This window comes from Pinus tabuliformis, chromosome 1_1 (assembly GCF_031772625.1).
Source record: "Pinus tabuliformis cultivar Carrire ecotype Pingquan chromosome 1_1, CPIR1, whole genome shotgun sequence".
Lineage (NCBI taxonomy): Eukaryota > Viridiplantae > Streptophyta > Pinopsida > Pinales > Pinaceae > Pinus > Pinus tabuliformis.
This window is the reverse complement of record NC_142297.1, coordinates 473,136,532-473,424,889: the sequence shown is the minus strand read 5'-3', so window position 1 is coordinate 473,424,889 and position 288,358 is coordinate 473,136,532. Positions and strand designations below refer to the sequence as shown.

Here is a 288,358-nt window from a genome sequence, read left to right as displayed (position 1 = left end):
TGATCTTGAAGTTCTTGACATTTCACCATGAAATGCCATCCCCATGTGGAGCCACTTTTAGGTTCTTATACCAATAGGAATCATAATTTTGAATGACTAAGCTTAAGCCTTGTAATATTGTACATACCTTTACTTTCTGCAAATGTTTTCCATATTATAGAATTAAAAATTTAAAGAGGGTATGTTCTAAAATAAATATCAAAGGACAAAAAGAATAAGAGAAGGTAAAAAAAAAATGAAAATATATGAACCCCAAAAACAAAAAGAGACCATGAAAGTGTGCAAGTTTAAATGCCACTCCTATTTACTTTTATGCATAATAATTATTGTGTGTAGCTTGTTATTTATGCCACATTCCATGGTAATCAATCTATTTAATCTTGGTTATTTCATGATTTGAATTTTATGTTTATAGTTAGAGAATAAAATCTGACCAAACAGTTTAATCTTAGCAGATCATTAGTTAGGTAGAGAAAATAAAAGGAGCTCATCAGTTTGATCTGAGCCCTTGGAAGATACAAGATTAGAATTAGATAGATCACTTTCCAAAAGAAAAATGGATGTTAAGGGTTTGCTAGTCTAAATGCACCCAAATAAAATAAAGAAAAAATGGTAGGGTAAGTGATGGGTAAGTAGAAGAAAGGTTGCTGAAGTATAAAGTTGATTGGATCAAAACACATGCATCATTCGTAGATACATATTTCAACATGTATGGTAAGTTATGGAGGCAAAAAAATGTTTGCAAGTTAATATGATTAACTCCCCCTCATTCATTTTTCTCCTTACTTACTAATTTCGTATCCACAAATATGTTCTAATACTTTAAATCCTTCAAGTCAAAGTCTTAGAGCATTTCTCTGACTTTTGGTGGGATCGGACCCTCGGATTTGTTACTTACGGACATCAAGTGTTAGAATCCCCTTCATAAAAGTCAACCCCATTCATTTCCAAAATAAAAATCGTTTTCCTAAGGTTAAACTCCATTAGCATATGAAAAGTGAGAAATACCATGTTAAATCCCATTTCATTCAAAAACCCACAAAAGATTTTATCCTAAGTTAAAAGTATGTAAAGGAAATGTACAAATATTACATTACACTTAATATTATTTTCATATCTGCTCATTTCATTTCAAATTAATTTCTAATTTAATTATATAGCTCCCATAATCCCCTATTTCTCTTATATAAATAAATCCCTATGTATTATCCCCACCCATAGTTTAACTATAAACTATAGTTTTATTGTGTTCCCCCCAATGAAACTCACTTAACCCATCAATTCTTCGCAGAGTTAAGTTCAACCTTCATTAAAACCCATCTGATCCCCTAACCCCATGACTAACCCCGCAATAATCACAATCCACCATAATTAAAGCCCCTAGGCCCCCCAAACTCTCGTTCATTTCCTCTGTGCAAGTTTGCTGCCCGACTAACGTTTGATCAAACGCACCCTCATCCGATGGTTCACAGTCATATCGACCATGCCCGATGGCTGATCATTACCCACCCGCCCCCGAAGGCTACGTGCCAAGCGATGGAGCATATTGGGTGAACCCTCCTAAAAACTTCCTTTTCCTCATAAGCGTTGCCACGACCCTTAATACCGCCACCCCGCCAGCCTAATAAACAACCTATTATCCATAAAATTCACACCATATTCAAGAAAGTTTCCCGTTAAGACGTAAACCTTGAAAACTCTTGATTTCATTCATTTTTCCCATTTCATAGTAAAAACCCATTAAACCCTTCAATGCCACCCTGAACCTCTGTGATGCAACTCCACCTCCATTTACATTCAGAACAATACCATGACTCCTTCCCTAAACATCCCTGTGCATAAGAGCCATCAGTTGCCTTTCTCGCCGACCAAAGTTTTCTTGATAATTTTTGAATTTTACAGGTAATCTGCAGAATACCAAACCTTGGATAAACAATTCTCATACTAGTCACAGAACCTGTTTACTCCAAGAATCGACAAGAAACCTATTAAAAAAGCCTATATTCAGAGGAAGAATACAAATTACATGCAGAACAGAGAAGAAGATAATTATACACAGAACAGAGAAAGAAATCATTCAGACAGAGACATTGACTGTTAAAATAGAGGAACCAGACAAAGCATACAGTCAAAATACAAACAGATCAAACATACACAAAGTTGATCAATATCCATTACCATATGTTGATATATATAAAAAACTGAATGATTTAATGTTGAAATACACAGTAAAAATTTAAAATGTACAGTAAAAGTAAAAACATAGTAAAGGATATTGACAGGTCATCAAAGTAAAAGTGTATCAGATGAAAGAGTATCAGTAAAAGTGTATCAAATTGAAAAATCAAAGTGAAGATAGATGAAAAAATAGAGCAAAAATGGTACATTTTCTAGAAATTTCCTCTTTATGTCATAATTTTGCAGAAACTATTATGGGCAATCCAAGATGCATTTTGAGAAACTGGAGGAGTTTTGGGTTTCTAAAAGACCAATAGACAAAAAACTAATCTCACTTTTTACACAAGTTTTACAAAAAGGGAGATAAATGCCTCTCTTGAGAGCCTATTTTTGGACTGTGCAAAGTCTTGTTTTTGACATATTGTTATAGAGAATATTGTGAACAACTGGAACTAAATTTTGGGAAACTGAAAGTGGATCATCTCAACAACATACGTATCTACAATAACCTCTTTCAATTTTTATATATCTATCTCGGATTGAGATATACAAAGGTATCACCGGAACCTAATTTTGCAGAGTTTCTGGGGTAGAATGCACAAAGGAAGGAGGCAGTTAGTGACTTGGGAGCCTCATCATCAATTAAGAGTTGTTATCAAATTCAACTTTCTCTTCTTTGTCCCCCTCAATCCATAAATATAGTGCCAAATAGATTCATTAGTTTTGAGTGTCCTTTATTTAAGTTTTATTAATGTAAAATAGTTTGAGATATTTGTAAAACCAGTCATGATATTTTTTCAAGATATTTCAGTTTAGAATTTGTATAAATACTTCTTCATTTGGAGTATTTTAGGGTGGATTATTAGACATTTCTATAGAATTCTTGACCAAAAGTCTGTAAAGCCATTGGAGCATTGACTGAGTCAGCAAGTTGGATTGATGAATAAAGACCAAATATTTCAAAGGATCCATGTTTTGAGTGAAGTGCAAACAAGTATTTTCTCACGTTGTTGCTATCTTCCTTAATGTTTTTCCATAATATATATTTGAATCTGAGTGCTATAACTGGAACATTATCTAAGAATTTGTTTAATTACACTCCATTTTAACAGTTAGGCAAATACATGTTTTCTACTAATATCTAAGTTGAGGAATTCTTAATTGCTCCATAGTTTATGTTGTTTCTTTATAATCTATAGCAAAGGATTCTTAATTTCCCTTTGTTTCCGATTACACTTTGTTCCTCGTTTCAATCCCGATCTAAGAATTCTTAATTTCTCTCTCACCCTGGTTAAAACCTTTTCACCCCTCTGGCCCTAAGACCTGCACTCAACTCTGCTATCTTGCCCTTTGAACATTCCCTTTAGTGATTTGATCCAGTTCTACTGCCCTTTTGTTGATTCCATATCTCAATGGTCTAGAGACATGATTCTATCCATCTGCTTTAAGGATCCCACCACCCAATCCCAAATACAAATCAAAAACCTCTAAAACAATCATAACTAGATTAATATCTAAAAAAACAAAGCTAAATCATATAGAGAGAGCCCTCTTTGAGCTCTAGGTTGGCTAGAGCCTATGCTCCAAAGTTGGTTTGTGGTTACCTCAGTGATTTCTTTATTTAACCTTGAGAAAATAGTGAGTGATAACAGGTCATACCCTTTTATAAAGAAAAAGATAAAAGAAAATGAAGCCAGAAAGCCCTTTTATAGGTCAAAGGTTTAAATATTTTGAAGCGTGTATTTAAAACGAAGATTCTCATACCAATATCCTTTCTTGCTTTGAAACTCTATTCAAATACATCACTTCCTCCAAAAACTTTATATATCATGGATCTTCATAATTAAAGTCATCAATTAAACAAAGTTCTATCATCTCTAGAGTAGGGGTGCTATGAAGAAAGCAACCTAATAAACTGATTTCCATATCATGAAATTCAATTATGTCTACATAAACCTATATATGTGGAGATGAGAGAGTGGAGATCTGAGACGTCAAGGTATGGGATATTTTGAAAGTTCCTTCACTGCATTTCAAAACCAAAATAAGCCAACTCTGCACTCATTTACAAGGTAAAATACATAAATATTCTTTATGAACATCATGGAAAAAAAACATGGAAGAATTTTATGGTCTTTTCACATATTATAGGAGGTTAACTTTAGGTAGCGTAGACTTTCATTAAGGATTAGATATGAAGCAAAGTCGTTATCTGATTTTGTTTCATATCTATTAGATATAATGAATCTACAAACATGACATAATAATGAACCAAAACATAATAGTTAACCTAAGCTACGTCAATATATGCATTGTATAATTTTTTTTATGTTATACCTCACAACTAAGTAGAAAATGCAAACATTCTTAAACATTGAAACATGTTGTTCATTGCACATGTAAAAGAAAAGCATAAATTATGTTTTTACCAAGATAAAGTTGTCACCCATTAACAAACATTGGAGATTAGGAAGCCTCTCGAACAACAAATTGAGAAGACACATATTTCTTTAAGAAAAGGCACAACACATAGGACCATCTCCTTTAATGATTTAAAGGTCACCATCATCTCAATCAATATGTCCACAAAGAAATTATATGCATTATCGGGATATGAGTCCATTTCCAGTACGGTCGAATTACTTCCATGTTGCATATTGAGTCTCAAGATAGAGCATGAAAGCTCTTGAAACAGTATCCCATTCACTCTCAAATATTTTATCATGTACGCCCCTACATACACATACAAGAGAACCTGCGTTTACATTGGTTCATATTTTATCCACATACAACCTGCATTTACACTGGTTTCATTGTAAAGCATTGAAAGTAATGGTAAAATCTATACTTACATGGTTGTAGTTTGAATAAATGTGATTGAAGAGGTTTTGTCCATATCTAGCAGCTATTTGATGCAAATTTAGTGATTCCTCTATTGAGGACCACAAACGTAGGGAGTGCACAGAAGGTCAAATACTAACAATCAAATATTCTTTATGGTTTGGCTAGTCGAGAGGGGCATCTGATCAAATTGGATGAGCATACAGCTAAGCTTCAAAAGGGGTCCTATGCAAGTTATTTTAAATGATATCACTTGGAAGCTTCAACATAGTACTCAGTATCATCATACAGAGGACCACCCAAAAACAGATCATCTGATCTTGTTGGAATTTGAAGAACTATGTCACCCTTTTTTAAATGAACATTGCTATTGTCATTTTGAGCAATTACTTTAATGTCAACACCTGGGATTGCTGGCAGCACTGACCCTAAATGTATTTTCCTGGGCACCCCACAAAATAGGTAATAGTAGGTTGGCACCCATCAGTTTTAACTACAATGTTCCAACTTCTTGGATAAAACAAGACCTTTTCAAAACTATTTTTCTCACTAGCATTCGTTTTATCTCTCAGAACAAAGACCATTTCATCTTCAATATTGGCCCAGTGAGTGTACTGATATATAACAATGTTTCTTGGTCCATGAGCACTTGAAACAAGTTTGACGTTATTTATCATATCTATAAATGCATCCTCCTTTTGCCATATTTCTACAATAATGCTTCGAGACAACTCATTTTATTTGGGATAAGAACTTGAATCAAAATGTATTTCACCACTCAGTAGATGCTTTTCACTAGTCAAATATATAGGCTTGTAGTTCAATACATTGAATTCTAATGAAGACATTCCAAAGAAAATGCACGAGTTCAAGAAATGAAGCAATGTGCACACGAGAAGCTTCTAAGAAAATTTGTTACCATCCTTTCTCAATTAACAAATTCATGGGTTCTTTGTTTGGCTATACAATGTAAAAAGCCACAGGATGAGTAGACATAATATGCAACCAATAGCCTTTTTTGATAAAAACTATTTATGAATGATCAGAAACACCAAAATTGACATCAATAACCTTTCTCTCCCAACACCAGTCATCATCCCAATCTAACAAACCATATGAAGGTCCATGTTTTAGCTCAAGACATAATGCACCAAGTAGGACTTTCTCAAATATGAAGTCACCTCTCTCATCTCTTAAACTTAAAGAGTTAAGCTTATCTGGACCCAGAGTTCAACATGGAGGGAAGTAAGTGATACAGAAACTGAGGAGTCACATCCTCCCTTGCATATCATCGATCCATAGAAATCAAAAAGGGCCTTTATAAATTCAATGCCAAACATTGGTCTAGTTACTATCACATCAATATGTGATGGTGAAAATTGAAGACCAGAATGACGCTTTGCTGTTATGGTCAGTGGGGATATTTGATATTAACTTAGTTGAACCTTGACGCATAATTTTCACATATCATCAATCCTCTTTAGTTGAGGCTTAACATTGTCTGGCCCATGTGTCAAGCCAACTTGAAACTTAGCATAATATCCACATGTCACTAATTTTAGGGAACCACAAATATTATAATGTGTTTCTTCTATATTTGGGATTGAATCCATGTTTGGCACAACCATGAAATTCTCCAAACTACTAAACTCGAAGTGATCCTTCTCAGCCTTGATTGTGTACCATGTTGATGTTGCATGATCAAGTTTGTAATGTCCCTAGACATCTGTTGTAGCTCTTTCTCGTCCATCAACTAATATCTTAACACCTTCAAAACGGACTCCTTCAGAAGTCACCACAAGTCCTCCAACTGAGAAACCTATGACCCGAAATGGCTGAGATATATTAACATGACTTTGCTCAACAAGAACCTCTATAGATGGAAGTGAAGCATCAAATTTTGTATTCTCACCCTTGTAGAATGGCAACAACCTTTATTTTCCACGTGGAATCAAATTAAAAGCAAATTTCCCATCTACATTAGATATTGCATGAAAAAGTGCTTGATTTGGCCAAGGAGCTTCTTTGAGGGCACTTCACCTCATGGACATCATCTGAATAAAGGTATACATGAACACCTAAAATACGGTTACCCTGAGAAATAACTAAGGCATCCATATCATAACTTGGGACATAAAAGATGTCATCTACTACCATATTTCTAAAGCCCAACTCCATCTCTGGAGAGCCTCTTTGGAAAATTGTTAAGAGAACATGAGAATCATGTATTTGAAAGAGAATATTATAGAAAATATACTTTATAAACCTCAATCATTGTACCTCATGCATAGCGCCATCCTAGCTAGGATCGACATTAGGTATGACCTTGTATCTTCTTCCTATGTTTAGCAATTGGCTCACAGAGTCCACTCTTTCCACTTCTTCAAATTTGATTTCATGGAGGGATATTGTGTCCTCTAGACACTCATCCTTAAGGAATATCCAAACTTATTATGCATATCAAATGAAGGCAAAGAGAGAAAAATATCATGGCCTTTCCTTTTTGAAAAAAAATGTAGTGGGATTTGATATGACCTGATATTTGTATATTGCTTGAGGATTGATGAAGTTTATATATTCATGATGGGAAGAAACCAACCAATATTTCCTTGGAGTAATATTTGTAAACATGTAATTGCCTCCCTGTGATGTAAACATAGCAATAATGAGATCATTGCTGGTGGAAATGAGTTCAACCTTCACATTGGCACCACCTCCATTTATATATGGAAAACTTTCTACTCCAACAACCCCCATCACTCTCCCAAAAATAGTGAACCCAGTGAAGTGAAAATTGATGTCTTCATGGCCATTGCAACCATTGTGATCCACGGATACATATTCACCCATTTAAGATATATTCACCAAGTTAGGGAATATGAATATTTCCGATGTAATTTTTCCACTCGATAATCTTAACATCGAATCTGAAACTATCCCGTTCTTCTTAAGAGAGATCTTGAAACAATTTTTCACTATTGTATCAAATCAGCACAAATATATTAAAAAAATTATCAATGTATTTTTCTTGATTACCAATCAAAATGTTTAAAACAATGCAACACCAACAAATTTTTTCATCTCCATTGCACATAGTTCACCTTCCTTCGTAGAATGCATATGGATCGTAGATATTTTCTAGGTGCTTCAATTGTTGTAACATATATTTTGTAGATGATCTTGATAACCCTGTTATCTGAAATATGACTATTAGTTTGCAATGATTCATTTTATGTCTTTTTTATAATTATGGTGAATCAATAATTCTTTAGATTAAATAACGAATCTACTCCTTGAACAAATATTATATGCAAAGTAAAATTTACATCATTAAATTTTTAACTTTTCAAATTCCACTTATATTCATCAAAATTTGACTAAGAAACATAGAGTATCGTTACACCTTAGGTTTTTTGGTGAACTGACTGTTGTGTCAAAATCCTACCTGTAACTCTCCATAGTATTAACGATGTTGGCTTGTTGGGGCCTAACCCAGATTCAGAGTTAATTAGCCAAACAAATCCCTATACTACTGGCCCTTTTGGCAACAGTCCGCGGAGCGCGGATTGAGGTCTCACCCGAAGTAGTATGGGAGGGTGCTAGAACCAGGTTTCCTGCACCCTTGAGATGTCTAAGAGGTACAACTGATCCTTTGTTTGTTCCTGCACGTAGGTCGCTTCACGCACTTTCCGTTCCTCATAGCCTGATATACTACCTTCACGCAACCCTAAACAGGGGATGTGTCGCGCTCTGTGCTATTACACAAGATCTGACTTATCTTCCAAGACTAATTAATTACCTTCTCCTACTTGAATGTCTTAAGTTATAATTAGCAATACAAAACATTCATATAGGTTTGTGCAGTAAATAAACAGTATACTTGCAAATTATATCCAATCATGCATTAAACCAAGAAAAGATACATAGAATTATAGCAACAATTCTCTTTATTAATTCTCCCAATGGTTACAAACTTGACCTGCCCTGTGCACTCAGTTGTAGGGGTCTGCACACTTAGCTACGGACTACTAGCCTCTATGAACTTAGCTGCAGAGCCTTCTCCTACTCCATGACCCATAGACACACATTACACTTCAACTCAATCACATAGACTTCTCATGCTTCCCTTCTATTAATTATCTTCTACACTTATAGCCTCACTCTTATTTATACAATCCCATGGTCCTCGAACCATGGGTAGGTCTACCCAGCCGACATTACATTACAAAAATTAGGGTGGACAAACCTGTGAATCTATTATAGTTTTGCGCCCTGCGCCCGCAATTCACGGAGCTTTTACAAAAATATTCAGTGAAAACTTGGGCTTTAAGCCCCAAAACATGCCTTGGGGGATTCCATGCCCAATAGGACCCCAACACAAACACCGTGGCTTGCCCTCGAGTCACTTTGTTGGTGTGGATATCTTTGCGCAGAGTCCCTCCAATTGTTCTCAATCTGCGGTAATGTTAGTAGCTCCTGAGCTACTGCTTGTTGGATCTACTACATATGTTGTTCCAGGATCACAGTGTTGGAATTGCTTCTCTACATCTATGCTTGTATCCCCTACATTTTCTTATAGTCCTGCACCTTTGTCCGGATCCTTGGAGCGCGAAGACTGTGCTTCTGTCGGCTAGTTAGATAGTTGGGCTGCCCGTGTAGGGCTTCAAGCAGCTGCCATTCACTTTTCCTTGGAAAGGCTATCCATTTAGTTTGACTAGCTATATTGTGCCTCCATCTATGACCTCCTTAACAACGTATGGTCCTAGCCAATGCATTCTGAACTTTCCTAGGAATTTATCAAACTTACTATCATACAGCAGCACTAAATCATTTACCTTGAAGGTGCGCAACTTAATATGGCGATCGTGCCAAGCCTTCTCACACTGCTTTTGCACCTGCTAATGAAAGCCAGCCAAGAACCGTTCCTCCTCAAGTTCTTCCAACTACGCAAGCCTCTCTTCCAGCGCTTCGTGGTCCATCATACCTGTGAACGCTGCTATATGTAGACTAGGTACAATATACTCCATTGGCATGACAGCTTCCATGCCATAAACCAACCAGAAAGGTGTCTGTCCCATCAATTTCTTGCAAGTTGTCATATAAGACCATAGTACTACAAGTATGCATAGGTCCTAATCGCTCCGCTGTGCATTGCATACTTTGGTTAGTGCAGTCTCTAGTATTTTATTGAATGCTTCTACTATTCTATTGGCTTGTGGGTGATACAGTGTGCCTTTCTGATGATACACCTAGAACTCTTCTATTAGCACGGAGATGGTTTCATTCAAGAAATGTGTACCATGATCACTAATTAAGGTTTTTGAATAGCCAAGTCGAGTCAACATGTGTTCAAACAAAAATTTTGTAGTCGTGGTGGCCGTGCAGTCTTAGACTGGTTGCGCTTCGGATGAACGAGTCAGGTACTCGATTGCGGTGATAATGTATTGCACACCCATTTTTCCTTGAGGTTTGATAGGTCCTACAAGGTCGATTGCCCACTTTTCCAAGGGTCGCAACGTCATTTGTGGATTCAAAGGCATCTCATTCCTCCGCGATGGTTTACGTGTCCTTTGACATATATCACAGGCCTTACAGTGTGCTTTTGAATCCTGATGAAAGGTTGGCCACCACAACCTTGGGTGGAGAATCTTTTGTGCATTTGCTCATCCTACATAGTGTCCCCCTGCAACACCCCCATGCACTTCCACGAGGATCTAACTTCATTCAAATTTAGATACATACCTTGGCAGTATCTCATCATTGCACATTTTGTATAAGTGTGACGCGATGACATAAAAATCAGGCATGCGCACCACTAGTTCCTTCTTTTTCTGGACGGAGTATTCCTTCGGCATAATCCCCGTTGTCATAAAGTGGATTATATCTTCAAAGTTCCCATCCGTGACGCACACAACAAAGAGCTTTGCATCAGGTAATTCTTCCTCCAAACTAGTAGGGTCCTCTCCCATCTTAATACATGACAAGTGATCTGGTCCCACGTTCAGGTGTCCAGGCTTCACCATGACCTCAAAGTCATATTCTTGGAACAATAAGAGCCACTTGCATATGCACCGCCCCAACACAGGCTTATTGACCAAGTATTTTAGCACAGAATGGTGTGTATACATCTTGAAATGTCCTCCTAGAAAATAGTGCTGATATTTTTGGAGCACGTACACCATAGCTAACCCCTCATGTTCAGTTGTGGAATGGTTATTTTCCACTTTGGACAACTTGCAACTTGCAAATGCAATAGGTTGATCCAAGCCCTCTCCACCCTCTTTTGTTAGCACCGCTCCCAGTGCTATACATGACGCATCAACATGGACATGAAACTCCACATCCCATTTTGGGAAGACCAGGATTGGGGCAGAGGCCAATTTCTATTTTATTACATCTAGGCTCTTCATGCAATCATCATTCTAGAAGAATGTGACATCCTTTTTCAACAATTTCTCCATTGGCACAGTGATCTGGGCATAGATTTTGATGAACTTCTTGTAGTACTCTGTATGTTCCAAGGTAGCGCACAACTTTTTAACACTTTCCGGTGCTTCCAAATTCAAAATTACTACAATCTTCGTGGGGTCTACCATTATTCCCTATTTGCAGACCACAAGTCCCAATAGGTTCCCAAAGGGAATAAGGAACATACACTTTTTGAGGTTCAGTGCAATTTGGTGTCATTGGCAAGTATCCAACATCAAGCGTAAGCTCGCTACATGGTTCTTAACGAATCCAAATACAGTCCAATCATTTAGATAGACCTCTAGGAATTTGTGGATATATTCTTTGAATGTTGCAACAACTATGCGCGAAAATATGGCCGGCGTGTTCTTTAACACAAATGGCATAACGATGTATTGAAAGCAACCCCACTCAGTTGCGAAGGTGGTCTTACTCCTGTCTTCCAGCGTGATTTTTGATCTGGTGGTACCCTGAGAACCCATCAGTAAAAGAATATGCTTCTTGTGTGTCGACATTTTCCAATACTTCATCTATAAATGGAGTCAGGAATGGGTCGTGCACACAGGAGTCATTCAATTTCCTGAGGTCCACACATATTCTTATCTCGCCCTTTTTCTTCTTCTCCTGTACTACCATAGGGCTTACCCAGTCGGATTCTTCCACTGGCTCAATGATTCTAGCTGCGAGCATTTTGTCTAGTTCTACGTAGACCTTTTCCTTGTACTTCGGATTCAAGTGGTAAGTCCTCTACTTAACCAGCTTCGCATCGGGTTTTAGGGTGGTCTTCATCATCCCTAAATCACCAACAATCCATTTTAAGTCTGTGATCTTGGTCGAGAATAAGTCTTGGTACTCGCAGTGTAACTTAGTGACCTTATCCACCATGGCATCATCCAAGTAGTCACCGAGCGTTGCATACTTAGGTTCGGCCTCCGTACCAATGTTTACTTTCTTTTTCTTTACCGGCATGGTAATTTCAAGGTCTTCAATTAATGGCCCTTGAACCTCGCGATAGCCTTCAATGTCTAGAATGTTAGCTTTTCATGGATATTCATCGTTTTCTTCAATATTTACATTGTAACACTCCAGCGCGCAGCTCAGCTGTGTCGCCCATTCAGGCTGAAGCACTTCCATTGGCTCCTGGGGTGTTTTAAAGATAGCTTCTTTTACGGCTTGTACTGCCTCATCAACAATATCCCACCAACGATCCTCAAATGTGAAGGTTAACATGAATCCTTCACGCAAGATATCTCATTCGTTCATGCCATGGCAGAGCTCCGTTTCTATATACCAATTCATGGGTATCATATCCAGGGTATGACAGAACAAGTGCACCCACTCAGGTTGTGGCGCTTCCCTATAGACCTCTGTCCATTTTGCGAGGTGCGCACGTGGATCATCCCGTCCATCATACTTTTCTTTCAATCACATCTGAGGCTTCCCAAAGCGCATGCGCATCATCCTTCTGCATTTGCGCCAGTCCTCAAAACTTCATTGGTGTGTACCCCACCATATTGCAAGCATAGCATGCAGTACCCATTTTAGAGTGTCAAAATGATGTTGTTTTGGTACTTCTTTTTTAAATTTTTTTAGGAAGTCATCCACCTCTCTTAACCCATCATATGTAGGTAGATCTCTTACCTTTGTTGCCACACAGTGCAGCGACCTCATCATCATGTTATAGTTGAGCGTATTTACCTCGTATAATCAGTTTTTCCATCATTCTATCTCCTTGTGAGAATCTAATGTGCAGGAGCTTTCACGCTCCCAAGAGATTCAACCATCCACGATTGGATTTACCTAGTCTTTCTCGTGCGTGGTTATTTTGTAGATGAAGTCCAGATCATCGTCACTTTTGTAGTCTTGCACTGGCTCTGTGTAGCGCGATCCTTCTGCAGGGTCTAAGGGTACCACTACGCGCATTGACTTTTTCTCAAAGATCATCTTGCGCTTCTTTAGGTTTATCACTCTATTCATGTCAGTGGCCCAATCTATTCCCAATAGTGCGGGGGGGGATTGTTGTCATCAACAATATCTATCACTTTAAAATTTGCTAGCGGGCTTGCTCCTTCAATATCTACTGTGATTCCCTACAGTCTCCCCATAGGTAGGATCTTTTGCTGGTTTGCCATTCGCATTTGGATAGGAGACCATTGCAACACAGGCCTGCCCATGCGCTCCCATGTCTGCTTTGGCAAGACATTAGCATCTGATCCTAGATCCAAAATCACTTGGTCCATCTCATAATCCACGATCTGCACAGTCCATCTCATCTCCCTTCCTATTCGCGTCATGTGCTTCCTGAGCTTCTGGACTATGTGCGGTTCTCCTGGCGTGGCCCTAGCACATCTAGTTATGAGTTCCTGTAGCCCTTTTACAGCCTTGCTGTTACACAGCAGCTTCATGTATGTCTCTAAGAATGTAGTAAGCATCGATGGGTCCATTTCTGGCTCCAGTCTATTTTTACTTCTTGAAGTGGAGTCATCCGCGAAGCTCCTCTTAGCTTCCATGAAGGTCTCGTTAGCGCGCTTCAAATCAAATTATGGTTCCTTCATTGGAGCCCTGAAAACCTAGGTACTTTCTTCAGGCTGCTTATCTTTTTCATCCCTTTTCATAATACCACTCTGGAGCACGATATTTACATTAGGGTCTTCCTCATGCGGCTCAAACCTTATCATTTACAGGTTCTGAGTCGGGGGAGGTTGGAGTGCTCCTTTATCGTGCAACCTTGCTATCAGTGTGGGACAATCCTTCATCTCATGGTCAAAAAACATACAATACAAGAATTATGGTCGCGTTGGATTTGTACAATCGCAGGAATAATGCCCTTTCCCTTTGCAATTGTAACATATCAGTTGTCTGTGACCTTTTCCTGCTCCCCCTCCACATCAACCTCATCCGTGTCTATGAAATCGATGTGCGCCATCCTTGTGTTTTGATCGAGGGCCCTTGTTTCAGCCTGAACTCTGTAGGTAGGGGTTCGATCCATCATCAGTTCATGACTTCGATAGGTGTGCTCATCATGTCCTACCGACCTACAGAAATTACAGAAAAACTACTCTGAATTATGTGTATACTTCTGTAATAGATGGCAGTTATTTGTAGCATGTTTTCCTCCTATTGGACAAATCACGCACCATAATGCAGGCACTAGGCTCGGTCCTGATTATGCCTCTAGTCTCAATGGCATTGGTCCTCCTCCCACAAGGCAATTTGTGAACACTGGGTAGTGGTCCTTGTCATGTCCCTGACCTTTGCACTTTATGCATTGTACCTCCTCGCGCATCTCTGGGTGGGTTGGCCTATCTTGTTTCAAACTCTGCATCTCCAGGCACAAGCTTTTCAGCTACGCATGAATCTGCTGAACCCCTAGGTTGGGATCCTATATCTGGGTCTCATGCAGCCTCATTGCGATCTCCAAGGCATTGCCCTGAGTGGTTAGCCTCTATTGTGATAGCGCGTTTGTTAGATGTGGTGGCGATGCTACAAACTATGCACAGTGTTTTCCATCCGCCAATGTCATATTAGCTTCATAGATTGTACATTTCAGTCTCTAATCCAACTCCTAAGGGGTCTCGCCTGGAAGCATCACAATCTCCTTAAACCCAATGATCGACTACGTCTTTGACTTTTGCTTGCTAAAGTATTTGTTTAGCATAGCTTGGATATCCGTGATCCCCACGTTCAGATTATCATTGGAATGATTAATGTACCAAGTCAACGCACGATCCTGCAGAGCGCTGACTAAAGTCGCTTTCTTTATATTGTCATCCATGACTCCTTACGCTTCCCATAAAACTTTTGTCATGAACCAAAACTGGTCCAGATCTTCATTCCCCACTTCCTTGAAAATTGGCAACTTTATCACACTCACCATATTGATTCACGGTGGTGGCGAAGGTGGTATGGACAAATATGGGGGTGAAGACGGTGAAACTGGCAGTGGTGTAGGTGGGGTTGGTATGCGTGGGATCCTCTACCTTATCAAATTGATCGCACTTCTTGGTGAGACCTTCACGAGCTCTTCCTCGTCCCCTCATGGAGGTGAAATCAAGGGGCTAGTTTCTAGTTCTGTACTACCTTCATTTCTGTAGATTCTCACACTTCGCGTAGCCCCAAACATCAATTTATTCACATAACCCATTTTTCACATAGTAGCATTTTCATCCAAGTGTTCAAAGATTTAACGTACTTACCTCGCGGCCCTTTGAGGAAACAGCTTTCTTCCTCGCTATAGCTGACTGAAGTATCCACCACGAACTCAGTGATGAATCCTCCTATAATTCGATCAAGCCAGTGATCAACAATGTGCATGATGTGATCATTTAATGCTTCTAGTCTGCGCACCAATTTTGGAGTCCACACAATAGGTTTGTCGAGTCTACACCTTCCTTGGCTATCTTTTAACTTCGTGATCCACTTGTACAACTCAGTGGGGAAGGATGCAAAGAAAATTTCACGGATATCCATATACAAGTAGCAATCTAACCACTCTTCCTATGATAGTCACAAATTCTTGTTTTCCTGCATCGCTAACTCGTGAATCTTTTCTTCCAACTAATCTTCAATTCCTTTCCTTGTTAGATTCAAGTGATACAACATCAGATATCTCTATGTCAATCCCGGTCTTGGCAATGGAACCATTTGTTGGCTTGTTGGGACCTGAACCAGGTTCAGAGTTAATTAGCCAAACAAATCCCTGTACTACTGGCCCTTTCAACAAAAATCCTCGGAGTGCGGACTGAGGTCTCACCCGAAGTAGTATGGGAGGGTACCAGAACCAAGTTTCCGCACCCTTGAAATGTCTGAGAGGTACGACTGGTCCTTCGTTTGTTCCTACGCGCAAGTCACTTCACGCACTTTCTGTTCCTCGCGACCTAATATACTACCTTCGCGTAGCCCTAACCAGGGGTTGTGCTGCGCTCTGCGCTATTATCCAAGATCAAACTTATCTTCTAGGACTAATTAATTACCTTCGCCTACTTGAATGTCTTAAATTATAATTAGAAATACAAAACATTCATACAGGTTCATGCAACAAATAAACAGTATACTTGCAAATTATATCCAATCATGCATTCAACAAGGAAAAGATACACAAAATTATAGCAAGACTTCTCTTTATTAATTCTCCCAATGGTTACAAACTCAACCTGCCCTGTGCACTTAGCCACAGGGGTTCGCGCACTCAACTGTGGACTACTAGGCCTCTGTGCACTCAGCTACAAGGCCTTATCCTACTTTATGACCCACAGACACACTTTACACTTCGACTCAATCACTTAGACTTCTCATGCTTCCCTTCTATTAGTTATCTTCTACACTTAGAGCCTTACTCTTATTTATACAATCCCATGGTCCGCGAACCATGGGCAGGTCTACCTAGCCGACATTACATTACAAAAACTAGGGTGGACAACCATGTGACTCTCTTGTACTTTCGCGCCCCCCCACACTTCGTGGAGATTTTACAAAAAGATTCAGTCAAAAATTAGGCTTTAAGCCCCAAAACACGCCTTGGGGGGATTCCATGCCCAACAAACACTGGTCAATTGCTTCAACAATTTTACTGCGTTTCTTTTTTGATCAATGTAGGGATTATATTTAAAATGTTCAAATATTATTTTTAAAAAGTATTGAATTATTATGGGATTTACCACATTAGAAGAAAGCTGATAAACCTTTATTCCATTTTTTCCTGCATGTTTGGCCATGGCTGCTAAAGTTTCATTCGCAACCATGTCTGCTGATATCTGCAATTTGAATTCAAAACAAAAAATAACACATTTAAGAGAAAAAGGATAATGGTTTTTTGAGTCAAAGTTTTGAAGACATATATGGAAGATTTGATCTCCCAAGAGAAATAAATAATGTAGAGAAGCTTTAGAAAAATCAAATAAATATGATTTAAATAATTAAAAAATGTGAAATCTATGTTTGGAACCATCCACTATCATATTGTGCAATTTGAATTCAACCAAAAACAAATTACACATTTAAGAGAAAAAAGATAATGGTTTTTTGAGTCAAAGTTTTGAAGACATATATGGAAGATCTGATCTGCTAGGAGAAATAAATAATGTAGAGAAGCGCAGAAAAATCAAATAAATATGATTTAAATAACAGAAAAATGTGAAATCTAAGTTTGGAACCATCCACTGTCATATTCTGCAATTTGAATTCAACCAAAAAAAATAACACATTTAAGAGAAAAAGGATAATGGTTTTTTGAGTCGAAGTTTTGAAGACATATATGGAAGATTTGATCTCCCAAGAGAAATAAATAATGTAGAGAAGCTCCAGAAAAATCAAATAAATATGATTTAAATAATTAAAAAATGTGAAATCTAAGTTTGGAACCATCCACTATCATATTCCAGATATAGATGAAAAACGTAATCTAATAAAAAAAATTAATATGGAAATACTCCAGAAAATCTAAAATTAATTACGAAATGATTTTTCACACTTTGTTAAGAGTTACTCACCAGATCTAGCATAGAATCTGGATCAGCCAAGAAGCAAGATAGTTGACCTTTTCCATAGTGCGTAACGATTGGATCAATCATTCTGCAAGTTGAATATTTGATTTAGCTCAACAACAATGTGAGAGTAATCAAGCATCGGATCTGAAGTTTTCCTCAACTTTGTCAAAGACCGACTTTCGATGAAACCTCGACATCCATTGATCCGTCGGCAGTGGTTCAAACTTCCAGACATGTAACCAACATCTTAAGCACCCACCATGTCTCCATTACAAGGAACTTCGAATCTAAAAACCTACTAGTTTTTTTCCAGGTTTCAGCAGCTCACTGCATCTCTCTTTCTCTAGTTCCCAACTAGTTGTTGCTAGTTCAATCCTGATAGAATCTGAAATCACTCTGATGGTTGAGATGTCGGTTTTCAGGGGCACCAAACACATGGATCCACTGAAAATCTAGCCACATGATCTGGATTAGTTTTATCCTCCCAGAGATTTGGATAGGTATTAGCCTGGTAGAAACAATGCCAGATGTAAAACAATGCCTTTACATTGCTAATTATCAAGGCAAGATGATCTATAACCCCTACGATTTAGGGAAAATTCACCCAAAACCCCAAATTTAGGACAGTTTAAATTATTAAGTTATTTGTAATTCAAAGTTTATAAAATAATTACAAATCTCTTTACTCTCTTTGAAAATAGAAAGCAACTTTTCATTCAAATAATATTATTTTAACTTGCAATTATTTGAAATTTATTTTATTTTAATTAATATAAAATTGTTTTTGGTTATTTATATGTATTTTTCAAAGTTATTTATAATTTCATATTAAAAATAAAAAAAATTATTGCGCCCATGGGGTAGATCTCGTGTGTAAAAACGTAAACATGTAAACTCAAATGTAAATGTAAATGTAAACGTTAATATTTAACATTTAACATTGTTAATCTAATGTCGACCCTATTTAAAAATCAATCTAATTATTATTATTATTATGTATAAAGACAACATAAATTTAAAATATAAAGAGGTTTATGAATAGTAAAAAAAATAGCTATGGTAAATAAATAAAAATATAAATAAACAAGAAGTATGGTAAATAAATAAGACTTTTTTTTTATATTTACTCCAAAGGTATGGTAAATAAAAATAAAAATTAAATAAACTAGAGGTATGGTAAATAAATAAAACCTCTTTATTTTTTGTATTCACGCTTCTCTGATCCATAATGAATTAAGCAAAGTCTTTAAGTAGAAATCACATAAGAGAATTTTTTGGCCGATGTGTTTTATACCAACAAGTGTGGTTCATCATCAGGACCTGATGATGAACCACACTTCTTGTTTTGAACCAACACTTGTTTTTTCGAACCAACAAGTGTGGTTCATCATCACGACCTGATGATGAACGACACTTGTTGTTTCGAAACGCATCGGCCAAAAAATTCTCTTATGTGATTTCTCCTGAAATACTTTGCTTAAAACCTTTGTATCCTTACTCCATTAAACTCTTTATATTCATGAAAACTCAAAAAATAGGTTTTATTTAGGTGGATCCTCCTGGACACATAATTATTAATACCATGGGCCAACTACCATATTTATAAAAAAGGTATGATAAATAAATAAATATAAAATAGGTATAAAGATGTATGGTAAATAAATAAAAACATATCAAATAAGATTAGAAATAACCATCTAATTATATACCAAGCCTATGGGCCAAATACCATTGTAAATAAAAGAAATATGATAAATAAATATAAATATAAATAAACAAGAGGTATGGTAAATAAATAAAAACTCTTTTTATATTTGCTCCATAAACCTCTTTACACTTACTAACACTCAAAAAATAGGTTTTATTTAGGTGAAGCCTATGGGAAAAATACCATGGGCCAAATTATTATTAATACCATGCAAAAAATACTATTAACCATAATATTAATATTAAATATAATATTCCTATTAATATATCATAATATTGATATTATTAAATATAATAACTTTGTTTTAATCTAATATTAAATTTTTTATATTATAATATATATTAATATATCATGATATATATTATCTCTATATATACGGGAGGTAAGAACAAAGACATAAAGTTATAGAGGTGGAGAGATAGGGGGAGTGACAAGGGAGAGACGAAGATAAACTGAAGGAGAGGGGAGAGGAGGAATAAAAAGAGAGAGAGGTAGAGAAGCATAAAAGAGGGAGAGGGAGACACAAAGATGGAGGGGGAAGAGAGGAGAGTGGGAGGGAGATAGTGAGAGAATTGGAGGGCCGATAGAGAGAGAGAGAGAGAGAGAGAGAGAGAGAGAGAGAGAGGAATGATGAGAGATAGGAGGAGAGAGGGAGGGATAGAGATATGGAGTTGGAGGGGGAGAGAGGGAGGGAAGAAGAAATAAATAGACAGTGTGAAGTGGAGAGAGATAGGGAGTGACAAGGGAGAGATGGAGAGAAAGAGTGTATGTCTAGGGGTGAGATAAAGAGACAAATAAGGAGAGATAGAGAGAAGGGGGGAGAGAAGGAGATAGAAGGAGAGAGGGAGGGATATAGTAACATAGTTAGAGAGAGAGGGATGGATATAGTAATATAGTTAGAGAGAGAGAGAGAGATATGGGGTAAGAGATAGGATTGGAGGGAGAGAGAGAGAGAGAGAGAGAGAGAGAGAGAGAGGGTAGAGATAGATAGAGAGAGTGAGAGAGAGGAAGAATGGGAGATAGTACTTGAGAGAGAGAAGGAGAGTGATGGGGTAAGAGAGAGGATTAGAGGGAAAAATGAGAGAGAGAGAGAGAGTGATGGGGGAAGAGAGAGGGAGGTAGGAGAGAGAGGGAGATAGAGGAAGTATGAGAGAGAAGATTTGAGAGAGAGGAGGAGAGAGGGAGGGATAGGGAGATGGAGTTAGAGGGGGAGAGAGGGAGGGAAGAAGAAATACATAGAGAGTGAGAAGTGTTGAGAGAGAGGGAGTAACAAGGGAGAGATGGAGAGAGAGTGTGTATGTTTGGGGTTGAGATAAAGACAAAGAAGGAGAGATGGAGAGAATGGGGGAGAGAAGGAGAGAGGGAGGGATATAGTAACAAAGTTGGAGGCTAAAGAGTAAGAGAGAGATAGAGAAAGAGAGGAAGGAAGAGAGAGAGGATGTGAGAGAGTGGAGTGAGGGAGGGAAAGAGAGATGGAGTTGGAGGGGGAGAGAGAGAGAGAGGTAAGAAGAAAGATATATATGGAGAAAGGTGGAGAGAGAGAGAGAGGGAGTGATAAAGACGATGGAGAGAGAGGGAGAGAGGAAAGAAGTAGGGAAGAGAGATAGAAGCGGGGGAGGGGGAGAGGGGAGAGAGAGAGAGAGAGAGAGAGAGAGAGAGAGAGAGAGAGAGAGAGAGGAGGAGGAAGATGGAGGGATAGGTAGATAGATTGAAGAAATAGAGTGTATGTTTTGGCGATGATATAGAGAGGAAAATGGAGATAGAGATATAGATGAAAAGTTAAGAGAGGAAAGAAGAGAGAGATGGAGAGAGGGAGGGAGGGACAAAGAGATTGATATATATGAAGTGAAATAGCATGTGTGTTTGGGGGGTTGATATAGAGTGGAAAATAAGGAGAGATGGAGGGACATATAGAGATATATGGGGGGGGAGAGGGAAGAATATTTATTGCACTAGATACATTGATTTTAGTGTAGATGATGATTTCTAATCCAATTTGATTTCTTTCACTAGATGCATTGGTTTTAGTGTAGATGTTGACTTCTAGTGATATTTGATTGCTTTCACTAGATGCATTAATTTCAATGTAGATGGTGATCTCTATTCCTATTTGATTGCTTGTACTAGATGCATTGATTTCAATGTAGATGTTGATTTCTAATAATGTTTGATTGCTTTCACAAGATGCATTGATTTCAATTTAGATGGTGATTTCTAATATTATTTGGTTTCTTGCACTAAATGCATTGAATTCAATGTATATGGTGATTTATAATCCTATTTGATTGCTTGCACTAGATGCATTGATTTTAGTGTAGATGTTGTTTTATAATCCTATTTTCTTACTTGCACTAGGTGCATTAATTTGAGCGTAGATGTTGGTTTATAATCTAATTTTCTTACGTGCACTAGATGAATTTATTTGAGTGTAAGTGTTGATTTCTAATCTTATTTGATTTCTTTCATTAGATGCAGTGAATTTAGTGTAAATTTTGTTTTCTAGTCTTATTTAATTGCTTACATCGGATTCATTAATTTCAATGAAAATGTTGATTTATGTTTTGATGTAATTGGATATATGATGGCACATTAATTTTAAAGTGATTGGATTAACATTGTGCATTGATTTGAGTGTAAGCACAAAACATTATTGACAATGTACATTGATTTTTGTGTTATAGTAATTCAACCTATTAATATTGGAGAGAACGAGAGACAAGGAAGGTTGTTTACTACAATATATTGAGCTAAAGATTTAAATGGTCTATGGTTTAACCTATCCTTTTCGTATAATCGATATGAAAATATGAAAATCAATATGAAAAGATGACAAAAGTAACAAGGGTGAAAATAAGAATAATAGAAGAAAATAGTTTTAGATTAATCATAATGATTACTATTTGTAATTGACTATATTCTTACTATTCACGTTTTCTATCATTCAACACTATTACATTGTCCCTTTACATTAAAAATTTATATTTCATAATTTTTCATCATTAAATTTTTTATCATCACAACAAACTAAGGAAACTAAGAAAATTTAAAATTAAAATATACAGATTAATCTGAGACATACTGGCATATTTAAAATGATTATATTAATATTAGATGAATTTACATATTATTGATAAAATTAATCATATGTTCATTAGATTTTTTTTGGCCTCACATGACTGAAACCAACCTAGATCCATCTTAACTCTTGATCTATCAAGAATCGAGAGGGATCAAATATCTCGAGGTACAAACCTTTCCTCAAGATTTTCACTCAAAAAAGAGGTTTGCACCTCAAGAGATGTGATCCCTCTCGTCACTTGATAGATTCGGAGTTAAGATGGAAATAAGCTGGCTTTATTTTAAAATTGAGGAAATTAAAAATATTTTTGAAGGAACTTTTCATTAAGATAACAATTCTTTAGTTTCAATTACATAAATTGATATAAAACTATCTTGGATCTATCTTAATTTTAAAGCTTAATTCTAGATTTATGCAGAGGGGATCAAATCTCTTTTCACTTAAAAAAAGGTTTGTATATGAAGAGATTTTATGCCTATGACACTTGGTAAATTAGGAGTAATATGATTGAATTATTAATTATAATTATACTTATTAATTTTAGATTTCACTTTACTTATTTTTATTTTAATAATTTATCCCAACTTTATTTTTCTTAACACTTTTCACATTAATTTTTTTTTTATGGAGTTTCGTCAAATTAGATGTTAAAATTGATTTCAAATAAAATAAATTGGCTATATTTTTTAATATTAAAAGTTATTTTTAATTTGCCCCATGGTGTAGATTAGTTTATGATAGAATGGGTTGTTAAGAAATTTCTTATGATGTTATTGGTTTAAACTTCGATTAGCTCAGTGTGCCACCTATGAGGCAATGTGGGTACACTTAGAGGTGATTGTGGTAGTGGATAGAATCGATCCTTAAGTTCAAACATGCTATAGTTGTCTATTCTCTCATATACAAAAAAATAACAATAATAATAATAATCTTATTTTTTTAATTTTATTCAGTTAATTATTTATCAAAATTAGATTTTATTAAAAGCTCATGATTTTATTGGAAGTAGTTTAGGTGATGGAAATAAAGGAAACTAGTTTTCTTGTAAACATTTTCTAAATTGTATCTCCACTCAAACACTCTCATAGAAAAAAAAAAGCCTTGACCCCACCCAACAAGGAAGCCACCCAATGTCCCATTTGTGGCCTTCTCTCACTCTTTATACTACAAGAAGGATATTCTTATCTAGGGGGGAATCCTTAAATATCGAGCTAAGCTAGGTCATTGAGTAATGAAAGGAAGTTCCTTAACGAAGACTAGTGATTTGACACTACTCACTCTCAAAGTAAAAGGTTAGGGATAAGTGTGCAAATAGTCAAACAAACCCTGAATTATTATCAAATGTTGAATGATTTTAATTACACAGCTATGCTTATTCATGCAATAAAATTATACTTGAAAAATGAAAGATAAAGCTTGCTCAATTAACCATACAACATGAGATGTTAGTGAATCATATATCGAATTGCACAATAAAAATAGAAAATGAATCATAAATTGTCTATACAATTAAGGCATTATATCATATTCATGAGCATTGGAGATTGAGAGTTCGTTATCATCATCAAGAGACCATTCTACAATTAAGATATCATGCACCAACAATATTAACTATGTTTGGGACAACAAAGAGTTATGTGTTTGCGATAATAAATAAAGGAAATATTCAAATTTGTCATTGTTACTAAGGAAAATGAAGAAAACAAAGTTGAATGTGGACTACTTACAGATTTGTAACATTCAAATGTAATCCATTTATCATCATGCAAGTTGCATGAAGGAAATTTGGTAGTGGTACTGAGTGAACATTCTTTGATCAAACTTCATACCCTCTTGTCACACGGAATAGGTCGATCTTGCGGACAAGATAGACCTTCCTAGAATCTAAAGAAGACCTAATGACAAACAAACCAACCAGACGCTATCTTTCTCTAAATATGCTTTAGTAAACAATAGCAAACAAGTGTTTTTAGGGCCTACCTTAGGTCCAATGCAAGCTTGTGGATTCTCTCGCTCCTTCGATCCAAATGAGCTCCTTTTCGCGAATCTGCAAACACAAACAAGGCAAACAAATTAAATAGCACCTGAAAATCCAATTGCATTAAAACATATTTAACATGAAAGTCAAGGAGTCCATGAAATAAATAACATAAGATACTTGTTGAGAAAAATGAGTTTGATTGTATTAATTCAAAAGAATAAGAACTTTACAACCTTTGCCTTGACACTGTACAAGCTCCTCCCAGGGTCCAGCAGGAAGTCTCCTCTACTTTGACAAGTTTCACTCACTCCCCAATGAAGCCAAAAAGATGTGTGATCTCTCCTCTTGAGCTCAACTAGGAAGTCTTGATTTCACCAGCATTTACCCTCAAAAATGTTCAGCTTCTAACCTCTCTAGCAACCAGCCCAATGCTTGTATTTATAGTGCAATGGAGGGAGGTTACTAGGTCCTCCTTCAAAGGGATAGCTCCTCTCATCAAGGGATTAGCTCCTTCTCTTTTGGAATGCATGAACCACCTTAGAGCGAACAATCCACGTCAAAATTCCTTCTAGAAACCTCTAGAATTAACCCAAAGTGAGTTTTTTAAGATAAAACTTGCGCCTTTTGACTTTCACAGGGGTCCACACCTACACCGTTAGGGACAGAGCAGGAAGGTCCGCAGTTTTTGTACACAGAAGGTGCGGGACCGCAGGTGACCATGAGAGAAAGTGTAGAACCAGAGTTACATTGATTTTTAATGTATTTCTCTCATTTCCAAAGCTTGATTTGAAGATCTGAGGTCTGAGACTTGCTTAGGAGGACAGTACAAGTGATGATAGACCCATACTGACTACAAATAATCATGGTGACGATATTTTTGTGTAATAGATTGCCCCCTAAACTGCGAAGTTTGTAGTAGATGAGGATTTCTTATCATTTAGGAAGAGTGAAGTACTTTATCATTTCGAGGATCATCTTGTGGAGAGCCCGGTTGGAACCTGTAAAAAGATTCAATGCAAGATATATATATGAGATCATATCATCGCTGAGGTAGGCATTCCCATACTCAGATCAAAACTGACTAGAAAAACTAACTACTGCTCTGATACAGGAATGATCTTGTAAAACATCACAAGTATAGACTCATGTGGACACAGTATGGACGCAGCCATCTGTTTATGAATAGTCCATTATATAATGAATACAAAATTCCTCGCATCCTAGATTGTGGAAACTAGATCCAGGGTCTTCATTTCTACTTCTCGAAACAGTACGATTCTATCCATGCGAATGAATGAATTGATTTCGAACATGGTAGAAACCACTTGATTACCAGTCAATGATGTAAATTGTTAACAAGTGTGAGAGAAACCACCAGTGATGTCAATGGCTCTCAAAGTACCCAGTAAAATCCATGAGATGTGAATAAATGTGTTGATGTCGAACATGTCACGGAATCCTTTGATCGAAAGTCAATGATGTAAACTGTCGTCAAAGGTGAGAAACCTGCCATTGAGGCATGCAGATCTCAAGGTACTGACAATTCCTAGATCATCTTTCTAGATAATGAGCTAATGTCAATAGAAAGCGATCCGTCGTAGGAAAGCCCACAACACAAAATCATAGATCAAGTTGAAGAAATTTAGTTGCAAGAACTGACTCAGATATGGTCAAGATGGATGACAGATATTTTGCAGATGAATGGCTTATTGGCAGTGACCTCTTGAACACATAACGACACGACAGATGGTTTGGTGACAATTGACCCAAAGTTAATACCTAGAAACCGGCTGAAGACTTTCAATGTGGTTTGATCAACTGTTAGGCAAAGTATTTCCCAACCCAGGTGAATAAAAGTGTCGTGTTCAAGAGTGGCTACAAATTATGACAAACAGGCTCATTTTTCTCTCTTTTCCCCCACCATTTCTGGCAAGTACCTCTTTATTTTTGACAATCTTGAGGAGGATAACATTTGCTTGATTATAAGCTCATCCTTCGGATGAGTCCAACTTAGTTTAAATTCGAACCCTAAGAAGGAGTGGTTCGTTCCTGTTTGTAATTGAACAGGTCCTTTACTGTGAAATTTTAACGAGTCCAGTATAGGAGAAACTCGATGTTTTTCAATTTTAGAGAGTCTGAAAAACTTAAGAAGACTCCAGGGTTGACCTTTTTCGTAAATTTGTGTCTCCCAAGCCCGAAAAAGTATAAAATAATACTTGAGAGAACCGCTTGATCTTTTACGACCAAGGAGTACTTTTCGTCATTAGTGCCCTTGATCAGAAAAAGTAAAAAAGCGATAAACGACACGTCGTTTTATAACCAATATCGAATTTTAAACGACAAAAATCCGGCAATCTTTTCATGTTTTAACGGTCGGAAAAGGGTTGTAAGTGGACCGTCTTTTTAGTTCTGTTTTAACGAGTTTGAAAAGAAAAACTCGGCGATCTTTTCATGTTTTAGGAGTCAGAAAAGAGCTTAAAGATGACTCTAAGGTTTCACTTTTTCGTAAGTTTTAACGAGTTCGAAAAAATGACAAAAATGTACTCATGGTTTTCACTTTTTTGTAAGTTTTAATGAGTTCGAAAAAATGATAAAAATGTACTCATATGCCCGACTTTCAATTTAATTTATGAGCAGAAAAGACGGAAAGAACTTGGCATTTTCATTTGTTTTATGAGAATGAAAGATAGAAAAATAATCTCTGGGTTTTCATGAGTTTAACGAGTCTTGAAAATAACTGAAAATTGACTCGAGATAGGTTTCATTTTTACAAAATCTTGAAATAGAGAAAAACTATGCTTCAAAGTAGTTTCACTTTTACACAAGCTTGAAACAGAGAGAAAATTGTGCTTGATACCCCCTAAGCATAACTGCTAGAGCGCATGCCCCCCAGGTTCATGTCATTCAACTAAGTACATTAATTAATAGCTGGATAGAATGAAGGTTCAGTTACGAGATCATTTGAAAGACTTGACCTAAAACTGTAAGAAAATTATGCAAAAAAATGAAATAACTAACCTAAATATACAACTTAACATTTATAAGATCTGGTCAAACTCTCGACTTAAATAGAGGAGGATCTGTTTCATTTTTTAATGAGCTTGACACAGGAAAAGAACTATGCTCGGATTCGGTTTCATGTTTGCACAAGCTTGAAATGAAAAACTATGCTTGTTATAAGTTCACATGCCCCGAGCATAATGACGCAAATCAAGGTACATGCCCCCCAAGCTTCATTTCATTCAACCAGGTGGATGAAATGAAGGTTTACTTTCGAAATCTTGGAAAGACTCGTGGGAGTTGTTTCATTTTTTAGTGAGGTTGACACAGGAAAAGAACTATCCTCAAAAATCTTTGTTTCATTTTTTAAACGAGCTTGACACAAGATAAGGAACTATGCTCATAACTACTCTCTACAATCTACCTAACAAGGAACTATACTCTAAAAAACCTTGATTCATTTTTTAACGAGCTTGACACAAGACAAGGAGCTATGCTCTAAAAAACCTTGATTCATTTTTTAACGAGCTTGACACAAGACAAAGAACTATGCTCTAAAATCCTTGATTCATTTTTTAACGAGCTTGACACAAGACAAGGAACTATGCTCATAACTACTCTCTCCAATCTACCTATGTAACCTACAATCTACCTGATTCATTTTTTAATGAGGTTGACTCAGTAACAGGAACTATCCTCTACCCTGTCTCATTTTTTAATGAGGTTGACACAGGAGCAAAACTATCCTCACTTCTACTCTCTACAATTTACTTATATAACCTACCCTTGTTTCATTTTTTAAAGAGCTTGACACAAGATATAACCTACCCTTGTTTCATTTTTTAAAGAGCTTGACACAAGACAAGGAACTATGCTCAAGACTCCTTGTTTCATTCTTTAACGAGCTTGACACAAGACAAGGAACTATGCTCCAAAAGTTCGCATGCCCCCAGCATAATGATGCAAAGCGAGGTACATGCCCCCCAAGCTTCATTGCATTCAACTAGGTGGATGGAATGAAGGTTTACTTTCAAGAGTTAACTTGAAAAGGGAGTTGTTCCATTTTTAAGGAGGTTGACACAAGAAAAGAACTATCCTCATACCTGATTCATTTTATAACAAGGTTGACTCAGTAACAGGAACTTTCCTCTGCCCAACTGATTCATTTTTTAACGAAGTTGACACAGGAAAAGAACCGTCCTCAGACTCACCGATTCATTTTTTAACGAGGTCGACACAGTAAAAGGAACTTTCCTTGAACCGGATTCATTTTTTAACGAGGTTGACTCAGTAACAAGAACTATCCTCGAACTCACTGATCATGGCTTCCAACTGGAAGAAAGACATGTCAACGGAGACACCTTGATCATGGCTTCCAAAAGGTCTTCATCAGAAGGAAGAATAGTTCTTTGGAAGGAACATATGTCAAGGGACTCAAAAGGGATAAGAACATCGTGTTCAAGTAATCCCATAGAGTTTTCCATGTTAATTACCGGATCTAAATCAAAGGAAGATGAGCAAGCAATGAGAGGCTCACTTACATCGGTAACTGAAAACATGGGACCAGTTGCCACATAATTAACCTGTGGCGGGGTAGATACCACTTGAGAATCAGGAACATTTAGGGCTGTCATATTATTGGTAGTTGAAACAAGACTAGGGAACGAAAGCTGGTCTACAGTCACAATATTTCCATTGTGAGGGAAAGACATCACGTGAAAGAGTGTCGATACGACAGCTTTCATTGCATAAACATAGTCTCGCCCAAGGAGTAAATTGAAATCCAAGGGACCTCAAACTACCATAAGATCAATATAGGCAATTTTACCTTCCAAGGTAATAGAAAACTTATGAAGGATCCCTAAAGTTTCACTAATGGTTCTGTTAAAATCTTTCAGATTCTGCGTAATAGGCGCAAGCTGAGGGGAACCCAAAGCTTTCCAAGCAGTTGAGGATAAAATACTAACAGAAGCACCTTCATCTACCTGTGTGCGGTGCATGTCCCTTCCACCAATCTTGACAATGATTTGGAAAGGGATGGAGGAAGGAAGACGAGGTTCTGTCAGTCTATTCCAATCAATGGAAAAGACCTCAGTACTTGGAGGGGGTTCTGTAGAAACAGGTGAAATGCCCCCCGGCGTAGAAGAACCTGATGTAACAAAAAGAACCTGAGCGGTATGAAGTTCACTATCTAAAGGGAAAGTGGGATCGATCGAATGTGAAATTGAATCGACCACTTGATCAACTAATGGATCATCAACCTGAGTGACATGAGTTTCACTCTCCAATGGAAGAGTGTGATCGACTGTACTTGAAATTATATCAATCACTCCGTCAGTTGACGGTAGGTTGGGAGAAAGTTTACGGTAACCAGTTGGAAATTCTTGCTGTGGAATAGTAAGGTTTTCCAACAATTTTGAGGCTTCATCCATGTGAGGGAAAATGTGAGTTTGATGACTCCCTTTGCATAACTTACAAGGAAACCTAACTTTACCCTTTTTCCCAGGAACCTAACTATCACTGGTTGATGGATCAATGGAAAGTTGATGAGATTTTTCTGACCATACTTCCAAGACCTTTGGAATACCAGGACAATTGATAAGGAAGTGGTCACCCTTACAAAGCTTGCAAGGGTATTTGGGTTTACGATGCATGTCGGAGTTTTCCTCAACACAACTAACACTTACAGTCGTGGTTGGTTGGTTGACTTCTTTCTTATCTTGCTTCTTCTTCTTCTTCTTCTTCTTCCCTTTCTTCTTCTTCTTAGACACCTAGTTACTAGCATCAAGGATTTTACCAAGTGAAGAGGAAGAAATGGAGGAAGAAAAGTTAGGTGAAGAAGTTAAAGGGTCAACAGAAGGTTGGTGATGTTGAGATGGTGAACTCTGTTGAGGTGAAGCATTCGGTTGAGGTGGAACAATTGGAGTATTTGGGGCCAACGAAGTTGAAAATAACCATATCGGTAAACCTATTGTAAATCCAGGTAATGACAAAGTATCCATATAAGGAGGACCAACATTTCCAAAGTAAGGAAAAGTACTAGGATTCTCGTTAAGAGGGGTTCCTTGGTCGGTAAATCCCGGAACAGTTGCCATTATATTCAACTTAAGTGAATTTTATTAACAATTTAAAGCTAAAATTAACAACTCACAATTCACACCTAAGAATTAAAATTCACAATTCACACCTATGGTCTCTAAAAGTAAAAACAAACAAATTAACACGCACTATCAAATCTAGGAGTCAAACCACACACAAACAATAACTTTCCGTACCGAAAACACTAGTTGGTGATGAAATCCAACGTCGTAGAATTCAATACAGAAATAGCGGTTGGAACAGTTACCCTGACAACCTGCTTAATGAATAGACTGGCACAAGTTCCTCCACTAAACTGTCTCGAGTGAAGAGAACCCCCCAGAAAATCCAAGTGAGTCTAGTTGACATCTGCTCCAGGTACAGTGGGATCTTCCCACCACTGTCACCTTAGGAAGAATCCTAAAGAATATGGTCACTACGGTTACCAACGGAAACAAATATACCTGGGGGAACAGTCTACGATCCGATACGCACGCAAGGGCAGAGTAACAAGCTCAATCCCCTTAAAGGCTCCTTGACATAATCCAAGGTTTACCAACAAGTGACCCCAGGCTCCTCGACAATGGTTAATCTGAGGTTTACCGTTTTTAATACGTGAATATCTGGCGTCGTTCCCAATGAGGAAGGATTGATTCCCACACTAGTTCGGACACGATCTCGTGCTTCTCCTTTAAGAGGAGCTTTCCCAGAGCATAAATGCAACAATTTGATTTCTTCCCTACCACAAGATATAGCTACTTGTTTTTTTTACTGTCTTGGAGAGTTAACTCAAACCTATTCCAAGACACTAGCCTAAGCTAGATTGGTGGAAAGAGCCCTAAAAATGTAAAAATTACTAGATGAATTTTAATTAAGCATTGTGTTATTTAGGTTGTTATTACTCAAAAGGGTAAATGGATATGAAACCAATGGTGTTATGACCCAACTCAAAACTAAATGCAATCAAATATGATAATGTAATCCTTTCAATTCGATGAATCCTAACTAAAGTAAGGAGAGAGTTTCCATTCACTTCCAACAATGCAAAAAATTGATCACTAAGAGAAAATATAACAAATTCTCTAATGCATTAATTTCATCAAGAAACATTAATGCAAATCAATTCCCAAACAATTTTTTTTAATTTTTATTTTCGTATGTTAAAAACAAGCATAAAAATATGTAAATTCAAATCAAAGAAAACTGATCTAAATCTACGATTGATTTTCCAGAATGTAAGCTATGCAATTGTAATCTATGCACAATTCACTTGAAAAGTATGCAAATGTAATCTATGCACATTTTTCATTCATATTCTGAAAATGAGAATTCTAATTATGCAAATGTGATCTATGCAAGAGAATTCTCAAACACAAGATGATTCTAATGTAATCTAAGAACCAATCAAGTGCAAGTCAAGAAAATTGGGTGAAAATTCCAAGGATCAACACTCAAAGGCGATTAACACTCATACACAATTTAGCCCCCCCCGGCGAATTAGGGGGAAATTTTTTTGCAAAAAAAAAAGCAAAAAGATGCAAAATTGTGAAAATACTTAGACAAACCTCCAAGTAATGACCAAAGGAAATAAAATTAAGAATTTCTCAAAAAGAGACTCAAAACACCCAATTGATAAAAGCTTAAAACAGGAATGCCAATGGAATTAACCTAAGAAAAGCTTCTAACAGGTTATATGCAGGTCTGGGCAGGGGATAATAACATCTAAACAAAAACTAAACTGAACTAAATGAAAATATTTTAAGTTTTTCAAAAATTTGACAGGGTCCGCAGGCCCCTGGTAGAAACAGGTGCGGTACCGCACTGTGCAGAACAGAAACAGTGCGGGTATGCCCGCACTGTGCTACACACAGCAGGTGCGGTCCTCTCTCAAAAACTTGAAAAAACAAAAAACAATTCAAAAACTACTAAACCTACCCAATTCCACACACAACAAGCCAAAAACAGAAACAAAAACATTGTTTCTCATGTCAAAGTAACAAATAAGGAAAAAATCAAGTCTCCAGTATGGTCGCCATTTTGTCACATGGAATAGGTCGATCTTGCGGACAAGCTAGACCTTCCTAGAATCTAAAGAAGACCTAATGACAAGCAAACCAACCAGACACTATCTTTCTCTAAATATGTTTTAGTAAACAATAGCAAACAAGTGTTTTTAGGGCCTACCTTAGGTCCAATGCAAGCTTGTGGATGCTCTCCCTCCTTCGATCCAAATGAGCTCCTTTTCGCGAATCTACAAACACAAACAAGGCAAACAAATTAAATAGCACCTGAAAAGCCCATTGCATTAAAACATATTTAACATGAAAGTCAAGGAGTCCATGAAACAAATAACATAAGATACTTGTTGAGAAAAATGAGTTTGATTGTATTAATTCAAAAGAAGAAGAACTTTACAACCTTTGCCTTGACGCTGTACAAGCTCCTCCCAGGGTCTAGCAAAAAGTCTCCTCTACTTTGACAAGTTTCACTCACTCCCCAATGAAGCCAAAAAGATGTGTGATCTCTCCTCTTGAGCTCAGCTAGGAAGTCTTGATTTCACTAGCATTTACCCTAAAAAATGTTCAGCTTCTAACCTCTCCAGCAACCAGGAAAATGCCTGTATTTATAGTGCAATGGAGGGAGGTTACTAGGTCCTCCTTCAAAGGGATAAAGCCCTCCTTCAAAGGGATAGCTCCTCTCATCAAGGGATTAGCTCCTTCTCTTTTGGAATGCATGAACCACCTATGAGCGAACAATCCACGTCAAAATTCTTTCTAGAAACCTCTAGAGTTAACCCAAAGTGAGTTTTTTAAGATAAAACTTGTGCCTTTGACTTTCACAGGGGTCCGCACCTACACCGTTAGGGACAGAGTGGGCAGGTCCGCAGTTTTTGTACACAGAAGGTGCGGGACCACAGGTGACCATGAGAGAAAGTGCGGAACCAGAGTTACATTGATTTTTAATGTCTTTCTCTCATTTCCAAAGCTTGATTTGAAGAGCTGAGGTCTGAGACTTGCTTAGGAGGATAGTACAAGTGATGATAGACCCATACCGAGTGCAAATAATCATGGTGACGATATTTTTGTGTAACACCTCTCCTTAGCACTACCACTTTGCAAAATGAAGAAGAAATGTGAAATATATGTGCAAACAACTAAATAAGTTGGAAAGGTTGTTGCAACATATATAGGTGGTCATGTCGTGTTGTGAAAGGAGGTGTTGGCCCACTCCCATTTTTGATAATTTTTCAACCTTTGAATTTGCTTCCCTATGAATGTGATGAAATGATATGACCCTAAAGATTATAATAAGCTCCATAATTTTAATCATCCTTTGATCCAATAAAGAAGTGTACAAGGAAGTATAACGTTTCATCCAATCTAAAACAACCTTTGAATCCCCTATGACTTGTATGTTTAGATTGTTGAAGTGATGTAATTAAAATTACTAACATAAATGACTAATTCATATTATTGTAGTTTTTGTTAGGTAGTCATATTTTTTTTCCTAGACTAAATTAGTCATTTATGTTAGTCATTTTTAGTAGCATTACTTATTATCTAGTCGTATATTTTAAGTGACTAAAATAGTCATTTATGTTAGTCGTTTTTAGTTGGGTCTCTTAATATTGCTAATTTTTGGTAGTATTTCACTTGGAAAAGTTGTGGTGACTAACATTTTTAGTAACCTAGTCACTAATCTCACCATTTTATACTAGTGATTAATTGACATGGTCAAGGCAACACTTCGTCCAAGGTAGTGGGCCCAACTACCCAAGACCCAGTTCTGCCTTGAGAAAAAATTTAGATCAGATTATAGATAATAGATGTATAACTCAATGGATAAATTCTTTAATTAAAAGATCTCCGATAAACTATTACAACAGAATGAATTTCTTAGATTTGCTTGAAATTCCACAATTGCTCATGTCCCATCTCTCATCTCTTATCTCTTTTCTTACATCCTATCTAATAATTGTCCATCTCCTATCTCCTAATTATCTCTTATTATCTCCCCATTATCCTCCTACTATCCCCTTCTCTTTGATCTCTGTTTTCATTTAAATACACAAAGAGAAAAGGGAAGTTACAACAAATTTGATTACAAACTGATTTCCATTACAAATTTGGATTGTACAAAACAAATTGATCAGCAAGATCATATCTAAAATACCTTTCGATCAACATTCAGCAAGAACAAGTCGAATTGGTATTGCAAATAGAAGAATCTGGAAAATGGCCATAATAGCAAATATGAGAAAATTTTCTTTGGAGAACCTTTCGTTTTTCTTAATATAGACTGAATTTTGGAAAACTACTCAAAATAAAACTAATTCGGTCCATTCTAGACAAAACCCATGTTTCGGATTTTCTAGATTCTCTTTCATTTGTCTGGGACGTCCAGTGAAAAACTGTTACTTCTTACTGCAGTGAATTTCTGAGTTGGGATATTTAATTATGAGATGAAGATCAAATTTGCAATCTAAAAAAGATCTTGGAGGCTAAAATTGTGAGTGATGTTACAACAAATTCATTAATAAACCATCATTGGTAAAATCATGCATAATAATCACCAATTTATTAAAAATAAAGGAGAAGAAATAATATTTATCCATAAGAGAATAAATAATTATAAAATGGAATTATATGATAAATTATGATAAATAACGTGATAAAGAATGGTATAAATGGATGAAATATACATTAAAAAGTGATAATAATAATGAAAAATTAGTGGCCCAACATACCCCCAAACTGAATATGTTGCATGTCCTCATGCAACCCAAAGCCTCTGTATTAACCATGCTATAATACAAAAATGTTCATCCCAACTCATGAAATTGATGGAACAAATGACTTCTTCCTCAAATAATGAATATTCAATTTTAGCAATGTTGATGAAGGTGTAACAATTTTCACATTGACTTATCAACTATATGTATATGAAGTTGCAGCAAAATATGATATAAGTAACAACAAACTTCATTAACCATTTTCTCAAAAACTACAAGCCAGATCTTATTGAAATTTTGCAAGAAGATTTCTACTATATTAATGCTTCTCTAATCCAAAAATCAGATTGTTTTGATGCAGGGATCATGAGATATTATAAACATGGTTGTAGGTGACAATGCATGATTTCTAAAATTTTACAAACTAATTTAACTTGAAATTTTCTGGGTTTGTGTATTTTAATGATACCTCTTTGTTGTCCAAAAATCACAAGAATTCAGTTCATAGTTTTAAAGATATATACAAATCAATTTCTGCATTGTATAAAAATGAAATTGTATAACTTAAATGAGAAAGAAAGTAGAAAAAATCCATCATGTGTAGCAATTCCTCCCCCAAACTGGAGAATTAGCATGCCCTCATGCAATGCTAGAAAACAAATTTATGCGGTTTCTACAATCTGTTGAAATCTATGCTTGGTGTAAAACATTCAAGCAGAGCCACTACTGCCAGTAGACATTCAAAGCCTTAACAGGGTTTCTTTTTATCCCAAGAATGAGTCAGAGTCCTCCATTTAGTATTTAGATGGTTTTCTTTTTTTATTGCTATAAAGAGACCACTATGCTGGTGGTAATTAGATAATCATAGTGTCATTCACCACGATATAACAAAATGATCAGGTTGGCTCGTGATGAGACCTCCTATCCTTTTGACAGTTTTGACTATCTAGAAGGTCATTACCCTAGTGTAGTGGCCATAATTGAATGTCACTTGTTACATCCTAATGATCCAGTAGGCTAGCTCGTGATGAGATCCCCTATCCTCTTTAAGAAGATTTGTATTGCATTTTCACATTTTTATATTTTCATGTTTTTATTGTAAAGGGAGGGAGGCTCATATACTCCTTAAGAGTTAGGGATGGCATGAGAAGTAAAAAAATATGCCAATGAAAGTTATGCTTTTATTCCTATATCAAAATAAACCAGCATGGTATTAAGATGATAAATCATTTTATGATATGTCCAAAGAGAATATATTTAACGAGTCATTATATAGATGAACCATGTTAGTTTCGGAACAAAGATAACCATCAAAGGTTTTACAAGTCATAATGGTATTAATATTACTATTTTTCCTTTATCTTGGGTACAATTTCCAGATCCAAAGAGATGGTTTTGCTAAGAAAACATAAAAGAGAAAGAAAAATGGAAAAAAGAATGATCGGTGATGAAAAGACAAAGAGAAATCATAGTTATTCATTCTATTGATTTAAACAACAAACACACAAAAATCAAAATCGGGGCTATTCAATTGATTGAACAACAATCGTTCATTTTTTATGAAGAATCTTCGGCGAAAATCACATAGAAAAACTTATGTCGACGCATTTCGAACCTTCTAGCGCGGTTCATCATCAGGACAAGTTGAATGAGCAGATCTCATTTAGCACATTAAATAGACAGGGCAGAGAATCCATGACTCAACGGCTAAAAAATAACAGATAGAAAATGATAACGGTTAGTTTGACCAAGATAAAGGGAAATTAATAATAATAATAATAATAATATTAAAAATATTTTCTTTTAAAATTAAAATTGATAATAAGTAAATCAAAATTAATAATTTTAAATATGTTGAAAAAATTAAAATGAATTAAATTATATAAAATGAATCACTTTTTAAAATTTTAATAGTTAGTTATACATATCAGACCTATTATTATTATTATTATTATTATTATTATTATTTTCTTTTAAAATTAAAATTACTAATAAGAAAATCAATAAATTCAAATATGTTGAAAAAATAAAATGAATTAAATTAAAATTACTTTTTATAAAAAAAATTATAGTTAGTTATAAACGTCAAACATGGTGTAAAAATAAAAAATAAAAATTCAAATTAATATAAGGAACCCTTTTAAATTATTACAAAAAAGACAATAAAATAAAATAAAATCATTACAGTAATAGCAATTAATTTAAGGAACCAAAAGTATATTACTTTTAAATTAAAATTAGATTAATTTTAAAATTAATTTTTATAAATTAAAATAAAATTAATACGTAAAGAAAATACATAATTATAAATAAAACTAAATATATTATGAACCATTAATAGTTTAAATAAATAAATTTTAGTGAATAAATTATAATTAAATCAAAATTGAAACACAAAGTTATATATATATATATATATATATATATATATATAATAATAATAATAATAAAATAAACAAATAAATTGATAGAAATTGCAAACAATAAAAACAAATACTAAGGGAGAGAAAGAAGGAAAACAATTAGGAGGAGAGGGCTGGGACCCAGCAACTACTAATCTTCCAGCCATCCTCTCTATTCAGATTGATTGGCCTTTTTTCAATCTCAAGGGCTTCCCTAAATTTCCGGTGATGGAATTGAGACACTCTAGTAATCCCACTAGCTTCCTCGATGCAGACATGATGATTGGTTTTCTCTACATGTTCTGCTAACGCGGAAGATTTAGTTCTCATATGCTTTAGGTCAGCCGCGTGCTCACTAATCCTTTGATTAATGGAGCGACCAGTCTCACCAATATAGGGGGTCCCACAAGAGCAAGGAATAATATAAACCCCTTTCATGTCTTTGGGGTCGATGGGATCCTTTACAGATCTTAGGGATTTACGAATGGTGTTAAGAGGTCTAAACTTTGCGGGGACATTATGCCTCCTAAGAACCCTCGCAATCTTATCTGTGGTCCCATGAACATATGGAGGATGGACTCCAGGAATTCTCTCTTTAGGCTCCTTCCTGGTACACGAATTCTTAGCTGCTTTGAGGAAAGCCTTTTGCCCCAAGTATCTGCTATAACCATTCTCAACAAAGACATTAAAGAGATGGGACTTTTCCTCATCGAAGCTATTTTTGTCAGAAATCCTTAAGGCACGAGTTGCAAGGGTGTTAAGAACCCCCAACTTCTGGGCCGGAAAATGATGGGAACTAGCATGAAAATACTGCTCCGTATGAGTTTTCTTGCGAAAAACTCGGTGGGAAATGGAACCATCCTCATTCTTAGAGATAAGAATATCAAGGAAAGGGAGGCAACTATCGACCTCTTGTTCCTTAGTGAACTTAATATTCGAGGATTGACTATTGAGATGATCGAAGAAGAGGTTCAACTCCTCTTGGCCATGAGGCCAGATGACATTCGTGTCGTCTACATACCTTTTCCAGAGCTTGGGTAGGAGACGAGTTGAGTTCAGAGTCTTATATTCAAAATCCTCCATAAAAAGATTAGCAACAATAGGGGATAGGGGTGAGCCCATGGCAACCCCACAAGTTTTCTCAAAGAACTCCCCACAAGTTTTTATTGTTTGCAATTTCTAACAATTTATTTGTTTATTATTATTATTATTATTATTATTATTATTATTATTATTATTATTATTATTATTATTATTATTATTATTATTATTATATATTTTAACTTTGTGTTTCAATTTTGATTTAATTATAATTTATTCACTAAAATTAATTTCATATTAGTTAATTTATTTAAACTATTAATGGTTCTTAATATATTTAGTTTTATTTATAATTATGTATTTTCTTTACGTATTAATTTATTTTAATTTATAAAAATTAATTTTAAAATTAATCTAATTTTAGTTTAAAACTAATATCCTTTTGGTTCCTTAAAGTAATTGTTATTTTCGTTAAAAGACTATCTAAACTATTATATTATATTTACAAATAGACATTACAGACAGTGAGACAGACATTCGAGGGCCAGCAGTTGCACCCTGGATAGTTTAACTTTGAGACAATAAGCTCCCTCACAGGGGCAGCACCTATAGAACTTCCAAAATTACCTTCCAGACTAACAGAGTCCCTCCAAAATCTAATTGCTGCTGGAGGCCCAAAGGATGTGAGAGTCAGCATGCTAAGGGGCCTCATTACTCTGAACAGACCCAAGACTGCCCACGCAGGGGCTTTCGACATATACTAACTGAACCCAACAGTAAAGAAAATTGAAACTAGACTCGACATACATAAACCAGACAGACAGACGCAGAAACTGCCAGCCATCAAACATAGTGAAATCCGGAACCGACATACCCGCAGGAGCTTTAGTCCTGGTTTCTGGCTGAGAGAGGAGGATCTGTGTGGAGCCGGGGCTCAGTGTCCTGGTCCTCGCAGAGGCTTTGGTCTTCCACCACGTAGCACCATCCCCGTCCCTCAGGGACTCCTTCCCACATCGCTTTCCACTTGTCCTCATCAATGCCTGGAGGTGCTGGCCCCAATGGGGGTGAGGTGCCTTGCACAGTCTCCTTCCCCGAAGTGCCTGCCTCATTCGGTGGCAACACCTCAGGGCTTTCCTTATCAGTGCCATCCTTACCAGAACTTCCTGGAGGCTTCTCCATCGCGTCCTTACCCGAGCCTTCTGGAGGTTTCTCCGACGTGCCCAAAGGATTTCCGGCTCCAAATTCTTCAGGGATTTTTGTGAAAAGAACAGAAATGTGGGCATTGACTCCTGTATTGTCCATTGAGCTACCCAGAGTGAACACCACCGAGCCAAATGCCGGAAGCAATGTCCCTCCCTCGCTCGAGCTACCGACCTCCAAGAATTGCCCGCATGGGAGTTGTGTGGCTCTTGCCCGCCTATGACAGTAGCAGCAACAACAATGGTGGTGTTCATCTGCTGCAGGGGTTCGAGAAGAGGATCCTCTCCCTGGTCCTCGTCTGCTAGGCTGTCGCTCCCGTAATTTGGCCATGTCTTCTTCGTTGCCACCCGCGTATGCCCACACCGATGAAACGATTTCTGAGCACCCTCCTCCTGCACGCGAGTTAACCCTTCTCTCATCCAATTGAACCAGAAATCCCTCGAATTGCCTCCCCTGCTTCCGGCCACAACCTGAATTGCAGCGGCAGACCACAGCTTGAATTGCAGCAAGAGGCCTAACATCCACCGACTCGCAGTTTCTCTGCTCTCGCACCCGTCTAACCTTAACCTGCCAATGCACCCACATCCTTCGTTGATAACGTGTTCCATTCCTTCTCTGCAGTAGAGCATTAACTGCATTCTGCGCCACCATCGAGAACCTCTGCCCTGCATTGAATGCCCATCGCTTCTCTGCTGAACCATTATACTGTGACGGCGGTCGAACCAGGCTCATTAAGGTTACCATGGGGCGGCACATGCTGGGCATGTGGCACGTCCCCCCTTGACATGTCATCACCCGCATCCGGGGATTCAGCATCCCTGTGGAGTATGCTTTCACAATCCTGTTTCTGTTGGTTGCTTAGGATGATGTCCAGTTTGCCTTCTAGGAAGGGCTGGTCACAGTCTACCCCAATATTTGCCAGGAGATCAGCTATCTTATTACCCTCTCTTTTGGTGTGATGGAAGGAAAGGGCATTGTGATTGCGCAGTTCGTAAGCAATGTTGCTTAGCCTGGCCTCTAATCTCCAGCTGTCAGCTACCTTCCTGGCTTGAGAGCCATTCTGAATGCGAGTTGCCATGTTTATGAGGATTTGAGAATCGCCCTCTACAATCAGCAGTTGAAGATTGAGGCGTCTTACTACCAGGATCCCCTGCCACATCCCTTCCAACTCCGCCGAATTGTTGGTATCCCATCCTATATTGCCGAAGTAGATCTGTAGGGGTGAGCCGCTGTGATTCCTTATGATGCCCCCAAATCCTGCTGGCCCAGGGTTGCCTTTCGAGGCTCCATCGAAATTAAGTTTGTATGAGTTGATGGGTGGGGCAGTCCAACCATTAACCTCCTTGCCTTTGCGGTTCGCTGTTTGATGCATGGTGGGCTCTTGTAGCAGCTGCAACTTCCAGTTGTCTAGGATGTTTTTCTCGTTGTCTATTGTGGGGAGATCCTCTTTAGTCCATGTTCTCAGAAGCATGGTTTCTTGGAGATTGTTGTGTATGCTGTTCCAGATGTTCTCAGTGGTCCTACTTTGATTTTTGAATATGCGCCTGTTCCGTTCCTTCCAGATGTTCCATAGTAGAATGCCCGGGATAATATTCCACAAGTGGTTGAGAATCTCACAATTGTAAGGTCTTTTCGGCCATTGACGGATGGTGTCTATGATACCGTCAGCTTCTCTGCATCGCCTTTGGCATCTGAATTCTACCTTTTCCCATAAATGAGTGGCGATTGAGCAAGTTTCCAGAAGATGCTGCAATGTTTCCTCGTTTTGAAAGCAATTATGGCATATGGAAGGTCCTTGAAAATTACGTTTCCTTAGCTTGTCCCATGTGAGAATCTTCTTGTGCCCAACCAACCAGAGGAAGTGTGATATTTTAGGCCAGGCTTTGAAGCTCCATATCCTTTCCCATAGAGGATCCGGTTTGATGGGGAAGTTGCCTAACAGATTGTAGGCTTCTGAGGTGGAGTAGGTGCCCTTAGGTAGGTAGCCCCATCTGAGAATGTCCTCATTGTTTTCATATCTGATTCTTCTTTTCTTTAACTCGTTTTCTAGTGCTGTTGTCTCCTGGAGGCTAGTGCTGTTGGTTATTCGATTGCCTGATTGCCATTTCCTAAATCCGTTCTCCACTTCCTGTGTCCAGAATTGATGCACCGTGGCTTGCTGCTGCTCCTGGCTGCTTGGAATGATCATTGCAGGGAGAACACTTGAGAGTTTGGGCATCTGGTTCCAGGCATCATTCCAAAACCTAGCACTGTGACCATTCCGTATTTCCCAAAAGCTGTGTTTCTGAACGAGCTGATGATGCTGTTTGGCTGCGTTCCATATAATAGACCCATTGGTAGTGGGCATGAACCTTATGAGTTCTGCTTGGGGCATGTTGTTGGTGTATTTTGCAGTCCATATTTTGGCCCATAACTTGTCTGGACTAGTCACCCACTGCCACCATATTTTGGTCGTCATGATGGTGTTGCTGTACTCAGGGTCCCGAAGACCAATTCCGCCTTTGTTTTTGGGCTTACAGACAGTGTCCCATTTAACCAGTGCCCATTTGCGATTGGTAGCAGAACTTCCCCAGAGAAAGTCGCGCTGCAGATTTCTCAATCTCTTTAAGACCCACTTAGGTGCAGCCAGGATGGAGAAAAGATAGAGAGGCATGGCTTGAAGGATGGCCTTGATAAGCACAACCCGGCTAGCTAGATTTAGGGAACGATTGGTCCATAGATTGAGCTTGGACTCAAGCTTCTCCAGGAGGGCACGCCATGCAGGCTGCTTTATGGCCGAGTCTGTGAGGGGAGCCCCCAGGTACGTGGAGGGGAGAGAAGCGGATTGGAAGCCCAGGATACGGGAGACAGCGAGTTTAACATACAGAGGGGTATGGAAGAAGAATATTTGAGATTTGGAGCTGTTGACATGAGTGCCTGAGGCTTTTGAGAAGTCGTTGAGCAGGGTTTTCAACCTAGAGGCTTCCTGAGCTGAAGGATAGCCATAGAGCATGGTATCATCAACAAATTGCTGATGAGAGGAGGCCGAGGTGCTGTGAATGGAGATCCCTTTAAGCTGGTTAGAGTGGAGGGCTTGCTTGATGTGCCTACCTAGACCTTCCGCCATAATCACAAAAAGGAATGGGGATAGGGGGTCCCCTTGTCTGATTCCCCTGGAGGGTTTGAAGGGACGGGAGGGTAAGCCATTGACGAGGATGGAGAAATGAGAGGATGAAATGAGGCTCATGATCCATCTTACCCAGGAGTCACAAAATCCAAAAGCTTTCAGCATATGTTGGATGTAAGACCAGCTGAGCTTGTCGAAGGCCTTGGAGAGGTCGATTTTAAGTAACATACCAGCTTGGTTGGATTGCTTGAGCGAATGTATGATTTCATGAGTGAGGATAATACTGTCCATGATCTGTCTGCCCTCAACATATCCTGACTGCTTCGGAGATATGAGCATGGGTAGAAGAGGTTTGAGCCTGTTTGCTATTACTTTGGATATGACTTTGTAAAGAACATTACAGAGGGCAATGGGTCTGAATTTATCAGGGGTGATGGAGTTTTCCTCTTTGGGGATGAGAGCTATAAAGGTGGAGTTAAGGGAGGGGAGCAGCCAGCGAAGGGCCCTGGATTCTTCAACTATTTGACAAACCTCCATTTTAATCAGGTCCCAGAAAGCATGAAAAAATGTAGTTGTAAAACCATCAGGGCCAGGGGCTTTACCTTCTTTGAGCTGCGCCATTGCTTCGTCTACCTCGTGAATGAGAATTGGGCGCATGAGCAGCTCGTTGTGCTCCTCTGTAACCAGCCTAGGAATGTTGCTGGTAATTTTCTCAATCGCACTCTTCCGATCCACCGTCTGCTCCTGGTGTACCTGCTTGAAGTGATTGATGAGGATTTCCTCTATCTTCTCATGTTCTTCTTCTTTGGTCCCCTCTGGGCTTTGGATGAAAGGAATTTTGTTGTGCATTCTTCTTTGCACTGTAGTGTTGTGAAAGAACTTAGTGTTGCGTTCCCCTTCTTTTAGCCACCTGATTCTTGATTTTTGCCTCCAGTAAATTTCTTCCTGCTTTCTTCGTTCTTCGAGCTGATTATAGATGTGCTTCTCTTTGTTCAAGGTTGCCTCCGTGTGCCCTGTGTTGATTACTGTCTGGTGTAGATCCTTGAGCTCCTGATTAAGCTCCTGTTGTGCTTTGAAAATGTTCCCAAAGGTCTCCCGATTCCATCGTTTAAGGTGGCCTTTTAGGAATCGCAGTTTTTGTTGTAGCTGGTACATCCTTGAGCCTTCTGGTGGGACAAAGGAGGTCCATATGGTTCTGACGAAGTCCTTGAATGCTGGATGCGTTAACCAAAAACCTTCAAAGCGGAATGGTTTTTTGGTTCTGTCCCCTGGTCGCTGCCAATGCAGAGCTATTGGCCAGTGATCCGAGCCAGAGTGTGCCAAAATCTCCGCAGTGAAGTCACCACCTAGATGGATCGCATTATCCGAGATCAAAAAGCGATCGAGTTTGGAGGCGATCTGGTGCCTACCTCCTCTGTGATTGCTCCAAGTGAAGGTTCCATTGCAGAAAGGCATGTCGATGAGAGAGGCGTTGTGGATGAAGTCCTTGAAATGTTCTGCTTCAGGTTCCAATCTGGATCTTCCTCCTGTTTTGTCCTCGATTTTGGTTATCATATTGAAATCACCTGCAACTATCCAAAGCGGATGCTGCCTGTTAGCGTTTAGCGCTTCAATGGTATCTAGGAGCACTTTTTTGCTGCCACCGTCCTGCGGAAAGTAGACATTGGACAAGTTTCCATGAACCTTGGTGCCCAGAATGTGAAAGGCAGCTTGAATGAGGTGATGGGAGGCGTGGAAGTCAGTAAGCGATATTGCCTGAGTGTTCCAGGTGATTGCTAGCCCTCCTGAAGCCCCTGTTGCATCCACGGCTACTGAGCGGCAACCTGGCCAGGCCTTTGAAAGTATTCGACCTAGCGTGTGACTATTGCATTTTGTTTCTTGGAAGAAACACATTTGCGGTTTTTCCAACTTGATCATGTTTTTTAACATCCTAGATTTTGCGGGGCTGTTAAGCCCTCTTAGATTCCAGGAGATAAGCTTCATGGATAACTGGTTTGGGTGGGGCTAAAGTACTTCGTAAGCTTCGCATATCTCCCTGAGTCCACCAGGAGTTTGCCTACCTCCATTGTTCTCTGAAGATCTGTCTTTCTCCCTCTTTTTTTGGAGTCCTTTGGACGCAGATTGCTGTCCCAAGCGCTACCAGGTTGAATGCCTAGTTGCTGTTGGTGGAAGGCTCTGGATATGACCTCTTCCAGCTTTTCTAAATCAGTCTCTGAGATGGAGTCATACGCCTCTTTCCTACAAGCTAGCTCCAATCCAATGATGTCCAAACCGTGGAGATCTATGCTTTCAGGTTCTACCTCCATGATTTGAGCTTGACTTGTGTCTTCTTGAGTGATCTCTGAGATCTTTATGGGAGTCGACGTCTCATCCTTCTCCTTTTCCTTGGGGGTCTCCTCTGGTTCTTTCTGGTGCCTGCTTAGGATGGTCGGGATTAGAATGGGGGTTTTTGACTTGGGAGGGGGACTGGAAGGGGGGGGGTGGGTGGAGGAGGATGGGCGGGTAGGGATGTTATTGTCATGTAAGACTTGATCTTCAGGGAAATCGCTGAGAGACTCAAAGCTGTTCTTGGAAGCAGGGTTGTGGGAATTGGGAGGCTGAGGTTTAGAGGCGTTCGGGGGCTTCTTATGCGTACGCTTTCTATAAGAGACCTGGGTGAAGCCATCATGAGATGGGGGATCAGAAGATTCAAGCGGGCTAGCTTTTGCAGAGAGAGGACAGTCCCGAAACAGATGCCCTATTGCATGGCATCTTCGACACCTGAACGACACATGTTCATAGTCTAGGGGCTGAGTCCATTCCTCGTCGCGATGGGCTAGGGTTATTGAGTCAGGAAGAGCTTCATTAAGACGGATGAAAACACAGATCCTTGCGTAGCATATATACTTACGGGTTTTTGTGTCCTCAGATGCTCTGATATATTGTCCCACTCCATTACCTATGCGCTTCAAACTTTCCTCTTCCCAGTATTCATCGGGGAGCGAGTATAACCTGATCCAGACCGGAGCCCATGTGAGATCCTCCTTGTCAGGGTTGAATCTGGGTTTCCAGTTTGTGATGTAGAGGCCTGCTGAGTTAAAAAAGTACGGACCCCCTCCTAGGATCCTGTATTTATCTTCTAGGCAGTAAAAAATGGCGGTGAAGAAGCCCTTCGGCCCTAGCTGGAGAGAGACATCTCCCTTAGGCTTCCACTTTACCGCGATCCATCCATTTAGAGCCCGTTCAGTTGGCCAGAACCCTATAAATTTGCCAATGATTGCATGGTCTGTCATGAACTCAATCCTACTGTCAATCTTATCTCCAGGCAGCTCTATGCGCGGCCTAATCTTGGCTACCGGTCGGCAGGTGGAGGAAGTGACCCGCGGTTCAGTCGTCTGGGTCTCTTGTGCTTCTGGTTTATCATTGTCGTCTTCCTGTTGCTTTTTCCCCTTGCTCAGTATGTCCGGATCCACAGATCCAAAAGTGACTTCAGGTCCCGTGCTATGCTGTGAGGGGGAGGGCTTTGACGCCCCCCCCGGGGGTTGAACCATTTTTGTTCGCTGTTCCCCTACAGCTCTGTCACGCTGCAGCGAATAATGATCAGAGCCTGAGCCTGATCCGCCGTGCAGAGTACGCCGTCGAGGGTTTCGTCCTTCGAACCCTAGCTCAGTCGCTCATCGCTCCCATGTCGATCCATCCCTCAGTTAGATCTTAAAGTAATTGTTATTACTGTAATAATTTCATTTTATTTTATTGTCTTTTTTGTAATAATTTAAAAGGGTTCCTTAAATTAATTTGAAATATATATATATATATATATATATATATATATATATATATATATATATATATATATATATATATATATATATATATATATATATATATATATATATATATATATATATATATATATATATATATATATATATATACACCATGTTTGACGTTTATAACTAACTATAATTTTTTTTTATAAAAAGTAATTTTAATTTAATTCATTTTATTTTTTCAACATATTTGAATTTATTGATTTTCTTATTAGTAATTTTAATTTTAAAAGAAAATATTTTTAATAATAATAATAATAATAATAGGTGTGATATGTATAACTAACTATTAAAATTTTAAAAAGTGATTCGTTTTATATAATTTAATTCATTTTAATTTTTTCAACATATTTAAAATTATTAATTTTGATTTGCTTATTATCAATTTTAATTCTAAAAGAAAATATTTTCAATAATAATATTATTATTATTATTAATTTCCTTTTATCTCGGTCAAACTAACCATTATCATTTTCTAGCTGTTATTTTTTAGCTGTTGAGTCATGGATTCTCTCCCCTATCTATTTAATGTGCTAAATGAGATCTGCTCATTCAACTTGTCCTGATGATGAACCGCACTGGAAGGTTCGAAACACGTCGACATAAGTTTTTCTATGTGATTTTCGACGAAGATTCTTCATAAAAATTGATATGGATCACAGAAGTCTCAGTTCAATAACAATCTTTCAATCGATTGAACAGTATACACTCAAAAAGTAATGCTCGATTGATTGAACAAGAATCGTTCAATCGATTAAACAACAACACAAAAATTCAAAAAGTATTGTTAAATTGATTGAACAACAATCATTCAATTGATTGAACAACAAAATCTAGAAACGCAAAAGTGTTGTTCAATTGATTGAACAACAAAATTGAAAAAATGCAAAAAGTGTTGTTTAATTGATTGAACAACAGTCGTTCAATTGATTGAACAACAAAAATCATAAAAACGCAAAAGTATTGTTCAATTGATTGAACATCAATCATTTAATCGATTGAACAGCAAAATTGTAAAAATGCAAAAGTGTTGTTCAATTGATTGAACAACAATCGTTCAATCGATTGAACAACAAAATTGAAATAATGTAAAAAGTGTTGTTCAATTGACTGAACAAAAATCATTCAATCAATTGAACAGCAAAATCGTAAAAACACAAAAAGTGTTTTTCAATTGATTGAACAAAAATCGTTCAATTGATTGAACAGTAAAATAAAAAAACACAAAAAGTGTTGTTCAATTGATTGAACAACAGTCGTTCAATCGATTGAATAGCAAAATCGTAAAGGCACAAAAGTGTTGTTCAATTGATTGAACAACAATCGTTCAATTGATTAAACATCAAAATCATAAAAGGAAAAAGGTGTATTTTGATTGATTGAGTAGCAATTGTTCAATCAATTTGAACAAAAAAACACCAAAAGTGTTGTTGAATCGATTGAACGGCAATCATTCAAACATTTGAACAACAAACACACAAAAAGTGTTGTTCAATCGATTGAATAACAAAACAAAAAAAGTGTTGTTCAATTGATTGAACAACAAATGTTCAATTGATTTGAACAACAAAACACCAAAAGTGTTGTTCAATTGATTAAACAACAATTGTTCAAACGTTTGAACAACAAACATGCAAAAGGTGATGTTCGATTGGTTGAACAACAAAACAACAAAAGTGTTGTTCAATTGATTTGAAAAGCAAAACACTAAAAATGTTGTTCAATTGATTGAACAACAATCATTTAAACGATTGAACAAAAAACACGCAAAAGGTGTTGTTCAATTGATTGAAAAACAATCATTCAAACGACTGAACAACAAAACAACAAAAGTGTTGTTCAATTGATTGAACAACAATCATTCAATCGATTGAACAACAAACATGCAAAGAGTATTTTTCAATTTTTTGAACAACAATCGTTCAAATGATTGAACAAAAAAAATATGGAAACAAATAAGTGTTGTTCAATTGATTGAACAACAATCGTTGAATTGATTGAACAGCAAAACACACAAAGTGTTGTTTAATTGATTGAATAACAATCGTTCAATCGATTGAACAACAACTCACACACAAAAATAAGTGTTTTTCAATTAATTGAACATCAATTGTTCAATCGATTGAACAACACTTACTAAACACACCCAAAGACAAATCAGATTTGTTCATTCTATTAAACAACAACTATTCATTCACCAATGAAATGAAAACTACAAATTTGAAGGAAGCAACACCTGAAACACAAAAAGATAAGAGAAATCAGAAATGAAACAACACTTTATTTAAAAATAGTAAATAAATAAATAAATTAAGTTACAATAGCTATGATGTTGTTTCGTAAGGGAACATCAATCTATCAGTGGAAAAAATATTGATCTATTGGAAAAATGTTTTGGCAGAAGTGACATGAATCTTCAAATGGAAATCATTTTGTTGGCTTGCTCAGGAATATTTCCTAAAGATGCTCTAGCCTTTTTATTTTCAAACTGAGCCAAGCCTATCAAATCTATTTGCTCATGAATAGTTTCAATGGATTGCCATTGGTCTGTAATGGATTGGCCAATTTTGGCCCACAAAATTCTCTTGACTTCAGCCAGAGTCCTATCAAGAGTAAGCTCCTTCTCTAGCTCTTTTATTCTTTTTTCCAGGTTTTTCACTTCCTTTGTCCTCTCAGCTACATCCATTTTTGACTTGTCATATCTTTCTTCAATTTTGGCCAGGTTTTCTTTGGCCTCTTTCAATTCTGCCATTTGTATTTCCAGGGCTTTTATTGCTTTCATCATACCCTCCATACTTAGGCTGGCCTCCTGCTCTGTTGTTTCTGTAGTTGTTGCTGAAACTGGTGCTGAGCTTGAGGTACCTGCTTCTGATATTGGACCAGTGGGAGGGATTGTTGTGGTGGCCGTAGGAGGAGTAGCTATAAGAATCTGAGTTGTTTGAATTTGCTGAGAGGCCAACTCTCCCTGTCTTCCTTGCAATGATGCCTCCAAGGCACTCTCTGTTTCTATCAACCTTTTGTGCAAGCTCATAAGCAAAGTTACCACATCCTGCTCCTCTTTTTGTGTGCTACCTCTGTGGTTTGAGGATGTAGTGTAGCTGGCAGCCTGAGTTGCCTTTTGAGGGCTGCTATGTCTTCCTCTTTCTTTTTGATCAAGGCATGAATGCCCTTCAGATCCTGGGGATCATGTCCCAACTCTATAATAATCTCCTCCAAGGACTTGATTCTATTGTCCTTGGCCTGTGATGAAGCTTTCTCCAATTCTAGTTGGGCAGCAGTATTATGCAACCAATTTTGTAATCTATGGGCCAACAATGTTTTGTCGGCCAAGGTAGAATACACCATTTCACCGGTCTGCTTGTGTAATTCAATCTGGTCCATCGGATGGATATCCCTGGAGAGAACTTCCAGATTGGTTCTAATATAGTCAGTAGCTGATTGCGGTTGCTGCGTTGTAGGTCTAAAATGACTGAGAGTCATATTTCCTTCTTGGATGTCATAGGCTGCCATTAGCCTTTGCTAATTAGTGGGATCCATTCTTAGCAATTGGTTGTAAAGATGGAACCTGACTGGCTCATTCCTAGCCTTAATATCAGTGAATGCCTTTTTGATATCAGAGCCCTATCTGCTCTATTGCCTGGTAGATGTAACCTCCACCCCTTTTTGTCTTTCTTGCTCTGGCTGGAAGTAGCTAGCTGATGTCTCGATACTTGGAGGAACTTGCTGTTCAGTTGGCCCCTCTGGCAATTCTTCCTCTGAATAAGGATTCAATCTTTGTCTCTTTTCTCCTTGCTGGTCTGTAGATGTCTAGGGGTTTCTTCTTGTCTATCCCTTTTCTTGGCCCTTTCCTCATTAAGAGGAGTCTGTAACACTGGGATTTCAGTTGCCTTTGCTTGAGTAGAAGGGTCTTGCCCTTGACTTTGTTCATCTGTAGAAACGGGTCGGTCTTCCATTGTCTCTTCCTGCTCAGAATGATGCACTTGTTGTTATGAATACTGCACCTCTTTTCCTTTAGATGTTCCTGCTAGTGGAGCACTTTCTTGGGCAGGTTGTTGGGAATCCGTGGCAGATGAGGTGCCTTGTTGGGTCCCTATAATACTAGTGATTACCCCATTACTATTGTAGTTATACCCCTTATTAATATTGTTGTGCCAATATTTTCCCCATATCATTATTACTGTGCCCGTAGAATCCCTCTATTATTATTTTTGTGGCTTTATATTATTATTGTTAGGTTGGCTGGATTATATTGTCACTCCTTAGACTCCTATATATAGAAAGGAGGTTTTTTCATTTGAATCATCAAAGAATTGTTCATTTATGTAATGTAAAGGAGGTTTCCCCCTCGAAGAGGCTGAATTCTAAGGCGTTGATCTATCTTTTCTATATTTTCTTGAGCTAGTTTCATAACAATTGGTATCAGAGCTTCGGATTCTAGGGTTTCGCTGCTCCGAACAGGTCATCGTGGCATTTTCGCTATAACTTTTTTTCTGCGACGTTTCAGAAGTTGCAAAAAAAAACTATTTGAGAAGAAATCGTACTGAACCTCGGGTCCAAATTTCAGAGCTTTTCGCGCTATATTTGTAGAGATATGATCTGAGGAAGTTGGTCTTTTTGCAGACTCCTGAATTACATTCCAAACAGGTGACCTGGGGAAAATCGCCATAACTTTCTCTCTGGGGATCGGATTGAAATTTCGTAAGAATTTATAGAAAGTGGACGGACTATAGTCTCGTGTATACATTTTTCAGATCCAAAGCTTGAAACAATGACTCGTGGCATGTCGTACAAGTTCGCTCTATTAAACTAGTCTATAATCAAGTCACTGTAGGAGATTTCGCATAACTCTTCCTTGGAGAATCGAATTTGGGTTAGATTTGTGGCATTAGAAAGAGGACACAGAGGGCTACTGTAGGTCACAAATTCAGAACTAGATGATCGAAAAGTATAGAGATACATCAGAGGCAATATCGAGCTCCTACAAAGTGAAAAAAGGTGTGTAGATTTTCCTAAATTTTTGCTTAAGCTTGGTTTGAAAATTTATTTTGAAGGAATTCAAAGGGCATAATAGAGCATTATTATCGGTAACTGATGCCCCGAGGAAAGAAAATGCAAACACCTAGTAAGGAACCTAAAAGCTCTAGCATGACTCATGAAGAAGAAGAAGAAATGTTATATGATATATCAAAATTACAAGAACAAGTGCAACGAGTGTCACTTGCACAAAAAGCAACAGAATCTAAGATGGATGGTTTAAGGAAAGATGTAGAAGCTAAGATGGATGGTTTAAAGAAAGGCGTAGAAGATAAGATGGATGGCATGGAAGCTAAGGTGAATGGCATGGATGCTAAAATTGATGGCATGGATGACAAGATGGAAGAATTGAAGATAAATATGAATAAGTTGCTACAAGAAATGGTCACTAAGGGTGAAAGGGTACTAAAGGAAACTCATGATGAGAACAAAAGAAATGTTAATCATGATTCCATAGACTCTAATGTTGGATCGATGACTCACCATGTTCCAAAAATCGATATGAGGAAGTTTGATGGCAAGGATCCCGCCACATGGATATAACAGATGGAGCAATTCTTCGATCTCAATAATGTGCAAAACACACAAAAGGTACGTATGGCAACTTTATATTTGGAACTAAATCAGTTTGTATGGTATCAATGGCTTTGCTCTCGTAAACAATTTATCACTTGGGCAATTTTTATGGAAGAATTGATAGCACATTATGAGGATACAAAAAGCAACACTTTTTTTAGCCAACTGATAAGTCTCAAACAAAAGGGTTCAATAATGAGCACGTTGAGGAGTTCCAAAAATTGAACATAAGGGTAAAAGGTGTTCTAGAGGAGCATAGGATTGATGTGTTCATAGGGTCTTTAAAGGATAATAGCCAACATGATGTTCACCTTTGGGAACCTGATTCATTAGAGAAGGCATTCAGGTTAGCAAGAAAAATGGAAAGCAAAATTATGGCAACCAGGAAGCATACCACTCACAACTATAAAGACAGAAGTGTTGTTTCCCCTAGTCTTCCACAACCTATAAGGTTGACACCACAACAATTGGAATAAAAAAGAGCAAAAGGACTTTGTTATAGTTGTGATAACAAGTACACTAAAGGTCATAAGTATGCTGAGAAGAAACTACTCTACATAGATTATGAAGAGGAAGAAGAAAAGGAGCAAGAAAGGTCAAAAGAAGAGGATATACTCCAGGAACAAAGCCTAGTGTCAGGCGGAAAGAGTCGATTGTGCGGACACAACCAACCTCCCTAGGAGCCTAAGACTCTCTAGTGACAAACAAGACAAACAAGAGCAATCCTTCCCTAAACATGCATTTACTATATGGGAAATCAAGTGTTTAGATCCTACCTGTAATCCAACGCTATTGTAGCAGTCCAGCTCCGCTGATCCGGATGAGCTCCTCCTTCACTTTGAAACCTGCATACACTAACAATCAAACGATTAAATAGCACTTGATAATCTCATAGAATAAAACATATTTAACACATAGACCAAGGAGTACATGAAACAACTCATAAATAACAAGTTATTGAGAAGAATGGACTCATTTGCATTAATAGGTAACAAAAGGGACAAATACAACCTGAGCCTTGGTGTTGTGCAAGTCCCTCCCAGGGTCCATCAAGAGTTCTCCTTTACTTTGACAAAGCTCACCCACTTCCAAATAGAACAAGCAAAGATGGCAATCTCTCCTCACAAGCTTCTAAATGGGAGTCCTAATTCCTGCAACATCCACCCTTAGAAATGTATAGCTTCCAACCTCCCCTCCTTCTGGCCCAATGCCTGTATTTATAGTGCTCAAGAGGAAGTTAATCAGGTCCACCATCAATGGGATAATCCCCTCTTTGGATGGGATAGCTCCCTTATTGATGGGATAAGTTCCTCTTTGGTAGGAGTGCATGAACCATCTGGAGGCGCTCAATACACGTCGAACAACCTTCTAGAATGCTCTAGAAATGACCACAAGTAACTTTTTAAAGATGAAACTTGCGCATTTTAACCTTTACAGGGGGACGCACCTGCCCCTTTACATACAGAGCGTCAAAAGACGCAGCTTTTGTGAACATTGGGTGCGTCCCCGCAGGTAAGGTTGAGAGAACCTGCGTCCCCAGAGATAAATACATTTATAAAGACTTTCTCTCTTTTTGGAATTTTGACATGGAGAGCAGAGGCATAAGACTTGCCTAAGAGGATAGCATGACTGTTGATAGAGCCATACTAACTGTAAATAGTCATGGTGACATTTTTTAGTGTAACAGATTGCCCCCTAAAGTGCGAAGCCTGTAATAGATTAGGGTTTTGTATTATCTAGGAAGGGTGAAGCGCTTTATCATTTCAAGGATTATCTCATGGAGAGCCTGGTCAGAACCTGCAATTTTCAACCCAAAATACATGTATAAGATTATATCATCACTGAGGTAGGCATTCCCATACTCAGATTAAAACTTTAACTAACAGACTAACTACTCTGATACAGGAATGATCTTGCAGTACATCATAATCATAGACTTTTATAGACACAGTATGGGCGCAGCCATCTGTTTATGATTAGTCTACTTAGATAATGAATACAAAAACTCCTCGCAGCCTGGATGGTGGAAACTAGATCCAGGGTCTTCATTTCTACTTCCCGAATTGGTACGATTCTAGCCATGCGAATAAATGAGTTGATGTCGAACATGGTAGAAACCACTTGATTACCAGTCGATGATGTAAACTGTTAACAAGCGTGAGAGAGACCACCAGTAATGTCAATGGTTCCCAAAGTGCCCAGTACAATCCATGAGATGTAAATGAATGAGTTGATGTCGAACATTTCACAGAATCCTTCGATCGAAAGTCAATGATGTAAACTGACGTCAAAGGCGAGAAACCTGCCATTGATGGATGCAGACTTCAAGGTACTGACGATCTCTAAGTCATCTCTCTAGATAATGTGCTGGTGTCGATAGAAAGCGACCCGTTGCAGGCAAGCCCGCAACACGAAATCATTGTTCAAGTTGAAGAAATGTTGCTGTAAGGACTGACTCAGGGATGGTCAAATGGATGACAAGTATTTTGCAGATGAAAGCTTTGCTTGCAGACCTCTTGAACACATAACGACACAACAGATGGTTTGGTGATAAACGACTCAAAGTTAATCCCTGGAACCCGGCTGAAGACTTTCAAAGTGGTTTGATCAACTGTGAGGTAAAATATTTCCCAACCCAGGTGAATGAAAAGTGTCGTGTTCAAGAGTGGTAATAAAGTTTCTTCTGAGACAAAAGGAAACAAATAGGTTCATTCTTCTCTCTTTTCCCCCACCCTTTCTTGCAAGTACCTCTTTATTTTTAACAAGTTTGAGGAGGATAACATATGCTTGATTATAAGCTCATCCTTCGGATGAGTCCAACCTAGTTTTGATTCGAACCCTAGGAAAGAGTGGTTCGTTCCTGTTTGTAATTGAACAGGTCCTTTACTGTGAAATGTTTAACGAGCCCAATATAGGAGAAACTCGGCGTTTTTCAATTTTAGAGAGTCTGAAAAACTTAAGAAGACTCCAAGTTGAACTTTTTCGTAGATTTGTGTCCCTCAAGCCCGAAAAAGTATAAAATAATACCTGGGGGAACCGCTTGATCTTGCGACCAAGGAGTACTTTCATAATTAGTGCCACTGACCTGAAAAGTAAAAAGCGATCAAGGACACGTCGTTTTATTTCCGTATCGAGTTTGAAACGACAAAAACCCGGCAATCTTTTCCTGATTTTACGGTCAGAAAAGAGCTATAAGGGGACCGTCTTTTAATTCCGTTTTAACGAGTGTAAAAGAAACGCTCGGCAATCTTTTCATTTTTCAGGAGTCAGAAAAGGGCTTAAAAGATGACTCTGATATTTTGGTTCGTGAAAAATGACAATTTTCCCTCTAAATCCCTTTGTCCTGCACAAAAACGACACATTACTCATACCTGTTTAAGATAGGCAAAAATACATCGAAAAACATCCTTCCATGGTGAAAAATGAATAAATTCATCCAAAAAACCTATAAAAAGACTTTTTACCATGTCATTTTTACCATTTTACTGTTGAGGTTGAAAAAAGGGCTTTTGGCAAGAAACTTCCCGTGATCGCTGCGGAAAATCCGACCGTCAGAATCGAACGTCGTCTCTTCCAGGTATTTTACAACATCCTCTTCTTCAAATTCATCCGATTAAAATTGTGTTTTAGGTTTTAGTTTTGATTTTTGGGGGTGTTTTGGGTTTCAAAGTGCGCTCTGCGGGGGACGCAGGTGCCCTTCGGGTGACCTGCGTCCCCCGACTTTTTCCTGTACAGGAAAAAGGTCGGGGGACGCAGCCCACCTTCAGGCCAGCTGCGTCCCGATGCTCTGTGTCCTAAACGCGGGGTGCGTCCCCCGCGAAAGGCGGAATTTGAAACCCCAAACTCCACCATCAACCATTTAGATTTCCCCAAATCAATTCTAATCATTGTTTCTTGGTGTGTAGGGCACTCACCATGTTGGATTGGAGAGAAAGAGAGCACGAGTACGTTGATTTAGCCGTAATTGAACATCAACCTTCCATTGATGCCCTAAAAGCATGCGGGCTATCTAAATACTGGGCCATACCTGGCATGAGGGCTCAGGTGAGATTCTTGGAATGGCTGGTTGAGAGATGGAACGTTCAAGAGCAATTCTTTTACATAGGAGGGCACCAGCTCGAGATAGAGCCTTCTGATGTATACTTTCTCACTGGCTTGCCAAATAGAGGCGAGCAACTCAATCTAGCCGGGACTAGGCCGAGTGGCCAATCCCTTGCTAGTCTCCGGGCAGATTGGTGCACACCCAATGCACACCATGCGAAAGGCGTGGAAATCAAACACATCTCTCTGCGTGAACTCAAAGTTATAGCTTTCACGGTTACCAGAATTTGCGGCGCAGCCGCTTTACCCAAATGCGGATGGCGATTGACTGTTACCAAGGCACCATTTTCAACTGGTGTGATGCTGTGTCGGCTAATATGAAGAGCCAACTGACTAGGGCAAAGAACAGACGACTGAATACCTTTGGATATGGGCCTCTAGTTGTGAGCTTTGCCTTAGAGAGAGTTTTGATGCTGATCCCTCAGCAACTCACTGTTGATATCTTGGGTCCTCGGGAGCCAAAGCTGATACGATGGGTTACGGTGATGGCCTGGCATCCTGACGAGGGCACAACGATTGTTCGATTCTCTGGTAGTTATTTTCACTGGTTAGAGGACCAGGTTTTTTCAATCCAGGACTTTCCGTATTCCGGAGTAGATTTTCGAGGTGATCCGGACATGGTTCTTCCACAGGGAGAACAATGGGACGACAGAGGTACTTTATTTTTCACAAGTTTTCAAATTATGTATTTTTTTTGTTTTTTATATATATCGTCTCAAAACTGACAGTAAAAATTTTCAAAATGCAGATGTTGGTCCACAGCGCCCAGCCAACCTCCGGCCTTTTGAGAGGAGACATCCAGTTGCACCGGTACCGGCCCCACAGGACGCGGCTGCAGAGTCACTAGCTGAGTTGGAGCAGGATCTAGAGCGTCTGATAGCGGATATGCCTGAGACTACCATAGATGATATTCCTATCAGACTTCAGCGCTATGTAGTCGTAGTCCCTGGACCGTTTAGGAGATTTTTGTGTAAGGTAGCCCGTGCAGTGGTGTCGTATAGGGAGAACCACCAGTGATTGGCTAGTCACTTTGTAGACACATGTGACATTTTTGACTTTTTGTACTTTATCATTTTTGCCGATCATAAGGTGTTTTTCAACCTATGATCGAAGACGATGTATATTTTTTGACACACTCCTATCTATATATATATCACTATTACCGGCTTATCTTGTTTAACCTATGTGATGAAATGTTTTTAAATTTACTTGCATGATTATCGTAAATGTCTGTCTAACATTCGAGAAGCAATTGCATCTGCTAATGTATTTAAAGACCTTGGAATATGCTGATATTCAATGTAATCAAACTCACGTTCCAAGAGACGCACTCTCAAAAACAACCTTAATAACACAGGATTTCTAATGGCATAAACTCTATTAAGCTGTAATACAACAAGTTCAAAATCTAACCTCACTATCAAACGTCGAATTCCAAATGAAATAGATTCGGATAATAATTCAACCACTACACTGTATTCTGCAATGTTGTTCGTTGTTTGACCGAGGCTTACCCCATGCATAGAAACTAACTCGTCAGAGGGTGAATAGATAACCCAAGCTGCGGAAGAGATATTCCGTGTACTACGACAAGCACCATCAGCAAATCCAATGTATGTTTGGAGAGGCGTCAACATCTACAATATCAAGAGTAAAACCAAGATAAGCCAGAATAACGACGAAAAACACACTCTCTAAGCTAAGCACACTAACTAAACTAACGAACACGCTAGCTAGAAAGAAAACCTAACCTAACTAAGAATTCTCCATACCAACCATTTAAGCATAATACCTCTTTAGGTAAAGTCCATTTCTGGGCTTACCCAAAGAGTCCCCATCAAAATCTACCAGCTCATAAGCCCCTTTTGCCACATAGGAACGAATTTTCCAGCACCTAGCTTATCGTTAGCTTGATCATATAATAGCACTAGGTCTCCCTCCGAAAAACTTCGAGGGGTCACATTTCTATCATACTGAGCTTTCATTCGCTTCGCGTGAGTCTCGATTGCCAATGCAACATCACGTCGAGTCTCATCTAATTTAGCTAAGTACAATAAACGTTTCTCCTCTTCGGAAGTAGCTGGAAGTAATTCAACAGCCATTTGAAGTGATGGGATTTCGCATTCAATGGGTAACACAGCTTCCAAGCCATAAACTAGCTGGAAAGGAGTGAACCCTGTTGAAGTTTTTACTGAGGTTCGGTATGCCCATAGCGCTGAAAATAGCATGTTGTGCCAGTTCGACCGATGAATACCAATGGTTCGTTAGATCATGATAACCAGAACTTTGTTGATAGACTCAACCAAACCGTTGGCTTGCGAATAATAAGGAGTAGAGCTATCGTGGCGCAAACCAAGCTGGCTTGTAAGCTCAGTCATCATGATGTTTCGAAAATGGCTCCCATGGTCAGTAATGATTGCTTGTGGGACACCAAACCTAGTTATAATATGATTGAATACGAAAATTGCAGCTGTTTTGCCGCTTGCGTTGAATGTAGGCATCGCCTCGGCCCATTTAGTAAAATAATCAACCGCGAGGATGATATACGCATGCCCCCTGGCCGAGTGAGGGTTACAAGTAATAAAATCGATACCCCATTTGTCGAATGGACCAACGACAATTATAGGGTGGAGAGGAGCAGGTGGTGCGCGCATCTTGCGATCAAACACTTGACAGTTGTGGCACTTCCGGACTGCAATGATACAATCTTTAAACATAGACGACCAGAAATAGCCAGCGCGCAACACCTTCTGAGCTGTGGCATACCCAGACATATGACTGCCATAGGCTCCAGAGTGACAATCATTCAAAACCCTCTCAGCCTCTTCGTGAGTTAAACAACGTCGAAAAACTAAGTCTGCCCCCCGGCGATAAAGTGTATCTCCAATAATTTTGTATTGCTGGGATTGAAACCAAATTTTTCGACGTTCTGACTTTGAAGCTTCAGGCCGAAAGGTTTGGGTTTGGAGATAGATGATTATATCCCCGTACCACGGATCTAAAGTACTGATAAGAAACAAAGATTCGTCCGCAATGGACTCCTCTGCCACAGTCTCTGTGTCAGCACACGGGAAATCACACATCAATTCCGCAAAAACTAAGGATTTCTTAGACTTGGACTTCTCGAACTCCAAGTCGAACTCTTGCAGGATAACGATCCATTTAGAGTACTTGCCCCCTAGCAGTTGTTTTGTCAAAATATAGATCATAGGGTTGCAATCCGAAATAACTGTAGTTTTACGGAGAAGAATGTAGTGACGAAAACGTTGGACAGCTTGAACGGCTGCCAGGGCCAATTTCTCCACATGCGAATATTTTAGCTCAGTGGGATTTAAGGTCCTACTAAGATAATATATCACATGTTCCGCTCCGAATTCATCTTCTTGAACTAACACCATTCCAATGGTGGAATGCGAAGCTGCGAGGTATAAGAAGTAGTCCTGGTTGTAGTTGGGAGGATGCAACAACGGTGCATGGGTCAATGCGTGTTTAAGTGCATCACAAGATTGTTGGGCAATCTCGTCCCAAAAGAATTGAGCGTTCTGTTTCAACAACCGTGTAAAACCTTTAGTGACATCGGCATAATTTGGGATGAATCGGCGTAAAAAGTTCGCTTTCCCTTGCAAACTTTGGAGTTGGCGCAAACGCGAAGGAGGAGGCAATTTGATGATAGCTTCGACCTTCGAGGGATCGACGCGAATGCCGGCTTTTGAGACAACAAATCCCAGCAATCGACCTGTTTCTATACAGAAAACACACTTGTGGGGATTCAACCGAATTCGATAATGCCTACACCTCATAAAGATTGCTCGTAAGTGGACAAGGTGATCAGTTCGATGTAAAGAATGAGCAGGCAAATCATCGAGATACGGTTGCACAATGTGCTTGATGTCATGAAATGCGTAAGACATCACCCGTTGAAAAGTGGCCCCGGCATTCTTAAGCCCAAAAGGTAATTTGCAATAAGCAAATGTCCCCCATGGACAAATGAATGCCATTTTTGGTTGGTCGGCAGGTAGAATATTGATTTGATTATAGCCCGAAAAACCATCCATAAAGGAAAACATTTCACTTCCGGCACAATCATCAATAATTTGATCGATATAAGGCGTAGGATAGTTGTCTTTTGGACAAGCTCGATTTATATCCCTATAGTCGATACAGATTCTTATTGTTCCTTGTTTCTTGTTGACCGGAACAATATTCGATACCCAATCTGTTAACGGGATCGGATAAATGAAACCTACTTTCAACAGCTTTTCGACTTCTGCTTTAATCGCAGCCGCTTTTCGAGGGTGAATCTGACACAACCGTTGCCGGACGAGTTTAGCATCCGGGTAGGTATTTATTTCATGAACAACAATGGCAGGATCGATTCCCGGCATTTCCTCGTAAGACCAGGCAAACACATCGCGGAATTCTTGGAATAGGACCTTGTAAGTTTGGATTTCATCTTCTGTACATGCGAAACCTATATGAATGTTCTCCTCAATTCCGGGCTTCACTGAAATATCAATGGGAATAGTGCGAGAAATACTCCCTAAATTCAACTCTGAATCAGAATATTTCGTTGGATCCTGAGCGTCTTTGACATATTCAGCAGTAAAAATAGATGAAAAATCATTTTCAAATCCATCATCCTTAGGTAAAAACGAAGATCTGTGATGGAGATCTTCCCATGGTAGATCGTCTACACTTAGGATTTCGCGAAGTTGTTCGTCAGATGACACGACTTCGGGAAACGCTATCCGTTCTAAGGTTGAGGTGAAAAGTGATTCTTCACTGACCACATTCATTTGGTCGATTTGGGTTGAACGCGAGTCGGTAAAAGACATGACGGCTTCATAAGCAATCTCATATGGACTCAAAGGCATAGCATCACCGAATGAGTCTATCTCAGAGTCAGATGGGACAATCCAAGGATCATCATAAATAATGTTTTCTGATGTAATCATATGAATTGTTGCAAATGAAGGATCTACGCTGAGTGGAGGTAGAGGAAAAGTTCCCAGTAAACCGGAATCTTTAACTAAACCTACGCCAACGTCCCTATAAGGGATTGTCGTCTTACCGACATGCTGGATACTCTCTGAAGAGGCTGGGTCAGATGAAAAGTATGTCAGCTGATCAATAGTCACGATCTTACCGTTATATGGAAACTTAATTACTCTGAAGACCGATGAAACGACCGCTGTCATTGCATATGACCAACTTCGACCCAAAAGAAGGTTGTAGTCTAGAGGGGCATCAACCACTTCCACATCCAGACTAACGGTTTTACCTTCTACCCCTATAGGAAATTCCTGTAGAATACCAAACGGACGGAACCCACGGCCATCAAAGGCCTTAAGGATGGTGGGGGATTGGTTCAACGAAGGAGAACCAAGAGATCTCCAACGTTGAATCGACATAATACACGTAGAAGCTCCCTCATCAATCACAGTCCGATGAATAGGCCTGTTTTTGACTAGCACTGGAATTTGGAAAGCCATTTGATGGGGTAGATGTGGTGTACTATTTTCTAGATCGAAGATTATTAGATTCGGGTCCTGAACATCAAGAGCTCCGATAGCCGACAAAATTAATTTTCGTTGTGCTGGGCATGATTGCAGCACTTCTAATGCCGACATTGCTGAGGGTGAAACAGCTAAGTCCTCAACAATGTTGTAATTCTGGGCTGCTCTCGCATGTGGATTGAAAGCAGACCTTCGAAGTACACCCTTGGCGGGCGGTTTAATTACTAAGTCTGGGTTAGGTTTTTCGATCTGTAGTGGATCGGAACCAGGAGCTGAGGTTGATGGGTTAGAGTGAGAAGATTCTGCTTCCTTACCATCAACAAGATTCTTACTACCATAATCTTGCGATCGAGTCGCAATCCTCACATGAGACATCTTCAAAATGGGTTCTTCACTAGCATTCGAGGAAGAACCTATCATCTTATTCTCCTGCTCCGGAAATGGATTTTTTAACACAGCAGGAGTGGGAGAACCTTTGACTATTTTCACAACCTCGGCCCGATGAGGGCAATCTCTCGTAAAATGATCCTCTTCACAAATAAGACAAGGATATCGAGGTTTGCGCTTTTCGTCATTGGTTTCCGACTTTTTCGTTTTCTCCTTCGGAGCCTTGTCTGCTTTAGCCTTCTTCTTTCCTTTCTTCTTTCCACCGTTTTTTGATTTGGCCGTAGATGACTCTACAGCGTGAATATCGGCGGTAAGTTCAGGAGAAGACTCTCCTGTCGAGGAATCAGGCAAAGTGATAATAGGAGTAGTTGAAGCCTTGGAAGACTTCTTCTTGTTCTTTGTATTCACGATACCAATCATACCATCAGCGGCATGAGATCCCAAAGGAGCAGCAGCGATTTGATTCGATTTTTGAAGATCCGGAATCTTCTCGTGTAACGTACCCGACTGAGTGTAAACTAAGTCAAGGTATTGTGCCTGAGAAATGACTTGCTCCTCAGTAACTACTCCGGCCTTAGCGACATCTTCAGTAATCTTCGGTAATAATGATTTAACAAACCATTCAGCTAAGATTTGGTCCGGGATAAAAACTTTCACTAGTCTTCTTCGACGTCTCCACTCATGAATGTGATCCGAAATATACCTGGACGTCGATTGTTTTAGTGAAGTTAATAACTCCATGCCATTATCGTATCTGATCGACAACTGAAAGTGAGTTAAGAACGAGGTAGCTAACTGGCTAAAATTGTAAAAAGAGGCCCGTGGTAACTCAATGTACCACTTGGCCGCGAGACCAATGAGTGTTCGCTGGAAAAGACGTAAGCGGATCGAATCATCCGAGATAGAATTTGAAGCACACCAGAGGTGGTAAGTCATCACATGATTGGACGGATCCTCTCCAGACTTACCTTCGAACTTGGGTATATCACTGGGCAACCTATTTGGCATTGGCGGCCAGAACTGAAGATATTGAATTGGATCGTTCGTTAGGCACGTCAAGTCTGGTAAATCCAAAGTTGCGATAAACGGTAACTGCCGGTTAGGATCTCTAAAACTCTGGGTCACAATACCAGTCCCAGGAGGAGGATATCCAGGATAACTAGGAACAGGAGTCGCATTTGGGATATTATATCCTCCTGGAAAACCAGGATTAACCGGACCGTACTGGGGTTGTTGAGGTTGTTGATAAGTGTACCCAGGATACGGTTGATACTGGTAAACCGGTTGTTGGACAGCTTGCCCAGGTTGGTACTGTCCCTAGTACGGTTGGTGAACAAATTGAGGTTGAGTAGTGACAACCGTACTTATACCAGGCTGACCTGCAGGCATCTGGACCGTGGTTTGAATCGTAGATCCAGACAACGGTAAAGATGTCTGAGGAGTGGTTACAGAGACAGTAGAAACCGGAGTTGTCGATACTCCAGAAGTAAGTATGGTAGATGTGGTGGTAGTTGCAGCAGCCGTTTGAGATGGAGTACTAGGTGCAATTGGCGGCTGAGTAACTATCGAAGTTACAAAAGTTTGAACATTTGACTGGACAGGTTGCGGTTGCTGGGGTGGACCAGAAACTACGGGTTGTCCAGCTTGAGGTACCAACTGTATGCTTGGCTGCAACACCTGTTGACCCTGTGATGGATCCCACACTAACATTCCAGGGTATTGACCCGTAACAGGTTGAGGATACTGAGATCCATAACCGGATTGAGGATAGGATTGATAATTGTAAGGTGCAGTTCCCATACTTGGAACATATGACTGACCTTGAGGCGGTTGATAACCTTGACTCGAGTATTGACCTTGAGGTTGATAACCTTGAGGTAAATACGTATACTGGGGTTGACCTTGACCTTGAGGTTGGTACCCTTGAGGTTGATACCCTTGGGGCTGATACCCTTGGGGTTTCCATCCTTGAGGTTACCATCCTTGAGGTTGATATTGATACTGAGGTTGACCCTGGGGTACATATTGAGGCTGGGGTTGACCTTGAGGCATGTATTGCACCATAGGCACATACTAACCTTGAGGTTGCCCCCCAGACACGATTTGTGTACCTTGAGGTTGCCCCCCAGGCGTTAACTGAGGTTGCCCCCCAGGCGGTAATTTGCCACCTTGAGGTTGGGAAACGGGAATTGAACCTGACATCATGTAAATGTCTCCTACACCCAATGGTATATTACCACTGTTTCCAGTTAATAACCCATGATCAACGGGTTGAGGAGATGCCCCCGCAAAGGTACCAGAAAGTGATTGATACCCGGTGGGAACAGAAGGACCGCCGTGTAAGAAAGATTCAGGACTTTGAGTAAACACGGACAACTGAACAGACATATTTACAGGAGTATGAATACCTCCAGGTGGAAAAGGAGTACGAGGTGTAGAAAAACCTACCCCAAAGTTGTCTAAATAATTGGTTAACAAAAGGTACCAAGTAGTACTTCAGGGAGGACTGTAAAAGATAGATTGACGCTCCGTTAGATCAATAGTAAGTTGATCTTCAAGGTTAGAGACGCCTATTTCTTCCTCTGGAGCAAGTTCTTCGATAGCAATCAAACCAGTAGGAAGATTTTCGGTGATAATTCTTTCTATTCTCGGTGAATCTGGAACATTAGAAGTCGGAGTAACAGGTTCAGATATTTCAGGTTCTTCGCCTGTATCACTAGCAGACGAAAAACTACCAACAAGCTCAGAAACTGTAACAGCTTCGGGATTATAACCTGTCTCTAAGCCTTGGTAATCTGAATGGACTACCATGGAAGATTCTCCTTCTTCAGGTGAACCTACTCTACTGCCACTAGGAGGAGTTACAAGGACCTTTAAACCTTCTAGATTACCTGAGTCGCCAATTTGTCAGGCGGAAAGAGTCGATTGTGCGGACACAACCAACCTCCCTAGGAGCCTAAGACTCTCTAGTGACAAACAAGACAAACAAGAGCAATCCTTCCCTAAACATGCATTTACTATATGGGAAATCAAGTGTTTAGATCCTACCTGTAATCCAACGCTGTTATAGCAGTCCAGCTCCGCTGATCCGGATGAGCTCCTCCTTCACTTTGAAACCTACATACAATAACAATCAAACGATTAAATAGCACTTGATAATCTCATAGAATAAAACATATTTAACACATAGACCAAGGAGTACATGAAACAACTTATAAATAACAAGTTATTGAGAAGAATGGACTCATTTGCATTAATAGGTAACAAAAGGAACAAATACAACCTGAGCCTTGGTGTTGTGCAAGTCCCTCCCAGGGTCCATCAAGAGTTCTCCTTTACTTTGACAAAGCTCACCCACTTCCAAATAGAACAAGCAAAGATGGCAATCTCTCCTCACAAGCTTCTAAATGGGAGTCCTAATTCCTGCAGCATCTACCCTTAGAAATGTATAGCTTCCAACCTCCCCTCCTTCTGGCCCAATGCCTGTATTTATAGTGCTCAAGAGGAAGTTAATCAGGTCCACCATCAATGGGATAATCCCCTCTTTGGATGGGATAGCTCCCTTATTGATGGGATAAGTTCCTCTTTGGTAGGAGTGCATGAACCATCTGGAAGCGCTCAATACACGTCGAACAACCTTCTAGAATGCTCTAGAAATGACCACAAGTAACTTTTTAAAGATGAAACTTGCGCATTTTAACCTTTACAGGGGGACGCACCTGCCCCTTTACATACAGAGCATCCAAAGACACAGCTTTTGTGAACATAGGGTGCGTCCCCGCAGGTAAGGTTGAGAGAACCTGCGTCCCCAGAGATAAATACATTTATAAAGAATTTCTCTCTTTTTGGAATTTTGACATGGAGAGCAGAGGCATAAGACTTGCCTAAGAGGATAGCATGACTGTTGATAGAGCCATACTAACTGTAAATAGTCATGGTGACATTTTTTAGTGTAACACCTAGATGAAGAACAAATAAATCCGACCATATCTTGTAATGCATTGGCAGGAATTACCACTCCTCAAACCATCATGATACAAGGACAAATCAAGAAGAAAAAGGTAATAGTGTTGATTGATTCAGGAAGCACCCACAATTTTATTCATCATAAGGTAGCAAAAGAATTGAATTGCTTCCTATATCCAGCACCAGAGTGTCAAGTGATGATTGCAAATGGAGGAACAATAAATTTCTCTGGAAAGTGCCATAATATCAAGCTATCCATGGGAGAATATGTATTGACTAGCCCAATGCTTTCCATTCCAATGGGAGGTGCTGATGTTGTACTAGGAGTCGAATGGCTACAATCCTTGGGTACAATAGCTTTTAATTTTCAAGAACTTTTCATCAAATTTTCTACGGAAGGAAAGGAAGTTGAATTAAAGGGTATTGCAGGGAAACCAGGAAAGATAATCAGCTCTAATGGTATGACAAAGCTTCTAAAAAAGGAGCAAAGAGGTGTAATTGCACAATTATGTTCAATAGATGTTTCCACATCGGAATCATCTATTTCTCCAGATCTCCAAAAAGTCCTGGACAATCATTCCAAGGTATTTGAGACTCCCAAAGGTCTCCCACCTATGCATGATCATGATCATGCTATTCATCTGATTCCAGGAAGTATTCCTCCAAACATCAGGCTGTATAGATATCTCTATGTCCAAAAGAGTGAAATTGAACGTATGGTTGCAGAAATTCTAGTGGCTGGTATAATTCAACCGAGTCAAAATTCTTTCTCTGCTCCAGTAGTATTGGTGCACAAGAAGGATGGATCATGGCGCATGTGTCCGGATTATAGGGAGCTCAACAAGCTCACTATTAAAGATAAGTTCCCCATTCCTGTCATTGATGAATTACTGGATGAATTGCATGGATCAATTTACTTCACCAAGTTGGATCTTCTTTCAGGATATCATCAAATCAGAATGAAGACTAAAGACATTCTGAAAACAACATTTAGAACTCATGAGGGTCATTATGAATTTTTGGTCATGCCTTTTGGCCTTACCAATGCACCTTCAACATTTCAAGGTTTGATGAATTCAATTTCAAACCATTCCTTAGAAAATTTGTGTTAGTATTTTTTGATGATATACTAATCTACAGCAAGTCTTGGAAGGATCATGTTGAACATGTTTACAGGGTGCTACAACTATTGGAGGAGAAACAATTATATGCAAAAAGATCCAAATGTTTCTTTGGAGTCCAGGAGGTGGAATATCTGGGTCATATTGTATCTCATGAAGGAGTTAAGGTAGACCCTAGAAAAATTAAAGCCATTAAGGAATGGAAAATTCCCATATCCGTAAAGCATCTGCGAGGATTTCTCGGGTTGACAGGGTATTATCACAAGTTTGTTAAGAATTATGGGAGAATAGCAGCACCTCTAACAACATTATTGAAGAAAGATGCATTTTCATGGACTCCGGAAGCAACAAAGGCCTTTGAACATCTTAAAGAGGCAATGTGCCAAGCACCGGTCTTAGCTACACCGGACTTCACAAAAACCTTTATTGTGGAATGTGATGCTTCAGGAAATGGAATTGGTGCTATTCTAATGCAAGATGAAAGACCCATTACTTTTGAAAGTCATCCAATCAAGGGAAAGTTTTTAAGCAAAGCTATTTATGAGAAGGAAATGTTGGCAATACTCCATGCACTGAAGAAATGGCGACCCTACCTAATGGGAAGACACTTCAAGGTAAAAACAGATCATGATAGCCTTAAATACCTTTTAGAACAAATATTATCCTCTGAAGAGCAATAAAAGTGGGTCACAAAGATGTTGGGTTATGACTTTGAAATCATCTACAAAAAAGGGAAGCAAAATGTGGTGGCAGATGCACTCTCAAGAAAGGATGAGGATGTGGAATCATTGTTGTGCACCATTTCTATTATCCAACTAGATTGGATAAACTAAGCAAGGGAGGAATGGAAGAATGACGAAGAAGTGTGGGCACTTATTTGAAAGTTACAAAAAGATTCTAGTACGTCTAATACATTTAGCTGGAAAAATGATTCGTTATGGTACAAAGATCGCTTATACCTCTGTAAGAATTCCCAGCTAAAACAAAAGATTCTTATGGAATTGCACACTTCTCCCTCAGGAGGGCACTCAGGATTTTTAAAAACTTACCACAGGGTTAAGAAGGAATTTTTTTGGGATGGCCTTAAATCAGATATTCAAAAGTTTGTGGCGAAATGTTTGGTTTGCCAACAAAAAAAAGTTGAAACAATTAAGACACGGGGTCTATTACAACCTTTATCCATTCCAAGCCAACGTTGGGAGGAGGTTTCAATGGATTTTATCACATGTTTACCCAAGTCTGAGGGAAAGACTGTCATCATGGTGGTAGTTGATAGACTTACCAAGTATGCACACTTTTGTGCATTATCACATCCATTTAAAGCTAGTACAGTTTCTACTGCATTTATGGAAACCATTCAAAAGCTACATGGAAACCCAAAGATTATTGTAAGTGACAGAGATCCCATTTGCACTGTAAATTTTTGGACAGAATTATTTTCTTGTCTTGGTACTTAGTTAGCTCATAGCTCATCTTATCATCCTCAATCTGATGGGCAAACTGAGATAGTAAACAAATGTCTGGAAGGATATCTTCGTTGCTTTGTATCTGATAAACAGACACAATGGGTCAAATGGTTGCCTCTAGCTGAATGGTGGTATAACACTTGCTTCCATATAGCAACAAAAATGACCCCATTTATGGCACTTTATGGGTATCAACCACCATCCATCACATCATATTTAAGAGAAAATTATGAGGTTTAGGGAGTGGAACATCACATCGAACATCAACAACAAGTCCTCCAACTCTTAAAGGATAACCTCGTGTTGGCACATAATAGAATGAAACAATAGGTAGATCAACATCGCAGTGAAAGAAGTTTTGATGTAGGTGATTGGGTATTCCTACGGCTATAACCATATAAGCAAATGTCCCTCAAGCAAGATAAGAAGGATAATAAATTATCACCAAAGTATTATGGTCCATACAAGGTGTTGCAAAAGATTGGTACTATGGCATACAAATTGGAGCTTCCTGTAGCTTCTCGATTGCACCCAGTTTTCCATGTTTCATGTTTAAAGAAGGTTATAGGCGACAAGCTCCCAGTTCAAACAATATTGCCAGAACTTGACGAGGAAGGAAAAATTATATTGGAACCAGAAGCAGTCATAGAAACAAGAACTCGACAGCTACGAAATCGATCAATTTCAGAGTATCTTATCAAGTGGAAGAACTTATCCGCTGAAGATTCCACATGGGAGGATGAGAATTTTATGCAGAATTATTCAGAACTACTCAAGCATTGAGGACAACACTTTTTTCAAGAAGAGGGGCATGTTGGGTCCCTATAATACTAGTGATTACCCCATTACTATTGTAGTTATACCCCTTATTAATATCGTTGTGCCCCTATTGCCCCCATATTGTTGTTACTGTGCCCCATAGAATCCCTCTATTATTATTTTTGTGGCTTTATATTATTATTGTTAGGTCGGCTAGATTATATTGTGACTCCTTAGACTCCTATATATAGAAAGGAGGTTTTGTCATTTGAATCATCAAAGAATTGTTCATTTATGTAATTCAAAGGAGGTTGCCCCCTCGAAGAGGCTGATATCTAAGGCGTTGATCTATCTTTTCTATCTTTTCTTAAGCTGGTTTCATAACATGCCTTCTCCAAGGTGCCGAGGAGATGTGAAAAACACCTGTCCAAAAGATTCCAAGTCAACTGATTTTTCAAGATTCTTGATTGCTTTTTTTGTTATCTCTTCTTCAGTAATCTCTTCCACTAGTGTGACCTCTACCCATTCTTGTTGGTTGGAATATTGTTCAATTTCAGGGATTCTGTGGTGGGGATACCCTGTGAGCTTGTTCTTGACCCTTCTAAAGCTTATGAAATGTTCAGGGTCATATGGTGACCAATAGAAACTTAGTTTGAGATTAAGTTTTTCTCTTAGAATCTCATCGACATCCTTCCATGCTTCTTCCCTTTTATTAAAGATAAAGGGGCCCAATTGATGTCTTATTTTAAGTTGTGCCTTTTTCCTAGCACCATAGAAATGCTTTAAGTCTGCACTATTGAACTTCCTGAAGTACTCCAAGGCAAAGAGTTTCATGGGGACATATTTTTGTAGTTTTCATGGGGCTAATTCATAGCCATAGATCCTTATCACAGTGTGGTTTTTGTAGTAGTACCAGTCACCAATGTTGTATCCCTTTGAGAGGTGCAGAATTCTCTGCATTTCAGCAGTGAGCCTAGGAGGAGGATCTGCTGATAAAAGGCAAGTCGCTGGGTAGACAAAGAGGTCAATGAACTCACAGTATGTGTAGGGGGAGAGATTAACATTATGGAACACTGAGGACCAAAATATGATAGACCTTCACTCCCCCCTAGCATCCAATTTCTTAAGGAAGACCGGGAAACTTTCAGACTGATAGTATAGTAGCAAATGACAGATATATGAGGTGTATTTGAATACCCTTTCCCTATCTAAGTTCATGAACTGCTCATGAATCTTGTTGGCTATGAAGGTGGCATAGTCATACTTGACAACAGGGGGTTGTCCTGGAGTAAATATAGACATCAAGGCAAAGACAGTCTCATCTACAATCTCACTTGTTCTGAATCCCAGGATGTAGGAGATCATATCTATGAGTAGTTTTCCCTCCTCAGTAAAGCAAGCATGGTGATAGGGGATTGTGAATCTAGAGTAACGGTCTGGTGCCATGAACAGCTTGGCAACCCGGTCAACTTCTGCAGAGGACAACTTTGAGGCTTGATCCAGTAATTGTTTCATGGAAAGGGAGACCAGAGGTTGAGTTGGCTTGAATTGCAGCATCTCATTTATGGACTGAGGAGTAATGTAAAAGAGGACATTTCCAGTAGGGTCCATCACTGCCCTTTGAGAAGGCTCATAGTTAGCACAACACTGATGGATGAGGTCAGGGAAGACATTCACTTTGGGCAGGTAGTACATAGGCATGTTGGATTCCCATATTCCTAATAGGTCAACTTTGTTTTTGAATTTATTCCTTATTTCAAAAAAAGCCTGAAGGTGAGGCTTGTCTCCCTCCATATCAGCAATTTGATAGTCTCTGTCTGCCAAAGGTATCCACTCTAACTCTCTATGGGGTGCATTTAATGGTGCAATATTTAAGGCTACTGGGGCTTCCATGATTTTACTGGGATTATAATTGGATTCAGTGTATACTTCAACAGGAAACAGAGTCTTGATAATGGATATCTTGGCAGGAAATTTACAGTGTTGATTTCTGTGCAAAGATGTCCCTGCTGAGTAGAGCTCAAGGGAAATAAAGAGTATGTAGGGCTCTGCAACAAGGAAGCTTAAAAGAAATGGAAATAGTAGAGATTTTGCAGATTTTCTTTAGTGGTTTTGCAGGCGAACAGGGGTCAGATTTTGAGTTTTAGGGGCAATTTTGTAGAGGGCTATAGGGTAAACAGGTTTTCTTTGGAAACAGTGGTGAGTGATGAGTTGAAATAGGGAGGTTTAGAGGTTTCGATATATTTCAAACACATTTAACTCTTCCGGAGGTGTTTTAACAGAGAAACTTGATAAAACAGGGTTTATAGGCGACAATTAGATAAATACCTGTTTACTCGTGACCTTGCGGTGAAATGGATCTGCAGGTAGAGCCGAGGAGGTCAGGTTGGCAGGTTGAACACGCGTGGGCGGTCGACTGGGACGTAAATGGTGGACTGAACGTAAAAACTCATGCATGAACTTTTACAATTGGTTGCACAAAAACAAATAAAAACATCACTTTCATTGATTTTTAACGAAAATTTTCCTTTTTGTGGTCTTTTGGTGCTTTTTCGTGTTGACGTCAGCATGACGTCACATGGTACTATAGCAAGGTATGGTGGGTAAGTTGGTGACTGACGTGGATGGGTGACGGAGTGGCTAGGGCGGACTATACAGTAGTGAGGGCGCTGACGCAACAGATGACGTGGGGATGACGTGTGCGGTGGGGAGGACGAGTGGTAAGCGGTTTGCTATCGGACCACCTTTGGTACGGGAGCAGTATGTGTCAGTGCAGGCCCGATGCAATCAAAATGGGCCACGCGTCCCTACGTACAGCGGCAAAACCGCCTCTATCGGGAGCTAACCCTCGTATAGCGGGGTCGCTCCGATATCGGAAAGGGTCGTCTGATCTGCCAGGCACAAATCAATGGATGACGGGATGGATAAGTGTTGGCGCGATACGATGAGGGGACCTGCCCGTATTTAATATTATAACCTGTCACGGGGGGGTTTAAAACTTTGGATTAATGGGTTCATATGGTTATGTGGGTTGAAATGGTTATTAATTCAACCAAAGATTAAATTAATCCCGAGAAAAGGTTTGTATGCACAGCATGGTTAGAACATTGGTAACATGGGGTAAAGTGGGAGGGTTAAAGCGGTTATGTATTTAACCTGAGGTTAAACAAATCCCGAGGGTTTATACGCGGAGGGGTTAATATGAAGTCCCTGGTGGACTTAATATTTCCCAAAACTATATTATATGGTTATAGTGCCAAGGGGTAGGGATATTTAGTATTTTTTGGGGTTGTTATATAGTTTTTGTAAAAATAGGGGTGGGAAAATGACTTAGGGAGCTACATAATAAAGTTAGGTGTTAACATGGTTTTATGGAGTGAGACTGCATGATTAAATGCCAAGTTTATAAAGTGAAAACTTAAGCATAAGAAAATGAAAGGAGTGTGGAATAATGATTTTTATACAAGAAATGTGGCTTCTTTCCACTTAAGTAAACTCAGAGTTTACCTTAGAATTTCTCATAGAATGTAGTGAAATAGGACTATTGGGCAGATCCCAAGGTCCTTGAGGGGATGTTAGTTAAAGATTTATGGGGGAATGAAGGGGAATTAGACATGCTTCCATTGTTATGCAACCAAACAACTGCCAAGGTACCAATGTCATTGATGAGATGAGTCTTTTTTTACAAGACAAAAGTGAGCACCCACCTGCTTCTACAACCTCAAACTGCCTACCCATCCTAATACACCTAACATTTTTTCTTCCTTTGGATTAGGTGCATTTGGACTTGCAAACCCTGAAGTTCCTCTTTTCTTTTGACTGGACTCCTATCTAATTCTACCCTTATCTCTTCCAAGGGCCCAGATTAAGCAGTTGGGCTCCATAATTTCTCTGCCTATCTACTCATCTGCCAAGCTTGAACTGTTTGGACAGGTAATCATTCTCTATTCTATAACAAGCAATTTAAACATGGCATGGTCCAGATTGAACTGTTGGGCCATCCATCAAGTGTGGTAAACAACAGTATTTGCACATTGTGAATTTGCAAATAAGACGATAGTGGCATTTTGGCTGGCCACTTTCCTGGTCTTTTGGTTTGGGGTTCATTCTCTTTACTTTTATTGACCAATTTACTCTTTTTGCCCTTTGATTTTTCTTTTAGGGCATACCCTCTTTACATTTTTTAATTTTCCTTATCTGTATACAAAATATGGAACCTTTGCATCATAAAAAGATGAACATATTTGGCATTTCCTTGGTCAATCATGAAAAATGAAACCTATTGCTATAGGAACCTAACAGTGGCTCCACTTGGGGATGGATTTTCCTGGTGAAAAGCCAAGAACAGTAGGTCAGATTGCCTTATTCTCAATTGGTTGTTGTAATTTAAAACTTCCTTCTGCTGGAAACCAATGATCTAAACCTTTGTAGCATGTGTGCAGTCTTTATGAGTTGATTGGTGCAAAATTACAGCTTTGTTTTTGCTAGTTTTTCTGAGTGTTTCTCATCATCTTTATAAATCCCAAGCTTTCTTCTTGATCTCTTGTGGTAATTTGAAAATGTACAGCTAAAGTGGTGTAATTCCTTGATTTTTTAGCTCAAAATCTATTGCATCTTGTTCCTTATCTATATCTGTAAATGAAAACTGATGGAAATACAAATATCTATGTACAATATACAGTTGTGTCATGCTGATCACAGGGAATCAAAAATAGTGCTTGAGCATCTGCCCATTGACTGGGCCTTCCTCATTATCTGTGCCATCCAAACTCTTTAAAAAATAGGTTTCGTTACCTTGTACAACATGAATAACATAAGGTCTCTTCCAAAGAAAATCAAATTTCCCATGTTTCCCTTTATCTTCCCTCCTAGAGTCCCATATCAGCACTTTGTTTCCTATGAAGAAATCTTTAGCTTTTGTTCTTTTGTCGAAGATCTTTTTGAGTTTATCTTGTAGAACCTGGGTTCTGTGATATACTTCCTCTCTTGTCTGCTGCAAGTGAATAGTTTGATTGATCCTTCTCTCAATATCATTAGGTTTTGCTTGTATTTCTTGCAGTAAGTTGATTACAGGAATTCCCATAGATGAAGGGAATCTTGCCTCCATTCCATAAACCAATTCATATGGACTTGTTCCAATGGATCTTTTGGTGGTCAATCTGTCTGCCCATAGTGCATTCACAATTTTTTTATGCCAATTCTTTTTATTTTCCTCCAAGACCTTTTTAATGATTTTGATGAGGCTTTTGTTGGATGACTCAGCTAGGCCATTACCTTGACGATAATAGGTTGTGGAGTGGCCCAAGGTAATCTGGTATTTGGAAAAAAATTATCATTCTTTTGGATTTGAATGCAGCAGCATTGTCTGTGATAATCTTTTCTGGACAGCCGAATCTAGACAAGATGTTGGCTTCTAAAAATTGCACGATGACTGAGTCATTGGCTTGCCTACAAGGGATGGCTTCTATCCATTTGGTAAAATAGTCTGTGGCAGTCAAAATCCACCTGTGTTGGCCAGAGGATGAAGGGTGAATTTCACCAATGAAGTCCAAACCCCATTGTTGAAATGGTCTTTCAGTTGAAATAGGTTTAAGGGGTAAAGGTAATAGCTTTCTTTTGCCTTCAAAGATCTGGCATTTATGGTAAGACATTACAAACTTTTTCACATCAGCAAATAAGGAAGGTCAATAAAATCCAGCTCTTAGGATCTTATCAGCTGTTGATTTCCAATACAAGTGTCCTCCACAATCCCCTGCATGAAATTCCTTGAGGACATTGTCAGTTTCATCCAATGTTAGGCAATTAAGTAAGATACCTTCATGATTTTTCCAAAATAAAACATTGTCTAAAATACAAAACTTTGATGCCTCCATTTTCAAGAATCTCTTTTTAGTCCTGGACAACCCTGGAGGAGCTTACAGGTTTAACAATACAAAACATATGTCAACATACCAAGGTGATTGTAAAAAGGCTTGATTGATCTGTGGAGTCGCCATCTCCTGTTCGTTGTCCAGTTGATTGATGTCAAGGGCTTGGAATTTGGTTTCAGTCATTAATTTGACTAGCCCTTGTCCTTTTATCAGTTTTGTAGGCTTGATTTCAATGTCATATTCTAAAATATTGGCTATCCATTTTCCCCTCTTACCTTCAATTCCCTCTTGAGTTAAAATGTCTTTAACCACAGCCTTTGGAACATAGGCTATCACATGTGAGTACAAGATGTAAACTCTGAAATCCTTGATGGCCTTTACAAGGGCATACACTTGTTTTTCCATGATCTGGTATTTCAAGGGAGCATCTCTAAGGGATTTGTTGAAGAAAGCAATGGGCTTTTCACATCCTTGGTCATGTTTTTGCAATAGCACAACAATAATAGTATGCTCAGATGCAAAGGAAAAAATGATGAAATCTCTATCAAACTTGGGACTTGTGAGGACTGGTGTTTTTGTCAAAGTTGTTTTGATATCCTCAAAGGCTTGTTTAGCTTCCATTGTCCATTTGACTTTAGAATCTTTCTTCAACATATTGTTCAAGAGTCTTATTAGCTCGGCCAAATTAGGAATGAACCTTCTTAGGAAATTGATCTTCCCTAAAAAGCTCGCAGTTCTTTGATGTTTCTTGGATGGGGCACTTGGAGAATAGCTTGAATTATGTCCAGGTCAATCCTAATGCCATCTTTTGAAATTATGTGACCTAGGAGTTTTCCTTCTTCTAGGCCAAACAGTGATTTCTTTGGGTTCAGTGATATGCCATATTTTCTGCAAATTAGGAACACTTGCCTTAAATGTTCTAAATGTTCTTGGTCTGATTTTGAAAAATCAGTGAGATCATCAAGGTATATGGCTAAGAAATGTGGCCCCTGCATTCTTGAGTCCAAAAGGCATTTTGACATATTTGAAGGTTCCCCAAGGTGTTGTAAAGGCAGTTTTGTCTTGATCATCGGGGTGGACTAAAGTCTGATTAAATCCTGAGAATCCATCTAACAATGAGATCCTGGAGGCTCCCACTACCCTTTGTAGGATATGATCCATTTTTGGTAAGGGATAATGGTCTTTGAGAGAGACTTTGTTCAAATTTCTTAAGTCAACACATAGTCTTATCTCTCCCGTTTTCTTCCTAGTAGGGACTAGATTTGAGATCCATTCTGAGAACCTGATAGGTGAAATGATTCCAGCTTCATACATACGTTTAACTTCCTTTTCAATCAGGGGAAGGAGGATAGGGTTCACCCTTCTAAGCTTTTGTTTAAAAGGTTTTTTATTCTCTTTCAGAGGTATAGTATGTTGGATGACTGAAGTATCATAGGATTTGAGGTCCTCATAACTCCAGGCAAAGACATCTTGGAACTCCTTAAACAAGTCAATGTATTTCAACTTCTGATCAGCAGGCAATGTTTTTGACAGTTTTACCATTTTGGGGTTTTCTGTGGTTCCAATGTTACAGTCCTCAATTTCTGCATTGAGTGGTTGCATTTTTGGCTTCCTTGAAATACCATTTGAATCGAATAAATCCTCCAAAGGAGTTAAGCCTGTGGGAAGAAAATTGTCTTTTAGTTCAATTACTTCAGCTTCTGCCTCAGTTATTTCATAAGGGTCTGTTTGCTTTAGCTCCTGTAAATTCTTGTCATCAAAAGTTGTTGGGTGTAAAATTAGATTTGTTGTTTCAGCTGATATACTTTGTTCAATTTTTTCTATCTGTTTTTGGTCATCCATGGTGCTTGTATCAATGTTTATGCCAGAGAATTCCTCTTTCAAAGTCAAGAAGTTATTTATCTGCGTATCATTTTCAAAGACCTGCCAGTTTTTGACATTATCTGGGACAATAGGCCTATGTTTAATTTCAGCAGTGAAGTGGTGGTTGGGTTCAAAAGGTGGCTTGCAAGTGCTGGCAAAAGTTGCTAAACTATGCGCATGTAAATTGTGCTTTCTAGGAATTTTGGTGAGTTGAGATTCTGAGAAAGTGTTAAGTATTTCAATGGCTGCCCCTCTATAAGCCCTTAACCTGATATCATTCATAACAAAATTTCCCTTCATCTATTGTATGATCAGATCTGAATCCCCTAAAATTGAAACCTTGGTTGCCCCTAGATCTCTGATCAGTTTGAGTCCTAACAACAGGGCTTCATACTCAACCATATTGTTTGTGCACCTGAAATTTAACCTATATGCATGACCTTTAGCATGATCATTTTGCATATTTTGTATCCAAACCCCTGCCCCTACTCCTAATTTGTTCACAGAGCCATCAAACTCTAAGTACCACAAGATTTCTTGGTTATGATTAGCCTTAAGAGTTTTAAAAGCTTGTTCAGTGGGAAGATTTGGATCATGTAATTTATGTGGTATATCATTTCCCTTTGTTGCATCAACCACATCAACAGTTGTTTGATCTTGGGTACTAGATTGTTCTTCTATGCTTTGTGTTGGTGTTGCTTCTATGAGTTTGATATCAGTTTTAGAACACATCCCAGCATTGTATAAGATGAATGAATCCATGTCGAAATGCATAAAATAGATGGGGAAGTTTTGGGGTTTTCCTTGACTACTAACCACATATTTCATCAGTGTTTCCCGGTACAATCTCTTTGGCTATCCAAAGACTGAAATAGTGGCATAGGACATGTCTAGTTGCAAGGATCCTTGGAGTTTTGCACCCCAAGATCTGGACAAAAGCATACCATACTTAGGTGAAATTTCAGCTACCACCACATCCATCAAGATTTTTTTAGCTGGATATTGGAATAAGGATAAACAAAGGTCTTTAATTAGGCCTAGACACCTGACCTGGCTGGAATCAAGTGAGAACAAGTCTTTGTAGGGCCTTGTGATGTCTAGATCCAGTCTTTCCATCACGGATTTCGGCATTAGGTTATGGGAGGCTCCCGAATCAAACATAGCATTATGGAGCACCTTGTCATGAATGTTTAAACTTACATAGAATGAAGGAACCCCTCCATCTACTGTTTTACATTGACTTCAGGACCGAAAAATAGTTCGGGTTGATCATCAAGAACATTGACTGCATCCCTGTTCTCTGTTATTTGTAGTGACCTATTGATTTTTTGTCTGTATACTTCATGTTTGGACAATTCAGAAAGAGGAATAGCTATTTTCAGCTTACCTATTTTTGTTTCTAAGTTGAACGGTTTTTCTATCTGTATTTTTGCAATATGGACAACAGACTTTTCTTTTTTAGCTAGATTTTCAATGATCTTGTCTTGATGATAAGTGTTGTTTTGAGGTACATCTGATTTGAAATTATTTTCAGGAGAATGGTTTAGATTTTCTTTTGAAGAATGAGATGTATATGGTTGATTCTTTGTAGACTGTGAGTCTGATACATCTTCCACAGTGACTTCCTTTGGGTCTTGGTCTGTTTTATTAGAGGGTTCTATCAGGACAACTTTGTCCTTTGCTTTCTTTGGCTGTTTGGTATCCTTCAGCTTGGTAGGTTGGGGCACATCTATGGTTCTGCTTCTTAATTTTTACTGTTTGTGTACCTCATAGACTGTTGCATCATAGCCCTCCCTGAAATCAAATGACTCTCCGGATTTGGTTTGAAATTGATTGAAATTGTGAGCCTCTTGGTCCTCTTGGGTCAATAATATTTATTGCTCACTGTTTAATCCCATTAAGTTGGTTTGGGTGTCCTCTGTTGGTTCACTAGATGTGAAGGCCTCGGCATAGTTCTCTTGAAATGGAGGTCTGATGTTCTGGTCAGGGCCAGCCCTTCCAACATTTGGATTTTTATTTTTTCTAAAGTTTGGGTTTCTAGCAGTGTTACTTGGTTGACCTTTCCATGATGATTTTCTTTCGATGGTTTCCACCCTATCCCCAAGCCTTTCCATACCTTTGATGATTGCATCAAGTTTTTGTTTAAATGTTGAAGGTTCCTCTTTTAAAGTTGTTCTTCTTTCAGCTCTTGCCCGATTTCGTTTAGCAATTAGGTTTTCCTCCACACTCGCAGCTATATTCTGCATGTCTGCTAAGCTTGGAGGGGCTATTTCCCTCAATTGGTATGCCATGTCAGAATCAAATCCATCAGGGAATTTGATCAAAGCTAAATCAGGTGGAGGTCTAAGGTTTTGAGGAATAGCATTATAAACATTGTTGAACCTAGCACAATAGTCCTGGACAGTTTCTTGTGGGCCTCTTTTAAAATTGTCATATTCTGTTAAGATGTGTAAGGTGTCTTTCTTCTTTTCCCATCTATTTAAGAAGGATTGATAAAGAACTTCTGAATCAGCTATAGAATTTGCAGCAAGTGCTCTAAACCAAATCCTCACATCACCAGTTAAACTTTGGACAAAAATCTTCATTCTTACATCATCATCATCTATTTCATAATTCTCAAAATAATCTTGCATTTTCTTGGTGTGTTGCTGGGCTGTATAGGAGCCAGTACCATCAAAATATGTGATTTTACTCTGATAATCCTAAGGCATAGCCCCTAGATTTCCAAGCAACTGAAGAGGAGCATAACAGTTTGCCATATTTATAGGGATAAATGGGGCAACTAGAAGAAATGGGACAGCTGGAACAGCAAGGACTGGAGTAGAAGTATGTGCAGTGGATGGAGGTGTAGGGAGGGTGCTTTGAGAGGTAGATGAAGAACTAGGAGAAGCAGCAGTTGTGTGAAGACGGACTGAGGCTTTAGCAGGAGTTGGGATATAGCTCTGCTGAACTGTTTCAAGGTCTAAACCAGCAGAACTTTCTTGTTCTTCTTGTTTCCTAAGGGTCTTAGGAATCAAGTTGGGGTTTTCAAAAACAGCTGGAGGATCTGGGTCAGGGTTTGACCTGGTGTACCGAGTTTTCTTCTTTGGAGCCAGCTTCTAAATTTGTTTTTGGTATTTTCTAGGAATGTTTTACGATCACAGTTTTTCACAATATTCTACAAGAGTTACTTTCAAATATAGGAGGCTTGGTTTTTCCTTTAAATATGTTGAAACAGGGAAACTGATCAAATTTTTGGAACAGCTGTTTAAAACCTAAAACTATACTGGAGATTGACTGAAGCAGCTTTTATTTACTCCTGTAGATGCAGAGCAAAGACAGTTTCAAAGGCTACCTGGCTAACTTCAGGCTCCATCTGTAGTTTTAAGAAAATAGACAACAGTTTACAAATAGTCATTCAAGTCCCCAGTGGAGTCACCAATGATGTTATCACTCAGGTTGTTCCCTGCCTCTTGAAGGGAATACGACCGAGGTAACCTCTGACCAATCTTTTAGCTGCAAGTCCTAGCCTACCTACAACCAGAGAGGGCTCTCTCTTTGTAATTTAGCTTTGTTTTGAAATATTTTAGGCTCATTATGATGTACAGGTTTTTGTTTTAAGTTTTTTGGATGGTGATTTCAGGCAGAGCTGGGATGCAAGTCTAAGACAGTCTGTTCCATTGGGTTATGGAGTATATGATGGTGCACAACTAAAAGTGTTTCTTGGGCAAAGGTAATACCACAGAGCGAGATAGGCAGTTCTGGAACAATTTTCAAATCTAGAAATTGGTGCAATGAAGTCAGGGAATGAAAGGCAATCAAGAATCTTTCATTATTCTGGCAGCGGGAAAGTGTATGAATGTTATTCAGGAGAAATTAAGAATCCCTAAACAATATTCAAAATGAAAGGAATTAGTGCAAACATGAGCAGTTAAGAATTCATATTTATGACTAATCCTGAAGAAAACATTATTAATAGCAGAGATTGAGCACAACGTGCATTTAAACAGATCCTGAGTTGTTCTTCTTCTCTGTTACTAAGATTATGGAACATACATGACATTTTAGAAACACAGAAAACGCAAAATAGAGTTTAGAATAACTTATTGTTCCATAGAGTGACACAGGAATCCTGTAGCAGGCCCCAGACCATCATTTCCACATTTAGACAGTGCAGAAACCATGAACTTCAACAACCATTTGTATTAGAGAGTCTCAGAAATTACAGCCTAGCTTAGAGAGAAAATCACCAACCCCAAATACATATTATGGGGAGGTATTTATGCAAAATGGAGATATAAAATATCATGAAGATAAGTCTTTGAACTCATAACTTTCTTTACCAACTATTAAGAAGTAGTAAGTGAGGGAATAAATGTTGTAGTAAATATGAATATGCTAGCTGTCCAATTTGTCAGAGGTATTTTGACTTTCTGGGCTGAATGAGTCGGCTGGTTGCTGCGCATTCATTCTGTGTTTGCTGCCTTGATGTTACTATGCTGCTTGTCACTGTCTTGACCTTTGTCATTAGTGCTCGGTTTCCTTTGCATTTAACGAGCTGTAGTGACCATTCCATTTGTGCCTTGTGCTGCTTTTTCTTCCCTTTGCCAGGTGGACCGTGCTATCTGTATGTGATGACCTGTAGCTGATCAAAAAAGAATTAATAAAAAAAATCACCTAAGCAGTGTCTCCATCATTCCTTTCCACCAATCCTTTGTAGGCAGCTGATGTCTTTGTATCTTTATCAGTGTTTCATCAGCTTCAGTGTATCTATAAAATTTTGGTTGGACTTCAAAGAGATGGTTTATCTCATGTTTAATATAAAATAAATTTTCCAGCTTCTCATAAAGACTTTGTCTGGATGGAGGCCCTATTTCTTCTGAGGTGCTTGAGAACGCTATGATTTGATTGGAGGCATAATTGTTTACTCTATTGGCATAATGCTCATGTGACATCAATCTTGCAGCGCTGGTTACTAAACTGGGTAGCCCTCTGCTCTATAATGCTGCAAACTTTATCCTGAATTCATTCACCTCTGCTTGCATTTCTTGGAATTTTCTTTCCAAAGTTTTCACAAAATTCCTTAGGGTCAACACCCTTTTTACTAGTAAGATGGTATCAGTCCTATTCCTGATACCTATTGCTGCCAGCTGCTCTTTAGTATGAGTCTTCAGGAATTGAATCATTTTGTTGGTTTGCTCAGGCATATTTCCTAAAGATGCTCTAGCCTTTTGATTTTCAAACTAAGCCAAGCCTATCAAATCCATTTTCTCATGAATAGTTTCAATGGATTGCCATTGGTCTGTAATGGATTGGCCAGTTTTGGCCCACAAAATTCTCTTGACTTTAGCCAGAGTCCTATCAAGAGTAATCTCCTTCTCTAGCCCTTTTATTCCTTTTTCCAGGGTTTTCACTTCCCTTGTCTTCTCAGCTACATCCATTTTTGACTTGTCATATCTTTCTTCAATTTTGGCCAGCTTTTCTTTGGCCTCTTTCAATTCTGCCATTTGTACTTCCAGGGCTTTTATTTCTTTCATCATCCCCTCCATACTTAGGCTGGCCTCTTGCTCTGCTGTTGCTGTAGTTGTTGCTGAAACTGGTGCTGAGCTTGAGGTACCTGCTTCTGATGTTGGACCAGTGGGAGGGACTGTTGTGGTGGCCGTAGGAGGAGCAGCTGTAAGAATCTGAGTTGTTTGAATTGGCTGAGAGGCCAACTCTCCCTGTCTTCCTTGCAATGATGCCTCCAAGGCACTCTCTGTTTCTATCAACCTTTTGTGCAAGCTCATAAGCAAAGTTACCACATCCTGCTCCTCTTTTTGTGTGTTACCTCTGTGGTTTGAGGATGTAGTGTAGCTGGCAGCCTGAGTTGTCTTTTGAGGGCTACTATGTCTTCCTCTTTCTTTTTCATCAAGGCCTGAATGCCCTTCGGATCCTGGGGATCATATCCCAACTCTATAATAATCTCCTCCAAGGACTTGATTCTATTGTCCTTGGCCTGTGATGAAGCTTTCTCCAATTCTAGTTGGGCAACAGTATTATGCAATGAATTTTGAAATCTATGGGCCAACAATGTTTTTTCGGCCAAGGTAGAATACACCATTTCACTGGTCTTCTTGTGTAATTAAATCTGGTCCATCGGATGGATATCCCTGGAGAGAACCTCTAGATTGGTTCTAATATAGTCAGCAGCTGATTGCAGTTGCTGCGTTGTAGGTCTAAAATGACTGAGAGTCGTTTTTCCTTCTTGGATGTCATAGGCTGCCATTAGCCTTCGCCGATTAGTGGGAGCCATTCTTAGCAGTTGGTTATAAAGCTGGAACCTGACTAGCTCATTCCTAAACTTAATATCAGTGAATGCCTTTTTGATATCAGAGCCCTGTCTGCTTTGTTGCCTGGTAGATGTAACCTCCACCCCTTATTGTCTTTCTTGCTCTAGCTGGAAGGAGCTGGCTGATGTCTCCATACTTGGAGGAACTTGCTGTTCAGTTGGCCCCTCTGGCAATTCTTCCTCTGAATAAGGATTCAATCTTTGTCTCTTTTCTCCTTGCTGATCTGTAGATGTCCCTGTAGGGGTTTCTTCTTGTCTATCCCTTTTCTTGGCCCTTTCCTCATTAAGAGGAGTCTGTAACACTGGGATTTCAGTTGCCTTTGCTTGAGTAGAAGGGTCTTGCCCTTGACTTTGTTCATCTGTAGAAACCGGCCAGTCTGCCATTGTCTCTTGCTACTCAGAATGATGCACTTGCTGTTCTGAATGTTGCACCTCTTTTCCTTTAGATGTTCCTGCTAGTGGAGCACTTTCTTGGTCAAGTTGTTGGGAAGCCATGGTGGATGAGGTGCCTTCTCCAAGGTGTCGATGAGATGTGAAAAACACATGTCCAAAAGATTCTAAGTCAACTTATTTTTCAAGATTCTTGATTGCTTTTTCTGTTATCTCTTGTTCAGTAAGCTCTTCCACTAGTGTGCCCTCTACCCATTCTTGTTGGTTGGCATATTGTTCAATTTCAGGGATTCTGTGGTGGGGATACCCTGTGAGCTTGTTCTTGAACCTTCTAAAGCTTATGAAATGTTCAGGGTCATATGGTGACCAATATAAACTTAGTTTGAGCTTAATTTTCTCTATTAGAATCTCATCGGCATCCTTCCATGCTTCTTCCCTTTTATTAAAGATAAAGGGCCCAATTGATGTCTTATTTAAGTTGTGCCTTTTTCCTAGCACCATAAAAATGCTTTAAGTCTGCACTGTTGAACTGCTTGTAGTACTCCAAGGAAAAGAGTCTCATGGGGACATATTTTGGTAGTTTGCATGGGGCTAATTCATAGCCATAGATCCTTATCACAGTGTGGTTTTGGTAGTAGTACCAGTCACCAATGTTGTATCCCTTTGAGAGGTGCAGAATTCTTTGCATTTCAGCAGTGAGCCTAGGAGGAGGATCTGCTAATAAAAGGAAAGTGGCTGGGTAGACAAAGAGGTCAATGAACTCACAGTATGTGTAGGGGGAGAGATTAACATGATGGAACACTGAGGACTAAAATATGACAGACCTTCACTGCCCCCTAGCATCCAATTTCTTAAGGAAGATCGGGAAACTTTCAGACTGATAGTATAGCAGCAAATGATAGATATATGAGGTGTATTTGAATACCCTTTCCCTGTCTAAGTTCATGAACTGCTCATGAATATTGTTGGCTATGAAGGTGGCATAGTCATACTTGACAGCAGGGGGCTATCCTAGAGTAAATATAGACATCAAGGCAAAGACAGTCTCATCTACAATTTCACTTGTTCTGAATCCCAGGATGTAGGAGATCATATCTATGAGCCGTTTTCCCTCCTCAGTAAACCAAGCATGGTGATAGGGGATTGTGAATCTAGAGTAACATTCTAGTGGCATGAACAGCTTGGCAACTCGGTCAACTTCTGTAGATGACAACTTTGAGGCTTGATCCATTAATTGTTTCATGGAAAAGGAGACCAGAGGTTGAGTTGGCTTGAATTGCAACATCTCATTTATGGACTGAGGAGTAATGTAAAAGAGGACATTTCCAGTAGGGTCCATCACTGCCCTTTGAGAAGGCTCATAGTTAGCACAACACTGATGGATGAGGTCAGGGAAGACATTCACTGAGGGCAGGTAGTACATAGGAATGTTGGATTCCCATATTCCTAATAGGTCAGGTTTGTTTCCGAATTTATTCTTATTTCACAGAAAGCTTGAAGGTGAGGCTTGTCTCCCTCCATATCAGCAATTTGATAGTCTCTGTCTGCCAAAGGTATCCACTCTAACTCTCTATGGGGTGCATTTAATGGTGCAATATTTAAGGCTACTGGGGCCTCCATGATTTTACTGGGATTATAATTGGATTCAGTGTATACTTCAACAGGAAACAGAGTCCCGATAATGGATTTCTTGGCAGGAAATTTACAGTGTTGATTTCTGTGCAAAGATGTCCCTGCTGAGTAGAGCTCAAGGGAAATAAAGAGTATGCAGGGCTCTGCAACAAGGAAGCTTAAAAGAAATGGAAATAGCAGAGATTTTGCAGATTTTCTTTAGTGGTTTTGCAGGTGAACAGGGGTCAGATTTCGAGTTTCAGGGGCAATTTTGTAGAGGGATATAGGGTAAACAGGTTTTCTTTGGAAACAATGGTGAGTGATGAGTTGAAACAAGGAGGTTTAGAGGTTTCAATATATTTCAAACACATTTAACTCTTCCGGAGGTGTTTTAACAGAGAAACTTGATAAAACAGGGTTTACGGGCGACAGTCGGATAAATACCTGTTTACTCGTGACCTTGTGGTGAAATGGAGCTGCAGGTAGAGCCAAGGAGGTCAGGTTGGTAGGTTGAACACGCGTGGGCGGTCGAATGGGACGTAAATGGTGGACTAAATGTAAAAACTCATGCATGAACTTTTACAATTGGTCACGCAAAAACAAATAAAAACATCACTTTCATTGGTTTTTAACGAAAATTTGCGTTTTTGCGGTCTTTTGGTGCTTTTTCATGCTGACATCAGCATGACGTCACATGGTACTATAGCAAGGTATGGCGGGTAAGGTGGCGACTGACGTGGATGGGTGACGGGGCGGCCAGGGCGGACTGTACAGTAGCGAGGGCGCCGACACAGCAGCTGACGTGGGGATGACGTGCGCAGTGGGGAGGACAATCGGTAATCGGTTTGCTATCAGACCGCCTTTGGTACGGGGGTGGTATGTGTCAGCGCGGGCCCGATGCAATCAAAACGGGCCATGCGTCCCTGCGTACAATGGCAAAAATGCCTTCTATCAGGAGCTAACCCTCGCAGAGCAGGGTCGCTCCGATATCGGTGAGGGCCGTCCGATCTGCCGAGCGCAAATCAATGGCTCACGGGATGGATAAGTGTTGGCGCGATACGATGAGGCGACCCGCCCGTATTTAATATTATAACCTGTCACGGGGGGGGTTAAAAACTTTGGAATAATGGGTTCATATGGTTATGTGGGTTGACATGGTTATTAATTTAACCAAAGATTAAATTAATCCCGAGCAAAGGTTTGTATGCACAACATGGTTAGAACGTTGGTAACGTGGGGTAAAGTGGGAGTGTTAAAGCGGTTATGTATTTAACCTGAGGTTAAACAAATCCCGAGGGTTTATACACAGAGGGGTTAATATAAAGTCCCTGGTGGACTTAATATCTCCCAAAACTATATTATATGGTTATAGTGCCAAGGGGTAGGGATATTTAGTATTTTTTTGGGGTTGTTATATAGTTTTTGTAAAAATAGGGGTGGGAAAATGACTTAGGGAGCTACATAATAAAGTTAGGTGGTAACATGGTTTTATGGAGTGAGACTGCATGATTAAATGCCAAGTTTATAAAGTGAAAACTTAGGCATAAGAAAATGAAAGGAGTGTGGAATAATTATTTTTACACAAGAAATGTGGCTTCTTTCCACTTAAGTAAACTCAGAGTTTACCTTAGAATTTCTCATAGAATGAAGTGAAATAGGACTATTGGGCAGATCCCAAGGTCCTTGAGGGGATGTTAGTTAAATATTTATGGGGGAATTAAGGGGAATTAGACATGCTTCCATTGTTATGCAACCAAACAACTGCCAAGGTACCAATGTCATTGATGAGATGAGTCTTTTTTGACAAGACAAAAGTGAGCACCCACCTGCTTCTGCAACCTCAAACTGCCTGCCCATCCTAATACACCTAACATTTTTTCTTCCTTTGGATTAGGTGCATTTGGACTTGCAAACCCTGAAGTTCCTCTTTTCTCTTGACTGCCCTCCTATCTAAGTCTACCCTTATCTCTTCCAAGGGCCCAGATTAAGTAGTTGGGCTCCTTAATTTCTCTGCCTATCTACTCATCTGCCAAGCTTGAACTATTTGGACAGGTAATCATTCTCTATTCTATAACAGGCAATTTAAACATGGCATGGTCCAGATTGAACTGTTGGGCCATCCTTCAAGTGTGATAAACAACAGTATTTGCACATTGTGAATTTGCAAATAAGACGATAGTGGCATTTTGGCTGGCCACTTTCCTGGTCTTTTGGTTTGGGGTTCATTTTCTTTACTTTTGTTGACCAATTTACTCTTTTTTCCCTTTTATTTTTCTTTTAGGGTATACCCTCTTTACATTTTTTAATTTTCCCTATCTGTATAAAAAATATGGAACCTTTGCATCATAAAAAGATGAACATATTTGGCACTTCCCTGGTCAATCATGAAAAATGAAACCTATTGGTATAGGAACCTAACAGTACGCACAAGGAAATTTTTAGGATTGCCATGAATATAGAAGAATGATGAGGATACACTTTGGCCACCCGAAGGTATGACTAACGGAAAAGTATGACGAGAGAAATGACCCACATGATCATTTGGCCAAATGGACTGAAGTATATGGAGCAATGCCTCAACCGAAGTGGTTCCATCTGTTTTTTCATACCAATGAATTGGTACTTGGAGACAGAACTCTGTCATGGCATTGAATAATGGGATGTTTTACGCCAAGGATTTCTGATGACATTCAATTTTGAGCATGGATTTGAATCTATCGATGAAGCATTACATGAGGTTAAGGTAGCCATCTTTAGGATACCGCAGGATCCTATAGACCTGATTCAACCTGATTGGACTACGCAGCTGAGCCACGCGTTGGAGTGTTACAATGTAAAAATGGAAGAAGAAGACGAAGACCTGAGAAAGATCAATATCCCGGAGACTGAAGATCACTACAGAGTTGAAGGACCACAACTAGAGAACCCTAACATAACAAAGCCACTCAGAACTAAATATGTGAACATTGGCATGGAGGCAGAGAAGAAGTTTGCAAAGATTGGGAACTATTGGGATGACGCGATAGTAGATAAGGTCGCCAAACTACTCTGCGAATATCAGGACTTGTTCCCATGAAGTTTTCCAATTTGAAGGGAATAATAGGAGACCTGGATTTCATGAAGATCACACTAAAATCAAATGTGAAACCTGTGAAACAAAGACCTTACCATCTCAATTTGAAGTATAAGGAAAGGGTCCCCATTAAGTTAGATAAGACGTTGGTAGCAGGTATTGTTGAACAGTGGAAGAATCTGATTGGGTAACCCCAATAGTGGTTCAGGAAAAGAAGAAGAGGGAATAAATAAGGACATGCGTAGATCTCAGGAAGTTGAATGATGCTTGCATGCATGATCCCTTCCCAACCTTGTTCACCGATGAGGTCCAAAATAATGTTGGTAGACAAGAAGTGTATTCGTTCATTGATGGGTTTTCTGGGTACCATCAAATCAAGATCGTGCTAGATGATAGAAGTAAGACAACCTTTGCGATTGAATGGGGATGCTTCCAGTATACAGTGATGCCTTTTGGGATGAAGAACACACCAATGATCTTTTCACGCGTAGTCATCACGGTGTTCAAGGATTTTATTCATAAATTTCTGGAAGTATACTTTGATGATTGGACAATGTTCATACTAGTGAAGTGCCATGTGGAAATTCTGTGCTTAATGCTAGATACATGTCAGAGGTACCAGATCACGCTCAATCTGAAGAAATGTTTGTTTTTTGTCCCTTTTGGTATCTTGCTGGGCCATCTGGTATGCAGACAAGGCTTGATGGTAGACCTAGCTAAGATCGCATTCATATTCAATTTGGAGGTGCCAAGGAGTGTGAAACAGTAGCATGAAACACTGGGGAATACAGGATACTATAGGAAATTCTTGAAGGGCTATGCCCAGATTACCACGCCAATGGAAAAATTGTTAAAATAGGATGCTACGTTCTATTGAAATGAAGAATTCCAGAATAGCTTGGATGTGCTAAAGGAGAAGATGGTCACCACTCTGATCCTAGTCCTCCCAGACTGGAAGAAGGAATTTCATGTGCATGTGGACAGATCATGTATTGTGCTGGGAGCATTACTAACACAGGCTAATGAAGGGGACTTGGATCATCCTATAGCATTTGCAAGTAGGAAGTTTTCCAAAGAGGAGAAAAATTATTCCACAACAGAGCACGAAGGCTTAACTATGGTGTACGTGCTCGAGAAGTTTAGGCACTATTTGTTGGGCATACACTTTAAGATGTATAGGGACCATTCCATGTTGAAATACCTGGTCAACAAGGCTGTGTTGCGGGGGAACATATGTAGGTGGTTTTTATTGTTCCAAGAGTATGATTTTGAAGTTATTGTGAAACTAGGATGCTTGAATGCTGGACCAGATCATCTATCGCGCATTGAAACGGGAGAGGAAACTAATAATTTGGAGGAGGGGCTACGTGACGCGTAGCTCTTTGAAGTGCGCATCACAAATAGTCAATTTGAATATATTTTACACTTCTTGACGACATGTACAGCTCCAGAAGGATATACAAGCCAATAAAAGAAGCAATTGGTGGTCCATGAGACAAACTTTTCTATCATTGCAGTGCACTTGTACAAAATGGGATTAGATGAAATATTGTGATGTTGTGTGCCAGAGTTTAAACAAAACATCATCCTCACTGAGGCTCATGATGGAGACACGGGAGGTCATTATGCAGGAAAAGCAATAGCACAGAAGATTCTACGCGTTGGGTTATGGTGGCTAACCTTGCATAAGGATTCAAAAGCATATTGTAGGGCATGCGATGCATGCCAAGGGATGGGCAGACCCTTGTGCAGGGATGAGCTGCCACAGTATCTGCATATATCACTACAACCCTTCGAGAAGTGGGCGATTGAATTTATAGGACCAATTCAACCCCTAGGGAAGAAGACAGGTGCTTGGTACATCATCACTGCAACTGAATATTTAACCAGATGGGAAGAGGCGCAACCTATCAAGGACTATACGAGTGTGGCAATGAAAAAATTTATCTTTGAGTACGTACTGACAAGGTTCAGTTGTCAAAAAATCCTAATGAGAGATTGTGGTACACACTTTCTAAATGAGATGCTCAGTGCGATGACAAAGGTGTTTCAGGTTTCCCATCAAAAGAGCACACCCTATCATCTGTAGGCTAATGGGACAGTGGAAGCATTTAATAAAATATTGGAGAGTGTGCTCTCGAAGGTTTGCAATGCTCAATGAAATGACTAGGATGTTCGCGTACCCATGGTGCTATGGGCTTATAGAACCACTTGCAAGAAGTTCACTAGACAAACGTCGTTCAGACTTGTTTATTATGTGGAAGCTGTGATGCCGATGGAGTACATTATACCTAGTCTACGCATAGTGGCATTCACAAGAATGGCAGATCATTAAGCCCTAGAATAAAGGCTCGCACAACTAACAAAACTTGAGGAGGATAGATTTCTACCTAGATTTCATCAACAAGTTCAAAAGGAGTGTGAAAAGGCATGGCACGATCGACACATCAAATTATTCACCTTCAAGGTAAATGATCTGGTTTTGTGATATGACAACAAGTTTGATAAATTTCCGGGGAAATTTAGGATGCATTGGCTGGGGCCCTATGTCATCAAGGAGATTACCGATGGTGGAGCACATCAATTGGTAAAAGTGAATGGAGAACCATTCCCAAGACAAGTGAATGGCATCCGATTGAAGCCATACACCAACGATCCAACTAGATGACTACATGATGGAAGCACAGTCTTAGTGCTCCAGGAAGTTGAAAGGAGGTGCACAACTATAAACTACACTGCCTAGTTTGGGGAGCTGTGTGATTGGGGAACTGCGTGGAATGAAGGAATGTCACGGTGTTAGTAGAAATCCGCAGGGAGTTGTGTTATCCAAGAACAGACCGCGCAAGGCAGCCAAAAAGTGACAGTTATGATCGTTGTTCATGAATTTACAGTGGGAAAATGGCCAAATGGAGAGGGGGGCGACATTTAAGCCATAATTTAAGGGAAAGATATGTCAAAATATGTTGCCAATCCATCATTAATGAATGAGTTATGGGGGGAATGATCGGATTTGTATTCGAAAATGCCTATAAATTATAGGTGGTTTCCTCGCGAAAAATAATCGCGATTTTGAGAACTTAGGCATTAAGCTCTCAGGTGCGTATGAACCGTGAGATCTTTGAAGCCCTGATAGCGAGTTCAGTGTTTGAGAAGTTGCCAACAGTGATGCAGGTGTTGTTTTCTAGCATTATGTCAGCACCTACAGAAACCGTGAGTGTAGGAGAAGCAATGACAACTGAAGGAACTGTGCTTGAGGTAGCAATGACAGCTCAGGAAGTTGCCCCGGAGGTTGAAAGTGTTGAAGCATTGGTAGAAGTGCCTAACCCTGAGGACACCTAGGTCGAGGTCTATGCCAACCAAGGAGGGTCCAAAATCAAAGAAGGATAAGCAAAAAGCTTAATCACCAATGTGTGCATCACCCAGAAAGAACCCACAAATAGGAAAGCCCACCGTGCAGGAGAAGGGCAAGGTGATTGACCTAGAACCTGAAGCTAATGTTGAAGAACTCCATGTGGGTGTGGACGACATTGATATGGAGGGGGCGGAGGACATTGATGTGGAGGGGTCTAACCCATTTCTAAACTTCCCGAGTACATTCCTCCGCGCAAAGGCAAGACAAAGCCTCCAAAGGATATTGCTGAAAGTAAGATCACACTTCACACACCCTTACTACCATACCAAGTCATCTTTGAAGGACTGTGCCTGGGTGCATGCCCCTTTTTAAATTGGAGGACTAGGATTTGGCTGATGCAGAACATTTTCCATGTTGAAAATAGCAACAAGAAATGCTAAATATAGAAGTGGTAAAAATGGCACTGCAATAAATAGAATTTCGGCATCCCTTCCTATTTTAGTTAGTCCCTAAACTAAAATTGAGAAGTAAAATTTGAATTTGTTCTTAGCAGTTGTTTGATTAATAATTAATTGATTCATATTGAGTTAATTAGTTGGAGAGAATCAAACATGAAGTCTATGTGAGGACATGTAACAATTATCCCTTAGTTAAAGAGATAAGGATGAGCTGTAATTTGAGTTGTAATTAGTTAGCTCGGTTAACTGAGTTAAGTCCAGTTAGATTAGTTCAAATAGTTTGTTGAATTAATTGTGAGTTCAGTTAGTTAAGGCATGCATGCATGTAACTGCTACACTTCAAATAACTGAATATTCTCTCATAAATAACTCATGAATGTCAGTTCATACAGAGACCCAGTTGAGATCAGATGATGGGACAATGTACTATCAGTTGTAGGAATATTCTGTGGAGGATATCTCTTGCATGCAGAAGGAATTCATTCCTTGGAGATTGCATAGTTACTTTTGGGTTTGGTGAGTGTGTGATGAGGCCAATTCACACAGGTGGAAACATTGGACCCAAAGGAAAACTACGCAAGGAAATAGGAGGCTTGGAGGGCTGAAGGAAAGCGTATCTTGTGTCTATTCAGTCTGTGAGCTGTATTGTTGGATTGTACTGAGAGTAGGATAGCTTGTGAGCTGATGCTTTGTGTAATCTGAACATATTTCCACTTGTGTGATAATATAGTGATTTGGGTTTTTAGTCGAGGCTTTCCCTAGAGTATTCTTCTGTGTTCATGTGTGATTGATTTCTCTTCATTTGTTATATGTGTTCTATTTTATCTTGCTCAAATTCAATTAAGCTTCCGCAAGTTTATTGTAGAAGTAGATCTTGTATTTTGATTTAGTATATTGCATAATCTAGTGATCTATAGTGGGAATTTCTACATGGCATGAGAACAAAGGTGATCAAAGCGAATAACAATATATAAAGAAGGGAGAAGTTTGAAGTTTGAAGTTCCTGATTATAGAAATCAAGTTCTTATCACATCTCAATTTCACCATTGGCGTTCAGTGGTTTAAGACTCGAGTATGCCCTTGATGGTAGCTCGAATTATATAGCCTGGAAGGATCACATGGAAGCAGTATTAGAGGACAATAGTCTAAAGGAATTCATTGATCAAGAAGTCCCCAAGCCGGTAGCAGCTAATGCTACAGAATTGGCGGAATGGAAGAAATGTGTGGCTAGAGCAAGGAGAATCCTCCTGGAGGGAGTTCGAGACCACATTGTCTCAAGCCTCCATGGGAAGGAGACAATGTTTTCGATGTGGAAAACATTGAAAGATATATATATCAGAACAACAATGATCAAAGGAAGCTGGTGCTGAAAGACAAGCTTCGTAAAATCAAGTGTGAAAATGGTGACATGATCTCTACATATCTGAACAAGCTCACCACCTATAGCGATGCACTTGGAAGTGTAGGGATCATGACAGCCAATGATGACATGGTGAGTCTTGCACTCCTCGGTCTTCCTAAGAGCTAGCATAACTACCAAGACTTGGTTAATGGAAGAGAGAAACTGCCATATTGGGAATGACTTTGGTTCGATATGATGCAGGAGGAGATAAGAAGAAGCACCAGAGATGGATCTTCATGAAAATAATATGATGAAGAAAATCTAGCCTTAGCGTGTAAGGCAAGGAAAGGGAAAGGGAAGGTGTCCCATCCAAAATCCAATTCTTCCCATGGTGGGAAGAAGTTTGGAAAATCAAAAGTGCAATGCTTTCACTGTCATGAAGTGGGCCATTATGATATGAATTGTCCACAAAAGAAATTCAAGAAGGGATCCTCGAAGGGATCATACGGTGAGGCACTGGCCTCACAGTTTGAGTTGGATTTCTCTCTCATCGCATGCATGGTTTCATCCATGGTGGGATGTGTTTGGTACCTGGACAATGGAACCTCTTTCCACATGTCCGACGACAAGAATATTGTCAGTACCCTAGAGGAGAAGGATCTCCAGATGCGGATCAAGATGGGCGATGATGGAAAGTACCATGTTTTAGGTGAAGGTACGGTTGTGTTTCAAAGGGAGCATGGAGCTCCTCTCACCCTGACTGATGTAAAGTATGTACTGGATATGAAGAAGAATCTTATGTCCAGCGCTATGCTAGAAGATAAAGGCTATGATGAGTCTTTAGTAAAGGAAAGGTATTCATGAGGCATATCAGTACTGGACAAACCAAGAGGATTGGGATTCAAGTTAAGAATCAAAATAAGTTGGAGGTAGATGACTATGTTGCACTGAGTTCCAAAGCAGAGATGGTGTAAAGCCAAGATGTTGGCAAGCTATGGCATAGAAGATTGGGCCACTTGCACCATGGGGCCTTGAAGATCATGCAGCAGATTTCTACCGCACTTCCCAAGGGAAACCTGTAGCAGAAAGATGCATGCAAAGGTTGTACCTTGGGTAAGTATGCGGAATCTTCCTTTCAGGATCGAGACAGTAGAGCTGGAGCAATCCTGGAGCGAGTTCACACAGATTTTTGTGGACCATTCTCTATAGCCTCCACCACTGAACAAAGGTACAATGTTATTTTTATTGATGATTTTTCTCATAGATGTTGGATCTACTTTACGCAAAATAAGGATCAGACCTTCTTGAGGTTTTGTGAGTTTAAAGCCTTGGCAGAGAAAGAATCTGGAAAGAAAATAAAAGCCTTGTGTAGCGACAATGGTGGAGAGTATGTCTCCAAATTGTTTAAGGACTTCTGCACTATAGAAGGAATTAAACGAGAGTTGACAACACCCCATAAACTACAATAGAATGGGGTGGCCGAAAGGAAGAACAGATCAATTGTCGGAGCAGATCGAGCAATGTTGGATGACCAAAGCCTACCACTGCATTTTTCAGCCGAGGCATGCAATATAGTTGTATACCTGCAGAATAGAAGCTCGCACTGTATACTGGGAATGAAGACACCTACGGAGGCCTTTTTCGAGAAGTGACCAGATGTGAGTCACTTCCGAATCTTTGGATCATATGTTTATTGCCATGTGACGAAAGATGCCCAGAGGAAGCTAGATCCAACTGTTGAGTTGGGAATACTTGTGGGGTACACTGATACACCCCACAACTATTGGGTGTACCTTCCTACCAATCAGAGGATAGTGGTACACAGAGATCTAAAGTTCGACGAGTAGAAAGCCATGCGAGTAACACTTGAGAGGGAGCTAAAGTTACATGCAGAGGAGGAACTTTCAGTTCCTAAGGAGGAGGAGCCTCAGATTGAAGTGGAGCAGCCGCATGCAGAGGATCTGAGAGTGGAAACATCCACTCATGTTGAGTCTTCCAGAGATGGGTGGAAACGCTCAAGGGAAGCTGACAAGTTGATGCTGGATGCACAGGAGAATGTGGGACAACCATTTTCTCAGTGCAGGCAGAGGAGGTCACCCAAGCGGTACACTGGTTACATGGCCCTGGTTGGGGAGTTTGTAGAGTCCAAACCTTCTTCATTCGAGGAGGCAGTGCAGCAACCAGTCTGGGTTGATGCAATGGTAGAGGAGTACGACTCTATCATGCAGAACAGTGTGTGGGATGTTGTCCCAAGACCTCAGGAAAAGTCAGTGGTGAGTTCTAGATGGCTTTACAAGGTAGAGCAGGCAGCTGATGGCAGTGTTGAGAAACATAAGGCAAGGTTTGTTGCTCGTGGTTTCTCACAGGTCAAGGGGATTGACTACGATGAGACCGTTGCTCCTATAGCAAGGTACTCATCTATCAGATCGATGTTGGAACTATCAGCTCAGATGGGTTGGAAGATCTATCAGATGGATGTGAAGATCGTGTTCTTCAATGGGAATATTGAGGAAGAGGTGTACATTCAGCAGCCAGAATGTTTTGAGACCTTCGATCATGAGTTGCATGTGTGCCGACTCAAGAGGGCTTCGTATGGCTGAAACAGGCACCCCATGCTTGGTACACTAGGATCGACAACTATTTCACTGGGTTGGGCTTCACCAAGAGTGAAGTAGATGCGAACCTTTACCACATCATGGTAGAAGGTAAGCCATTGATCATTGTTATTTATGTGGATGATCTGATTTTGACATGTGATGATCTTTTGATCAAGTATTACGAGGAGGACCTTGCAAGAGAGTTCGAGATGAAAGATATGGGTCTTATGCACTACTTTCTAGGCATGGAAGTGTGGCAGAAAGATGGGGAAGTATTTGTGTCTCAAGGCAAGTATGCCAATGAGATACTCAGGCGCTTTCACATAGAGAAGTGCAAGCCCATGTAGACTCCTCTAGTTGGGAACTGGAGGAAGGAGGATGCTACTTCAGGTGAGGTAGTAGCTTCTAATGTTTATCAACAGCTTGTGGGTTCACTTATGTATCTTGTGAACACACGACCAGACTTGTGCTTTGCGGTGAGCCAACTGAGTCAAGCTATGGTTCAGCCTACCAAGCTATTTTGGAAGGCAATGAAGCATGTGCTAAGATACCTTAGGGGCACATCTCAGTTTGGATTGTGGTACAGACGGACAGAGGGAGTGAATCTTCAGGGCTTCACAGATGCAGATTGGGCAAGGAGTCCATCAGACTAGAACAGCACTTCTGGAAGAATATTCAACCTTGGTTCAGCTGTAGTTTCCTAGTACAGTAGGAAACAAAGGTCAGTTGCACTTAGCTCAGTAGAGGTTGAATACATGGCTGCCAGTCAGGCAGCATGCGAGGCCATTTGGATGTAGAAGATTCTAGTGGGATTTTTTGGTTAGAGGATGGATCTAACTGTGATCTACTGCGATAATTAGAATTGTATCAAACTCTCTGAGAATCCAGTTTTTCATGACAGGTCCAAGCACATTGATATCCAGTATGACCATCTTCGAGACTGTGTGGTCCAGAGGATCATGTTATTGCTGTACATTTCGACTGAGGAACAAGATGCAGATATTTTGACTAAGGCATTGTCAAAATTCAAGTTTGAGTTCCACAAAGACAGGATTGGGATTACTGATAATCCATTTCTTGTTGAGAGGGAGTGTTGAAAATAGCAACAAGAAATGATAAATATAGAAGTGCTAAAAATGGCACTGCCATAAATAGCATTTCGGGATACCTTCCTATTTTAGTTAGTCCCTGAACTAATATTGAGAAGTAAAATTTGAATTTATTCTTAGCAGTTGTTTGATTAATAATTAATTAATTCATCTTGAGTTTATTAGTTGGAGAAAATCAAACATGAAGTCTATGTGAGGACATGCAACAGTTATCCATTGATTGATGAATTTATCCCTTAGTTAAAGAGATAAGGATGAGTTGTAATTAGTTAGCTCAGTTAACTGAGTTAAGTCTAGTTAGATTAGTTCAAATAGTTTGTTGAACTAATTGTTAGTTCAGTTAGTTAATGCATGCATGCATGTAACTGTTGCACTTCAGATAACTAAATATTGTCTCATAAATAACTCATGCATGTCAGTTCAAACAGAGACAGAGTTAAGATCAGATGATGGGACAGTGTACTATCCATTGCAGGAATATTCTGTGGGGGATATCTCTTGCATGCAGAAGGAATTCATTCCTTGGAGATTGCGCAGTTATTTTTTGGTTTGGTAAGTGTGTGATGAGGCCAGTTCACACAGGTGGCAACATTGGACCCCAATGAAAACTGCACAAGGAAAGAGGAGGCTTGGAGGGCTGAGGGAAGGAATATCTTGTGTCTATTCAGTCTATGAGATGTATTGTTGGATTGTACTGAGAGTAGGATAGCTTGTGAGTTGATGCTTTGTGTAATATAAACATATTTCCACTTGTATGATAATACAAAGATCAGGGTTTTTAGTTGAGGCTTTCCCCAAAGTGTTCTTCTATGTTCATGTGTGATTTATTTCTCTTCATCTGTTATATGTGTTCTATTTGATCTTGCTCAAATTCGATTAAGCTTCCACAAGTTTATTGTAGAAGTAGATCTTGTATTTTGCTTTAGTATATTGCATAATATGTTGATCTATAGTGGGAATTTCTACATTCCCCATTTAGCGACGGACCAATTCATACACTACATCTTCTACAAAGACTCTAGGGTGACCATGCTTGAGCCAAGAAGGTGGGTGAAAGGGGTGGATAAGGCGGGTATGTTAAACATGCTATGGGTGTTGCATTACAACCACACACTCATAACCATGGTAGTGATCAAGAAGTTGTTGTGCTTGGTGCAAGATGGGTGTCTGTGGCTAGAAGAGTCAATACCCACCACTGACATGCTGATCCATATGATCAATCGGTTGCTGCACTCGGGGGAAAATATGGCCATGGCGTTTGGTGGAAAGATAGGTGAGTGTGACCTCACTGAAGCAATGAAGGACAAATTCAAACTCGCTAAGAAGCCACACGGCTATGCCATCACAAGTATAACTGACCCCGCGGTCAAAATAGCAACATAAATCCTGGCAGGAAAGATTATGCGGAAGTGTCGCATAGACGAAGTGTCAGCATCAGTAGTAGCCTTAGCAGCCTAGTGTGCAGAAGGCATATAGTTTAACTGCCCGCACTACCTATGCATGGAGTTCCTCATGAACTGTAGAGAGGCACAGGATCACAGCAAAACATTCCACTATGCATGGATGCTACTGTCCACAGTGCTGGTCATGGGGGAGTTACCAGAGGATAGCCAATTTCCTCCGGTTGCGCCTGACCTACCAGAAGCAGCGAAGTTCACTTCATTATGTGCTACAAAGGACCCTCAAAGGGTCAAGGACAACAAGATCTTTTGGATCTTGATGGAGATGAGTATCCATATGGCCATCAACCACAAACTACGGCTATCGCCAACCATCTTTAAGAAGCTGCAAGAGTATGTGGAGTTCAAGGCCAACTTCCACCATGTCTCAATACACGCGCAAAAGGATCCTGAGTAGAAATGGTATGACCTGCCATACCTGGCCATAGATGACGCGATTAAACTAGTCCTCGATCGTTGGTCGGTAGATTGGTGCACTGCCTCGGACTTGACAGCTGGGTCTAGAAAGACTGCGGTGTAGCGGAAAAAGGAAGAGGCCAAGTTGAAGATGGAACAATTGACCACAAAGAGAAAAAAGGAGGCTGAGGACAAAGCCAAGGCAGAGTGTGCCACCATGAAGCAGATGAAAGAAGAGGAGCGCAGCTCTGACAGGAGTCAGAAGTCACCTTCCCCAGAGACAGAGGAGGAGGACCAATAGTCAGACCAAGGAGGAGTGGACCCAGAGACTACTCAGTTTTGCGCTAAGCGCAATAGATATCCAAAGAAGGTAGGGCCACGAAAGAAGTCTAACGCTAGCAAGACTTCTCTCGATGCGATCACCTTAATAGAAGTTGATTTAAATGATATCGGTGATACGATAAGGGATGCCACTGCGGAACTACTACAGTAGTTTGAGCTACAACAAAAGTAGGCCTTGGGTGCCATTCAGACGGGTTTGCGCGAGCTGCAGATCCAAGCCTCATAGCTCCAGACCAGCGTGGGATGGAATAGTGCGGCATCAACTAGTTTAGCGGTTGGAACACTGGAAGCAGCAAGGATGGTCCAGACACTGGATCCCCGCGCAATAATGTTGTGAAAGGGAGTGCTAACCACATAGACTGAAGCTGACAGGCCCATTGTCAGCACCCTCAAAGGAGTTGGGATTCATTTGGCTGCACTTCCTAGTGAGGTGCTTCACAATTTGTAGGATGGCATGATCACAGAACTTCGGGCCCACAAACAATGCGCGTTATAGGTAATTAGCGAACAGAAAGTCAAGAACGCATAGATGAATGTACAAAGAGATTTTTTTGTTAACCTCGTGAAATCCATCAGAGAGAAAAGTGAGTGCATGACCAAGGAAGTGCTTGAGGCATGAAAGTCTGTCCTAGAGCTAGACATTCCTAATGATGAGCTAGTAGATGTGTTGCTTCGAAAGCTCATTGCCAGAGTGCGCGATGCGAGAACAAAGTTGGCGAAGGTTCAGTTTGACCTGAACCTCAAGATTGTAGAACTGTAATTGAAGGCCTAGCCTTCAACCCCAATAGAAGTCAGAGAGCATCGTGAGACAGCTATGAAAGATGTCGTGGCAGCAGTGAACAATGCAGTGGAGGAGTGCACCTTGCTCTTCAAGCAGGCGCTTAGAGTGGTTACCAATTTGCAGGAGGATCCCACCATACAAAGGTTGGAAAAGGAGGCCCAGGAGCTACAACAGAGAAATGATGAAGTCAAAGTGATGGCGCACACCATCTCCCTTACGCAGAGGCTAGAAAAAATGTAGGAGGCAAAGGTACTAAAGGATAGGTGGATGCAACGCAGTGCAAAGAGACCATCCTCAAGTCCAGAATAAGGCCTTGGCTTGATGAAGGTTATGAGCTCACTACCACCATTAAAAAAGAGTTGGCTAGTCTGTAGGCGACTCAGCAGAAGATACAGTTAGATAGTATAGGACCAGTGATGGAGCAGCTGGTTGAGAAGATGAAGCAGGTGGCAACACAGTGCACTACTGAAGTTGCAGTAGTCCAAGTTGATCTGGGAGGTCTTCGTGACAAGATCTCCGCTCCAGCTGAGTAACTCAAGGGTGAGTCACCATGTTTGTGTTGGAGGACTATTTGGAACGGGTCCCCTGGGGTCAATTTTAGGGTTAAAAACTCAAGTTTTGGGGTAGAAAGCTCGAATTTTGTATAAAGAAATCTAAAGCCTCCACATTTTTTGATCGCGGAGCACGAAGATATCAAGAGTAAAAAAAGGTTTCCACCCTTATTTTATATAGGTTGTGTCATCTTGATGAGATCCACCCTTGGTCCATGACCATGGGATTGTATAAAAAGGAGGTCTTAGAGGAGTCTAAGGGAGTTCAATTCGTAGAGAGAGTCATTGATGAGTCTGTGAAGAGCTAAGAGAGAGAGTCTTAGCGTAGGAAAGAGGCCCTGCAGCTGAGTGCACAGAGGCCTAGGGTAGAAGTCTGTAGCTGAGTGCGCACACCCCTGCAGTTGTGTGCGTAAGGAAGTTAGAGTATGTACTGGAAAATATAAACCATCAATAAAGAAAATTATTCTGAAATTACTGTGCATTTTACTTTTGTCAATTGCATGTGATTATGTTATAGTAGAGTTTAGGCTTCTGTGATCCATATCAAGTTTACAAAAAAAAATTCGGCGAAGATCACATGAGACATCATTTGGCGACATGTTTCGAACCAACCAGTGTGGTTCATCGTCAGGAAAAGTTGAAGAAACAGATCTAGCCTGGCAGTTTAAATAGACAGAGCAAAGCCCCCAGCGGTTAAAAAGACTAACAACTACTTTTGACTAGGTACCTTAAAAAATGCTACCAGGGGGGACCAGTCCTTTAAATAAATTAATATTGTGATAAAAATATTTAAAAATAATTAAAAATATATAATAGTTATGTTAAAAATAATTTATGTTACTAGTTAGTTAAAGACAAATAAATAAAAATCATATCTAAGGGGAAAAAATTACCCAAGAGATATGATTTTTATTTATTTGTCTTTAACTAATTAGTAACATAAATTATTTTTAACATAACTATTATATATTTTTAATTATTTTTAAATATTTTTATCACAATATTAATTTATTTAAAGGACTGGTCCCCCCGGGTAGCATTTTTTAAGGTACCTAGTCAAAAGTAGCTGTTAGTCTTTTTAACCGCTGGGGGATTTGCTCTGTCTATTTAAACTGCTAGGCTAGATTTGTTTCTTCAACTTGTCCTGACGATGAACCACACTGGTTGGTTCGAAACGCGTCGACAAATGATGTCTCATGTGATCTTCGCCGAATTTTTTTTGTAAACGTCATTATGTTATGTTAATCACTGGGTTTATGTTTTATTACTAATTAGATGCACGAATATATATGTTTTCCTCTGTTATATGAATGCAAGTAGAAATATATGTTTACGCGAAGACAATCTTAATTGCATGATAGAAGTGGAGAACACTTAAGATAATTCAGGAAACTATACAACAAAGTAGTTACAGAGGTGTGTAAGGGTCAAGATTTCTTGTTAGATTTATGCGAAGGATGGTCAGGCTTATCGATCTGTGTGAAGGTAGAGTTAAAGTGTAAAATTGACATCACAACCATCTCAGGGTGTAGAAACTTGGTTCCTGCATCCCCCCATACTGCTTCGGGTGAGACTTTAGTCTGCACTCTGTGGGATGATGCCAAAAGGGCTAGTAGTGTAGGGATTTTCTTGGCTAACTAACGCTGAACTTGGGTCAAGGCCCATCAAGCCAACAATATCAAGTGTATGTGTATGCATTTGGTTGTGTCGCACGTTGTGTGCAGAATGTATGTATTGTGATGTACATTGTGTACGTATACATGTTGTGTTGTGTCATACACTAGATGTAGGAGTATGTATTGTGTTATGTTGTAAACTGGGTGTAGGTGTATATGTTGTATGTTAGGTGTAGATGCATGTATTTCATGGTGTGGTATGCCATGTGTGGTTGTGTGTGTGGAATGTACACTATGTGTGTGTGCAAACAGTTGAGGATAAGGCACTGGGTGTTTTTCAGGTGTGGCAACCAATCCGGAGTGCATAGAAAATAAGGAAAAAGGTGGAAGCCAAGGGTTGATTAAAGGATAAATATCAATATTTTATTTAATTTTTATTATGCATGTGATTTATGATTAAGGTATATTATGATTACATGTGATCTATGATTTTGGTTTATGATGGTTACATGTGATTTATGATGTTGATCTATGATGGTTGTGTTTTGAGCTAACTTGATGTGATATGTTTATACATGATGATTTGGTCAAGAAGTGTTTGAGTTGTTGTGACATGAAGTTGTTGTAGTGGCTACAACCACCCTCCAAAATTTTGCCTTAGTCTGTTTTGGAGCCTTCCTACCAACCTTCACAATAGCTTGTATTGCTTCATCAAGTCCTCAAGCTTCAGTGTCTTTCTTGCTCAAAGGCAACATGTCAATCATAATTTGATCTTTTCCCTTCACAGGTTGATCATCTGGACTTAGTCCAGTAGCAAGTTGAGCAGCTTCCCAATGAAATTTGTGCATTTCTAGAGGGAAACCAGCCTTTCCTCCAGGAATTGCGCAATTCCCTCAGACAACCTATTAGGCTCCAAGATTACGCAATCATACCAACCAACCCTCCCAACAGGATTTGCGTAATTGTTCCCATCAATAGGAAGTTCAGCTTAGTATTTGCACAAATTTGGGCAGCAGTGAGCTACTGGGTCTAGAAATTGCATAATCCCCATGGGCAGTCAGCCCAGCTTACAGTCAGGAATGCACATTTTTCTCCATTAGTCGAGCAGTCGCTCGCATGTGCAGATGAGTTGACCAGTTCCCTCCAGGACCGAGTGAAACAAACTTGCATGCATAGTCTACTTCTCCCAAGGAAGCATGCAAAGAAATCCCTTGTCTCAGGGATCTATGTTTAGTAGTTGGAGGTTACATGCAAGGAACGATTCAAAAACCTCCCTCCAAGTGTCGCTTCCCCTAGATTTGTGGCATGTGCATCACAACATCGATGTTATCAAAAATCATCAACCAAGTGGTGGAGATCTCATTCCTCAAATCAACCTTATGGCTATGACATCCCAAATCACATCTAGGAGCAATCGGCACATTCAGCTCAACTGTTTTGGGGTAAGCTTGCTTCCCATGCCTTGTGTTGTATTTCTATCACTTTTTGGGTTTTCGCTTATATGAGTACTATTTTCTTCATATTTTTCAACGCTTGCTATCATTTACCTCTATACTAGCTTGTCCTAGCTCTGTTTCAATTTTTGTTGCAATCTCACTACTCTCACATGCATGAAATTATTTTGCACAGATGTTCGCCCAACCGGCGAATGGCCTCACCCACATGCATGTTGATCTATTTTCTCAATCCTCCATTCATGTTTTTCATGCACTATTTATCAATTCTTCTATCACTTAGTTTCGCCATGCATTTCATCATTTACTTGCTTTCAATTTCCCATCGACGAGTCAAGACAACCTCGACCTGATCTCTGCCTTCACCAAGGTTGCATTACACAATCTAGAGAAGGAAGTCTCACCTTCCTCTCCATATTTGCACATTCTGGCTCAGAACTAGCCTCCTGTACTGAATTGTGCATTTCTAGAGCTTAGTGGTTGCTTGGCCCAAAAAATTGTGCAAATCTGTCCCTTGGCCAACAGTCTTTCCCAGCTGGAATCGTGCATTGCACAATCCCAGCAGCTAACTGCCATACTGGATTATGCATTGTGTAGTTCCAATAGTCAGTTAGTCTCCCAGTAGCCCAGACTATGCCTTGTGCATTCTTGGTTGTCGGTCTCCCGACCTCCCAGCTAAAATTGTGAAACCTTCATTATCATTCACCCAAGTATGTTGCAAGTCAGTTCTCATGTTCATTTTGGTTTTTGACTGAAAGATTGCTTGCTATGAGTCTTTCCATGTCTCCAAGTAGCATAGGTGTTCGTCTGCCTCTTAACAATACAGGTACAATGGTTTCCAAGGGAGCAGAGATGAAGACACTGTTCAGAGCACGCATGGGGATGAATTTGATCAAGTGTCCATGGGCTTACCTACTCACAAAGACATCAAGTTGTTCGTGGACAAGGACATCAAGCAACAACATCACAACAAACAACGTCATGAACAAAAACTAAAGGAAGAATACCGAATGTAGCGAACACAACAAATGCTAGAGGAAGTTTGTTGACAACATAAAGGTAGAGCAAAGTTGCAAGATAAATTAGATCCACTAATAATGAAATCAATTTTGGAGACTCAAGCTATGAAGTGACGGCGTGACATGAAGATTGTGTGAAGGCAGAAGATGGAAGACAGAAGGAGTTGCATGTTTTGAAGGAGCAACTAAGGAAGAACATGGAGCTGCACAGATAATCTAATGAGTTACAACATGAACAGGAACAACAGTGGGTGAAACATGCACTCACGGATGAAACTGCGCCAGTAGGGGTTAATGATCCATCCCAACAGCTAACATAGAGCAAACATGTTGATAAATGTTGTTGATTGCATGCAAGGAATCCAGTAGCATGCATTCCATTTAGTGCACACATGCAATCCAACCCTTTCAACACACTCATCAAGGCGAAGACAAAAAGAAAGTCCAACTAGGGCTAAACATGTACTTTGGAAAGTTGATGCGCATGACCACTAGCACACACTTGAAGATCAACACAGACACTATGCATCAGTGTGTTTTCGGTTCAACCGTATGCAAGAAGACCATGTGCATGTTAGTAGATGAGCTAGATAAATGGGTCGAACCAATGCACCGGTTGCAATGGAGGTAAGAGTTTGCTTCAGCAAGATTTCACCATGAGGTGCATGCACACCATCACGAAGGACCAAGCTTGGCATCAGCTTACCAGCTTCACCATCATAAGCATGTCAAAGAGTTGGTCTCACCATAGCAGACTAAGTTTCAGTGGTGTCTTGCAAGGCTTGCTCAAGCCATGTTGTCTCACATGAGTAGATGTGCAATGTAATGTTGAGTCATGTCAAGTGTAAGTCAAGTGTCAACAGTTGGATGTAACAGTCATAGAGTAGGTGAAGAGTCATGAGGTTAGTTGAACTATCACAAAGGGGAATGTCAAGGGTCACCCCACCCTTTTCTATAAATAGTCCCTCATAACTCACTTTATGGGCTTTTGGTCATCCATGCTTCTACTAAGACTATTTTGGAGAAGGCTTGGACAGTATTGTAATGCGCCTTGGCTTCTCCACTGCATGGAGCTAGTACATCTCTTTGGAGGAGCATGTGGATGTGGCTGTAACGTTCCACTCATGGGGTTATGTTATAGACAATTTTGTGCCTGGCAGCATCGGGCATGAATTGTCAATAATCCAAGGGATCCAAAGTCCCTAAACATGATGTTCCTACCCCTAGAGGAACAAGGTCAACAAACCAACAGCTCTCAGATCAGTTCTCCACCTGAAAACACTCAAAAACAAGCAATCCTGAAATCAAAGCAGGTGCTCCACTAGGCTTCTGCGGTGAAACTCAACTCCTCCATGGTGTACCTGCGTTGCAAAGCAGGTAGAACAAAGGCCACCTGCGCTGAGCGAGATGGGACAAGTGGCACACTGAGTCATTGCTCTGGAATCTTCCAAAAATGACACTTGGATCAGGGATTTCGCCTTGTGATGAGTCAGAGGCTCTGTTTCTCCAAGTGGAAGCAAGGTTCTCCAAGTGGACTCAAGAACTGAAGATCAACTGAAGAGAGAGAGGACACAAGGCAGCTACACACCAGTTGCAAGCTGACTCATCCTTTCTCAATTCATCTATATATTGAGCTCAAGAGGCTGGAATTTTGTGCAAAGTAATGATATGTTGTTGGTTTCACTATAGAACTATTGGGTGATTGCTTGAAGGAGGTGAAGAGGAGAAATTCTTTCTGCTGGGAGGTGTTGCTGGATTGGGGCCTTCAATGGTTGTAACACTCTCAGAACTTTACTTCTTCCATTAATAAAAGCCATTGAGGTTCTTCTATATGCACTTGTTTCAATGATGTATTGTGATAATTGTATATTTGATTTATGCTAATCCTTGAATCAGTTATTATTGCATGCTTCTTGTAGTTTCCTTCTTTGTTATTTTGCAGGATCTCATTGTAGCTGGGCCAGCAAAAGAGCAAGGAGCTGGGAGCAAGCAGCAAAGAGAAGAGTTTGGATTCGACATTAAGCGCAAGGCAACGGTTAGTGCATTTCTTCATTCTCTCTTGCTTTCATAAAGAAGTAAACCTTAAGTAGTTTTCTTTACAGTTGTTGCTGAGGTACTATCACCCTTAGAGTGGGATAGGGTCATCCGAGTCGGATACTTTTCCCTACAACAAACTGGCGACTCCGCTGGGGATCGTATCTGTTTGATTGTTTGTAGTATTTTGCTATTCATTTCCTGAACAAAAGAGTACCAAATCGAAAAGCTTTTGACTATATCAAAAGCGAAGTAGAGGGCAGCTACTCTAGCTCATTTCTGAGCATGTTCATGATTTGAAGAGCTGATCTACAAGGATCCTTGCAAGCTCTTAGTGATAGCTTTTCATCTTCCTTGTCATCCCTTAGTGTGTGCTTGACTGATAGCTTCTGATTTGAGCAAAAACTGTGAATTTTTGAGAAAATTGTGACCCGGAAACTGAGAAAACGCAACTTTCGTTTTCCAAAGCAGGTAGTACACAGGCTACCTGCTTTGCAACGCAGGTCCCGAAGGGGCTACCTGCGCTGAGAGCCAGACTAGCTGTGCAGCACCTGCGTTGGCCCAATTTTGCCTTGTGCATTTGGGGTTTCCTCCCTTTTTCTTGCCTATTTTCACTATAGATTTTGCAGCCAGTTACCAGTCTTGTACCTGTTCTGAAACCAACCTTACTTGCCATCATTCCGCCTATATTATATAATGAAATTGTACTTGTTCTTTTGTATTTCTTACATCATTTACAATTTCCCATAACGAAAGTGAACTAGTCTTGCTTTGGCCTCTTAGATCTGAACCTGTGTTAGGCATTTTGCTGGTCTAAAGAGTTAGCTTGTTTGCTGTCCATAGCTGATTAGTCTTTTTACTTTCGCCATTATGGTTTGATTTCATGCATTTCTAGTGTTTAAACAAGTAAATCTTAAGGTGTCTTTTGATTTTGGACCAGCTTGTTTACTTTCGCTTGAAATCGAAATCAAAGTTATATAACAACTTTCTTTTTGTAATACATCAACATTAAGAAAGGGAAAAGAAAATACATGCATTGTGCATTTTTCATTTGACTGTTTGCATACTGATTTAGGAAAAAATTGCATTAGTGTGTGCTCTATGATCTGTGTGAAAAGATTTGTCTTTTTTTTCCCTCTGTAGTTAAGATTTTCAAAGTTGAAAGATTGAAAAGTTTGCTTCTCATCTTAGACTGCATTCAGGAATTTGTTACATACATCTCGTGGTGATCCTTAAAGGCAAACTGCTAAACAAGATCAACATTAAAATAAATTCAATTTACATAACAACGCTTTGTAACATAACGCAAACACATAGAGGTCTAGGTAGAGACGTGTTCCGGCGTCGTTAAACATAGTGACTGTCGATCTCTACGAAGGTGGGTGATTCCTCCTGAGAGTCGGTGGCACTAATACGGACTTGTGCTCCCACGTACCGTCGCGTATATATTGGGAGACCCCTATAGGAACAAAGCCTTTATCCATAGGAAGCCGTGTCGGCCACCCTACTGATCGCGATGCAGTGAACACAGCATTCACGAAGATCGACCACCCGTACCGTAAAACGTATTCTGTGGTTTCGCGAAAAGTTTGGCACACCCTCTGCCTAGAACTCCAGAGAAGTTTCTTTTGGCCTTTTTCAAACTCTATAACTGAAAAAGTCCATCCAAGCATTTGTCACTTCGGGCTCGTTAAAACATCGAAGGAGACTAGAGTCATCTTTAGCTTTTTCTCGACTCTTAAAACATGAAAAAGCAAAGTTGTGTCTAAAGCGTCGTTAATAAAATTTATTTTAATCGGAACATAATCACCTGTTATTCCCACGTTGATCTTTCAGTTGAAAAGTATGGAGCCCACCAACCAAGGAAGTCACCTTGGTGGAAGTCCCAATCCCTTCTCCTCTTGGGGAGATGTTGGTGCGCCTCATATGGCCACATTGTCACTTCCAGGATTGACAATTGGCCTACCTGTATGGCTCTTTTCAACTAATGTAGTTCAGATCACCACTAATCTTGAGCAGTCGAATCAACAGTCAGACCAGTCTAGAGCTACCCACCAGCCTTCCACTTCTTACAATTCTTCCTCTGATCCTTCATCTTCGCAAGGTAGAGCCGGCAAAAGTCAGCCTCCCATGGAGAAGAAGGAGAAGAAGAAGAAAGAAAAGAAGCAGAAGGAGCCTAAGGCGAAGGCGACTGGGGGCAAGCAAAAGACATCTGACAAAAATCCACACACTGCACCGACCGGGCCTAAATCGCCATGTGTCATTTGCAAAGGGACCCACTTCCACCGTGACTGTCCTTGTATTCCCCGGATACTAAGGGACTGGTCCCCCGGGTTGCACAATCCGGTAGCATCAACCTCTGATAGACATGTTGATTGCATTCCGTCAACTAGCGAGAGTGAAGGACAAAGAGGGAGACCAAGATCACCCTGCAGGCTGTGTGAAGGCGATCACGCCATCCACCGTTGTCCATTCTTAGATGAGGCGAAGAGAGTTTTGGAAGATCGTCCGGTTTCACCGTTACGACTTCCCCCTGGATACCAAAAACTCGTGCCAAGTCCCTCGATAGTTGAAAATCCAGCTGGCCCGATCAAGTGGTCAGCTGAAGTGTCGGTCATTGAGAATGAACCTACTGAATCCAGACCAGACAAAAGTCTAAAGGTTGAAACGACAGTTGACCCGGTTCTTCCTTCAGAGGTTTAATCCTCAAATGACACCGTTGTTGAAGATTCATCTTCAAATGACACCCTCACTGAAGAGAACAAGGATGACACCATCCAGATTCTTTTCATCAACACAGACTCTGACGAGCATCAGGGCAACGCGCCCATTCCTTTATCGCAGGAAGGAACATCGTCAGGGTCGTATCCGGCCGTGTATTTGGTCCCACCACCAAGCAACCTGGTTGTGTCCTTTGATTGGAATCAACTAGGCAGACCCCGGTTACCAGCCAGTATCCCATTCAGAATCATCGTCCAAATCTACAGAATGGTGATGGCTGGAACTATCATTGATGAAGGGGCATCTGTGAGTATCCTTTCCTCTATTGCTTGGAAAGCACTGGGTTCCCCGGCGCTTTTACCTGAGATGATAAATCTATCAGGTTTTGATAAAGGAACCAGTCGCCCGTTAGGGATTCTCCCCAATGTTCCCATTACATTGAAGGGGAAGACAGTTCATATGAACGTCATGGTCGTCCAGGGACCCTTGGTGTATAACTTACTCCTTGGATGAGACTATATATATTGCATGGAGGCGATAGTGTCCTCACTCTTCAGAGTTATGTGTTTTCCGCACGAAGGAAAAATGGTCAAGCTCGTAGACCAACTTTCATTTCCAAGATCACGCATCGCAAATAGTCAAATACCATCCCTTAATGGTTTATTCACTCAAGGAATGCCTCCACCCCCGGTTCTACTTCCCGATGAATGCGAGTGATTCGGAAGAAAGAACTGGGACCCAGGGGGCATGCACCCTGGCCTGCCTTGGGCAGAGAAAACCTTGGGTATAGAGTTAATTTCCGCAGAAGAATATGACTAGTCCGTACCCCGTCCAGCATGGAAGAGAGGGTTGTTCTAGGATAAAGTTCTTTTGTCAAAGTTATGTGAGTGAGATAATCAGCTTCTCGCTCCCCTTGTCTAGGTCAGTAGGATGCCGAGGGAGGAGATCCATTTGTGGCGGCAAGTAGCCACCATCTTTGAAGGCAAGCCTCACCCATTAAAACATATGTTTTGAAGGATAAGTAGGGGCAGCCTCCAAAGAAAGAGATGAAATTGATGCAACAAGTGGTCACCATCTTTAGTAACCTAGTAATAGACATCGCCGGAAAAAAGAGTTTAGTTTGCGGCAGCAAACAAAACCATTTTTCGGATAATAAGTAAGAGGCAAACCTCCCTCCGTAACGCCAATGTTTTATCTGTTGCGATCTTGCAAAAATCAAAAAGTGAACTGATGGGAAGACAAGTACCGTCGGCACCGAAAATAACGAGAAGACAAGTATCGTTAAAAATATAGCAAGACGACAAGTAGAAAAACAGAGGTGGGACAGAGGAGGGGTAGCCTTGAAATTATACTTTATACCCGGGGGCATGCGAACCTTTTGGAGTGCAAGCACGGGACGACTATTTATTTTTTTAAATTTTTAGGTCCTCCCTTTAAACCTGTAGGTCTAACCCGTTGAACTCGTAGGATTAGCTGTTTCCAGCTTGCATAAAGAAAGGATGTGGGGCAAAAGTTAAAACTTTCCAAATTGGAGTAACTAGTGAGGTATAGCTCCTTAAATATGACTACCTCACCTGAGGCGTTCCTTGTATTAAGACTGGTATAATCGAGCAGTTTTAGCAATGTTCATGCTCGTTAAAAAAATAAACGCAAGATTCGAGCAGTTTTAGCACACAGTTCATGCTCGTTAAAAAATAAACGCAAGATCCGAGCAGTTTTAGCACATAGTTCATGCTCGTTAAAAAATAAACATAAGTTGTGAGCAATCTTCCCCTAGAGTTCAAGCTCACCCAGAAAAAATGAACCGGTAAATAACCTTGGTAAATGTAACCTTTGACAGCCATATTAAAGCCCTTGGTCGTGTTCTTGCAGTCTCACCTCCATCCGTTCATTTGGCCAATCGTTCATCTCCATATGTTTGTTTACCCATTTTGAGGAACAGCTGCGAAGAGTGATTTCACTTAGCCATCCTTGTGACACTGCCGTGATTGGAAAATTCCAACCTGTACCTGGAATCTGCTGCTATCCCTGTTTATCACTCGTTCCTCAAAAGACGAGTCTTCTTTGAGCTCTTTTCTCCTGACTCGTAAAATATGAAAAGTTTTCCGAGTTTTGGCCTTCCAACTCGTTAAACGACCGGAAGAGCTATCCCTCCTCTAGATTTTAATCTTTTTGGACCTGAGGGATTATTGCACAAAAAGATCGAGCGCTTGTTTTGTTCGGCTCGTTAAAGCAATCGAAAATTCATCCCTTCTGTATTGTTTTATACTTTTTTGGACTTAAGGGATTAGATGACGAAAAAGGAATTCTGGAGTTGACTTTATGTACCTTTTCAGACTCTCTAAAAATGAAAAGGACCGAGTTATCCTTGTCGTTAGACTCGTTAAATTCATTAAATAGCGACAAACTTGTCCTTAGACGAGAACGAGTTTCCCTATCGCTAGGCTCGTTAAAACATAGCGATGGGCTTGCCCGAAGGGCAAGTTATAGAACAAGCATATGTTATGCTCCTCAAGCTTGATAAAAATAAAGAGGTACTGGTCAGCAATGACTGGGGAAAAATTGGGAGAACCTCACAGCTTTAATGGTAGCAAGTCGCTCTTGAACATGACACTTTGTCCTCCGTATCACATCGGGCTGGGTTGTTTCATTCACCGGTCTCATCACCATGGTCCTCGCCACACCATCCACATTTGGGGTAATGCTACCAATCCATCACATCAGTGTCGTTATATGTTCAAGAGATGTTGTTATGCAAAGAGTCAACCGTGTCCCATCCACTGCCATACATTGTCCTTCATCCATTTCATGACCGCCACCCTGAATCATACATCACAGTTTGTTTTCACCTCATCACAATCACTAGCTCCGTTCTGTGTCACTGATGTGGGATTCATTAAGGCCCTCCTTTGACGGATCGCTCCTTGTCGACATCAGCTCATTATCCAAGGAGTTGATCTAGGAACAACCCCTTCAGTGCTTTGAAGCTTGCATGCCTCAATGGCAAGTTTCTCACTTCCGGCGACAGGTATATATCAATGACCTTCGACCAGAAGATTTTGCATGGTGGTCGACGCCAAGTCCTTTATTCCCACCATGTGAATTGTACTGCCGTACCTTGAGGGTCATCATCCTTATCGGTGATTCCTCTCGCGCTTGTTAACGGTTTACATCATTGACCGGTAATCAAGCGATGTCTTTCCATGTTCGACTTCAAGAAATTCTCACATGGATCGACTTGTACATCGAGTGAAGATCTGAAGAGATTGAAGACCCCAGATCTAGTTTCATCCATCCGAGCTGCGATATATATTCAGGATATAAAGACATTTGATATGTACATCATTGCAGCAGATGATCATCCTTCTCAAAGGATGATAATTTCAGCAGAGAATTATCAGTCTATCATCAGACGATCGTCTGTGCTATGTACCAAAATGAATTTATAAAGCTGAGCATGGGAATGCCCGCCTCAGCTAGATCATGAAAAAGAATGAAAAATAATGTATTGTATTGTATCTTATTACAGGACACTTCTCAGCAGATTGAATGAACTTCGGATCCTCCTAATAAAGCATTTCACCCGATAAACGACCTCATACTTTAGGGGGCATCTGTTATAGACAATTTTGTGCCTGGCAGCATCGGGCATGAATTGTCAATAATCCAAGGGATCCAAAGTCCCTAAACATGATGTTCCTACCCCTAGAGGAACAAGGTCAGCAAACCAACAGCTCTCAGATCAGTTCTCCACCTGAAAACACTCAAAAGCAAGCAATCCTGAAATCAAAGCAGGTGCTCCACTAGGCTTCTGCGGTGAAACTCAACTCCTCCATGGTGTACCTGCGTTGCAAAGCAGGTAGAACAAAGGCCACCTGCGCTGAGCGAGATGGGACAAGTGGCACACTGAGTCATTGCTCTGGAATCTTCCAAAAATGACACTTGGATCAGGGATTTCGCCTTGTGATGAGTCAGAGGCTCTGTTTCTCCAAGTGGAAGCAAGGTTCTCCAAGTGGACTCAAGAACTGAAGATCAACTGAAGAGAGAGAGGACACAAGGCAGCTACACACCAGTTGCAAGCTGACTCATCCTTTCTCAATTCATCTATATATTGAGCTCTCTCCTATGAGCTCAAGAGGCTGGAATTTTGTGCAAAGAAATGATATGCTGTTGGTTTCACTATAGAACTATTGGGTGATTGCTTGAAGGAGGTGAAGAGGAGAAATTCTTTCTGCTGGGAGGTGTTGCTGGATTGGGGCCTTCAATGGTTGTAACACTCTCAGAACTTTACTTCTTCCATTAATAAAAGCTATTGAGGTTCTTCTATATGCACTTGTTTCAATGATGTATTGTGATAATTGTATATTTGATTTATGCTAATCCTTGAATCAGTTATGATTGCATGCTTCTTGTAGTTTCCTTCTTTGTTATTTTGCAGGATCTCATTGTAGCTGGGCCAGCAAAAGAGCAAGGAGCTGGGAGCAAGCAGCAAAGAGAAGAGTTTGGATTCGACATTAAGCGCAAGGCAACGGTTAGTGCATTTCTTCATTCTCTCTTGCTTTCGTAAAGAAGTAAACCTTAAGTAGTTTTCTTTACAGTTGTTGCTGAGGTACTATCACCCTTAGAGTGGGATAGGGTCATCCGAGTCGGATACTTTTCCCTACAACAGGTTAGCCGCTTTACATGGTGTATTGTATGATTGTGACTTACACTTATTTAATAATAAAAGCCAACACATTTTCATGCATATGTTGTTATTGTAGTTGGATTGTTTCGGTTCCCTTAATGATATATGTTGTTTAACTTACGTACTTGTATATGAAATGATTTGTATGCAATTATATGAATCTTGTTGTTAATATGTTGCATATGTTGTTAGTGTCGTCACCATCTGTGTCGACTACTTTGTCAGACACCAGATAGACTTTTCTCATGTACCTTGTTATATAAATCATCACACTTGTCTCAGACTGATCTGTGAGTGCCATTCATGTTATCTTACCTTGTATTTTGTGACTGTCGCATTTGTGTCGATTGCTCTTTCAGAAGCTGTGTATGTCCTTCATGTTGTGTGTTCCTAGCCAAGTTGGGATTGATCACTTTCAACCTGGAACTCACCTTCACCTTCCTCTCCCTTTGAAGTGTTGGAACATCTCATACTCATTCCTTGAGTCACTGCATAAGTCACACCCTTGCTAGTCGTAGAGTTATCTTACTTGCCTCTGTGCGACATCGTGGTCAAGGCATTACCTTACGACCCACTATTGGGACTCCTATAGCAAACAGTCTAAGGTCTAATTGGGACTTCTTATGGGGGATTTCCCCTTGACATGTGGGCGAGTCCAGCACTGTCAACATTTTTGGTGGTAGAAGGAGGGCCTGATGACAAGTAGTTTCCTCTCATCCAGTTTTGAACCTTTCCATATCTTTCATGGAATCTTGCCTTCTTCTTCCCCTGAGGTGTTTTTCGAATCATTAAGATGTCTCCATCTCGTCCACTCACACATATGATGGTCAAGGCGAAGTGGCCTGGCTTGAGCACTTACATAACTTTCTTTCCATGATTTATATGGAAGATGAGTTTACTGACAAACAGGCCAGGCTGTTGCTTTCATTCACACTTCACGAATCTCCATTTCGTTGGGTGCTCAGCCTACCAGCTGACATTGTGCACTCATGTGAGCTTGTGATCTTATTGAAGACACATTCTATAATTTTGATCTAGACCATCTTTACTAGAAACTATTATGACAACGAAGAGCTTTGTATGAATCCGTTATTGATTTTTGGCAGCACTTCTGTGACTTACAGTTTCAAGATCTAGGGAGCCAGATGAAGTTTGCTTATCTCTGGGACCGATTCGAGTATTTCCTTAAGAAATATGCCAGTCCCAAGAGAAAGATTGAGATCAAGCATCGCTCATCCTTCTTCATTGACGGAACTGTACAATCTCATGTGGGAGCAGGAACTGTCTCAATGGATGGTCCACCTCCCTCTCATTCAACAATTCCACCACCGCACTGTGTTGTTGAGGATCATATTCACACACCTGTTCAACCTTCACACCCTCCCAACATCACTCCACACAATTTTCATGCATATTTGGTTGCGAGTCCTTCAATTTCTCATATGCATCATTTTTTTCGACCTCTGTCTTCGCACCTAGGTGTTCCTCTGGACGATGTTGTCTTGTGTTCATCCATTCCGAACTCTTCACTTGTTGTGAATGAGGAACAACCCACTGATGGATTTGGTGTTGCACAACCAACATGCATTGTCATTCATGAAGAGTATGAGTGCAAGCTTGAGCATCAACACTCAGTGAAGGATGACTCCCTTCCATTTGCGCCCTCTCGATTATTTCCTAACATCGCTCTTGAACCTGCCATCCATGATTTTTCATGTGTGTCTTCATCTATAGATGCACCCATTGTTGATCTTTCGCATGACACACCGTATGTTAGCCCATCATCCAACAATGGAGAGGACCAATCATTCATTGAAAATCCACTTGATCTTTCATCTACTCTTTCTAGAAACACAGAGGGTGAACATCCTTTCTTCTCATCTACCCGTTTGTGTGATTTGTCAAATCATGAGGATGCCGACCAAAATCTTGAATTTTCTAATCTTGGTTGTTGTGATCTCTTCACCTCATCATCTGATCATGGTGTTGATTCACTCATTTTTAATCCGTATAAGCCATTGGTATACGAATATCCATCTGTCAACGAAGTCAAAACCCCATAGACCTTCGAGGCACTTCAGCCCAAGCTAATGGTTATGTGAGGCCCTCACTGTCCTGAGGTTGGTTTTGCTTCCGATCAGGAAATTGTTCAAACGCTCAAGGTTCCTCATCACTCATATGTATGCACTCAAGATCAATCTAACACTCATATCACACTTCCTCCACTCAAACTTCACAATCCCATTGCTCATGCATTGTAGGAGTCTTATATTGCAAGCACTCATGCGCAATGCAAGTTATCTTTGTTTCTTTCATTTGCTTGCATGTCATAGTCAAGGGTGTGCTTGTGCTTTAAGGTTGCACGTAGTGTCACACAACACCATGATAATTCAATGGACTATACATCATGCACATGCACTCACATATTTCCTATGGGCACTTTGAAACACGAAGTGTGGCTGTCTTCATTGTTAGATATTTCCTGTATGTTAGTCTGCACAACTGGCTTACTCGCGGACCAAGCTTTCACCCACATGGGTCTACCAATGCGTCGATGGCTGCATTAGAAGTATCAATTCATGTGATCAGGCCTATGCACCATTAGTGTAGGAGTAGGAGTAGTGTTTTCTTTCATTTGTTTGCTTGCATGCTTGTTTTCTTTCATTCTTTAATTGCTTGTTTGATTTCTTGCTTGTTTGTCTACTTTCTTCACTTTCATTTTTGCTTCTGCTCTTTCTTTGATTTGTTGATTGTTAGTTCATTTTCTTGTTTCCTTCGCAGGTTAGTTTGCATGAAACCATGTGTGACTTATGAAATGAGCTAGGTAAAGTACAAGAGGGTTTGTACAACTATCACTACTTGGTTATCTCTCATCTTACCTCTATACGATGAACTTGTTACTCTCAGTCCATGATACATTAAAGTAAAATACATACCCTTCGAAGTGAACCTTGGTGTAAACATAATGCTTGCGTGCTAACTAGTGTCACCTTCTCTAGTCGATTGTTTTTGGGTTAACCCTTGTCAGCTCAGTCAAGTAGAGTAAGGTGAAGGGGAAAACCTTAACAAGCATGTCAGAGATACAATAAACTACTTCTCAATTGGAACAACCTCCTTTGCTCTCAATAAGTCAGGATCCATCTTCTACCTCTGAAATGAATAAGTGTATGCACAATGAAAATGAAAAATAAAATGAAAAGTCAAAAAATTCAAATGAAAAATGAATAAGGCGAAAGAAGAGAAAGGCTTCCTACGCAGGGAGGTGAGGAAAGTAAATCCATCGGAATACTGACTAGGCTCGCTGGAAGAAGAGCCATGCTTGTGTTCCTATGTGACTCCACCGTGTTACTGTCCAGGCCTACTGGCAGTGGAGCAACACCAGAGATGAAACTTAGACTCTGACGACTATACTGCTTGTGCACTTATATACCCCTCAACCCGAATGGAAACAACTGTGTTTCCTTGGATTGGAATGTGTGTTAAGTGACCAAGAGACTGGTAGATGCTACATCTTACAATCAAGCTAGTGTGAAGCTAAGATGAGTTGAGAGCTGAACAATACTTTTGGAGGTGTTAAACTTGCTTTTCACGAACAAGGTCCATTCAGAGAGCTAGAGTTCTACCAGTGTGTCACCAAGTGTTGTAGCAGCTACAACCACCCTCCAAAATTTTTCCTTAGCCTGTTTTGGAGCCTCCCTACCAACCTTCATAGCAACTTGCCTTGCTTCGTCAAGTCCTCAAGCTTTAGTGTCTTTCTTGCTCAAAGGTAGTCTGTCGATCATATTTTGATATTTTTCCTTGATACAAACGGATCCAAGAATGCCCTCTAAGTCTTCATGAAACTTTTAAAAATCATGCCCAAGGCCAAAAATCCCTTAAGAGATCGAAATTATCATAAGAGGGGTGGAGAAACACTATCGGGAGGCCCAAAACCTGTGAAATTGTGAATAAAATAGCGTATGTAGTCATGGAACAATATATGCACAGGTGTCATTAGATCTAGCCGATCAACGGTCCAAATCTGATCAGCAATCGCAATTGGGACTCGCAGAACAAGGATATCAGTGCTCAATACACATATATGGTGACAACGAATTGGCGAAGTTAATATGGACCGTCGATCAAGCACACAGATCGACGATCAATATTACATCATAGGATCACTATCGAAGAATGCAGTGGAGCGCTTTATAATGGCTCGAGGGTTATTGCGATGAGCGATTGCAATATATCACATCGGAACTATGTAGTGGGGGGGGGGGTCGATACCAATAAAGGCAATGATATTACGAAACTGATAATATAATAGGTGGCATTGCATATATTTTGAAGTTCAGAAAACTGAGTTTTCCTTTGTAAATTGCATTTTCGCGAACAAATGAAAAACCAAAGGGAAAAGCGCTGATGCGATGTTGTGGAGCTGAAAGGGTTTATTAACAATATTGGACAGTATTTCAGGTCCGGGAATGTGGGATTTACAGTGTTTTAATGTATTTTCATATTAAACGAAATACACATAGACAGAGCCATTTCGATGTGAGATAGACCGATAGGCGGATCTGATAGGGGAATGAAGTGTATTGAAGGAATTTTGAAGTCTGAAATATCATATTTTGGTGGATTTTCTTTGTTAAACTATATGTTCACTGTCAAAATAGAGTGCGGCTATTACATGCATTTCAAAGGCACGAAGCACTCTAGCGCTGCGGAATGGGTGGCCATCTCCTCTCCATGTGTTAGGCAATTATTGTATAATGTTGGAGAGGAATTCAAAGCATTCGAGAGGCCAGGGAGACAAAGATCCAAAGATGTGAAATGAATAGGTAGCACGGTTGGCTTTAAAAGCCACAGACAGAGAGCATAATGGGAAGGGCAATATTTAGGAAAGTTCCGAGACAGAGTTTAGGACAGAGAGCATTAGGGGAGTCTATGTACTCATAGAGAACTTGGGAGGTTCAAGTAATCTCTTATTATTGTATTTTTGTTTGTGTGAGGCTCAAATTGAGCTCACTTGTAAACAGAACTCTACTTGAAGACATAATAGAGAGGCCACCATTGAAGGCTGGACTAGGAGATGTAGCCTAGGAGTATTGGGTGAACTCCTTATTAAATTTGTTGTGACATGTGTTATATATTATGTTTTTTTACTGCTTCATTATCTGTGCATTTCGAAATCTTATCGATCCATTGCATATAATGACATAGACTAATCCATGCACATAGGTCTGTAATACCTTATTAATTGTCTTAGATCTCATTTCCAGATCATCCCTTCATAGGCTGCTCACCCAAACTCGATCTAGCTAGACAATGAGAAGCTTCCCAGTGAAATTTGTGCATTTCTAGAGGGCAACCAACCTTTCCTCTAGGAATTGCGCAATTCCCTTAGACAGTCTGCTGGGCTCTAGGATTGCGTAATCCTGCCAGCCAACCCTCCTAGTAGGATTTGCACAATTTTTCCCATCAAGAGGTAGTTCAACTTAGGATTTGTGCAAATATGGGCAGCAGTTAGTTGCTAGGCCTAGAAATTGCGGAATCCCCTTGTGCAGTCAGCCCAGCTTACAGTCAGGAATGCGCATTTTTATCTAGCAGTCGAGCAGTCGCTTGCATGTGTAGCTGAGTTGACCAATTCCCTCCAGGACCAAGAAAAATAGACTTGCATGCATAGGTTGCTTCTCCCAAGGCAACATGCAAAGGCATCCCTTGTCTCAGGAATCTATGTATAGTAGTTGGAGGTTACATGCAAGGAATGATTTAGAAACCTCCCTCCAAGTGTCACATCCCCTAGATTTCTGGCATGCACGTCACAACCTCAATGTTATCAAAACTCATCAATCAGACACTACAAAGCTCATTCCTCACATCAACCTTATAGCTATGAAATCCCACATCACATCTAGGAGGAGCCGACACATTCAGCTCAAGTATTTTGGGGTAAGCTCGCTTCCCATGCCTTGTGCTGCATTCTATCACTTTTTGGGTTTTTTCTTGTATCAGTATTATTTTCTTGATTTCTTTAAACAATTTCTATCGTTTACATGTATACAAGCTTGTCTTAGCTCTGTTTCAATTTTCATTTCTATCTCACTGTTGTCACATGGATGAAACTATTTTACACGTACGTTCGCCCAACCAAAGAAAAACCTCACCCACCTTGCATGTTGATATGTTTTCTCAATCCTCAATTCATGTTTTGCATGCACTATTTATCACTTTTTTATCACTTAGTTTTGCCAAGCATTTCATCGACTTACTTGCTTTCAGTTGCCTATCGGCATGTCAAGCTAACCTTGGCCCAGTCTCTATATTCACAATGGATGCATTGCAGAATCTAGAGAGGGAAGGCTCACCTTCCTCTCTAGATTTGAGAATTCTGGCTTAGAACTACCCTCCTAGACTGAATTGTGCATTTATAGAGGTTAGTGGCTGCTTAGCCCAAAAATTTTTGCAAATCTGTCCCTCGGCCAACAGCCTTTCCCAACTGGAATCGTGCATTGTGCAATCGCAATAGCCAACTTCCCAACTGGATTATGCATTGTACAGTTCCAACAGTCAGTTAGTCTCCCAGCAACTCGGATTCTGTCTTGTGCAGACTTGGAAGTCGGTCTCCCGACCTCCTAGCCGAAATTGCGCAACCTTCATGATCATTCACCAAGGTATGTTGCAAGTTAGTTCTCATGTTCATTTTGGTTTTCAACAGACAAATTTCTTGCTATGAGTGTTTCCATGTATCTAGGTATCATAGGTGTTCATTTGCCTTTCAACAATACAGGTACAATGGTTTCCAAGATACCAAAGATGAAGACACCGTTCATAGCACGCTTGGGGATGTAGTCGATCAAGTGTCCATGGGCTTACCTACTCACAAAGACATCAAGTTGTTCATGGACAAGGACATCAAGCAGCAACATCACAATGAGAAACATCTTGAACAATAGCTAAAGGCAGCATACCAAACGCATCGAACGCAACAAATGAAGCAAACACAACAAATGCAAGAGGAAGGTTGTTAACAACATAGAGGTGGAGCAAAGTTGCAAGATCAAGTAGATCCAATGATAATGAAATCAACTTTCGAGACTTACTCTATGAAGTGATGACGTAACATGAATATTACGTGAAGGAAGAAGATGGAACAAAGAAGGCGTTGCATGTGTTGAAGCAACAACTCAGGAATAATGTGAAGCTTCAAAAATAGTCCAATAATTTGTAGCATGAACAGGAACAGTAGTGGGTGCAACATGCACTGTTACACATTAATTTATCACTGCCTTCATACCAGTCTTCCTACTGTGTCATGAGTCCAAATCATTCATGCTCATGCTCTCTGATGTTGCCAAATGACCCACTTTGCCAAAGTTTTTCCATCATCGCGACTATTGTAAAAATAAATGTGCTGATGAGCGCTCCAAAACAGACCGAACACGCTGCCATCGCGGAAGTACACGTGATTCCCGTGATGGTCGAATTTCATGCGACAGTGCGACTGTTGCTTATATTTGATTGCGTTGACATGAATTTCTCCATTATGCAGTGGCAATGTCAGCGCTTCAGTACAGTTATGCACCCGCGATGATCCAGTCTGGGCGAGTTTGTTCTAACAGTCGGCCTTCCAGATGACTCCAGACCTGGTTGTTGGCCTTGTATATGTCGCCCTCCCTTCTCTGGCATGTCTGTTTCGTCATTTGAGCCACCTTCCTTGGAGATAAGCTCATCCTCCCACCATTCATGGAGACTCCTTCTCCTATTTAATCCTCCACCATTGCTATGAGCTGCTAGTTTGGAATTCATAATGTTTGGAGTGTTGTTGATAGTGTGTGAGCTTGATAGGTAGCTGGTGTGACAAGTGTGGGATTGTTAGAGAGCTTAAGGAAGGTTGTGAAGTGTTTTGATCTTGTGTAAGCTTGTGAGTGAGAGAGTTTTTGTCTTGGGAGACCTACCTTCAAGGGTGAATGCTAGAGGAACTTGCTGGCTGGACCCTCTTGAGAAGGATTTGACGTCAGAACTATGGTTCTATTCTTCTTTGTTTATCAATAATAGACGACTATCATTATGGTTCGACTCTTATTGTCTTTATGATGGTGTTTGAGTTATATCCTTTCTGACTGATATATAGTTGCATTTATTGCATTTTACGCTTGTGTTTGTATCATTCTTTGCATGTGCAAGTGTCCGTGCACACGGATCATGGGGACTGTGACCAGCTGGAGCAAGGGAACGGGAGCATCGACTCTTCTACAAGTACTAGCATTGGAATCTAGGTAGGCTTTCATCATTGGTCTTTAATTTGCAATTAGGAACCTGTGTGTTAGCATTGTTTGATTGTTGCTAGACCCTATTTGGACTAGTAGGGATCGCCTCTATCCGCAGAGGGGATTTACCTCCACAACAATTTGGCGACTCTGCTGGGGAGTTTACCTTGTTGTTTGATTTGTAAACTTTAGACGGAGCCTGGAGCGCAGCCAGGTAGCCTTTGAAACGCTATTGCTTTGCATTAACGAAGTAGATCAACACCACTTCAGTCAATCTCCGATTTGGTTTACGAACTGAACAACTTGGAGCTGGCTTTTGTCCTTTTTTTTCATTCTTTCCTTGAGCTTGTTTTTGGTCTCTTTTCAAAATTTGGGGATTAGTTCTCTGTTTCTTGGTTTCCTGGTTCAGTCTGGGAGATGCCTTGTTTGTTTATAGATTGATTGTATTGGTTTGGGAGTTTTTGGCTTGATTGTGGCTGTTTTTTAGCGTCATCGCTGTTTATAATTAAACAGTAGCGCTATCATCGCGCAGCCCTTTCTGTGACCTCCTGATCATCGCGTTAATACACCAAACAGTCGCGACGGTTCTGTAAATCGGACCATTGCGGGTAAGCCGTGTACTTCTGTGCTGACATCGCTTTGTTGCTATGTGTAGTTCTTTATCAACGCATTGTTGTTGTGTATCACCCGCGCTGATTCCTGTAGAATTGAATTTCTTCAATTCTGCCTCCTAAACCTGTTGGTCTTGCTATCCCCTGTTGTTCTAACTTGGTTTATAACTTGTTTTTCACTGTCTAGAGATTGAAGCACTCTCTTGTGAGTTTTGTTGAGCGAATCTTGCCTTTTTTCTTTTGACCTAGTTTTATTATTCCAAGTTTGTTGGATCAGCTTTGCTTGGTTACTCGTTTGCAAAGGTTCGTTTACTGCTTGCTATTGGTTTGATTGATCCTTCCTCTTTGCTTGCTTTTGCTCGGTTGTTTAAGTGATCATTGTTGAACCAATCTTGACATTGTTTCGATTTCTTTTCACTACCCGGACACAGATCACAATCGTTTAGGGACAACCGGTTTTTCACATTTGTTTGTTATCGTTTCTCAAAGTTTGTTTAATGCACTTTGCCATCAACAAAAAAATCTCTTTTGCTTTGTATTAGTTAATGAGAATTAGAAGCTCTTCATTTTGATTAGTGATTACTGATCTTGAAGAAGAGTTTGTGAAATTCCATTAGCTACATTAGGGAAGTTATTTGTTGTTTTGTGATCATTTCGTTTGCGAGGAAAGCATTCAAACCCTCTCATAACTAGCATTCATCGAATGGCATGACATATTTTGGCACATAGTTTGCATTTAGGCAATTTTGAGAAATTTCATACGGTAAGGCCTGAAAACCGAAACCTAATACAAGATCAACCTTAAAATGAACTGAATCAACCTAAAACCGCATTGGAACATAACGCTCACTGTTTAGAGGTCTAGGCTAGAGATGTGCTCCGACATCGTTAAACCTAGTCACTTTTGTTTCACTTAAGGTTGGGTGATTCCTCCTTCCGTGATGCAACAGTGGTCTAGCACGGATTTGAGCTCCCACGTACCATCGAGTATATGGGGAGACCCCACTAGGTTATCATCCTTTATCCATAGGAAGCCGTGTCTTCCGCCTTACAAGCCGTAATGCACCAAACACAACATTCGGGAAGATTGACTGCCGTACGGAAAGTCCTTGGTTTTCATATGACTGCCAAGGTGTATATGCAGTTTTACAGATTTGTTTGGTAAACCTTTTTGCCTAGCTCTCCAGAGTAGTCACTTTTGTTCCTTTTCGGACTCTCTAAAGAAAAGGTCCATCTGAGCACTTGTCACTTCAGGCTCATTAAACACTCAAAGGTGATTAGAGTCATCTTTTTGTCCTTTTCTCGACTCTTAAAAAATGAAAAGGTCAGGTTATGTCCTTGCGTCTTAAAATTTATTCGGCCGCGATTAACATTTACCCGGTTAGATCTTGTTTGCGTTAGTTCGAGTAGGGTCCTTTCTCATTAGTTTCCCTAGGATTTGTTTTGAAGTTTGTCATCCTGGCAGAATCATCGATCCCTTCTCACATTCCAAGTGATCAAGGGTCTCCTTCTTCTGTTGCTCCTGAGGTACCGGTTGTGAGTGATACTCTCCCTATTATCCCAAGTATCCAACCGATTAACTCTCGCGCCCTAGATGACGAGGCCTACGAATTTCATTAGAACCCCATTTGGGAGCCTTACAAAGACGATATTCCTTTTACCCCTCCTGGTGTTTTGACCCCAATGTCTTCCTCTAACATGGATGATACATCTCCTACATAGAAAATTTTAGGGGCTAATGTTCGCCCTTTGGCAAAATTAAGGGGTTTTAAATTTTTAGTGGGTGAATATTTTGTATCATAGTACATTTTTACAAATCACCTCAAATAGCCCACCTTATTTTAAGGGAGAGGGTAAAAAAGGTAAATTTAGCCCTTGAAATTAGGAGTTACAACCTTCCATTTTCCCATTTTCAAGAATAGGTTTTATTTAAGTGAATCCTATGGGCCAAAGGCCTAAATAACATATTTATAAAAGAGGTATGGTAAATAAATAAAACATTTTTTATATTTACTCCATAAGTCACCTTATATACATGCAAGAGTGTAAACAAATAAAAATATAAGTAAAGTGGAGGTATGGTAAATAAATAAAACGTTTTTTCATACTTACTCAAAAGGTATGGTAAATAAATAAAAATATAAATAAACTAGACGCATGGTAAATAAATAAAACCTCTTTTTATATTTAGTTCATAACCCTCATTCTATTTATGAAGGCTCAAGAAAGAGGTTTTATTTAAGTGAATCCTATGGGCCAAATACCATATTTGTAAAAGAGGTATGGTAAATTAATAAAAATATAAATAAACGAGAGGTATGGAAAACAAATAAAACATTTTTTTATATTTACTCCATAAGTCACCTTATATTTACAAACACTCAAAAAATAAGTTATATTTAGGTGCAAAATACTATGGGACAAATACCATGGACTAGATTGTTATTAATGCCATGCAAAAAAACATTATTAACCCTAATATTAGTATTAATAAAAATAAAAATGGCACATGGTATTGACCCATGGTATTCACCAAAATGGCACATGGTATTGAGCCATGGTATTCACCTGGAATGTAGCCTATTTAAATGGGGGAATTAAACTAGCATAGATCCATCTTTACTCTGGATCTACTAACCCCCGAGAGGTATCAAATATCGTGATATGAAAACTAGCATAGAGTCAAAAAAATATTTGATCTGATCAAGAGTAAAAATGGATGTTGTAATTTAATGTATGTTAAACATTTTAGCTTGGTTAAAATAAAAATTAAAATAAAAATCAACTATTAATTTTATTAATTTTTATAAATTACTAATAGTAATTTTTAAGCTCCAGGTTTATGATAACCCATGGTATTGACCCATGGTATTCATGTGAGCATAGACTATTTAAAGGGGAAATTCTATCATCTTAGATCCATCTTAATTCTGGGTCTACCAAGTGCTCAGAGGGATAAATAGATTTCATCCCCCTAAGAGTGGTAAATGTGGAGTTAAGATGGATATAGGTTGGTTTTTATGATAATGAAGATATTAAATAGACTTAGGAAATTATATTGTAAAAACATCTTAAGGTGAATGGTTAAAGCAAAGACATTGGACAAGTATATTTGTATACTTTTGTTTTAAACTGAAACAAACTGAAACAAATCCAAGGCTAAAAGGAATGGATTGATTGCACTAGTCATCCTTCTATAACTTTCCAACATATGCTCGAGTAAACAGATTGTAATTTGGGTAATTTTTCTAATTGCAAACAGGAACATACTTGTGTATTGGCAGGGTGGTTATGAGGTCCCTAGAAGTGATGAATTTGAATTTTTCTTGGTTTTATATATAGTATTAGTTTTTTCTCATGCTATCTGTGAATGGCATGGGTGAATTTTATCCTACACGCACTACGTTATTGATATGTAATTTTGGTAATTTTGATTTCAAAAGATATTTTAAAGAAATGCAATGATTTCATTTGTGTATTCAATAAACACAAGATTTTATAATTGAGTAAAATATTCTCCATGCCTGGTGAGAGATTCGCCAAAAAATTATATATACATATCATATTATTGATAAAATCGCCTTCCATTTTTCCTATATACCATGGAGATTCGCCCATTTATTATACATGTAAATTTAGGGGGGGTTCTTAAAATTTTCCCTGATCTCCTAGAGTGAGTGAGACACCTGTTTTGTCAAGTATCGAAACTCCTATCGTGGCCACATCTCCGGTACCCTCACGCTATAATTCTTTGAGGGATAATATGGGTACTAGGATCCCCTCTTCAAGTACCATGTGGGATCTCCACATCACTCCCACTACGGGATCTTTCGTTTCACAAGTTCACAATACACCCATCACTTCAGTTCCAACTGTTCCGACTGTTTGTGTAGCGTATTCAACTCCAGTTGTTAGTGCCGTTACGACATCTTCAATTGTGACTACTATTGCTGGTCCATCTCATGGCCTGGCAAGTAGTGGCCAGCAGGCACATACACCCAGAGTTGTTCATCCTGCACAAAGTGCACCGCCCTCTTCTAGTCCCACTCCAGGAGGGGGGCCATATGATCGCAATTTGCAGCTGTCCAGGATCCGAGCTCGCAAGGTCCATTCTATTACTACGATTCCCCTGGTCAATACCTTTATCTTTCTAGGCCCTTGCTTACTCAGCCTGTTGTTGAGGTCTCGGTACCATTATTCGTTGCTTGGGGAACCACCACTTACCATGGTGGCCAAGCAACGCCTGCACAGCCTCAGGGACCGCCTAACCAAGGCCAACCATCTTACGTGCAAACCCCCTAAAGGCAGCAGTATTACGGCCAGTCTCACCCAGGGCAACCTGGGGGCCCACAAGGACAACCCTTTCAGGGACAACCTTCGGCCGCTGGTGGTCCGTCTTTCACTTATATTACTCAACCTTCTGGTAATCTGGGGCAACCTGGTATTCAGCAAGGTTACCCGTCTAGGCAACTGGGACAACCTTACATCCTACAAGATCAACCTGGTGTCCAGCAAGGGTATCCATTTGGGCAAGTAGGAAAACCTTATCTGCAACAAGGACAACCTGGAATCCAGCAAGGGTACCCTTCCGGGCAGGGTGGTCAGCCTTACGTGCAGCAAGGCCAACCCACTGCTTAGCCTAGTCATCCTTCTGGACAAGTTGGTCGGCCTCAAGGTCAAACAACCATCCAGCCTGCTCAGCCCTCTGTTCCGCAAGGACAACCCTAGGTTGTACAAGGACAACCTAATACCCAGCAAGCTCATCCTTCTCGGCAAATGGGTCCATCCCAAACTCAACTAGGACAACCTTCCGGCCAGATGGCCCAAGCACCGCCCTTTAAGGACATCCTTTTGGGCCCCAGACTCAAACTGGTCTTCAGATGCAAGGTGGGTTTCAAACCCAACCTTCTTACCAAGCGCAGCCTGGTCACCAGGCTCAGTATAGAGCTCAGCAACCATATGGTTACCAGAAACCCCAAGGGCAAGCTCAGTTGAACCCGTATCAAAATTATCAACAAATGCAGGTCACTCCTTATCAACAACAGTATGTTGCTCCTGTAGGTCAAGTTGGTAATCCATGGGGTGCTAGGGGCTAGATCCAGAGTCAACCGTCCGGTTATAGACAGAACCCCTATGGATAGACTCCCTATGGGTAGAACCCTCATGGGCCGGGCCCGTCCGGACAAAGTCCATGGGGGCAACCACCACGTGGTTGGAACTCTGGTATTACCTCTTATCCACGGCCACAGATGTCCTTCAATCCTCAGTTACCTTTCTTAGCAACATTGGAACTGCGAGATGTGTCCAAATTGACTAATGATCCTATTCTTCATAATCCATACTGGCCACCAGTTCCAACCAAGATACCCGGTGATTGTCCCAAATTCGATGGCAAAGCTGGAGAGGACCCTCAAGCCCACGTCATGACTTATCACCTTTGGTGTTCGTCAAATCCGTGGCTTGATGATTCCATCCGGCTTTGCCTTTTCCAAAGGACTCTCACCAGCTCGGCTGCTAAGTGGTACATTGAGTTAAATCATGGATCCTTTCAAGATTTCAACTCGTTGGCAATGGCATTTCTAACTCACTTTCAGTAGCCCATTCGATATGAGACATGGACGCATATCCTTATGTCTCTTAAACAGGACACGGCCACACACATATCTGACCATATACATGAATGGAGATGGCATCGTCGTCTAATCAAGTTTTAGATTCCTGATCAACTCCTAACCGATTGGTTTACAACCTCCTTTGTCTCTGCAATCGCGCGAGACATTACTATGGGAGCTTGTGTAACTGAGGAGCAAGCTATCGCGCGTGCTCAGTACCTCGACTTAGTTTATTCTCAGTCAGGTACCTTATATGATTATTTTCCTGATGCCCTGAGACCCCGAACATCCAAATCTCCGCCAAAGCCATCTATTGACGGTGTTATTAGCTCTGTAAATTCGTCTTCAAAGAAATCATCCGCGAACCTTGGGAAGAAAAAATCAAATGTTTCAAACGAAAAAACTTCTCAGGGTGTATCTAATTCTGGAAATACTTTCGAGGTCAACGTCGTCCAGTCCACCACGGTAGATGAATCCTCGAAAGGAAAGAAGAAAGGGAAAGTGAAGAATAAATCTGAGCAACCCAGACAAGACTCCCCTAAACCTCCGCCCGAGGAAGGAGCCAAACGTAAACCCAAGTATCCTTGTCTTATCTGTGATGAGGATCACTATACTAAAGACTGCCCCAGGCAGTCTGAAGTTAGTTGATTGTTGAAAGGTGCTCCCGGGACTCCTGCTGTGCTCAAAGAACCTTTCCCCTCGCAGCAAACTCAAATGGTGGTTGATCCATCGCAACCCTCTTCTTCATTTGGATGTCAAGTATTTATGGCTGGGACAATCCCCGTCCACATTAGTACTCGGGCAAAAGAATATCCGTCGCATGCCAGGAAAGAGCCTGAGGTCCCCTCCAGCGCTCCTCCATCCAGTTCTGGTCCACTCCATATCGAGAGACCTAGCACTGAGACGCCCATCCGACCCCCTCCAAAAGGTGTACTCCGGAAGTCTTCTTACAACCCTAATGCTCGTGATGCCCAGCACTACAACATCGTTGAGGACTTAGCTCAGGCTCCGTCTGCTATGTCCACCTTAGAAGTGCTCCAGAGCTGCCCCTCCCAGAGGAAGTCCTTGCTATCGGTCATCGGTGGCATAGACCCGACTGACTCAGATTTTATTTCTTTTGACCTCGAAGGCCATACGCCGAGACTGCCTCACCAAATAACCTTCCTCATATAGGTCATTATCAACACTAAAGCGATTCATCATAGAGTCATTGATGAAGGTGCTTCGACTTGCATCATGTCTGTTGCCTGTTGGAAAGCTATTGGTTCTGTGATGTTGAGCCAGTCTCCTACAACATTGGAAGCCTTTGACGGAAGAGAGTCTCGTCCTTATGGTATACTCCAATGGTTTCCCATCTCTTTGGAAGGGAAGATGGTCGAAGTGGAGGTTGAAGTTGTCGATGCTAATCTTACCTACAACCTCCTCCTCGGACGTAGCTGGACATACGCCATGCAAGTCGTGGCTTCGTCTCTTTTCCATGTCATTTGTTTCCCTCATCAGGGAAGATTGTCACCATGGACTAGCTCTCCTTCTTCGCCTCCTCTTCTGAAGGCAACGTGCCTTTCGTGGAGCATACCTCCAAATCATGTGAGAGTGTGGGAGCCAGACTTTTTAAAGGTCCTGCCCTGATGGGTGTCTTTTCCCTCCCACCTCCTAATCTCGCTCCTATTAATATGATTTTCGTGCGCTCTGATTCGTGGATTCTTCCCCCTGCTAATCAGATAGAAGATTGAGGCGATGTGATGTCGTTGAGTCCTGCCAAACTCAACTACGTTTAAATTTTTGCTGCATCGGCTCCCCCTCCTGAACCTGCTCCTCCGAGTAGGGCTCCCGACTCGTATGTTCATGCCCCTTGGCTTGGAGATGACACTACTTTGGACCCTTTAAAGGAAATATTTCCTTCCGATGAAGCCATTATTGAGACAATGTCTCTCGAGGAACCTCCTTGGTCTAATCATCACCATCGTTCCTCGTTTCTCCCTGCCCATCAAGCAATGATCACCTGTCTCGAGCGGTTTGCTCCTTGTCTCCCATCTCAACCCCTTCAAACACCTATCCAAGTTTGTCAAGTGTCCTTTGAAGGAAATATGGGAAACATCATGCAGACCCAACCTATCGACATCTCTGCGAAACCAGGGATTGTCGAGCACATTCACATTGGAGTCACTTGTACTCCGGAGGAAATTCAGCTCTACACCGATCTTTTTCGCAAATTTCGTGATGTCTTCACTTGGTCCTACGAAGAAACACCCGGCATTGACCCTAGCATAGTGGTGCATGAGATACCTACATACCCAGGTGCTAAGCCTGTTCGCCAGCATCTATGCTCCGTGCACCCCCGAAAGGCTACAGCCATTAAAGCAGAAGTTGAAAAACTTCTCAAGGCTGGTTTTATTTACCCCATTCCACTTACGGATTGGGTTTCCAATATTGTCCATGTGAACAAAAAATAGGGTACCATTCGAGTCTGTGTTGATTACCATGACATCAACCGAGCCTATCCTAAGGATAACTTCCCCACACCCTTCATCGATCAACTCATTGATGAGTGTGCGGGGAGTGAAATCTATTCATTTATGGACGGTTTTTCTGGGTATAACCAGATCAATATTGCGCCCGTTGATCAGCATAAGACTGCCTTTATCTGTCCTTGGGGCACTTTTGCTTACAAAAAGCTCCCTTTCGGTTTGAAGAATGCCGGTGCTACCTTCCAATGTGCAATGTCCTATGCTTTTCATGACATCTATCACATTGTACAACCATACCTGGATGATCTACCAGCTCATTCAATCAAACGCTGGGACCACCCTTCCCATCTTCGTGAAATATTTCTCCACTGTCGACACTACCACATCAGGCTTAATCCTCATAAATGTGTCTTCTGCGTTGAATCAGGCAAACTGCTCAGGTTTATCGTCTCCCAATAGGGCATCCCTCAGGATCCCCTTAAAGTCGAAGCTATTCTGAATCTTCCTCCCCCTGCTTCTTTGCAGCAGTTGCAGAGCTTGCAGGGCAAAGCAAATTTCTTAAGACGATTCATTCCGAACTATGCCGAGGTGGCTAAAGGCTTTACATGGTTATTGAAGCGAGATACCCCTTTTCATTGGGATGCTATCGCTCAAGAGTCTTTCAAGAGTCTCAAGGGTCTCCTTGTTTCCGCTCCGTTATTGCGTCCTCTGAATTACCATCGCGATTATACTCTGTATTTGGCCGCTGCCGATACCAGTATTGGCATGGTTCTTGTGCAAGACGAAGATGATGACACTGAGCATGTGATATATTACCTCAACCGCAACCTTTTAGACACAGAAACTCAATATTCTTACGTCGAGAAGTTGGCATTGGCCGCCGTTTGTGCTGTCCAACGTTTCCGGCATTATATCTTGTTGCGTACCACGACCGTGATTTCTGATTGCAACCCGATGACGTACATTTTGTCACGTCAGTTGTCGGGGGGAAAATACTCAAAGTGGATCATCATCCTCCAAGAGTTTGATTTGGAATTCACTGCTGCCAAGTCTAAGAAGTCCCTGGTCTTTGCTGAGTTACTTTTCTCTTTGCCATCTCCTTCCGCACCCTCTCACTCAGAGGACCATATCCCGGACGAAACTCTATTCCTAATCAGCACCCTTGATCCCTAGTACAGAGATATCATTGTATATCTGCAGATGTCCTCTTTCTGTCCCGCTGTGTCCAAGGATGCTCGGCGACGGATCCGTCATCAGTCTCAACCCTACCATATTCACGGGGACACCTTGTACTGTCTCGGCGTTGACTCCGTCCTCCACCGATGTCTAACTCTCGAGGAAGCTGAGCGAGTCCTGAATGACTGCCACTTTGGCGCCTATGGTGGTCACATGTCCGGATATGCCACAGCTCAAAAAATCCTCCGCGCCGGTTATTTCTGGCCCTCCATTTTTATGGATTGCATTCTTGCCGTCCGTTCGTGTCACGCATGCCAGATATACCATCGGAAGATGCGTGCGCCACCAGCTACGTTTCACCATGTTGTCATCGTTGGCCCTTTTGCAAAATGGGGCATTGATTATATGACCTGTAACCCTCACTCGGCCGGGGGGCATGGGTATATTATCGTTGTCGTCGATTACTTTACAAAATAGGCCGAGTGATGCCCACATTAACTGAAGATGGTCACACAGCAGTGCAATTTTTGTTCAACCATGTTATTTCATGGTTCGGAGTTCCTCAGGCCATCATCACGGATCACGAGAAGCATTTCCGTAATCACATGATGATCGAATTGACAACCCAACTAGGCTTACGACATGATAGTTCGACCCCATACTATCCTCAGTCCAATGGCCGGGTTGAATCCGTTAACAAGATTTTGGTTATGATGCTTCAACGTACCATTGGCATGCATAAGTCTAATTGGCATTTGATGTTGTTTCCCACCTTGTGGGCCTACCGAACCTCTGTGAAGGATGCCACCGGTTTCACTCCATTTCAATTAGTTTACGGACTGGAGGCTACCCTTCCTATCGAATGCGAAATCCCTTCATTAAAACTGGCCATCGAGTTGCTTCCTAACACTACTCCGGTAGAGGAATGTATTCTTTACCTAGAACGGCTAGACGAGACCCATCGGCTAGCCTCTCTAGCTATCGAAGCACAGAAGAAGAGAGTTAAAACTCACTTCAACCATACCATCCATCCTCGTTCCTTTGTTGAGGGAGATTTAGTCCTGCTATACGATCAAGTGAATGATAAGCTGGGGGCAAGCAAACGCGAGCCCATGTGGCTGGGCCCTTATATTCTAAAGAGAGTTTTGCAGAAAGGGGCATATGAGCTAGTTGACTACGAAGTTAATCCTATCGATAAGCCCCGCAACGAGCTGTACTTGAAAAAGTACTATGCATGATTCCATGCACTTCGGTTTATACATGTGTGTGTTTTAGCAGGTGTGTTGTGTGTGTGTGTGTTTTCATGTTTTTGGCTTGGTGTGAAGGCATGATTGCCGCTTATTGTGTCTTTTGCTTCTTGTGCAGATGTCTGGTGCACCTTACGTTGGTTTCGCTGACGGTGCCTGCCGCAGCACTCGCAATTTGTCTTCTTCGGCGTGGATGATCTACGATCCTCACGGTGAGTTGATAGATCTTCAAGGTGTGTGTTTGGGCTGTACCACAAACAATGTCGCTGAATATAGTGCTGTGATTGAAATATTGGCCGAGGCAATTAATCTCAATATTTGTACATTGGTTGTCAACCTGGACTCTCAACTTGTCGTCCATCAGCTCAATGGGTGATATTCCATCAGAGACCATCACATTTTAAGTTTGTATTTACATGTTAAATTGTTAGAGAAGAATTTTGATTTCATTACATATCAACATATTCTACGACGATTAAACACATTATCTGATGCATTGGCTAATCATGTATTGGACAGACATTTGCGTAACATATAATCAAAACATCATACAAGCAAGCACATAAAAGCACAATAATAAACCATAGGAATATGTATATATATATATCGTGTGGCACACCAAGGCGCTCAAAAATAAGTGTACATGTCTAAATAGGGCCTGTGTTCTCTGTACATCTGAGACACATGTCTCTCAAAAATCACTAGTTGGAAATAAAGACCTAAATATCTACTGTGGTGGGTTGTGCTCCGTATACTGCACAGCCGCTCGTGCCACCCGCCTCAAAAGGCGGTGCATCCTAGGTTCTACTCCCACTGTATGGATCTAGGACGCTATGGGGACCTCCTCTATCCCCAGGTAATCTAGAATCCCTATCAGCGAGCCCTCAAGGTTCCGTATCACGGTCTCCATCGTGTCATCTCCCGGAGGAGCTAGGGCTAGAGATCCAATGCTGTTAAGTTTTGGGTATGTTCTATGCTAGAGCAATTTATAAAATTTTCATAGTTAGCGATCACATCAGCATTACGATAAACTGCAGATAGAACATAAATATAAAACGCAGAAGACAAGCCAAGGCAAGAGGGCACAAGATATGGCGCGATCCAGGGACAAACCCCACAATGTGCGGGGAAACCCTTTGATCAAATCTTCTTTTATCTTCAAAGTTCAGCAGAGAGAGAGAGAGAGTACATTTACAACAGAAGTCAATACTTTGACTTATCTAGATCTAGCATAGATCATTTCATATCATGATGAAATCAGTTGAAGACATTCTGCTTCAACTGATTCTCAAGGTGACTCCTTCACCTATCATCGTGCTGCATCTCGTCCATTTTCTACACCTTACTGTGTAGCACCATCATGCTGCCCATGATCATCATGCTGCTCATGCTCTCATACATCATTGTGCTGTTCATGATCTTCATCATGCTGCCCATGATTACTTCGCCCATAGTGTCGCATTTTTCATCATCATTCATCACTACTTCATTGAGATCTTGACCTTGCTATGAATGTAATTATGCCCAGACTTCCAGCACTGAGACTGAGGTTGTATCTTAATTCTGTGGCTACCTTACTTGACCGCAATTATGACTGAGGCTTCTTCCACTAAGTCACTGCTGCGTTTAGATGACTGCGTGGAAAGTGTCTTCCTGACAGCGTATCTATATGGCTACGTATTGAGTGTTTTAGGACTGCGTTTAGATGACAGCGTATCTCCATGCTAATATATGGCTGCGTATGAAGTGTTTCCATGATTACAGTGTGTCTCCCATTACAGCACATGACTAGGGCCTAGGTATAAGTCGTAAAGTGTTTCTATGATTACAACGTGTCTCCCATTACAGCGCATGACTAAGGCATGCATATAAGACTTTTAGACAGCATATAAATTTAGCTGCGTTAATTTACCAGCGTTTAAGATGATATATATATGCCATGACCTGCGTATATATATTTTGCCACTGCCTGCAAATATATATATCTTGCTGCGTTATATATAGCTGCATTGTATGCCTGCGTGTGTGTATATATATGAGTCTTCATGAAACTGCGTGACTAGAGTTTCTATGCCCTGATCTCTGCCGCCTGATCCATATACAACACAGGATGCTGAGAGTATCAACAATTTGTTGCGTCCTTCATGAAGCCATGACTGCACCTAAAAATGTGGTGCAGTGAATACCCTACTGCGGATTTGACTGCAGCTACCCTTGATGACTGCGGCTCCCTTTATATTGCTGCGACTATCCTTTATGATTTGAACAACGTATTAGTACCTGCGTTTAGGGCTGTATAGGGCTGTAGTTCATCACAGCATATAGAGTATAGTAAGATCTCCCTTATTCTTCTTCCTGCGTATAGACTTCTTCATGACCGATGCTTCTACATTTTAGATCAGGGCATCATTTGTATATAGGCTAGTGTATTCTCTTGTTCTCTCCTTCTCCAAAATCCCAAGACGTGGAGAGGAGATCACCTCAAGAATACATGTGTAAAATGACTTCAAGTCCTCATCAATTTATACTAAAACGTTGATGATGAATAGACATGTCGGTTGGGCTTCTAGAGCCTACATAAGGGCTGGTCGGCTTGATAATTATTAATAATCACATAAACAAAATAAATTCATATCTCCATAAATACTTATCGGAATCGGATGATATTTGTATCAATCTTACACCTCTCGATGAGAGGGATCCAATAAAAATAATAGCTGCCATAAATAAGCCGACCCACATGGAGTTTGGCCCTAGTTTCCAATTTAACACTCCCTCTCAACTAGGGGGAACTCCATCTGTTGATCCATATGTCCAACTATACTATCTCTACCATCAGTGCCCTGTACTGCTCTACCTAGCTCTGTTGGCTCTACTTAGCTCTGCTGGCTTTGCTCTGCTCTGTTCAGCTTTGCTGGCTCGGCTCTGCTCTGCTCAGCGCTGCTGGCTCTACTAGCTCTGCTCTGCTTAGCGCTGCTGGCTCTGCTCTGCTCAGATCTACTGGCTCTGCTCTGCTCAGCTCAGCTCTGCTCTGCTCTGCTCAGCTCTGCTAGCTTTGCTCAGCTGGCTCTGCTCTGCTCTGCTCAGCTCTGCTAGCTTTGCTCAGCTGGCTCTGCTCTGCTCTGCTCATCTCCGTTGAACTATGAAGAAGAAGAATTGATCGAGAATGAGTCATATCATTCTCCACTGACCTGAAGTCAGTCTCAGAGTGCGTACCACTGGTCCAAGAGCAGTCTCAACCGACCCAAAGTCAACGTCATAGTATGTATGACTCTCACTGGTCCCAGACCAGTACTGCACTGACATGAAGTCAGTCTCGGAGTATGTACCACTGGTCCCAGACCAGTCTCAGCCGACCCGAAGTCAGCGTCATAGCATGTACAACTCCTACCACTGGTCCCAGACCAGTATCATTGATCCCAGATCAATGGAGGTCATCCTAGCGTAGGGAGTACGGTAGATACAATGATGCATCCATCGGTACTACTATGGTCCCTAACTTCATTTCCCTGCTCATTGATCAGATGAGAGGTACTTCCCATGAGTCCCAGACTACATGGGTAGGATGCCTCGACAGGAGAACTTAATCAATCCCGTCCTCACAGGAGAACACATCAATCCTGCTACAATCACCATGGAGAACACATCAATCCAGGCTGCCATGGAGAACACATAAATATAGGCCTCACAGGAGAACACATCAATCCTGCTACAATCGCCATGGAGAACACATCAATCCAGGCCTCACAGGAGAACACATCAATCCTGCTACAATTGCCATGGAGAACACATCAATCCAGGCCTCACAGGAGAACTAATCATCCTGCTACACAAGAGAGTGAATCATCTTGTCCCACAAGAGAGCGAATCATCTTGTTTTAGTGCGCACCACCAGGGGAGGGTGAGTCACCCTGTGGTCGTATGTTGCTCTAATAGAACTGCAAGCCCCCCAAAGCTCCTAGAGCTCAATGTATGCAGCATGCAGGACCCTTTTACAAAGGTCTCTCGACGACTTCAAGTCGTTCAGGAAAATCACAAATTTGATCTTTCCTCAGGGCTCTGACCTGTACATCATCTCAGAGTGATGGAGCCTCCTTGATCATCGACTTACCATATCCCAGATAAGGCAGTAATTGATGTCTATCTTGCTGGAGCAGTTGTCAAATATGGGATTCCTCAATAATCGAATCCCATCTCTGGTTGTCACAGAGAATCACAGTGGTATTCATCATGTGTACAAACAGCTCACTGAGGAGCTTCAGCAACCAGACTGCCTCACAGAAGGCCATACTATCAGCAATGTATTCTGTCTTGGTGGTGCTCAGAGTCACCGAATTCTGCTTCCTGCTCATCCAGGATATCAAGGCAGATTCCAAACAACATTGAGAAGTGCTCTAGTGAACCTCCATACTTCCTGCCCACTCATCATTCGAATAATCATGTGGTTTCATATTTCTGGCAACATATCTCAATTCATGAGAGATTGTGCCCTGTAGATATCTTAGAAGATTCTTGGCACCAATCTAGTGAGGCTCAACCAAATATGAGCTCACCATACTAACTGCAACACAGGTGTCCAGACGGAGGTTCTCCAAGAACATCAACGTGAATGAGTTTATGAAACTCAGAGGCATTTCCCAAATCTGGTCCGACATCATTACCATATAACTTCTGAAAGTTAAGATCCTCGAGGCAGTCACAAGCTTGCATCTTATCCTCCCACATTCAGAATCCAACTCCCTCTATCTCCTATAAATGAGAGGGTCTGCACCTGTCAGAGATAGGTGTTGGTACGAGAGGTTTATCATCCACAACCTTCGAGTAATGGTTTGGATTGGTTTCACTCCTAGTGAATCTCAGCTGCATTAGACAACTATCAATCCTCTCATATTATGCCTGAGGTGTTTTCCTTCAAGCCATAGAGGGCTTTCTTCCACCTGTATACATGAGATTCCTTGATCATGATTCTCAAACTCCTCGGGTTGTTCCAAACCTGTGAACCTGCTGCATGAGGGGAATGGTACCCTTATAATATTTTCCTTTGTTACATTTCAGATATGTACCTTCATGCTTCCTTTTGAATTCAGGCATCCTAGTCACCATCTGACTCACAGACCTCTAGAGCTAAGTCAATGGACATGGTCCCCAGTGGACTTCCTGCAACTTGATACAACCCTGAACTCAAAAACATCTTTAAAATATCTATTTTCAAACACGTACCTTTCCATCGATAAGTGCCACCCTGCAACCTTTGACTTCCATTTCTGAGATGGACATCAGGTTCGATCAAGTACATAAAAGAGATTTTGGGGTTCCTTGCTTTCGTGGAAGAGTCGACCATTTCCTTGATGACCTGCATTACCAGTCATTCTTTTGATCATTGAAGATGTCCCAGGAATGATTGTTATCTTCATCAAGAGATATGTCTCTGCCATTCGGACACTCCTTCACATAACGGCCGAACTTATTTCAACAAGGCATCTGCCTTTCCTTCCACCCTTAGATCCAAACTTCCCAATGAAGTGATCTTAAGATGGACCATTAAAATCTTCTGCTGCGCCATTCTGATAAAATTCTTTGCTTTGAATTCACCCTAGTTGAATTATGAGGAACCCATTTATCCTTCTGTCTTGTCCCAACTGTCTTCGGTGATTGCTCTTTCACTCTTGTTTGGGCATTGTCTTCACCTCAGCTCTGATACCATGTTAAGTTTTGGGTATGTTCTATGCTAGAGCAATTTATAAAATTTTCATAGTTAGTAATCACATCAACATTATGATAAACTGCAGATAGAACATAAATATAAAACGAAGAAGACAAGCCAAGGCAAGAGGACACAAGATATGGTGTGAGCCAGGGACAAACCCCACAATGTGTGGGGAAACCCTTTGATCAAATCTTCTTTTATCTTCAAAGTTCAGTAGAGAGAGAGAGAGTACATTTACAACAAAATTCAATACTTTGACTTATCTAGATCTAGCATAGATCATCTCATATCATGATGAAATCAATTGAAGACATTCTGCTTCAACTAATTCTCAAGGTGACTCCTTCACCTATCATCGTGCTGCATCTCGTCCATTTGCTACACCTTACTGTGTAGCACCATCATGCTGCCCATGATCATCATGTTGCTCATGCTCTCATACATCATTGTGCTGCTCATGATCTTCATGATGCTACCCATGATTACTTCGCCCATAGTGTCGCATTTTTCATCATCATTCATCACTGCTTCATTGAGATCTTGACCTTGCTATGAATGTAATTATGCCCAGACTTCCAGCACTGAGACTGAGGTTGTATCTTAATTCTGCGGCTACCTTACTTGACCGCAATTATGACTGAGGCTTCTTCCACTAAGTCACTGCTGCATTTAGATGACTGCGTGGAAAGTGTCTTCCTGACAGCATATCTATATGGCTGCGTATTGAGTGTTTTAGGACTGCATTTAGATGACAGCGTATCTCCATGCTAATATATGGCTGCGTATGAAGTGTTTCCATGATTACAGTGTGTCTCCCATTACAGCACATGACTAGGGCCTACGTATAAGTCGTAAAGTGTTTCCATGATTACAATGTGTCTCCCATTACAACGCATGACTAGGGCTTGCGTATAAGACTTTTAGACAGCATATAAATTTAGTTGCGTTAATTTGCCAGCGTTTATGATGATATATATATGCCATGACCTGCGTATATATATTTTGCCACTTCCTGCAAATATATATATCTTGCTGTGTTATATATAGCTGCATTGTATGCCTGCGTATGTGTATATATATGAGTCTTCATGAAACTGCGTGACTAGAGTTTCTATGCCGCCTGATCCATATACAATACAGGATGTTGAGAGTATCAACAATTTGTTGCGTCCTTCATGAAGCCATGACTGCACCTAAAACTATGGTGCAGTGAATACCCTACTACGGATTTGACTGCAACTACCCTTGATGACTGCGGCTCCCTTTATATTACTACGACTATCCTTTATGGTTTGAACAGCGTATTAGTACCTGCGTTTAGGGCTGTATAGGGCTGTAGTTCATCACAGCGTATAGAGTATAGTAAGATCTCCCTTATTCTTCTTGCTGCGTATAGACTTCTTCATGACCGATGCTTCTGCGTTTTAGATCAGGGCATCATTTGTATATAGGCCAGTGTATTCTCTTGTTCTCTCCTTCTCCAAAAACCCAAGACGTGGAGAGGAGATCACCTCAAGAATACATGTGCAAAATGACTTCAGGTCCTCATCAATTTATACTAAAACGTGGATGATGAATAGACACGTCTGTTGGGCTTCTAGAGCCTACATAAGAGCTGGTCGGCTTGATAATTATTAATAATCACATAAACAAAATAAATTCATATCTCCATAAATACTTATCGGAATCGGATGATCTTTGGATCAATCTTACACCTCTCGACGAGAGGGATCCAATAAAATTATTAGCTGCCATAAATAAGCCGACCCACATGGAGTTTGGCCCTAGTTGCCAATTTAACAAATGCCCTGCGTGTCCCTCCACACCTCTGGAGCCAGACCGAGGGCTCTCGTCGGTCCTACATCTACATACCATAGCGTTCATCATTAGGACATGTACATAAAAAAACTCAAAAACATCATAAAAACAAAAAAATCAAAAAATGAGATCAAGTGTCTTACCACCGTCATCCCACTGCTCTCCAGCAGGCAGCGACATGTCAGGGTCTCCGCAAAAGTCTAGGCCAGCATACGACCAATCCTCCACAAAGATAGTCTGTCGCTCCAACCACTCTCGGAAGTATACCCCCCATGCCACTGGTCAGCCGCCACCTCCTCGTGGCATGACCTGGGCCCATCATGTGGCCCTCATCTCGCGTGGCCTAGGTGGGTCCAAAACCATATCCTGCAGTTGCAATGCCGACACCCGCTCCAGCATGAGCGGGAGTAAGATCGATCCATATCCAAACTATTTCGTCTCTCCGCGACGACAGTTGGTCAGTTGTCTCTTCATGTTTGCCGCTATTACCTCTGCCTAGTTAAATATGGTAGGATTCAAGCATTCGAGAGCCAGTCAGAGATGGGTCTTTGAGGCCTCATGTTGGGCTTGGGAGCCCGCTGCCCGTGTCACCATGAAGAGCATAGCTCGAAGGATGATGTCATCCACCATAGGAATTGCCACTTTTCCACTCCGCGACTTGCGTGCCTGTGGGCACACCTGAGCCATCAGCATATCTAAAGTATCACCACCGGGTCGCTGCCCCTCCAGAATAGGCCTCTCACCTCGACGTGACAACCCAGTCAAAAAATAGATGTCTGTGTAATCAAACTCAATGTCTTAGCCACGGATAACGAACTTCCCATCAGTGGGATTCTAGGCCCTGATCAAGAGTTTCAGAAGGTCAGGCTGTGCCCGCAAGCGTGGAGTTAAGAAAAATTTAAGCAACTCGCACCCCCGCAATGCATTTCGGCACCCGGCATCAGCAAAAGCCACTATATCATCGTTATCGTGGGCGCGTTCCTGCCAAACGAACGCCATTATACCCTACATAATCAAAAAATCTCATTAGAACCCTCCTTGCAAAGTTTCATACATAGATTTTGTTAAAAAACTTGTTGCGCGGCGTCAGCGCGACTGTTTTTAAAATAGTCGCGCTAATAATGGGCGCCTTTGTTATTTTTTTCGGGTTAGTGTGGAAGTACATCACTCTTTCGCGCTGATCTGGGAGTGGCCTGTGGAAGTTTTTATCGGTCAGCACGGACCCGATAGGGAAACCTGCGCTGACCGAGCGTGGAATGCATTTCAAAAAATCCGCTCAAACAACCACTTTCCACCGTTAAAATGCAGAAAAAAGACTTCAAAACAGAGCGTAGGGCAAGATGTATCTACCTGGAACTGATTTCAGGATGGATGATGCACGTACGGGGTCGAATTTCGCTCGCCAACCTCAATGCTCCAAGTCGCTCCACAAAGCTTCAATGGTAACAATGGTAAAAAAATTTGTTTACCCCCCCATTTATGGTAATTTTTTAAAAAATTAAATATTATTTTCCATAAATATGGGTTTTTATTATGGTTTTTACTATATGCTTGGTTCCGATATAGTTTTTACTATGTTTTTATGCACATTGTCTATATTATCTCGAACGGGTTTACGCATGCAGTGTTCCTTGTGCAGGATCTCAGCTGGTGGAATTACAACAGTTCTATACGCACTTGGTCCCGAAAACGTCGTCTTTAAGCTCTTTTTCGACGTGAAACAAGAAAAGATAGCCGAGTCTCCCTCTCAACTCGTTAAAATAAGCGAGAGGCGGTCGCCTTTAAAGCTCTTTTTTCGACCGTTTAAACTTAAAAAGATCACCGGGTTTTTGTCGTTTTGAACTCGTTATTGGCTACAAAACAACGTGATTCTGACCGCTTTTTTACTTTTTTGGGTTGAAGTCACTACTTACGAAAAGTACTCCTCGATCATACTAGTCGGGCGGTTCTTTCGAGCTTCGTTTTATACTTTTTCGAGCTCGAGAGACACAACTTTACGAAAAATAACCCCCCTGGAGTTCACTTTTCTGTTGTCTTTTCAAACTCTCTAAACAGGAAAAGACGCCGAGTTCTTCCTTTGTCAGACTCGTTAAAACTTAATGACATCGGATGACGCCTTGCAAGCATATGTTATCCCTATCAAGCTTGTCATCAAGAAATAACTAGGGTACTCGCCAGCAATGGTGGGGAAAATGGAACCACAATCATTGTCGTGTCGGCAGTATGTCGCTCTTGAACATGGAACTTGTCTGCATTCATGTCTGGGTGGGGACATCTCATCTTGTTTTTACACTTGCCCCTAAGGGTTTGGGTTATCCTATTTGACCTCTCATCTGCTCATTGCCTTGTCACCATGACCCCTGATCATTTAATGTTAAATACTGCCAAGTCCACTGTCGTGCCGCTGATATGTTCAAGAGAGGTTGACCTCTGCAGAATACTCAACCTCCCTCTGATACCTCACACAAAACATTTTATCCCTCTCTGTCTCGTGTCGACAATGTGGGAAACATTATGGCCCACCTTCGATCAAGGTCACTTCCTGTCGACTTCAGCTCATTATCCAGGCAGTTTACCTAGAGACTCCCTTCAGGTGCCTTGGAGCCTACATGCCTCAATGGCAAGTTCTTCGTGTTCAACGTGAGGTTTTCATCATTAGCCTCCGATCGAATGATTCTACGGGTGTTCAACGCCAACTCACTGATTCGCACGCTGTAGATTGTACCTATAGTACCTTGAGGACCATTGTCATTATTGGTGGTACCTCTCGCGTCTGTTAATAGTTTTCGTCATTGACTGATAATCAGACGATGTTCTTGCATGTTCGACTTCAACTCCTATATTTTCATGCTTGAACTTGTACTTTGTTCGGGTCGAGATGGAGCGCAAGACCCTGGATTTTGTCTGTTGAGATCCAGGTTGCGATTTTGTGGATTATTATGATCATTACATGACTCGTTGATGGATGGCTGCGACCATACCTGAGTCTTCATGGATGGCTGCGACCATACCTTTATTATCATCATGGTCTCATTAGCTGGGTGGCTGCATCCATACCACAGACCCATTTCGTATGTCTTTTGGATGGCTGCACCCATGCCTAGACTACATGTAATTGATTATCAGAGATATCAGTTGTACTTGCGTGCAGGTTCTTCCCAGTGGTGTTCCAGTTCAGTCAGTTTCATAAAGCATTTCACCCCTCCCACTCTCTCGGGCTTCATGCTTTAGGGGGCATCTGTTACACAGTAATTTGTCACTGCCTTCATACCAGTCTTCCTACTGTTTCATGAGTCCAAATCATTCATGCTCATGCTCTCTGATGTTGCCAAATGACCCACTTTTCCAACGTTTTTCCATCATCACGACTATTGTAAAAATAAATGCGCTGATGAGTGCTCCAAAACAGACCGAACGCACTGCCATCACGGAAGTACACGTGATTCTCGCGATGGTCGAATTTCATGCGACAGCATGACTGTTGCTTATATTTGATCGCGCTGACATGACTTTCTCCGTTATGCAGTGGCGATGTCAGCACTTTAGTACAGTTATGCACCCGCGATGATCCAGTCTGGGCGAGTTTGTTCTAATAGCCGGCCTTCCAGATGACTCCAGACCTGGTTGTTGGCCTTGTATATGTCGCCCTCCCTTCTCTGGCATGTCTGTTTCGTCATTTGAGCCACCTTCCTTGGAGATAAGCTCATCCTCCCACCATTCATGGAGACTCCTTCTCCTATTTAAGCCTCCACCATTGCTATGATCTGCTAGTTTGGAATTCATAGTGTTTGGAGTGTTGCTGATAGTGTGTGAGCTTGATAGGTAGCTGGTGTGACAAGTGTGGGATTGTTAGAGAGCTTAAGGAAGGTTGTGAAGTGTTTTGATCTTGTGTAAACTTGTGAGTGAGAGAGTTTTTGTCTTGGGAGACCTACCTTCAAGGGTGAATGCTTGAGGAACTTGTTGGCTGGACCCTCTTGAGAAGGATTTGACGTCAGAACTATGGTTGTATTCTTCTTTGTTTATCAATAATAGACGACTATCATTATGGTTCCACTCTTATTGTCTTTATGATGGTGTTTGAGTTATATCCTTTCTGACTGATATATAGTTGCATTTATTGGATTTTACGCTTGTGTTTGTATCGTTCTTTGCGTGTGCAGGTGTCCGTGCACGAGGATCGTGGGGGCTGTGACCAACCAGAGCAAGGGAACGGGAGCATCGACTCTTCTACAAGTACTAGCATTGGAATCTAGGTAGGCTTTCATCACCAGTCTTTAATTTGCAATTAGGAACCTGCGTGTTAGCGTTGTTTGATTGTTGCTAGACCCTATTTGGACTAGTAGGGATCGCCTCTGTCCACAGAGGGGATTTACCTCCACAACATGCACTCATCGATGAAATTGTGCTAGTATGAGTTAATGATCCATCCCATCAGATGACACAGAGCAAACATGGTGAGAAATGTTGTTGATCGCATGCAAGGAATCCAACAGCATGCATGTCGTTGAGCGCATGCATGCAATCCAAACCTTTCAACACACTCACCGAGGTGAAGACAGGAAGCAAGTCCAACTAGGGTTGAACATGTACTTCGGCAAGTTGATGCACATGACCACCAGCACACACTTGAAGATAAGCATGGACATTATGCATCAGTGTGTTTTCGGTTCAACCATATCCAAGAAGACCATGTGCATGTTATAAGACAAGTTGGATGAAGGGGCCAAACCAATGTACCAATTGCAATGGAGGCAAGAGTTCTCTTTAGCAAGATGTGACCACGAGGTGCATGCACACCATCATGGACGACCAAGCTCGCCATCAACTCACCAGCTTCACCATCACAAGCATGTCAAAGAGTTGGTCTCAAGGGAGTGGACTTAGTGTCAGTGGTGGCTTGCAAGGCTTTCTCAAGCCATGTTGTCTCACATGAGTACATTTGCATTGTAACGTTGAGTCATGTCAAGTGTAACTCAAGTGTCAACAGTTGGATGTAATAGTCATAAGGTAGGTGAAGAGTCATGAGGGTAGTTGAACTGTCACAAAGAGGAATGTCAAGGGTCACCCCACCCCTTGCTATAATAGTCCCTCATAACTCATTGTATGGACTTTTCATCAGCCAAGCTTCTACTTAGACTATTTTGAAGAAGGCTTGGACAGTATTGTAACACGCCTCGTCTTCTCCACTACACAGAGGTAGTACATCTCTTTAGAGGAGCAAGAAAATGTCGTTGTAACGTTCCACTGATGGGGCTAGCAGGTTTACATGGTGTATTTTATGATTATGACTTACACTTATTTAATAATAAGAGCCAGAACATTTTCAAGCATATGTTGTTATTGTAGTTGGACTGTTCTGGTTTCCTTAATGATATATGTTGTTTAACTTATGTACTTGTATATGAACTGATTTGTATGCAATTATATGAATCTTGTTGTTAATGTGTTGCATATTTTGTTAATTCTATCACCGTCCGTGTCAGCTTCTCTATCGGACACCAGATAGACCTTTCTCATGAACCTTGTTATATCAATCGTCACACTCGTCTCAAACTGATCCGTGAGTGATGTTCGTGTTATCCTACCTTGTATGTTGTGGTTGTCGCATCCATGTCAATTGCTCTTATGGAAGTTGTGCATGTCCTTTGTGTTGTGTGTTCCTAGCCGAGTTGGGAGTGATCCCTTTCAACCTGGAACTCACCTTCACCTTCCTCTCCCTTTGAAGTGTTAGAACCTCTCATACTCATTCCTTGACTCACTACATCAGTCACACCCTTGCTACTCATAGAGTTATCTTACTTGCCTCTGTGCAACATCGTGGTCAAGGCATTACCTTACGACCCACTACTGGGACTCCTACACCAAATGGTTTGAGGTTTAATTGGGACTTCTTGTCGGGGAGATCCCCTTGACATGAGGGTCCAACACCGTCAACATTTCTGGTGCTAGAAGGAGGGCCTGATGACAAGCAATGTCCTATCATCCGGTTTTGAACCTTTGCATATCTTTCATGGAATCTTGCATTATTCTTCCCCCAAGGTGTTTTTTGAATCGTGAAGATGTCACCATCCCGGGGAATCTTTTCAATATCTTCTCCACTCACATGTATGATGGTGAAGGCGAAGTGGCCTGGCCTGAGAACTTACATAAATTTCTTTCCATGATTTATGAGGAATATGAGTTTACTGACGAACATGCTGGGCTGCTGCTTGCATTCACACTTCATGAATATCCATTTCATTGGGTGCTCAGCCTACCAGCTCACATCGTGCACTCATGTGATAGGTTCTATGATCTTATTGAAGACACATTCTATCATTTTGATTGAGACCATCTTGACCGAAAACTATTACAACAATGAAGGGCTCCGCATGAATCCTTTATTGATTTTTTGTAGCACTTCCGCGACTTATAGTTTCAAGCTCTGAGGAGCCAAATGAAGTTTGCTTATCTCTGGGACCGGTTCGAGTATTGCCTTAAGAAATCTGCCCAGAGAATGCTTGAGATCATGCCTCTCTCAAACATCTTCATTGATGGGACTGCACAATCGCATGTGGGAGCAGGCACTATATCAAAGCTCCCTCTCGTTCAACAGTTCCACCACCACCTTGTGATGTTGAGGATCATGTTCAGACAACTTTTCAACCTTCACACCCTCCCAACATCACTCCACACAAGTTTCGCACAGATTTGGTTGTGAATCCTTCGAGTTCTCATATGCATTCTTTTTCTCGACCTCCATCTTCACACCCAGGTGTTCCTCCGGATGATTTTGTCTTGTGTTCGTCCATTCTAGACTCTTCACTTGTTGTGAATGAGAAACAACCCATTGACAAAGTTGGTTTTGAACAACCAACATGCATTTTCATTCATGAAGTGTATGAGTGGGAGCTTGATCATCAACACTCATTGAAGGATGACTCATTTCCATCCGAGCCCCCTCTGTTCTTTCCTAACATCGTTGGTGAACCTTCCATCCATGATTTTGCATGTGTGTCTTCATTTATGGATGCACCCATTTTTGATCTTTCACAGGACCCACCGTATGTTAGCCCATCATCCAACAATGGAGAGGACCAATAATTCATTGAAAATCAACTTGATCTTTCATCTGTTCTTTTTGGAAATGCAAAGGGTGAACATCCTTCCTTCTCATCTGCCCCTCTGTGTGATTCGTCAAATCATGAGGATGCCGACCAACATCCTGAATTTTTTGATCTTGGTTGTCGTGATCTCTTCACCTCATCATTTGATCACAATTTTGATTCTCTCGTCGTTAATTCGTCTAAGCCACTAGTCTTCGAAGACCCATCTATCAACGAAGTCGAAACCCCACAGACTTTCAAGGAACTTTAGCCCAAGCTAATGGTTATGACAGGCCCTTTCTATCCTTAGATTGGTTTCGCTTCCAAAGAGGAATTTTTTCAAACACTCAAGGCTCCTCATCACTCATTTGTATGCACTCAAGATCAATCTAACACTTAGATCACACTTCCTCCACTCAAAATGCATGATCCCATTGCTCATGCATTGCAGGAGTCTTATATTGCAAGCACTCGTGCGCAACACAAGTTATCTTTGTTTCTTTCGCTTGCTTGCATGTCACAGTCAAGAGTGTGCTTGTGCTTCAAAGTTGCATGTATTGGTCACATAGCACCATGATAAGTCCATGGATTGTCCATCATGCACATGCACTCACTTATGTCCCGTGGGAACTTTGAAACATGAAGTGTGGCTATCTTCACTGTTATATCTTTCTTGTATGCTGGTTTGCACAACTAGGTTACTTGCGGAACAAGCCTTCACCCACATGGGACTACCAATGCGCCAGTGGCTGCATTGGAAGTTTCACTTCACATGATTAGCTCCATGCATCGTTAGTGTAGGAGTAGGAGTAGTGTTTTCTTTTAGTTGTTTTCTTGCATGCTTGTTTGCTTTCATGCATTGATTTCTTGTTTGATTGCTTGCATGTTTGTCTACTTGCTTCGCTTTCATTTTCTCTTCTGTTGTTGCTTTTCTTTGTTGATTGTTAGTTCATTCGCTTGTTTCATTCGTAGGTTAGTTTGCATGAAACCATTTGTGACTCATGAAACAAGCTGGGTAAATTCCTACACCAAAAAAATTGAAGTCTATTTGGGACTTCTTACAAGGGAGATCCCCTTGACATGTTGTCAGGTCTAGCACCGTCAACATAAGTAAATAGGATTGCAAGTGTACCTTATTGACGAGCCACCAATGAGGTACGATTTGAATTTATTTGAATTTATTTTGAGTCTAATGGAAATTATGTGCTTGAAACAAGAATGCATGAACATGCCAAGTTGAGTGGCCAAAATCGACTGCAAGAATTAGCAACAACAATGAAAGAAATTGGAACATACTGTAGTATGCTGGTAAAGAACTTCAGGAGTAGGGCCATTGTGGGACATGGGTACCCAATAGTGTCCATTGATTCCCATGAGCATGCTATGACTAGTATGATGGTTTTAAGGCAGGGATATGCCTTGGTTTTTATATCTTCTGATGCGAGGAAGCCTTGCCAAGGGATGGACTGCACAAGATGGGGGTGCTAGTGGAACTTGGAAGGTGAGTGACGGCACAGAAGGGTTAACCAGATTACCTAAGGGACTATGTAGAAAAGAAGGGAAGATCGAGGATGGTTTTTTTTTGTTATTAGCATTTCCAAATGGAATCAGATGCAAATCGGGAGTGTGCCTTGGAACTGTGAAAATTTCTGAATCTAACAAACCAGAAATCCTTCTACAGTAAACTGATTTGCATTACCTTTTTTTGTTCTTCATTTTAACAAGTTAATTTCAGAATTATTCAGAAAATATTAATGCAAATACACTATAGCCTACACCAATATACATATCAAGTGCTAAAAAAATAAATGAGACAACCACACAAAGGGAACACTTATTTTTGGACTAAACATCCCTAGAAAAACCCAGTGTGTTAAAATTGGTGCAATAGATATGAGGGTTTTATTATTATGTAGATTTTTGAATAAAACTAGGGTGCCAAATCTGGCTCACCCAACATAGAATAATCCCAAAAAAGGTACCTCTATCCAGAGATAGATATTTTGGTAGATCCAGCAACTAGATGAACAAACTCCATTAGTGATTGTGTTATCCCTAGTGCTATGCAGTGATGGCTACTCCCAGCTTTGTTTTGGGATTGTGTCACCTCCTCTAGGAGTTGTGCCACCCTCTCGGCTTAGAAATTTATCTGCTAAATTGAGGCCCAATCTGCCTCTCATAAACCCTAGCGCTACCTCTTCATGACTATGTCAGCCCTCCAAGCTCTATGTAACCCTTTTGAAGCCGCGTCATCTCTCCTTAGCTTTGCACTGCCTCTATGTTATGTATTCTCGGCCTTGGACGAAAGTCCCACTGCTGAAATGCCCTCTCCGCACTATAAGGTTACTCTGAAATTATCATCAAATCATGCCCCAAAATTTTGATCCAGCTCAAGTGTTTCTCTCCTTGTGTGTATTCTCCAACTGACCCCAAGCCTTCCTTTATACTTTTTGTATTGAGAAATAGGTTGTGATCTAATCTATGATCAATGGCTAAGATTAAATTAGACTTGATCCTCGTCACTTAGAAGCTTCTCACCCATATTTACATTAATTCACTTTAATTATTTTAATTTCCTAAGTTTTAACTTGGGAACCATTAAAAAATAAAAAATTATTTGAATAATATGTACTTCAAGTGGAATTTCTCCAAATGATTCTGGGTCTTTGAGATCTCATGTGTTCTAGCCCCTCCATAAAATTTTGGAGCTATATCACATCCCATGCTACCCAAAAATCAACAGTCCCTCTTAGCAAGGGATGTGCTCTAGTAATACTTCCCAATATAAGTATCACACTGATCCACAACATCGGTCCTTTGCACTGCTAATGCTCAGCCTAGTACCCTTCATCCACTGCGCAGCTGTAATATGTATTTCTTCCCATGAGACTACTACTGTCACCGCTACATCTGTACTGTAACTCCCTCTCAATATGTTGCATCATGCTGCCCATAGCACTGCCACTACTAACTGCTACACTACAAATCAGTTGTTGAGAAGTAAGCAACTAAAAATCCACCCAGCCGCTGACATGTTGGTCAGTATGGATGCCCCTTGATGTTGAAGCTACCTCTGTTGATAATATGTGTTTCCCATATAATGCTACTGTGCTATTGTTGCATCTGCTATGTGCCTTATGTACTGCTACAACACTCCACAATGCTACTTCAAACTTTGGCGCTCTAGCTCTACAATTGTTGCTCCATCATCCCTCACACCAATTTGGTGGGCCCCAGTATTGTAGCAATAATGCTACAACTCCTGGAACTCCCTTCTTTAATTTTATCAACCCGGTAGTTCGTAACAAACTTGGAAGCGACGGTGCTGTATGCACAAGTACTAGCTCTTGCCGCAGTTGTCACTTGGTCAGCTGGCACAAGTCCGCTAGGGGCTCAAGCCAACTTCTATGAGCTCTTAGAAGAAGCTTTTTAACTGATGGACGAAAGCTAACTCAAAGGAAGCTAATCTACTTGCGGAAAGAAACTGAAAGCCAAAAAGAAACACAAACCCTAGCAAACCCTAATTCTACCAGCTAGTCCTACCGATGCAAAGGAGAGCATGCAAACTACCGAAAGAGATGCCATTACTTCTAAGAAGGTAAAATGCATGTGTCTAAGTTATCACTCTCTGAAGAAAACATATTTTTGTATTTTTTTTTAAGTTATTAGAATTATCATGCAGGTGCTTTTAACTGGCTTTTCACTGTGCAGGGGTGGATCAAGGAGGAGAAATGCTTGGAAAAGGTTGGGAAGACTCGGAGAGGGTCTAAGGGATCCCTATCATCCTTTCAGAGAGTTTCACAAAGTCAGGATGCCATGCAACCGTGTTTATGAACTTCTACAGGAAGTCTGCAGGGGTTTCTACAGGAAGTTCTGTAATTCTTCTACAGGATGTTTCGTGATTGGGTTTTTGACTGATAGGTGAGTGGGAGAGAATGCATGAATGGGTAGGGAGGTAGGGTAGGGGCCTGGAATGACCCAATGACTGAGGGATGAGGTGATGAGAGGGTGTGGAAGTCTAGCTTGCATCAAAGAAGGTTTAGGCAATGGAAAGGCAAGAAGGTAGGGTTACGTGGCAAAAGAGCAGATGGGAGATGAGGAAACAGACTTGGTGATGGAGGAGCTGATCTGGACGAGGCTCAGATGAACGAGGAGGTGATGAAGGTGCCCTGCATAGTGTTTACCTGATCAAACCAACTACGGCTTGCATACAATCAAAATATTAGATGATCTATCTAACAGTTTAATGAGATCAGTGAACAACAACCTTATTCATGACAAGAATCACGTACAACATGTGAATAAAACATTATCAAAGAGATATAAACGCATGACTAACTCCTACCAATCCATCCTAAACATAAAAAACTACTTCAACCATCAAAAGCAACCTAAGTAACAAAGCACGAATTAAACCTAAAGAGCAGACTTTATTTTAAGAATGCAGCGAACACACATAAAGATAAACAAGGGAGGTACTGGGCGCTTGAGATGGGCCCAACCCCAAGAGCTACAGCCTCCCAAGAGAGATTTAGAGCTGGTGCAAAGCTGGATTCATCTTTATTAATCAAGAATGAAGAGTTACATCAAAATTATCCACAAGGAGAGCTTGAGAATGAGCTGAAAGCAAAGCTAATCTATTGCCTACAAATCGAATTACAAAATGACTACAACAAGGCTATGAAATGACTAACTACTAGCTACTATCTAATGGCTAACTAGCTAACATCCACTGGCTAACCAAAATGAGGCCCTAAGCCTTCTTATTTATACAAATTGAGGACCCAACAGTCCTCCTAAACTTTAGGGAATCGGCTGCCCAAGACTTGTAGTTAACAGCAGTCCTACTTGACTTGCTTGGCTGCCCTTGTGTTGATTGATTCGGTGGCCCTTGAACTCCGAGCTGATGGTGGAGAATTCGAGGTAAGGGCCCATAAATGAAGGGGACACCTTCCTACAAATCCTCTCCCTTGTTCTCCCACGAATTTGGCTGCCAAGTGCTCATTAAGACCTTCAATTTTGTCTCCAAATTGACTAAAAAGGCTACACAAAGCACCCATTAGACTTGTTGGCATAATGACTAACCAAATTCACTCTATTAACATAAATATAATCAAAAACATGCAATAAACTAATGAGAATGGTGGATTAAGTCAAATTAGGAGGTTGAATGAGCCCAAATAATTATCCATTTTTGGGGCTCATCATCACCCCCTACTGAAAGTGTTGCTCATCCTCTGAGCAACCAATCTCTCTCCTCGTCTTTGATAGCCCTGGTGGCTTCCTTAGCTAAAATCTCGGCCGATTTCTCCTTCTGCTGCCCTCTCTCCAAACTTCCTGTAGAAACAGTTCGCTGGCTTCCTGTAGAAACAGTCTGCTAACTTCCTGTAGAACCAATTTTCTCTGATTTTGCCTGCTTGGCTTGGGGTGCCTTCTCCTTGAACTGTGCTGCTGGTTACCTTGGGTGTGTCCCTACTTGTTTGGCCTTTTTCAGTTCTCTCTGCTCGTGCTTGCAACCGCTTCTCCCTTGGCATTTGTGTTATTTTACCACCCACTGTTTTGGCCTCAGCATCCTGTTTTTTTCTGCTTTTCCTCTTTCTTTTCTGGTGACCTTTTTGGTGATGGTCTGCCCTGCGTTTCCTTGCCCTTAGCTAGTTTCTCTGCCTCAATTTTCTCCTTTTCCTCGTTGCAAAAGGAAACAGTGGGTGCTCATTTTTACTTGGATGCAGTGAAAATGCAAATGGAGGCCTTTAGGTCTGCTTCAATGCCTGCGGGCATGAAGGATCCAAGCCAGAAACAATGCAAAGGAAGGAAAATATATGTATATGATTTGCCCAAAAGATTCAATGCAGAACTTGTAGAGCAATGACACAGCCTGATTCCATGGCTCAGTCTCTGTGATTATCTTAGCAATGAAGGAATGGGGAAGCCCATAGAAAATTTTTATAAGCACTGGTTTCAGACTCATCAATATGCGCTAGAGCTCATCTCCCATTCCAGAATCTCAAGGCACCCATGTCTGGTTTCTGATCCTGCAGAGGCGAATTTGTTCTACATTCCCTACTATGGAGGTCTGGATGTGATGAGATGGAATTTCGGGGAAAATATCAAATCAGATAATGAATATCAAATGAGATGGAATGTGAGCTCTGGGTCCGTGAGGGCGCAGAGCTTGTTTTTTTTTTTTTTTTTATTCCAACCACATAACAGTCAAAAAAAAATTTATGCACAAGTAAGCCTTACAGCGGTTTATCATTATCATATGGAGCATTTGTTAACAGGAACCTTGGAAGAGAATGTGAGGCAGCGCTATTTGAAAGAAATTCCGTGTATCCCACAAGCAAACCACCATTCTTGACCCACAGGCAGACTGGTTTTAATTGTCCCCACTTCAACCAAGCTAGTTCACCACCTTTCAAAATATCATGCATGGGAATGGTGTTTTTGAGCCTACCTTTCTTCAAGCTCCAAACTTGATGAAGAAAAACTCAGGCTTCTCTGCTCTGGACGACTCTGCTGTATTTTCCTGTAAAACGTCTTCCTGTAGAATGCTAGCTGGATTCCATAGGATGTCTCTGCGCCTCTGCACAATCTTGGTATGCTGGAGAATTTTGAACAGGCCAAAACAATCAGCGAAGGATGATAGGTTAATCATTTTGAGGAAGCAGAGGATGTATACTTCAGTTGAACATGATGCAAGTGCAAGTTAACAGCAGTCTATGAGTTTCGGCTGAGCGCTCATTAATTCTGCGTGATTTTTGGTGGAGTGAGGTGGAAAAAACGTGTGTTGGCCCATATGAACTGCTGTGCTATCATGAACTGCATGTCTTCTTCTATTTGTTAATCAATTGATGCCCTGTGCACTGAAGTTCAACAAATCTTCCATTGCCTGTGTTTCTCAACTTCCACGTGAATGACTATCCACGCATGCTGCGTGATTTTCTCGTGAGTGCTAGAGAACTGGATGTCTTGCTACATTCATGGCTTAATTTCACCATTCCATTCATTCATGCAATGCTTAGACTAGATTCATGCAATAGATGAACAAGGTTTAGTCACGTACCTGAGGTCAAACGGCTGCTTGTGAAGCTTTTTGCTGCTGCATGCTCATGTTCTGTTGCTGCATGCTTGGATCCTTTGGTTGCATGAGGGCTTGGCTGATGATTTTTGATTGCTTTTCCTTGTGCAGGTGTCCTCTGACCAGATCTAAGCTGCATGCATTTGTTTCCACGTTCAAATCTGCACGTTCAAGCTGCTGCTGCTGCAATGTCACATAACCAGAACTTGTTTTCGCCATTTCTCCCAAACGGTAAAGCGGATTGATCTGAAACTTGTTGAACATGTTTCTGTCATCATGATGCATCTCCCAGAGCAAAATCGTGATCAATGGATGCACGGATTTCGAGAAAAATGGAAAATGGCTGAAGATTTTAGAGATCGATTTCTCGGAAATAGTGCATCAGAATTGGCTGAAACTGCTTGGGTAGGTTACCATCACTCATATGCATATCCCCATGAAACAAGTTTTGAAACGGATGCACGGTTATGGAGAAAATGCAAAAATGGATGATGGTGATGGAGGCTGATTTCTTGGAAACCGTACACCGGAATTGGCTGAAACTGCTCAAGCATGTTGCCATCACCCTTGTACAATTCCCCATAAAACGGTTTGTCAAATGGATGCATGGTTTTCAAGTTATGGCAAAAACAAATTTTGTTCTATGGATTTTTGCCTCAAGGCTTTTTGCAAATGTTTGCATGGAAGGAAAAACTGAGCTTGGGCTGTGATGCAGGTATGGAGATGATGGAGGAGGAGTTGGAAGATTGCATGAGGTCTTCTGAACCCTTGAGGAAGCTACCATGTTTGCCAAACCACTTTTTGAAATCCATGTCTAGTTTCCCACAATTTCTACAGGAAGTTCCTGTAGAAGCACAATGAGAAGCACAAGGAGGTGGAAAAAAAATGATGGATAAAGGCAAGGGATGGAAACACAAGTGCTTGTAGGCCTAATCAACAGATTCCCACCATTAGATTCACTTTTGAAATTGGATTTGGCTCGTCCAAAGGTTCTACAGTATGTTTCCTGTAGAAATACAGAGCTTCCTGTAGAAGGCACAAGAAAAATTCCTTTGATCTTGATTTGAGTGCTCCTCCTGTCATGAAACGTCCTTCTTGCAACCTGCAATTAGCCAATGGAAATTAGTTTTATTTTTATTTTTCTTTTTCTCTTTTTTTTTTTAAAAACAACTAGGGCGCCTCATGGAGGTTTTCACCCTAATTGCCTGCCCTGAGTGCCTCCAAGGAAGGTTTTCACCCAGGGATCTTATTCCCTTCTTATTTTCTCTTCTTTCCAACCCATTGACCGCCTCATGGGGGTTTTCAATCAATGAGCCAATCTAAGGCACCTCCGAGGGGGTTTTCACCTTAGATTTTTATTCTTCTTATTTTCATTTTTTTATCTTTTTTTTTTTTTTTTTTTTTTTTTTTTTCTACCCTACCCTACTTGAAAAACAAAATCATTTTCAAGTATAAGAATACTTCCAATGGATCCATGTGCACATCGAGATTAGAGAAAAAATGATGTGAAGGCTCGAAATGCATGCTTGGACAACTATCCAGATCTCAGAGACCAAATGATCTGGCGTTGAAGGGATCAAACAAAACTGAGGAAGAAAGTACCGCTGCAACTTAGTGACCTTCTGAAACCATATCTCAATATAGCTTTGATATCCTTGGTCGTCTTGCTGATTTGGATCATTCTTCATGTCACCTTCTATCATGACCTTCTAATCTTCCTCTTTTTGTTGATCTTTCTCTTGAATACATGGAAGATTTGATGATAACCATGAGGGAACTCTCTCGATCTCTGATTTGATGCCTTCTCTTCATCAAGTGCATCCCATGGTGCTTTGATCTCCTCTTTTGAATCTTCTTTTTCTTTTGGTCCTTCAATGTTGTCAATATAATCTCTGTTTTGCAACACTCTTCCTGAGCTTTGGTGAACATCATTGAGCTCAAGAGGAGTCATTTGCACATGTTGTGCCTCAGCTTTGCAATTGGGTTGAGCTACTCCATTGTATGGCTTTGGAAATGGTACGGGTAGTTGAGTGGAGGTGTGAAATTGAGATGGAGATGGATGGCATTGTGGTTGGGTAGGCATTTGTGGTTGCCTTGGTGGAGGAGGAGGCGATGGCTGTGGATGAGCAGGTGGTGGAGGAAAATGAGCGGGATGAGAGTTGTACTGGGGCCTCCACTCCTGATAAGGTGCATTCCACTGAGGTTGTGGCTGAGCATAAGAGTGAAATGAATGAGCAACTGGTTGGGCATAATATGGATCTGGGAAGGAACAAGGAGGAGGTGTGAACCAAGAAGGATGAGCAGGGGGACCCCAAGAAGGCATGAAAGTGGCTTGATAGGGGTCATAATAGGTCTCGGATGTCCCTTGCAGTTCTTGCTGGTAAGATCTAGGTCCATGCAGCCTCCTTTGGTTCATATAATGGAGTGGTTCAGTGGATCCTTTGGCTCTCTGATATGCAACTTTAAGTCCAAGCAAGGAAGGGCACTGATTTGTAGGATGGTATTCTTCACAGATGAAACACACTTCTAGGGAGTGCATTGGACATTCGTTCCTAGGATGCTTTCTAGTGCACCTAGGACAAAAGATGACCAAAGCGCTCTTGGCTCCCTCTTGCTTCCTTTGGATCTGTAAGGTATCCAGTTGCATGGCAAGAAACTTCCTCATATCACTCTTTAAATCTTCCATTTGAGTTGCAAACTCATTCTTGGACAAGGTATTGCTCCCAACATTTCTACTTGTAGCCATTTGCTCCAGAGGAATGTTTTCTTCTTCTTCTCCCCTAGAGGTTCTTTAAATATGCCTTGATGACCATCCAAGGGTTCTTCTTAGTCACAGCCATCAAAGAAGAGAGAAGGTTGGCTGTGTGAAGCAATGGGGGGTGTTGTGCAATCATTTTTCTAACTTATCTCTACTCCTACAAGGCATGAAATGAAATCTTTTTGGTTGATTTTTTCATTTTTCTTCTGGTACCTGCAAAACTAAAATGGATTGAACTACAACTAACTATCTTGGTGAAATGAAAAGGCGGAATTGAAATGAAAGCAGGAAAGGACTAATCTATTTTGCTCAAATGAAATTGCAGGAATGAAATGCTAGGCTACGCTTGCGAAATTGAAATGCTAATCTACACTTGCAGAAATGAAATTGTGGAATTGAAATGCGAATCTATGAAAGCAGGAAATGCTAATCTACTTTTGCATAAATGAAATTGCATAATGGAAATGAAATAAACTACTTAGCAGAAGATTGTAGTGGAAAATAGAAGAAAAGCAACAATCACTAATACTCTGACGCTTCCCCGGAAACGACGCCAAAAAGATGGTGGGCCCCAGTATTGTAGCAATAATGCTACAACTCCTGGAACTCCCTTCTTTAATTTTATCAACCCGGTAGTTCGTAACAAACTTGGAAGCGACGGTGTTGTATGCACAAGTACTAGCTCTTGTCGCAGCTGTCACTTGGTCAGCTGGCACAAGTCCGCTAAGGGCTCAAGCCAACTTCTATGAGCTCTTAGAAGAAGCTTTTTAATTGATGGATGAAAGCTAACTCAAAGGAAGCTAATCCACTTGCGGAAAGAAACTGAAAGCCAAAAAGAAACACAAACCCTAGCAAACCCTAATTCTACCAGCTAGTCCTACCGATGCAAAGGAGAGCATGCAAACTACCGAAAGAGATGCCATTACTTCTAAGAAGTTAAAATGCATGTGTCTAAGTTATCACTCTCTGAAGAAAACATCTTTTTGTATTTTTGTTTAAGTTATTAAAATTATCATGCAGGTGCTTTTAACTGGCTTTTCACTGTGCAGGGGTGGATCAAGGAGGAGAAATGCTTGGAAAAGGTTGGGAAGACTCGGAGAGGGTCTAAGGGATCCCTATCATCCTTTCAGAGAGTTTCACAAAGTCAGCATGCCATGCAACCGTTTTTATGAACTTCTACAGGAAGTCTGCAGGGGTTTCTACAGGAAGTTCTGTAATTCTTCTACAGGATGTTTCGTGATTGGGTTTTTGACTGATAGGTGAGTGGGAGAGAATGCATGAATGGGTAGGGAGGTAGGGTACGAGCCTGGAATGACCCAATGACTAAGGGATGAGGTGATGAGAGGGTGTGGAAGTATAGCTTGCATCAAAGAAGGTTTAGGCAATGGAAAGGCAAGAAGGTAGGGTTACGTGGCAAAAGAGCAGATGGGAGATGAGGAAACAGACTTGGTGATGGAGGAGCTGATCTGGACGAGGCTCAGATGAACGAGGAGGTGATGAAGGTGCCCTGCATAGTGTTTACCTGATCAAACCAACTACGGCTTGCATACAATCAAAATATTAGATGATATATCTAACAGTTTAATGAGATCAGTGAACAGCAACCTTATTCATGACAATAATCACGTACAGCATGTGAACAAAACATTATCAAAGAGATATAAACGCATGACTAACTCCTACCAATCCATCCTAAACATGAAAAGCTACTTCAACCATCAAAAGCAACCTAAGTAACAAAGCACGAATTAAATCTAAGGAGCAGACTTTATTTTAAGAATGCAGCGAACACACATAAAGATAAACAAGGGAGGTACTGGGCGCTTGAGATGGGCCCAACCCCAAGAGCTACAGCCTCCCAAGAGAGATTTAGAGCTGTTGCAAAGCTGGATTCATCTTTATTAATCAAGAATGAAGAGTTACATCAAAACTGTCCACAAGGAGAGCTTGAGAATGAGCTGAAAGCAAAGCTAATCTATTGCCTACATATCGAATTACAAAATGACTACAACAAGGCTATGAAATGACTAACTACTAGCTACTATCTACTGGCTAACTAGCTAACATCCACTGGCTAACCAAAATGAGGCCCTAAGCCTTCTTATTTATACAAATTGAGGACGCAACAGTCCTCCTAAACTTTAGGGACTTGGCTGCCCAAGACTTGTAGTTAACAACAGTCCTACTTGACTTGCTTGGCTGCCCTTGTGCTGATTGATTCGGTGGCCCTTGAACTCCGAGATTATGGTGGATAATTCGAGGTAAGGGCCCATAAATGAAGGGGACACCTTCCTATAAATCCTCTCCCTTGTTCTCCCACGAATTTGGCTGCCAAGTGCTCATTAAGACCTTCAATTTTGTCTCCAAATTGACCAAAAAGGCTACACAAAGCACCCAATAGACTTGTTGGCATAATGACTAACCAAATTCACTCTATTAACATAAATATAATCAAAAACATGCAATAAACTAATGAGAATGGTGGATTAAGTCAAATTAGGAGGTTGAATGAGCCCAAATAATTATCCATTTTTGGGGCTCATCACAATTGACTCCTGTCATTCTGCTACTGTAATTAAGGGCTTTCATAGCCATATGTGATTCAAGACTTTGGGCAGCTCAAGGATCCTACTCTTTCACTGTAGCTCCAACTACAGTTCTAAATCACCCACCTACCTCCTAGAGATTCTGTTGCCATATTTACCAAATAGAAATTTTGAACTGGTTCACTTCTCCCTCTTTCGTTGCTTCCCCAATAAAACTCAGATGTGCATTTATTTGGTGCTAGAAATCCTCTAAGTAACAATCTCCCTCTGAATTTCAATTACCTTCACAGAAATCCTTCTGCCAACCACTGTCTAACCACCCCTCTCTGATCTCTCTTTGCTGCTGCTCAACACTGTATCTAGATTTCTTGGCAATAAATCTTTTGAGGAACTAATTCCCTCTACTTCTCTTTTGCCCCACTAGGTATTTTTTTGCAGCAATAGAATCAAAAACCCACTAGCATCTCTAGATAAAATCTATGTTGCACCCCTAAAACTAGAAAACCAAGACTCAACAGTCTCTACACTGGCCCAGTAACCACTACACTTCCCTCTGCAGCAACAACGTCACCCAATCATGCTAACACAGGCTTTGCGTGAGCCTCCCTTGTTGACTGCATCACCCATCCTATTCTCTCTTGGCCTGAAACTGCGTTGTCTCTCAGGACAACTATCTTCATGCACATAATTTTCTCTATACTTTTGTTGATAGCTTTAGTCCTCCTATATCTGCAATCTCTCTAATACCATGTGAAAATTTCTCAATCTAACAAACCAAAAATCCTACTGCAGTAAACTAATTTGCATTACCTAATTGTATTCTTCATTTTAACAAGTTATTTTCATAATTATTCAGAAAATATTAATGAAAATATACTACAACCTACACCAATATATAGATCAAGTACAAAAAAATAAATGAGACAACCACAAAAAGGACACACTTATTTTTGGACTAAACATCCCCCAAAAAACCTAGTGTGGGAAAACCGGTGCAGCAAATATGAGGGTTTTATTATTATGTAGATTTATGAATACAACTAGGGTGCCAAATCTGGCTCACCTAATAGAGAATAAACCCAGAAGAAGTACCTCTATCCAGAGACAGATATTTTGACAGATACAACATCTGGATGAACACATCCTAGAGGTGACTGTGATGTCCCCAATGTTGTGCAGCGATAGCTACTCCCAACTCTATGCTCGGACTACATCACCTCCTTTAGGAGTTGCGTCACCCTCCTGACTCAGAAATTGATTTGCTGAATTGATGCCCAATCTACCTCACAGAAACCCCAGTGTTGTCTCTGTGTGATTGCTTCATCCCTCCAGCCTCTGCACCACCCTTCTAGAGTTGCGTTGTCTCTCCCTGATACTGCGCTACTTCTTGGTTTTGTATTCTTGGCCTTGGACGAAAGTCCCACTGCTGAACTGCCCCTCTCTGCACTAGAATCTTACTCCGAAATTATCAGTAAACCACACCCCAGAATTTCGATCTAGCTCAAGTGTTGCTCTCCCTGTGTGTATTCTCCAACTAACCCCAAGCCTTCCTTTATACTTTTCCTATTGAGAAATCAATGACCATCATATAATCTCTAATCAAAAACTAAGATTAAATTAGATTTGATCCTCATCACTTAGAAGCTTCTCCCCCGTATTTACATTACTTCACTTTAATAATTTTAATTTCCTAAGTTTTAACTTAGGCACCGTTAAAAATGATTAATCATTCCAATAGCATGCACTCTAGGTGGAATTTATCCAAATGATTTCCGCATCTTGGAGATCTCATGTGTTCATCGACCCTCTACAAAATTTCGGATCTATAGCACATCCGATGATACCCAAAAATCAACAGGAAAAATGAGCCAGTAAGTGTTCACTGAGGCGACAAGTGATGTTGTATTATAGCGCAGGACATTGGATGCATATTTTAATTTGTAGTGGATTCTGGACTTCTTGGGAAGGAGGTGATGTAGTATACCTAGGGGGGATAGTATGGGGTACAGAGGGAGGTAGCCAAGGGAATAATGTAATAATGACATGGGCCATAGCTATAAAGTAAGCTCGTGGTATTAGATATATGGTATGAAAAAGGATATGGCTTGTGGAGTGTTCTCCTTCCTTAAGGAGTAGTTGTATGTTGTTACCCTAACTCAAGGGTTTTGATATTAATAAAGATCTAAAGTTTATCTATTTATCTCTTGTTATTTATTGGTATCTTTGTTTTATCATATATCTAACACCACAGGCTTACCTTATAGTTATGGCCCATCCCATTATTACATTATTCCCTTGGGTACCTCCTTCTGTACCCCATACTATCCCCCCTAGGTATACTACACACTACGTTTACTGCATTCACTACGTTCACTGCATTCATTGCATTCAGTATGTTTCCTTCAGCGGTTGCTCATGATGTTGCCCGTTGTGTTATCTTGATGTTCTTTTGTATGAACAACTTGATATCTTCGTGAGTAGGCAAGCTCATATACATTTGAACGACTGCATCTCCAGATGTTCTCTAAATAGTGTCTTCAACTCTTCCCTCTTGGAAACCATTGTACCTGCACTGCTGAGAGGCAAATGAACCCCTGCAAATACCTAAATACATGGTAACACTCATCGTAATAAATCTGTCAATCGAAAGCCATAATTAGCTTGACAACTGACTTTCAACATACCTGTGTGATTGATCATGAAGGTTGTCCAATTTTGGCTAGGAGGTCAGGAGACTAACTACCAAGTCTACGAAAGGCATAGTCTGGGTTGTTGGGAGACTGGCTGATTGCTGGAACTGTGCAATGCACAGTCTAGTTTGGCTACTAACTGCTGGAATTGCATAATGCGCAATCTCAGTTGGCAATGGATGCAGGCTAAGTGACTGAATTGCGCAATTTTCTGCACCAACAATCTTTGTCCCTCAAAAATGCACAAAACAGTCCTGGAGGACAGTGCATTGGAAAAAAATATGCATTTCTGGAGAGGAAGACAGAGCCTTCCTTCCCCAGATTGTGAAATGCCATCTCATTCAAGGCAGAGTCTGGACCAACATTGGTCTGACTCACCAATGAGAAACTGAAAGCAAATATGATAGTGGATGCATGGCGACACTTAGTTAAAGTAGAAGTGATTGATAGTGCATGAAAACATGAATCAAATATTTAGTAAACAGATAAACATGCATGTGGGTGAGGCGAGTTGCTGAATTGACGACCGTTCATAAAAAACAATTTCATGCATGCGACAACAGTGATATAGCAACGAAAACTAAAACAGTGCTAGGAGAAGCTAGTATACATGTAAACCACATCAAGTGCTCAAAGAAATCAAGCAATTGTAAACCACATCTAATGAGCTATTGTACGCGTCAAACAGAGATCATATGCCAAAGTTACGACCCCGGGAAGTTGATGTACCAACTTACCCCCAAACGGGGCCCACAGTTTGGCGTTTCATCTCCTAGGGTTAGGTTTTGGAATGTTAAGGGTTTTCCATTGTTTCTCAAAAATAAATAGGCCTTCGAGCCTCATTGTAAGACAGTTCAGAGGCATGTAGCCATCACATCTCTTCTCAGAGGTAAGCTATCATCGCCCTAGCTGGTTTATTTCCATTTCTGGTTGTAAGCATATTTCAGTATTTTTCCATTAATGAAATGAAGTATTATTTCCGCTGCATCTTTGTGTATATGGTTATCTCTGTAATTTGTTACGTTCCTGTTTAAATCCGGATCAGTGGTATCAGAGCGGTCTGCTTTTTCTCTGTTTTTCTTTGCATGTCCCCAACAAGGTCGGGATATAAGGAGTTAGGGCTTGAACTGGTTGAACCTTTGCAAGACCAGCCTCGCAAATCCCGACGGCCTCCCATGGCGGACGAGAAGAAAGACGAGGGGGCAGGAGATCCCATCAAAATCTTGCTCGAAGAAGCCCTCGAGCGACAACGGAACGCGATGATGGACAGCTTTGCCCAGATCCTTCAGCGGCTACCCAGAAGCAACGCATCGGCTTCCAGCAGCTACTCTGGAAACGCCACACCCTTTAAGGTACAAGTTAATTTTGAAATCCCCATATTCGAGGGTCAGATAGACGCAGATGCCGTAGATAAATGGTTAAATCTGCTAGAGGGTTATTTTTCTGTTCATGAATTTTCGAGTCGGGAAAAGATTGTTTTTTCTCTCCTTAAAGTAGCCCCCCACGTCAAGGACTGGTGGGAAACCTACTGCGAGCAGAAGGATGAAAGTACTGGCTCACTATTTTCAGCCGCACCCACCTGGGATTCGTTCCGGGATGCCATCAAGGAGCAGTACTACCCTGTCGGGAGCTATGAGGATGAATACATAAAGTGGACGACGCTGCGGCAGGGAAGGGACCAAGACGTGCCGGAGTTCACCAATCTTTTCCATACCCTTCGCACAAAGTTGGGTATCAAGGATTCGGAGCAACATTTGATACTCAAATACCGTGGCTGCCTGCACAAGTACATCCAGGAAGAAATACAATTCCTAAACATCCCCTCGCTCAGTGCAGCATACCGGTATGCCGTCAAGGTCGAGCAGAAGTTTAAACAAAAGAAGAGAGACTTTGGATCTGCGAATCCAAAGCAGGGGAAAGGTGACCCTAAACCACAGAACAAAGGACAAAGCCAAGGCGGGATAGCCCAAGACAACCAGCCGAAGCTGCAAGAAAAGAACAGCGCCGCAAAGCCGAGAAAGGACACGGGAAAATGGTGCAAGTTCCATAAGAGCTCCACTCACAACACAAGTGAGTGTCGGGCCAAGCAGTCACTGGTGGCTGAGCTAAAGGTTTCAGAATCAGATGCATGTTCCGACTCTGAGTCAGAACCTGATAAGGGGTATGAAAAAGGGAAGCAGATCATTGATGCGGACCCCAGTGCCACTGTTGCTACCGCAAAGATCCAGAAAAATGAACCCGAAGATCCAGAGGAGGGGAGCGTCTCTTCCACTCCCAGATGTGGGTAAAGGGCTCCCCGATACAGTTCATTGTTGATAGCGGGAGTCAAAAGAACCTCATTTCGGCAGAGGTCGTGAAGCGATTGGGCTTACCGACCACAGCACATCCACAACCATACACCATTGGGTGGCTTCACCAAGGGCGAGATCTTCGCGTGAGCCAATAGTGTCGCCTTCCATACAACATCAAGCCCTTCACGGATGAGGTATTGTGTGACATTGCTCCCCTTGAAGTTTGTGATGTATTACTAGGACAACCATACTTGTGGAAGCGACATGTTGTGTATGAATCAAGGCCCCGTGCTGTTATTATTACATTGGGAAATAAGTTGTTCAGGATACCAGAGGTAGCACCACCTGCCGCCCTCTCTCTGATTACTGCAAAACAATGCAGTAAGATCAATTCCAAAACCATGAAATTTTTTTTCCTGATGATACGCCCTCAAGGAAAGAAGAAGACAGTGGCCGCAGCCTCCAAACGGGGCCCCTCTGCACGACAACTACAGATGGACAAGATTGTGGAGGAGTACGAGGACATCTTCACCTCCCCGGCAGGGGTTCCTCTGCACTGTCAAGTCAAGCACTCCATCGATTTGACCCCAGGTGCGCCGCTACCCAATGGACCAATTTATCGGCGCTCCGTTCTGGAGAACGATGAAATCAAGAGGCAGATTCAGGAGCTCCTGCAGAAAGGTCACATCCGTCCGAGTTCATCGCCCTGTGGGAGCCCGATCGTGTTGGTACAGAAGAAGTATGGGACGTGGAGACTCTGTATTGACTATCGGGCGCTGAACAAGATCACTGTCCACAATAGGTACCCGATCTCGCGGATTGATGACCTCCTAGACCAACTAAAGGGGGCGAAATATTTCAGCAAGATCGACCTAAAGTCGGGATATCACCAGGTACCAATCGAACCCTCCGATGTGTGGAAGACTGCCTTCAAATCCAAGGACGGCCTCTTCGAATGGTTGGTCATGCCTTTCGGATTGACGAATGCTCCTGCAACCTTTATGAGGCTAATGGATGACATCTTGCGGCCATTCACCAACTCCTTTGTAGTAGTATACTTGGATGACATTCTGATCTTCAGCCATAGTTGGGAAGAGCACCTCCACCACATCCGACAGGTTCTCCAAACACTGCGGCAACACAAGCTATGTTCCAATTTGGAGAAATGCACTTTTGGCATGACCCAGGTTCAGTATCTGGGATACATCATTGATGAACAGGGGGTGCATGTCGATCCAGCCAAGATCCAAGTCATTCGGGATTGGCCCTCTCCAACCACTCTAACAGAGCTCCGCAGCTTTCTAGGTCTTGCCAACTTCTACCGCAGGTTTGTGTTGGGGTTTCCTCATATTTCTTGGCCTTTGAGTCAAGTCACCAAGGGCGGGGCGAAAGCGAAATTCTTTTGGTCTGAATCTCAACAGAAGGCATTCAGGGAGTTGAAGGATCGCCTCTGCACGGCACCAGTCCTCGCGTTACCAGATTTACAACAACCATTTAAGGTAGAGACAGATGCCTCTGACTATGCTATTGGGGCAGTCCTTACTCAACATGGACATCCAGTGGCATATCACAGTGAAACATTTTCAGACATAGTCCGAAAGTACCCCACTTATGATAAAGAGATGTATTCCATTGTACAGGCCTGCCGACAATGGAAGCATTACATTTTGGGGAAGGAAACGGTCATCCACATAGACCACCGACCTCTGCAGTTCATACAGACCCAAGGGAAATTGCAGAATGATCGCCATCAGAAGTGGTCTACATACCTGCAACAGTTTCACTTGAATATCAAGTATAAAAAGGGCAGCACCAATAATGTTGCAGATTGCCTCAGTCGACCACCGATCATGGCGCTAACCACCGTGCTCAACTCTTGTGGGCACAAGACTTCTGATTGGCCACTTCTCTACAAAAGCGACCCAGAATTCGGCCACACATACCAGACACTCTTAGAGGGTCAGCAGGTTGCAGATTTTCACCTCCAGGATGCCCTATTATGCCACCTCGGTCACCTTTTTGTTCCTTCAAGCGAGCATGCCAAGATGATTTGGAAAGCACACTACAGTCGGGCTGTTGGGCATTTCAGGGTCGAGAAAACAGTGGCAGTACTGCAAAATTATTTCTATTGGCTGAATCTTCGACAGGATGTTGGGAAGTACATCCTATCATGTACTGCCTGTGCCATTGCCAAACCGGCCATTAAGAAGCACGACCTCTATACCCCGTTGCCTACCCCTAGTCGACCTTGGGAATCCATCTCCTTGGATTACATGTCAGGCCTTCCTTCCACTAAGCATGGAAATGACTGTGTTTTTGTGGTCGTCAACAGGTTCTCGAAGATGGCCATTATGGTGGCCTGCAAGAAGAATATCACAGCAGAAGCCACTGCTAAACTCTTCTTTGAACGAGTGTGGGTGCACTTTGGGATCCCACAGTCTATCATCTCAGATCAGGACAGTCGTTTCTCAGCACATTTTGGTCCAGTCTCTGGTCAATGCTGGACACCAAACTCACGAAGTCCACAGCCTTCCATCCTCAAACTGATGGCCAGACAGAGGTTGTCAATAGGATGATTGTGCACATTCTGTGCATGTATAACTCAAAGCATCCACGCACATGGGATGAGAGCCTCCCCTATGTTCAGCACAGCTACAACCGAGCTCTTCACAGCTCCACTGGCCATAGCCCCTTTCAGGTGGGTTTGGGATTCCAGCCACTATGCCCCATTGATGTGGCCATGCCACTTGCAGCTACTCACATGAATTCAACTCATGTCCAGTCCGAAACAGATAAGGCCACCAGCTTCATTAAGCGCATCCAACATATTCGCCAGTAGGTCCATGACATTCTTGAGAAATCAAATGCCAAGTACAAGCAGCGACATGATCAACATTGGGTGCCACACAAGTTTCAGGTGGGCGACAAAGTCTGGTTGCATTTGCAAAAGGAACGCCTTACTGGAGCCTATCGGAAATTGAGACCACTCCGATATGGTCCTTACACCATTACTAAGGCTATGGGAGACAATGCATTTGAGCTCAGCATTCCCCCATTCCTTGGCTTGCACCCAGTGTTCAATTTGGACTGCCTTCGGCCATACTTTCCACCATTGCTAGACACATCCGACATTGCAGAACATCTCAAACCCACATAATTAAATCCAGATTGCATGGAACAAGCTGCAACTGATCGGATCATGGACACACAGATCAAGAACACTCGCCAACAGAATATCCAACTGTATCGAGTTGTCAAAGCAGGCCAACTTCTTCAGCAAGGCAAGTGGCTCACCAGGGAACAAGTTCAGCAGAAGTTTCCTCATCTCATGGAGGAGCTCAACGCAATGGGGACCATTGCTTCCTAAGGGGGGAGGAATGATCCAGGTGGATATTGGTGGCCACCTGCCAAGTCCACCTGGACCCCCACCATTGTCTTTCTCAGCATTTTCAGTTTCCTTAATTGTAGCACAACTTACTATTTTTAGCAGTTTTTCGGGTCCTGAACTTCCGGAGCCGTTTTGAGGCCCTAAACGACATTTTTTGGGAATCCGGGGGCAACATGGACCATTCCAACAATGATAGTCTCGGATAGATCTTTCTAATGAGCTATTGTACGCGTCAAACGGAGATCATATGCCAAAGTTACGACCCCGGGAAGTTGATGTACCAACTTACCCCCAAACGGGGCCAACAGTTTGGCGTTTCATCTCCTAGGGTTAGGTTTTGGAATGTTAAGGGTTTTCCATTGTTTCTAAACAATAAATAGTCCTTCGAGCCTCATTGTAAGACAGTTCAGAGGCATGTAGCCATCACATCTCTTCTCAGAGATAAGCTATCATCGCCCTAGCTGGTTTATGTCCATTTCTGGTTGTAAGCATATTTCAGTATTTCTCCATTAATGAAATGAAGTATTATTTCCGCTGCATCTTTGTGTATATGGTTATCTCTGTAATTTGTTGCGTTCCTGTTTAAATCCGGATCATCAAGGGAAGTCTCACCCTGTGTCGGCCATTTGTAGTCCTTCTTGACCATTTTTGTGTTGACCATCCCTGTGTTAGTTGTACTTCATCTCCTCATGACTTCATCCATTCACATCATCTCTTGGTTTGTTCCATGTTGATTTATGGGGGATACATCAAGGCCCTCCTTAAATGAGTCTTATCTTATTGACTTCAGCTCATTATCTAGGAGCTTGATTTAGGAACCAATAGTACCTTGGAGCTTGCAAACCTTAGTGGAAGGCTTCCTTGCAATTGACAATTGGTTTACATCATTGAATCATTATCGTTCGAGTCCACAAGTGTTTTACGCTAAATCATTTATTCATACTTAGTGGAATGTGATAGGTACCTTAGGGCCAATTTTCATTATTGGTGGGTCCCCTCATTCCTGTTAATTGTACACCTCACTAACTAGTAATCTAATTGTTTCTACCATGCTCGACATCATTAAATCAATTCACATGTCATAGATTCATACCATCAAGGTTATGTAAAAGACCTTGGGTTAGGGACATCTCACTCTTATATGGCACCCTTCCCATGATGTGTTAGAGTTATATATCATTCACATACTTTGAGAATTTCTTTGAGGAAGCTCCACTTTTATGTTTCCACAGTCCTACTAATGTATACTATGGAATATATCCACACTATATTTATTGGTGGCTATGACATTTTTAATGGTTCACGTGAATACCCTGTGTATTTTTTGTGGCCTTGTCTTAGATTTTCATGTCATGGATCTGTAGTTTATCTTTGGTAGTCATGTTCAGTTTCTCATTAGGAATGAGCATGGGTATACCCACCTTAGGGTTGTTATCAGCAGAGTTGAGACTCTAGCATTTGGATTTCTCCACTCTAGCTTCACACTTTTGGCTCCTTCCTCCCATTTTTAGGTTTGAGTCTTATTGTAATGTATTTCATCCATCAGTTACTCTTCTAAACTCACACATTAGGGGGCATTTATTATCATCCTATTTTCCTCCATTGAGTCAATACATATGAGTATCTTTACTGCTGACCCTTTTACATATGCCTAACCCTTGTTTTTACCTATTTTTATGAATCATCATTGGGATACAGTCCTCTACATAGGGATGTTTCCCTAACCTCACATGGTCCCCTTTATCATCCTAGTGAGGTTCATCTTGGACCCAAAGGTTTATCCCGACAAGACTAATGGAAGCTATAGAATCTTATGTTCCCTAGGAGATGGGATTAGAGGATTACCTTTATGAGTTGTCATGGGTGCATTATTGGAGAATATTCCTAATTTCTCTTTATCCCAAGCATCCGTATACATTCTCCTTTGGAGGCCTCTATGCCTATTTATACTTTTCATTCTAAAGGGTCAGTCTAGTTAGACACTTAGATAGTTGGAAGAGATTCAAAGCTCTAAGATCTTTAGCGCAGGTCATCAAAGAGCTATATTTCACCTGGAGGAGGAGGTCATATTGTAAGTTGGAGAGGAAGCTTCCATTTGTTGGGTAAAATTCCTTTGTACTTATTGCTTATGATTAACATAAGCTAATGGTTCCTTCACATATATGTTATGTCTCTTTGATTTTCAATTATGCATGTTATTTTTATGTTGACTAGCCCTCTGCAGAGAGCTTGTGTTCTTGGCCTATTGGTGCATGTGCATAGGCCTTGGATCGTGATATTTGGGAGAAATATCTTCAAGTAGAAGCGGTATTTTTGGCATAAATCCTAAAACCCTTCACCGATATGCGATGGATCAGGTATTTTATAAACCACTTTGCACAAGAATATCATGTATGAATGGCATGGATGCATTGCTTGGATAAGAAATTGATTGGTTTTTCCTATTTATCATTAAACACACTAATTTAGGGTAGGTTTTAAGGAGCCTACTAGGTTAAAATAAACCTACTCTTATTAGGTGAAATTCTCCTATAATAGAATTAGCAATTCCACTAGAGATAATGGGGAGCAACAATATTATGGTCCTAATAACAATGTGTTTGTCCTCATGTTACATTCTCATGTGGGATTTGTCCACGAGAGCAAAATCATATAACCCTCCTCACTTAATTTCTACTCCAAAGGACTTGACCACCCTATTGCTTCCACCAGACCTCTCACATTAGATAATCCTATGGACCTAGTATATCACCCACCTAAGGGTGTAGTCTAAAATTCAACCCACAATCCCCATGCACAAGATACCCATCCTTATACTATTTTTGAAGAAATAGCCCAAGCACCATTTTCCATGTCTACCTTGGAGGTTTTTAAGTATGCCCCATATAGCACAAAGCCTTGTTGATTTTTATTATAGGGGTGGATCATTCAAATTCTAGTCTAATTTTTTTTTTTTTTTTATGTTGATTACATTTGAGTTTGATCACTCTTCCTCTTCTATATGACTCCCTTGATGGAGATTCTTCTTCTCAACAAGTCATATTAGAGGTCATGGATTCACCTATTGATAACCCTAGAGAGATTATGCCTCTTGATGCCTCTAGTATCTAAATTGGAAAAGGTATACATTGAAAATAAAAATCTTGTATCGACCAAGGAGGAATTTTCTCGTCCATCCTTGGGAGTGTCACCCATGGACCAAGTCAAGTCTTGGGTTTTTAATGTTAAATTTTCCAATGAATTGTCCAAGTCATATCCACTTGTCGACAAGTGCCTTGTAACCCCTTTATGTCTTGATATTCCTTGTCAAGGAGCTACACTAACTCATGAGAACACTCACTTTGTATGTCCTTAGGTCATTCCTGACAACTTTATGGTTCTAGGTTTTCGCTGGCATCCTCAACCTTTAGGACTTATGTAATTCAACACTTTATGCCATGGCCCCTTCATGGTGTGACATATGGTACCTCCACTCCTTAATGAGTTCATGTATGGGAATCCTTTGTCTATTTTTATGTACAAGATACCTATTAGACTGAGTTACTCTTGTACCTTGTACATAAGAATGCGTGTGATGTTTTGATTGCTTTTTTGGTTTGATGTGTGATGGGAGAAATTTTCTAGTACATCATATATACCAAAAAAATCCAACAAAAATTATAAAACTCAAAAAATATATGGTCTTGTTTTTTATCTCTTTCATTATGTGATTTAACCATTTTTCTAGTCCTTCTGGATTGTTTCTACAAGATAGGGGGCGTTTTTATCGTGACATCCATTAGATCTCATGTTTGTTTCTCTTTGAACTTGACTTATAAGGCTAGGTCTCATATCACCATCTTTGTTTCATTATTGACCAGCATTGCTACTTTCATTGTGCCTTATTTCTGACCCTGACAAGTTGCGATATTAGCCCATATCTCTTATGCATATCGTAATTTGGCAATAGAGCTTACATATACATGGATGCCCTAGATTAGCACCTTTGTTCCTCTTGGTATCCATGCAACATTTATTTACTTCATTTTTGAAATCCCTTCTTTTGATATACCATGACTTAGAATGTGAGCCCGATTCTCCTCTTCTTCGTCATTTTTTGGCATTAGCCGAGGAGGATTCCACACTTTATCCCTCGTGATCATTACATTTTATTAGCCTATTTTGTGTGCGTTGATAAGACTTAGTTTTATTTTTCCATCGTTTTCATCCTCTTCTTGGCCCACCATTCACTTTCACATAGTGTTCTACCCTTTCCTGGAGGAGATACTATGAAGAGTGGTCTTATTTATCAGCCTCTCTACCTCCTGATGCTTTGTCTGGTTCCATCATACCGCAACTAGTTTCTACCCTTATACCACTCATTTCTCCAAAATGAGCTTCCTTTGGGCCTTGTTTTCATGCTCATTAAATAGTGAAAAGTTCGAGCTCCTTTTGTTAAATTTTCATTCTCATTAAACATATATATAAAATTCAAGTTTGATTTGGTCTTCTTTTCATGACTTGTTAAACCTATGAAAATCCTAAACTTATGTTTCCCATGTTTTCACGTTCTTAAAACTTATATGAAAATATGGAGTTATTTCCATCTTTTCCTTCATATTAATTAAATTAAAATTCAGTGAGTGGTCACTTTTCCACTCTCAAGCTCATTAAACCATGAGAAGGACATGAGTTTATTTTATCCCTTTTTCAACCTCGCTATAAAACTTACGGAAAGGAATCTATTAAGCATACTTATCTTTTTCTTCATGCTCATTTAACCATGATGGAGACTAAAAAGAGAAAATGGGAATGGAATCGTTTGTTTTTTTAGTCATTTAAATTGAAACATCAGTTACATCACCCTTTAACATGGCACCTATTTGATTCATTATCTCACAACTAGGTTTTAGCTTTCCTATGATTCATACCATATATATGACTTTGTATACTCCACTAGCTGGATACTCTTTCAATCACTATGGAGCATGCTTCAATGCCTCTTCTGTTGATTACATGATATCATGCAGTGCTCATATTTCATGATTCGTGTCATTATGTGTTCAATGGAAGTCTCAACCTATGTCGGCCATCTATAGTCCTTGTTGACCTTTTTTTTGGCCATCCCAATGTTAGTTGTATTTCATCAATTCATTACTTCATCCATTCATACCATCTCTTAGTTTTTTCCATGTCAATTGATGGGGGATACATCAAGGTCCTCCTTCTACAAATCTTCTCCTATCGACTTCAACTCATTATCCAGGTGGTTCATCTAGAAACCAGTAGTACTTCGGATCGTGGTGTCCTTAGTAGAAAGCTTTCTGGTGATCAACAGTGGGTTTACTTCATTGACTCTTGATCGATCAAGTTCGCAAGTGTGTGACACCAACTCATTTATTCAAACTTAGTGGACTGTGCTAAGTACCTTGGGGTCCACTTTCATTATTGGTGGGTCCCCTCCCATCTGTTAAAAATACACCTCATTGACTATCAATCAAATGATTTCTACCATTCTTAACATCAACATATCTATTCACATTTCGTAGATTCATACCATCGATGTTATGTAGAAGACCCTGGGTTAGGGACATCTCACTCTTATATGACTCCCTTCCTAGGTTGCAATGGAGCTATGTATCATTTATGTACTTTGAGGACTACTCTAGGGAACCTCTCTTTATATATTTGTAGTCCTACTAATGTATACTATGACATAGATTCACATTCTATTTGTTGGTGGTTATGATCTTTCTAGTGTGTCATGTGGATCCACTATATTGTTCATGGTCATATCCTAGCATTTCATGTTATGGATCCATAGTGTATAGTTGGCCGCAATGTTTAGTTTCCCTTTATGACTGAGCATGGGTATGTCTTACTCAAGGATTTTATTAGAAGGGTTGAGACTTCACTGCTTGAGTTCCTTCAATTCAATTCTGCAGTCTTGGCTCCTTCCTCCCATTTTGAGCTCTAAGTCTTGTTATAATGCATTTTGGCCATTATTTTTTCTTCTTACCTAATGCATTAGGGGGAATATATTATAACCCTATTTTCCACTCCATTACAGTGAGAGAGACCCAAGATCAACTTACCTCAATTGTTGGCTACAATGCATCCCCTTTCACCTTCACTTTTACTTATGTCGGATTTATTGCATGTTAAAAGGGTGAAATTACATAATTGAGTAATTTCTCATAAATATTTTGTCCAAATTGTATAATTATGAGATAATGATAATTTCATAATTGAGACGATTGAGAAAAATAAAATCTAGAGTTTGTCATTCCAAAGGAGATCAACTTGACTCACTTGTGTATGATTTTGTTGGGTGTCCATTATTGTAGAAGTTTCTTAACTTCTCAAACCCCTAGGTGTCTAGATACATTCTCTCGGAGGATAGAATGAACCTATATAATCTTGCCAAGAGGAAAGGAGTTACATTGAGGGCCTATACTATAGCATGAGAGCTTTATTTCCTTGGGAGAAGGAGACCAAGCTGCAAGTTGGAGAAGAGGCTCCTTGTGTACGGAAGGTATATCACTTTGTGTTTCTTCCATTGATTATTAATGAAAGTTCATAATTCCTTTTCCTTACTTATTATTTGCATCATGTGTTCATGTATGTTTTTTAATGCTAATCTTCTCTCTGGACAACGAAAATTTTCGTGATAACTAGGAGAAAGTTATTCAAGTTGATGTTGGTTCTCTAAAATCAAACTCAACACCGTACACAACCTTCGAAGGATTAGGTACATCTCTTGTAACTATTTACTTAAGATCTCAAGCATGAATGTTATGGATGTTTAAGAATCTAGTTAATTTTTTTTCATTACTCCTTACAAACATATACAATCTAATAATCATTAAAGCAAACATATTCCAACAACAACGCCTTATGGTTATACATTCATAGCCATAACAATATATTTATTTATTATTTATAATACTTCTTTACAAAAATAATTTTCCTACATATTTCAATAGCTAATTATAATAAATTTCAATAATATTAAAACACCAAACATAATTAGAACTTGTAATCTTCTTATTAAGAACATAATTTCAATAAATACTTTAACCAATTGAATTAACCCTGAAATTATTAATTATTTTTTCTAGAGATACCATCACCTATACAGGAAACCAAAAATATTTAAATTCAGGACCAATGAAGTTCAATAACAATTGACTAGTGTGTGAGCAATTTTTAAAGTGGATTATAATATAATTTTTAGAGGAGCTTTAAGGTCAATGATGATCTTAGTTATTTGTAATGCATTATTTTTACATTAACATTATGTTTTACATTAATTTTAGGAAAATGTTAACTTTGCCAAATTTTCATTAATATATATGAGATTAAATTTTGATGGATAGAGAAAAGAATGAATGTTAACTTGGCTCTAATTTCTATATATATATATATATATATATATATATATATATATATTTTGAGAGAGAAGTTAATATATATAGATAAATAAATAAAGATAAAATTAAATAATATTTTTATTTAAATGTATTTTTATTTTTTAAGGTGATAAAAATTATTATAATTTAGTTTTGTTTGTTTCTAATTTATGTAAGTTTAGTTTTCTTAATATGAATATACAATTAACATGTAGTTTGAGTAGTCACGATTTAGGGGCACCTAAGTCATGAAAATCACATAGTGATCATACTCACACCTAATCTAGCCACACAAAGGGCATCTAAGTCATGAAAATCACACAGGGATCGCACTCGCACCCGCACCTGATCTAGCCACACCAACATTTAGCATGACTGGAGTTTTTCCCATAGAGTTTTGAACTAATGACCTTCACATCACAGAGTGCCTTAGTGGAACACCATATCATTGTCTTTTTTATGCCCCTTAGGTTGTCTTTTTTATGCCCTTAGGCTTATTATAATTGCGGCAAGAGGTTCTCATCCAGGTGAGTATGTTGGAGATGTTGTAATGTCTAGCTTAACATTAACATAAAATAAAATAAAATAATTAATAACTCTAATTATCAATAAAAAAAATTGACTTGATAAAATTACATAAAACTAAAACTAAAATAAAAATAAAAATAAAAACATAAAATTAATAATTATAAATACAATTTATAATTAATAATTAAACGAGGATTCTTTTAACTCTAGATTTATCAAGCATGGACATGGATCAAATCTTTTGAGATGCAAACTTCTTTTAGAGTGAAAAGAAATTTGACCCCTTTGGTAGATGAGAGTCAAGATGGATCTAGGTAGGTTCGGTTATCAATTAACAGTGAAGATGATTATCACTAAGTGTTATAAATAAATTGGAGTTGAATATTTAGTTAAAAAAAACAATTATACTAGTGAAAATGACTCATTAATATTGATAAGAGGACAAATAAACTTTCATTCATGTTAAATGCATTTGGGTTATTAACCTATTTTTTCACATTTAAGGAAAGTGAACTCTTAAACAATTAAAAATAGTTTTAAATTACATTACAAAAACAAAAAACTTTTTCAAATTAAAAAATATTCAAAAAAATACCAATTATTTAATCTCCAAAAAAATAATATAATTTTTAATAATATTTTTATATAGCCCACAAAACTTTGGATTGACAATGAATGGGTGTACTATTAAAGCACTCTTTGCAAAGGTCACCGGTTCAAATCTCCCATAGATACTTAGGTAGTATTATATAGAAAAAAAATATATTTTTATATATAAAACAAAATATTACATCCAATTATATATATATATAAAATTTATCATATAAATTCCAAACAGATAATACAAATGAAACACAAAATATAAATATATATGAAAAGGTAATATCACTTCGCTTACCAATATAACATGTAGATGTTTTTTCATTTCAACTGGAATATAATTTTTTTTTAAGTCACACTTGTTTTAATCCATTCTTATCTAATACATTTTTGAAATAACATTATATACGTCGGTTAGCGAACCATATTCTACGCATCAAATTCGTTTGAGATAAATAATTACTAAATAATGATTATGAATTTAATTGATATTAATTATTAATTATTACATGACACTATAAAAGTAGTTTTCCAAATGCTCACTTTTAATTTTTGATTAAATAAAATATTAATAATATTATAATGAACTAAATAATGATTATGAATCTAATTGATATTAATTATTAATTATAAAATGACATTAAATAAAGTAGTTTTTCAAATTATCACTTTTAAATTTTTATTAAATAAAGAATTAATAATATTATAATGAATATAATTATTAATTTTAAATTTTTATTAAATAAAGAATTAATAATATTATAATGAATATAATTATTAATTTTGAGTTATTTTAATTAATTTAAATTATGACATGACATTAAATAAAATTTTCCAAATTATCATTTTTAATTTTTTATTAAATAAAATATTAATAATATTATAATGAACTACATAATGATTATGAATCTGATTGATATTAATTATTAGATGACATTAAAAAATAAAAGTAATTTTCTGAATTATCAGTTTTAATTTTTAATTAAATAAAGTATTAATAATATTATAATAAGTATAATTATTAATTTTGAGTTCTTTTAATTAAATTTTTATTGTTAAAACATTTTTGTTATTGAAAAATCATTGGCTTAATTTTGTAAGACATTTTTGGATGAGTGGTAATCTTTTCCTAATTCATTTCAATAAATCTCCATGATACAAATAACCTTTAAATATCTCTTAAATATGCCAATAAAAAAACAAAAAAATTACCTTTAAATTTATAGAATATAATGAATTATATAAAATATGAATTAATTTTATAAAACAAGTGAATTGAATAAATAATTATTAATTTTATAAAATATAAAAGATTAAATAAAACATTACAAATATCCTACAATATGGCAATAAAAAATAGTAATAAATTTAATTTCAAACTTATAGAATTATATAACATATGAATTAATTTTATAAAACAAGTGAATTGAATAAATAATTATTAATTTTATAAAATATAAAGAATTAAATAAAACATTAATAATATTTATAAAACAAGTGAATTGAATAAATAATTATTAATTTTATAAAATATAAGGAATTAAATAAAACATTAATAATGTCAGACGAGGACAATTTTAATGACATGGATATTTTTTTAATGAAATGTTTCTATTATAAGATGTTGAGCTGTGAGCATTTATATGAAATTTATAATGAAACTTGGCGGCTAAGATTTTAACTTATATGAAATTTATAATGAAACTTGGCGGCTAAGATTTTAACTTATATGAAATTTATAATGAAACTTGGCGGTTAAGATTTTATTTTTAAATTAAAGGTATAAAATAAAATAAGTTTTATATTTAATATGTAATTATTTATATGGTATAAATATAATAAAATATAATAAAATTTGAAGTTAAAATTATTTATATTGTGTTTATGGGATTTTGGATAGATAGTGATTTGGTGTTTTCTTAAAGTATTTTTTGATTTGAAGTTCTTCAATTCCTCGTTTTAATCTAAGTTATATATTAGACATGATAAAGATGTAACATTGTCAAGCTTACAAAAAAAATCATTTATATAAAATTTATAATAAAACTTGGAGGCTAAGATTTTATTTTTAAATTAAATGTATAAAATAAAATAAATTTATATTTAGTATCTAATTATTTATGTTGTATAAATATAAAAAATGTATAATGAAACGTGAAGTTAAAATTATTTATATTGTGTTTATGAGATTTTGGATAGATAATGATTTGGTATTTTGTTAAAGTATTTTTTGATGTGAAATTATTTAATTCCTTGTTTTAATTTAGGTTATATATTAGACATGATAAAGATATATCAAGCTTACAAAAAATTCATTTATATTATACAAATATATATAAACAAAATATATTTTAAATTTTATTTTAAATATATATAAATAAATATGTTTTATATTAATGTGTAATCATTCACATTGTATCAACATGTAAAAATTCAATATATAAATGGTTAATGGGAATAAAAAGTGTGCTATTCATTTAAGTGGTAAAGGGAAAAGATATAGACAAAAAGAAGGGAAAGGGAAAAAAATAGGCAAAGGGAAAGTGGGTTATCTTACATTCATATAACCATTTTACTTCAGGTGGCAAGTGAATAGACTATATATAAGATGGAAAATCTACACCTTATTTGCATGTGAAGATATTATAATTTAGGACTTTGTAAAATGTTTATGCATGGGTTTTGTTTCATTTGTTGTTTATCTAAGCATAATCTAACAAAGTCAAGAGAGGGTTGTAATTGTTTTTCATTGTGTGTGAGGGAAAATGTGCATTGCAATCAGGTGATTGCGATGAGTGCTTAATTTAATGGAAAGGGAATGTGCACTTGCATAAGGTGATGGTGATAAGTATTTCATTTTCCAATTAAGAGCTATCTATACATTAGATGTGATAAGTATTTCATTTTCCAATTAAGTGATATACATTAGATGTGATATGAAGCGATGGTGATGAGTATGTAATTTATTAATTAAATTTATTTAAAATAAGGTGTGTATCGTGATTTTCTTATCGTCATCACGATGAAATAGTGGTGCAATGAATAGTGGTGAGGGTATATATCTAAGGGATTATTTATAAATTAATGATGTCATGATTTAGTATATAGAATAATAAAATTTCATTTTAGTTAATAAAAAATCAATAATTAATATATATATATATATATATATATTATTTTTTAATTATATATATATATATATATATTATTTTTTATTTTTTATTTTTTTATTGTTAACTAAAATTTTATATTTTATTATTATATATATTATTTTTATTAATTTTTTTAATTAAAATCTTATATTTTACTATTTATTGTATCATATATAGATAATAAAAAATATATCTATATATTTTTTTATAAAATAATTTTGAGCCCAAATTAAATTTATAATTTGTCTTTTTATAAATGGCTCCATGATTTACTTGTTATTAATTAATTTTATTATCGATAAAACATAATATATTTTTAGTTATAATTTGATGTATCATTTTTTTTATTTAATTAATTTTTTATTAATTAAAATTTTTTATTATTTTTTTAATAATATTATTATTTAAATATAATTTGATATAGTGTATTTTCATTTAATTATTTTTTTTTATTAATTAAAACTTATTATTATTTTTTTAATATAATTGGATGCAGTGTATTCTTATTATTCAAATTTGTAAGTGAAATTTAGTTAGGTATAAGTGTTCTTGGTATTTTATTGTTATTTTTTATTTCTCTTATATTCTTTATAATTAATGTTTTTATAGTAAGAATGTCCATTTAAATTATAAACACACTGAAGATGGTAACACAGTTTTCAAGGATTTTTTTTTGGTGTCATTTTAATATATTGAGTATTTTTATGTGGGTGGGTGAGAGAGAAACAAAGAAAAGAAAGAAAGAACAAAAAAATATAGCCATGAAACAACTGTTTTTTTTTTTAATTCTAATTTTTTTTTTATAAAATAATATTAATATTCAAAAAACAAATAAATAAAAAATAATAAGATAATTGAGTGAAATTTAAAACCTCTTATTATTTTAGTGATATCAAAGATATCTTTGAAGAATAATTCTATTAATTGGGCTGTTATGTAGTTTTCAAGTTTTCGGACAAGCTTAATCAAAAGAGGGTGTGTCTTATGGGCTTAAACATAACCATTTCATATATGTGACCAAATATAAATTTATTAGATATTTTTTTTGTGTAATCTCATAATTTGAAATAATGTATTCATTTGGTATTTTGTACGTGTTTAATTCTCTCATATAAGAGTTCAAATATATAATTATTTTGCTCATGATTAATCACCTATAAAAATTCTAATTATTCCCTAAACATAACTTCAACTACTTGTTAGGGTTTTCTAGAACAATTGTGTTCTAGATTGTGATGCATGCAAATTATTTAGCATTGTTATGAAGCATGAAAATCTTATATATTATCTATTTTCCTTGTATGGAGATTGTTCTGTATCATTCATATTGTATCATGTTGTTGAGCACTTAAGTGATGTGTCAAGTTAGGTGAGATACACTATTGAAATAAATATTTGGCCTACACTACAACATGTGTTCTTACCTACATTTTCATGAATGTGTCTATTTTGGTTACATATTATTAAATGTTTGTTGATTATTAGCATAGAATCATTCTATCTTGATGAGAATATTTCTTATTGTGGCCAATTTCTACATGAACAATAGTTCATTTGATTGAGATGTGCATGGTTCTCTAAAAATATTGTTATCGAGAGATAAAGAGTTTCTCTAGAGTTAATTATGTATAATTTACCGATCACCATAAGAGAATCAATGCGAAAAAAATTCCATTACTAAATTTTATTGATCACCATAAGAGAATCAATGAAAAAAAATTCCATTGCTATATTATATAACTACATGCAAATGCATGGTTAAGATCCTTATCAAGAGTACCCATAACATTGTTAAAATATCACTAGTATACTAGTTAATACATATACTATTGTCATAGTATGATATAAATAGAAATAAATTCACACAATTCTTGTTGAATATCTATGAGTGACTTGGTGCTCCAACTTTTTTGTTAATCTAGAAAATTTTATCGGACTACATAATATTAAATCCAAATTCATGTATAAACTTTAGGGAAATGCATAAGAGAGGAAAACCAAACCATCCTTCTTTTAATGAAAAAAGTAAATAAAGAGTATGTAGACTTCACAACCTACTCTAGCTAAACCATGTCCTTAACTTGATGAACGATTTTGAGTTTATATTGATCATAGAAAAAACAATTTTTCAATTGGATGAGTTTATATGGGATTGAAAACCTCCAAAGTGGGGAGTTATATTACTTGTAAACGGTGAAAAAAGCGCTAGAAAAAAAACAATGAAAATCCTTTGACACCATGTAGGAATAATTACACAATGATCAACAAACAAGAGTTGGAAAACAACTTCTTAAGTGAAAATTTGAAGCTTGAAAAAGACATGAAGTTTGGAAGAAAATCGGTACATAGTAGACATTGCATTGGACACTCGTTCGACATTTTGAAGTAGGTGTTGTATTGATATCCATTTTGGAATGGAGAGCGGATGTTGCTAACTAATAGGGAAGCAGAAATTTAATAATATTTTTGTTTTTAGATTTATTAAGTTTAATACGGTATTGAGTGTTTGACATTAAGAGGAATGTTCTCCATTGTTACGTGCACTCATTATCCATTCATAACATATATACCTAATGCATATTTGGTTTCCTTTCTCTATGGCATTTTTTGCATACCATTATTTGTGCATATGGTTTCATAACATATGTGGAAGTGTTTTGTCAAACTATTTCTCTAGATGAATATGCATGCAACATAATATCCAATGTTGTTATAAAATATGAAGCATGACTAGTTCATGCACTCTACTCTTCATCTCGTTTAGGGATTGTGATATGTACTTGAATATTTAAGTGATATGCCATTTTATGTGAGGTATGATATTAAATAAAGAATCAACTTTCTTAGTCACTGGTGTTGTTTCCAGTGTTTTGGTTATCTTGCCCATTTTGATTACATGTTATTGAATATTTATTAATTGTTAAATATATCACATACATCCATTCCATCTTATTGAGCTTATTACTTATTATTATCATTATCTAGATTCATAATGCATTTTATTGGCGTGTGTATACTCCCTTGAATATGTTATTATAAGGACACAAAGAGTCATTAAAGAGTCAATCATGCACGTTTTGGCGAAGTAACCAAAAGAGAATCGATGAGAAGATGACTTAATTATTATGTTTTATATAAGTACAATGTTAATATACTTATATAATGACACCTAAAAATGAAAACATCAACATCAACCTATTCATATATTCCTTAACTCATATGCTACTACGTACAAGCCTATTTCAGCTCCACAAAAAGTCATATGATTCAAACTACAACTTTATTAAATACTTAACACCATGTTGTTCCTCATATTTTTCTTGGTGATGGAAAAATGCTAAGGCACCATATGGAAGTTAGGAAAACCTCTCCAGTTTATGCCTCAAGATGGCTCTTGGACCAAAATGGATAATCCTCAAACTATCCCAATGATAATTGCTCTGAATTACCTAAGAATAACTCATTTAAGCCCTCAAATTCCATATTCAAGATTTATAATTTAATAAAATGTCAGAGAAATAGTGCAAAGAAAATATAATGGTATACTTCAACTATACCTTTAGGCCAAGAAATTTCTGATGGAGGCCTTTATCACAAAATGCAGATACATAAAAATATAAATAAAAGATATAGAAGAAGATACCTCAAATACCAATGAAAATAACATAAGTATTCCTTAGCACTAAGGAACAAAAATCAAGAAGGTTGTAGAGGGTAGTAATCTTTAACATTCTTGAAAACAAATAAAGTGTATTGAATAAATTTAGATCAATTTCACTACATACATGTAAAAATATGAAATTTTTACCCAAACCCAATATTTTACAATGACTTGGATATTTAAAGAGTTATGTTTTATAAAAAATATAATCTTTGTAACAAATGAAACAATTAATGTCATAACCATTACAAATATTCAAAGAAATATATTCACTTATAATATTGAAAAATCCATCAATATAACGAAAACAAAAATATGTATTTTGTTGGTTATTATTTGAGAATATATTCAAGAAAACCTATGAGAAAATAAAGAGAACATGTTTGCAATATAATTTTAAATGGTTGTACAAAAGTGATAAAAGGGTTCATAAAACTACTTGTTAGAAGAAGATATTTTGATTAACAAGAAATTTACTCTTGCGGATAAGAGGAAAACATAATTTACAAGGAAAGAAATGAATCTATTGGCTGGTTTCATGATATGTTGCAATAAATGTGGCTCTTTGGCTCCTAAAAATTAACCTCTGTAATGCACTGTTGGCTTAGGGGGTCCTGAACCAGGTTCAGAGTTAGTTGTGCCAACCAACAAAACCCTACACAATTAGCCCTTTCGGAAACAACCCGTGTAGTGCAGGCTGCACTCTCACTCAAAATAGTATTGGGGGATGCAAGAACCAAATTTCTGCATCCAGAGACTAGTGTGATGTCTTCCAGCGCCTTAGATATGTGATCTGAATGGAAAATGACATCAAACCATGGTATTCATCCACCCATGTTATTCATCCAGCCATGGAATTTACCCATGGTATTGTAAGTTACATCCACCCATGGTATTGTAAGTGGAATCCACCCATGGTATTCATTCACCCATGGTATTTTCCCATGGTAATGTGACATCCACCCATGGTATTCATTCACCCATCGAATTTACCCGTGGTATTGTAACCAAAAGAACCTATAAGTAACAAGTCAGATGTTGTAAAAGGACAGTTTGTCCACCACAATATAGTCTTTACAGTTATTATCTGTTTTAACAAAAAAAATTTCTTTGTGGTTTTATTTCTGTGTGCTCTTATTTTGGTTTATGGCATTGCAAATTTTCAGATCTTGGAGGCCTCCCCCCAAGGTCCATTTCAATTTTTTTAGATCTTAGGGACCTTGCCCCAAGATCTAGACCAGTGGTATTAGATAAGGTTATGATTCCATGGGAATGAGGGTTTAATTCATATTTCAACCACGTGCTGTGACCTCCACAGAGCACTTTCTTGGGCCAAGCAGGAAGATTTTTTTTTTTCATTTTTTTGTAGGAATTGTTTTTTGGTGGTGAGTTTTTAGTTCATATCTAAAACATTTGGTACAAAATTTACAAAAAAAAAAAAAACATATCTGGATTCCTTGCGAAAAATACCCAAATTCAAAAAACAAATCGGTCAAATCGGAGTTTGGATGAGGGAGATATCACTGATTTGAAATTAGCTATGTTGTAGAAATGTTTCTGACGACAATTCGTGGACGACGAATATTCTATAATTTTTTGTAGTTTTTGTGTAGAATTTCAGAAGAATTATTGCAGATTTGAGCCCCTCTTGAAAAATCACCGAATTTAAAAATAAAATGGGTCGAATAGGAGTTCAGATGTGGGAGATATCGCTTATTTAAAATCAGTTATTTCCAGAAATTTTATGTTGACAGAATAGTTGCAGCGCAAATCTGAGATTCCAGAGTGTCCAGATAAGGATTTCAAACATATGGGAAGATGCATAATCGTCATTATGTTTCCAAAAACATGTTATATTAAATATTCTAAGTAATATTGACCGAATTATGTCAATTTTAAATCTGGAGCAACATTCAGAGCGTGTTCCCTTTGGAGAAATGCCCTCCCACCCTGCTTAGTAGGCACCCACTTCACATTCATCAGTTTTAGCATAGCAACATCCGACTTGGGTTCTTTGGACACGTGCCCTCCCACCCAGGCTATGTAGGCACCTGCTACTTCATCAACAATCAAAATCACGTTTATGGGTCAACCGCACAAAATCCTTGTCATCGAAGTCAATTTTCTAGCCACACATTGTTAGTATCACAGTTGGTCACAATAATTACAGGGCATCTCTATCCTCAGATCTTCATTTGCAATGGTTATGGATCATCCACAAACCAAGACTTCATCGAAGTCCATTTTCTAGGCCGCACACTGCCAATATCACAGTTGGTCACAAGCATTCTAGGGTATCTCTATCCTCAGATATTCGTTCATCATGGTTATGGGCCATCCACAAACCCACACTTCATCGAAGTCCATTTTCTAGGCCACACACTGTTAGTGTCACAGTTGGCCACAAGCATTATAGGGTATCTCTATCCTCAGATCTTCGTTCATCATGGTTATGGGTTAACCACATAAAACCCTTCTCTTCAATGGCTCTTCATATTCAACAAAGGTTTTGTAGGAGGGAACATCACATAATGGGGACCATTGATTCTTAAGGAGGGAGGAGTCATCTGAATGGAAAAAGGCATCAACCCATGGTATTCATCCACACAGGTTATTCATCCACCCATGGAATTCACCCATGGTATTGTAAGTGACATCCACCCATGATATCATAAGTGGCATCCAACCATGGTATTCATTCACCCATGGTATTTTCCCATGGTATTGTGACATCCACCCATGGTATTCATTCACCCATGGAATTTACCTATGGTATTGTAACCAAAAAAGGCTATAAGTAACAAGTCACATTTTGTAAAAGGATAGATTGTCCACCACAATGTATTCTTTACAATTATTATCTACTTTAATAAAAAAAGTTTCTTTGTGGTTTTATTTACTATGTGTGCTCTCATTTTCTTTATGGCATTGCAAATTTTCAAATCTTGGGGGCCTTCCCCCCAAGATCCATTTCATTTTTTTTAGATCTTGGGGGCCTCCCCCCAAGGTTCGGATCAATCTACCTCTGCATAGATTGGTAGAATTCTAGGGCTCGCTACTGTAACTAAGTTAAAGTTGCCTTCAGACCTTCGCGAAGGTCCATGATCAGTCTTTGTGGACCTTAGGCAGTTGATTCACCTACTTTCGCACATCACAAATCAATCCTAGATCGAAGTTCGCGTGGATCTACTTAATTCATTAGAAATCATAAGGGAAATATCTCGTAACTTCGCGGAAGTGGATAAACATTTATTTCATTTATTATTAAGATAGTTTCAGCAAATTCACGTAGCATTCATTCAATATTTTAGAAAACATATCATTAATCAGCAACATATAACATAGACAGATGCATTGGAAATACTCAGTAGTTCTTCAAAAATATGTCTTTATTGATCTTCAATTCACCGATTACAGACTCTTCTTACCCTACACACACAACTACAGGGGTCCCCACACTCAGCTGTAGACTCTACCCTGGCCTCCTATGCACTCAGCGGTAGGAGCCTCCCTTTCTCTACCTAAGTGCAGGAAGTGGAGCCTTCCTGCGTTAGCTCTTTCTCAAGACAACAAAAACTCTTTAATGTACCCAAATCTCTCTCCCAATTTATCTCTAAGACTCGCTAAGACTCAACTATTTATAACTTTCCTAATACAATACCATGGCCCCCGGCTCATGGGTGAGTCTCCAAAACCAATCAAAAACAAGTGGATAAGGCCCCTTTGACTCTATCTATCTGCGCACTTGACATCCACATTTTGAGGGTACTTTACATCTTTTACAAAATTATTTACAAAAATTGACTAATTTAATTTAATTCTACCCCTGGGGACCCCATCCCAATAGGCCCCTAACACAAATATCATGACACACCCTCGAGTCACTCAGCTGGTTGTTCCACTTTCTCGCAAAGTTTTGTGAAAGCCTTGGTCAATGCCTGGAGCTCTGCGGTACTCCGTTATGCTACTTGTTGTACCTCCTAGACCAATTTCTTTGTGGTTGGCCCCTCTAGTGCAAGTTGCGTAGTCCTTTAGGTCTGCTGCATGGCCTTCAACTTCTCCTGAATGTTCAGTGAAAGTTGGTTGGCTTCCTCTGTCCAGGGTTGAAGCCAGTCTCGTAGCAAGGATTGCCTTTTCTGTAACTCTTGGATCTATATCAACATTTCCTTTCCTTCCTGCAAGTGCGTGAAGGACTGGATTGGCGCCAATTTCCATGTTGTCATACTGATCTCATCATATTGTTGTTGCGCCTCCCTGATCTTTGTGTTCAACTATTGAACCGTAGGATCCTCCTCTAGTGTATCCCATAAGCCCATTGCCTGAGTGAATAGCTGGTCGCAACCATAAACTATGACATCTAGTTGACCCATGGACTCCTTTATAGTTGTGCCTATTTATTCCCAAACTTCTAGCGGTGTGGTTGGTTGAAGCTATAGCTTGAGTTCGGATATCTATATCTGGAAGTCAAAAGTGACTCACCTAACCTCATCTTTGGCATTGTGCACCATAGAAACTAACTTCTTGACTTTGGTTTTGGCCTGTGCATCGTCTAGGATATGCAATTCTGGAATTGTTTGATAGGCCTGCTCAATTACTATCTTTAGGTGTGTGCTTCACTTTTGCATCTCCTATTTCTCCTTCAGTGCTTGCGTCTTCTCCCTATACATCTGTGCATTTATTACTTTGAATTCACTGAGGACTGCAAGGGTGCACTACTCCTAGATCTGCAACTCATCTAAGACCCCCCGATGCAATGCATGGAGGGTCAGGAGCAACTGCACGACCACATTGATTCCTAAATACTTAACCTTTTTGAGCATGGCACGGTCATCTTGTTTATTTGTTCGCAAGGATCCTTCCAGTAAGGGAATGACCCTTAAGTCCCTAGTCCATTAGACTTCTGCAACACTCACACTCGCTTGAGTCTGGCTCGCTTACACCACACTTGCTTTCCCCACGCTCGCCTGGATCTGCAACTCGCGCAGATCCTTCTAGACACTGCCTAGTGTCTTTATATATTTTTGTTCGAAGTGTGTCCATAGTTCATATGTGGTATTGTGAAATTTTTGATCGATCTCATCTAAATAACCTTCTGTTAGCATGAGAGGGTCCACCTATGCTTTCTTATCTTACTTCCGCTTCTTTCACAGACCTATGGCCACCTATTTGGTGCACTTCTAGAATTTAAAGGGGGTGGAAACCTCTTCACCCCCATCTTTGCCCTGTCCAAATAGATCTTGTTCATCAATGTGTTGAAAGGTTGATTTGTTGCTTTCTTTTGTATCTTGTGTTTCTTTCTCAACTTGCTCTTTGGTAGCACACTCCTTCACAACCTGCTCTTTCTCCGCAACTCCCTTAGTAGAAGCTTCTTGTTTCTTCTGTCAGGCAACCTTCTCTTGCGCGGTTGCATGTTCTTGGTCTTTCTTCTTTTTCGCTGCAAAATTCTGTGTGGAGGAGCTTTCTCTTGCCTTGCTTGTCTCGACATCCAACTAAGTGGGCCTATGCAATTCTACTAGCCATCCACTGAAAACCTCCTAGACATCCATGTTGGCCTCCAAGTATGGTTGCTTGTACCAATTCTCTTGAGGGTATTTCCTTGCATGGATCCAGACATTGTGAAATTCTACCTTAAATTCTGTGAAGGCCCTTAGCTACTCAAATAGCTTGGGAGATAATCTTGGCCTTTCATTCACAACCATGCGGATATGCATCTCCATGAAGACCCAAAAAACCTTATATTCTGTACTTCATGCCACATCTTTTTTCTACCACGGTGAAGTGAAATGCGTTGCCTCTGGGAGGGTCTCATTCAACGGAGGGAACTAATTGTTCTCTAGAAGCCTACATGCCACCAAAAAAAATATCAATAAGAGCCAAGCATAGTGGAATGGTTGGCTCTTCTCTTGTGCCTCACAATAGTTGGCCAAGAATTCCTTACAAAGATATTGGGCCCAATTATACTAGACCCCGTTCGCACACTGCACATCTAATAATATGGTCGACACGGGCACTTCATCCATGTGGCACTTCCTCTTTATCTTGCCTATGCTGGGATGGGGTACCCTGGGTTAGTTTTTGGGCAAAAGCCAAAGTTTTGATGTAAAAATATGTAAAGTCTCCGTGAATTGTGGATGCAGAGCACGAAGTTTGTTAAGAGTCAAAAAGGGTTTTTACCCTCGTTTATGTAAACTTGAGTTGGTTTTTGAAGATCTACCCATGGTCCACAAGCCATAGGATTGTATAAATAGGTGTGTCTTAGAGGGTCTAAGGCAAATAGAAGTATTTTTTCTATGGGTACGATGGAAGGAATCTAGAGAATTAACGCAAGAAAGTAAGTCTTAGAGGGAGGAAAGGCTCTACAACTGAGTGCATAGAGGCCTAGAGTAGTTTCCATAGCTGAGTGCATGAACCCTTACAGTTGAGTGCGCAAGGAAGTATTGAGTTTGTAAACTTATACTGAAGATTTATAAAGAAGGATGTTGCAGAAATTCCTTTGTTTTATCTCTATACTTCTATTATTTATGATTGCGATATATGCTATAATGAATGATGTCTTTATGAAATAATGATGTATTGATGCACGAATTTATTGGATCCGTCTTATTAACTGAATGCAATTAATGTTAAGTGATTACGCAAAGAATATAATGCCTTCTGTTAAGTTTATTACGCACTAAAGAAAGGTTGTGTGGATTTTGATCTAAGATTAGTCTATGATGCGCATAAGTAGATAATCTAGTTGTTAAAGGTCCGCAGAAACCAATAGTAGATATTTACGGAGGTCTAGAGGCAGATTGAGAGAAATTACACTACTAAGCCTCAAGGGCTTAGAGATCTGCGCGAAGGCAGATCTAGGTCATAAAAAGACATCACACTAATCTCTAGATGCAGAAACTTGGTTCCAACATCCCCTCATACGGCTTCGAGTGAGACTTCAATGCGCGCTACATAGATTGATGCCGAAAGGGCTAGTAGTGTAGGGTTTTGTTTGGTGCAACTAACTCTTAACTTGGATCAGGACCCATTAAGCCAACAAATGGTTATGTTTCTCGGACCAGGATTTGCATAAAGGGATGTGTGTTGTTGCATCACTGGAATTTGACCAAGAAGGAAATTAAGAAGTGGTTGGATAGAAATATCCACGAATTCATGGTGAAAGAAAGAAGGAAACCTCGCCCGACGAAAGAAAAGTGGCTGGATAGATATTTGTACACAGAAATACACAAAATTTTCTTCTCCACCTTCCCAATTGAATTGTATGAGTGGCTAGCTAAATTGGAAGACGACCAAGGAAGGTGGAGGCTTGACGGTCCAATAGCGTGGACTCTAGAGCTAGTGTGGAGGTTGGAAGCCTATGAAGATAAGATTGTGTGCATTGTTGACCATTGGATTGATTGGGTTATAGGATTATTTGTTATGGAGTTTGCAATTGACACCTTAGTTAGTTACAAAGAAGCAGAGTGACGCTTCTTCAAAGGATCATGAGGTAAGTATTTGAGAACTTTGAATACTTGGATTAGGACGCTCCTGTGTGAAAAACAGGTTATGCCATTTCCTTGATGTTTGGATCTACCCAAAGTGGAAAGAGCTTTAGAAACCAAGAAAAAGAAGGGCCTGAATATATCCCGTTGATTGGACCTCCTTCAAGTGAAGACGAAGGAGTGGTGCAGACCTCGCCACAGAGTGTTGTCCAGTTGATAAGGCAGGGTTTTCTGTGGATACATCATCCATCCACACCACCTCCACCTTCACCTCCAAAACATACATCTTTGCCCACACCACCACCACCACCATTGTTCAACATGTCGAATACAATGAAGTTGCTAGTTTTCAAGGGCTTAGGAAGTGAGGATCCGGATCATTTTTGGTTTTTTACAATGGCTGTGTGGACAACGTAACATATTATGGATGATAGTGTAAAGAAGGCGCAGTGGGTTACTACTCTACAGGATCATGCGTTGACATGGTACATTAAGTACTACACTGATAATCCGTTGGCATCACTAGCAAACACTCAAACCACTTTGAACAAAGAATTCGATAAGCCTAAGTCTTACTCACAATCAATAATTGGATTTAAGGAAATCATGATGAGGGCCAGTGAAACGCCCTAGGAGTCAGATCAAAGATTGAAGTGCGTGATCCTCGAAACTAACATGCATCTTACAATATATAGTCAGCACCGCGAGTGGTTTATAGCCTCGCTCTTGCCCACCTAAGGATTTCTTTATCGCGGAAAAAGACAGGAAGTTAGGTGGAAGCTCTGGAAATCGCACTGAGAATTCATGAAACACCTATTCAAGATGCATCTTTGGGAGTCCAAAAAATTCACTCCTAGTTGCAGAACCTCTGCTAGGAATTGCAAAGCTTAAGAAAATAAAAGGAGGCCAGGACAAAGGTGCACGAAGAAGTCTGGTGCCTCAAGTGTAAGAGCTAGGGGCATGATAAAGATCACTGCCCTATCTTCGCAAACTATTTCATGGGGGGGCCAAAGCCCTTGAGGTAGGAAGCTCCAACAAGACCAAGCATGAGGCCCTCGTTGTGGTGTGCTATTTGTCACGTGGCTGGAAAACATGTAATGGATAGCAATCATTTGCTGCAAAAATTTGTGTAGACACCACAAAAATTATTTTGCAGTTTCTACAAATCAGTGGGCCACGATGAGCACCATTTCCGCAGCTATGAACTAATGATGGAGAGGATGCATATGTACCCAATGCAAGTAGATACTTTGCCTCCAAATTAGGGTGCTAGGGGAGCATGTGAAGGATATCAGCGGTGCTGACAACTCTGAGGAGGAGGAGGACCTAATAAAGGTCATGGGCCAGTCATTTTCGATAATTGTGGAACACTAGGGCACTACGCATGGGAGTCTATGAGTCAGACAGGACCATCATGTCAATATTGCACTCAGTTTGACCACACAATAGAAGAATGCCCTGTGTTGATAGCCAAGATGTAGGAGAATAAGGCATAGCCTCAGCATCATACCCAAAACTTACAGATGATGAGGGTTGAGCCTCGCGAAGAGGATCAAAACGTGAATATTGTGCTGAGAAGCGGGATCACAATTGGTGACGATAAGGAAAAATGACCTAATGAGGAAGGATGGGTCCGTAAGGCCCCGAAAAGGAGATTGGGTTTGATATGGAGCACATGAAAGAGACTTTTATGGAGGCAAAGAAAATATTCGCTAAGGCATTTACCTTAGGAAATCAGGAAAAGCCGTCAGAAACCGACGTGCCTACAGAGGTTGACCCCTTTGTGCCTACCACATTCTTAGAAACTTGTATGAAACTGTTGCACGATAGCAAGGCTATGAAAGGGCTATAGGAGTTGATAAATAAGTGTGTTGGTAAGGAGAATGCTCTTGAGGGACACTACGTAGTCAAAAATATTGGCAAACATAAGACAAGAATAGGGCGCGAGATGAGGCTCACCACACAAATAGGAGACTATGAGATGGACCAGGTTATTTTGGATCTAGGATTTGATGTGAGTCTTTTTCCTAAAAAGATGTGGGAGAGAACGAGGAGACATGTGCTTCATTGGTCTCTGATTCAGTTGAGGATGGTGAACCAGCAGAATATTATCCCTATGGGACGTCTGCACAAAGTTACCATAGATATAGAAGGTGCGAGCGCGTTGGTTGATTTTGAAGTGATAGAAATTGTTGATGACAACAATCCATACCCCATGATCCTTGGGATTGATTGGGATATTGATATGAATGGGGTAACAAATTTAAAGAAACGAACAATCTCATTTGAAATGAAATCACTCCGCGTTTTATTACCATTGGACCCTGCAGAAGGACCGCACTATACTGAACCGGTCCACGACTATGAGGACAATGATGATGATTTGGATCAGATCTATACAATTACAACATGAGACCAAGACTGGATTAATCTGATAGCTGATGGATGGATTGCATGGGACCACGAAATCTCTAGTACCTTAGACTCAAATGAAGAATTCGAGTATTGGTAGAATAGGCAGCATGAAGTATCTACGTTGCACTGCAACATGATGACTAAATCATTGTGTTGTGTGTCATCGGAGGTAAGGAATTTACCTTATTATGATGGTTTAACTGATGTAGATAAGTTTCTGGATGACTTTGAAAGAGAAGTACCTAAGGATCGTCGCTTTAAAGCGATGGATTTGGCGCTGCACGCTACACTCACATGGTTGTGGGGTATGCACAAGGACAACTTCGATTAATGGCTCGATTATAGGAGAATGATGAGGTTGCGATTTGGTCACGTGAGGGTTTGGCTAACGGAGTAATATGATGGGAGGAATGATTCGCGCAATCATTTAGCAAAATGGACTAAGGTTTATGGAATGGAGCTGCAGCCAAAATGGGTGCATTTATTCTGTCACACTTTGGATATAATCCCTATGAATTGGTACTTGGAAACGGAGCTCTGCCATGGCACCATGGAGTGGGATATATTAAGGGAAGGATTCTTGATGACCTTCAATTTTGAAGATTGGTTCAAAAGCATTGGTGAAGCTCTGCAAGAGGTTAAGGCAGTGATCTTCAAAATCCCACAGGATCCTTTGGAATTGGTTCAACCAGATTGGAGCACCCAGATGCGCCATGCATTGGAATACTATAATGTGACTGATGAAGGGTGGGATGAGGATCCAAGGAATATCAATATCTTAGAAGTGGAAGGCCACGTGAGGTTGAAGGTCTACCGATAGAAAACCAGGATATGACCGCACCGTTGAAGACTAGGTAAGTAAACATTGGTACTGAAGCAAAGCCAAAATTTGTGAAGATCTTAGATTATTGGGATGATGCCATAGTGACTAAAGTTGATGAGTTGCTCCGCGAGTACTAGTATCATTTTCCTAAAAAAATATTGGACTTGAAAGGCCTCATAGGTGACTTAGGTGTGATTAAAATTACTTTAAAGTTGAACAGGAAGCCTATTAAGCAGAGACCATATCATCTTAATCCCAAATATAAGGAAAACGTTCACTTGGAGTTGGATAAGATGCTAGGAGTAGGCATCATCGAACCAGTCAAAGAATCTGATTGGGTGAGCCCAATGGGGGTTCAAGAAAAGAAACAAAAGGGATAAATATGGATTTGTGTAGATCTTAGGAAGCTTAATGATGCTTGCATCCATGATCCTTTTTCAACACCGTTTACTGACGAGGTATTTTACAATGTTGGAGGATAGGAGGCCTACTCATTCACTGATGGGTTCTCTGGGTACCATCAGATTAAGATTGCATTGGAAGACAGGAGAAAAACAACCTTCATGATAGAATGGGGTTATTTTCAGTACAAGGTGATGCCATTTAGACTCAAGAATGCGTCAATGATATTCTCTCGCGTAGTCATTGCGACATTAAAAGAGTTTATTCACAAATTATTGGAGGTATATTTTGATGACTGGACAATGTTTGGGTTAGTAAAGTGCCATGTAGCCAGTCTATGCTTAATGTTGGATATGTGCCAAAGGTATCAAATCACGTTGAACCTGAAGAAGTGCTTATTCTGTGTCCCCTTTGGAATTTTGCTGGGACATGTGGTGTGTAAGCAACGACTAAAGGTGGATCCTGCCAAGATTGCGATAATAGTCAATTTGGAGGCCCCAAGGAGTGTCAAACAACTGTGCAATGCTGGGCCATACTGGGTATTATCGAAAGTTCATTAAGGCTTATGCTCAAATTACCGCACCTATGGAGAAGCTACTAAAGAACGATGCTACATTCTGTTGGGATGAAGAATGTCAAAGTAGTCTAGCTATATTGAAATAAAATATGGTCACCGCACCGATCTTGGTCTTCCTAGATTGGAAGAAGGAATTCCATGTGCACGTTGATGCCTCGTGTATTACATTGGGAGTAGTGCTGATACAGGCTAGTGAAGGGGAGATGGATCATCCTATAGCATTTGCAAGTAAAAAGTTGTTAGAAGAATTAATCAACAATAGAGTGCGAAGGATTGGCTATGGTGTATGCGCTCCAAAAGTTCAGACATTATCTGTTGGGCGAACATTTCAAGATGTACTCAGACCATTATGTCTTGAAGTATCTAGTCAATAAGCCTGTGTTGGGGGGAGCGATATGAATATGGCTAATTATCTTGTCTTTGAGGTTTCTGCGAGTTACATCATTGTTTGTATTATCTTCCGGATACATCGCATTAGATTTCCTTCTGATCGACGTTTCGAACCAGCAACGATGGTTCATATTCAGGATCTGAGATAGATATTATTTGAGGAAGATAATACAAATAATGAATATGGCTGTTGTTATTTCAAGAATATGACTTTGAGGTAATTGTGAAGCTAGGAAGGTTGAATGCAGGACCTGACCATTTGTCACGAATTGAAATGGGGGAGGAGCCTACTAATTTGGAGGAAGGGTTTCCCAACATGCAACTCTTTGTGGTGCACGTAGTGGATGACCACTTTGTAGATATTATCCACTTTTTGACCACAGGGACGGCTCTAGAAGGATACACCAACCAGTAGAAGAAAGAGTTGGTAGTACACGTGTTTGATTTCTTGGTAATTGTAGGAAATTTATATAAGATGGGTTTCGACAAGAGACTCCAACGGTATGTGCCCAATTTCAAAAGAAACAACATCCTTGCAAAGGCTCATGGAGGGGTTGCAGGAGGACATTATGCAGGAAAGGCAATGACGCAAAAGATTCTGTGTGTCAGGTTGTGGTGGCCTATGCTGCATAAAGATTCTAAGGAATATTGTAGGGAATGTGATGCATGTCATAGAATGGGTAGACCATCGCAAAGGGACGGACATCTATTAAAACCTCAGGTTTCATTGCAACCATTCGAGAAATGGGAAATTTAATTTGTGGGACCAATTCAGCCCTTGGGCAAGAAGACAGGAGCGCACTATATCATCACCGCAACACAATACCTAACCAGATGGGCAGAGGCACAACCTGTGAAGGATTGCACAAGACCCACAACAAAAAATTCTTATTTGAGTATGTGTTAACCAGGTTTGGCTACCCAAAAGTGTTAATGAGTGATCGTGGTACGCACTTCCTCAACAAAATGATCAACGCATTGATAGAAGAGTTTCAGGTGTATCATCAAAAGAGTACACCATATCATCCTCAAGCTAATGGAACAATTGAGGCATTCAATAAGATCTTGGAGAATGCACTAACAAATATTTGCAATGCATAGTGGAATGATTGGGACGTGTGCATACCAGCAATGTTGTGGGCATACAGGACTACTTGCAAAAACCTAACAGGTCAAACACCTTTTCGGTTGGTCTATGGTGTGTAAGTTGTGATGCCTATGGAATATATTATGCCTAGTGTCCACATAGCAGCTTTCATAGGAATGGCGGACCACGGAGCCTTGGAAGAACAACTCATGTAGCTAGTGGAGCTCAAAGAAGACAAATTCTTGGCTGGAATCCATCAGCAAGTCCAAAAGGAACAAGAAAAGGCTTGGAATGATCGCTACATCAAGCTACACACATTCAAGGTAAATGATTTTCTATTATTATATGATAGTAAGCTCACTAAGTTTCCAGGAAAGTTTCAGATGCACTGGTTGGGGCCATATGTCATCAAAGAAATCATAGGTGGGGGCACGCTTCAGCTCGCAAAGTTGAATGGAAAATAGTTTCCGGGAAGGGTGAATGGAAGCCAGTTGAAGCCGTATGCAGGAGATCCAGCTCAATGACTACATGACGAACAAACAGTCTTAGTGCTCTAGGCAGCAGTTGTAAGCGAGGGCGGGACTATAAACTACACTGCTCGGTTTTGGGGACTATGCGACAGGGGGGCTGTGTGAAAAATGGTGATGTCACAGTACCAGAAGCCGCTTGAAGGGAGCTGCGCTATGGATGGAGATACTGCGGAACATAGCTAGAAAGTGACTATTAGAGTCACTGCTCATGACTGGATGGCCCAGATACAGTTAAGAGCAGCGGGTAGGCGACATTTAAGGCTGACATATTTGGAGATCTGCTGCCAAATCAGCATTAATGGATGAATTTTGGGGGGAACGATCATATTTGAATTCAAATTCCCCTATAAATTACATGTGCCAATCCAACAGAGAACACTTTGCACCCTTATAATTTTTAAGTTGTGTTTTCCATCTCTTATGATTCCTAAGTTCTTTGAAGCTTTCATTGCAAGCCCCGCATTCGAAAAATTTCCTAAGTTAGACAGGGAATTAATTTGCAACATCATGTCAGGACCACATCCCACTGAGACTGCAAAAACTGGAGGAATTTTCACCTCCAAAGGAGCTGCTCCAAAGGTTATAAGCATGGAGGCTCAGTCTCCTATCCCTATGGTGCCAAGGTCACTTGGGTCGAAGCATACAACAATGCGGGAGCCCCGAAAATCGAAGCAAGACAAGCAAAAATTGCCAGAGCTAGTGCATGAGTCACTTAGGAAGAATTTTGTTTCCTAGACACAGAAGAAGGATAAGAAGCCTGAGATGGTTGTAGATTTTGAGGCTAAAGAGGTCGTTAAAGATATAAATGCTGAGGGCATGGAGCCCATCACCAAGTTTCCGGAATATATCCCTCCGCATAAAGGGAAGGCGAAGGTCACGAAGGACCCAGACTCAGAGAAATTTGTTATTCACACACCTCTGTTGCCGAAAAAGATAACCTTTGAAGGTCCGCACCTGGCGCGAGTTCCCCTTTTCAAAATGGAAGATTGGGACCTGGCTTACAATGAGAGGTTCCCCCACCTCGCCACAAAAAACTATATGAGATGAGTGTATTACAAAGACTCAGGTGTTATTGAGTTAGAGTCACTTGAATGGATCCACGGAGTAGAGCAATCTGGATTGTTGAGCCTGTTGTGGGTGCCCCACTACCACTACTCCAACATTAATACCACATGTATACGGCAGCTGCTTACTCTAGTGCATGATGGGTGCTTATGGCTTGGCATGCCTATCCCCATCACGGATATGCTCATCCACAGGATCACACACCTACCACATGAGGGTTTGAATTTGGCACGATACTTAATGTACCAAGTTAGTGCACAATCCTACAAGGTGGTAACCAACTTCACCTTTTTTATATCATCATCAGTTATTTACTTCGTTGTCCACACATCGTTCGCAACAAACAAGAATTGATTTGTATCTTCACTTCCTATACCCTTGAAGATCAACATCTTCATTGTGTTCGCCATGTTGAATGGTGACAGTGGAGGTGGAGATGTGGGTGAAGGTGTATGTGATGGAGGTGGAGGTGGAGATGGGTTGCATGGAGGATGTGTTCTAGGAATACCCTGAGTTATTAGCTGAATAGCACTTCACGGCGCAGTCTGCACCGCACCATCACTTGAAGGAGGTCCAATAATGGGCTATACTTTGGTCCTGATTCTTCATGATTTCTAAAGAATCTTCCACCTCACGCAGCTCCGAAAATCAAGGTAATGGCATTATCTTCTTTTCACACAGCCTGAAGTACTTATCTCATGCTCCTTTGAATAATTTTCGTTCCTCTTCACTATAGCTAACTGCTGTGTCTACTGCAAATTCAGTAACAAATCCTCCTAGAATTTGATCAAGCTAGTGATCAATAGCCCACGTGATATTGTTATCGAATGTCTCTAGTATTCACACCAATTCTAGCATCTACACTATAGGAATGTTGAGCTTCCACCTTCCCTGAACATCTACCAATTTAGCTAACCACTCATATAATTCAATTGGAAAAGTGCTAAAGAAAATTTTGTGTACCTTTGTATACAGATACCTATTCAACCAATCCTCCTTCGATAGGTGTGGATTCCTATTTTATTGAGCTTCAAATTCGTGAATCTTCTAATCTAACCACTTTTCAATCTCTTTCTTAGTCAGATTCCAATGATGTGACATCACACAGATCTTGAAGCAGATCCTGGTCCCAGTAACAGGACCATTTGTTGGTTTAGGAGGTCCTAACGTAGGTTCAGAGTTAGTTGTACCAGCCAACAAAACCCTACACTATTAGCCCTTTCAGCAACAACCCGTATAGCATAGTCTACAGTCTCAACCGAAATAGTATTGGGGGATGCAAGAACCAAGTTTCTACATCTAGAGAGTAGTGTGATGTCTTCCAGTGCCTTAGATCTGCCTCTACATAGATCGGTAGACTTCTGGGGCTCGCTACAATAACTAAGTTAAAACTACCTTTGGACCATTGTGAAGGTCCATGATTAGTCTTTGCAGACCTTAGACAATTGATTCACCTACTTTAACACATCACAATGCAATCCTAGATTAGAGTTCACGTGGATCTACTTAACTCGTTAGAAATCACAAGAGAAATAGCTTATAACTATGCGGAAGTCGATAACCATTTATTTCATATATTATTAAGATAGATTCAGCAAATTTGTGTAGAATTCATTCATTATTTCACAAAACATATAATTAATCGGCAACATATAGCATAGACAGATGCAATGGAAATACTCAATAGTTCTTCAAAAAGTTGTCTTTATTGATCTTCAATTCACTAATTACAGACTCTTCTTACCCTACACACATAGTTGTAGGGGTCTGTGAACTCAGTTGCGGACTCTACCCAGGCCTCCTACACACTCAGCTGTAGGAGGCTCTCTTTCTCTACCTAAGCATAGGAAGCAGAGCCTTCCTGCCTTAGCTCTTGCTCAAGTCATAAAAAACCCTTTAACGTACCCAAATATGTCTTCCAAGTTATCTCTAAGAATAGCTAAGACTCAATTATTTACAGCTTTCCTAATACAATACCATGGCCCCGGGCTCATGGGTGAGTCTTCAAAACCAAATAAAAACAAGGGGCTAAGACCCCTTTGAATTTATCTATTTGCACGCTCCGCATCCACATTTTTTAGAGACTTTACATATTTTACAAAAATTGACTAAGTTAATTCAATTCTACCCCTAGAGACCCCATCCCAACATGCACCAAACTCTAACCTTTTCTCTATCATCTAAGTTCAATTTTATCCTTGTCAAGAGTTATTTTCCAAACCTCAATATGTAACTATTTTCCAAGAATATTATATATGGACGAGGTAGTCTTTATAGCTCAAAATTTCACTCCTTGGGTCTATCATAGCTCAACATGACACCCCCTTGTGTTTATTAGGAAAGTACCTCAAAATGAGGGTTGGAATGCAAGAAAAATTCCATTGAAACCCTCTCAAAAGCTTAGTTTTTCCTCTGCAATGCCAATAATACATTAGTACGGAGAGTTTACATGATCCAATGGGTCTTCCAAGGAAAGTTGCATTGCTTTTTTTTACCAAGAAAAAGAGAGCTAGAGAAGTTAAGGTTCGAAGAGTGAATCAATGTGGTTGGAAAGGTAAAAAAGTGATGATATTTCAAAGATAAATATGAAAGTACCATATCAAACATGGTCAAAAAAGTGTTTAGATACATCTAATCACTCCTCAAAGCCATATATATAAGTAATGCTCTACATTGAGCAAAAGGAGAAACGTTGGAGATTATGAAATGCCACCCAATTGAGAACCCAATTCCCTTTGCAATAATATTGAATGTAATGGGTCAGTAAGAGAAAAGTGATAGAACAGAGAAGTGGGTCAGAGGATAGAAAGGCCTTGCAACTGAGTGCACAGAGACCTAGGTAGAGTCAGTAACTAAGTGCGTGGATCCTTGCAGCTAAGTGTGCAGGGTAGTCTTGAGTCTGTAAGGTAGAATTGAAGATCAATAAAGAATTTTACTGAAGAAACACTATGTATATGTGTTTATTTTTGTTTACGATATATGTTGTGGATGAATAATGTGTTTATAAAATATTGATCTAATGGTGCACGATTCCATTGGATAATTGTTAGATAATGCACGCAAGTATGTTTATGTATTTTCGCGAAGACTTTGATGAATTATCTAATGTTTATTAATAACACAAGCTTATCTATATGAGCCCTAATCTAGAATTGTTCTCTGATGCACGTAAGTGGATAAATCAACTGATAAAGGTCTATAAAAGCTGATCGTAGACCTTCACGAAGGTCTCAAGACTGTTTGAATAGAGTTGCAGTACCAAGCCCTAAGGGCTTATCGATCTGCATGAAGGTAGATCTGAGGCGCTAAAAGACATCACACTCATCTCTGGATGCAGAAACTTGGTTCTTGCATCCCCCCATAGTGCTTTGGGTGAGACTACAACCTGTGCTATGCAGGTTACTTCCAAAAAGGCCAATAGTGTATGGATTTTTTGGTTGGCACAACTAACTCTAAACCTAGGTTAGTACCCTCTAAGCTGTCAGAGTTGAATCAGAAGTTCATTCTTGAGAAAATGCTTGGAACAAGACCTACAGAAATAGTGAGCACAGGTGGCGATGTTGCCTTTGAGGGAGCTACCCCAGAAGTGTGAGTATGGAAACTCTGACTCCTGTGCCTACAACGCCGAGGTCACCTAGGGTGAAGCCGACCCCTACAAGAGAAACCCAGAAAGCTAAACCAAAGAAAGATATGAAGAAAGATTTGTTACCAGTGCACAAATCCCCCAGGAAGCATTCTGTAGCACAGAAACAAAAGAAAGACAAGAAGCTCGAGAAGGTCATCAATTTGGAGGCGAAGGAAGGCAAGGATACTGAGGACATTGTCGAGGGAGTGGTGCCCATTACCAACGACATAGATGTTGAGGGAGAGAAGCTAGTTGAGGATCTCAAGTAGGCAGCCACCTAGAGCACTGCTGAAGTTGTTGTAGTTTGGGTGGAGCTGGGGTATCTTCTCAGCAAGATCATAGCGCCAGTCCAGTGACTCGAGGGCGAGTTGTTGAAAAGTGTGCAACAAGAAATGCTTGTTGAGAGTGCAACAAGATGATGGAGCTTAGTGAAAAGAGTCGCCTTCACTAAGTGGGCCCGCAGGCTATTTTTGGCGCAAGTCTATTTTTAGACTATGTCTATTTTTAGACATATGGATCATGTCTATGGATGATTGATCAAGTTGGGAAAAATAGATGGACTTCTATTTTTGATGAAAGTGTGAGTGATCACAGTGTGAGTGATCAAAGTCAAAAATAGAAAAGTCAAATATTATTATCTCACAATAATATTTGGACTATAAACTTAATCTTATTCTCTTGGAGCACTTCAGTTTGAGCTACGGAAGTGGCACATGCAGCTGTCAGAAGGAAATTCGTTTTTCTTATGAGTCAGTTGAGTTGTTGCATGCATGACTTTAGTTAGAACTCAAGTGAGTTGAGTTTAGTGGACTGGAGGTACAGTTGATGGAGTTGTGTTCAGTTTAGCTTTGTTAAACTGGTTGTATTTAGTCTAACTGATCAATAGACTAAAGATGAGTTGGGTGAATTAGTTATTAATTAATTCAGAAGTTATTAACTCATAATGAAACTATAGAATACATCAGTTAACTCAGTTGCATGTCAGTGCATGTTCAGTTCAGCAGGGACAAGTGTTAGAGGATCAGATTGCTATCAGTTGTGACTATAGTTGTGCATGATGATTTGCACAATCAAAGGATTGAGTATGCCAATGAGTTTGCTCACGTATCTTCATGATATTATAGCTGTTGCTCACGTCCAACATAGTGTGGGTGACTATTTTGCAGTGTAAAATCGAGTTTGGGAAGCTATTCTCATCAGTTCTCGAGCAGGTTTGAGCAGTGGAGGCAGGCAAGCAGCGAGAGAGATTTGGAGATCAAATCTGAGCTGTATTGTGTGTAACAGGTGGAGATACTTGTGAGAAGTATTATGCTTTGTATTGTTACATGATTCAATCAATATAATATACAGATAGTGTGGGGTTTTTAGCGAGATGCTTTCCCCGGGATACATACTATGTTTATGAGTTTGATTGATGCTTCTATGTGTGCCTGTGGATGTTTCTGCTTCTGTAATTTGATGATCAACGTAGAGGAGATTATGTATTATACATGTTCCACTTAAATTGTATGATCAAGATAATCTCTGTTGAATATGTGTCATATTATTCAAAATTTCTACATGGTATCAGAGCTAGATAATTGTAGAAAAAGTTTCTACATGGTATCGGAGCTAGATAATTGTAGAAAAAGTTTATACATGGTATCAGAGCTGCTTGATTTGTAGAAGAGATTTTTACAGGATATCAAGCGAGGATTGATCATCAGATCTACTATTCAGTCACGAATTCTAGATCGGAAGTAGTTGAGTTTTGTGCTGGTGGAATTCGAATTTAATTCCAAAGCAAGAGATAAAACTCAGAAACATTCAGTTCGAGAATGGAGATAGTATGCCCCAGTATCTCACGAGGTTCACTCAGTGTCGAGATGAGCTGGGAAGTGTGGGGGTTACTGTTGATGATGAGGATGGTGAGTCTAGGACACCTTGACCTTCCTAAGAGTTGGCATAGCTACCAGGACTCGGTGAATGGAAGGGAGAAACTGCCAGGATGGGAGAGACTTTGGTCGGATCTTGTGCAGGAGGAGATTAGACAGTGCACCAGAGACAGTTCTTCATCCATGCAGGATGACGAGAATTGTGCCTTAGCGAGTAAGGTGAAGAAGGGGAAGGAGAAGGTTTCTCTTTTCGAATCTTTTTCTTCCAGTGATGGGAAGAAGGTTGACAAGTCGAAGGTGAGATGCTTTCGTTGTCACGATATTGGTTCACGGGTCAGGAACCTGTATGCTCTTGAGGTTCAAGATGCATGCAAAGCCTTGAGCAGCGAGGCAACTGATGGAGACTTGGTTGTTGAGAGGGAGCGTATATTACCTGTCAACATGCAGAGCCAGAAGAAGTCTCAGACGATTGTGGAGGAGCCACGATTGGTGCAGCAGCTTCAGGAGGTTGTGGAGCAGCCACAACAAGGGAAGCTGAGAGGAGATCGAGTAGAGACATCTACTCATCCAGAGACCTCCAGTAGGGGGAAACTTCAAGCCAGGTGGGCTGAGGGATCGCATGCATCCATACCTCCAGGTAGGAGGTGGGGTGATGTGGATTGATTGTCCCAAGGAGGAGGGGCAAGATCCTTGAGGTACCCAACCTCTTGGATGAGACCTTGCAACGGGAGCCCCGATGTGTAGTAGCAGGAACTGACTGATTGGGTAGAGACAGATGCGGATGGAGCGGCAGAGAGAGCGACAGTGCAGGGAATCCCAGGACAGCGCATAGCTAGCAGGCTGTAGCAATGCGAGAGGCACAAGTGTTTTGCACAGTGTTAGGTGGCACAGAGAGGTGTGCAATGGTGCGAGATGCATGGAGATGTTGCAGTAGCGCAGATGTCAGAGAGGGAGCACTTGTCAGCAACAGGTAGAGCTTCAGCATCAGAGGATGTTTCTATCCCAACAGGGAGGTCAGTTGGGAGGTGCAGTGCGGATGCAATGCTGGGAGATAGAACCAGCAGCAGCACGGATGCAGTCAGAGATCAAAGTGACAGAGGCTAGAGCAGTCAGATACTGAAGAGCACAGAGATGCAGAGTTTCAGTTGACAGAGGCAATAGCAGTCAGAGACTTTGATGACAGAGCAAGTGGACCGGCCAAATGTGTTGCATGGAGAACATTCCAGAGTTACAGGATCGGGTTTGAGAGGAAGCCTTTCTTGTTGAGAGGGAGTGTTGAAAAGTGTGCAACAAGAAATGCTTGTTGAGAGTGCAACAAGATGATGGAGCTTAGTGAAAAGAGTCGCCTTCACTAAGTGGGCCCGCAGGCTATTTTTGGCGCAAGTCTATTTTTAGACTATGTCTATTTTTAGACATATGGATCATGTCTATGGATGATTGATCAAGTTGGGAAAAATAGATGGACTTCTATTTTTGATGAAAGTGTGAGTGATCACAGTGTGAGTGATCAAAGTCAAAAATAGAAAAGTCAAATATTATTATCTCACAATAATATTTGGACTATAAACTTAATCTTATTCTCTTGGAGCACTTCAGTTTGAGCTACGGAAGTGGCACATGCAGCTGTCAGAAGGAAATTCGTTTTTCTTATGAGTCAGTTGAGTTGTTGCATGCATGACTTCAGTTAGAACTCAAGTGAGTTGAGTTTAGTGGACTGGAGGTACAGTTGATGGAGTTGTGTTCAGTTTAGCTTTGTTAAACTGGTTGTATTTAGTCTAACTGATCAATAGACTAAAGATGAGTTGGGTGAATTAGTTATTAATTAATTCAGAAGTTATTAACTCATAATGAAACTATAGAATACATCAGTTAACTCAGTTGCATGTCAGTGCATGTTCAGTTCAGCAGGGACAAGTGTTAGAGGATCAGATTGCTATCAGTTGTGACTATAGTTGTGCATGATGATTTGCACAATCAAAGGATTGAGTATGCCAATGAGTTTGCTCACGTATCTTCATGATATTATAGCTGTTGCTCACGTCCAACATAGTGTGGGTGACTATTTTGCAGTGTAAAATCGAGTTTGGGAAGCTATTCTCATCAGTTCTCGAGCAGGTTTGAGCAGTGGAGGCAGGCAAGCAGCGAGAGAGATTTGGAGATCAAATCTGAGCTGTATTGTGTGTAACAGGTGGAGATACTTGTGAGAAGTATTATGCTTTGTATTGTTACATGATTCAATCAATATAATATACAGATAGTGTGGGGTTTTTAGCGAGATGCTTTCCCCGGGATACATACTGTGTTTATGAGTTTGATTGATGCTTCTATGTGTGCCTGTGGATGTTTCTGCTTCTGTAATTTGATGATCAACGTAGAGGAGATTATGTATTATACATGTTCCACTTAAATTGTATGATCAAGATAATCTCTGTTGAATATGTGTCATATTATTCAAAATTTCTACATGGTATCAGAGCTAGATAATTGTAGAAAAAGTTTCTACATGGTATCGGAGCTAGATAATTGTAGAAAAAGTTTCTACATGGTATCAGAGCTGCTTGATTTGTAGAAGAGATTTTTACAGGATATCAAGCGAGGATTGATCATCAGATCTACTATTCAGTCACGAATTCTAGATCGGAAGTAGTTGAGTTTTGTGCTGGTGGAATTCGAATTTAATTCCAAAGCAAGAGATAAAACTCAGAAACATTCAGTTCGAGAATGGAGATAGTATGCCCCAGTATCTCACGAGGTTCACTCAGTGTCGAGATGAGCTGGGAAGTGTGGGGGTTACTGTTGATGATGAGGATGGTGAGTCTAGGACACCTTGACCTTCCTAAGAGTTGGCATAGCTACCAGGACTCGGTGAATGGAAGGGAGAAACTGCCAGGATGGGAGAGACTTTGGTCGGATCTTGTGCAGGAGGAGATTAGACAGTGCACCAGAGACAGTTCTTCATCCATGCAGGATGAGGAGAATTGTGCCTTAGCGAGTAAGGTGAAGAAGGGGAAGGAGAAGGTTTCTCTTTTCGAATCTTTTTCTTCCAGTGATGGGAAGAAGGTTGACAAGTCGAAGGTGAGATGCTTTCGTTGTCACGATATTGGTTCACGGGTCAGGAACCTGTATGCTCTTGAGGTTCAAGATGCATGCAAAGCCTTGAGCAGCGAGGCAACTGATGGAGACTTGGTTGTTGAGAGGGAGCGTATATTACCTGTCAACATGCAGAGCCAGAAGAAGTCTCAGACGATTGTGGAGGAGCCACGATTGGTGCAGCAGCTTCAGGAGGTTGTGGAGCAGCCACAACAAGGGAAGCTGAGAGGAGATTGAGTAGAGACATCTACTCATCCAGAGACCTCCAGTAGGGGGAAACTTCAAGCCAGGTGGGCTGAGGGATCGCATGCATCCATACCTCCAGGTAGGAGGTGGGGTGATGTGGATTGATTGTCCCAAGGAGGAGGGGCAAGATCCTTGAGGTACCCAACCTCTTGGATGAGACCTTGCAACGGGAGCCCCGATGTGTAGTAGCAGGAACTGACTGATTGGGTAGAGACAGATGCGGATGGAGCGGCAGAGAGAGCGACAGTGCAGGGAATCCCAAGACAACGCATAGCTAGCAGGCTGTAGCAATGCGAGAGGCACAAGTGTTTTGCACAGTGTTAGGTGGCACAGAGAGGTGTGCAATGGTGCGAGATGCATGGAGATGTTGCAGTAGCGCAGATGTCAGAGAGGGAGCACTTGTCAGCAGCAGGTAGAGCTTCAGCATCAGAGGATGTTTCTATCCCAACAGGGAGGTCAGTTGGGAGGTGCAGTGCGGATGCAATGCTGGGAGATAGAACCAGCAGCAGCACGGATGCAGTCAGAGATCAAAGTGACAGAGGCTAGAGCAGTCAGATACTGAAGAGCACAGAGATGCAGAGTTTCAGTTGACAGAGGCAATAACAGTCAGAGACTTTGATGACAGAGCAAGTGGACCGGCCAAATGTGTTGCATGGAGAACATTCCAGAGTTACAGGATCGGGTTTGAGAGGAAGCCTTTCTTGTTGAGAGGGAGTGTTGAAAAGTGTGCAACAAGAAATGCTTTTTGAGAGTGCAACAAGATGATGGAGCTTAGTGAAAAGAGTCGCCTTCACTAAGTGGGCCCGCAGGCTATTTTTGGCGCAAGTCTATTTTTAGACTATGTCTATTTTTAGACATATGGATCATGTCTATGGATGATTGATCAAGTTGGGAAAAATAGATGGACTTCTATTTTTGATGAAAGTGTGAGTGATCACAGTGTGAGTGATCAAAGTCAAAAATAGAAAAGTCAAATATTATTATCTCACAATAATATTTGGACTATAAACTTAATCTTATTCTCTTGGAGCACTTCAGTTTGAGCTACGGAAGTGGCACATGCAGCTGTCAGAAGGAAATTCGTTTTTCTTATGAGTCAGTTGAGTTGTTGCATGCATGACTTCAGTTAGAACTCAAGTGAGTTGAGTTTAGTGGACTGGAGGTACAGTTGATGGAGTTGTGTTCAGTTTAGCTTTGTTAAACTGGTTGTATTTAGTCTAACTGATCAATAGACTAAAGATGAGTTGGGTGAATTAGTTATTAATTAATTCAGAAGTTATTAACTCATAATGAAACTATAGAATACATCAGTTAACTCAATTGCATGTCAGTGCATGTTCAGTTCAGCAGGGACAAGTGTTAGAGGATCAGATTGCTATCAGTTGTGACTATAGCTGTGCATGATGATTTGCACAATCAAAGGATTGAGTATGCCAATGAGTTTGCTCACGTATCTTCATGATATTATAGCTGTTGCTCACGTCCAACATAGTGTGGGTGACTATTTTGCAGTGTAAAATCGAGTTTGGGAAGCTATTCTCATCAGTTCTCGAGCAGGTTTGAGCAGTGGAGGCAGGCAAGCAGCGGGAGAGATTTGGAGATCAAATCTGAGCTGTATTGTGTGTAACAGGTGGAGATACTTGTGAGAAGTATTATGCTTTGTATTGTTACATGATTCAATCAATATAATATACAGATAGTGTGGGGTTTTTAGCGAGATGCTTTCCCCGGGATACATACTGTGTTTATGAGTTTGATTGATGCTTCTATGTGTGCCTGTGGATGTTTCTGCTTCTTTAATTTGATGATCAACGTAGAGGAGATTATGTATTATACATGTTCCGCTTAAATTGTATGATCAGGATAATCTCTGTTGAATATGTGTCATATTATTCAAAATTTCTACACGAGTTACAATATTTGTGTTGGGGGCCTATTGGGATGGGGTCCCGTGGGTTAGTTTTGGGGTTAAAATAACCCAAGTTTTGATGTAGTTTCTGTAAATAATGTAAATTCTCCACAACTTGTGAATGCGGAGAGCGTAGATGGGTAGGAGTCACTAGGGTTTTAGCCCCTTGTTTATGTAAAATTTGAGTCAGTTTTGAGATCCACCCATGGTCCACGGACCATGGGATTGTATGTAAAAGGCGATAAATAGGCGTGTATTAAGGAGTCTAAGGTATAATCTTGAATGTAATTGGTTAGTAAGAGAAATGTGATAGCACAGATAAGTGGGTTAAATAGGAGAGAAAGGTCCTGTCGCTAAGTCTGTAGACCCCTACGGTTGACTGCGCAGGGTAGTCTTGAGTATGTAGGGTTGAATTGAAGATCAATAAAGAAGTTTACCGAAGAAATATTGTGTATATCTGTTTATTTCTCTTTACTTTTGTTTATGATATATATTGTGGATGAATAATGTGTTTATGAAATATTGATCTAATCGTGTGCGATTCTATTGAATAACTATTAGCTAATGTATGCAAGTATGTTTATGTATTTTCATGAAGACTTTGATAAATTATCTAATGTATATTAATAACACAAGCTTATCTATATGAGCCCTAATCTAGAATTGTTCTCTGATGCACATAAGTGGATAAATCAACTGATAAAGGTCTATAAAAGTTTATTGTAGACCTTCGCGAAGGTCTCAAGACTGTTTGAATAAAGTTCCAGTACCAAGTCTTAAGGACTTATCGATCTGCATGAAGGTAGATCTGAGGCGCTAAAAGACATCACACTCATCTCTAGATGCAAAAACTTGGTTCTTGCATCCCCCCATATTTCTTTGGGTGAGACTGTAGCCTGCGTTATGCGGGTTGTTGCCGAAAGGGCCAATAGTGTATGGATTTGTTGGTTGGCACAACTAACTCTAAACCTAGGTCAGTACCCTCTAAGCTATCAGAGTTGAATTAGAAGTTAATGCTTGAGAAAATGCTTGGACCAAGACCTACAGAAACAATGAGCACTGGTGGCGATGTTGCCTCTGAGGGAGCTGCCCCAGAAGTGTGAGTATGGAAGCTTGAACTCTTGTGCCTACAGTGCCGAGGTTGCTTAGGCTGAAGTTGACCCCTACAAGAGAAACCTAGAAATCTAAACCAAAGAACGATATGAAGAAAAATCCATTACCAGTGCATGAATTCCCAGGAAGCATTCTGTAGCATAGAAACAAAATAAAGAAAAGAAGCTCGAGAAGGTCGTTGATTTGGAAGTAGAGGAAGGCAAGGGTACCGAGGACATATATGCCGAGGGAGTGGAGCCCATTACCAAGGACATAGATGTTGAGGGAGAGAAGCTAGTTGAGGAGCTCAAGTAGGAAACCACCTAGAGCACTCTTGAAGTTGTTGTAGTTCAGGTGGAGCTAGGGTATCTTCTCAGCAAGATCATAGAGCCATTCGAGTGACTCGAGGGTGAGTCATGATATTTGTGTTGGGGGCCTATTGGGATGGGGTCCCGTGGGTCGGTTTTGGGGTTAAAATAACCCAATTTTCGATGTAATTTTTGTAAATAATGTAAATTCTCTGTGACTTGTGAATGCGGAGAGCGTAGATGGCTAGGAGTCACTGGGGTTTTAGCCCCTTGTTTATGTAAAATTTGAGTCGGTTTTGAGATCCACCCATGGTCTCTGGACCATGGGATTGTATGTAATTGGCTATAAATAGGCGTGTCTTAGGGAGTCTAAAGTATAATCTTGAATGTAATTGGTCAGTAACAGAAATTTGATAGCACAGAGATGTGGGTCAGATGGGAGAGAAAGGCCCTGTCGCTAAGTGCGTGGACCCCTGCAGTTGAGTGCGCAGGGTAGTCTTGAGTATGTAGGGTCGAATTAAAGATCAACAAAGAAGTTTATCAAAGAAATATTGTTTATATCCATTTATTTCTATTTACTTTTGTTTATGATATATATTGTGGATGAATAATGTGTTTATGAAATATTGATCTAATGGTGTGGGATTCTATTGGATAACTACTAGATAATGTATGCAAGTATGTTTATGTATTTTCATGAAGACTTTGATGAATTATCTAATGTTTATTAATAACACAAGTTTATCTATGCGATCCCTAATCTAAAATTGTTCTCTGATGTGTGTAAGTGGATAAACAAATTGATAAAGGTCCACAAAAGCCAATCGTAGACCTTTGCAAAGGTCTCAAGACTATTTGAATAGAGTTGCAGTACCGAGCCCTAAGTTCTTATCGATCTGCTGAAGGCAGATCTAAGGTACTGAAAGACATAACACTCGTTTATGGATGCAGAAACTTGGTTCTTGCATCCCCCCATATTGCTTCAGGTGACGCTGCAGCCTGCGCTACATGGGTTGTTTCCGAAAGGGACAGTAGTGTAGGGAGTTTTTGGTTGGCGCAACTAACTCTGAACCTGGTCAGGACCCCCTAAGCCAATGGTATATATCTAGGGTGTTAGCACTTCGTAGTTCTTCATGGCTGAGGAGAGGAACCCAAAGGTAACCATAGACCACTTGGAAGCTCAAATCTAGCCCTTCCAGCTTCAAAGATGGCTCTCTCCATCTAAAATTTTAGTCACTTATATTTTAGGCTAGGTATGGTGCTAAGAGGAATATATATTTTAAAGGTTTGCTGGGAGAGGAGAAGATAGATCCATTGGACAATACATTCATATAATTTTATTAGTTTCTAGTGATAGGATGAAGAGAAAGAGGGATCTTCTACAGGGGGAAGGTAGGAAGTTGTTTTGGAGTTTTTAAGTCAAATTCATTATAGGAGTGTGAGTATAAGATAGGTGGAAATGACATATAGATCATCAAACAATGGGATGAATTCTAAATTCCATTCAAGAAGAAAACATAAATTGTTTAGCAAACTAAATCAGAGCAATTTTAAAGCGAATTATGAGAAAAATGTTTTTTTAGCTAAACAAGAAGACACACATTCAAATAATGATTTCTAAAAAAATATAACTTACAAAACAAAGAAGCACATATCCATAGAAACTGACACAGGAATTCGTGTAAAATAATACCTTTGTCTTTTCGTTCACTGGAAAATATATCAGAAAAATAGAGTACATAATGTATCTTCTTATAAAACCTGACCAACCCTTTTCTTCATAAAATTAAAACATAATTATATCCCAAAAAATCATTTCTCACCTCTAGGAACCGAATTCCCTAATAGGATTTATGATTCTACATAATGCAGTGAATATAGAACTATTTTTCTTAAAACTAGGAGTAATTTGAACAAGGATTTCTAAAATAAATTTACACAAAATTCAAATCCTAAATCAAGCTCCAAGGTCCTTCTATATCTCATAATATTAACGAAGATCATAAAAATAAATTCCATAGCTTTTGGAAATAAAAGTCTCGGTCAAAAGGCTAAATGTGTGAAGCCTAGTTCAGCAAAAACACAATGTAAAAGCGTAGCAAATCGATGGTTGATGTAGATTTGGTTACTCCCTAAGTTTCTTGATGAATGGTACATGTGTGAAATGGTCTGGACATCATCAAATTCCCCTCTATAAACCTTATTTCATCATGCAAATCTCCCAACTTTCAAAATTCCATATACAACAAAAGCGCAATGCTTTTGAAAGCGCAATGAAACCTGTCCTCCATGGGTTTTTACCAACACTAAGGTCTATGAACAAGATGTAAAACCTAATGATGATGTTAACATTCTTGATACCCCTTTTCAAACCTCCACTCATCGAAAAGATGACAAAATTTTGACTTCCATCAAAACCCTAACCCTAATGCTTGGCCAAAATACAAAATTGTTGTTTGACCAGCTCTTTTACCAAATTTTCATGGTTTCTTGAGTTTATTTGATTGTACTCTCAAGAAATATTCAAACAGTACATGACCCCTTTACACAACCTCATTCAGCCATAATTCTTGGACAAAAAAGGCAAAAATTACTTTTATTTACCTTTTCCACCATTCAAACTTTTGTTGCTCTAGCTGACAAATCCATCTTACCTTTGTCCTTCTCATGTATCTCCTTCAACCGCTTCTTGGAAACTCTTAGCTCCTTCCTCAAAGTGAGGTTCTTTCTACAGATGTTTTTGAGATGCATATGAAAAGGAAGAGTCATTTTTAGCATATACTTGACATTTTCAATTTTTGGGTCATACATGTTCCAAATATCATACTTATTTTTCCTAACCTTTTCGTATTACTCCTTAAGTTCAACAATTTCACTGTGGGATTTCTTCAACTGCATCCTCAACCTATTAAAAGTATGTTTCCCATCATCTATCCTTGTTTTCATCTCTTCTTGTACTGACTTCTCTTACTGTATCTGCAATTTTCTAGCTGAAGGCCTAATGACCCTAGCTGATGGAGCTTCTACCTCTTGAATTTCCTCTCTCACTATCTTCTCCTTGACTTTAGACTTTGTGAAAGATGATGCAACTTTTTTCGATGGTTCTTCTTCATTAGCCTTAGTTTTCCTCTCTATAGAAACCTTATTTGATTCCCTGTTATCATGCTGCAATTGGGCAATGACCAAGTGTGTTTTATTTAACCATTCTTGAAATTCCAAAATATCCTTGTCTTTATCACTTGGAACAATGTCCTTTGGTATAGCATCTAAAGGTACAGATGGATTCTCACGTGTTTTTTCCAAGGAATTTTCTTTGTAGTAGATATAGTGAGGGTCCTTTTGGGAACCTTCATTACTTCAGGATAAAAATGCAACTTTTTTCCCTTCTTCTTTTCTGATGAATGAACTGAAACTGAGGACATTTTGACTAAAATTTCAACTAGTGATTGTATATATTTTTCCACTAATGATGGTGTATCCTTCCTACTCAGAGAACTAGTTGGTAAGTTAGCTGCCAACTTTGAAGAATCTATAAATGACTGCCATGATTGATTTCTCCTATTTAGTTCCTCCAACACCAACAATTTAGTCAAAGAGAAGTGGAAAAGACTAGGTTCCATTTGGCTTTGTTTTCCTTGCACTTTTTTTGCCATCTTGGTAAGGCTTCTAAAAAAATAGAAGGGCAGATTCAAAGGATTCTTTCCTGTGAAGTGCATCAAAATCCTAAAATGATATTGATAGATCCTCCCAAATATTTCCTCACAGGTAAAGTATCTCTAGATTGCCTTCAAAATCTTGTTATAGGGCTCAATCAAGTATTCTCTAGGTATAATGGCTCTATACCCTTTATTTCTGTATTTGGATTTCAAGAAATATTTATAATTGGCTATGTCAATAGGCATGCCCTTGAACCACTTCTCTCCTTGTAGAGGACTCTCTATGGCAGCTAAGATAGTGACATCTAAAACTAGAAAAGTGATCCCTCCAATCTTAACATCTAATCCACTGAAGCTCGAGGAAAATTCTTTGGTAAGTTGTACATTATACCCCTGGATCTTCTCACAAAATCTAATGCAACCAACTTGTTCTAAGGAAACTCTGATTGATGGGTTTAATTTTATCAAAGGGATTTTTTGGGGTTCAAATCTAACAATATCTCCCCGTTTATGCTTCTTTCTATTTGGGGCTGTCATGCTTTTCATAGAAAAGATGAATTTCAAGATTCCTTGAATGCAACTTGGTGTATGTGAACTAAGTGTAGCAAATGAGGTAAAAACTATGAAATGGACCTTAGGTTAAGCTTTTATGACAATTCAGCATGAAAAATATGCATGGAAAACTCAAACAACACAACTCGTCTCCCAAACCCAAAACAACAGCTAGTGTTTGCTTGGTCACAATGGAAAAATTAAAAACACGTGTGCAGCACCAAAAGTGTTGTGCATGGGGGAAAATGCATCTTGAACTTTGAGGAAAGCAACAACCAAGTATGAAGTTTCAAATCACTTGAATGATATGTCGGGCTTCAATATCAAGGTGGAAAATAAACTATGGGTGTTTGGTGGGGGTAAGAACATGAAAATGCAGCACAAAGGAAAAGTGCAATGTATTCTCCAGGAAACAGAATGAGCTAAAAATTTAGAAGTGTCCAAGATTTCGATGCATTTCCTCAACATATGTGAGTAATTTCAAAGACATGAAAAATGAAGGATTCAATGAAATGAAGAATTGGCACCTAGATAAGAAATTTGACCATTGACTTCGAAAACGAAGCACCTGTCTATGAGTGTAGCACCTATCTGCAAGTGTAGGGCCTCCCTTTCCTCCTTTTCACAATGAACCTTAAGTGATGCACATCGACCTCTCAATGGAAAAATGAATGGCTTTGTGGTGCTTTTGGAAGTTAACCAAGCATTTTAACTCCTAAGGTGGCTAAATTCAAATTTCAAGAATGATGGTGACAATATTTGAACTTTAATCATAAAACACAACAACTATTAGAAGTGCAATGCTATCCTCCTAATTGTTGTACCAATGTGATGTCATGGCAAGTTGTGATTTGACATTCTAACTGACCCAAGTGACCCTACAAATTTGTGCCAATGATGATAATACATGACACCATGACCTTACTCATGTTTTTTTGGTGAAACATGACCCTAGACTCATTTAACTCAACCTCTTAGGATATTAATGACTATTTTCATGATCCTCCACACTCTTTAACATAATCACATTCAATAATGAAATTTTTATTCTATACTAAGACAAATAGCTTGATCTCTACAATATCATAACAAGACCTATGTACATTTGCCAAAATAATTTTAAAGACAAAACTTGTTTTTTGACTACTATTTATAGGATATTAACATAGGGCATTGTTTGTCATAGGTATTGGGAAAGCCTATGGCTCAAAATTACTATCACAGAAATGAAATTTCACATAAAAAGTAGTTTTAATCGATCTAATCTTTTCTAATTATTTATAAAATTATTTCAATAGATTGAGAAGACTTATAAATATCCCTCTTGCTAATATTTTACAAAATTATATTTTTCTATTTCTTTTATTTTACCACCTATCATAATTCTATTGTTTCCACTTGGTTCACACTTGGCATAAGCCATTTCATCATATATCTTTGTCTTTCCCTTACATTCTACACCTTAAAATAACACGAACTCATATTTCATGCTTGTAGATCTATGCCAAAGTAACTCAAAACCTTTGTTTTAGAACTAATGATACCCATTATAAGAAAATCAATGTTAAATTCCTCCTAAATTATTTTCAAGTTCACCCATCAATCAAGCTACTTATTGAATTTTCAAAAATGTTTCCATCAATTATAACTAGATCATTGCATATTACCTCTAAAACTATAATCTAACATTCCCCTCCAACCATTTTGATTAGTATATTTCATGTTCTCATGTATTATGTTTCTATATTTAAAATTCCTACTTGACCAGCTTCACCTACACATAGAATAGAAAGAGCATAAGGACTACAAGGACACCTAGATATATATCTTCTAGTCATTATCCTTTTGGTCATTTGGTACATTTGTTATACGCTAATAAAATGTGATCATACTCAATCTTGAACATGTTTCTTGTGTATCAAAATATCATCCATAAGTAAAAGTGACATTGGTGTAACACCAACTCCAACAATTATTGTTGAACATGATGACGACTGGATTCTTCACTCAGTTGGCATGGTGATCATGACTTCACCGCAATATTTCCATGATTCCTATGGAAGTGAAGGCATATTCTTCTTGAACAAGGAATGATATGATAATTTGTCTTTGAAAATTTCTCAACCACACTTTTATGAAATTTTGGATAATAAATTCCAATTCATTTGATGGAAATTGGAGAATGGTCATCTCCATCCACATAATGAAGAACATGATTTTTTCAAGCTTATCGAATTTGAAAGCATCGATAATAGGAATGATTTCATCCTTGGTAAAAACATATCCCTCTTAGTAAGTAATGCAACACATACAATATGATCTTGAAACAACCCTTGAATGAATCATCACTCTTCCACCCACCTCTTCCACTAACTCAATGGTTCTCTATCTTCTTGGAATTGTTATTATGCTTTTCAAGTCCCAAACTTTCAAGGCCATTTTTTGGCCTTAAATAATGTTTCTTATCCATTTGGGGGGTCAAGGGTTTCCATGTCATGCCTTGGCCCTCACCAAAAGTTGTATTCTTTAGATAATTATTTCTCATTAGCCACTTGGCACTAGAACTGGACATTGTAAGAAAAAGTTCCACCCTCAAGAAGTTGATGTACCAACTAGCATTTGCCTTAGGGCCCGCAAACATTTTGGTGATTCAATATTTTATGGTTAGGGTTTTAGACCCCCTATGGTTATTTATTTATGTTAAAAGGGAATTTTTTTACTCTTAAAGTAGATTTTTACAAATACATGTAGTTTCCATCTCTCTCTATCTTCAGAGATAGCTAACACCATTCTATCCAATTTGTGTTCTACAATATTCTATTTTTTTTATTAATAGAGGTTTCTCTTTCACTATATTACTATGCTAGATACTATATTCCTCTATGTGTATATTTCATTTATTTTCCTAACTTTCATTTCGTTCCTTTCCCATCCTAGATCTATGGTATCATAGTAATATATTGTTATTGTTTTTTGATGCATGTCCTTGATGAGGTCAGGGTATAGAGAGTTGGGTCTAAAGTTATTTTCACTTGGAAATGATCAATGTCACCAACCTAAGTGGTCTCCTAGAGAGATATGATAGAGAAGGAGAAATTATCAAGTTATTTCTCAATGAAGCACTCTTGCAACTAAGGAATGAGATGATGGATAGTTTTGCCCAAATCCTTCGAAAATTCCACATAGTAGCCAAGGAACTTTCAAAAAGTGGAAATTTTTAAGGTGTGACACCTTTCATCGTACACATTAATTTGATGTCCCATTATTTGAAAGCCAAATAGATGTAGATTCTTTAGGGAAATTGTTAAATCTATTAGAGGGTTATTACTTAGTCGAAAAAAGTTCTGACAATGGAATTATCATTTTCACGCTCCTAAAATCCATTCCCAAGTCCAATATTGGTGGGAAATTTAATAGGAGAGACATATTGAATATGATTTTGTGATATTCAATAAGGACCCACTTGGGACACTTTTGTTAATGCCCTCAAGGAATAATTTTACCTTCTATGGAACTATGATGACCAATATAGAAGATGAACAATGTTATGATATTATAGAGATTAGATGATGCTATAGTACACCAATATTTTATGCACCTTGCACCAAGAACTTAGTATTAAAGAGTTTGAGCAGCACCTAGTTCTAAAGTATCTTAGTGGTCTACGCAAATACATCCAAATGGAGATGGAGCTCCTAGACATATCCTCATTATGTCCACTTATCAATATACTATCAAAATTGAATAGAAATTGAAGTGGGGGAATAAAAAATAGTTTGGGTCTATAAATATGCTACAATAGAAGCCTAGGAAAGGTAGCCCTAACTTGAAAAACAAAGGACAGGACAAGGAAATCCAACCTTATTACAACCAGAACAAGTCATAGTAAAATAAGGGTAATGGGAAGTCAAATAAATGCATTGGAAAGTGGTTTGAGTTCTACAAAAATCCCTTGGCACAACACTACTAAATGTCACTCAAAAAGAGAAGTGGATTTTCTCTCATATTTTGATTCAAAAGATGATAAATAAAATCATATCAATGATGAAAAACCTAGTGTTATCATCACAATTACAAAGATTCAACCAAAAGTGTAAAAGGAGATGAAGGAGGTGGGACACCTATTCCATTCACATGTGGGTGAAAGGGACCCCACTACATATCATTATCAATAGAAAGAGCCAAAATATCTTGATCTCATTTGAGGTCATCAAGAGATTGAATTCATCGATAAACATGCCACATCCCCAACCATAGACCATTGCTTGGTTGAACCATGGATAAGACATAAGTGACAACTAGAAATGTCATTTGTCCCTTCAAACATGAGGTATTTCATGATGTTTCAATTTGCGATGTTCTTTTATTACAACCTTATATGTCGAAACTTCATGCTGTTTATGAATTCCATCCTCGTAGTTTCATTGTTACTTTAGGGGGTTATCTCTATAAGGCACTACAGGTAGTTCTAACTATCACAATTTCATTGATATATAGATAACAATGTTGAAAGGTAATCTCTCAGAATGCAAATGTTTTCTTCTTCATCCTTTAATCATAAGGTGAAAGGAAGGTAATCATTACCACCACAACCTCAACATGGGGCCTCTCTACATAACAAAAGCAGGTAGATAAGGTTGTAGAAGTATATAGAGATATCTTCACTTCACCTTTGGGAGTGCCTCTTCACTACTAGGTAAAACACTAAATTGACTTGATACTTGGTGCTCCTTTACCTAGTATCCCAATATATAGGTGGTATCTATTGGAGAACGATGAACTAAAATTCCAAATTCATGAGCTCATCCAAAAGGGTCGCATTCAACTGAGATCCTCACATTGCAAGATCCCAATTAGGTTGATGTAAAATAAGGACCATGTTTGCGCACAAAAATAAGACCCAGGTTTAGAGTGAATTAGCCAACAAAACCCCTCAAACACTGACCTTTTTAGAATCACCAATGAGCTAGTGAAGTCTCACCTAAGGCATATATGAGGGCCTGCAAGAACCTGGATAGTTCTATAGTGACAAAGGAGATGTATATCTACACTTGTCATTAGTCCTTATCCAATATCTTATTTATTTGGAATAGGAAAGTTAGGTATGCCCCAATTATGTGCAGTAGATCCATTTCATTCAACATAAATATAAAATAGAGGCACAAACAATTCAATACATTATGCGTGGACATTAAACCAAAATAATTCCTTTATCATTACCACAAATTCAGCTTGCATTAAAATTGTTGTAGTTTAGTAGCCTAATAGATCAACTGTTACAGCACGAAACCTTTACAGAACATCAAACTACATCATCAAAACACTGAATTATCTCAATCTAAATATCTTTATCTTTATATATGTGTGTGTGTGTGATATATATATATATATATATATATATATATATATATATATATATATATATATATATATATATATATATATATATATATATATATATATATATATATATGTATATATATTGCTTCACAAATTTATCTATGTATGGATTTAAATTAGGACGCAAAGCCAAAAAACAATATATTTTTACTATAGGCGGTAACTATTACCAGGGGAAAGAACCCAAAACCTAAGTCTTTCCCTCTTTCCCACATTATGTGTGATGACCCTTAACTAAATTTTCTATGTGGTATCCTTTTGCATAGTGCTCCTTTGTGCAAGTCCCAAAATATTTCCTCGAAATGATACTCCAATAGGCCCCCAATGCTCACATGTGGCTTGTGCCAAGCCACTTAGTCCTCCTATTATTCTATTATACTTCTATTATTGTTGCAATAAATCTATCTCCTGATTTTTGTGTTAGCTCAAAATTTGGTGTGCTACTCCTATTTTTCAGTGTTTATTCCTTCTTGTACTTTCCCTCATGGCTATAATTATGGTTTCTTTCCTTCCTGGTCCCAAGCCACTGTGCCTAATTTTTCCATAAATATTTGGTTGTCACCTCTCAACTTGTGCAGGGTTGAATCTTAAATGTTGTAATCAGCACAATTTCATTCATCTTCACACTTATGGTTGGTAATGATACTCCTCTCTTGGTCAATTGAAATTCCTCTATGAACTCTAATAATTGTTGTTGCATTTGAATTTCTCAATGGTACAAAGACTTTTAAAAAATACCCCTACATTTTATCATTCAGAACTAGTATTTGTATTGGACTTCCCACAGACTATGCAGGGTCTAAAAATTATAATGATGTCTTAGTTTTTGCCTTTTTATTTGATCTTCCTTTCCTAGTAACTGTCATTTGAACTTTCCACCAATTTCTAACTCTACGAATCTTATTCTCAATCATTATAATTTTCTTACGTCTCTCTCTACTCTTCATCTATATTAGACACAATGAACCTACTCAACTGCCTCTCTTAACTTTATAATTTTCTTCCATGTTGCTTCATAATTTGAAATATATCAAACCCGATTCCATTTTTGGTCGCATTTAATTCTCTCAGTGTATACTGCCTTACAACATGTACATGGGCCAGCAACCGTCCTATCTGCAACCATTCCCATTAGATTTGCTACTTTGAATAAATCATCATCATTATAGTTCACTCATTCAATCATTAATTAAGTTCCTTTTCATTCCTTTCGAGGCCATGGTGTCGATCCGATGTGGCCAAATGTGACTTTTCCTAGTACTTCTTGTGTTTTATTCTTCGTATTTTATAAGTGCTTGAAAATTTTCTATCATTTTGGAGCATGTGCTCCCTAATTTGCAATATGTTTCCCAAGTAGTCTGAACAACATAAAAATACTTACCCCTTATTTATTTTTTATTATTTTTAACCCATACTACATGGATCTCCTCATTGCATGGTAGTTTGGATGTTCTTGTATATTTTAGGTCGTATTCCATTGACAAATCTATCTACTAGTTCCCCATTGAGATTCTCTAATTAATTAGACAATGCATGCCTCTGTAACACATATGATCATATGAGGACCCAACCAATTCATCTAGAATTTCTCTGGAGGCATCATGAATTTAGTGTCATATAGAAAAACCAAATCTCCTAGTTTGAACTTCTTCTTCTTCTTATGCACCTAGCATTCAAATATTTCTCTCATTCTTTTTGGAAATTATGATGAAATCCTACCACTATGTAGTATTGTACTAATTGTAGTATATTTTAAAACTTTTGATCTATTGTGCGAGAATCAGCTATGTTTTTCATCACAACAATGTGTAAACTAGGTATTATGAATTACATAGGCATTGATACTTCTTGTCCATATACCATCCTGAAGGGTGTTTGTCCTTTCAGTTTCTTACATGTAGTCCTATATGAGATAGAACTACTATAAATTTTAGATCCCAATCATCTCTTTTTTCATTTCATATTTTGTCAATGTTTTCCAAAATTTTGTTGAAATCTTTGATAGTGTCATTCACTTGAGCATGATAGGGGGTATGCTTTTGGTGACAAATCTAATTTTTTTTGTCATGGAAGCAATTGTTTTATTAAAAAATTGAGTACCTTTATCACTCATAAATATTATAAGGAGTCCAAACCTCATAACCATGTTTTAAAATATAAATCATGCAACCGTATGTGCACTGCAATCAAAAACTAGTTCTGCTTCAACCCATTTGGTGAGGTATTATGTCATAGTGATTATGTATCTGGTTGATAATAGTTTTGTTGGTCAGTTGATGGGTACAAAAAAAAATATTTTCCACTTTTCAAATTCTTGTAACATGGCATATCATCCATCCTATATGACTTCCCAACCCACAGACATACATCATAGTTTTGGCAGAATTAATTAGAATCCTTATGAAGAGTGGGCCACCATAGTCTTGCAAGTAGGGTCTTTTGTGCAGTAGCCTTCCCCACATAGTGGCCTCCTACAACTCCTTCATGTGATTCTAATAGTATTAGTTACTTATCATGTTCTAACACACACCATCGAAGTATTCCATCTATGCCAAGATTGTGCGGGCATATTGTTATTACTTGGTAATATGTGACCTTCATCACTAGTTGTTTATTTTGCATGACTATATAATCTTTTGGGGCTACTCTTGCACTGAGAAATTGAATAATTTTTTTGAAGTATTTGGTAACCATTTTATCACAAATAAGTGTGCATATGGTAAATTCTCATCAAGGTTTCTTACATCTTCCCCAATCAAAATGCATGACAAATGATCAGTTCCTACATTGAGTCTTCCTAGTTTTACAATGACCGCAAATTAATACTCTTAAAATAACAATAACCATGTATATATTCTCTCCCCCCTCCAACATTGGCTTATTGACCGAATATATCGACATAGAATGGTCTATATACATTTTGAAGTGTGATCCTAGTAGGTAATGTCTGAACTTCTATAGTGCATATACCATTGCTAACCCTTCTGATTCTATACTGGTGTAATTCTACTCAGTTGTAGATAGTTTCTAGCTAGTGAATTCAATAGGGTGATATATATACTGTTGGGCAATTTATTGGACTTAAATTGCTACATAAATTATCGACCAGGGAAACTCGTAAGCTTGTGATGGTGCCAGCACAATATATGCAGGAGTAGGCAACTAACTCTATGCCTAACTAAATTATTTAAGATTCAATACAATATGCAAGGGAAGAGGCTCCTAACTAAGGAGGTCCTGGTTGTCCTTCCCTACAGTATCATAGAGAAATCATTCCTAAAACTAAAAACTTAAAATGAAAACAAGAGAATGAACTTAGTTATTGTTTAGATTCAAGTAGAGAGAGTGACTAACTTAGTCTCTTGATTGTCCTCTCATGTACTAATCCAAACTAAACTAAGATTCATTCATAAGCATAAGAAATGAAATAACTTTGAAACATAAACACAAAAGAATGAATTTCAATTACCATATAAATCATTGGAGAGAGAGCCTAACTTAGACTCTTGGTATCTCCTCATATGATACTTGAAACATAAAAGCAAAAGAATGAATTTTAATTATCATGCAAATCAAATGGAGAGAGAGTCTAACTTAGACCCTTGGTTGTTCTCTCACATGCTGATAAGATTTTAATTCAAAACTCATTCACCAATCAAATCCTTAAACATCTAAAAAAATGAAATGAAACAAGATCTAATATGAAATAACATGTTTCTCTCATCCTTTTAGAGTGAGCTCAATTCTCTTAAGAACAAGACAAATTATTCCATATACTACATTAAGAAAACTTATATCTAAAACTACATAAATTCATATCCTACATTCACACAATTTATATCTAAAACTACATAATGGAAATATATGAAAAAATGAAGCCTTATTCTATTCCATCATCAATTGGATACAATGCTCTAAGAGTCCTCTCCTTTGGAATGGAGGAGGTACTCCTATTTATACAAAACTATGATAACAACCTCATAAATGTAGACCCACTATTCTCTCCTTTGATCCACATATTTCTCAACCAATGATGACACATAACCCTATCCTCCATGATCTCCTCCATGAGGTCCATGATCTTCTCCATGAAGCTTATCTTATCAAATTCGAATTTGATCATTCAAGGCCACATAAAGATGCCCTGGAAGCTTCCTTTGTGCCTACACATGTCAACAAACTCATTCTAATTGTTAGGTACAAGTATAAGCATTTTATTTTCTAAAGTTTAGCCATAAATTCACTTAAAATGTTAAGAATTAATAAACTTTGGAAAAGCATAGTTACAATCCAATAATGAGGTAAATGGAATGATGTGGAGGTGGAATGGAGGTAACATGAAGGTAAAATGTGAAAATATTGGTGAATAATGGAGTGAAAATAGGGACTATTTTGAGGCCCAACATCTCCCCCAAACTCAAGATATTGCATGTCCTCATGCAATCAATGGTATTTCATGTCCTCATGCAATCTATTACATTACTTTTTGAGCTTTAGCTTAAACTCTGCATGATATCATTTACATAACTTTTGCAAAGCATTATTTTGATGAATTACAACTTGGTTGGTTCTTGTGTTTCAACCATATTTTGTTTGTTGCATTCAATGTATGATCTTTGCATATTCATAATGTGATTTTTGTTGCAGATTATTTTTGTAGGAATGCATCATGGTTGGTTCTTGTGTAACAACCATGATTTGTTGGCATCCAATTAACTTTTAAATACTTTTATCAAAGCCACTTGTAAGCTCATGTAATAATGGCAGAGTATTTTTTTTGGAATGCGTCATGGTTGGTTCTTGTGTAACAACCATGATTGTTTTCGCATCCAATTAACTTCTAAATACTTCCGACAAAGTCATTTGTATGCTCATGTAATAGTGAATATACTTTGAAGGTAAGTGGGGTTAAGTGGGGTTGTGATATATAAATGTGGATATGAATGTAACAAATCATGTATGTAAGTGTATCCTTCCCCTTAAACGGATGGTTTGGGCAGTTATGTGAAATGTGGAAAAGAAGGGAAAAGGAAGTGAAGTTTTTCCAAAAAATATTATTCTAACTTTTCAAGGAATTTAATGGTTAAAAGTTAGAAAATATCATACCTTAACTTACCCTTCCAAAATGGATGAGAGTTGTGCACGTGTGGCTGCAAGAACTTTTGTTCATGGTCTTCTTTACTTGGTTGGAAAAATCATGCATGAATCATGCATGTGCAGCTGCCACAATTCTGCTCTAAATCTGCTTCTTCAAGCTGTGGATGATGAATCTGTGTTATTGTATCGGCTGCTGGATCCTCTGCTGCTGGATGAAAAATCTGAGGAGTCTTGCTGAATATGGTTGAAAATATATAAGGCTTGGAAGGTATACAAAATATAGAAGTTACATTTTCCTCCCAGCCTTATTTATTCACTTGTCCTCAAGTGAAATACAATGTATACAATGAATGGAAATACAATGAATGAAAATTGGCTTCATCTGCTACAAAATATCGGTCTTCAAGTCTTCAACGCTCGATGGCACAAATCTTACTATGTGATTAAATGTGTCGATGTCGAACATAGCAAGAAGTTGTTGACTTAGTGGCCGTTAATGAATGCCCCTAGCCAACACAAGAGCTCCCACCATTGATTCCAATGGGAGTCAGGATGCCTAACACATCTTTGTAGGTACGAATAAATTTGTCGTAGTCGAGTCACTTACAAGATCCAACGAACAAGGGATATTAATATACTCCCATTGTTCATTGGCAAGAGTACTTGCCATTAAGGCATGCAAGCCTCTAGGTGTTTTTTCAATGATACATAGACTCTAGGACTTTGACTCAAGCAGAGTTTTATTGGCGGAAATGAAGGGGAATGATAATGACAAAGAAAATGGATGGATGTAAGGAAAATGCATGGTGGATGAATAAGAACTCTTGCTGTGAAAAATGGATATGGAAATGTCATGCTTTATGGATGTACAATTGGTGTGATTCAAAATCTTTTCAGAGAGGGAGGTGGAAGGTAGTGGTTGTGGAGATGGATTTGTCTTGAGAACTTTTTTCATGACTTAGTCTTTGGAATACCAATTGTGCACATAATGTAATCTCCTTATGATCACTTGATTATCCTGTAACCTGTAAAAAAACTTGGTACAAAGAAAACATAAGTGTGCTCAAGAAGAATTGCGCATATCCTTCATGATTCTTACGCAAAAATTTCGTACCAAATAAAACAGAGCGAAGAAAATCAAAGCGTTGAAAGTAACTCAATTCATGATTTAAGTTTCAATCCATTTTAAAAGTAACCATGAAAAATAATACTCCCTGTCAAATAACTTCTGAAATGTGCTCCGCGAAAAGATGGTCATTTGAATTATCTGTTGTGTCAAAATTGAAGAATAATTAACAAATACCAATCCCTACAAGATTTAAACTCATGACCTCCATTATGTAATTTGTATGACTTGCCAATAAATTACAAGCCACATTTATGAATTTAATGGAAATTTGGAAATTATTCTAAAATGAAAATTGAAACAACAACTTGACAAGTGGCCAATCTAAATCCAAGATTTTTAGGAAATATAATTCAAAAATATTTGCCAAATCATTTTTTATATCTTTTGAATTCATCATTTCCAAGATTCTTAGGAAAATGAAATTCCTAAATATTTGCCAAATTATTTTTCATATCTTTTGAATTTATCATTTCCAAGTTTTTTTTAGAAAATGGAATTCCAAAATATTTGGCAAATTATTTTTTCATATCTTTTGAATTCATTCTTTTTTGCCTAAAAAGTGGATTCTTTAACCAATTTTTATTCTATAAAAGCTTAGGAAATGTTTATGATTTGTTTTATATATTTTTTTTTTGTTGCAGGTTGTAAGTATGGAGAAAATCTCATCTTTGTAGTAAGAATTTTTTTAATTAACTTTTTTTTATTTAATTATTAAATTTTTTATCAATTTTTTTTTAAATTTATTGTTTGATTTTTTCTTTTGCAGCTTGGCAACACTACTGGGTGGCTGGCCATAGCTCTGTGGCTGAGCCAATGGATGGCCATGGCCTTGGCTGCTGGCTACATTTAATTGAAAAACCGTTTTTTTTCACGCAACTTCACAAATAACACTCTAGAGAACCCTGCAAATCTCTCAAATGGTTACGAATTTTGCGAAAACATTATGCGCTTGACATAATTCACCTCGTTATGAGAAAAACCCATGTTTTAGATTTTTCAGATTAGTTTTCATTTGGTCACAAAATTCATTTTAAAAATGACGTTTTTAACCTCTGCGAATTTGGCCTCTGTTCGGTTAAGTACAGTGAAATTAGTTTTTTTTTTTAAATTAGAGCAATGCACAACTATCTTTTATTTTTTCAAAATCACACATAACATTTGCAGTGATTTGTTTCCTTGGCTTCCATGAATTTTCATTTGTTTACTTTATTCTCATTTTTGTTTTTGTGTTTTTATTTATTTTTATTATTTAGAAAAACAAATATTGATTTTTTCAATAAAAATATACTAACATGAAATCCTTTTTCTGATCCTCCAGATCACACAAATCATAGGGGGAGAGCATACTTATGGATTCTTTATGTAATTGAAATCTGAAATTTGAAAAGAAATATAAGAAGAATTTGATTTCAAACCTCAAATTTTAACTTTCTAATCTCCACTTGTTTTCCTTCTTTACAAATATTCCTTTGATTGTAGATTCCTACCAATGGTTAGTGATTTTTTTCTTTTTTTTATTTATTAAATCTAAAATGAAAACTAAATTTTTTTATTGGTTAAAAACCTAAAATTAAAAAAACTAATTTTCATCTAAAAATTCAAAAATGTTTTTTTTTTTTTTACAAAATTCTTTATTTCTTTTTGCAAATTAATTCTTCAGCAAGAGTTTTTTTATTTGAACCAAATCAATGGACTTTCTGATCTTCCTGATCGCACGAAGCGCAGGAAGAGAGCATACTTATCGATTGATTTGTGTTTATTTATGCAGGGGGTGTTTTTGAAAAGACAAAATTTAAAACTAGCTAAACAGTAAAACATCAGAAAATTCAAACTTAATTCCTTTGTGAAGATCCTGCTGTCACCAGGGTTCACAAGTTATTGTGTCTATGAAAAATAAATACTGAATTAAATTCTAATGCCTAATCCCTTAGCACCATCCCCGGCAACGGCGCCAAAATGTTGGGCAATTTATTGGACTTAAATTGCTGCATAAATTATCGACCAGGGAAACTCGTAAGCTTGTGATGGTGCCAGCACAATATATGCAGGAGTAGGCAACTAACTCTATGCCTAACTAAATTATTTAAGATTCAATACAATATGCAAGGGAAGAGGCTCCTAACTAAGGAGGTCCTGGTTGTCCTTCCCTACAGTATCATAGAGAAATCATTCCTAAAACTAAAAACTTAAAATGAAAACAAGAGAATGAACTTAGTTATTGTTTAGATTCAAGTAGAGAGAGAGACTAACATAGTCTCTTGATTGTCCTCTCATGTACTAATCCAAACTAAACTAAGATTCATTCATAAGCATAAGAAATGAAATAACTTTGAAACATAAACACAAAAGAATGAATTTCAATTACCATATAAATCATTGGAGAGAGAGCCTAACTTAGACTCTTGGTATCTCCTCATATGATACTTGAAACATAAAAGCAAAAGAATGAATTTTAATTATCATGCAAATCAAATGGAGAGAGAGTCTAACTTAGACCCTTGGTTGTTCTCTCACATGCTGATAAGATTTTAATTCAAAACTCATTCACCAATCAAATCCTTAAACATCTAAAAAAATGAAATGAAACAAGATCTAATATGAAATAACATGTTTCTCTCATCCTTTTAGAGTGAGCTCAATTCTCTTAAGAACAAGACAAATTATTCCATATACTACATTAAGAAAACTTATATCTAAAACTACATAAATTCATATCCTACATTCACACAATTTATATCTAAAACTACATAATGGAAATATATGAAAAAATGAAGCATTATTCTATTCCATCATCAATTGGATACAATGCTCTAAGAGTCCTCTCCTTTGGAATGGAGGAGGTACTCCTATTTATACAAAAACTATGATAACAACCTCATAAATGTAGACCCACTATTCTCTCCTTTGATCCACATATTTCTCAACCAATGATGACACATAACCCTATCCTCCATGATCTCCTCCATGAGGTCCATGATCTTCTCCATGAAGCTTATCTTATCAAATTCGAATTTGATCATTCAAGGCCACATAAAGATGCCCTGGAAGCTTCCTTTGTGCCTACACATGTCAACAAACTCATTCTAATTGTTAGGTATAAGTATAAGCATTTTATTTTCTAAAGTTTAGCCATAAATTCACTTAAAATGTTAAGAATTAATAAACTTTGGAAAAGCATAGTTACAATCCAATAATGAGGTAAATGGAATGATGTGGAGGTGGAATGGAGGTAACATGAAGGTAAAATGTGAAAATATTGGTGAATAATGGAGTGAAAATAGGGACTATTTTGAGGCCCAACATATACCCTTCTCTTGGTTGGGCTAATACTATGCCCAAATATATGGATGAGGAATCTACGTGAACATGGAAGTACCTTCCCCAATTTGAGAAGAATAAAATCAACATGGTAACTAGTTTCTCCTTCAAAGTATCCATAGCCTATTGACGTGCTTCAACCAACTAGAGCCTCACATATTTCTGCAACATCTTCTTCAAGGGGTTTGTAATATTCGCATATCCACATATGAACTTTCTATAGTAGCCTTTACAACTCAAATTTGTGCATAATTGTCGCATTGATGTTATTGGAGGTAAATCTATGATCAAAACAATATTTTCCAGCTTGACCAATGGGCATTTCTTGCATACCACATGGCACAACAAAATACCAAATGGTGAACAAAAAATGCAATTCTTTAAATTTAATGAGATTTGAAATTGTCGAAATATATCAAGAATAAGGCACATATCTTCAATGTGTTTCTTTAGTAGGCTAAATATTGTCCAAACGTTGAGATATACCTCCAAGAATTAGTGTATGAATTCTTTGAAAGTTGTTATGACCACCCTAGAAAACCATGCATGCATATTCTTTAAACTGAAAGGCATAATAGTACACTAGAATGATCCCCATTATGCTTCCAAAGTAGTCTTCTTCCTATCTTTTGGCACAACCTTGATCTGATGCTACCCTAAAATTCCATTCATAAACAGGTAGGCCTCTTATCCTCCAACATTTTCCAACACTTCATCGGTGAATGAGATAGGGAACAGATCATGTACACATACATCATTCAATTTTTCTTAAGTCCACATAGATCTTGATTTTGCCTATATTCTTATCCTTCACCACCATTGATATTACCCATTCAAATTCTTTTATTGGTCCAATAATCCTTGCTTCCAAAATTTTGTCTAATTATTTTTTCACGTTTTACTTGAATGTTGGATTCAATTGATAAAATCTTTGTTTAACTAATTTTACATATGGTTTCAATGGGATCTTCATTTCTTTGAGCTCTCTTGATATACCTCTGATTTTTTAGGTGGTTGGGAATAAATCTTGGTATTCATGCAATAAAACGGATATTTTCTCTACTATCTCCTCATCCTAATAATCACCAATAATGGAAAGCTTCAGATTCTCTTTAGTCCCAATGTTTACTTTCCACATCTTGATAGGATTGGTGTAATCCATAGATTCAAGTTCTAGACTTGCTACTGCGTGCTCTCCTTATGTTTTTGGTATCTATAAATTTTTTGGGTCATCTTCTTATTCATATTCCATTTTTACATTGTAGCATTTAATATGTTGTTTGATAGGATGAGAGGGGCAATGCGTGAGACACAATGGTATTGATTTCTATGCAATCATACCTTCCATTGTAAAAATATTTCCTTTAATAGTATGTAATGTTGTGTCTACATATAGATCATTAGATTCAGAGCTAAAATGCACCTTAATGTTCTTAGTCATCTTTGTGCAATCCATTGTTCCTTTGTACACCTTTAGTTTTGTATACCAATTTCTAGGGATAATATCTAGTGTATGTATGAACATGTGCACCCCCTCTTCTTCTCGTATTCTCTTCTTGGTCCACATTTCAACACAACATTTAATATGAGTGGTTTGACACCCCAAGCCAGCATATTTAGATCCATCATTTTCTATATTCAGTCTAAACATTATATGTAGAAAATTTCTACATGTATGTTATTTTTCTATCATATCCTTGTAAACATCCCACCATTCTATAGGATGTTTTTTCAGAGTTACATCTAAGGCCAAAAATCTGAGTTTCTTTGGTACATGTAACTCAAATTGTTGGACAAAGGCACAAAAATCTGTCATTCCATCATACTTCAGGGGATCACAAACCGTTTTTTCAATCTAATGCACTATATGGATAATATGGGTGAATCTTCTGGTGGATACTTCATGCAACATATTCTAAAATTTTCAAATGATTCTTCAAATTATGATGCATAAGAATCAACACTTTGTCATATTAGCACCCCATCAGCACTTGGATTAACATAATCATCCCTATGGGAATTCACATTGTAAATGTTATTGAGATATTTTGTGTTGAATCCAACTCTCACCATTTCCACATATCAATCTCCTTTTGTTGGATCTAATGGTGTTGTCACCCTCAGATCTCCTAGTTCAAAGATCATTTTTCTTCTTTTGAGGTTGATTATAACTTTTCAAAGGAACAGTCAATCACAAGTAATGTAGGATAAGGTTTAATATCATCCACAATCTCAATTACCTCGAAATCAACAATGCTTTTTACTCCATCAATATTAATTTCCATTCCAACCATTCTACCAATAGGAAATATTCTTGATTGGTTGGTCATTCTCAACTAGAGATGTAAACAAATTAGCTTTGGTCTACCTGCCCTATCCCATGTCTAATTTAAAATAATGGTAACATTTGAACTTAGGTCTAGGATAATATGGTCCATATCATGTGCTTTGATCTACATATTATTTCTAATTTCCCTACTTGTTCTTTTCTTGTGCAAAATCTACTTAATTGTGCACTTTTGGATCTATGCTATAGGCAATTCACGTGCTTCCACACATTGGTCAATCATCTTGTGCAATTTATGTAGGTCAACCTATCTTTTATTAATTCTAAAAAAAAAATTAAGAAATTCTTAATGGGGCTTACCTCTCCACCCACTTCTCTTGGTGCGAACTTGTCATATATAGGTAGTGCATGTTATGCAGCCAATCCCCATTCTGTCATAGCCAACTCTCTTCTAGCTTCCTTATATGTTTCTTTTTCATTCACTAGATAAAACCTAGGAGTTGGATATACTTCTTTTCTCACCCATTTATATGGTTGGCTCCCTTTTCCGATTTCATCTTCCCATTTCCTCAACTCTGTGTGTAGTTTCTCCTACTTGTGGATGACTTGTGCTCTCTTCAACAGCTATCATTTGGACATTCTATCCTTTTTTGTTTTTCCACTGTAAAATAAGCGAAGGACAATATTTGGTAGGATGGTCCAATTGTTTATAGTATGTACATGCCATGCAAAGGTTACGGAAATACCATGCAATGTGTCCTAGTTTCCCATTGTTATAGTAAATGATCAAGCCCGTACGTTTTCCAAATCCCCCTCTTCCTCTTCCTTGATATCCCTATCCTCTTCCTTGCATCCCTTGACCTATTACAAGATTATATGCTCTAGGTGTATTATAAATTGGCATTGCATCTTCAAAACCCTCTTCCTCATGTACTTTGTACATATCAATAGTGCAATGTCTCATAAAATCCAACATGTGATAAGGATGTATTTCACATCCTACTAACTTACAAAAGTTGCACAATATAGTTTTGACCATGCTTTGGTACTTCTGCATCATTAAAAAATATGTTGTGATATCACCCCAAACTCTACAAAGCTCACATAAGAGCCCCCTAACTTGTGTTTATGGATTTGAGGCCCCTCTATCCATGTATCTTGTCATAGTTAGGATTTTTTTCCTATGATAGCCTTATTTCCTGCATATAGTGTACCAAAATTCTTTATGTTTGTCCTTACCCTTTGTTAGGTCTTGCAACTATATTGAATACTAATAGTTATGACTAGACTTACACCATCCCTATGTTGTTTTCATTACCTATAGGGGATGCTTCTAGCTTCATCGAAGTTTCTAAAGCTTCATACTAGGAAGTAATGTTTTGTTAAGTTAATGGAACACATATATGTAGCAATAGACTTGCAATAAACCATTCTCTGTGTTACACATCTAGAATTCAAAATGATGGCGAATCCAACAAAACTTTGAACCTTTGATCAAAATCCCATATAACTCACTGATCTGTTGTTTAATCTCCTTAACCTCTATGATACACCGTGACTCTATTTTTGGTCTTTGGAACCCTTTTAGTATCACTTGTTTGATTTCTCCCAATAATCTACCTTGTCCTCCTCACATAATATTATTAGATTTTGTATACTAGGTTAACACACAATCCATGAAGGTGGTTTCCAATAGTGTTTCTTCCATATGTTCATCTTGGACCTACTTGGCAGTCCAGACTACTTCATAGACAAAGAGATGCTACTCAATAACCTTTAATATGTTTTCATGAAAGACTAGCATTCACATGGTAGAATCAATGTTCGTCATGATGTTTTGCATAGTCCTACCTTGTGATACATTTGGTTGATTTAGTGGTACCTTGGGTCCTTTTTGTTACTTCACTTGTCTTGACTACCCTTACTATTATCCTCAATAGTTGAAACTAACTATAACAACTTACTAGGTGATCTTACTTGCTAGTTTAATGAGGCATGAGTTTTTAGGTTTAATTCAGGTATGGCCTTAGTAGGGTCATTGGGATACATTGGTTCTTCTAATTCTAATCTAAGTTGATAGCTTCCTTCCTTTTCCTTTTCTTTTCCATTGTGTAATTTCTCGTTATCCTCTGAGTGAGGAATTTCATTAAGTAGGTGATTGGTGCTGATATCTTATTCTCAATGTCCACTACTATGTTTCTTTCTCATTCCTTTTCTAGCCTTTCCTTCCATCGTTCTATCTATCGCAGGTTCCGACACATACCTCACTACTACACTAAAATATTTCACCACTATCTAGCACTCTTCTAACTTCTTATGTCGTGCTCTCCTCCTATTTTGATGTTCGTACTCTATCCCTTCTTTAATATTCTATGCTTTTATCTCTTTGATATTTAGGCATCCTTATTCCATCTTCTCTTTTAATCACTTTATTGTATCCCTTGCCTTTATTCCCTTAGGCCATCCACTAGTCAGCCACAAATCTCACCATCACATGCTAAAAAATTCAAACACTCATGGTATCATTTTCTAGCGACATCACTCCCTTGTCACACAATAGGATCTTTATCCAGGTAAATAGTGATCTCAATAATTTACCTCATGGTTCCTTCGAAAAAATATCTTTTGGTCCAAATGTATGATTGAGTATCTTTTATCACAAATTCAACAATGTAACCCTCCAATATACTATGCATCCAAAAATCTATTACGTGTGAAATCTTCTAATTAATTCAAAATTCTAGTTATGTGGTACCACAAGGCACTAATTTCTGACTTTCTCTAATAATTTTTGAAACCACTTGGCCAAGGAAACCAAGAACTCAACAAAGAAAAATTCATGAAAAATTGTGAAAAATTCCCTTTTTAACCATTCCATAGGGTTAATTTATTGTTTTATATTTCATTCCACTGCAAATTCATGTTCCTTAATATGTACCCACTATTTCATTTCCTCTTAGTTTCCCTCCATATCTCCTTCAATCGTAGATCTTGGTCCCATTAAAGGAACTATTTGTTGGGTCACAGAGGGGAGACCTGGGTTTGGAGTGAATTAGACAAAAAAACCGAACACCCACCGACCCTTTCACCATCAACCACGAGTAGGTGAAGTCTCACTCAAGTCATCTATGAGGACTATAGGAACCTAGACAATTTTGCAACAATAATGGAGATGTAGATTCTACACTTCTCATTAGTCATTATCTAGTATCTTAGTTATTCTGAAAAGAAAATTTAGGTATACCCCTATTTTGCGAATTAACTCCATTTCTTTCAATAGAACTATAAAATAGAAGCATAGATAGTTCAACACATTATGCATGGACACGTAAATTAACCCAAAATAGTTTTATTATTACTACTGTGAAACTTGCATTACATCTAATTGTCGCAGTTCACCAACCTAATAGATCAATTGTTATAGCATGAAACGTTTACAGAACATCAAACTACATCATAAAAACACACAAATATTGCAACTTTTTTTGCTATGGGTAGTAACTATTACCATGGGAAAAAACCCACACCCTAAGCTTAATAACTTTCCCTCTTTCCCGCATTCTGCACACTAATCCTTAGCTAACTTTTTTACGCGATATCCTTCTATGTGGTGCTCCTCTGCACAATTTTGAAAGTATTTCCTCTAAATGTTTCCCCAACATACCCAATATGGATACTTTATGTTGATTATAGAGACATGAATAAAATAATTGTCAAGAACAAATAAATGATCCCATGGATTAACAGTCTTCTTGATTATCTTAATGGTGTCAAGTTCTTTAATAAGATGTATATAAAGTCAGGCTAACACTAGGTTCTAATTGAACAAATCAATCTATGAAAGACAACTTTCAATTATAAAGAAGGCCTTTTTGAGTTGTTGGTGATTCCCTTTGGTTTTGACTAATTCTTTAGCAACATTCAAGAGGATGATGGACGATATACTATGACTATTCAAAAACTATTTTATGGTTGTATATTTAGATGTCATCCACATCATTAGAAAAAATTGGGAAGAACATTTGCAAAATATTGAACAAGTCTTGAGCACCATGCGACAACAAAAGTTGTATACCAATATGGAAAAATATCATTTGGCATGCAGGGAATTTAGTATTTGGGATACATCATGGATGTACATGGGGTGAATTTGGACCTAGGAAAGATCCAATATCCCTAAAAAGTGTAACAGATCTTCACAATTTCTCAAGCTTGGCTAACTTCTACCAAAGGTTCATGTTGGGATTCTTTCATATTGCTTGGAATTTAAGTCAAGTGCCTAAGGTTGGAGCTAAGGAAAAAATTTTCTAGTCTATATATTAATAAAAGGAATCTCACAATCTAAGACACTACCTTTTCTCTACACCAGTACTCACCCTTCCAAACTTGCAATAGCCATTTAAGATTGAGATAGATGAATCCAACTATGGTATTGATGCATTCCTCACTCAATAAGGACATCGAGTGGAATATCACGGTGAAAGACTCTCTAATATTCTCTGGGGGTAACCCACCTATGACAAGCTTATGTACTCCATTGTGCAAGCATGTTGTGATGAGGGTCATCAGTAAAACATGAATGACCAAGGAAGTCAAAACTTTTATAAGAGGATTTGGTTCCTCAAATCTAAGATTTGGTTAGGTGGACTAGATGGACTAATATTTATAATTTGTGTATAACTATCAATTTGTTAATTTGTTCGATATTTTCCAGAGGTTCCTTTTGAACCAAATTTGGGCCATCTGATTCTATTTTCATGAATCTCAATGAAGTCTCTCTTTGTATTTAATCTAGGGCTTGACTTACTAGAAATTAAATTTTGTATGTGCAAAAAGATCGTAGAAAAATTGTGTGTCTAGATACACCTTGCAAATCCCTTGTAGAACTAATATTTACTTCATGTGCATAGTGGTGTGCATTGTTTAGATAAAATACTATCATGTTCAAGGTCTTTGTGTGTATATATTGTATGAGGCAGTCCTCTTTTTGTTTAGTTTTTCTACCAATGACCGACGAAGAATCCTATAAGTTGATGGGGATTTTAGTTCATTTTGGATCTCATATCAAGTACCCATTTCAATATTGACCTTCATCTTACTGAGTGGTTAGGAACGTGAAGGTTCGAATAATGTTTTTGATTGAGTCAGAACTATTCGATGACATGTTAAATTGACAACGTTTTGTTAGAAACTATTGTCTACTAGCAAAGGAGATATGAGAATAGTCATTGTTCTTTGTAGTCAATCGGGTGCAATGAAGTCCTGTCAGTTAACGAGGTTGAGGACTAGAACTAGTTACATTAATTGTTGCTACATAGGTCAATGACTAATTGTTTAATGTCAAATGTTGGTTGTGGTTTTGGTTGCAAGACTTATTAAGTCGTTCCACGTTTGCACAATATATTTCTCACTAACCTATGAACATAACCTTACTTAGTTGGTCCCAACCTCTCTAGTCCTTTCAGTCAGGCTAGTTCCTCTAGTTAGCCTCAATCTCAGGTGGCTAATTTTATTGTTCAATCTCGAGTCTTAGTTCTAACTACCCACACCAAGGTGACAACATGAAATGATTTTTGGTGTGGGACTAGTTGGCCTTTTGTATGTGCATTGGTTGCAACCACCTTTGGTCTCCCAAACTTTGACTGTAGCATAGTATTACTGGTTACCCAATAAGCACAAATTTCTAATTCCTTTTAGACCCGAGCTACTCCAGGCCAAACTAATATATAATTGGAAAATTAAACTTGTTCGGGGCTTAAATCAAAGTGGTGTCTTGAAGAGTAGAGGTAAAGTGGGTGCATTAGAAAAATGGGATTGGAATGGGTTCAAGGTTAAGAGTGTCAACATTAGTGTGGTATTAGAGAATGTTTACGTGCTTAATTAAATTTTATAGGGAGAGAAGATGGGTTCAATTGAGGAAGGCTACAGTAGTGTACCGATGTGAATATTGTGATAGATGATTTTAGCTTGCAACGGAGAGAATGGGTTGTAGAGAAAGAAAATATGATATATGTTGTAGATTGGAACATAAGATTGATGGTTTTGAATTAGGATTGGGAAATAAGATAATTGATGTGACAAGCAATAGACATGCAGCTAGAAAGGAGGATTGGGAGACTATAGAAATATATGATCTGATGAGATAAGATAATGGGTAAATAGCTTCTTTTTTTATTTTCAACTAATTTGAGGAAGAATTATTGAAGTAGGTAACAATAGAAAAGACGTTGTGACAATGAATTGTAGAAAGGGCATTGTAATAGAGGATAAGGGAGTATCTGAAGCTCTCAAATGAAATCTTGTGTTAGAAGAAATGGTAGCAAGGAATTTTGTAAGTATACTTTAGTTGAAGATTGGAGGTAAGGCAATAGTGGAAGTTATGAGAAGAGGAAAGTGTGAGAATGATCCAGGTGAATATTGGTGGCCACCTACCAATTCCACTTGGACCCCTTATTTTAGTTTTTCAATTTCCTTAATTGTAGCATAGTTTACTATTTTTAGCAGTTTTTTGGGTCGTGAACTTCTGGAGCCATTTTGAGGCCCTAAATGACGTTTTTTGGGAAAACTAGGAGAAACATGGATCATTTGCCTAATGTTGCTCATCCCAAAGTTATAGTCCTCAGATAGATATTTGTAATGAGGTATTGTGCGCATCAAATGGAGATTGTATGCCAAAGTTACGACCCTAGGAAGTTGATGTACCAATTTACCCAAAACAGGGCCCATAATTTGGTGCTTCATCTTCTAGGGTTAGGTTTTTGGATGTTTAGGGTTTTCCATTGTTTCTCAACAATAAATAGGCCTTCGAGCCTCATTGTAAGACAGTTCAAATGCATGTAGCCTCCACATCTCTTGTTAGAGATAAGCTACCATTGCCCGAGCTAGTTTATTTCCATTTATGTTTGTAAGCATATTTCAGTATTCTACATTAATGAAATGAAGTATTATTTTGTTGCATCTCTATGTAAATGTTTACTTCTGTACTTTATTTCATTCCTGTTTAAATCTGGATTAGTGGTATCAAAGCAGTCTTCTCTTTCTTTGTTTTTCTTTGCATGTTCCCAACAAGGTCGGGATATAAGGAGTTAGGGCTTGAACTCGTCGAACCTTTGCAAGACAACCTCATAAATCCAAATGGCCTCCCATGGCGGATGAAAAAGAAAGAAGAGGTGGAAATATATCCTATCAAAATCTTGCTCAAAGAGGCCCTCAAGTGATAAAGGAACGTGATGATGGAAAAGTTTGTCCAGATCCTTCAGCAGCTACCCAAGGGAAACACATATACTTCCTGCGGCTACTCTAGAAGTGCTACACCCTTTACGGTACAAGTTAACTTTGAAATTCCCATATTTGAGGGTCAGATAGATGTAGACGATGTAGATAAATGGTTAAATCTGCTAGAAGGGTATTTTCCTATTCATGGTTACTCCGGCTGGGAAAAGATTACTTTCTCTCTTCTCAAAGCCGCACCCCACGTCAAGGACTGGTGGGAAACCTACTGCGAGCAAAAGGATGAAATTACAACCTCACTATTTTTAGCCGCACCCACTTGGAATTCATTCCGGCTTGCCATGAAGGAGCAGTACTAACTTGTCAGAATCTATGAGGATCAATACATAAGGTGGACCATGCTACGGTAGGGAAGGGACCAAGACATGCCGAAGTTTACCAATATTTTTCATACCCTTCGCACAAAGTTGGGTATCAAGGATTTAGAGCAGCATTTGGTACTCAAATACTGCGGTTGCTCGCACAGCTACATCCAAGAAGAAATAGAATTCCTAAACATCTCCTCGCTCGACACGACATACCGATATGCTGTCAATATCGAGCAAAAGTTTAAACAGGAGAAACGAGAATTTGGATCTACGAATCTGAAGCAATGGAAAGGTGCCCTCAAACCACAGAACAAAGGACAAAGCCAAGGTGGGGTGGCCCAAGACAACCCGCCAAAGCCGCAAGAAAAAAACAGTGCCACGAAGTCGGAAAAGGACACAAGAAAGTGGTGTGAGTTCCATAAGAGCTTCACTCACAACACAAGTGAGTGTTGAGCCACGAAGTCACTGGTGGTCGAGCTAAAGTCTTCAGAATTAGATGCATGTTCCGACTCTGAGTCAGAACCCGACAAGGGGAATGACAAAGGGAGGAAGATTATCAATGTGGATCCCAACGCCACCGTTGCCACCACGAAGATCCAGAAGGAGGAACCCGAAGATCCAGAGGAGGAGTGCCTCTTCCACTCCCATATGTGGGTAAAGGGCTCCCTACTATAGTTCATTGTCAATAGCGGGAGCCAAAAGAATCTCATTTCGGCAGAGGTCATGAAGCAGCTGGGAAATAAGTTGTACAGGATACTGGAGGTGCCGTTATTGTTACTTTGGGAAATAAGTTGTATAGGATACTAGAGGTAGCACTGCCTACCACCATCTCTTTGGTTACTGCAAATCAATGTACTAAGCTCATTTCCAAAAAATGGAAACGTGTTTTCCCGATGATATGTCCTCAAGAAAAGAAGAAGATAGTGGCCACAACCTCTAGGCAGGGCCCCTCCGCATGACAACTACAGATGCACAAGGTCGTGGAGGAGTACAAGGACATCTTCACCTCCCCTGTAGGGGTTCCTCTGCACTGTCAGTTCAAGCACTCCATCGAGCTGACCCTAGTTGCGTCGCTGCCCAATGGACCAATCTATCAATGCTCCATTTTGGAGAACGATGAAATCAAGAGGTAGATTCAGGAGCTGCTGCAGAAAGGTCACATCCGACCGAGTTCATTGCCGCGTGGGGGCCTGTTATAGGTCTAACCCAGAAATACTATAGATCTAATATGAAAATATAAGAAAATGCAAATAAACCCAGAAATAATATGAAATGATTCTTTATTGATCAAACCCTTAAGGTAGGGCAACACCATACATTCACTCCTTAAGGAAGGAGAGCACTCCACAAGCCATATGCTTGTTCATACAATATTCCTTGACATCCCTCAATGTGGAGTCTCTAGCCTCTTTATAGGCCTCATACATACAATACCATGGGTCATTACCATGGTTCCCTCAATACAATCTATCTAATACCATGGGCCCATTACATTATTACTAACTACTTGTGGTCCCTTACATGATATGGGCTAACCACCTTATTTATTACTATGGCCCATCCCATTATTACATTATTCCCTTGGATACCTCCCTTTGTACCCCATGTTATGCCCCCTAGGTATATAACATTCCACCCCCCTTAACATGTTTCGTCCCCGAAACATGAGAAGAACACAAATAATAAGATCTACTCAAAAGAGTAGTCCACTGGTACCATGCACGTGCATCTAGCCATCAAAGAGAAAGGTGAACCCTCGATCTTGCTGGTGCCTCGCTTGCTTGAGATGGAAGTTGACCATGATAGCTCTTCTGTGTTGATGTGTAGTAGGTGGATCCTCGCTCCTCTCTATCTGTCATGCGGGGGTTGTTGTCCTTGTGGCTAATTGGTTGCCATTTTGTTGGTTGTTTTCTTGCAGGGTGATGTGGGTGATGATATGTTGAAGTTTTAACCCACGGTGTCTTTTTATTTAATTCACCCTGCTTTGGTGCCTGCTCTGGTGCCTTATCTTCCAATATTACTTCAACCACTGAGCCCTCATCTGATGTATAAGCACCTGTATCCTTTTCTACTTCAACCTCTGTTTGTGTTTGATTGTCGATCATCAATGGCTCATCATCTGATATGTCAGTCCCTGGAACATCTTCTGCTTCAACCTTCATGGACTCTACTTGTTTATTGATGGAAATATCCTGTAATTTAATTTTCTTCTTTTTATACCAGAGCTTCAGGAATTTCTTCTGCACATTAATATTGATAGTACCCATGGATTCCATCCAAGGATATCCTAAAACAACATCCATATTATCCATCTCTGAAGTATAAAAATCACTATGCCACACATACTTATCCATAGAAATCTTCAAATCCTTATACACTTGAACATCCTCATCATCCACTTGTGTGTTTTCAATGTGTTTTGTTGGAACTTGCAATTTTTTTACCAAATTAACATCCATAAAATTATGCTTGCAACTAGGATTTATAGATACAACAATTTTCTCCTTCTGAATCAATCCATGAACCTGCAATAAGGAGACACCCGTAGAAAATAACCCTTTACATGTCTCATTCTCCTTTTTTCTAGTCTAAGACCATTTGTTTAAAAGGACACTTTCAAATTCTGCATCTGAAAGTTTGGACAACTGCTTGTCGTGAAGTGAGAAATACAATTTGTAAGCCTCATCTCTGAAATTAAGCCACACTGAATCCTTCCAATTTTTTTCCCATACTGACTTAGTTTTTTTTATGTATTCTTCAATAGTAGGGCTATCATCTTTTCCAGTAAAATTTTCCATGAAGAGGGTTTGAGAAAAATTCACTTACTTGGCGAAAATTTCAAATGGACACAATTTCGTCAATATTGCTCAGAATCCCTATTATGACCTGTTTTTGGAAATGGAACAACCATTCTGCATCTACCCATGTGATAGAAATCCTGATCCTGGCACTGGAATTTCAGATCTGCACCACAACTCTCCCGTCGTTACCAAATTTTTTGCAAAAAAGAGCTGATTTTAAATCAGCGATATCTCCCTCATCCGGACTCCGATTCGACTGATGTTTTTTTTTAAATTGGGTAATTTTTCCAAAAATATTCAGATCTGCAATTAGATTTTGTAGATCTTGCATTAGGAAGTCCAAATCTGCGCCGCATACTCGCTGCCCCGAAAAATTGTCTGCAACACCACTGATTTTTAGATCAGCGATATCTCCTTCATCCTGACTCTGATTCGACCGATTTTTTTTAAAATCAAGTATTTTTTCACAAAGAATTCAGATCTACAATTAGATTTTGTATATCTTGCACTAGGATGTCTAGATCTGTGCCGCAAACTCGCTACCCCGAAAAATTGTCTGCGATATCTCCTTCATCCGGACTCCGATTCGACCGATTTTTTTTTTGAAATCAGGTATTTTTTCACATAGAATCCAGATCTACAATTATATTTTGCAGACCTTGTGCCAGGACATCCAGATCTACGCTGTAAACTCGCTGCCCTGAAAAATTGTCTACAACCCCACTGATTTTTAGATCAGCGATATCTCCTTCATCCAAACTCCGATTCAATCGATTTTTTTTTTAAATCGGCTATTTTTTCACAAAGAATCCAGATATATAATTATATTTTATATATCTTACACCAAAACATACAGATCTGATCTGCAAACTCGCTGCCCCCGAAATCCTGTAAAAAATTAAAAAAAATTCTCCACTTTTGCCCAAGAAAGTGCTCTGATACCACTTGTTACAGATCTGATATGAAAATATAAGACAATAAAAATAAACCCAAGAATTAACAAGATCTGAATATAGATAGAAATGATTCACTTTATTGATCAAACCCTTAAGGTAGGGCATCACCATATATTCACTCCTTAAGGAAGGAGAACACTCCACAAGCCATATGCCTGTTCATACAATAATCCTTCACATCCCTCAATGTGGAGTCTCTAGCCTCTTTATAGGCCTCATACATACAATACCATGGGTCATTACCATGGTTCCCTCAATACAATCTATCTAATACCATGGAACCATTACATTATTACTAACTACTTGTGGTCCCTTACATGATATGGGTTAGCCACCTTATTTATTACTATGGCCCATCCCATTATTACATTATTTCCTTGGATACCTCCCTTTGTACCCCATGTTATCCCCCCTAGGTATATAACAGGGCCTGATCGTGTTGGTACAAAAGAAGGATGTCACTTGGAGACTATGTGTTGACTATCGGGTGCTAAAAAAGATCACTGCCTTGAATAGGTACCCGATCCCACTGATTGATGACCTTCTGGACCAACTGAAGGGGGCAAAATATTTTAGCAAGATCGATTTGAAGTCAGAATATCACCAGGTACCAATCAAACTCTCCTATGTGTGGAACACTACCTTCAAAGCCAAGGAGGGCCATTTCGAATGGTTGGTCATGCCTTACAGGTTGACGAATGCTCCTGGAACCTTCATGAGGCTAATGGATGACATTTTTCAGCCATTCACAAACTCATTTGTAGTGGTATACTTGGATGACATCTTGATCTTTAGCCAGAGTTGGGAAGAGAACCTCCACCACAGCTAACAGGTTCTCCAAACATTGCGACAACACAAGTTATGTGCCAATTTGTAGAAATGCACTTTTTGCATGACTCAGGTTTAGTATCTGGGATACATTATTGATTAACGGGGGGTGCATGTGGATCTAGACAATATCCAAGTCATTCAGGATTGGCCATCTACAACCACTCTGACAGAGCTCCACAGCTTTTTGGGTCTCACCAACTCCTACCGCAGGCTCGTGTTGGGATTTTTGCATATCACTTGGACCTTGAGTCAAGTCACCAAGGGAGGAGCGAAAGAAAAATTATTTTGGTCTGAACCTCAACAGAAGGCATTCACAAATTTGAAACATCACCTCTACTTAGCTCCAGTGCTCGCATTAACAAACTTGCAACAACCATTTGAGATCAAGACGGATGCCTCTGACTACACTGTTGGGGCGGTCCTTGCTCAACATGGGCATCCAGTGGAATATCACTGTGAGACACTTTCAGACACAGTCCAAAAGTGTAGGTTTTAACTCGTACAGAAATTACATGCATACGAATTCTAAAACACATAAAATAAACAATGCGAGAGCATAACACACAAAACACATATACACAGAGATTTTCCCCTAGATCCAAAACCAGGACTACCATCTTGATTTTTCATTATATTCCTTTCAATGTTGCAATACATATTTATACATGCCAAAGCATTCAATACCATGGACTGAAAACCATCGCATCCAAAACCATGGACCAAAAAACCATAGGTAGGTTCGCCCAACCTAATATAGTCATGGAAATAATATAACACAACCCAACATTCTCCCACTTGTTGTTTTCTTTCCACAGGGGGCCACAAGAGAGCTTAGTCATTTTTCCAGCCTCGAAATGCCAATTGTTTCTCTACATCAGGAGAAATTTTCAAAGCTCACAGATTTTGTCAATGCATTTGCAGTATTCTTCAAAGTGTCCACCTTTACCAGCAACACCTTTTTATCTTCTATCAGATCCCTCACAAAGTGATACTGAACATCAATGTGCTTTGTCTTTGAATGATAAGCAGGGTTCTTTGCCAAGAAAATTTCACTTTGGTTGTCACAATCTATCCTTATAGCTCCCTGTACTAACCCCATACTTGAAAACAATCTCTGCAACCAAACTGCTTGCCTGCTTGCATGAGTGGCTACCTTGTATTCTGCCTTTGTAGTTGATAGTGCCACTACAGATTGTTTCTTACTCATCCAACCGATTGCACCTCCAAATAGGTTAAACACATACCCACTTGTAGATCTTCTCTGATCCAAATCTCTAGCCCAATCTACATCAACAAAGCCATGGATATCCAAAACTCTGTCCAATCTTGGTCTTCCTTGGTAGCACAAACCATAATCACTAGTGCCATGCAAATACCTAAAAACCCGCTTCACTACTGTCGAATGCTCCTTCCCTAGTTTTGACATAAACCTGCTCAATACTCCCACTGCACGTGCAATGTCTGGTCTAGTATAGACCATTGCATACATTAGGCTACCAACTGCACTTGCATATGGAACATGGGACATATCCTCTTCCTCTTCTTGTGTCTTGGGACACTGTTCAGCATATAACTTTACATCTACAGGAATATGAACATTCACCAGTTTACTATCCTACATATTAAACCTCTACAGTATTGTCTCGACATACTTCCCCTGGTTTAACCAGAGCTTCCTCTTTGCCCAATCTCTTTTAATTTCCATGCCCAAAATATAGTTTGCAGCACCAAGATCTTTCATGTCGAATTTGGAGGACAATTGGGTCTTCAAATCCTGGATAATTTCTTTGTCGTTTCCAACTAGCAACATATCATCCACATACAAGACCAGATGGTCACCAATTAATTTAAAATACACACAGTGATCTGCTTTACTTCTAGTGAAGCCAAGTCCCCGTATAAATGTATCAAATTTCTGATACCACATCCTTGGTGACTGCTTTAACCCATACAGATACTTCTTTAACTTGCATACCAATATTTTCTTACCCTTCACCGCAAAGCCTTCAGGTTGCTTCATGTAGATCTCCTCTTCCAAATCCCTGCGAAGAAATGTTGTCTTCACATCCATCTATTCTACCTCAAAATCAAAAGCAGCAGCAATAGATAAAAGTAATTTAATAGAAGTTACCTTGGCAACAGGAGAAAAAATATCACCAAAATCAATTCCCGACACCTGGGAATAAACTTTTGCTACCAACCGAGCTTTGTATTTATCCACCTTTCCTTCTACATTTGTCTTTTTCTTGAACACCCATTTTCTACCAATGGCCTTCCTTTTGGCCGGCAACTCCAACAGATCCCAAGCCTCATTTTTGTGCAAAGATGCCATTTCATCAACCATGGCCTCTTTCTAGAGTTTTCCATCCTCTGAATCTACTGCTTCCTTCACAGTTCTGGGATCATCATCAGTAATAGATAAAGAAAATTTTAAACAGAAAGCAGATGGACTATACCTTTCTGGATACCCTCTTTCTCGAACTGATCTTCTTACACCCTGAGTTTGTGGCTCTTCATCTTCTGATTCATCCTCTATTGTAGAGTCTGATTCTTCCTCCTTCATCTCAAACTCTATTTTCTCAAGTTCCTTTGGTTGGACTTAATGTTTAATAACATCTTTCACCTCTCTGAACACCACATCTCGGTTGTATACAACCTTCCTTATTGCTGCGTTCCAAAGCTTATAACCCTTTAAGCCATCCTTATACCCAATAAAGATTCACTTTTCATATTTACTATCCAACTTGGTTCATTCTCCTTTGGAACAGGTACATATGCATCACATCCAAATACCCTCAGATGTGAAAGAGAGGGTTTCTTACCAGTCCATACCTCTTGTGGAGTATTATCCTCCAACGTTGATGAAGATCATCTATTGACCAGGTAACATGCTATATCCACCACCTCTGCCCAGAATTCCTATCCTAACCGGGCACCACTGAGCATGCTTCTTGCCCTTTTCATCAATTTCTTGTTCATTCTTTCTGCAACTCCATTTTGCTGAGGTGTATATGGAGTAGTCTTATTTTGTGCTATACCACACTTCTTATAGAATTATTCAAATTCCATACTGCAAAACTTTCCACCATTATCTGTCCCCATCACCTTTATCTTCTTCTCTGTCTAGTTTTCCACCAGAGCCTTAAATTCTTTAAACCTGTCAAAGACTTAAGGTTTCTTCTTAAGGAAATATATCCATGTATTCCTTGAGAAGTCATCTATAAATGATACATAGTACACAGACTTACCCAGTGATGGAACCTTTACAGGTCCAAACACATCACTGTGCATAAGCTCTAATATATGTTTCACCCTCTTAACACCAGAGGGGAAACTCACCCGATTCTACTTCCCATATACACAATTTTCACAGAAATCAAAATACAGAGAGCTATTACTCATACCTTCTACCATACGTTTACCATGAAGTATTCGAAGGCCCTTCTCTCTAATATGTCCAAGCCTTTGATGCCACAGCATGGTCTTCTCTCCAAAGACCACTAGATTTTCTGCTCCACTTTCAGGAACCACAGAACTGTTGCACCCATCAACAACTGTGCTACCTTGCAGCTTGTATAGAGTTCCAATCTGAACTCCCCACATGAATACCAGTGCTCCCCAAACCATCTTGCAAGTATCCTTCTTGAACACTATTTTTACACCTACATCATCCAACTTGCTTACAGAAATTAGATTTCTGGCCAATGCAGGAATATGCAGAACACCCAGAAGTGTTCTAACCCTTCCACCTTGCAACTTCAACTTTACTTTTCCATGACCAACGATTCTAGCCTTCCTATCATCCCCTAAGAAGACATCACCACCATCGTATTTCTCATACTCGCAAAACCACTCTCTATGGGGAGTGAAGTGAAAGGATGCACCTGAGTCAATCAACCATGCCTCATGATCTACATGTGTACTTGAAGAAGCCAAGTACACATCCCCACCTTCATCTGAGGTGGTTTTCGCCTCTGCAGGAGGAGCATCATCATATCCCTTTCCTTTATCAGGAGCTTTAGATTTACAGTGCCTTTTTTAGTACCCTTCCTTTCTGCATTTCCACCACACCACCTTTACAGGTTTTCCTGGAGATTTAGATCTCCATCTAGATTTAGATCTCCCACTCAATGACTTATTTTTATTTTTGTTCTGGGACCGTCCTCGTAAAAACAAGGCATCACCATTCTAGCTCTCCATATTTTTCCGTCTCATCTCCTCCGTCATCAAGGATGAGACTATTTCATCAAACTGCAAGGTAGTTGCATTGCTACCTATTACAATAACCAGACTATCCCACGAATCTGGTAGAGTACACAACAAACTGATGCACTTATCTTCATCTAAAATTTTAATATCAACAGATGCTAACTAACTTACCATAGTATTAAATGTCTTCAGATGCTCTGTCACTGAGTTTCCATGTTTCATCCTCAGGTTATACAACTTTTTCTGCAGGAACAGTTTATTCACCAGAGACTTAGATTGGTACAAAGTCCCTAACTTGTCCCACAAAGCCTTCACCGTAGCTTCCCCTGATACATTCATCAATACTAAATCTGAGACACACAATCATATTGTGCTCTTTGCCTTCTGATCCAACTTCTTCCATTCTTCATCGGACACTCCCATTGGTTTAGTACCCAGATCTACCACAATCCACTAATCTTTATCCACCAACAAATCCTCCATCTTCAATTTTCACAACTCAAAACTCTAACCATTAAATTTCTCGATCTCTATCCTTCCACTGCTCGCCATCTTCTTTCACCACCAGAATCGATCTTGCAAATCTCCCACTGAAAAAGGTTTACCACAGGCCCGAGAGAAACCCCTCAGTAACAAAGGCGTCCCCTTGAAGCCAAAACAACTCTGATACCAAATGTAGGTTTTAACCCCGTACAGAAATTACCTGCATACGAATTCTAAAACACATAAGATAAACAATGCGAGAGAATAACATATAAAACACATATACACAGAGATTTTCCCTTGGATCCCAAAACCGGGACTACCAACTTGATTTTTCATTATATTCCTTTCAATGTTACAATACATATTTATACATGCCAAAGCATCCAATACAATGGACCGAAAACCATCGCGTCAAAAGCCATGAACCAAAAAACCATAGGTAGGTTCGCCCAACCTAATATAGTCGTGGAAATAATATAACACAACCCAACAAAAAGTATCCCACTTATGAGAAAGAGATGTATTCCATTGTGTAGGCTTGCCAACAGTGGAAACATTACATTTTGGGGAAGGAAACAGTTATCCACACGTACCACTGGCCCCTGCAGCTCATACAGACCTAAGGGAAGTTGCAGAATGATTGCCATCAGAAGTGGTCCACATACCTGCAATAGTTCCATTTGAATATCAATTATAAGAAGGGCAGCACCAATAATGTTGTAGATTGCCTCAATCGAACATCGATCATGGCATTAACCACCATTCTCAACTCTTGTGGGAATGAGACTTTTGATTGGACACTTCTCTACGAAAGCAACCTAGAATTCTACCACACATACCAGACACTCTTGGAGGGTTATCATGTTCCAGAGTTTCACCTCCAGGATGCCATGTTATGCCACCTGGTTCACCTTTGGGTTCCTTCAAGCGAGCATGCCAAGATGATTTGGGAAGCACACTATAGTCGGGTTGCTGGGTATTTCTAGGTCGAGAAAACAATGGCAGTAATGTAGAAGTATTTCTGTTGGCCGAATCTCTGACAAGATGTCGGGAAGTACATCAGATCCTGCACTACCTACACCATTTCCAAATTGACCATCAAGAATCAAGGCCTCTATACCCCACTACCTACCCCTAGTCGACCTTGGGAATCCATCTCCATGGATTACATGTCGGACCTTCCTTCTACCAAGCATGGAAATGACTGTGTTTTTGTGGTCGTAGACAGGTTCTCAAAGATGGCCATTATGGTGGTCTGTAAGAAGAATATCACAGTAGAAGCCACTGGTAAACTCTTCTTTGAACGAGTGTGGGTACAATTTGGGATCCCACAATCTATCATCTTAGATCGGGACAGCAAGTTCCTCAGTACATTTTGGTCCACTCTCTGGTCGATGCTGGACACGAAACTCACTATGTCCACCACCTTCCATCCCCAAAATGATGGCCAGACAGAGGTTGTCAAAAGGATGATCGTACACATTCTGCGCATGTACAACTCAAATCATCCACACACATGGGATGAGAGCCTCCCCTATGTTCAACACGACTATAACTGGGCTCTCCATAGCTCGACTGGCCATAACCCTTTTTATGTGTGCTTGGGATTCTAGCCACTATGTCCCATTGATGTGGCCATGCCATTTGTAGCTACGCAGGTAGATTCGGCTCATGTCCAGTTTGAAACAGATAAGGAAAAAAACTTCATTGTTAACATCCAACATATCCGCCAGCAGGTCCACAACATTCTAGAGAAATCAAATGCCAAGTACAAGCAGTGACATGATCAACATCGAGTGCCACACAAGTTTTAGGTGGGTGACAAAGTTTGGTTTCATTTGCAAAAGGAACGCCTTACCGAAGCCTATAGGAAACTCAGACCACTATGGCTTCAAGATTGAGCAAAAGTTTAAACAAAAGAAGCAATACTTTGGATCTGTGAATCTAAAGCAAGGGAAAGCTGCCCTCAAACCACAAAATAAAGGACAAAGCCAAGGCAAGGCGACACAGGACAACTTGCCAAAGCTGCAAGCAAAGAACAACACCATGAATCTGAAAATGGACACAGGAAAGTGGTGTGAGTTCCATAATACCTCCACTCACAACACAAGTGAGTGTCAGGCCAAGAAGTCACTAGTGATCGAGCTAAAGGCTTCAAAATCAGATGCATGTTCTCACTCTAAGTTAGAACCTGACAAGGGGAATGACAAAAGGAAGAAAATTATTGATGCGAAGCCTAATGCCACCATTGCCACCACGAAGATCTAGAAGGAGGAACACGAAGGTCCAGAGGAGAAGGAGCGCCTCTTCCACTCCCAAATGTGGGTAAAGGGATCCCTGCTACAGTTCATTTTCTACAGGAGGAGCCAAAAGAACCTCATTTCGATAGAGGTCGTGAAGCAACTGGGCTTACCGACCACAACACATCCACAACTGTACACCAACCAGTGGCTTCACCAAGGACTGGAACTTCGCGTGAGCCAGCAGTGTCGCCTTCCATACAACATCAAGCCCTTCACATATGAGGTATTATGTGACGTTCCTCCCCTTGATGTTTTTGATGTGTTATTAGTCCAACCATACTTGTGGAAGTGACATGTTGTGTATAAGTCAAGGCCTCGTGTTGTTATTGTTACTTTGGGCAATATGTTGTATAGGATATCGGAGGTAGCACCGCCTACCACCATCTCTTTGGTTACTACAAAGCATGTAGTAAGCTCATTTCCAAAACAGGGAAATTTGTTTTCCTAATGATACATCCTCAAGAATAGAAGAAGATAGTGGCCACGACCTCCAGACAAGGCCCCTCTGCATGACAACAACTGGACAAGGTCGTGGAGGAGTACGAGGAAATCTTAACCTTCCCCGCAAGGGTTCCTCTGTACTATCAGGTCAAGCACTCCATCGACCTAACCCCAAGTGCGTCACTACCCAATGCACCAATCTATCAATGCTCCGTTCTGGAGAACAATAAAATCAAGAGCAAGATTTAGGAGCTACTATAGAAAGGTCACATCAGACCAAGTTCATTGCCCTATGGGAGCCCAATCGTGTTGGTACGGAAGAAGGATGGGACTTGGATACTCTATATTGACTATCGAGTGTTGAATAAGATCACTGTATAGAATAGTACTCGATTCCATGGATTGATGACCTTTTGGATCAACTAAATGGGGAAAAACATTTCAGCAAGATCAATTTGAAGTTAGGATATCACCAGGTACCAATCGAACCCTCCGATGTGTGGAATACTACCTTCAAAGCCAAGGAGGGCCTTTTCGAATGGTTGGTCATGCCTTTTGGGTTGATGAATGCTCTTGGAACCTTCATGAGGCTAATGGATGACATTTTGTTTCCATTCACCAACTCATTTGTAGTGGTATATTTGAATGACATCCTAATCTTCAGCTAGAGTTGGGAAGATCACCTCAACCACATCTGACAGGTTCTCCAAACACTATGGCAACACAAGTTATGTGCCAATTTGGAGAAATTCACTTTTGGCATGACTCAGGTTCAGTATCTAGGATACATTATTGATGAATGGGGGGTGCATGTGGATCCAGACAAGATCTAAGTCATTCGGTATTGGCCATCTCCAACCACTCTGACAGAGCTTCGTAGCTTTCTGGGTCTCACTAACTTCTACCGCAGGTTTGTGTTGGGATTTTCTCATATCACTTGGCCCTTGAGTCAAGTCAGCAAGGGAGGAGTGAAAGAAAAACTATTTTGGTCTAAACATAAACAGAAGGCATTCACAGAGTTGAAACATCACCTCTGCTCGACACATGTTCTTGCATTACCAGACTTGCAACAACCATTTGAGATGGAGACAGATGCCTCTGACTATGCTATTAGGGCAGTCCTTAGTCAACATAGGCATCCAATGGCATATCACGATGAGACACTTTCAGACACAGTCCAAAAGTATCCCACTTCTGAGAAAGAAATGTATTCCATTGTGCAAGCTTACCGACAATGGAAACATTACATTTTGGGGAAGGAAACGGTCATCCACAAAGACCACCAGCCCCTGCAGTTCATACAGAGCCAAGGGAAGTTGCAAAATGGTTGCCATCATAAGTGGTCCACATACCTAAAATAGTTTCATTTGAATATCAAGTATAAGAAGGGCATCTCCAATAATGTTGTAGATTGCCTCAGTCGACCACCTATCATGGCATTAACCACCGTGCTCAATTCTTGTGGGAACGAGACTTCTGATTGGCCACTTCTCTAAGAAAGTGACCCAGAATTCGGCCACACATACCCGACACTCTTGTAGGGTCAGCATGTTGTAGATTTTCAACTCCAGGATGCCCTGTTATGCCACCTGGGTCACATTTTTGTTCCTTCAAGCGAGCGTGCCAAGATGATTTGGGAAGCACACTACAGTCGAACTGCTGGGAATTTAGGGGTCGAGAAAATGGTGGCAATACTGGAGAATTTGTTGGCATTATGATACATGTGTTGTACTTGATGGAAACCCACTTGTATCAGAATAACTCACTTGTATATGGTAACTAGATGAATCTACGTAACTAGATGAATCTACAGGAGAGATATCAGGAGTGACAGAATGCATGGCAGTTGTGTACCCACTTGTAGCATAGCTTGTATACGGTAACTAGATGAATCTATGTAGCTAGATGAATATATAGGAGAGATATTAGGTATGAGAGAATGCATGGGAGTTGTGTTTATGGATGTGACAAAATGCAGGGTAGTTCAAAGATATCAATTCAGAAGTAATATGGAAAATCACATTATAACAAGTCTATTCAAAGGGAAAAAAGCAATGGTACAAAAAAATAAGATGAAGGAACAAAGGACTACAAATCAAAATCAAGAAATTGAAGAAATAGAATGGTTTAAAAAGTACACGTTGGTTCACCTTGTCCAACTAGCGTATACACGCGAGCTCATGGAACAGAAGAAGTGTATACGTATGCACAAACTTTCACCGAAGTTGTTATGCTCCTATACCAATAGTTGTCATATTTCATGATTGATTGGTAAAGTCCCAACTATGTTCATCATTTCCATGCTGCAAAGGTTCCATATTTTAAAAAAATCAAAAAATTAAAAAATGAAAAGAGGGTATGCCCTAAAAGAAAGATCAAAGGGAAAATAGAATGAAATGGTCAAAATAAAAGAAATGAACCCCAAATTAAGAAGACCAAGAAAGTGTACTAGTCCAAAATGCCACTACTATTCTATTTTTTCAAAGAAGTTCATTGTGTGCAATTAGTTAACTCTTGCTGCAGTTTGGATGGCCAAACAACTTAATCTTGGCATGTTCATGTTTAAATTTCTTGTTTTAGAGATAGAGAACAAAATCTGTCCAAACAGTTCAATCTTGGCAGATAAGTAGTTAGGTAGAGAAGCAAAGGAGCTCAACAGCTAAATCTAAGCCCTTGGAAGAAATAAGGATAGACTTAGATAGGATGGCAATTAAAAGAAAAGAAGAGAGTAAGGGTTTGCTAGTTTAAATGCACCCAAGGAACCCAAGGAAAAAGGAAGAAAAAATGTTAGATACGGTAGGCTGGGTAGGCAGTTTTGATGTTGCAGAAGCAGGGTTATGAGTAATTTTGTCTTTCAAAGATAATTCATCTCTCATGGATATCATAAGTATCATGGCAAGATGTGGCTACAAATCATATGATGCATGTCTAACTTCCCTCCATACTTCTCCCAAAATCACTCACTAACCTCCCTTCTAAAGATGTTGGGATCTGCTTAATACTCTAAAATCACTCCATTTCATGAGAAAACCAGAGGGAAATGGTATTCCTGTTTAAATGCAAAGAAGCCACATTTCTTGTGTAAAAATCCTATTGTTCCCTAAGCCTAAGTTGATTCAACCATGTAAACTTGGCGCTTACCTCTCATAAACCCATATTAACCCTTAACTTTATTATATAATTCCCACATAATACTTTTCCCCCCCGTATTATATAAATATATGAAAAAACCCCAAAAAATTTATTTCACCCTACCCCGGCTAACTATAGCTATACCTCATTATTTCGTTGGAATTATAGGTTCACCCGGAACCATGTAATAACTACCCCGCCCATTGCTTATGGAACCAATTAACCCCACATTAATTGGTTAAGGCATCACCCCGTGCACCAATCATATCAAGCCCCAAAAACATTTAAAACAATGATTTAATATGTGGGACCTCGCATCATAGCCCTCTGCCATGTCCATTAAGCGTTGACTGTCGGATCATTGCCCGCAGATCGGACAACCTAGATCCATATCGTGGCACCCTTTCATGCCAACCTTTAGCACCCGTGGGATGGTGGTATTCCCGTTGTACCCTGGGACAGGTGGCGGCCTCCCGCAGTGCTCGCTGCCCTCCCCTCCGATACCACCTTTGCCCAAAAGTGATGTAGGGCCCAAACTGCTTACCACCCCCCTCTGCCTCCCCGCTGACGTCATCACCACATCATCCGTGACATCACCTCCTCGTCAGTGCCACGTCATCGCCACATCACCCCGCTACGCGACAAGCCACTACATCATGCTAACGTCATCTTAAAAAAGGCGCCAAAAGCCCGGCAAACCAATTTTTGTCAAAAACCCGTGAAAAGTGTCATTTTCGCTCATTTCTATTGGTTGATTTCACAAGACCGGTGCATGTGAATTTCATCAAAGCTGCTACAAAAGCTCTAGTCCGCCACCCCGACCAGCCTAATCCGGCATCCCACTCTGCAAATTCGTCGTACAAACGTGTAAATTACTCCCGGGCGCATCCAAAAACACAGGTATTTACCCGTTTCACCTCCCAAAACCGTGTTTTTTTAGCTTTCCTCTGCAAAAATTTTCCAAAGAAGCCAAATTCAAGTTCAATTCACAATACCACCTTCAAATAAGCGCACCAGAACCACTGTTTTTGCCCCTTTTTCCAAAAAACCCTACAGACTTCGTTTTTTCTTTAAATTCACCCAACGAGCTAAGTTCAAATCCACTGTGCTATGCAATTCCCGGAGAAAAGCCCCAGAACTATTGTTTTTCCTACTTTTGCTGCAAAAACCTAAATTCAATTTGAAAATCACAAGAAAACTGAGCAATGGAAGCTCTAGTGGCTCTGAACATTTCTCCCCTTAATGCTCCTCATAAGGACCTGGAGTGGTTACCCTTGGCTAATAGGGATTTTCAAATACAGGAATTAACTGGTGACAAAAAACACCTCCAAGCATTCTGTGAAATTAGGAACAATCACCTAAGAAAAACTTATCTTTATGGGATATGGGAATCCAATCTGCCCAGATACTATCTCCCCTCAGTAAATGTATTCCCAGATGTAATCTGCCTGTGCTATGCCAATTATGAACCTATCAAAAGAGCAATTATGACTCCAACTGGAACTATCCATTTTCATATAACTCCTGAGTCCATAAATGAGATGTTGCACTTCAAACCTACTCAGCCTCTAGCTCCTCTTTCCATGGGATATTTGCTGGAGCAAGGCTATAAACTATCCACTGTAGAAATAGGCTGGATTGCCAAGTTACTTATGAGACCAGATTGCCAGCCCAGAGAGCCACCTCCTTTTCACCATGTCTGGTTCAATGAAACTGGAAGATTTATTATTGATATGATATCCTATGTCCTGGGATTTAAAACAAGTGAATATGTTGATGAGACCATTTTAACTTTGTTGTCCATGTTTATTCTAGGACATCCTCCTGCTGTCAAATATGACTTTGCTACTTTCATTGCCAACAAGATCCATGACCAATTCATGAGTCTAGAAAGAGAAGGAGTCTTCATGTATACCGCTTATATATATCATCTATTCTTATACTATCAAATAGACAGTTTTCAGTTTCCCATCAGAAAATTGGATTCTAAAAGAGAAAGGAGGTCTGTGATCTTTTGGACCTCAGTCTTCCATGAAGTCCATAGCTCTCCTTACACTTACTGTGAATTCATTGATCTTTTTATACATTCGGTCTCCTCTGTACTGATGAGAACTCCTCCTCCTAGACTCTCTAGTGATATGCATAAAATTTTACAGCTCTCCAAAAGCTACAAAATAGGTGACTGGTACTTCTACCAGAATCACACTGAGATCAAGATATATGGTTGTGAGCTATGCCCTTACAAACTGCCAAAATATGTGCCTATGAGACTATTTGCTCTAGAATATTTTAGGCAATTTATCAACTTAGATTTGACTCACTTTTATGGTGCCAAGAAAAAAGCTCAACTGAAATTAAGAAACTAGTTAGGCCCTTTCATCATTAACAACAAGGAAGCATGGCAAGATGCTGACAAGATATTGGGTGAACAACTCAAATTAAAGAGGAGCTTTTGGGGGGTTCCCTATGACCCAAATGGCTTTATCACTGAAAGAAAAGTGAAAAACAGGCTATCAGCTTACAAATATTGAAGGATCCCTGAAATAGAGCAGTTTGCTAATCAAGATTAGTGGGTAGAGAGCACATTAATTGAAGAATTTACTGAGGAAGAAAAGATGGAACAAGCAACAAAAAATCTTGACAAGACCAGTGACCTGGACTCTTTTGGACAAGTGTCTTTCAAACTACCTCTGCAAACCGGGGTAGGCACATCATCTGCTGGAACTTCACAGCAACCTGCCCAAGAAAGCACTACACCAGCTGCAGGGACATCAAAGGGCAAAGAAGTGTTTGATTCAGAGCAACACATAATTACAGATCAGCCAGCATCATCAAAGCAACAGGGCCAAGGGAAAATTCCTCCTGTCCAGACCAAAGCACCAGAAATACCAGCATTACAGACTCCTCTAAATGAGGAAAGGGGCAAGAAAAGGGATAGAGAAGAGACCACACCTATAAGTGGACCAGCAAAGCAACCAGGGGAAAAAAGGAAAAAAATAAATCCTCTACCTGAAGAGGAAATTATTGAGGAAATCATAGAAAGTCCAAGAGGCAATACGGCAAGCAGCCCACAGACATCCCCATTGGTAGAAACATCCACTAGCTCTCATAGGCAGAAATTGGAGAAATAGCATAGTGTGGAAGTTTCCTCCACAAGGCCACAAAGCAAGCAAGGTTCTGATATCAAAAGAACATTCACGGACATCAAAGCCCAGAATGAGCCAATAAGACTGCAACTTTATGATCAGTTTCTCAAGATGACCCCCACCAAACAGAAAAGGTTAATGTCTTCATATGACATTAAAGAAGGAAAAATGATCTTAAGCCACTTTAGGCCTAAAGTGCAGCAGCCACAGTCAGTAGCTGACTACATAAAAACAAATCTGGAGGTCCTTGCCAAAGACATTCATCCTATGAACCAGATTGAGTTGCACAAGCAAATTGGAGAGATGGTCTACTCTACATTGGTAGATAAGGCAATGTTAGTTCACAAATTGCAGAACTCATTAAACAACACATCTGCCCAACTAGATTTGGAAAAGGCATCTTCTTTAACCAAGGACAACATGATAAAGTCCTTGGAAGAGATTATCATTGAGCTGGGACATGATCCCAAGGATGCCAAGGGAATAAAATCATTGATGAAGAAGAAGGAGGAGGACATTGCTGCCATCAGGAAACAGTTGAAGCTGCCTATTACCATGCATCCACAAACTACAGAGGTTGTGCAGGAAAAAGCAGAGGAGGACATGATGGAATTTTTGATGAGAATGAATCAAAGAATAAGTGAGACAGAGCAGGAATTGGAGAAAGAATTACAGGAAAAGTAGGGATTGTCGACCTCCCAGCCATCTAAAGTAACTCCAGTAGTTACAACTGCTCCTCCTACAGTTACAACAACAGTGCCTTCCACTGGCCCAGCATCAACAGCACCAGGTACTTCAGCAACAACAGCAGCAGTAGGTAGCAGCACTACCATGACCACAGAGGAGTTAATAAAAGCTATGGAGGATTTAAAACTCCAAAAGATAGATCTAAAATGACTGTGGCAGAAAAGACAAGGGAGGTGAAAGCATTAGAGAATAAGGTTAAAACATTGGAAAAGGACCTCTCTTTAGATAAGCCTCTGGGAGAAATCAAGGGCATTTTGTGGGCTAACATCAGTGAATCCATTAGTAATGTCTGGAGATCTATTCAAATTATATATGAGCAAATTGACTTGATAGTAGTAGCCTAGGTAGAAATTCAAAGGGCCGGAAATTTATTGGGACATCTGCTCGAACAGTCCAATAGGTTAATACAATTTTTTAACACTAAGACCAGTGAAGAACTAGCAGCACTAGACATCAGAGATAGGACAGCCACCATTCTAACAATCAAAAGAGTTCTGACCATGAGAACCCTGATGCAGAATTTGGAGAGGAAGAGCCAGGATATGCAAGTGGAGATAGACTCTTTTATGGAAATATTTGCAGTTTTGCATGAAAGGGGCTTGCCAAGTCTGGTGGGAAACAATGAACACCTGTTGAGACAAGCTGAGTACCAGCTCAGGTTGAATAAACATGTTGTTGATCAACTAAATGCATCATCAAGTACTCTAGCAGAGAATACCCTTCCATCTGGCCAAACTCTTTACAGCAACTTAGAAAATTTATTTTATATAGAACATGAAGTGAAACATCTTTTTACAATCCAACCTAACTTCTACAGGTACACAGATGCCGATGAGACTTTGAGAAAGCTGCTAAGACATCAGTTACCAGAAGAGCAATGGTGGCAAACCATGTTTGAAATCTTGTAGGCGGGTTTCAAACTTTTGTTTTTTCCCAGAATACAACAGATATCACAAAGTGGAGAAAAGGAACGGGTGAGAGTCTCGCAGCGTAGTGATATATTAAATCAAAATTAAATGCACACGAGAAAGTTGAGCCAGCAGCATGGAATATGAGCGGAAACAGCCACCGGCCTACTCGCTGAGCTAACAGTCAAGATATCTCACCAATTGAGCAGCCAACACAACAGCATTTACTTCTGCATTTATTTCTCCTTGTTTTCAAGATCAATTACTTCTCCTGTAAAGTAGGTAGAAGAAGTTATTACTAGATATTATCTCTTTGAGATATTTTGTAAACATCTTTGTACAAATACCTCCCTAAGCGAAGTATTAGGGGTTGGTGATGCATTTCTGGGATGTGTTGTAACTCTGAGAATCTTCTGAATAAAAAAGTTGTTGGAATGCGTTGTTGCTGAACTCTCTGGATGTGGAATTGATGGCATAGGACTATGTTACAGAATACCTGAATCATTTTATGGAACAATAAGTCTTTCTTAACTCATGTTTTAACAGTTCTTGTGTTTTATATATCATCTATGTTCATAATCTAAATAACAGGGAAAAATAATAACTCAGAACTTACTTGACTGTACTCTGGGTTCAATGTCTGTTATTATTAATGTTTTCTTCAGAATTAGCATAAGCAGGAATTCTTAACTGCTCCTGTTTCCCCTAGTTCTTAAATCTTGAATATAGCTAAGGAATTCTTAACTGCTCTCTGGAAATAATCATTTACTTTCCCTCTATTAGCATGATGAAGTATTCTTAATTACCCTTCACCCACTCACCCCATACCATCTGATTTCATCTTATAAATTGTTCCATGGTTAATTACCCTGTTCTATAGTACCACCCTCTGTCAAAGACAATAGACTGTCCTACGTTAGTCATGAGGATGCGCAAAAAAGGGGTATTCCAACCTCCTTTAACTCAGAATATACAAATGATGAGGTCTAAGCCGCACGAAGAGGACCCGAATGTAAACATGATGCTCAAAAGCGGTACGGCCACTGGAGAGGATATGGGGAAGTAGCCAGAGGAAAGTATGTGGGTTCGCAAGGCTCCTGCAAAGGAACTTGATTTTGACTTAGAACACACAAAGGAGACATCCAAGGAAGCTAAGAAGAGCTTCACAGAGGCCTCCGCTTCAAGTAGTAAGGATCAACCAGAGCCAGGAATGGATCCTTCAATGCTCACTACCTTTCTGGATACATGCATGAAACTGCTGCATGATAGCAAGGTAGTTAAAGGACTATAGGAACTGATCACCAAGTGCGCAAGGTCAGGAGAACTGCGCATAGTCCAAAAGTTGGGGAAGCATGCATTGCGCACTGCAAGGGAAATGAGGTTGACTGCACAAATTGGTGAGTATGAGATGGATTAGGTAATCCTAGATCTGGGTTCGGATGCGAATGTATTACTGACGCAAACATGGGAATGCATGGGCAGGCCCATGTTACAATGGTCCCCTATTCAATCACAAATGGCAAACCAACAGAATATTTTTCCCATGGGAAGGTTGCGAGGGGTAACAATAGATATTGAAGGCATGAGTGCATAGACAAATTTTGAAGTAACAGAGATTGTCTATGACAGCAATCCCTATCCCGCGTTGTTAGGAATAGACTAGGCCACTGATATGAATGGAGTCATTAACCTAAAGAAGTGCAAAATGATCTTGAGAAAAGTCACTACGCATAGTAGTCCCGCTGAACCCAGCCAAAGGAACACACTACACTGAACGAGTGTGTGATGATGATAGCGACGATGATCTTGATTATATTTGCAAGATAACTACGTGAGACCAGGATTGGGTGAATCCAACTGCAGATGGGAGGATCTCATGGGAGCGCGAAAGCTCTTGCACTTCAAATTCAGGCGAAGAAGTAGAGCGATGGCAGAATCGGTTAAACGAAGTGACGACGGTGAATTACAACATGATGATTAGATCACTCCATTCGTGACAACAAAGGCAAGAGAGATCTCGACATATGATGGATTGATAGTGGTCGATTAATTCCTGAGAAAATTTGAAAGCACAGTACCGGAACAATAGCAGTTCAATGCATTGAAGTTGGCACTATGCACAACACACGCACGATGGTGGGGTACACATCAAGGAAACTTTGAGGACTAGCGTAGATGTAGAAGGATGATGCACCTATGGTTTGGAAGCCCCCAACTTCAAACAAGCGTCGATCAGCAAGGATGAAGTAACTTGCGTGCCCACCTATATCGATGGGTACAAACATGTGCTGTTCAGCCTGCACAAGCACACCCAAAAATCAGGATCAAAAATCAGAACATGATGCAGCAACAGGAAAGGCAACGCGCACCACAAACGTTCCATGTGGAAGCATTCACTAAGGTGTGTGGAGTCCTGAACAGGGTCCATCAAGCGAGAAGAACTGATTGGGACCTGCACGTGCCAACGGTTCGATGGGCCTATAGGGCAAGGTACAAAATCCTGAGCATGGAGATGATTCCGAAGCTGAGGAGTAGAGTCGAGACCATAATTTTGGAGGAAAGGAATCCTAACACAATAGCTCCAAGAGTTGGGACAGTACATGAGGACCAGGATGAAGGAATTATGTAGCTACACGAGGGTGAACATATACGGATTTAGGAAGCCATTCGGCACAAGAACCTTAAGCTTTGCGAGATCGAAGAAGATCGGGTACGACTGAGGAAGAAAGCATGTTAATGAATGTGGAGATCAAAAAATAGAAAATGAAATCATTGCAAGCATGTCCCATTGACAAACTGAGAATGATAAGACAAGATACGAACAACCATACTACTGCATTAGAAGATTATCGTCGAGAATTTGTGACTCTTCTACCATGGCTGCAACCGCATCTAACTGAGGGAGTGCACCGCATAAGGAAGAACGTGTGGTGTTGAATGTCACGAGGGTAATTGAGGAGTGTGCATGGAGTAGGCTGGAAGGTGAATTGAAGTCTCGCACAGGTGGTGCGACCACCTGACTAGCCATAGGGAGCATAGTCTCAGCGCTCCAAGTAGTTGAAAGAGAGTGTGGGACAATAAAAGAGTCTATGAGGGAGCTGCGCGATAAGGAGGTTGCGCGTAGGATTGGCATGTCACAAGGTTCGTGCCCATGCAGATAGGGCTGTGCTGCCACGCTGGTAGGATGGGAAGTGACCGTTGGTGTCACTTTTCATGATAAGATGTCCAATTTAAGACAGAGAGGAGTAGGCGGCAGGAAATTAAGACATGAATCAAGAGCTACATTTGGGACGATCTGCCGCCAAGAAGGCATTAATGACTCAGAAGTGGGGTGAATGGTCAAATTCAAATTCAAAATATGCTATAAAACCCCCAGGGCTAAACATGATACAACACTTAGTTGTTTGAGAGTTGAACAATTACAAAGCATTGAGCATTGAGCACTCTTCCTACCTTTGAGTACACGACAAAACATATCCCGTGTAAACACAATGACTGCTACCAGACCAGGAGTGCGGTTTGTCGAAGATACTGCTAGTGACGTAGCGGAGCCCCATATGGTCCATGAGAAGACTGGAGATGCGGCGATTGAGCCAGAAATTCCAAAATCACCAGGGATGCTGCGGCCGGAGAAAGATAATCAAACTATCGGACCAGTCCGTGTATCCCCAAGAAACCCACGGTTTGACAAATTGTCAATGGAAGAAAGAGGCAAAGTCGTCACCATTGAATCAGATGAAGAGGAGGAATATTTACAAGCTATAATTAATCAAATAGAGGCGCAAGACGATGTAGAGGTGGATGTCTCACCAATTCCTTCCACAACAAGGTTACCCCCATATGCCCCTCCATGGAAAGGGAAAGTTAGGGCGGGAAAAGACCTAGAGGCCACGAAGATTGCGCTCTAGAGCTCGCTACCCCCCGACGGCATTACTTTTGAAGGTCTGCCCCTCAGCTGGCTGCCTACCCTGAATTTCGAAGATTGGGACCTCGCAGACAGTGAGAAGTTCCCACAGCTAGCTACGGAAAGCTTGATGAAACAGAAGGTGGATGGGCCAGAGATCACATTGGAGCCACGAAAATGGTTGCACAGTATGGAGAAGGTCGAGTTACTTCATCTACGATGGATACCCCACTTTCACCATGTGCCCATCATCATTTTCATCATCAGGAAGCTATTGTGCCTGGTGCATGATGGGTATCTATGGCTGGAGGAGCCTATTCCCATCATGGCTGAAGTTATTCACAGGATTTCTCAACTTCCCTATAAGGGAAGGGACCCTGAGGAAATAGTTGGTAAAAGAAGTGATTTGGCTCTCACAAAAGCCATGAAAACCAAATACAAGCTGTAAAAGAAGAAGCATGGCTATGTAATTGCACGTATCGAGGACAAGGCATGCGTAGCCACCCAGCTCCTGGCTGGCAAATTAATGCAGAAGTGTCATGCCGACGAAGTACCAATGACTGTGGTTGCACTAGCCAAGCAGTGCACGAAGGGGGTCCAGTTCAACTGGGCTGAGTTCCTCTGTGAGGAATTTTTGATAAACTGCAAGGAGGCCCAAGAGCAATGTAAGACCTTCCACTACGCGTGGTTGCTCTTATCCATCTTGTTGGTAGTAGGTTAACTACCGGCAAATGGCCAGTTCCCACTTATCGACGAGGACCTTCCTGAGGCCGCGAAGTACACTTTACTCTGGGCCATGAAGGACACAAAGCGAATTCACGCGATCAAGGTTTTGTGGGTGCTGATGGAGGCGATCATCCGGATGTGGATCAATAGAAGACCATAGTTGTCTCCCACAGTGTATGCCACTCTGTAGAGCTTTGTAGAGTTTAAAGTGGACATGCACAACATTCATGTCCGGGCGCAGAAGGATCCAGCAAAGGAATGGACAAAGCTTCCATTTATTGCTACTGATGACGCCATCTTCACAGCATTGGAAACATGGCCTCCAGAGTGGCGTGCCTCAGACTTGGCAGGAATGGAGAAGGCCGCAGCCCAAAAAAGGAAGAAGGATGCCAAGCTACGCATCGCACAGCTAGTTGAAAAGAGGTGCCAGGAACAAGAAGTAGCTGCACAACAGAAGATGACTAATGCAGCAGCAATGGCGCAGACGGTAGAAACAACCACACACCAATAAAAGAGGCTGAGCGGGGCCATTAAATATCCACAGGGTAGGGGGCTGAGGACATCGACTTGGACAAAGAGCACGCATATCTGGAAACTACCTTGCAACAGTTGAAACGACCATGTGTCCCTGAGAAGCTGGTCCCCAGAAAGAAGACAAAGGCATCCAAGATGTCCATTGACCCAATCACGCTTACAGAAGGTGATCTTTTTGACATTGGTGAAACGATTAGTGATGTCACTAAGGACACACTCCAAGAAGTGATGGTGGAGTAGAACATTGTGTTGGGCGTGCTACAAACATAGTTACAGGGACTACAGGTGCAACCCCCTCAAATAAGAACAGTGGCCCCATATGTCGCAGCAGGTACATCATAGACAGAACAGATGTTGTGCGCTTGCGTGACCAACACTTTCGTGTTCCACGAGGGCACATTAGTGGCAGCAAACAAAGTTGACCGAGCTACGGTGGGCAGGATTAAGGGGCTGAGCTTAAACTTGGATACCCTTCCATGACAAACCCTGTACCAGTTATAGGATGGGGTCCTAGCCGAGCTCCGCGTCAATGAAGGCCATGCACTATAGGTATTGAGCGAACAAAAGATCAATATGGAATAGCTCAGCTAATAGCATGATGAACTCATTCGCAGACTCAAGGACTGGCATAGGTGGTGGATGATGCTTATAGAACTGTCTCGGAATTGGTTGTCCTGGCAGATCTACTAGTTGGAGTGCGAATTCACAAATTCGCCAGTGGATTCCACGAGGAAAAGGAGGAAGCAACGAGGATATAGCTAGAGCTCAATCTTCAGATCGTTGAATTATGATTAAAGGCATAGTGATACATGCCCCCAAAAGTTTGGGAATAGCACACTGGTGCTATCCAAAAAGGGCTAGAGGAAATAGGACAGACAGTGCAGAATTGTACTACTATGTTGGAAGAATCCTTCGTGGTCCTCACTTGCTTACAAGAGGACCCCACCATACAGTGCCTGGAAATAGAGGCATAGGAGCTTCAAGTGCAGTATGACAAGGTGCATGAAACGGCGTAGACAATTGTCCTGACCCGATGGCTGGCGAGGCTAGAGCAGGCGAAGGCGTTGAAGGAACAGGTGGATGTCGCATGACAGAAAGAGGCAGTACTTAAAGTGCGTGTCCAGCCTTGGATTGATGAGGACTTCCTCATCACTGCTGATATCGAAGGAAAGCTCGCACAAATGAAGGTGATGCATACCTTAAGACAGGGATTTACCCCTGATAGCGAGCATTCGGCCGAAAGAGTAGAGCAAATCCAGCAGACGGTAGAATAGTGCGCTGCAGACCTTCACACAAAACAGGCACAGCTGGAGGGGCTCCATGCTAAGATCGCCACACCAGCAGAGTGACTCGGGACGAGTCATGATGATTGTGTTGGGGGCTTGTTGGGCATGGGATCCCCCGCAGCATGTTTTTGGGGCTCAAAGCCCAAGTTTCGGTTAATTAGATTATAAGACTCTGCGAATTGCAGGCGTGGAGTGCGAAGTCTAAGATGAGTCATAGGGTTGTCCGCCCTAGAATATTGTAATTTAACGTAAATTTGTGTCATCCTACCCATGGTTTGCAGACCATGGGATTGTATAAATAGAGTGAGGCTCTAAGTGTAAAAGAAAGCAATGATAGATAGAATAGCGAAGGCATGGTTTGAGGTTAGAGTAGAATCTGAAGTGTACTGGGTCATAGTAATAGGAAGAGGCTCTGCAGCTAAGTGCGCAGAGGCCTAGAAGAGTCTGCAGATGAGTGCATGGACCCCTGTAGCTGAGTGTGTAGGGTAGAGTCAGAGCTGTAATTGGGATTGAGAGATAATAAAGAAAACTTTACTCTGTGCATCTGTTCTTGAATCTGTATTTTGATGTTATGCATTACTTTTACTCTGTTTATTTACTGTGTGCAATTGATAAATACTTGTATGAATGCTTATATATGAAAATAATCTAAGTAATCGGCTAACAGAACCTAATTAAGGAAGACTTGGGTAAATAACATGGGTCACGTTGCGGCTAGAACTACATGAAGATGGTATCGCAAGGCGCAGGGTGCCCGCTGGTCTGCGTAGCGTAGTAAGTGCGAAGGTTGGACCACGTACCAATCACTTCATTTTAGACATCCCCAGGGTACGGAAAACTGGTTCTAGAACCCTCGCATACTACTTCGAGTGAGACCTCAGTCCGCGCTCTGCGCAATATTGTGTAAAGGGCTAGTAGTACCAACATTTGCTTGGCTAAATCACTTCTGAACCTGGGTCAGGTCCCACTGAGCCAACACCTTGTCATCATATTACAATTAAGCATGGTTACCTCATGTATCCAATTCTACCACCGCTCTATCTCATCACCAAAATCCAAAGTACAGGAGCTCTTGTGCTCCCATGAAATCAGCCCATCAGTGGTGGGATTTACCCAGTCTTTCTCTCGCACTGTTATCTTGTAGATGCAGTCTAAATCATCATCACTTTCATAGTCATGCACTAGCTCTGTATAGCGCGATCCTTCACCAAGGTCCAGGGGTACAATTACGCATAGTGACTTCTTCTCAAAAATCATCTTTCGCTTCTTCAGATTAATCAACTTGTTCATGTCAGTGGCCAAATAAATTCCTAAGAGCCCGAGGTGGGGATTACTGTCATCAATAATCTTTATGACTTCAAAGTCTTCTAGCATGCTTGCATCCTCAATATCCATGGTTATTCCCTGCAATTGCCCCATGGGTATTATTTTCTGCTGGTTCAGCATTCATAGTTGAATAGGAGACCACTGCAGCATAGGTCTCCCCATTCACTCCCATGTCTATTTCAGCAGAACATTCACATCCAATCCTAAATCCAGGATGACTTGATCCATCTCATATTCTCTGATTTGTGTGGTTAGCCTCATTTCTCTTCCCATCCTTATCTGATGCTTTCCAATCTTTTGGACTACACGTGGTTCTCCTGGCGCGATCCCAACGCATTTGTTAATGAGTTCCTGTACTCCCTTTACAGCCTTGCTATCACGTAGTAACTTCATACACAATTCCAGGAACATTATGAGCATGGATGGGTCCATATCTGACTCCGGTCTATCTTTGCTTCCTAAAGTGGAGGCATCAGCAAAGCTCTTCTTAGCTTCCATAAAGGTTTCCTAAGTGCGCTCCAAATCGAACTCCGCTTCTTTCGTCGAAGCTTTTCCAACCCAAGTACTATCTTCTAGTTGTTTTCCTTTGTCATCTCCCATCGCGATTCCACTTCGGAGCATAATTTTCAAATTCATATCTTCCTTGTGCGGCTCAGACCTCATCATCTGCAGGTTCTAAGTTAGGGCAGGTGGTAGCTCTCCTTTGTCACGTATACTAGCTATCAACGTAGGACAATCTTCTGTCTCATGATCAAACAAGGTGCAACACAAACACGAAGGGCACGTTAGTTCATACAATCGTGGGCATAATGTCCTGGCCCTCCGCAATTGTAGCATATCAACTATCTACGACCTCTTCTAGGTCCTCCTCTGCCTCGGCCTCATCCGCACCCCTGAAATCCTATTCTCACGATTCCTACATTCTGGACAAGGGGCTACTTTTTGGCCTAAACTCTGTAGGTGGCAGTTCTATCCATCATCAACTCATAGCTCCTACAAGTGCACTCATCGTGTCCCACCATCTACAAAAGTTACAGAACAACTACTACAAATTTTGTGTATACTTCTGTAACAAGTGGTAGTTGTCCATGGCATATTTTCCAGCTATCTGACAAATCGCGCACCACAAAGAAGGCGTTGCACTAGGTGCTACTTGCGCTTCCGACCTTAAAGGCGTCGGTCATCCTCTTGCGAGGTAGTTTGCAAACACGAGACATGGGTCCTTGTCATGACCCTAACACTTGCATTTTATGCACCACACCTCTTCATGCACTTCTCATCGAGCAGTCCTGTCCTGTTTCAGACTCTACATCTCAAGGTATAAATTCTTCAGCTACACGTGGATCTGCTGAGATCCTAAGTTAGGATCCTACATCAGGGTCTCATGCAACCTCATCGTGATCTGTAAGGCCTCTGCCTGAGTTGTTAGCTTCTGCTACGATAGCGCACTCGTTAAATGTGGCATTAGCGGTGCTACAAACCATTTGTGATGTTGTCCAACCGTTAGATTAATATTATCTTCACAAATCATACATTTTAGCATTTGATACAGCTCCCAAGGAGTCTCTCCTGGTAGCACCATGATCTCTTTGAATCCAATGATTGATTGTGCTTCTGACTTTGGCTTGTAAATTCTTTATTTAGCGTTGTTTTGATATCCGTAATTCTCTCATTTGGATTATCATTGGAGTGCCTAATATACCAAGTCAGCGCGCGATCTTGCAGGGTGATAACTAATTTCAATTTCTTTATATTGTCATCTGTAACTCCTTGCGCTTCCCATATGGCTCTTACAATGAACCAAAATTGGTCCAGATCCTCATTTCCCAATCCCTTGAACATAGACAACTTTACTGTGCTTTCCATATTGAATCACGGTGGTGGTGAAGGTGGTACAAGTGAAGATCGAGGTGATGGCGGTGAAGCTGGTGACATTGTGGGTGGGGTTGGTATTAACAAAATTCTTTGCCTTATCAAATGGATCTCACTTCGTAGAGAGACCTTCGCGAGCTCTTCCTCGTCCCCTCGCGGAGGTGAAATCAAGGGGCTATATTCTAGTCCATTACTTTCTTCGTTGCTGTAATTTTTTCCACTTCGCATAGCCTCGAACATCAAGGTAACTGCATAATCCTCTTTTCGCACAATAGCATTTTAATCCAAGTATTTAAAGACTTTATGTAATTACCTCATGGTCCTTTGAGAAAGTATTGCTCTGCCTTTCTATAGCTGACTGAAGTGTCGACCACGAACTCAGCAATGAATCCTCCTATAATCCGATCGAGCCAATGATCAACGGTGTGTGCGATCTTATTCTCCAATGCTTCCAATTTTCGAACTAACTCTGGGGTCCACACAATAGGACCGTCAAGTTTCCACCTTCCTTGGCTATCTGCTAGCTTCGCAATCCACTCATATAACTCAGTAGGGAAGGATGTGAAGAAGATTTTGTGTATCTCTATGTACAGGTAGTAGTCTAACCACTCTTCTTTTGACTGTCTTGGTTTCCTGTTCTCCTGCGCTGCAAACTCGTGAGTCCTCCTATCCAACCAGCCTTCAATTTCCTTTTTAGTTGGATTCCAATGATACAACATCGGACATCTCTATGCAGATTCTGGTCCCGACAATGGAACCATTCGTTGGCTTGAGGGGGCCTAACCCAGGTTTGAAGTTATTTAGCCAAACAAATCCCTACACTGCTAGCCCTTTCGGCATCATCCAGTGGAGTGTGGGCTGAAGTCTCATCCAAAGCAGTATGGGGGGATGCTAGAACCAAGTTTCCACACCCTTGAGATGTCTGAGGTGTCGATTTAGTCCAACTATGCCTACCTTCACACAAGTCACTTCGCGCACTGTCCTAACCTTCAATACCTTCGCGATCTATTATAATCGCCTTTCGCGCAACCCTAACCAGGGGCTGGTATACTTTCGCACTACTACAGCAACAACTTGAGTTATTTCTCCAATTTACACTCCATATCTTACTTATCTTCTTAAAGATCTTATTTAACTCCACAAAAACAGTCTTTATTAGATTCAACATTCAATTTACAGACTCTTCTATGTTGTGCACCCAACTGCAGGGTCTCGTGCACTCAACTGCAGACTTTCCAAAGTCTCCATGCACTCAGCTGCAGGGGAATTCCTCTTTCGCCTAAGTACAAGAAAATAAAGTTTTCCTACCTTAAAACCTTTCTCTTACACTTTTTCTTCACCAAAAGTTATTCTTCTATACTTGCTATGATTCAAATATTTATAGCCTTTCTATTACAATACCATGGCCTAAGGCCTATGGGTGAGTCTCAAAACCATCGTATCACTTGCCATTCAAGAGGCTAAAGCCCATTTGACTCTTACTTAACTGCACGCTTTGCTTCCACATTTGGCGGAGACTTTACATTCTTTACAAAATTCTACTCAAAAATTGATTAAACTAACAAAACTTGACCGTAGGGAACCTATCCCAACAAGCTAGTTATGAGAGTTTGTAATTTGATTTTAAAATTGATTTGGTTGATTAAATGGCTGAAACTTTCATTGGGCTATGGAGTCTACAAACTTAACAAGGATTTGTCTCACATTTTCAAAGGAGTTTCACAGGGAAAGGTAGGTAAACTAACTGGATCTTGTAGATTTAGATGAAATGTAATATAACAAAAGATATAAGTTTAATTGAAGTTAAAGAGTAGTTAAGAATTATTTAACATTATATCAGAAGAAAACATTTAAATTATCCACAGCCAAAATGAGAGTGTATTTTTCAACAAATTTTTTTCATCAACGTTTTGTGAAATAATTCAGATTTAAGAAAAAATAAGCATGGAAACAAAGAAATAAACACATAGACAGTGAGAGAAGCACTTCAAAAAATAGTCCAACACATGAATCATGTGAAGAATGTCATTTTTATTACTAATCAACCCATTAAATGAAAAAGTACAATAGCATTCTGGAATGCAAAAATCAACCCTTGATACTTCAAAACGAAAAGTATTTATAAATTATTTACAAAATATCCTATCAAAATATCCTATCAAACCGGATCTATCTAACTATTACAATAATTTAGGAAAATTGAAAATGTCTGAAGTGTTAGCACTAGATTTTTGGAAGTGCTCAAGATCTGGCCCTTCAATTCTTTTTGTGATGTTAATGCTGAGTTGTATAATCAAGTTATCTGCTTACTCCAGTAACTCACATAATTGATCCCAATGTTGTTCACTAGGGGTAGATGTCTTGAGTAACTTCCTATAGACCTCATCCACTTTAGTGTATTTGGAAAAAGTTGGTTTGGAAATAAAGATATTCTTGATTTCATATTGGATATCCAAATCATATGCCAATGCTTTAAAAATGTTTTTCTTGTTATGATGATTCTACCTCCTGCAAATTTAGAAGCGTCTTTAGCCTTGGTCAATAAATCTTGACTATAATTTGACCATGTACTGAGCTTGTCATTTATTACTAATAAACTAGGAAGTCCTTCATTGTAGAGGGCTTCCATCTTGTTGAAGAACCTATGTACACCAATATCCAGAACTTGACACTTTTCTTCTAGCTGCCTGATCAAATTTCTCTTGGTCAGCACCTTTTTTACCTCTAGTATGGTTTCAGTTCTATCCTCAATCTCCAGTTCTTCCAGTTCCTGCTTGTTTTCGGAATTGAGGAACTTAATGAGCATTGTAGCTTCATTGGATTTATCACCCAACTACACTTTGATTTCTTCAATAGCTTCATTAGATCTCTCAATTAATTCATTCTGCTCAAATATAATTTGTATAGATGGCTAGCTTTCTATCATGGCTTCATCTATCCTTTTCCAAATGTTCTCCTTAACCTCGACTAGGTTATTACCCATGGAAGTTTCCTTTTCCATCTGCTGCAATATCTGGGAAAGTCTATGGGATTTCTATAGCTCTGTCAGGAGAGAATTATCATATCTTTTATTCTACTCCTTTAGGGTCTTTACATCCTCTCTTAACTTTTTTATTTCTTCTCCTTGTATCGACATATTTTCAATGGATTGGGCCAGCTTGATTGAATCAATTACAGTTGATGTGGGAGGTGTTTTAGAGGAGGATGCTCCTACTGTTATATTTGTTGTAGGAACACATGTTTGAATTAGTGATGTAATAGTCACTGCATCAAGAGAAACCATAGAAAGTTAAGAACTCAGTTCTTTATCTTTGATCAATTTATCAATCTTTGCCTAAATTTCCTCAATTTGTGCACTTTGTTCCACCGGTAGCTTCAACATTTCTTCTTTATGTATCTCTATTTCTCCTAACTCCTTTTCTCGAGGATCTTCAGTGGTAGGAAGTTTCAATTTCTTCCTCAGATATGCTATGTCAACATTCTTCTTTTTAATAATCTCTTCCATGGCCTTTGAATCACCTGGATCAAAGCCTTCTTTGATCACCATTTCCTCCAAATATTTAATTATGTTTTCTTTGGCCAAAGAGGAAATTTTCTCCAGTTTTAGCTGTGATTGAAAATTGTTCAAAGACACTTTCAGCTTGGAAGTAGTAAGGGTAGTCTATGTGAAGGATGAATAAACCATCTCTCTTGTTTTCCTGTGCATGCCCATCTAATCCAAAGGATGGACATCCTTTGCCTCACACTCAAATGTAGTTTGCTTATAATCAGTTGTTGATCTATGTTGAGGTACTTGTGACTGTAAGAATTCAATATACATTCTCCCTTTCTCTGTGTCATAGGCTGAAATGAGCCTTTGTTGAATCGAGGAAGATTGCTTCCTGAATTGAGCATAAATTTTATCATGGAGGGCTTCATTCCTCTGTTTAATTTCCTTATACCTCTGGAATATTTGCAAGTTGCCTTTTTTCTGTAAATGACTATGGTGTATGAGGTGTTGTAGATGGATTCTATTTAGTGGTTGAGGATGATGGAGAATCAGTTGTGCTGCTACCAAGCTTCAAAATATGTAGGCCAGAGAGTACAATAGTACCCTATGTTTGCTTCAATGGTGGGAAATATACCTTGTAGCTTGTCTTTTTCTTCTTTGAATACATCTTGAATTCCTTGGCTGAGACTTTTTTGAGTAAATGTGAGTCCTCCTCTCTTGGTCTTTTCTCAATTTTCTCTCTAGGGGTAGGAGTCTCTAAGGAGGTTCTGGATAGCACCTACTCTTCACCCTCCTTCAATGTGTTCTCTACCCAATCCTATTGATTCGTGTATTTCTCAATCTTTGGTCTCTGGGTATGTACATAGGGGACTATCTTCTGTTCCAACCTTAACTTCGAAATTACCCCAAAGGGGTCAGAAGATCATGTGAAGTTAAGGGGAAAATTCATTTGTTTTAGTAGGAGGTTTGTATCCTCTCATGTTGCTCTGTTGTTAGAGATAAAAGACCCTATATGTGTTTTGATTCTCAATTGGGACTTCTTCTTGGCTGCTACAAAGTGAATGTTGTTTGATTAGATTATTTGCCTTATGTACTCCAAGGCAAATATCCTCATAGGAAGGTACTTTGGTAGTTTATAGGGTGGCATCTCGGAGCCATAAACCTCGATTTTTGTAAATGACTGGTATAAATACCAATCTCCTGTATTCACATGCTCACTGAGATGCAACACCTTTTGAATGTCCTCACTGATCGTGGGAATCTGATAGCCACTCAGTAAACAAGCTACTAGATAAATGAACTAATCTATAAAATTTGTGAACCTGTACCACTGTGATTTTTTTCTGATAATTGAGATCCAAGATATTATGACTGAGGCTCTCCTTGCTGATTGAGTTTCTGAACTACAAAAGCAAACCTATCTGTTTGGAAGAAAATAAACATATGCATAATAATGGAAGAATATCTTAACATTCCTTCAGTTAGAAACTGAAGGAATTGTTCATGCATTACCTCTGCAAGAAAGTGACCATAGTCAAAGATTACTGGCAGTTCTTCATCTATGGAAAGGGTGGACAGAAAGCCTAAAATAGGCTCGTCTACCCATCCATATGAGAAGTACCCAAGTAGGTAAGAGAAGAAAGAGATGATCTTTCTAGTTCTTTGGGGCAAATAGAAGAGGATATGGGGTGTTTTTCTTGGGAAATTGAGAATATTTTAGAAGGAAGACTTCAAAATTCCTGGCTCTCTGGGGAAAAGTGAGCTTTTGGTAAATTTATTTAAGAGAATCAATGGAAAAAGGAGTTAGGGATTCACTGTGTGGGATCTGCAACATTTGGCTTATATTCTCAGGGGTAATGGTGAAAAATATTTCACCATTAGGGGAGATGATAGCTCTCTTACTTGATAGGTAAGATGCATGGAATTTGAGGAAAATATCTGGAAAATGATAGGATTGAGGAAATATGAACAAGGGTATTCTAGATTGCCAGAGCCCAATCTCATCTAATTTGTCTAAATAGGTGTCTCGAAACTAGTAGTGTAATTCAAAGAGGTCGAATTCACACTATGTTTTGGTGATTTTATGGTCTATATCAGCTAAGGGAATGTGGTCTAAATCCACAGAGGAAGAAATCATCAGGTTTATCACAGTGGAATCAATTAGTGTTTTGGGGGACATCGTGATAATAGGGTGGAATTGCAAAGGATGATCGTTAATTGTGCAGGAAATAAAACTTGGAGGAAATTCCTCTATAAACAATAGTTTATAGGAAAGAAAAATCAGAGGATTTATAGACCTGTGAGAGTATGTAGTGAGGAAAGAGTGTGATCGAGGGTGAAAGCAACGGTTTATAGGTTCGCAATGGAGTAGGACCATTTGGATAAATGGTTTTTCTGGAGGAACATTTACTCAGCAACAGGATGAATCACAATAGGAGGAAGCGACAATGGAAAAGTCTAACGTTCAGTTGACGTGGCAGCAACTGATAGGCAGACATAGGCTCGAAACCATTGTCAGGAAAAAAGTGAGGGTTGAGCAGTTTTCGGAGGGGGGTGTGAGTGGTTTGTGGTAAAGGGGGGGGGGGAGCTATAACTAAGGGACAAGTAGCGGTGGGGCCTGACAGGGAAACCTCCTTTTCAGAAACCACCCCCCCCCCACGCCCGGGAGTAAATCGAAACATGGTGGGCGGGCTGAAAAGGCCTCGAAGTCATCCAATGGGAAGTGGATCGTGATCAAGAGCAGGGACAAGTGCATGGTTTAAGTGCTAATGACAAAACGTCCCATCGCGCATATATCTTTATCATAAGGTCCAAACTTTCGAAAAAAAAAATATCGAGTGTTAACCATTTCATAATAAGTTCAATTTCCCCCTAATCTGACTTAATTAAAAACAATTAGGGTACATTTATAAGCGCCAACCCTCATTTATTTTGTCAATTGAAGGACTAGAAACACTTATTCAAACAACAAAACAAATATTCCACTTTCATTAATCTAGATTACATAGTTGGATTAATTTATTCACCTTATCTACCTAATCTAATCTTAGCCAAGATTACACTGTTTGGATAATTTATTCCTTCTAATCTAATTGACACAAATTGAAAATTTCTTGAACGTGATTAAACAGTATGTTTTAAACAAAGAGAAGTATTGTGACATTTTGAACAAGCTGCACACAATTTCATGAATTTATTCTTCAAAAATTATTGTACTATCAGTGGCACTTCAACTGGCATCACTTTCACATTTTTCTTTTTTGTGGGGTTCTTTTATCATTTTTTTTCTTTTTTTTTTCTATTTTTTAAATATATACCCTCTATTATTTTTAATTTCTTTTTATATATTCTTTTGGAAATCAATTTCAATATGCAATATTATTTACAATTTGAAATGCTAAAAGAAAAAATACAATCATCATTTGATCCTATGAATCATAGGAAACTAATAGTGGCTCTAGCTGGGGATGACACTCTCCTTGTGAGGTGTCAAGAACAGTAGACTAGTAGCCTTGAATCCTTCTCTTCAGTGTTTTACTGCATCTGATTTTTATTTTTTTGTTGTTGTAGTTATAGTGGAAAAATGACTAAAATCTCAAGGCCTTCTCCATGGGCTTCAACTTTCAGACATAAGCTATCCCAATCATAACAGCACAAAGGAAATGGTATCTACAATGAGTGTGATGAAAACTACTTCTATTTTTTAGAAACATAATGTTTTAACATCCTAACACTGACAGGTCCTCCAAGAAGCTCTGTTCCATCTATGTCCTTCAGAAAAAAGGAATTATTTCCCCTGTAAACATGGATTACGTAAGGTCCCATCCACAAATTATCAAACTTAGCATGCTTGCCTTTTTCTTCTCTTCTGGAATCCCATTTTAAAACATGGTTTCCTATTTGAAAATCATCAGCCTTAGTTCTTTTGTCCTATATCTTCTTAATACTCTCCTAGATCAAATGAGTTATGTTGTGAACTTCCTCCCTTTATTGTTGTAGGTGAATTGTTTGATTTATTCTTCTATGTAGATCATTTAGTTAAACATGTAGTTCTTGCAGCATTTTCAAAACAGGAATTCCCAATGAAGCTAGAAAAACAACATCCATCCCATAAATTAATTGGTATTGACACATGCCAATTCACTTATTTGTAGTAATTTTGTCTGCCCATAATGCATATACAAGCTTATTGTGACATGATTTCTTCTTATCCTACAACAATTTTTTGATAATATTAACCAGACTTTTGTTGGAAGATTCTGCCAGTCCATTTCCCTAAGGGTAATAGGCTGAAAAATGTCCCAAAGTTATTTATTATTTGTTGCAAAATTCCACCATCCTTTTTTATCTAAATGTTGTAGGATTATCTGTAATGATTTTCCTAGGGCATCCAAATCTTGAGAGAATATTATTATATAGGAATTTAATGATCACTGCATCAGAGACTTTCTTAGTGGGTATGGCTTCAATCCATTAGGTAAAATAATCAGTGGATATAAGAATCCACTTATGTTGGGTAGAATGGGAAGGGTGAATTTCTCCTATAAAATCTAGACTCCATTGTTGAAAAGGAGTTTCAACTGATATGAGCTCTAAGGGTAAGGGCAGTGGTTTTCTTTTTCCTTAAAATATTTGGCATTTGTGACATGAGGTGACTTTCTTTTAGATATCAGAAAATAAGGTTGGTCAATAAAATCTTGCTCTTAGGATCTTGTTGGCAGTGATATTCCAGTACAAGTGTCCACCATAGTCTCCTTCATAAAATTTCTGCATCACTTTATCTGTCTCGTCTTTCAACAAGCAATTTAGTAAAACTCCACCTATGTCTTTCCAATACAATTATTGTCTAAAATACAAAATTTCATGGATTTGAGTTTAAGTAATCTAGCTTTAATTTTAGTCAGACCAAGAGGAGCTTGTAAATGATGTAGAACAAAAATAAGGTTTACATAATAGGGAGAGGTAGAAAAATCCTCTACTACTTGTCAAGTCACTAGCTCTTTTGGTTCATTGACTATAGCTAGAAAATTGATATCCAAAGCATAAATTAGATTCAACCATCAATTTAGCTAACTCCTAACCTTTAATGAGTTTGGTAGGTTTGATTTCAATTTCATATTCTAAGATAATGTAAATGCATTTACCTCTTTTCCCATCAAAATCATTTTGGGTTAGAATGAATTTTACCAGAGCATTTGGAAGAAAGGAAATTATATCTGAATGGAGGATATAAACTCTAAAATATTTTATTTCTTTTACCAAGGCAAAAGGTTGTTTTTCCATGATATCATATTTCAATGCAGCATCTCTCAAGGATTTACTAAAGAAAGAAATGGGTTGTTAATGTCCATTATTTTTCTGTAAGAGAACTGTAGCAATAGTGTGCTCAGAAACAAATGAGAAAATCAAAAAATCTTTTGTAAAATCTTGCCTAATCAACATAGGAGCCTGGGTTAAGACTTGTTTTACCTTATCAAGTGATTATGTAGCATCAATGTTCCACTTTACCTATGTATATTTTCTCAGATTAGGAATGAATCTCCCCAGAAAATTGATCTGACCAATGAAAGATTGAACTTCCTTTACATTTCTAGGGGGGTTTATTTTTAATATTTCTTCAATTTTGCTAGGATCTATTTTGATTCCTTCATTTGAAATGATATGTCTGAGTTTCCTTCTTGTAAACCAAACATTGTTTTCTTTGGGTTGAGAGAAATACCAAATCTCCTACATTTTTTAAAGACTCTCCTCAGGTGAAGTGTTCCTCATCTATTTTCAAAAAAATAGTGATGTCATCAATATATATGACTATAAATCAATCCATTTCATCTATAAAGGTAAATTCCATGGCTCCTTAGAAAGTGGCACCAGCATTCATTAGACCAAAAGGCATCTTCACATACATGAAAGTGCCCCAAGGCGTAGTAAATTTGGTCCTTTCTTGGTCTTCAGGATGTATTAAGACTTGATTATAACTAGAAAATCCATTTAAAATGGAAATTAAACTAGATCCAACCACCTTCTGCAAAATGTCATCCATCGTAGGCAAAAGGGTAATTATCCTTCAAAGAGGCTTTATTAAGATTTCAGAAACCAATACAAAGTCTGATTTCTCCAGTATTTTTCCTAGTTGGAACTAGATTAGACACCCACTTAGAATATTTTAATGGCACTATGATCTTGGCATGATACATTCTTTTGACCTATTTTTCAATTAGAGGCATAAGCATTGGGTTGATTCTCCTTAATTTCTGCTTAAAAGGCCTGTGATCTTATTTTAAGGGAATCTTATGATGTATAATGTTGGTGTCATAGGATTTCAAATCCTCATAACTCCATGCAAACACATCCATGAATTCTTTGAATAAGTCTATGTACTTTAGCTTTACTGTTGGGGGTATATATTTGGAAATTTTAATTGTCCTAGGTTCTTGTTCAATTCCAATGTTACACTCTTCAACTCTAGGTCCAGTAGGTTTGATTTTACGCTTTTTGGCTATGTCATTAAAGTCAAACAAACCTTCTAAGGGGGCTAAACCTCTAGGAATAACAATGTCTTTCAACTATAAAATTTCTTATTCTTCTTTTTCTTGATCTATTTCTTTCAAATCTAATTTAGTCATGATCTGAAAATCACTCGTGAGTGATCTCAGTTAATTAATTAATGAATGAAGGTATTATAGACTCATGTGCTGGTGTGTGTCTATGTTATCTTAGGCAACGGATCGATCAAATTGCAAAATATATAGACATTGGAAAATCAAAAACAGTAAGAGAAACACAGTAAGCAAATGCAGGAACACAACAAATTAATAAGGAGTTCACGCTATCCTCCAGGGCTACGTCTACGGTTCAGCTTTCAGTGGTGGCCTTTTCTTATTGTGTATTTAAAGCAGAGTTTTTACAATGAGGAGCTCAAATGGAGTCTCCTGAAACAGATAATGCTTAGTAGGGTGGTTCTTGGATTCCCCAAGCCACTAGAGTGCACAGACTCTTCCTTACCAAGTCTCAACCTCAACTAGTCTGGATGGAATGAGTCCAATTTGGTACTCAGTTCCCGACAGATATCCTCACAAGGAAGTGCTTGAACCTCTCAAGCCTTTTGTCTGCTCGATGCTGCCTTAGGTCAATTCGGCTCTCTGTTTTCTACTTCTTGCTTTTTCTCTGTTCTATCTCTCTGTCTCACTGTCTCCTCCTTTCTTAGAGTGCTCTATCCTCCCCTTCTCTATTTTCCGTCTGTTCATGGCTTAAAGCAAATGTGTCTCAAGACTGTTCGCTTCCTCTTCCACCCCTTCGGATCGCCTGTTGCTGATCGCTTGGAGTTCCCTGCCTCTGTGTCCTCGTCACTATCTAACATCTCAGAGGGAAGTGGCCAATTTTCCTCTCACGAAATGCACTAGCGCTTCCTCAAACGGTTCGGTATTTCGGTTACGCTGTGTAATGATTCATCCGCCAACTCAACGGTCAAATCAGATTTCAGACTTTTATATGCCACAGCTTATTTCTCCCTCCAGATCCAGTCATTCATTGGGCGTAATCTCTACCATTAGATCTAGAGGCCCTAGATCCTACAGTGTTCGCTCTTATCGCGCGGTTGACTTGCTCGAACGTTAGTCTGTGATGAGAAGCAGTTTTCTCTCTCATTCGCAGGACGTGTCGTGCAATGTGTGGAATCGTTCATTCTCCTGCCAAATCTTCTTACCGCACAAAATGCCTCCAATATTCCCCCGGTTTTGGAGTGCGAGACCTACCTTTCGCTTTAGCGGTTTTCCTATGGTTTCCTAGCTTCCCATGCGACTGAGCACTCGAGGCTTTTCCTTCTCGAGGGGTTTAGCCCAGCGAATAGTGCATCAAAAACGGCCTCCATTTTTTGATCTGGACTTCCTAACTGCTAGTTCTGCGTGGTCTCCATGGGCCTCGGTCAGCACTCTTTGACCGAGGTCCTCATCATTCCTTGTTGGCTACAAAATGCCACTATTCAGAGGTCCTTCCTGATAGCTCTTTGTTCACAATTTTTTGAAGTCTGTTCTAATTTGATACAGTCATAGAACTTTGATAAGTTTCATGGATCCAATTCGAATCATGGCCTTCCCACTAAAAAATCTTTTGGACCACCAAAAGTTGGTTTTCAAGCATCGACTAAGTGAGGGTACAATTGTCTCACTTGTCCAATCTCTATCCACTTTGCACTGCTCGACTTTGATCCCTTGAGCCCAACTCTGAGGTACTCAACATCTCCCCTGTGCATCATCCTCACCTTCGTGTCCAGAATTATGTCTTCCTACAACTCATTAAGATATTCAGGTAGCAGGTCATCAATAGAAGGCAATTGACTCTACTCTTCAGGATCCTCAATTAGTGAAGGTTCAAACAATCTCAAGCAATCTGCATTTACGACTAAGTAGATTTCCATGTAAGCTGGTAGATCAAGGTGAAAAGCATTCTCACCAATCTTCTCAAGTATCTTGAAGGGTCCATACCTGATAGGTTTTATCTTTTTACCTTCACCTTGCATCCTGTCCTTGCTGATATACAGCCAGACTTGGTCACCAACTTGGAAACTATGTTCCATTTGATGCTTGTCATGCCTTGCTTGGCTCTTTTCCAGCTGTTCCTGTACTACCTGGTGGATCTCATGGATTTTTTCAATGAACCTAGTTGCCCTGTCTACATCACTGTGTCCCTCAACTTGGTGTCTTTACCAAAGACAAAATCCAAAGGAGACCTTGGTGTGAAACCAAAACAGGTCTCAAAAGGAGATCCCTGTGTAGAAGAATGTTTTTCTCTGTTGTAAGCATGTTGCACATAACATAAATGTTCATCCCAAAGCTTAGGATGCTTGCTGCAATATCCCCTAAGCAAATGGATCACTGTCCTATTGACTACTTCTATCTGGCCATCAGCTTGTGGATGAAAAGCTATGCTTTTCTTCAGTTTGATGTCCATCAGTTCCCACAGACTTGACCAAAAATTCCCCACAAATCGGGTGTCTCGATCAGATACAATGGAAGTGGGTAATCCAAAATGAACCCATACATGTTGAAAGAACAGTTTCGCAGTTTGTTCAGCTGTAATCTGTTTATTACAAGGTATCAAAATACACATTTTGCTAAACCTATCCACAACAACATACAGATAATCATGACCCTTCCTAGATTTAGGTTGTCCTCCAACAAAATCCATGGAAACACTTTCCCAAGGGTGAGAAAGAATTGGTAATGGAGTGTACAAGCCTAGTTTTCTGTTGTTGGGCTTGCTTTTAGAACACATTATACACCCTCTTACATATCTAGAAACTGTCTCATTCATTTTTGGCCAATAACAAAATCTTTACAGTTGTGCAACTGTTTTACTTACCCCGACATGATATTACAGAAGTGTGTGCTTCTCCAATTATCTTTACTCCTTCAGTTTGTGGAATGCATAGCTTCCCACAATTATATAGGAGTTGGTCCTTTACATGATAATCCAATTCTTCCACTCATTTGCCTTGACTTAAAGTTGCATATACATCCTTAAATTCTATATCTTGAGCATATTGTTCAATGCAACTCTCATGTAACACAGAATTATGCTAAAGTATAGTAGATGCATTTATAATGGGTCTAAATAACATATCTGAAACTTTATTGTGTATGCCCTTTTTATATCTGATGACTAAATGAAACTGTTGTAGAAAACCCATCCATATATAGTGTCTTGATTGCTGCAACTTAGTTTGGGAGTGTAAATATTGAAGTGGTTGATGATCAGTATGTATTACTGTCTCTTTGCCCATTAATTATTGTTTCCACTTTTTCACACTCTGTACTAATGCATACAATTCTTTATCATATGAAGGATAGTTAACTACTGCAGAATTAAATGTCCTAGAATGATAACATATGGGTTTACCATGTTGTGTCAACACTGCTCCCATGGCATAGTCACTAGCATCCATTTGGATCTCAAATGGTCTTTGAAGATTAGGAAGTGCTAGTACAAGTGTTGTACTAATCTTTTCTTTCAAGGTGTTGACGACTTTCTATTGTTTTCCTCCCCACTGAAACACCTTGTTCAATCCTATCAAAGCATGTAAGGGAGCTGCAATTAAGTAAAAGTTAGAAATGAACTTTCTCCAATATTGTGTTGCTCCTAAGAAGCTTCTAATTTCTGTAGCAGATTTGGGTTGAGGCCAGTTTACAATGACTGCCACCTTAGAGGGATCTATCTTCAATTCACCAACCCTTACTATGTGTCCAAAATAATTCAAAGATGTTTTGCCAAATTCACATTTTGAGAGTTTAACATGAAGTTTTTCTCTTTTCAAAACATCTAGTGTCTGCTTAACATGATTTAAGTGTTCTTCCCACATTTTGCTAAATATCATAATGTCATCCAAATACACAATAACAAAATCATCAAGAAAAGTTCTGAGTACATCATTCATTAATCTCATGAAAGTAGCAGGAGCATTAGTCAAGCCAAAAGGCATAACCATACACTCATACAATCCCTGCTTTGTTTTGAAAGCAGTCTTCCATGCATCTTGTTCTGCAACTCTGACCTGATGGTATCCACTATGCAAGTCTATCTTGGAAAAATAAACAACTTCTTTCAATTGATCTAAAATATCATCTATGCGAGGAAGGGGTTAACAATTTTTTATTGTTATCTTATTCAGTGCTCGGTAATCAATGCACATTCTCCACAAGCCATCTTTTGATTGGTGAACCACATGGTGATGTGTTAGGTCTGATGAACCCTTTCTCGAGCAACTCTTACACCTGCTTCTTGATTTCTGCATTCTCTAAAGGGGACAACCTATACATTCCAATGTTAGGCAATGGAGCATCTTGCTGCAAAATAATATCATGCACTATTTACTTTTTGGGTGGCAGACCTTTAGGTTCTTGAAACAAAATATCATACTCTGAAACAAAATTTTCTAAATCAGCAAGTTATTTAGCATTGCAGCCCTCAAATACATTGGTTTTATCAGGTTTCTTTTCCTTTACAACCATTAGTAAGAATTGTTTACATGAATTTATCATTCGTTTCATCTACCCTGAGTTTATGAGTGTATAATTATTCTTGAGCTTATGAGCTCTTACAAAGTATTCGATTCTGTCTTTAACAAGTAGATACTTGTTCTCAGCTCTATAGAAAATAGCTTTTCTGTCATACAAGTAAGGACTTCCTAAAACAATTCCACATATATCCAAAGGAATTATGTCTAACTCAACCTCATCTACAAATACTGACCCAAAATAAAACTTAAGTTTTCATTGTCTAGTCACTTGTAGTTGTGTTTTATCATTTAACTATCCTAATGGGTATGGTTTCTTGTGAGGTGTAGTTACTAATCACAACTTCTTTACAATTGCTTCAAAAATTAGATTTACTTGTGAGCCACTATCAAACAAAGTATCAATCTTTTGATGTTTGGAAATAACTCTAATATGGAAAAGATCATGTATTTTTCTCTCATTTTCTTCATCAATAATAGATTGTGCAGAATTACTAGTAGATGCTTCATAATTCTTACCTCTTATACCCGTGGCTGCAATGGTTGTTTCATCTCCTTAGTCTGACCCCAAATCTTTCTGAATCGCTGCAGCAATCTTCTTCTTCTTTCCCTTGAACTTCTTAGGTCTCAGCTCCAGATGCAGAATCCAACAGTGCTCATCATCATGCCCATCCTTTTTACAGTGGGTGCATGAAGACTTTCTCTTCTATGCAGTGTTAGCCTTCCTTGCTTTCCATTTCTGCTTTCTTTTCCCCTTATTCTTGCTTCCAGTGGCTTGGGATGATCCCCCAACTTTTGGACCTCCATTCTTTCCTCTAGCTTCTAGATGAGTAGCTTGAAAAGATACCTCGTCTATGCTACTGGGATTAAACATGAGGATAGTGTGCCTCATGTAGTTGTGTAGACCACCAATGTACTTCAACAGAGTCTCAGTTGAGTCTAATGATATTCCTAGAATCAATGCTCTCTTTCTTGAGTGTATCCTTGTACACTTTGCCCTTTCAACTGTCGAAGAGTTTGCTTGGCTAATAAATTAGCCTCAACTTTAAGGGCATTAGCTTTCATTTCCTCTAAGCTAGTAGGATCTCTTTCTCTTAGATGATATGCCATATCAACATCAAATCCGTCAGGGAAATGTATAAGGGAAAATGCTAGAGGAGGTTTAATAGCAGCTCGAATTGAATTAAATTGAATTATAAGCATTATTAAACCTATCACAATATTCTTCCACGGTCTCATTAGGTCCTCTATTTAGGTTTTTATATTCATTCAATATCTGAAGAGGACTCTCTTTCATTTCCCACCTATTTAGGAAATACTGATGAATGGCAACAAGGTCATCTATGCTACCTGCTGCTAAATTTTTAAACCATTTTCTTACCTCTCCACCCAAACTTTGGGAAAAAATTCTCATCTTTACATCACTTTCTTCCACTTCCTGAAGATCAAATAAATCGTTCATTTTATCTATATGTTGCGAGGCATTAATAGCACTAGTAGCATCAAATCGAGGAATTATGATTTGATAATCTTGGGGCATAGGATGCAGTTGCCCAGGCAAAACCAAGGTAGCATAATGAGTAGCCATGTTAGGTTGACCAATGTGTGGTCTTATGGGAGGTATAAAAATAGGATTTATTGGGATGGGTTGGGTTACCTTCTGCGATACTACTGGAGAAGTAGTATAGATTACATAAGGGGTGGTGCTAATTGATGTAGGATGAACTGATTGGGAAGAATGAAATGATGCTGCAATAGTTAGGGCAGAGAGTTCAACAGATTACTGGATATAGGCCTAATGTACAACTTGATCAAGTGTTGATACAAGATCCTATAATTTGTCAAAGTTTTGGAGGGCTTGCTAATCAAAATTAGGTTCAACAGATGGTCCTACAGATTTATAAGGCTACAGAACAAATTTATCAATTACTGTTTGATCGAAAACAATTTCATATTTTGTCCTAAATAGATTGTGTTCAAATGGTAAGTCAAACTGAATATCCTGTATGGTATCAAATGTTTCTGGAAGAGAATTTTCCCTAGAAAGGGGAAGTTTACTTCCTTGACTTTCAATTAAACTTCTTTTCCTTACTAACTTTTCAGGATCATCTAAAATTTTGGGAGGTTTCGCATTGAGATGAGATCTGGTGTAAATTCTTTTCAGAGCCAGATCTTAAAGGTGAGAAAAAACCTATAATCCTTTATTTCTAAAATTTGGATCATTACTCTTCTTTAAATAAAGTTTTATGAACTAGGGAAGTTAATTTCATAAACTGAAATGAAGGAATTTTTCCCAGTATGGTCGCTAGACTGTTATCACTCTGTAATTTTTTGATGTTGCAAAAGAGAACCATAGATGTAACCACAAAACCACTTTGGGGCTTAGGATCTAGGCTTCCTAAACTCAGAGAGGGATCTCTCTATTAGGTTTAAGTTTGTTGTATTTAGATATTAGGCTAATTACAAGAGTTCAGAGTTTGATTTTAAAATTGATTTGGTTGAATAAATGCCTGAAGCTTCCATTGGGCTATGGAGTCTACAAACTTAACACGAATGTGTCTCAATTTATCAAAGTTTCACAGGGAAAGGTAGTTGAACTAACTGGATCTTTTAGATTTAGATGAAATGTAATAGAATAAAATATATAATTTCAATTGAAATTAGAGAGAATTTAAGTATTATTTAACATGATATCAGAATAAAACATTAAAATTATCCACAGCCAGAATTAGAGCGTATTTTTCAACAAATTATGTTCATCAATTTTCTGTAAAATAATTCAGATTTAGGAAAACATAAGCATGTAAACAAAGAAATAAGCACATAGACAGTGAGAGAAGCACTTCACCAAATATTCCAACGCATGAATCCTATAAATAATGTCATTTTTATTACTGATCAACCCATCAAATGAAAAAGTACAACAGTGTTCTTGAATGCAAAAATCAACCCTTGATACCTCAACACGAGAAGCATTTATAAATTATTTACAAAATATCTTGCCAAAACTGACTAGGATGTTTTTTAGGAATTCCTAACTTGAATCTATCTAAATGTTACAATAATTTAGGAAAATTTAAACTTTCTAAAGTGTTGGCACTAGATTTGTGGAACTGCTGGATATCTGGATTTTCAAATCTTGTTGTGTTTTTGATGCTAAGTTGTATAATCAAGT

At 39.4% G+C, this 288,358-nt stretch overlaps 1 protein-coding gene across 1 annotated transcript; it reads right to left on the bottom strand.

Annotated features, from left to right (window-relative positions):
* Positions 1 to 40,893: 40,893 nt before the first annotated feature.
* LOC149213797 (uncharacterized) lies at positions 40,894 to 45,192 on the bottom strand. Its single transcript, XM_089389153.1, has 2 exons — positions 44,326 to 45,192; positions 40,894 to 44,052 (listed from the first exon to the last, which is right to left on the bottom strand). Exons 1-2 carry the CDS (start codon positions 45,190 to 45,192, stop codon positions 40,894 to 40,896), a joined length of 4,026 nt encoding a protein of 1,341 aa, XP_089245279.1.
* Between the last annotated feature and the right edge of the window lie 243,166 nt (positions 45,193 to 288,358).

Bases quoted from the DNA above. Each gene is read 5' to 3' on its own strand.
- LOC149213797 (XM_089389153.1), bottom strand. From the start codon at position 45,192: ATGTGTTTCTTCCAAGAAACAAAATGCAATAGTCACACGCTAGGTCGA. The intron at 44,053-44,325 runs GTAATCAACACA...CACTTCAAGCAG, and splicing joins TCAAGGATCTACACCAGACA to GTACACCAGGAGCAGACGGT.